The sequence below is a fragment of the Diabrotica undecimpunctata genome, chromosome 7 (genome assembly GCF_040954645.1).
Source record: "Diabrotica undecimpunctata isolate CICGRU chromosome 7, icDiaUnde3, whole genome shotgun sequence".
Taxonomy (NCBI): domain Eukaryota; kingdom Metazoa; phylum Arthropoda; class Insecta; order Coleoptera; family Chrysomelidae; genus Diabrotica; species Diabrotica undecimpunctata.
Window position 1 is genome coordinate 13,538,153 of NC_092809.1, and position 227,983 is coordinate 13,766,135.

A 227,983-nucleotide genomic window follows, 5' to 3' on the forward strand; every position below is an offset into this window, starting at 1 on the left:
ACATATTTTAAAAATACATGAGTGATTTATGAGATAAGAAGTTGAAATGCAATTGTTTTATTTATAAAATATTTTCAGCGCGATCATTCTAAACTATTTAAAATGGAACTTGCGAAAGGTTAGCTAAGTAAATTTTAAAAACAGACGTAAAGAAAATCACTATTTCTAATGAAATATATTTGAAAGGGAAGTAATTTGGAATAATCTTCAAAAATACAAGCATATTGATGTATCAGACATCAGTTTTACTGAATTTCTTCAAAAGGCAGTAAACTGTGGGTGTAAACCTAAATGTAAGAAATTTTAATAAACAGACAAACAGATTTATATCTTTATATTCGTAAAACCATTTTTCATCATTCAATCTTCGCTTATCCACTGCTGGACATAGATCTCCCTCATAATTTTCCATCTATTTCGATCTTGTGCCTCTTGCATCCAATTCCTATGAATTAGATCGTCAGTCCAACGTGTTGGTGGACGACCTCTGCTTCGGTAGGCATCATCTCTTGGTCTCCATTCCAGTATTCGCTTTGTCCATCTAGTATCTGTCATTCGAGCCACGTGACCTGCCCAGTTCCATTTCAGTGTTGCTACTCTCTCTACTGCATCAGCCACTCCTGTTCTTTGTCGTAGCTGGCGATTTGGGATCTTGTCTCGTAGTGAAACGCCCAACATAGCACGCTCCATCGCCCTTTGACACACACGGATCTTTTGAACTGTTCTCCTTGTCATGGTCAACGTTTCCGCACCGTAGGTTAACACTGGCAAAACACACTGATTACACGTTTTTCTTTTAAGGCATATTGGTATATCAGACGATTTGAAAATATGGTTCAGCTTGCCGAAGGCTGCCCAAGTCAGTCTTATACGACGGAGAAGCTCAACGGTTTGGTTATCTTTTCCTATTAGTGGTCTATGGATCTTGTTCCTACGCATATATCTTCGCTGACTACAAGATTTCTCATCATCTGGGTTTTAGATATATTTATTTTCAATCCTCCTTCTAGCGAGGAAAGGTAGAGCTGATTTAAAAGATCTTTGGCCTCATCTATCCTATCAGCTATTAGTACAATATCACCTGCAAACCTTAGATGGCTAAGCTTTTCTCCGTTTATGTTTATGCCCTTGTCGGTCAGTTTTGTCCTTTTACATATATATTCCAAAAGCGTAGTGAACAGTTTCGGCGATATGGTGTCCCCCTGGCATACTCCACGTTGTATCGGGAATTTCTGGGTTTGACGATCACCACTTTTTGACGGTTTTGGGTGATCGTCAAAACCATTTTTACGTTATCTTAAATTGGATATCATATTTTAGATGAAATCTTTACTTGATTTCAATCAAGCGGTACAGAAAGCACCTTACCGAGAGTGGCATGTTCCTACAGAACGGTGTCTGCCGAGATGCTGCGTGTTGTCACCGGGTATATTCCGATGTACGGGCTAGTGAAGGAAAGACGAGGAGTATACGAGAGAAGAAATGAAGACATAGCAAGAGAAAGTTTAAAAAAGAAGAGAGGGAGGAGAGGTAAACAGAGAAATAGAGAAGGAAAAAAATTAAGCAGGGCAGTCTGTCCGTTAATTGACCGTTAAGAAGGGTGTTTTTTAGCAGGTAGGTCTCTAGCATTGGTGGCGGTGATATCCGAACAGTCCCTGAGATCTTGATTATCATTTTAGTCACGTTGAAGGAATCTTGCATAACAGAGGGTGGAATGCGGTTCTCTCCACTTTCTAGAACCGAGGTATATTTCGAACATTAAAAGTAATTGATAAAGAAGTCCTGAGTTAATACGGTTCGACAACACATTTCTGTGAAGGGCGTTAATTTGAAGTAAAAGATTATAATAATCAATAAAAAGTAATTAATTAGTTCATGTTTACGTTGACATTACGAGCTTTTTAAAATTTGAAAATTTAACTTTTTTTAGTTAAATTTTTTTAATAAAAATAAAATGTTTTGGAGTAGCCTCCCTGTTTCACTATTGAAGACATTGTTGAATCTAGTTAATGAACATGTAATTTTTCATTATTATTTAATTGTTGATTTTATAGACCATTGTTACCTGTGTATATATCACCAAATGTCATATTGTTTTAAATCATTTTAATTTAAAACATGACTTTTTTATTTTTCTGGGTTGGCTTCTTTCTTTATAAAATATTTTATTATCTTTGCAAGTTCTAACTACTGTAAATATACAGATAGTTCCATTAACAAGCATTGTTTTAAAGCTTCTGGTAGTGTTTAAGTGTTGCAATATTTATAGATGCGGTAATAAAAGCTCCACAAACTTTATTAATAATAATTCAACCTTCATATTCGAACCATAATTTACATTTAAAGTAAGTTTTTACCGAGTAATCCCCTTAAGAAATTTCCCATTTTGTTATGTGTATGAAACTACTACAGTTGCCAGTTATCAGAGATCTGAATATGAGTTAAAATCCATTTATGTCGGCTAAATCTAATAATGCAACTGAAAGATGATAAACCAGTTGAATCTCAGCAACTCAACCCAAACCTATCGATATTTATGTACCTACTGTATTTAAGGTATTTACAGGTCCTGACGAAATACCTGTAGACATAATACGGTTAATAGAAGAACAAAAAATTGGAATATTGGTTGACTTATTCAATACAATATACACAGTACATGAATCATTCCCAGAGATTGGCTGATGTCAACATTCATAACATTACCAAAAAAACCAAATGCAAAAGAATGCCAAGACCACCGGATAAAAAGTTTAATGAGTCATACGCTCAAAATATTTTTAAAAATTATACACCGGAGAATACACAACAAACTTGAGCAGGACATAAGTGACACACAATTTGGATTTAGAAATGCACTGGGAATGAGGGAAGCCCTGTTCGCTGTGAATGTACTTATGCAAAGGTGCATGGATGTTAATCAGCCAGTATATATGTGTTTCTTGGATTACAACAAAGCCTTCGATAAGGTAAGACATAACCGTCTTATCGAATTACTTGAAAAGAAAAACTTAGATATAAGACATCAGGATCATTAGCGCTATCTATTATAATCAGATTGCTGTGGTAAAAGAGAACAACGTCTTTTCAAATGAAATACAGATTGAGAGGGGCGTCAGGCAGGGCTGTGTCCTGTCTCCTACTTTGTTTAATTTGTATTCAGAGAAAATAATCCAGGAAGCACTAGAACAACTAACTATGGGAATAAAAGTAAATGGCCGACCAATCAATAATATACGGTTTGCCGACGACACTATTTTATTAGCGGAATGTCTTGAGGATTTACAACAAATGGTTGACAGAGTGGCAGAAGTCATTGAAGGAAACGGACTGTCCTTAAACACAAAAAAGACACAATTCATGGTAATTACAAAAGCCCAACAGCGCCAAGAAAACATAAAGAACAAATTAAAAAAGTTAAAAAATATAAATATCTAGGTACAATAATTAACGAAAATAATTAACGAGTACACAGAAGAGATTAAGGCAAGAATAGGACAGGCAAGAAATTCTTTCAACAAACTGAAAAAAGTACTGTGCAGCAGGGACATTTTAATTTCTTTAAAGATAAGACTTCTGAGATGCTACGTGTTCTCCGTATTATTTTATGGGTTGGAAGCTTGTACATTAAAGAAGGATGTTTCGGACAGATTGGAAGCCTTCGAGTTATGGGCCTACAGAAGGATATTAAGAATAAGTTGGGTGGATCGAGTCACGAATGTCGAAGTGTTGAGAAGAATGGAAAAAGATAAAGAGGTTTTAAATACAATTAAAGTCAGAAAACTTCAATATTTGGGACATGTCATGAGAGGCGAGCGTTATAACTTGCTGCAATTAATAATACAAGGAAGAATACAGGGTAGAAGGAGTCGCGGAAGAGGACGCATCTCCTGGTTAAACAATTTGAGAGCTTGGTTTAACTGCACTTCTGCTGACTTCTTTAGAGCAGCGGTATCGAAAGTGCGAATTGCCATGATGGTTGCCAACCTTCTTAGAGGAGATGGCACATGAAGAAGAAGAAGACTGTATTTAAAATAAAAATATATACTTTTTCAAAATTATTGATACCATAATGATAAAAAATAAAATAGTTTTACCTGCTGAGCTCAAAATCTCTGTTAAATGTAAAAAATTAAATATATAAAAAAATCGGAGTATTGAAAAACCGACAATGGTGCCAAGCCTAAAAAGTTACCCTAAACGAATATACCCGATTATATAACTAGAAAATGATATCATTTCTTCGTGATGCTAAATTACTGCCTCGTGAAAAGAGTTCAAAATGATAGCGAGATGTGTGTGTATGTATAATATATATTTATTCAAATTTAATAACAGTATTAGTAAAAATTGTTTAACAATTTAATACTGTTCATAAATAATATTTATTGAATATAGATATATATATTTTAAATAAATTAATAAATAACAATAAGAAGCGAATTAAGAAAATAATCTTTTTACATTCCGTAGTTATTAGCTGATTTTTTTGGAAAATTTTGCAATGAAAATACGATAAATGTTATGATTTTAACGTTGTACCCCAGTTTAAAAAAGAAAGGGCAAATTTTTTTCTTCCGAGAGCTTTATCTTGAAACTATGTTGGATTTTTTAAAGGGTGCGGCTGGCTCTTCATTCGGCTAGCTCCACTTCTTTTACTCTAGTTGGAAAGAAAACTACACTTTATTTACAACACTCCTATTTAATCAATTTTTAATAATTTTATTTACTAAAAGTTTTTTTAAAGTTTTTAACAAAGTTTTTGTTTTTTCTCATAAAAGATTGGTTAATTTCAGCTCTTAATGTTGTTAATTAACGTAACAGCGATTTAAAAAAAAGCTATCTTGGCTCCTAAAGGTCTAAGGACCTCTTTTCTTTAAGTTGTGTTTTTTAACCAGCTTCTCAAATATTTTTGCTATTTAATTTGAACTAAATTCTACAGAGTTATTGTAGATGTTTATAACCTTACAAAGTGCTATTTATTATTAAATAATTTTGTGTACATAAATATAATTTTTTTAAATTTTTTTCCATAGGTTTTTAATATAAGTTTAACAAAGAAAATACGCCATGAATTATTGAGATACTTTCAGTCCAATTTTCTGGACCGGCCTTAGAAATTCAACCGATCTGGCCCATCTTTTCCACACCATTCAAACAGGATAGACCCTCAAGTGCAGGTACATTTAAAGAAATTTTAATAAATAATAAAAAAGTTATTAATAATATTCAAAAACAGCGATGTTATTCATTTTGTTGTAACTTATTTGTGTATTACCCGACTTTAATTTGGCATATCCCATTTTATGTATCTTTTTTTTTTTCTGAAAAAGTTGTCTGTTGACGTCAAATCTCTAATTTTTAAGAGTGCATTATGAGCAAAATAATGAGTTTGACGTTTTGATTACATATTTATTTAAACATATTTTCACTAAAAAAATAATGAATCCCTAGATGAAAGTCTTTTTGTAATACCTCATACTACACATTTCAACTGTCAAACTCATCTATACCATTGTGTCGAGTAAAAATCTAACCTAAATGACCTGTATATCGTTGCCCTAGAGTTACACTGTTGTATGTGTAGTAAATCTAGTTTTGAGAAAAACGGAATACAAAATTTTGATGGTTGTAAATCTGGCCCTTGTAAAAATAAATATTTAAGATAAGTACAGACGTAAAATTTGGCTACAATGTGTCAAGGTTTTAAGCAGGGCCCTACTGAAAATTAGGGTTTTCTCCAAAAATGTGGATATTGAAAAAAAAACATACAACTATGTTATACTACTGTAAAAAATTTATTGCTGTAATGTGTATTACATACAACTTTGTATTTTCAAACACTTTTTAAAAAAACAAAATTTTAATTCTATTTATTGCAAATAAATAAATTAAAGTTCCTCAAAAATATATTATAACATTATAACACTATAAACAAGTAATAATAAACAATTATTTTGAAAAGATAGTCATGTAATAATCTTTATCAACTTGAGGCATCCATCTAAACATAGTTTTTATAGCTTGTATTTTTTGTTGCGGCATGGATTTATTTAGCGATAACCGAGATAGGGGTTGCATATTAATACTACCAGCTGCAGCTCTTGTAGGACGAGAATCACAAATAACAACTTCCTCCCAATTTTCATGTAAATAACTAATTTTATATTTTACCTCAAACACAGATTGTGTAAATTTCAATCAATTTCATAAACATAACATAAATCATTTAAAAATCTGTGGCAAAAGGACTGGTTTCCATGCCAAACACACTATCAAAAAAAAAAAAAAAAAAAAAGTAAATTTCAAGGCAACAACCTGACTAAAGGGAATTGATTTGTAATTATATGTAGCAGCACATGTTTTATAATCTTTGAAATCATTGTTTTTTAATTGCAGTATTTTATACGGCTTTTTTGAATTTACTTTTATAAGAGAATTCGTAATAGAGATACTGGCGAATAATACTCTGATCTTTTTAAAACCCGTTCTATACAACTGTGCACAGAATCTATTTCTTGGTTGCATGAATGGCCGGGCGTTGAAAATTTCATTGTAATTGTATCTATGTTGGGATGATCTTGGATAAAAAGAGAAATTGTAACAGACATGATTGAATTCCTGTTCTGGGGGATGCAGCTATCGCTCCACAACAACAAAGAAGTTAAATTTGGATTATCCAAAAATACTGCTTCCAAAATTTTTATCAGAGCACTTGCCAGATCGTTACCAGTTCTTCCCATTAAACCCTCGTGCCACAAAGAACAATATACCTGCTTTGTGCTTGATAGTATTGCTGTCAGGTTGTAAACGTTGAGTTTGCTTTTATAGTAGAAGTTGCTGACTTCAGCATGTGGACAACTTAACACATTTTGCAGATCAAAATCTAGAAATGTAGTCTGAGTCTCTCTATCCTTGTTTTTATTCTCACGGCACGCAATTTTATTTTGAATGTGCCTCTCAAACGCCGATTTCTTCTCCTCCGTTAAAGTATCATTTTGCGTCTGAACCTTCACCTCCTCACACAGATCACACCGATCTTTTTTAGGGACGTGAAAGTGTAAGTTATATTGATTAGAAAATGTACTGCGATAAAATGATTCCTTAACTGGTTGCTTACTGGAAGATATACAGACTTCAGTGTAGAGTTCATACATTTTTTTAATAGTAAGTGAGGAGTCTAAATACTGACGTTGTGAGTTTGCTCTACAGTAATGTGATTCTACATGTGGGAACGACTCGATATGCATCTTTACAAAATTAACGTCTTCTTCAGGGACCCTGAATTTTGTATGTTTACCTTGTGCCAGGACATGGGGTATATTGGATATATCTTTTTTCTCATGTGTGGTGTATATAGATGTTTGACTTATGGCTAGGGTAGTTAGGTAAAAAGTCTTGCACACCTGAATTAGTTGACTACCGACTTGGAAATGATACGTAAATGTGTGTTTTCTTCTACTGTTTTCTTTGCTTTTGTTCTTTCTGTGACGCTCAACACTGTATATTTTGGTTGTGGTTAATATAAACAACCTCTTCCCAGATTCATTTAAAGTATAATAACGGTCAAAAAGGCTTTGTCTCTCACTTTCAGATATCACTTTTTGACAGTTATATAAACATCTATTTAGACAATCTTTCGTGGTTTTAATTCGTTTGGCTGGAACAATTTTATTCCTTACTGACAACTACTCCTTTCCGGCTTCATGGGCTGCCTTTCTAATGTTGCACTTTCAGGAAGCTGGACGTCTTTGCCGTTTTCTTGTCAATGTTTTAGAGATTTGTGGTATTTTGTTGTCTTCAGTCTCAGCAGTAACGTGATCTACATTTTCATGCGCCTCATCACTCGACTCTTCACTTGAACTTGAAGGCTTGTATTCTTTATCTTTGTCAGAATCGTACTCATCCGAATCAAAAAATGGTGGTTGGGCATTTCTAAAAAGATAAAAGATATAATCAGAACTAAATTCGTAAATCATTACTGGGTTTATTCTTTGATGTCATTTTCCTATTAGAAAATTATATCTATTAAAAGAAAATAGTTCTAGGCAATCATTAACATGGTGCTCATTTAGACGTTTTCTCTGAAAATTAGTTTATTTACAATTTAAATAGATAATTGATTTATTAAAAATATACCTTAAATCCACCAGTGTGTCATTTTCATAGTCGATAGTATTCATCATTATTTTATAATAACTGGAATCTGCAAAACATAAATACATAAGTAACATAAATAATTGTTAGCACAAAGAAAAATAACCTCACTTTTTGAATACTCGAATATTATACAAAATGCAATGAAATGCATGCGTAGGTATATCACACAGCATTTATATTATGTTTATAGGGATACGTTAGAGAAGGTTTGTATAATTTCATTTATAATTGCTTTCTACAACACTTAGAGTTTTATAGAAAACTTACCTTAGTAAAATTATAAGCTCCAAAAACATAAATATTTTTAATATCACAAAGTTGTATGTGACCCATACACTTATGTTGCACAAATGCTGCGTGACACAAGAGTGTAAGTGACACATACAACTACGCAACTGCAAAAACACAGTTTCACTTCCATACACTCTTGTATTTCTGGCTGTCTACATCGCCATAGTTAAGATACATCTCTGTAACTTTAGAAAAATAAAGTTTAATGAACATACAACATTGTTACACTAATATCTCGGAAATGAAAAAATTGCGACATACAATAGTGTAACTCTAGCGTGACGATATGTAGTTAGAAATTTCATAAGAGAACCTTGTACGAGAACGGTTAGATGTATGAACCTAGATGGAGGATATAAAAAAGCGTTAGAGTAAACTGAGGATACTAATATTGTTCATTTATATTTATTATAACAGAATAAGTTTGGTATTTATTTAAATATATCGTTACAATGTTACAAACTGATCATTAAGCAATTTAAAAATTATCAATGTATAATAAAAATTAAGATATAATTGTTTTGATAACAGTAGATTTTTACATAAATGTTTATTAAGAATTGTTTTATTAAAATTATATTATATTTATTAAATGCATTGCATTAATGCGTAAACTTAAATTTTTAACATTATCAGAGAAAATATATTTTTTTAATATAAATAGACAACGATGAATATTCGAAAGTTATTTTTTTTTTTAATTCAAAATATCTTTTCTGAATAATAGTTTTAATTTTCAATTTTTTTACATAAAGTTTTACTTTTCAGTTTTTCATAATGACGTACCACCCTTAAAATACTGAAAGTACTGAAAACGAAGCATCTGATCTTTTACTGGTGCCGAACTTTCAAAAAAGAAAAGTCCTCGAAGGGGTAGAGAACCTGAAAAAGCAGCAATTAATACATCATATACAAAAATAGACGATTTAGAAACTTCAATAAATGTCTCTTCAAAACAAATCAAAAAGTAAAGCGAAACGTGTAAACGGAATTCTTAGATAACCGACGACCATCGTGTAGTATTTCTCTTGAGAATCCGAATCAGTATGATCTAAAAACGATTCTTCTGATGATGTTGACATGATAGATATTGCAATTAACAATTCTGAGGAAAAATATGCTGCTTTTATTGCGATGGAAAATTCTTGGAAGAGTGGTGCTTTACACATTGTTCCGGATGTGATATCTTCATTTGCGAGATTTGCAAAGACAATTAATATGTTTTGTCAAGGGGTAGAAAGTATTTAAATTCTAATATTTAAAAAAATAATGTTATAAAATATGTCACGTTTAATTTTTTATATTATTGCTCTATTCTATTTTTCTACTCTGTTTTTAGAAACAAAAAAATTACCATATATCGCACATCTCTTCTATTTACATAATTTTACCACTGGTTTACCTTTTCCAATCTTTATTCTTCTGGTTTAATTAAACTGTTTTTATCACATTTGTGCACAATTTGTACATTTGTACATAAATATAATTTGCGGTTTATAAATCTACATAAATAGGATTAAGGATTAAGTTAATCTTTGATCCTTTTACAATCTAAAATTTAGTAAAAAGATAATATTTTTAATGGTTATACTTTAACCCATTGAACGTCTAGGAAAATAATCATTACCACGCCTCCGTGCATGAAGATATCATGGAAGCGCTTAACAACATGTCAACTGATAATAATTTTGACCGATAAGATAATTTTGAGCATTTCCTTAATATAAATTATTTAAATTATATTTAATGGTGTTCTACTTCATACTCAAAACACAGGTGTCCAAAAAATTTTGTAATAAATTATATCACGGATTTTAATGATGAACATATATGACGATAATATGAGGATAACCCTTTCGATACTATCGGGACGTATATTATTATGGTACTGAATATTTATAACCCGGTCACACCGCACAAGATAGACATTTAGTCCATTGAAATGTTACATTTTTTATGGCTTAGCGTGCATTTCTTAGAGGACGCAATTTTATTTTTTTGATGTATTGGGAGAGTAAGTAAAAGCTTAAGTTCAAGCTTGTGGGGTTGCCACCCTTTTCCCTGACCGCCATCGTGGAAAGAGTGGGGAAAAGATTTTCGCGCAAATTTTATCCGACATTATTTAAGTATAGGAGATTAAATTATCTACAACTTTATTTTTATTACTTTTAATCGTAAAATGGATAATCAAAAGTTATAAACAATTCGTGGTCTAACAATATCGGGCTCCAGTTTTCCACCACAAAAACAAAAGCTATACATATTTCACGAAAATCAAATCCACAAAAGCTCCCAAATCTATTTTTATACAATTCTCCTATAGAATATACAAGAGAAATAAAATAAAGTCATATACACTCGCTAAGATTATTGTGCCAATCTGGACTAAAACATTATCTATATCTGTATCACATAAAAATTGGGGAGCAGATTTTCCAACTCTAATAAATTTATATAGAGATTTCTTCTTCTTCTTTCAGTGCCTATTCGTTCCGAATATTGGCAATCATTCTGGCTATAATTATTTTATTGACTGATGCTTTAAATAGATTCGTTGTTGTTGTGGAGAACCATTTCCTCAGGTTCTTCAACCATGATATTCTCCTTCTCCCAATTCCTCGCTTTCCGAATACTTTACCCTGTAGGATTACCTTCAGTAATCTGTATTTAGTGCTGTTTCTCATTATATGTCCGAGATATTCTAACTTTCTCCTTTTAATGGTATACATCACCTCTCTTTCTTTGTCCACTCTTCGTAATACGGTCTCATTGGTTATCTTGTCTGTCCATGATATCCTTAGAATTCGCCTGTATAGCCACATCTCGAAGGCTTCAAGTTTTTTCTCCATTGCTTCAGTTAGTGTCCAGGATTCAACTCCGTAATACAATATTGAGAAGATATATCATCGTAGGAGCCTTACTTTTATCTCCAGATTAAGATTGTGGCTTTTAAAGAGTTTGGCCATGTTATTGAATGCACTCCTAGCCTTCTCTATTCTACATTTTATTTCCTGTGAGTGATCCCATTGTTCATTTACTGTTGTTCCAAGATAGTTATACTGTTTTACTCGGTCCACTGGTGTATTATTGATAAGTAGTTGAGCGTCTCTAACTTTATTTTTGCTGATGATCATAAATTTAGTTTTTGTTATATTTACTTGAAGTCCAAATCTTTCACTTACTTCATTTACTTTGTTTATTAGTTGCTGTAAACTGTTCAAACTGTCTGCAAAAATAACGGTGTCGTCTGCATAACGGATGTTGTTTAGGCGTTCTCCATTTAGAAGTATTCCATGTTCGCATTTTTCCAAGGCTTCACTAAATATTTCCTCTGAATATAGATTAAATAATATAGGTGAAAGTATACAACCTTGTCTAACGCCTCGTAGAATCTGGATCATTTCCGTTGGCTCACCTCCAAAATTCGTTCTTATTGTGGCTGATTGGTTCCAGTATAAATTTTGTATTATACGCCGATCTTTATCATCCATTTGGGCTTTTGTTAGAATATCCATCATTTTTTGGTGTTGAACTGTATCAAATGCTTTTTGGTAGTCCACAAAGCAGGTGTAAATATCGCAAGTCATATCTCTGCATCTTTGAAATAATACTTGTAGACTAAACAGTGCATCTCTTGTACCTACGCCTTTCATGAATCCAAACTGTGTGTCTTGTATTCTCTCTTCGCATAGCTTGTATATTCTACGATGTATAATTTTAAGAAAAAGTTTTAATGTATGGCTCATTAGACTTATTAGCCTATATTCTCCGCACTTTTTTGCTCCCTGTTTCTTTGGTAAGGTAATAAATTCTGAAAGTAGCCAATCTTTTGGGATATTGCCTGTGTCATAGATATTATTGAAGATTTTACATAGTACTCTTAAAGATTCATCATCAAGAAGTTTAAGAAATTCAGATTGTACTCCGTCTGGTCCTGGAGCTCTACCTTCTTTTAGTGATATTATGGCTGCTCTTATTTCTGCCACTAGTATAGGTGGTCCTGTTTCCGTAGGTATTGGGGGCTGGTTCTCTCTCTCATCAAAAAATAAATTTCTTATGTAATTTTTCCAGGTATCATTGATACTCTCTTTGTCCACGATTATCTCTCCATTGTCATTAACAAGTTTACTTATTCTTCTGTTTTTACATTTACCTGTAATTTCTCTTACCTTCTTATGCACGTTGAAGTCGTCGTATTTACTTTGGAGAATTTCGATTTCTTGGCATTTTTTCTCCAGTTCTTTCTGTTTGGCTTCTCTGATCTTTCTCTGTATCTCTCGCTGTAATGTTTTATACATGGAGTTATCGTTCTTGTTTTTCCTTCTTTCTTCCATTAGTTGCAGAATCTCTGTCGTCATCCATGTCTTATTCTTACCTTCTTCGTTCTTCATAAATAGAGATATAGAGATATAGAGATATAGAGATTTAATCAGATTAAAACTGGACTACGGATGTGTTGTGTATTACTCCCAAACGAAGCATTGCTCAAAACTTTGAATACTCTTCAGAGTTCAGCCGTTAGAGTTGCTCTTGGAGCATATTGCACCAGTCCTGTGGACAGTCTACTCTGTAAAGCTGCAGAGCCACCCTTAAACCTAAAAATAAAATATTTAACTCTGTCGTATGTCCCGAATATAAAATCTAACCTAAAATCTCTCCATCATGCTATTGCATGAACAGCATTAACAGGTTCCAGGAAGTCTATCAAAAAAGAAATAAGGGTCCTGTACCTTTCTATTATCGAGCTAATGGATACATATTAGATTTTAATATTTAACTACCTCCCATTTATCCTACCTGTGACATACATTTAAGTTTTCCTTGGCTTGTTCCCTTTCCGCTTTGGAACCTTAAACGTACATCATATAACAAAAAAAAACGTGATACCCAATTTTTTTAAAACTCACTTTCTCCATGTTCTCACACAGTACAAAAATTACCATCTTATATACACGGACGCATTTAAGACCGTAAATGGAGTAAGAGCATGCTTTGTGATATCACATGAACATTACATCTATAAATTGTCTCCTGAGACAAGTATTTTTACAGCAAAACTATTTGCCATAATTAAGACCCTAATCTTTATTCTAGAAAAAAAAACTTTCCAAATCTCTTATATCTGATTTACTTAGTTGTCTGGCATCAACTTCTCAGATTTATCCCTCTCATCCAACATTACAGCAGATTTTATACCGTATATACCAAAACAATTTAGATGGTACCGAAAACGCAGATAGTCTAGCTAGGTCCGCAGTAACCAGTACAGCCGTATCAGTGGAAAATCAAACGGTGTATTTAGATTTAAAACCTTACTTAAAACCAAAATTCCACGATGTTTGGCAAAACCAATGGAATAGGAGCACCACTAAATTGATAGAAATAAAATCTTCCGTCCTTCCATGGAACTTCTGGCCTTCAAAGCGACAACAATAAGTCCTAATAACACGTCTCAGATTAGGACACACTTCTACAATACATAAATATATGTTGAAGAGAGAAGAGGAACCAGTGTGTTTTATTTGTGAATGTAAAGTGACAGAGAAGCACATTTTGATTGACTGTCCATTATACTTAGTTGAAATACATATCACCACATTGCAAAAACAGTAAAAGAACTTCTAGGAGAATCTAAATAAGTTAATAGAATTCTTAAAATCTATAAACTTTTTTAATAAAATTTAACACAATATGTACATCAATAATTAAAATATGTATTGTCATCTTGAATGTTGTGTATTTCTAATTACAAATCACTAATATCCTAAAAGCCTTATTAGTAGTGATATGATAATGTTCATTGAAGTACAAGTTTTGTTGAAAATTCACACCAAGATCTTTACACACTGATTTTCTTGGCAATTCTCTATCATTTATATCGTAAGTCATTTTTATAAAGTTCCTGTTACGTGTGAATGTAATCACTGAACACTTGTCAACATTTAGATCCATTCCATTTATTTGAAACCAATTAGATACTGTGCTCTGTAGATTTAAAAAGTGCTTTTGACAGGGTGAAGCGAAATGACATCTTAAATTTATTACAAGCTGAACAAATAGACCATCAGATAATAAGGACAATTAATGAAATTAACAAGAACAATAAGACCAGAGTTATAATGCCAACAGGGGAAACAGAATGCATAGAACTAAAAGGAGGACTCCGCCAAGGAGACTCGCTCAGCCCATTGTTATTCAATATGGTGATGAATCAAATAATTCACGAAGTAAGAAAACGACACGGATACCACATGGGAGCGCATAAAATCACGATACTATGCTATGCCGATGATGCAGTACTAATTGCTGATAACGAAGATAACCTACAAAGGCAGCTCCACATTTTTAATATCACAGCAAACAAACTTAATATGAGAATATCATTAGAAAAAACTAAATGTATAGTGATCAGTAAAGAGCGGCGTAGATGCAAACTAGAAATAGACGGCAAAATTGTAGAACAACTAATGAAATTCAATTACCTAGGAGTAGAGGTCACTAGTGACAGGGATATAAGAAGAGAGACCACAAGGCAAGCATTAAAAGCGGTAAGAGTAAGTGGTTGCCTCCGAGAAACCATATGGAGAAACAAATATCTGACAACGGAAAGCAAAATGAAAGTATACAAGACAACAGTAAGACCAATCCTAACATATGCAGCGGAGACAAGGACCGATACAAGAAAGACGAAACAACAAATCAACAATATCGAAATGAAAGTATTAAGATCAATAGCGGGCATATCATTAAGAGACAGACAAACCAACAGAAGTATACGCGAACAATGCAAAATTCAAAATATTAACAGGTGGATCAAAACAAGAAAAAAAAAACTGGAACGAACATGTAAACCGAATGGGACCAGATAGATTAGCGAACATCTCTAAAAACAACAAGCCGTATAGCAGAAGACCCGTTGGAAGGCAGCCAAAAAGGTGGAAAGATAATGTACAGTCAACAACGACTGAAACAGAATAATAGGCAGACAAACAGGAGTAATCCTAGTCGCACGAAGAAGAAGAAGAAGAAGAAGAACACAATTAGATACTGCATTTAGGTCTAGTTGTAATAGTTGGCAATTATATTGATTTTCTACAACTATAAACATCTTAAAATTATCTGCAAACATTAAGCAAGACGAAAATTTGAGACATCTATATTTGAGACCTCATATTTATGTCTGATGAATACAAGAATTGATGTATGCTTCTTTTCTCAAATTTGTTTTTTCTATACATTGTACTGCTATTTTTTGAAGTATACTGTCTTTCTTAGTATTTAGACTTGTTAAAAACAAAATTTGTTTTCTATTTTAATTAAGTAATTTCTATTTATATTTCAACTATCAGGATTGGACACTTAATGAAAAGTGGAATGGTACACAAGAGATAAAGTTCAGAATCTAGGATGCCATATGTTTAGTTTACTAATGTGTAGACTTCGGCAAATATGCATATTGCATATTTTGCATATTGTGCATATTTTATGCAAATATTTCATATTTTGGCATATTTGTATAAAAGTTTGCATAAAGTGCATAAAAGTTCAGATTTTTATACTGTATTTGAAAATTTTTAAACATACCAATTTATTTCAATTCTTGTATAAAATTTTGTAGTCATTTTAATCAAGAAATGATCTAAGTACGTAATCTCTACAGGTACAAAACATTTACAATTTCAAAGAAGATCAATTTAAGTAGCCCTCGACATTCTTAGAAAGTCTCGGTCACTGAGGCATTCAGTTATTGGATAATCGCTAAGGGTTCGCTCATTTGCATTTTATGATCTAATCCCCAAATCTATCTACAATTTATTGTATCTTAACAGCAGGTAAACGGCTAATAGTTTTGTTCCTAATTTAGGGATTTTCCAAAATCTCCCAGTTTATTGAATTAGGTACCTAAACATTTCTAATTTGATGCTCAAATTTGTAAATCATTTTTGTTTTGATATTCAAAGCGTAAACACTCGTTGTGCGTAACAAAAAGGAAGATTGTGATTTTATAATGCCTAAAACAACCAGTGCTTCAACTTGGATTAAACCTTATAAAGAGCTGTCTATCGATATGGGAAAAATCTACTGTTCAGTCTGTGGCAAAATTGTAAGTATCTAATATTTTCTATTAAATATCTAATATTTCATACATACAGGGTGTTTCCAAATGACACTTACAACGTTTTACTGTAGATACTTCTCGAAAAATTGAACAAAACGATATAGTTAATGAGGGGTCAAACTTATTTACTTTTAGAGATACAGGGTGTTAAAATTAAAAAAAATTAAATTCTTTTAGTTAATAACAACAATAACTTTAAAACCAATAAACGTGTTTTACTTGAAATTTAGTACTCGTAGGTTGTTTTTAAATGAAAAATAGCTTCCTTTAGTGAGAAAAAATTGTCCATGGTACAATACAATGGTGTGTATTTAGAAAAATTTTTCACCTTTACTTTTTTTTATGAAGTCAGCTATTCTAAAAAACAATTATTTTTATTGTAATTGAATTAACAAAAAAAAACTTTTGTTGAATTTTAAATAAGTTATATGATGTACTAATGGTTAGTAACAAAAACTAATTTGTGGATTAATACTGCATTTAAAACACTTAGCGTGTGTTTTTTTTTTTTCAAACCAGTTATTTGATTAACCAAAAACACCTTGTATATTTTTATATTTTAAAGGTTGGGTTAAAATAAAGGTTTTTATTTTTATTTATAGATAGCATGTGAGAAGAAATTTCAGATAGACCAACATGTGAGAACTGCTTCACACATTGCAAAAAAAGGAAAAATAGGAGGAAAACATCAAACTTCAATGGCTAAATGTTTCCAATCTACTTCAAAAAAATTAGATAAGCAAGAAACTTTTAATGAAGACTTGTGTCGCGCATTAGTGTCTGCAAACATACCGCTTTCAAAATTAGCAAATGTAAATTTTAGTTCGTTTCTAAAAAAATATTGCAAACTTAATGTTCCAAGTGATCGGTCTCTAAGAAGAAATAATGTGAACGGGCTATACTCGTCGGTGTTAATTAATATTAAGGAAGAAATTGCAGATAATTATTTTTACATATCTGTAGACGAAACCACTGATTCCTCAGGAAAGTATATTGCTCATTTATTGATTGGTGTTCTTAAAGAAGATACCTTACCAAAATCTCATCTTATTTCATGCCAGCAACTTGAGAAAACAAATGCTTTAACAATTTCGCGTTTTATACAAGAAACATTAGCAACTTTTTTTCTTCCGACAACTATTCCTTCTAATAAATTACTGCTTATTTTATCGGATGCTGCTCCTTATATGGTGAAAGCAGGACAAAATTTAAAAATATTTTTCCCAGATTTAATACATGTTACTTGTGTAGCGCATGGATTAAACAGAGTTGCAGAGGAAATACGAAAAAAGTTTCCTCTTGTAAATACCATGATATCCAGTGTCAAAAAAGTATTTCTTAAATCTCCTATAAGAATTCAACTTTATAAAGAAATGCTACCTAACATTCCTCTTCCACCACAACCTATTTTAACGCGATGGGGAACATGGTTAGAAGCAGCTAATTTTTATGCAGATCATTTTGTTAAAATAAAGAACATAATTGATACGTTAACAGATGAAAGTTCCCAATCTCTTTTGGATTCTAAACAAACTTTTCAGAGTAACTTGCTTCAACAAGAACTTTCATTTATAAAATCAAATTTTAGTTTTGTTCAAAAAACAATTACTCAGTTAGAATCACCAAAACTGTCATTGTTCGAAAGTACAGCATTAATAAAAGAGTTTGCGTCATGTTGTCGGAACGTTAGAGGTAATATTGGAAAAGATATTTTAAAAAAATTTGAAGCTACTATGGAAAAAAATAAAGGTTCTGAAGTAGTCAGTGTTCTAGCTGGAAATATTTCGGAAACAATTAATTTAGAACCAAATGTTTTGGTTAGTTTGAAAAATGCTCCCGTTACATCAGTTGATGTTGAACGAAGTTTTTCCATATATAAATATATGTACTCAGACAGAAGCCACAAGTTTTTGTTAGAAAATTTTGAACACCACTTGGTCATTTATTGTTACCATAATTCTAAATAAGTTTATTCATACTTAAAAATGATGTAGTTACTTAAAATAAATGTAAATCTTAATGAATAGTAGGAAATATTTAGTTATGTACACTTTTTTTTTTAAATAAAATTGTTACTATTTTACGATTTTTTTATTTATTTGTATGCATATTTTGTAAAATATTTGCATATTTTCGGGTAAACACGTGCATATTTATGCGCATATTTTCTACATTTTTATTTGCATATTTGCCGAAGTCTACTAATGTGTGAAGCCATAGCATGGATACTTGCTGATGTCACTTATAAGAAATGTGTAAGGCTGCTAATTTCGTGGATCCATAGGCTCCCAAACACGGAAACACTAAGAAAACTAAACAAACAAATAGAAACGATACACGTCATCAAAAAAAAAAAAATAGAATACTTCCAACATAATATAACGATATAACTTCTTGACTGAAGAAGTTACGGCAATGGTATACAAATAGTGGAAAAACACTTTTTAGAAAAGTGTAGGAGTAAAAAGAAAATGTTAAATGTCGGCAATATTTTTTGTAAATCGTCTTCTAGATGATAATGAAAAAGCAACGATATTCCACTTGAAATATCGTATGAAACATTCCACATGAAATGTTCTATATTATACTTGGAGTGTAAGTTATAAATTACGGAAGAAGTCAGATTGTAACTAATGAACTATATTATGTATTCCTTGTTTTATATTTTTTTTTGCTAAATTTACAAAGGTTATAGCTGTTGTAGCAATGTTTTCTTTAATTAGTGTAATTTATGAAAGATAATTACAGAAACTCAGGTCTATATAATCTTAAATAGCAAAAAACTGACACATTATAATAGAATAGAAGTAAAAAAGGCTACAAAATATTGTATACCAACATTTTCGACCTTTCTAACATTTGTTGACTATTAATTTATTTATAACAAGTTATTTATTATCAAATTAAATGCATAACAGTAATTGTAAAATGTTTAAAAAATGACTGGTTTACTAAATTATCCATGGAATTTACGTGAATACTTAAAAAACCTAGCAGTAAACAGTAAACATACATTTCAAACAATACTGTTACTCCAATAAATGACCGTTTTGAGTGTAATTTCCCACATCAAATTTGCATTTAGATTCCTTTTGCCCTCTACTTCACTTTTGGACCTGAACTCAGGGTTGCTTTTACTTTGGGGGGTGAAAGGCACCCATTTTTGGAAGTGAAAAAAAAGTTCAAAATTAGTCCTGAAATTGATAAATCGACTAATTCTAAGTAACTTTTAATCTATAGAGTTTTTTCATTAAATCAATACAATTTGAGTCATATGCGAGTAAAAATGTTCATTTTTCAAAATAAAAACAAAGTTTTCATACGGTTTTTCAAAAATAACTCAAAAAGTAGATAAACTTGCTTGTGACACAGAAGCAAGAATTTCCATAGGATTCCTGTTTCCTCCAGCAGAGAGAACTGTAAAATGCTGCATTAGTATGATATATATTGACATTGTCACAGAAGAAATGCTTCAACAACCCTCACTACTTGAAAAGGAGTTTTTTCGGGCCAGATCGAGCGTTTAAAGGTAAGAAATCTATAAATTGTACTCAACAGTTCTTCTTTTTTCTTTCATAACCCTGAAAATTTTTATTTTTTTCAAGATTTTCTGCTTATGTATAAGTTTAATATTTTGCACCGTTTGCTTTTTGCATTAATAAGACCAACAATTTGTTTAACAGTTTACAATATAAAAAGAAGAAGAAAAAAAATGTAATAAAAATTGTCACCGTTGCGCTAAATTGTACTTTACTTTATATCTAATCGTTTAATTAAATGCAGTATTATAAAATTTTCGATTAACTTGTTTTTCCACTATTTTTTGTGTTGTTACATCACAATAATTTATTTTTTTAAAATACTTAATTAAACATTCTAAGCAGAAAATTTTCGTTTATGTTTATTATGTAGAGAGTAAGTAGTAAAAAAGTAATCATTAACATTTTCTTCATAAAACTATAGATATTACAGCGTTCCAACTTTTTAATAAGCTCTCCAGAAAAATTGAATCTTCTAGATTCGCTGCTTTAGGGGGCAGTGATATAAATATTGGTGGAAGAATCATTATGCGCAATGTTAGCTATGTATTTGTATGCTTGTTACTTCATGAAGATGCCGCGCTAGCATACCTGGCTGTTATTTTAATTATAACGGACAAATACTATACTCAATTTCATTTCAGTTTAAACTTTCACAAGTGTTTCTGATGAGGAGTTGAATAACTCGAAACACGTGCAGAACAATGGTGGAATTCGAATTGAAACGCAATATTTTACTCTCATTGATATATAATATATATATATATATATATATATATATATATATATATATATATATATATTATATATATATATATATATATATATATATATATATATATCAGAGAAAGAGAAAGAGAGAGAGAGAGAGAGAGAGAGAAAGGGAGAGAATGGACCACGTAAAATAGTCCACACTGATATTAGCGAGTAGAGAAGTAATCCCATTAGCGAATTCTGTATCTGTCCCAAATATGTCTCATTGACTCCAATCAGGCTCCTACAACCGAATAACATACGGCTTAAAGAAAAAAACATAGATACACATATGTCCAAAAGTTTGGAATACGTACAAATAATATATCTACGCCTATGGTGGTTTTAAAACTGTTGTTGATATTCATTGTAGTGGGTTTTTAAATGAAAATGATAAAAAATTTGAATCTTTTTTGTATGATTTTGGTGACATTCAACTGATTAGCGTATTTACACATTATTTCAGTCTTTGTTTAAATTTGAATTGAGCCGTTTAAAAATGCCTAAAAACGTGATATCTCATTTTGACAGATCCAGAGTAATTGCTTTGTTACAACAGGACTTTAGTCAAAGTTATATCGCGATAATTGCGGATGTTACTCAGAGTGCTGTATCGAAAATTTAAAAAAATCCAAGATACAAATGACGTCAAGGATCGTCCCAGAAGTGGTAGAAATCGATGTACAACCGCAGCACAAGATCGGCAAATAACATTTATAGCTCGTAGAAATCGTCTGGAATCTGCAAGTGGCATATCGAGAGAAATTTCTAGGCTTCAAGGACTGAATATTTCACGGCAAACAATAACACGCAGACTAAATGCGGTAAATTTGTATCGTAGAATACCGCTACGTTTCCTAAACTAATCTACCAACACAAAATAGTAAGGTTGCAATAGTCTAGAGAAATGGTGCATCATGATCCTAACTGGAATAACGTGATGTTCTCTGATGAGTCAAAAATTGACTTGGTATCTGATTCGCGAAGAACACTGGTTTGGAGGGCCCAGGGCGACAAGCCTCACTAGAAACAGCTAAACCGCGTGTCCCATTTGAAGGTGGCAGTATTATGGTTTGGGGTGGTATTATGAGTGGTACACGGACGTCACTGCTGGTTCTGGAGAGAAGAGTCACTGGTGCTGTATACATCAAGGAAGTTTTAAATCCTGTCGTACGTCTATTCCGAGGGACAGTAGGTGATGAACTTTTGGGCATATGTGTATATTAGGGACAGACTAATATACTTACTTAAATGATTAGTGAAGAATAAGAACATTGTATAAAATCTAGATAACCATGAGGATAGAGACAATGATAATAATGATAACGATTTAAATAAAAAGAATAAATGTTTAAATGCTTTTTTGACGCAAGGTAACTAATCTGTAATATTATGTATTCAATTAAATAATTGAATAATTATTATTCAATTAAAGGAACACTTATTACCTAGTAGATATATTTAACATACTATGAGAAAGCCGTCTAAATAATATTTATGCAATTACACATAATAAGTCAAAATTCACTTGGAAAAACGTATAAAAAGTATAAGAGTCATTTATTATCGTAATAGTCAGAAAATTACTGTTTGTGTATTTGAAAATAATCAATCGACATAGCATAATCATAACTTTTCAAATATAATCAAATCCAAATGTTGCGTGGTAAATTCGCTTGATTATTATAAACTCATGGGTAAAAATGACAGCACTACTTTTAAAAATTTCTTTTTCTTTATCATCTGAAGAAAATGATGCATTTAATTATCTTCCTCATATGTAAATGATTATTAGCGGACTATAAGTGGGAGGTTCCATTCCAAAACGAGCCTTGTCCACTTTAAGTAAATCACAATTCGCGAAAAACCTTTTACTATAAGGAAATTAGACAACCTAATAATACAGTATTACAGAGGATTGTATTAGAACATTGACAGTAATAATTGAGCCCTCATTTAAATCCTGTTTAATCAATTCGACGACATTCAATAAATGCAGATGGACAAGATAACTTTTGGCATAACTGCTTGGATAAGCAGTTATGCAGATAAGCATTTATGGAATGATAACGTGCATCATTTAATATAAGTATCCTATTTTAATTTATTTTAAAACATTGGTTTTATAATAAGGAAATATGGTTTATTAGGATATTCTAAATTCTTGGCAAAATGTTTTTCTTAATGCCCCCATCGCAAAACTCGTTCGTTTCGATTTCTTCATCTAATCTTTTAATAATTTTGGTTTATTCCTCGCAGAAACTCTTATAAAAAGTTAAATCTTCTCACTCCACACAATGCTCTCCAAAGTTGGCATTCTTAACTTTCTTTTTATTTACTACCACAACTTTCTAAATCTCAACAACTTCCATCTGGATTGCTGGTTTCCCACGTTTAAAAATTGGTTTTGCCTCTCCTATATCGTTGTTGTAGTTTTCCTCGCTTCTAATTTATTTTTGTCTTCATTTTTTTTTAATTAGGTATAATTCTTTTGGCAGTTGAAAGCTTGAAATACCATTACTTTCAAGTAATACTTTGGCACTTCCTTCTAGGACTACTTCACAAGCTGTCAATTAAGTAACGGTTCCCCTTACCTAAAAATGTCGATATACGTTTTAGGGCTAGTAATTTTACTAATCTTTCTTAATTTCTTTTCTATCATACTAACAATGGGAAATGGTAGATGGTAGAAACGAATGTTCTCTAATGGGAAATACCAGTTCAATTTCTTCAATACGTGTTGGTGCCTTTTGAACTAGAAAATAGATGCACATTGCGACCGCAGCATATATCAGATGCTGGCGAACCAAAGTCGATGTTCTATTCTAGGCTAAATATATTTTTAAAAAAGTTTTTTCTACTTTCAAATTGTTTTCAGGTACTTTTCATTTATTATACATTGTGAGCAGTTTATTGATAGCTAAATCAGAAGCCAAATACTGTCGGTTGCTCTTACTCTTTTCCCTACAATAATCTCTGAACAATCTCGATTCTCTTTCGGGGATAAGACGTTTTGTAAAAAAAAATGCGACCAGTTCTTTGAAAGCGATCCTTGGAAACTTGAAAAATATCCTTAAATACATACATTTTGATATACCTCTACTTTAAAGTGCTTTGTTTTTCTTATTTTTACAAAGTACTTGATAGCTACCGACTTTCTAAATGAACCTGCTCTCTTTGCTCTAGATCTTAAAGGGGCACCAACAGACATATATTTTAAGATAAAGTTATCTTGTTCAATCTTAGTTTTCAGAGAATAAAATAGGGTATGGAAATCTTTAATATCTTGCATTGTGAGTATTAAACAGCGATATGTTTTCCCGTTGCATGCTTGCATATTGGAAAAACAGGTAGTTGAACATCAACATAAATTTGAGCAATGCAATGAATTATTAAATAAAAAAATTGAACAATGTTGTTTATTTTGTGAATGTCAATTAGTAACTTTTTGCTACAACTAATCTAAAATCCACTCTCATTTTTGTGATCTTTATAGTATGAATATATATATATATATATATATATATATATATATATATATATATATATATATATATATATATATATGGGACACGAGATAAAAATTAATAGGCACAGTCAACCTGCTAAGATTGGAGTTAAAAACGAAGAGATACGCTGAAAGTCAAAAAATAAGCAACATAATCGAACGACTAGGCTGGCTATAAGGCATTAATGGATATGATCTTATAAATACATCTACATTAAAAACTAATTTAATCAAAATCTTGAATTTCCGTTTGGATTGGAAATTATTTGATTTGATTGAACGAAACGTCAAAATCAAATGTAAAATGTACCTAATTTCCATTACATTAATATTAAAATCTTTAAATTACTATAAAGTTCTATAAATCTCTGTAGTAAGAATATAACGGTTTTAGTAAAAATAAATGATTTTACCATGTACAAACCATGCCACTTCTTTAAAATGTTTTTAAAATTATAATATCATAAATTTCAATAGATTTTGAAACGCGTTCAGAGATTGGGCAACACTGTACAGAATTAACCGTATCTTTACTAAGCTTCAAAGCCGCCGATTCTTTGCAAAACGTGAAATACAAAATCACTTAAACAATTATTGTGGTGGGGGAGGAAATTAGACTGAACTCATTGCTCGGATTTTCTATCGCTATTATTTACATGCAGAGCCGACCTTGATTCCTAACGTAAAAATTAATGGTGAAATAAATTTTTTAATACAAGTTAATTTTAATCGAAATGGTCATAATATTTTTATTCCATTGTTTCGGTATTGTGATAATGTTGGCATGTACCTTAATTCAGTGAAAATACCAATAATTAAATATGTAGGAAGAATTTTAACATATTTGCCTGTCTATAGGGAGATAGGCATAGCCTCCCTTAATGGGATTTTTTCGTATATAATATCATAAGAGAGAAAATTTTGCGTGCAATATTTTCGACTGGTATGAAAATTTGTTGCCTGGCAATTTTCGCGAATAACATTTTAAAATGCAAAATAATTTCATAAGCGAAAATTTCCAAAAGGCAACAAACTTGAACAAAACCAGAAGAAAATTTTGCTGGTAAATAATTTTCTCTCGAATTATATTCGACAAGACTATTTCACGAGATAATTAACGCACCATATCAACGAAACATAATCTTTATTTATTTGTTAACAATATTAACCCTTCGTAAGTGGTACTTTGTATTCAGACAGCTATAAACCGCTGTTAAACGATTATTGTATTTTGAGTATATTGTAGTGATCGGTCCATTGAACGCAGCGTTACAGAGACGACCAACATATTTTACGGTTGTGTTGTGTTGTGCTTAGGCGACGTTTTGTAGAGAAATTTTCATTTCAAAACTTTATTAGTTTATTATGAATTATGAAAAAGAACAGGAAATGTTACAACGTTTATTTGATGATGTTTTAAGTGATGAACTAAGAGATCCAGACGTAGATCCGGAAGACAGTGATAATTTAACAGATAATGAAAATGATATTAGTAATAATAGGTTTGTTACGAGACATCGAGTACCTTGTTTTATAGCCAAAGATGGATCCAGATGGAAAAAGCATGTTAACGAAAAACCAAATGTTAAAACTCGCCAGCATAATTTTATAGCACATTTACCTGGACCGAAGTGTGATATCAAAAGGGCTAAGGAACCATCTATAATATGGTCATATTTCTTTCCAAACAATATTTTGGAAAAAATAGTGCAATATACAAATGAATTTATTGTTTCGAAAAAGGATGATTCCATACAAAATAGAATCTACAAGACTACGGATCTAACTGAAATTAAAGCTTTCATAGGGTTGTTGTATATATCCTGTGCAAATAAAAGTGGCCGTCAAAATTATCAAGATTTGTTTCGCACCAATGGCATGTTTATGGAGATTTACTGGTTGACCATGCCTGAACGAAGATTTCAATTCCTTCTTACCCACATTCGTTTCGATAGACTAGAAACTGAATAACTAGAGAAGTAAGAAAAGAGACTAATACATTTGCCGCCTTTATAGAAATTTTGACGAATTTGTTTCAAATCTTCCTAAACATTTTCATCCATCAGCATACCTAACATTAGATGAAATCTTAGCAGGATTTAGAGGGCACTGTCCATTTCGGTTTTACATCCCTAGTAAACCAAACAGGTATGGAATTAAGATTTATGCACTAGTTCATGCTAAGTTTGTACTATATTTATAAATTTGAAGTATATCTTGGCAAGCAGCCATTGGGTCCGTTTTATGTAGATAATTCGAACTTATCTTTAGTCAGCCGTATGATTGAGCCAGTTCTTAATTCGAATTGCAATATTACCATGGATAATTTTTTTAAAAGTTTAGCTGTGGCAGAAAAATTATTACAGGAATTTAAACTTACCATTCTAGGAACTATAAGAAAAAATAAACCACAAATTCCTGCAGAACTAACTTCTCTGAAACGACCAGAACATAGTTCCATGTTTGGGTTTCAAGAAAAAGCTACTCTAGTTTCCTACGTGCCTCGTAAAAACAAAAATGTAATATTATTATCCACAATGCATCACGATGACAATATCGATAAAAAGACAGGTAAACCAGAAATGATTGTGGATTATAATAAGACTAAAGGTGGGGTAGATACTGTTGATCAGATGTCTGAGGCATATAATTGTGCAAGATCAACTCAACGTTAGCCTTTGGTTTAATTTTTTTAACTGATAAACCTAGCGGCAATTAACTCTTATATTATTTATAAAATCAATACTCAGTCATCTATGAAGTGGAGTGTATTTCTGGAACTGCTGGGATATGAATTAGTCCAAGAACACCTTTTGCCAAGAGCCCAGCAAGATAACCTCCTCAGAGCTCTTCGATTGCTTCTTCTTCTTCTTATGGTGCCTATCCGTTACGGATGTTGGATACTAACATGGCTATTCTGACTTTGTTAACTGCTGCCCTGAAAAGTCCGGTAGTGGTTAAGTTAAACCATTTTCGCAGGTTATGCAGCCAGGATATTCTTCTTCGTCCTGAACCTCTTTTCCCATGCACTTTACCTTGAAGTATGGTCTGAAGTAGGTTGTATCGTTGTTCATTGCGCATTATATGGCCCAGGTATTCTAGTTTGCGACGTTTTATGGTTATGACTAGTTTGCGCTCTTTACCCATTCTATGTAGTACTTCTTCGTTGGTAACTCTATCTATCCAAGAAATCCTTAACATGCGTCTATAGCACCACATCTTAAATGCTTCGAGTCTCTTCAGTGATGCTTCAGTTAAGGTCCATGACTCCACGCCATATAAAAGAACGGAGAATATGTAGCATTTTAGTAAACGAACTTTTATTTCCAATTTTACATCGTGGCTGTTAAAGATTTTTTCATTTTGACGAAAGCTGATCTTGCCTTCTCGATCCTTATCTTAATTTCCGTCGATTGGTCCCACTGTTCATTTAAGTTTGCACCCAGATAACAAAAGTTGATAATTTGTGTTATAGGTTGTTGGTTAACTAGTAATTGATCAGGTGGTATCCTGGTGGTTGACCAGGTGGTGGTAGGTGGTTTAGCCGCAATCGAAGATCATTGGCGAAGAACATCAAAGGTAATCATTGGCTTCAACGTCCAAGCTGATCCACTAGATCAAAATAAAACCCATGGAAGATGTGAAGATGTGAAGATTGCGAAACAAAAAAAAACCGTAAAAATAGGTTTAGATGTGAAGTTTGCAACGGATTTATCCTGTGGTGACTGTTTTCATGACCATAATGTAGATGAATAATTTCAGTTTATTCTTGACGGTAGTTTAATGTTAGTATCAATATTTTTTACTTTAAATATTACTCTTTATTAGCAGAAATGTTTTTTTGTTCCTGCCTTTATTTTTTTTAATAAAACCGTAATTAAACCAATTAGCACTTTTTTTTTCAACTTCTTTTACTAGAAAGATACCAGTTAAAAAACAACCCACAAAAGTTATTCGTAAACAAAATTTATTGTTAAAGGTTTAAACTTTTCAGTTATTTATTAAAAAATTAAAAAAAGAATGGAAGTAAAGGTGACTGGAATCCAGCTGCAGATATGGTTTTAAAGAGCTTGCATTTAAGCGACCCGTTAATTTAATTAACTCCTGTTCAGAAACACCTTGCTTGAACAAGGCTGACACAGCTGAAGATCGATAAGAATGGTTTGTTGTTTTATGTTTTTTTGTGTCTGTTCCAATTTTTTCAGCTGACTTTTTGTCTATACTTAGATCCTTGTTGATTCTTAGTGGACAGTTTTTGAACCAAGATCCGTCCTTCCAGTTGGGGTTAACGGTAAGGAAGGGTATGTCTGGGTTGGTCCCCTTTTTTCCATTAATTTCAAAAATAATCTAACGGGGCATAAATTTTCGTTTGATGAATTTCTTACCAGCCATTTGCTGCTTGCCAAACTTTTCGATTTGTTTTGGAAAAAATGCTGTTGTAATAAAATCGGCACGTAAATTCTCCCATAACATCAAATTTCTTCTGGAAAAAGTGAATTTTGCAGTTTACGGCCTCATTGCCTCTCCAAGCTAGTTCAAATGAGCAAAGGTGAAAAAACTTTTTTGTGCTCCATCGGGGGTTTCTACGTCGTAGCTTTGGATGATTTTTAATAGTGCTTTTGAACTTTTGAACTAGGGTATCAAACGGATGGAGCTCTATGATAAAAATAGAAATTCACATACTACTTACTAGCAGACAATCGGAAATAATATAGAGTATTGATCATCAAACAAGCACATGTCTTCCTACCCTTAGAAATTTGGATGAGGTTGCAAAGTCTGAAAATATAATTTTAGAATTAAATTCCAAACAAAATGACGTATTAGTACAAAACTTATGTCACAAAAAGTAAAATCCTAGTATCCTAATAATTGATATACCAATCTATATTAATAAAAATCAATGGCCGAACTGTGATTACGCTCATAACTTCAGACCAACTACACCAAATCATATCATTTGTTTTTTGTTGCGTTTGTTATTATCAGGACAAGGTTTGTGTAAAAAATAATTTTATAAAAATTGAATGTAAAGACGGAAAAAACAGTTTTTCTATTTTCCATCATTTTAAATCGCAATATAACTAATAGATGGCGCCATACAAGCTATGATTACCAAAATAAATGTCGGTATTATAACGACATAGCTGTATTTGGTATTGCAGCTCCAAATAATAATGATGAAGTTTTGAATAAAACTTTTTGAAGTTTTCTCTTTTCTTGAACATTTTGAAGCTGCCTCCGCTTGGTACCTTTGGCCAATCTTGCACATTTGAAAGATATTTTTCTTGTACCATTTTTGCTGTAGTATTCCACATTGACTTTACAGACGACTCTTTATAATCTTCCCCATTCCCTTTTTTCATGTTAAAGGCATAATCCTCGAGAATTTTTGCTAGTTCCGTTACAGTAGTACATCTTTCAAGTGTAAAATTTCTCACCCGTAGGAACTCAGAAAATTAGGTCCAAATAGGGACTGGACCTCTGCGTGCTCAATGGGACATTTTCCGAAACCATTTTTTAATTTCTTCACCTGACGTATCCAAATGTTGATATTTCGTCTGTATTCATTATATCTGTCCAAAATTGATTATGCCTCAAAATTTTGTCGCTAAGAAATCACGGACAGGAAGGAGTTTTGTCAGTAGGAAACGTGGCGCTGCTACGACGTTTTATCTGTTAAAAATAGTTTAATCAAATAGTCAATTAAATATTCTTCATAGTCATCTATTCATAGTTGTTATGACGTTTCAGTGACAATAATTAAAAATGGCAGACAGGCGAAATAAGACTATAGTTCGTCCCAACCCTTCTTTCAGTGCGTCATAGTTAATCGAATTCTCTCTAACACATTAAGCTAGAAGTGACAGAAAAAAACGTGAGTCTGTGATTATTATACATAGAACTTAGAAAATTATTTATCGTAAAGCTAATTCTACTTACGGATGTATAATTGGTTGGAGTTTAGAATACGCTAAATAGATATCCAATCAATGATGCGCATAAATATAATTTGACGCAGATTGTCTCGATCGTGACAGTACTTTCACAATGTCAACTGATAAAATAATAATTGTCATTCCAGGTTAGTATTATCAGACATTTTACAGCGAAAATTTAATTTTGTATTTATGTGTATTGTCATAAAAATATTTTAAATATGCCGAGATATATCGAGAAAGAACAAAGACTAATATTAAAATTATTAAATTATTTTCAATTAGAAAAAGAGAGATTACGATCCTGCAACTGTCAGATTTAACTATAAGTTCATCCCAAACCCTTCTTTCAGTGCGTAACAGTTTATCGAATTCTCTCTAACGCATTAAGCTAGAAGTGACAGAAAAAAACGTGAGTCTGTGATTATTATACATAGAACTTAGAAAATTATATTTCGTTCACGGGTATTTGTATATTAAAGCGAATTCTACTTACGGATATATAATTGGTCGGAGTTTAGAATACGCTAAATAGATATCCAATCAATGATGCGCATAACTATAATTTGACGCAGATGGTCTCGATAGTGACAGTACTTTGACAATGTCAACTGATAAAATGATAATTGTCATTCCAGGATAGTATTTTTAGACATTTTACAGTGAAAATTTAATTTTGTATTTATTGTCATAAAAATATTTTAAATATGCCGAGATATACCGAGAATGAACAAAGACTAATATTAAAATTATTAAATTATTTTCAATTAGAAAAAGAGGCTGGGACAACTTTATTACCAGTTTCTGCCGTTCGTGAAGTAAGTTTTAAATTATTCTAAAAAATATTCACATTAGTAGTTTAAATACTATACATTTTAGCCATAGTGTTTGTAATAAATAATAATAAATACATAAATAAATCTTAGCTAATTAAGCACTTTCCTTGGAGTATATAGAATAGGAATTATGACAAACTGCCGTTCCAATATAATGCACAATAAAAAATTTTATACAGGACGGGTCCTCTAATATGTAAATTAAAAAAAAATTTAATTCTTAAAGTTTTTACTCCACATTTTCAAAAAATAACATTTTCACATTTAGCCGATTACGATCCTTCAACTGTCAGATTTAACTAAAATGCCATGCAATAATTCTCGACATTCTTAAAATCCTATATGACGTCAAAATTAGTGACGCACTGAAAGAAGGGTTTGGGACAGACTGTAAAATGTCATGCAATAATTCTCGACATTCTTAAAATCCTATATGACGTCAAAATTAGTGACGCACTGAAAGAAGGGTTTGGGACAGAATGTACCTATTATTCTAATAGGTCATGTAAAAGCTTGCTTTAAGTACTTCTCACATCACCAACACAATTATCAGTTAGCCCAAGTCCAAAAACCTCAAAATTCTCATTTTAATAATAAACTTTTTTGGGTAATTGATCCAAGATACCTATTTATAGTTTTTAATCGACAAAAATTATTTAACTAAGGATAATAATTGAAATTAATTGTGGATGGTATTAGACAAGAAACTGAAATGATAAAATTTTATTAAGTACCTTTTTTTGTATATACCTCACGAGTATAGCCAGGTTTTAGTTTTGGGGGGAGGGGGTTAAGAAAATAAAACAAACCTTTATTTTTACACAATAAATTTTTAATAATAATTGAAACAGTACCATAGAATCCCAAATACAAAATATATCCAAAACGTTTAGAAAGAGTTAAAATTCCTAAAAAACAATATGTACAATATGTAATAATGCAGGCGATAAATATGTACAATTTTGAGGAAAGTGGCATAGAGCTTGGATAATACATGTCAGAATACGAAAATATTGTTTTTACAATTATTTTCACAATAATACATTTTATTATTTACCATTTTTATTAAAAATTAAACTAAACTACATTTCATCCGTTGAATTTGTTGGACTTAATGGGGTTTTAGTTTAAAATTTGACGATTTTTCGTTGCTAGACAAAAATACTTTTTAATAACAATAAGTTTTAAATTTGAATGTCTTTATAGCACTCAAAAGTGTGCGAAAAGTGCTTTAAAACTCACCATTTTAACCCCAATTAAAAAAAAAATGGGTCCTGAATCCGCCCTTGCCTCATATTTCCTTGTTCAATATTTGATTCGGTTTTGTCGTGTCAGAAATTGCAATTCTTAGAAAATATTTTCATATACTTATACTACATACGCCTCTCGTACAGCGTTTTCTGTTCTCCTAACAATATTGATATCATCAGCATAGGTCAGGATTTGCATTGATTTATTATATACTTATTGAACCAGTGGTTGTGATTTGTGACAAAAATATTACTTTTTTCACAGCCAGATTGAACAGTACACAGGAGAGATGGTCTCGCTGGTGCAGCCCGTTATTTGTTTTAAAAGCTGCAGAGCGTTTCCCCTTAATTCGTACTTTACATTCAACTTTTTCAAGAGTTAGTTTTGTTAAATTTACCAACTGATTTGGTATTCCTAGCTCTTTCATTCCTTTGAACATTGCTCTTCTGTTCAAAGAGTCGTAGGCTGCTTTGTAGTCTATAAATGTGTGATGAGTATCAATGCCATATTCCAGCACTGTTAAAGCATTTGTTAAAACTCTAAATATTTGTAACAGTGTGGTTGAATGTAGTGATAATCACAACCTTGAAAGTTTATCAAAAACATTGTTAAACCGGCAAAAATTAAGTAATTGTGTTAAGCGAAAGGCAAAGGACGATTTATATGAAAAACCGTAGAAGTTGATACACAGCGAAATTAAATGAACTAGCACTGAAACTCTTATTGTAAAAGATGTACATTTGATGAGAAAAAATATTTATAATGGCAGAAAACAAGTTATTCCCAAAATTCCAAAGTGCGTGTTTCCATCTGCGTAAATAAAAAGATGTAGATTTCATCTCGGACAATTATGGTGGAGAAAAATTCAAAAAGTTGGACTAGCTACTGAGTATTCAAAGGATAATGACTCATTATCCTTTGAATACTCAGTAGCTTCTTAAGATCTCTCAAAAATTTCACTTCCACGGCTTACTGAGTACGAGTTTTTTTTTAATCTCATGATAATTGTGGCAATTGCTCTAGCCATTTTAAGTTAAAGAGAGGTAAGATTGATTGCGAATTGCGACTGATTATTTTGATCACATACACCTAAGATTATATTTATTATGAGTTTTTATTTTATTAGTTTGTATTAAAAAGCTTAAGTAATAAATGAACCAAAAAAAACATTAAAATCGTGTTTATATTTTGATTCCACATTTTGCTGGATACGCACTGGATCCAGCTGGATTCAGGCCAATCTTGCAATAATCCAGCTGGACTGAAAATGCTGCTGGATTACAATCCCTAATAATGACGTCGGTCAATACCTTAGATATGTATATGTTTGGTCTACCTTTCCTAGATCCATTAGACGTAAATTACTTTAGACTTTAATGAGATATTGCCAGCACAACACCAAGCCATACAACAATTTGCTGACTACTTAGTGGACAAGATGTGGGCAGAAAACAGTTCATCATTTGAGCGTACAACCAATGCCTGTGACAGTTTCTAAATTTAATTCGTTAATTTACAATCCGCAGCCTAATATATTTAAAATTTTAGAAGTTTTAAAAAATATTTAAATTGACAAAAATACGAAGTTCTGTGAAACCAAAAAAAGTGTACCGAAAAGTAGGTACTTCAAGAGCGTCAAAAATTTGTTGATTACAAAATAGGTCAATTAAAGCAAAATAAACACGATGGTGTATATATATATATATATATATATATATATATATATATATATATATATATATATATATATATATATATATATATATATATATATATATATATATATATATATATATATATATATAAGAAAAAAGAAGTACTTGTGACTCGTTTGGAACATATATATATATGGATATATATATATATATATATATATATATATATATATATATATATATATATATATATATATATATATATGTCCATATTTTCCTGTAAGATTCATAAATACTTTATTAGTGGTAAGCATATAAACATATTTTTGTCGCCCATGCTCATTTAAATTTGTCGGAATATTTACATTATTTTTGTAATTTTTTGTACAAAACTCAGCCAAGAAGTTATTAATATTTTTCTACTTTACTTTGAATAGTCTCTCTATAAATGCCATTGTAATCTTATGCCATAAAACCATAAAAACAGCTATCACGCATTTCCAAATCGAGTATAGCTATAGATGTTGCTTGTAAAGGATTGATAGACCATAATATTTTATTGTTTGGAAATTCAGCATTAAAATAGGAAACCCATGTTACATACTTTACATGAAATCATCAAAGCCCACGTCTAATTTTTAATTATAACTAGTAAATGCATGCCTTGAAAATTCAGCACCACGTACTATGATTTACATTTATATTTAAAACAATCTTTCTTTCTAAGCTACATCAACATTTTTACTCTGATTACAGAAATCAAAGTATACAACATTGACCTTCACATTGAGTCGACTTCGTGTACGTATTCTGGATATTTCACGACCTTCATAGCACATTATCGCATTCTCTAATCACTTTCTCCTGTCTAAGGAAATTTCCCCAACATCGGCATCATCGCACCGTCTCATCCAGCCATCATCGACCGAAAATCGGCATCCGAAAAGCATGAGTCTTTCACGCGAACGGACGATTGGTCCAAACGCATGGTCTGACAACGAACCACTAGCGCTAGCAAATAAATGGCAAGCGCACTTCTTTGCCGGTCAGTCAATAGTGTGTACTCCAGGACACAAGAAATTAGTTGTCAAAATACACAATATTTATTAAATGTGTACCGGTTTTTAGTGATAAAAACGTTCCTGTAGGATCTTACGGATACTTTTGACAGTTTAAAGTGAGTTGACATCAGTTTATTATTGTGAAATTAGGTTAAGTCGAGGGCGGAATTTTTAAATGGTGAATGGTTTTTGGATTGTGTAAGGGAAGTTTTCTAAATTTTTGAACCCTACTACAATATGCTCATTAACAAATTAATCCTCGTAATAATTTTTCGAATGTAGCAAAGAAATCTTTATATTTTATTATATTATTTAATTACATTAGAAGTATCTCATTGCTCGATTTTAATATAAATACTCAAAAGTTGTTTGTACATGTTATCTTTGCAAATATTTTACATAGTAAAGTACTTTTACGATACACAATACCTACGTTCCTACGTATACACAATGTGGGAGTCATTTTAAAATTTAGTTTAATAATCTACAATGTTTAGTCTATAATGCTAATTTTGTACCCACTTAGTTTATTTCAAATTTTGTCTTTTGTCAGATGTCCGACAATGTCGACAGTTTTATATCAAATATTGTTCAAATTATATGCCATACTTAAAATAACTACATTTTGTGTACTAATATATTTCATCAATTCGTTTTTATTTTGAATGAATGGGTATAAAAAGCAACAAAAAACACATCATTCTTCTTTAACTTGTTGAAGACATCAATAAAATGTATTAATGCGTCATTTTTTTGTTCCTTAACTGTTTCGTCTGCCTTGACCTCTTATGGTGAATCAATATTCCACTATCATATTCTAGATTTTCATCATTAGGCATAGAAAATATAATATTTGGGACTGGAAAATAGCATTGATAATATTTCGTACCAGAAAATAATAGGGTGTAGTTCAAATTAAAGGAACACTAATAAAAAAATAAAAACAGACTCGTAATTTTTAATCTGTAAAAACTAACTTCATTTTTGTACCTAAGAATAAAATTACAGCTTTAATTAATTATTTAATGCAGCTGCATATAATTTTTTGAAGTTGTGATGATAACCGTAAACTAAAACTTTAGAGAGTTTTCAAAATGTCTTTATTCTCGACAAACCGTTTCTTTCTCGCGTTTCTACACACCATTCTGGTCTTCCTGTTCTTGTAGTTTTTCTTTGAATATAACTAATGCTTCATTTTTCTTTTTCCATAATTATTTCAAGTACATACCTAATAGTTTTTTCATATAGCCTGGAAGAGGTCTTTTTAGAACCTATTCAGGTGCTCAGGTGTCAAATGTGTCTCCGAAACGGATAATAAATAGGTTTTCTTATAAGCTTAAATCTTAGGACTAATACACAGATGTAAAGTATAGGACAAAAGATCTTTCAGGCCGCATTTCAAAGGTCTACCAAGCCAAACGGCCTGGTTAAAATCAACTATTATAAACTGACGTTTAAAATAAGAGTTTTTCTACTTGTTCTACTACCAATAAACTGTTGTATTTTATCAAAAAATCATCCTTGACTAGTGGGTATAAAAAAATCTTTATTTGTCTATAAAATAAAATTTTATTTCTTTCAAATTTGTTGTTAATTAAAAAATATACATAACTATAAAATAAAATCCTAAAAATATAGCATCATTCACTAACACATGTGCGAATATCATACGATACGATATCAGCGTTTACATAATAATATCAGCGTGTATATACAATATACATAATAAAACTCTCGGTATTTTTAAGGTTCAATGAAATCAGCCGATGATGAGTCAGTGCAAAATATAATATGATGTACTGTATAACTTCCTTTATCTACCAGCTTCATCTACAAAATAGTTATTGGAGATTTACTAATGTATAACTGTATTTCAATTTAATTCATGTTTTGGTCGATAATTACGAATCTGTCAGTGAAAAACCGCTAGCCAGTGTTGGACTAGAAGGATATACCTATCGCATTTAATTTTTATTTTTGTTTTATTTATCTCTCATTTTTGTGCTTCTCCCTTATCTGCACAATTCCTCGTATAATTCCTGTGTGTCGACTATGCAAGATTTATGTTATCAAAACTTAAACAAATGATGTAACTATTAAACGAAAAGCGATTATATATTTTTTTACGACGCACCTATAATTTTTTATCAGCAACAAACTTCATAAAACGTTTTTGTTTAAATTAGATCACACATATTTTTTGTGTGCCAAGTTATTTTAAGTATTAGTAAAATTAATCCGAAATTCTATTCATCCGTCTCTTCTCTTTTTCATTATAATGTTTTGGAAATAATGTATCGGTAATAAATAAGTATGGAGACCTGTTTATAGAGTGATTTCGGGACACGGTTGATTGCTGTGGATCTGTCAATTCTTGATTTATTTGTTGCATTTTTATCTTTGTGTGTGAATACACATATATATTTTATTCCATACTTATTTATAAACATTATTTTTTATGTCACAGTCTATCTTTACTAGTTTTTTGTCTCGTTCTGAAACCAGTTGAGCTCTGTCGGTAGAATTGGACAGAGATCAATTGAATTATATTATTTTTATATTTATATAAGTCTTTTGAAAATGATTTCCAGACTGGAAATAGAAACGTCAACAATATATTATTTTTATTCCAAAAAACTATAGTATGGGGTCCGGCAATTAGGTTCTGAGGATGTTTTTTTTTTCAACGCACAACTGTATAGCGAGGAGAATGAAAGGAGCGTGGTATAATTTCGTGAAGACCGTCGATTAAGTATTAGGGCCATGTGGATAATATTAAAAGACCTTTTAGACGAATTTTGCACCAAAACTAAGCATGCTCTTAATGCATAAAGATACATTGTAAAAACATTAGTTTTGACACCCTGGAATCGATGGAAAAGGACTCAAACTTCTTCTCAGGGGCGACAGTTTGTGACCAAACATGGATTTTTCAATATGACCCTAAAACCAAGCTGCAATCCATATAATGGAAGACTTCAATCTCACTGAGAGTGAAAAAATCAGGATGGGCAAGTCCAAATGATGTTGATTATTTTCTTTGATTTACAGGGTGTAGTTTACATGTAATGGGTACCAAAAGGTCAAAAATTTAAGTTAATCAATATTACTATTTAGAGTTTTTTCGAAGACTCTCGAAGACGAAGACTTGAGAAAAATTCGCAAAAAGACGTCCGAAATGTGGACGGACTTCTGGATTTTCCACACCGCTCACTCTGTCAGAACTATTTAGCCAAAAACCAGGAGATAGTTATGTAACACTCGTCCTATTCGTCAGATTTAGCACCTGTGATGTCTACTGTTCCCAAAAATCAAATTCTGTTTGAAAGGAACCCGCCACGAAGCATCTGAAACCTTATTGTTTTGCTATGTTCGTTTTTTATATTTTTTGACCCTTTCCATATACTGTGCTTAATGTGTTGGTGGCTGCATTGCCTGATAGTTATCACATTTATTTCTACAACTTTCTGGAACAGAATCGTTAAATAACTTTCTTTCTTCAGAGACTTCTTGTTTGTTTATTTATGTTTGGGATAGTTTTATCAAGTGGTATGTCTCCATGTGCTGTTCTCTATTGTCTTCATGGAAAAAGATTGCTTTTTAATTTTATATGTTGTTATTCTTACCCGTAATTATATACTCATAAATACTCAAAAATCCCCAAAGGTAGGTACTAAAGAAATACTTTTTGCCTGAAATAAAAAAAATATAGTAATAACAGTAACCCACCAAATGTACAAAATTCGTACAAGTATTATAAGAGTTATTCAGGATTAACAAAGTTGCCTCTGTATATTCCAAGTTGTTGATTACTCTCTGTCTTTTCTGTTATGCCCATTATTTTTCTGCTGGTTAAAAAATTCCCGTAATAATTATACAAACAACCTTAAATAATAGTAATCAAAATAGCTTGGTCAGAAGCAAATTAGCTTTACATCCATTAAACTCATATAATGCTTTATTACTCGGTTATATATTTTTAATTTCTATTAAAATAGTAGTTCATAAATTATATTTTTTACTTGATTAACGTCATTTTTAATGTAATAAAATACATTATTACTATTAAAATGTAGTGCAAACAGTTAGAAACTTGATGTGGGCGAACATTTTAAAATTGAAAAAAGATATTTTCACCCAGACCTAACGTATTCTATAGTGAAGCAGTTTGATCTGAAAAAAATTTGTTATAGTTTAAATATAAAGAAAACACTTTCACCTTATCTCGACTCCTTAATAGCAAACCATGGGGGATGCAGTGAATAAATTAGCAGAAGAATTACACTGATCTAGGAAGCCATGACAAAAGTTACAAAGATTTGGAAAAGTCGTCGTAAAATGCTAAACACCAAAATTCGAATAGTTAAAAGCCTGGTATTCCTTATATTCCTATATGCATCTGAATGTTGTACATAACACAAACAGACAAAAAAAAAAATAAATGTCTTTGAGATTTATTGCTGGCGGGGAAAAAAAAAACAAATTTATTAATCCTCTAACAGATCCATATAAAGAAGACACTACGTACCGTAGTAGCTGAGTAAAATGATTTGAAAAGGTTCACAGTGAAAGGCATGGTCCACGTGAAAAGAAGTTGCGGAAGATCGCCAACTAGATATACAGATCTTATTAAGAAACTCAGGGGCAAGACTACCACAATCAATAAAATCACGATGCTTGAAAATAAGCTACCAACTAGGAAGAAGAAGATGGGATAGAAATATCAATCTACTAAATGGAATATCGATAGGAATCTTTACACATAAAAAACATAAATTTTAACATAAGATGGTAAAATCTACACTCGGCTATATAGATTCTTATTAGGGATTGGGCACTCGAAAGTAAATATTTAGAAACCCCTGTAAACTCCTATCGCAAAAAAATGTGATTTTCCGAAAAAATATTTTCCTGAGCAATCCTGTGCTTTAAAAAAATCAGAAAAAAATTATAAATATTTATTTTAATGCAAAAAAGTTTTAGGTTATGTAGGTAATGTTTGGCTAACTTCTAAATAATTATTTTTTGTATTTTTTTCCCGTTCTTTTGAATGGCGTGGTTGTATTTGCCCTTTTTTCTCCGGATCATCCTCAAAATTCGAAAAAAACCCATTTGTTGTGTGTTTTTCCCATCTTTTTAGCGCATTAATTCAACTGCAATAACGATTTTCGATATATTTTCTTGGTATAGCTGGATTAGGTTTGCCATTTTCACACCAGAATGCTCAAAATACGACAAACCATTTTTTTGATGTTTTTAGCATATAACTTCAACGGCATGAAAATGAAGAACAATCTTTCTTCTATTTTTTTCGCTTTTTTTTTCAATAACAAGCCCATGTAGGCAATTTTCAGACTGAGACATACTAGTCTAAATTCGAAAAAAACTGCGTTTTCCGTTGATTTTTTTATATCTTTTACATACACATTTTAAAGTTATTTCTAAAAATCATACACCAAAGGATATATAGACTATGCGAAGAAAAAATCAGCTTCATTGATTACAATAAAGCATTTGATACAGTAAAACACGACAAGCTGATGGAAATATTAACAAATGCTGCAATTATTATTTGCAATCTTTACTGGAATCAAACGTCCATCGTCTATCCGTACAGAGGCAGGAGAATCCGATGATATCAAAATCAAACGTGGGGTCCGACAGGGATGTATACTATCACCCTTACTGTTTAACATATACTCTGAGGAAATCTCTCAAGAAGCAGTAGAAGATGTTGAAGCCGGAATTCGAATTAACGGAGAGTGTATCAATAACATCAGATACGCGAATGACACGGTGATATTCGCTCACAGTTATGAAGCTCTCCAGGAGTTAATGAATAGAATCACAGAAGTGAGTCAGATATATGGACTTTCACTGAACATTAAGAAAACAAAATGTATGATGATCTCTAATCTTCTTCTTTGAGTGCCTCTCCTATCGGAGATTGGATATCATTAGGGCGATTCTAATTTTATTTACTGCTGTTTTTAATAATTCGTTAGTGGTACTTCACTACCACTCTCTTAAATTTCTCATCCAGGACATTCTTCTACGGCCTGGATTTCTGCATCCTCATCTCAAAGCTTTCAAGATTTTTAACATTCCTCTGTTTAAGAGTCCATGCCTCAACACCGGAAAGCAAAGTACTAAATACATAGCATTTTAACATTCTAGTTCGTAGCTGAATACTAATATCACGATTACAAAATAATTTTTTCATTTTTATAAAGGTAGACCTGGCAATTTCAATACGTCTTTTTATCTCGTGATTTTGGTCACCTGTTTCATTGATGAGGGTTCCCAAGTATTTGTATTGGCTTACTTTTTCGAGTTGGGTACCGTTTATTGTGATACTAGTGTCATGTATTGGATTCTTACTGAAGATCATATATTTGGTTTTTTTGAGGTTCATCCTTATGCCGTAGTTATTACATATCTCATTCATACTTTCAACTAAATGTTGTAGATCTTCCGCTGTTCTTGCCATTATCACAGTATCATCAGCATATCGAATGTTATTGATAACTTCTCCATAGACTATTATCCCTTCGTTTGCATGTGAGAGAGCTTCTTGGCATATTTGTTCGCCGTAGATATTAAACAAGACTGGTGACAATATGCAACCCTGTCGTACTCCTCTACGTATATCTATTTCGTCCGATATTTGGTCTTCTATTTTTATATTAGCTCGCTGATAGATACAGATTTAATATTATTTGTATGTCTCTGGTGTCGATGTTCTTACCCTCCAGGATTTCTTTGAGTTTATTGTGGCGTACTTTGTCAAAGGCCTTTTCAAAGTCTATAAAGCAGGCGTGTACCTCTTGGTTAACATCTAGACATCTCTGTGTTAGGACGTTTAAGGCAAAGAGAGCTTCTCTTGTACCTAATCCTTTTCTGAATCCCATCTGTGTATCGTTAATATCGATATCTAACTTTTGATAGATTCGGTTGTAGAAGACTCTAAGAAATATTTTAAGCAGATGACTCATCAAGGAGATTGTTCGATGATCTGAACATTGCATTGCCTTAATTTTCTTCGGTACGGTGATAAACGTAGACAGCAACCATTCTTGAGGTATTATACCAGTACTGTATATTGTATTGAATAGATGTAATATTATGGTTACGGATTTATCATTCAAAAGCTTCAACAGTTCTGTAGGAATTTCATCAGGTCCATTTGTTTTTCCATTTTTAGCGTTTCTTATTGCGTATTCTACTTCTTCTTTTAATATGTCTGGCCCAGTGGCATTGATTATCTGAGTTAAGTTGTTTCTATCGTCTTTAAATAATTCATTCAGGTATTCTGTCCATCTTTTTATTTTATTCTCTAGATCTACAATAAGATTTCCATCTTTGTCTTTGGGTTTACCTATTTGGCATTTCTTTATGCTTCCTGTTATATCTTTTACTTTTTTGTGCATATTGAACGCATTGTATTTTTTATCATAGGTTTCCATTTCTTCACACTGTTCTTTAATCCACGCCTCTTTGGCTTTTTTTATTCTCTTTTTTATGTGTTTGTTTATTTCTTTGTATTTGTCTAGGTAATTCTTCCTCTTTCTTCTTTGTTCCATCAAGTCTAGTATATCTTTTGTCATCCACCCCTTATTCTTTGTTGTTGTTTTTGTAAAATGTTTCTTTCCTGCTGTTTGTATATCTGTATTTATGTACTTTAATTTTTGGTTAACGTTATTTGTATCGTTAATTTGTTTCTGCACTGAACGGAGGTTTCATTTATTTCTTCTCCTGTTTCTTGTCGTATATTTTTGTTTCTAAGTTTATTTAAATCTAGTGCCTTTCTGTGTGGTCTTCTAATCTTTTTTGGTCTCGCCTCTATCACAATAACTACCGGATTATGATATGAGCCTATATCAGCTCCTGGGTACGTCTTAGTACATTTAACAGCATTACGATATCTCCTTGCTATCATAATGTAGTCTATTTGATTTCTCACTATTTTTTCTTTAAAACTATTTGAATCTTTGTCCCCCATGTCAAATTGTAAACTTGTCAAATGAAGTTCAGTAATGTCGAAAAAGTACCTACTACTATAAAATGTCCGTTACTATTCAATACCCCAAGTATCTAATAACAAACCGAGAATTATATATCGTTACTAAATATTTCGGTATTTTGTTTACACGGTAAGCTACATTATCTGTTATTAATAAACTTTTGAATATTATCGCGCTCTTTCAGCAAATTTGGTTTAACCGAATGATCTCATCGCACACTCAGCAGAAACAATGTTTAGTTAGGCCAATAAGATTTGTTTATTTAGATTCCTCCTAACTAAATTATAATGGGAAAAAAATTGAATTATTAAGTGGGTGTCCGTAATAAGTGTTATATTTTTTATAGCTAAGGTGACATATTTTAAAAAAAATTCAAAAAACTCAAAATCTGGACAATTAATTTCAGAGCGAAGAAGTCGTATGCTGGAAAAGAATGTACAAAATATTTTATTTTTACATATAATCTCTGAGCACGTGTCAAATGTGTTGTTTTTAATGAATATTTTGATTGATGATTTTGATGTATGTTTATGGTATTGTTCGTAATGCGCATAAGTCCAGTTTTTTAAATTTTTATAACATATTTTTTTGCGTCTCATAGAGTATTTAAGCATATACCCGTATTACAATACTCGCTAAAACGACACTCCGTCCTAACTGCAAGACGCAAGAGTCTCGCAGGCTTAGTCTTGTTCTTGCGTAAATCTTGCACGGTCAGTCTTGGTCTTGGACCTTGGTCTTGCTAAAATTAGGTGGTCTTGGTCTTGGTCTTGCGAAAACGCAAGAACAAGACCAAGACCGATTTTGGGCAACACTACCTGGGGCCACCTAGGGAGCTAAAAAATTTTTTTTTTAAAGGGGTTTTTAGGGTTTCTAAATATGTACTTTCATCCAGCCGAGTGCACATTTTACTATCTTTCGTTCATAAAAATTGGGTACCAATTTACTACTAGGATCAACAATAAATAGATAATCATTTGCTAAAGCTACCTTACCTGTTAATTTCTCGCCTAACCAGCTTTTTAGGGCAGCAGTGAACAGAATTCAATTAATCACGATGATCGCCAACCTTTGAAAGAAGACGCCAACTTAAGAAGATCTTACCTAACTCTTCACAATGTTGAAATCACCTTTAGAAGAACATCTCGTTAAATCTACAAAAACAAACAGTAGTCAACAACGATTCCCTCATTATTATTTCATAATCTGTTAATGAATTGGATGTTTTTAATTCTTGTTTTTTTTGGTATTGTTTAGATCTTAATTGGCATATCGTTTAACTTTTTTAATTTTTATAAACAATTAATTTTCCGGTTTTTAAACTCTTGTTAAATATTGATATAAAGGAAGATGGGCTTTTAGTACGTATCACTTTAGTCGTTCCAACCGTCTTCTAAAGAACTCACCGAGCTGGTTGTAAGTAGCGACTGTAATAATTATTTTGTTTTGCAAATTATGTTTTGTTTTGATTGCTGTATAGTCCACTACAGCGGAACATATCATCATTGTCTCGACAATCTTTTATGGGCATCTAAGCTGTTCTTGCACTCCAACCTCCCATGCGCCTTATTTTTCGATATAAGTTACTATTTTTATTGGGATTTAGCTACAATTTTAGTTTAAAATATGTACATTTTGTCGTTTCGATTTCCACTTCGGAAATCTTTTTCGTTCTTTTTCAAATTGGTGCTGTTTAGTTAATTTCTTGTGTATTTCGTTTTCCTGTATCTGTTCCACATGGCCGATTCAGCTTACCCATTTTGTAAATGTAACATTGATTGATTCATTATAAGTTGTGTATAGTTCGAAGGAGTTCGTGTGACATTTTTTCCATTAACGTTATTTTCCATTATGTGTCTCAGAATGTTCGTTCAAGCTGTGTCAATCTCTTTAATACCCCTGTTCACATTATAACGAATTTATACCTACATTTAATATTTTTTATATATTTCGTAACATTATTCATCTGCCTACAGACTTACTTTTGTTCCTACATTATATTATTATATCAAAATGTAAATTTCATACTATTATTTCAATACTATTATTTACCACAATCTGGCTTTGTTCTTTAAATAATCACAAGAAAATATTTTTGATAACAAACCACACTGCGTCATCAGTTACAACATGCACATTCAAAAACATATACAGATAATCATTTGCGACGTTCTAAACGTAGGAAAATTAAAATTACGTGATATATAACTTGATTTTTTATCGTTCACATTCATATCAGAAATCGTTTAAATATAGTCCAGGTGGGATTTGTTTTGAATTGGACATTTTCCATAGAAGTCTATATTTTTTTGCTGCAAGCACTTCAGAATGTATGTACCTTGTATCAATAATTACGATTTACGCCAGTCGCATACCTTATCCTTAATTTTTTATATAACAAAAACCTGAAAAAAATCGAGAATTTTTGTTTTTTGTTCCCATATTTTCGATTATAACTCGAGCGATATTACTCGTACAGAAAAAACTTATAAAAGGTAAAAGTTTAGTTTTTAATGATACATAATATTTCACCAACTTGAAATTGAAATTTTAATGTTAACTGTTTAAAAAATAGCAATAATTGGGAAAAAAAGTAGCAAAAAAATTGAGTTTTTCGTTTAAATTTTTTCGACACCTTAGACATAACTTACAGCCTTTATATTCCACTTAGACAAACTTTAGAATACAACTACAATGTGTGTTAAATTTCGTTAGGATCGGTTGAAAAGTTTTTGCATAATAATTGTGCAATCCTGTGTCTGCAAAAAATTGCAAATTTTCAAAATTGTAATGGGCCCAAAATAAGCACTTAAAATAGTCGATTTTTGTTACATATAAAGAAAGGCTCAAGCTATCAGATGCACTTTGAAAAATTGAAATCAGTCAATTAGGAGAGCCTAGGGAATTTTTTGAATTTATAAAGAATTTTTGAAGTAATTTTCAAATTTAATAAATTAATAATAATTACTATAAAACTGCTAAAATAAATTAATTTTAATATGTAGATTATTTTAAAAAGGTGGAATTTTTTTCAAAAAACCAAAATTTATATATATATAAATTCTTCTTCGGCAGTTTCCCTAAGCCGTCCTTATACCACCAAAAATCGTCCGCAACACCTTCCTTCCCCAGATCTCGATTTTCATTTAATCGTTCTTATTCATAGTCCAGGTTTCACAGGAATCTACTGCCACTGGCCAAATGACTGTTTCATATATTCGAATTTTTGCTGCTCTACATACCTTTTTTGCTTTTAAAATATTCTTTAATGAGCCCATTGCTCTACTTCCTTTTCATACTCTTTTCTATTTCTTTTTCTTCTTCCCCCTTATTCGTTTTAGTGTGACGAATTTATTGTGTTCTGTTATCTCATCACGCATTTCCATGTACTTTATTTTCGCTTCATTTTTATACAACCCAAATTTTCTTGCTTCATCTTCAAAGTTCTTAAACATGTGTTCAAGTTCTTTTTTTGTTCTTGTTAAGAGGACTACATCATCCGCGTGCACTATACATTGCTGTTTATAGGGGAAAATGGTACCCGTATCTTGGATTTTACTCTCTCTCTCATTATTGCCTCCAAGACAAAGTTAAACAGATTAGTAGAAATTGGATCCCCTTGTCTTAATCCTCTGGTAACCGAAAACAGATTTGATATATTTCCTTCTATGACCACTCTATTGTTTGTACTTGTTAGCGACATTTTCAATAATTTTATCAACTTTTTTGACATTTTTAAATTTTCGTAGAGCTTTATACAACTTTTCCTGATCGATAGAGTCATACACCTTTTTAAAACCAATGAAGAGCTTGTGGAGTCCTAGGTTTTGTTCGTAACTGTTATTTTGCATCAATTTTAAGGTAAATATTTGGTCCACTGTCGATCTTCCTGCTCTAAACCCTCCTTGGTATTCACCTACTATGCAATTCTCGTATTTTTTGACCAAGGGTTCTGTAACCTTTCTTATGTATTGAGGAAATTACGGCATTACTCCATCTCTCTGACATTTTCTCCTCTCTCCACACTCTCAGTATCAAATTACATAGCTTTCTTTGCAGTGTGACCCCTCCTTTCTTTAAAATTTCGGCCGGGATTCCATTCTTCCCTACGCTTTTACCTTTTTTAAGCCATTTTATTGTTTCCTTTATTTCCTATTCTGTTGGTTTCTCTACGTACTCCTCATCATTATCCTCTTATTGGCCCATTGCCTCATCTGTTTGCATCTGTTCTTCATTATTTAGCAGTTCTTCAAAATATTGTGCCCATCTCTTTAATTTCTCTGCAGTATTTTCAAGGAGCAGTCCTTTATTCCTACAAAAAATTGTTTGCGTGTTATTTGTTTGTCTGTTTCTCTTCACTTCTTGATAGAAATTTTTTATTTCTTTGCCAATGTAATGTTCCTCTAAAGAGGAGTCCTCTATTGTTTTTAATTTTCTTTCCAAATATTCTCTTTTTTGCAGATTTTTTTAGCTTCTTTCCTTTTCGTCTCATGTTCTGTAATTGTTTCTTGGGTTCTCTAACTTTGCCTTATTTCTTAGCATTAGTGCTCTTTTACATTCCTCGTCGAAACAGTTCTCTTCTCTCTTCGCTCCTTTATTGCCTAAACAAACATTAACTGCTTCTGTCATTGATGTTTCGATTTTACTCCATTCTTCTTACAATGTATCAGGCATTAAGTTGTCTTCCTCTAATGTTGTGTTAATCTCATTTTCTAACTTATTTGCCTCTTGTTGGTCCTTAAGTAAGGCGGCCACGGTATATCTTTTTCTGTCCTTTAAAACATTAAGTTTTACATGTAGTTTGGCTATTACCAATATATGATCACTACTGGCATCTGCATCTCTATAACTTCTTCAATCTCTGATAGCTCTGGCATGTTTATTTTCTATTAATATGTGATCGATTTGGTTTTTACTCTGCCCATCTGGGGATATCCACGTTACTTTATATATGTCATGGTCGAATTGTGTATACTGATTATCTTTAATTCGGCTTTAGTTTCCATATATTTTTCCTCCGTAGATGCGTGTACGTTCACAATACTTATTTTTCTATACTTTCCATGTAACCTTAAGTAACATATTCTGTCTGAGAAAATCTACCACCAATCTTTTGATTCTATTATTTACCATAAATCCAACACCGAAGTATCTGTTAACTCCTCCACTTTTAAACAGTGTCTTCCCTATTTCTACTATTTCATTTCTTAGTTGTTTTGTCTCTTGCAACGCTAGCACGTCTAATCCATATTTTCCCATAATATTTGTTGTTTTTTAGTGCTCCTACTTCGTATGTACTTCTGACGTTCCACGTCCCTATTTTCAGCTCACGTCCTCAGGATCTCCAATCTCCTTAAATGTTTGTTCCCCATTTATGTCATCCACGTATCTTTTCTCAGTTTCTAAAGGCAGACTTCAAAGTGCGATTGATAGCTTGAGTTCTTTATATGTAAAAGAATTTCGACTATTTAACACTAGAAAGTCGGAGGGGCCAATTTGGCCCCTGTTGCGATTTGAAGTTATTGTAGTTCTTTTATTTGACACAATAATAATTTCATATTTTATGACTTTTAATATTTTGATACAAAGTCTTATTTAACGCAAAAAAATATTGTTTACTAAATTTATTAAATGGATTTTCTAACAAACCTACCATAGAAGTCTGAATGAAGGGGCCAAACTGACCCTGTATTAATTATTATCGTTTTCTCGGAAATTTGACGATTTCTTTTAACTTTCTGTCGGATAGATAAAATTATGTTTATGTACGTTTATTCCTAGAAGGTATTTTGTTACATACTGTTTGTTGCTTGAAAGTATTTTGTTTATTGAGCGGTTTATTAGGTTCTGCTGACTCTTGTTTCTAGAATATTGAAACATTCGTTCAATTGTGAAAATTCAAGACGACTGTAAAGATGTATCGTCGTGGACTATCAGAGCCTGAACTTCTTGAAGAAATACGAAAAATACAAGAAGATGTTTCGGGAGGTGAATCTGAATTTGCAGAAAATAATGAGTCAGACGATGAACAATACGTACCACCACAAAATAATGATTCAAGTGACTCTGATGCTTCAGAGCAGTTAGAAAGTTTTATTGTACAAGACTCACCAATTTATGTAAACATTGCTTCTACAACTCAACAGCACGAGTCAGCTAATTTTATCGTGAATCCAAGTGCATCTAAGCCAAGTCACAAGAGAAAAAGAGGTCAACAAGGAAAAACTATTTCAATCGGAGACACTGAACAATCGAAAGACGGAACAACGTGGAAAGTTATTGATTCTGGATCAGTACCTGGTAAGATTATGATTTTTAGTATCTTCATATTCATTGAATGTTTGCTCAATACAGGACGCCGCGCTCAGCACATTTATCGAGAGGAATCAGGTCCTACGTCGTATGCAAAAAGGAACGTGAGGAACAATTGTGTGGTAAGTGCTTGGCATCTAATAATCAACGACAGCATGTTACGTCATATAAAAGAATGCACTATTGCAGAAGCACATCGATGTTTGAAAAATGACACATGGACTATAACTTTGGAAGAACTGGAGGCTGCCCTTGCTATTATGTACGCAAGAGGAGTCTACGGCGCCAAAAATTTCCCAACCAACAGCTTGTGGTCAACACTATGGGGTCCTCAGTTTTTTAGGCAAGCTATGCCACAAGACAGATTCAAGGATATTATAAAATATCTCAGATTTGACATAAAGCAAACGAGATCTGAACGATTGAAAACCGACAAATTTGCTCTAGCCTCTGCGGTTTGGAATGGATTTATAGAAAATAGTGGTGCATGTTACAAACCGGGAATAAACCTTACTGTGGACGAACAACTACTGCCTTCTAAAGCCAGGTGCCCGTTCACACAGTACATATCAAATAAGCCGGATAAGTTTGGCATACAATTTTGGCTTTTGACATGCGTGGAATCAAAATATATTGTAAATGATTACCCTTATACTGACACTGATCATCTACGCAAGAAAGATACAAGTGTTGGTGAACATGTTGTTTTGCGGTTAATGGAAAATCAACTGGGAAAGGGCAAAAATGTTACGACAGATAACTACTTTACATCGTTAAAATTGGCCAAGGCATTGCAAAAAAAATCAACAAGTCTTGTAGGTACTTCGAATCGCAACAGAAAGGAAGTTCCTCTAAGCGTAAAGAGTAAAAATAAAGAATTATATGTTACCCATATATTCCAGAGCGACGAAAACATAACACTTACTGCATACCAAGGAAAGAGTCACAAAAATGTGCTTTTGTTGAGCTCATTACATCAATCAGTGGATCTTGCTGTCGATTGAAAAAAACTTCCTCAAACAGTAAGTTTTTATAATAAAACAAAATACGGGGTTGATGTAGTGGACCAAATGGCGCGTCTTTACTACAAAAGTTACTTCAAGACGATGGCCAATGCACGTGTTTTATAGCATTCTTGACTTAGGAGCAATAAATGCATGGATTATTTATAAAGAAGTTACTGGAAGTAAAATCAGTCGTCGTAAGTTTATTCTTCAGCTGTGTTAAGAATTACGGGCTCCATACCTTGCCTCCCGAAATCTGGTACTATACCCAGCACCACCGGATTTACCAACCACCAGCACCGTTACTAGCCAAAAAAGAAAAAAATGTCAGTTAAAAATGTTTTGTAAAGGAAATCATACTTCCAATGAGTGCCACGGCTGTAACAAGGCATGTGTGGCAAATGCCAAAAACTGCAAACTGTATGGTGTTCCAAATGTTTAAAATGAAACTAAAAAATTAAATCAAATTCTATCGTCAAGAGTTTATATAATTTCTTAAAACTGTTTATTTTTATTTTTTGTTTATTCCCAAATAAATAGTTAATTCTAAACTTGGTTTTCGTTGATTTAGGAACTTGGAGCCAAAATGATCCCTTCAGGCTTCCTAGGTAGGTATGCTAAGCCCGACTTTCTAGTGTTAAAGTATTTATTTTGGGGCAAGCATAATTTTGAAAATTTGCAATTATTCTTCGCAGACACTGGATTGCAAATTTTTTATGCAAAAACTATTCAACCGATCCTAACGATCGTTATGTGTAAGGTGAAATGATTCCTACAAAAAAAGAGACCCATATGAAAAATGTCCATTACGGTCTGCTTTTCGACAGATGCCGCCTGGACTATTATTCGTTTTAGACAATGACATAGATTCATTTATAGAAAAAATAGTAATATTGTTAGTTCCGAGTTTTACCTTATCCATCATTACGGTGCTCTCCCTAATATTTGTTAAACAAACACATTTATGACTGTTTTTATCTTTACCATCTGCAACTAACAACAGAGCAAAACGAATCAATTTTGTTTTATAAATATAAAGATACCATACAAGTGTTTCTGGTCTTTTGCGTAGAATTTGTCTGTTACATAAGTCTGGCTTCGCAAATATTGGAAAAGGTGTGAAAATCATTCCAAAGTGGCTTGCGAGAAATGGGTACGTGATATAGTGACCTAATTTTATATGAGCTTTTTTTAGTGTCAGTTTTATTCAGTTTTTATGATGGCATTTTATTTCGTTGTCTTGTTTGTTGTAAATCCGGTACAGAGCTGTAAAATGGTAAGCAAATGAATTTTATTGCAAATTACAACGCACTACCATAAACTTTTAACATATTGCTAATTGTGTACAATACAAACAATAAACGCTGACAATATAAATATAATTTAAAAGGACTAATATATTACGTGAGATAATCGAGTAGATGTTTTTCTTTTTGCTACTCAGTTTACAGACATTGACGGATAGTATTTACTCAACTTTTTTAAACTCACTAAAATATCACACAAAAACTTTATGTTTAATTATAAGGGCTTCTAATGAAAACAAACGTTGAGTTTTCGCTAAATTGGATTCTCTGAAATTAATTCCAAAATAAGATATATTTAATTACTATTTAACTGGGAATAAGCCACAATTTAAGGTTAAAATACGTTTATTGACGTTTCAATTTCCACTTCGGAAATCGTTCTCAAAATACAAACATTTTGTATTTTGAGAACGATTTCCGAAGTGGAAATTGAAACGTCAATAAACGTATTTTAACCTTTAATTGTGGCTTATTCCCAGTTAAATAGTAATTAATTTAAAATGCCACAAGAAAATAGCTTCAGAACAATATTAAGATATATTTATGTAAGTTATCTGAGTATTTTTAAAGTTGTCAAACTGTGAGTTGGTCTTTTTCACACATTGATACAGTATGTGTTTTGTCGTCAGTTTTAATTTGTATCTGTTAACATTTACTCATGTTTTCTTTACTAAATCAGGCAAGCAATAGAAAGGAACCCAGCTTGTGAGATATGCACATATCTTAGACAATGACATTTCTTCTTCCTCTTTATCTTCTTCCTCGTCCAATACTTCTTTTGTCGATTGGTGACTTATCTCTTGCTATTTTGGCGACACAGGGCTCCTTCATTCTTCTTATGTGGTACATTTTCTTCTAATGTCTTCACTTCTCTTTCAATCTCTCAGCGTATTTCCTGTAATTCTTCTCAGTACTCTTATCTCTGCCGTTTCCAGCAGCCTTGGCGTTGTGGCTGTGTCGGGTCTTGTTTCTGAGGCATATGTCATTATTGGTATTACACTGGCTTTATAAATTCTTGACTTCATCTCAGTGTTAATGTGTCTATTTCGCCATTATAGTGTTATTAAGGCATCCTGTCAGTATATTTGCTTTTTGTACTTGATCTCTCACTTCTTTGTTCAGGTCTCCATAGCTAGACAGTGCAATTCCCAGGTATTTTATTTCCATTACTTGTTCAATACTGATGTCATCAATTTCTATTTTACATTTGGTTGGTTATTTGCTGACTACTATTGTTTTAGTTTTCTGAGGTGAGATTGTCATATTAAATTCTTTTGCTCTTACGTTAAATCTGTAGACCAGTCTTTGCAGACTATCTTTATCTTGGGCTATCAATATTGTGTCGTCTGCGTAACAGAATATTTTTATTTCTTTGTTTCCCATTCTGTATCCTCTTCCTTTGTTAACGCTTTTGATGATTTCATCCATGATTGAATTGAAGAGAATGGGGCTCAATTAATCCTCTTGTCTTATTCCGCTGCCTATTTCTATAGGTTCTGTAAGTTGTCCATGTATTCTGACTTCCATTCTGTTGTTTTGTTAGATGTTTTCGATAGTTTTTATAATATTTAGGGGAACTTCTCTATTATACAGAAGATGGATTTGAGTCTTACTCTGTCAAACGCTTTCTTTAGGAAAGCGAAAATCTTTCATTACGAAAACCCTGTTGTTGATCTGCTAAACTTATCCTCTGATTATTAGCACTTGTAAAATTTTAGTTGTAAGTTTTAGGGTACTATTTAACAAGTTTATCCCCCTGTAGTTTTTTGGCTGTTTGTTATCTCCTTTTTTGAATAGTAGAATTAGTTCGCTGGTTCTCCATTCTTCCGATATTTTATTGTGCTTTATAATTTTATTAATTAATGTTGTTAATTGTTCTGTCATTGCTGCTCCATAATATTTCAGTAACTCGTTTGGTATCCCGTCTTTACCTGCTGCTTTTCTGTTCTTCGGCTTTTCAAGTATTTTCCGAACTTCCTGAACATTTATATTAAGTTCTTCATTTGTGGTAATTTCTGGTGTTTCCTGTTCTAGCGTCGTTTGTTCTTCCTGTTTTGGGTAGCTTTGGGTGGAGCCCTGTTATGAAACGCCATATTTCCTTTTGCAGATAATTGTTTATTTTTCTTACAAGTACATGTGTTTCGTTTCTAATTGTCTTGTAATCATGGTATGCCTCTTGTGTTTTGGTTGACATGACAAAATGACATATAGGTGTTACAATTTATTGGGAAGAGGAGGATTGATCCGAGTAGCGGAACCACTTAACCTCGCCCCAATGCCGTAGACCATCCTGCACCTCCCGATAGCACGCTGTTACGCTATATCTCGCTGATCTTTGTTTATGTTGTTAATTTACATTTTCTTCCTGTGAGTCCTCTGATGGCCCTTCTTGCTGCTTCTGTCTTTTGGATTGTTTAGTGTCCTTGTTGTATAAACGGTAGGGCTTTATCCAATATGTATATAAAGGTTCTTACTCCTAAGTGGAGCATAGAGCTTCAGTGGAAACGCGCCATCGGTTTCTATTTTACGCTAAGCCCTTCACCTCATTCCAAGACTTTCCTTAACCTATCCAATTGACTATTATCCAATGTGACTCGTAGGTATTTGGCTTTGTTTCTTTAATCGGTGGGTCTGTTTTATACTATTAGTTTTTTTTTCTGGGTTATCCCTTCTCTTTTTGAGGATAAACGCTTGGATCTTCTCTGGATTTATTACTATTTTCCATTGGATACACCAGTCTTCTATTGTATCGATTGCTGTCTGTAGGTTTCTTATGTAGATCTGCATATAAGCTGAGTCGACTTCCGGTTGTTCTTGTATAGTAGGGGTGACAATACTGCCCCCTGTGGTGCTTCGACCTCCGGTCGCAAAGGTACGAGGTGGCCAGTCTTGTCATGGCGCCGCTATATCCATATTTTCTCATTTTATATATTAGTTCTTGATGCCATCCTCTATCAACGGGTTTGCTTACATCTAGGAAGACAGCTCCTGTATATTTTGCATCGCTGAATCCAGCTGCAATGTATTCGGATAGTCGATATACTCTTAAGCTAAATTGTGCTTCAGGAATTATCCCAAATTGATCTCTCTCTGTTTGGAGTCTGGTTTGTGTGACTACTATTTTGCTGACTGCTGGACTAATAGGCCTGTAATTTTGAGGAAAAAATATGTTCTTGCGTGGTTTATGAGTCGATTTGGGAAGTATTTTCTTTACTCGTAATATCAAAATACTTTTCAACGTTGATATGGTGTCTTAGTTATCGAGTTTTCTTCGTTTATTTTTTCTAAATTTTGCCCTATGTAGTGTTTGTTCTGGGTGTGTCTACTTTGCTAAGTCTGGGCTTTCAGAACATTTAACATTTCTGTACTGGTAGTAATAATATTTTACAGTTTTGCTAGTAAGAATTAAAATTAAAAAAAAAATGCTTTTTCAGGCTTTCAGCAGGAATATTATTTTGCAAAATATTCTAAACACAAAATGTACATCATTTTATTGTACTTCAGTTTTTATTCTAATAAAGACATTCCTTGTCTATACATTTGATAAATAACTTAATACCAAGTGGGCTTGACACTTTATTATGGAGTGCTTTTATGTTTGGCGGTTGATTATGGAGACTTTTTATCGAAGCGGCAAGTGTTGATATCAATTTCATTTCTTCTTCTTCTTCTTAAAGTTCCATCTCCTATCGGAGATTGGATATCATAACGGCTATGGTCACTTTGTTGGCTGCTGCTCTGAAAAGTTGTAGTGAACTACAGTTAAACCATTCTCTAAGGTTCCTCAGCCAGGAGATGCGTCTTCTTCCTATGCTTCTTCTTCCTTGGAACCTTCCTTGCATAATAATTCTCAGCAGCTCATATTTTTCTCCTCTGGTTATGTGACCCAAATACTCTAGTTTTCTTCTTTTTATGCTGTTCATAATTTTTAACTCCTTTTTTAGACGTCGTAGTACCTCAGCATTGGTAATCCTTTGAACCCACTGAATTTTTAATATTCTTCTGTAACACCACATTTCGAACGCTTCTATTTTTCTTATGTGTTGTTTCTTCAATGTCCAAGCTTCCATTCCGTATAGTAAGATAGAAAATATGTAACATCTTAGAGCCCTCAATCTGAGATGCAACTGAAGGTCTCTGTTGGTAAGCATTGTCTTCATTTTCATAAATGCTTGCCTTGCAGTTTCAATTCGGACTTTGATTTCTCTGCTTTGGTCATTTTTGTCATTAGCCCAGGTTCCCAGATATTTGTATGTCTCTAAATTTCATTTAGAAATACTATTAATTTATATATTAACAGTCTCAAAGAATTCACATTGTTTTCTGTTTTCTGTTTTATTGCGTAATTTAGAAATATGTTCTGAATTGTTTGATTACCTTTTAAATTTTGTATGTCTTCCTGTACTTTTTATTTTTTTATATGAGAGTGATTTTAATATTATTTTGTATCTACTGACGAATACCACTATTAAAAGCTTAAATTATAACTATGGATATATTTATTGGATTCTGTTCCTGATATACTCTTATATCAAGGCGAAATTGGGCCTTCTCATAGCAACAAGTTATGCTGAAGCTGCCTTGGTGTGCTAGCTAATGGTTCGGCTATTTGCACCATTGATACCTACTTGGGGCCTGACCGGGATCGCCTCTCTACTCGTTCTGTTGATATTTTTTATTTGTTGACTTGGAAGAGTCTTAATTTCCACATGACTCTCTCTGCATCCAAATTATTCACTATTACCACGAATCACCGAATATAAACACCGAAGATATATACTTTCTGGAAATGATAACCCATGAATCCTTTTGTCTAAAATTAGGCTGTTATTCGATATAGGTCAAGTTAAATTCGGTCGTACGTTAAAAAAGGGAAAATTTGTTTATCAATATTTTGCGTTACATAAGAGTGATATCAAAATATGTATATATACGTCACAACATATGTCTGTACGTATAAACAATATTCCTTCTAGGGGTTATCAAATTAACGAACGTTTGTAGAAATAACGTTTCAATGTCACCTTTATTATCTCAAGGTACCACAATGTTAACATTCGTCGGACAAGTAGTACTTCTGATAAAAAAATTGTTGCTATAAAAAAATATCAAACGTTGACGATTGATGCGAAATTTTGGAACGTAGTATGCAATCACATCAAATATTTACACTTATATTTGTTTATTGAATTTATATGGCCATTTAAAGATCATAAAAATACTAGTTGTATAAGTGTATAAATATTTTTGTGATGTCATTTGATTTTTTCCATTCTGAAAAAACTATTTGATTACAAAAATCATGTTTTTTTTATAAATTTGTAGAAAAGTGATCTTCCATCTTAGTAGCTAAACTTCAGTTAGAAAGAGTGCTCGTAGGTATATCGAAAAGATTCTGATTTATTCTTATATACCTAGATAGTTTTTCTGGTAACACTATAATACAGAACGCGTCTCCGCTCCCAACTAATTTCTGAACAATAAAACTGAAATTAATAAATTTTTGGGTCACTGATCTAAAATACCTTTTCATAGTTTCATGACATTTTAGAGGCGTCATCTTCATTTTAAATAAATAAATTTTAAATGACTTAATATGGCAAGTTATATATTATTTGAAAGCTATTTTGTCATCCAATATGTTCCTGGAAACAATAAATAGTTATTTACTCATATCTTTCAATTTCCGTTTTACTATTTAACGAAATGGAATCTTACTGAGTGATACAACAGTGATCTGTTAGTTGAGGAGGAAGAGATTAGACCAAACATTTCATTTTTTCTGACAAATTACATAAAGTACAGCTTTTGTAAAGGTTTAGATATTTTGTAGTTGCAAGTTGGGAAGATCATCCTTTCTCTTTTATGTACCATTTAAATATACCAAGCTTGGTTAAGATACGAGAATTACTATGTATGTCTATAATGTTTTTGTTTGTTCTCTACAAAATCTTCAGGATACTTGATCTTCCTTTTATTAACTATTTCAATTCAATTCAGAATAAATGATAAAGAATTTTGGTACTTGTTCTTTGTAGAATGTCGTTTTCTTAAGATATTCTTATTTGTCCATCGTATTCAGCATTCGATGAACTTTTTATTTGGTTGATATTTCAAGGCGATATTGGGCAATAATACAACAACTGTCTATTACCAACAATAAGTTCTGTGGAAGATCTTGTACTGTGCTGAAGGTTCGCTTATAAGACTCTGTTGGGGGCATTGTGGGCGATTTGGGATAGACTCAGAATCCGTGAGCGTGATCGTCTTTGCTGAGAAATGAGTGAGAGAAGTCACTCATTTCTGAATCCTCTTCTCGGCCATCTCTTTTTATCCCGTATCCATTTTATACCGAGGTGTAATTTATAATGCCGTAAAGCATGGAAATGCGCATACCGATTGGAGCGTTCCAACGCTCTAATCCTATAGAGTTCGCCAGCTCTTTGAGACATCGCATAGAGAAAACATTTCTATCTATGCTATGCATTCCATGAGCACGATGCATTTCGTTTGAAGAATAATAGTTGCATACAAATCATGTGTATTTTATATGTGTGTGTGTGTGTGTGGGTGTGTATGTATGTGTGTAAGTATGTGTTTTTGTAAGTGTCAGTCATGTTCAGTCAACAAATCTACAGCGAATAACATAGCTGGAGCCCGTATTTTATGCGCTTAGTGGATCCGTAGCTGTTTATTTCATTATAACCTATTTATTCCTGTCATACGTCCTATATACTGGGTGGAATAGAACTAGTCCACCCAGTCTGTGCTGTGTTGGCGAACTCAGGCAGATCAGCATTTTGTTTAAGCTACTTTTTTTGACAATTTGTTTAGTTTTGTCGGTTTATTTCATTCATTTTCTTTAATTTTTTAAACAGAACAGATTAGGAGTAAATTCCAATACTGCAACATCCCAAATAAAAAGTTCTGTAAGCTGGTTTTTGTAATAACGATGTTTATTTAAAAGAAGTAAACTTTACTATAAAATCGGTTCACTGATCATGCGAACACTATCTTACAAAAACATAAATCGCAAGACTGTCACAAATAAGTCACATGCTATTATTTTTACGCAATCGTTCCACGTTGATTAAAAGTGTTTCCTTAATTAAACGCAGTACACAATCACTTATTGCCCAAAGTTGATAATATATCGTCCTAATCATTAGATTATACAGTGATTTGATAAACATGCAATGCCGTAGATAATAAGGAAAATAGCGAAATAACGATTTGCATGTTGCTGCGTGGGAGGGTAGTTTAAGTTCTGATTTATTCCACCAATCGCCGACTATAATGTTATGTTATGAATTGATTGAATACTAGCTTTATATTATTGTTTAAAGAAACGTAGAAACATAAAAAACACTTTTATAAACAGACCTTTTTTACATACCAATCAATATTATACAAACCATCGAAAACATTTATACTTCCATAATCGAATACAGGCAAAGATAAATGGAAAACTAATACAGTGTATACCAGTACAAAGCGGAGTCAGACAGGGTGACTCGTTAATCCCACTTCTCTTTAATATAATAATGGACGAAATAATACAAGCAGTACGTAAAGGCCATGGTTACAGAATGGGGAACAAAGAAATCCAAATATTATGTTATGCAGACGATGCCGCAATAATCGCCGAGATAGAAGACGAGCTCCAAAGATTAACACATATCTTCAATACAACAGCCAAGAAATACAATATGATAATATCAGCAGAAAAAACCAAATGTATGATAACATCTAAATACCCACTACGATGTAAAATCGAAATTGATGGGAAAATAATAAAGCAGAAAGCAAGGTTTAGATATCTGGGAATAGATATAACTAGTTACGGAGGTGTTGAAGAAGTACGACAACAAAGCTTAAAAGCAAATAAAGCGGCGGTATCTCTTAATGACATAATCTGGAAGAACAAATACCTAAGACAAGACACATAAACAAGAATCTATAAAGCAGCAATTAGACCTATATTAAGATACACGGCGGAGACAAGACCTGACACATCTAAAACGAGACGACTACTAGAAACAACAGAGATGAAAATACTCCAACGAATATCAGGGAAAAGTCTGTTGGATAAGGAGAGAAGCAAAAACATAAGAATAGCATGCAATATAGGAGACAAAAATGCATGGGTGACAAAACGGAAACAGGAGTGGAACGAACACATTAGTAGAATGGCAGAGGATAGGATAGTATGAATAGCACGAAATAAGTCACCAAATGGAAGTACTGGCAGATTAAGAAAAATATGGTGCGATAATTTAAACAATTTAGGATGCTAATATCGAAGAAGAAACAGGCTTTACAGTCTACATACAAGAAGGAAGAAGAAGAAAAAGACCTTTTTAAAAAAAAAAAAAGAATGGTCTCATCAGATATATTTTGTATCAAAAGGAAAACTCGTACTTAATGTTTATTGGCCTTATATTTGGGAGAATTTAATTATTTTTATTTATATTTTCTACACATGCTATTTATTTACTTAGCTCAACTGGCCTTGGGGTTTAAAATTAAAAGTTAAGATATACAATTATAATATTGTTCTGGAACTAATATAAGTATTATAAAATCGCAAATACAACATATAATCTTCATATTATATTTTAATTTTTTCTTATATTTCTTCAGCACTTCTTCCCAATTTCTGCGAATTTTGTGTCATCATTTTTCCACTTTTTATTTCTCGACATTATTTTCGTTCACGAATTAACTTTCTTTAAGCTCAAAATCGGTTATTTGCAACATAGCGAGAATGTATGTTTTGCAAGAATTTTTGATATTAGTTTTACATTTTCAAAAGGCACAGTTTGGGCGATACATGATGTCCTTACGTCAGGACATCGTGAGCCAATGGAGTAAAAATATTAGATGATTTTTTGAAATACTGACAAAAAACAAAAAACTAAATATTTTATTTAATACATAATGTATGGTATCTTACAAAACAATTTTTTCTGTACTTATACAGGGATGAACATTGCATTTGAGTAGTAGAGCAAGCGGGGTTCAAACTCACTTTGGTAACCTGTCGATCAGGTTACAGGATGTACAAGAAGTACAAGAAGTGATCGACAATGACCAGAGGGTTGTAAGAAGTGGTCGCTTATCGCTTGATCTCTTCTTCTTTCCCGAAGAAGTGATCGACAATGACCAGAGGGTCGTAAGAAGTGGTCGCTTATCTCTAGATCTCTTCTTCTCAGACGAAAAATTGTCACCTACTGCTACCTGTATGTTTTACACCTGTCTCACTTGTCTCTTCTTTGTCTTACCTGTCCTGAAGAAGTAAAAGAATCGGTCGACAATGACCAGAGGGGGTGTCTTTGAGTGGAACGGACCACCTTGTATGTCGAGTGCAAAACTCATCGCTTATCGCTTCATCTCCTCTTCTTTTCGTTAAATTTGTACAGGGTGATCGAAATAAATGTGTATTAAGGTTTGATAATTAGTTTTGTAGTGGTGAGTCAAAAAATAAATTGTACGGACTTGCTTAGACGTATCTGTCTAGCCTAGCCTAGCCGATCTTATTTTTACTCTTGAAACATGTAGAAATTGTAATCCGACAGGTTTCATTTAGCTATATATTTTTCAAAGTGTTGTATCATTTCATATTTATCTCTACATGTTTTACATTTATTTAAGGAACTTAAAGAAAAAACAAAGTACCAAATCTAAAAGTTTATTTGATGTAAAATTATTTAATTCATAATACTGATAAATTAGTATGTCGTTCCACAAGTTTCTTTTAACCACCATCCAATACGACCACGTCACTTGATCAATATACCTTGCCCAAATAATTGCATCTCTGTGTAGTGGATGGTCATCTGCTATTTGGGCATTATAATTGCTTCTGTGATGAAAGTCTTCATCAGACAGAATGTCTTCTTTTATTTTTAATACTCCCATTCCAGAAGCTGGTAACGTTAGGTGGATTAAGGGCTAAAATTAAAAAAAAATGAATCAATAATAAATGAATATCTCTTACCACTGTACCTTTTTATGACCTACCAAATAGGTCAATTTAAAATTAACCGATAGGCTAGGCTAGGCTAGACAGATACGTCTAAGCAAGTCCGTACAATTTATTTTTTGACTCGCCACTACAAAACTAATTTTCAAACCTTAATACACATTTATTTCGATCACCCTGTACAAATTTAACGAAAAGAAGACGAGATGAAGCGATAAGCGATGAGTTTTGTACTCGACATACAAGGTGGTCCGTTCCACTCAAAGACACCCCCTCTGGTCATTGTCGACCGATTCTTTTACTTCTTCAGGACAGGTAAGACAAAGAAGAGACAAGTGAGACAGGTGTAAAAACATACAGGTAACGTAGGTGACAATTCTTCGGCTGAGAAGAAGAGATCTAGAGATAAGCGACCACTTCTTACGACCCTCTGGTCATTGTCGATCACTTCTTCGGGAAAGAAGAAGAAGAGATCAAGCGATAAGCGACCACTTCTTACAACCCTCTGGTCATTGTCGATCACTTCTTGTACTTCTTGTACATCCCCAAGGTCAAACTAGGCCATCGATACGTTCCATCGGAGACCCTGATGGACAGGTTACCAAAGTGAGTTTGAACCCCGCTTGCTCTACTACTCATTTATCGCATGTCATTCGTGATTTGCCCTTACAACCAGGCAATTTACATCTTAGATGCATTAGGTTTATCATCGAGTATGAGGCAATGCTGAATTCCATCTAGTCGTACTTCCATCTAATCTTTAAAGATTTCTCTAGAGCCTTGCTTACCGCAGAATCCATCTTTCACAGTCATGTTCGATAATTTTGGTGTCCAAATTCAAGTCCTTCATGTATGACTTTCCTCACGATTCTCTGTATTTCCTTTTTTAGTTGATTTTGTTGTAAGATCGACGGCAAAAGCCAAGAAATCGTTAAAGATTCCTCTAGAGCCTTGTTTACCGGAGAATCTATCTTTCACAATCATATTCGATAATTTTGGTGTCCAAATTCAAGTCCTTCATGTATGACTTTCCTTGCGATTCTCTGTATTTCCTTTTTTCGTTGATTTTGTTGTAAGATCACCCGCAAAAGCCAAGAAATCTCTAAAGATTCCTCTAGACCGTTGATTTACCCTACAATTTGGTGGTTGTTCCCGTAAACTCCTTCAAGCTACAGCACTCATCCATCTTTCACAATTATATTCGATACTTTTGGTGCCCCCATTCAAGTCCTTCATGTATGACTCCTTGCGATTCGCCACCTGACTGTCATACAAATATTTTTTTCGCCCTGTAATCTTTCTTAAATAATTTTATCTGTGCAGCCTTTTTGCTTATCTTTTTCTCAGACTCGATGCAAATACTTGAAATATTATCCCGCTACAGATATTAAAAAGTGTAGAAAGCATGAATGAACTCTTGCCGAACTCCTTTAATATAACCGGAACCAATTTAGGATAACATGAGAAATACTTTTTTTATATATAAACATAAGTAGCTTCCATGAACGTAAATTGACTTAACCAGCTTTTTTTGTCTAGAGAAATCCTTGCTAAATATTTCATTGTCGTCATTACTGTATTAATTATTAAAAAACCATGAGAATAGAACATTATTCCGGTGATATTGTTACATTTTTTTGTTTAACGAAATCCTTGTGCACTGATTATTTAATAAACGTGTGAACAAAATACCTACTTCTCTTCTGTTATCATTGTCCAAAACTTTTTCGAATATTCGCGAGCGTTCATATTCGCAAATTTATTGAAAAACGAAATATATAAAATAAATTATTTTGATTATGTCAACAAAATATCTTCTATTTTTAAATCACTGCAAGTATTTTAAATTATTATTTTATAAGAAAATTATATTTTTACGTCCATAAATCTTCTTCTTCAGGGTCCTCTGACATAAGCTGTTTTTCATCTTTTTTATCCATTTACTTAAGAATCTCTTTGTTTTTGACGTGATCCTTCCATGGAATCCTCAGCATGTGACGAAATACCCACATCTCAAAGCTTTCCACTTTTTGCATTTTACCAATTTTGAACTTCTATGTTATATAACAAAAGCGTACTTTAATATCATCTGCAAAAAGGGAGTGTCACATTCTTAGGAAAGCGTGTCTGATCTGTTCTATCCTGCTTTTGATCTCTTGATCTCTTGATTCCTTAACTGTATGAATGAGGTTTACTTTGTATGTAAATTAATGGCAAAATAAAATACACTTACCATAAAATGTCATACTTCAATGTAATATTTGTAAAAACAACTGTTTGTGTAATATAAATAACTTCTAAATGCAAAAACAGCTAAAAATCCAACAAACCGACAGCCGCAAGTAAACAAACCATAAACCTTAAGTCTTTTTTGTACCTATCTCTTTTCGATGTACTGAGTCTAGAGCGTTCATAACAATAACATGTGTCTTTACTTAATAACAGGCGATAGCTGGTTTACCTTTAGTTTTATAAGTAGAATAGTAGCAATGATGCTAGGTAAAAAGTATGTGTTTTATCTCGCCAGTTATCAATGACGCACGGCTAAAAAACCATGGATTGAACTGTATACAAGTCTGTAGATGTTGTTTGTTGTCAGCGATTAGTACAGTGTCGTCGACATATCGGATATTATTGATGATTGTCGGATGTTTAATTTTACAATACAATGGCGAAAGTGAATAAACTAGTTCTTCCTTAAGTGCTTTCTCCCAATCAGAGGTTTGATATCATCATCATTATCTTCACTCTATCTACCGTTACTCGGAAAAGTTTTATTGAAGAAGTATCCTACTTTCAAATCCATATTATAGTGTCTTAAACACATAACATCCCAGAGCTCTTATTCTCAGTTCTAGTTCTTTAGTCTTTGGAACATATTATTTTTTCCTTTTGTGGCAAAACTGTACATTCAAAAATTTTCATTAAAAAAATTGTGTTTGGTTTTCCCGCTTTATACTTGGAAAAAAGTAGTTTTTTTTTAGTTTCTTCGAAAACGAAAACATGAAGTTTGTCCAAAATTTGTCAAAATACTTCTAGTGATCACATATACCTTCTTAAATTTGTTCAATCTGTAGTTTGTCTTTTGGAGGGTGCAGATCAACCTTAAGGGAATTATTTTCATGTTTACATAAGCATTTCTTGTAATTTCTATAGTATCTTTTATTTCTGTTGTTTGATCATTATTTTCTAAAATCCAGGTTTCCAGGTATTTGTATTTTTCGACTCTCTCTATAGGAACATCTCCCAAATGTATGTTTATTTGTATTTTTGTTTTCTTTTAGTCCATATTTTTCACAAATGGTACTTATTTTGTTCAGTAATTAGTTGGAGTTGTCCAAAGCTTACCATAATAACGGTGTTATCTGCATATCTTACGTTGTTGATAGTTTTTCCGTTTATTATTATTCCATCACTTTCAGATAACAGTGCTTCTTCAAATATGGATTCACTATACACATTGAATAGTAATGGAGACACAATACATCATTGCCTAACTCCTCTCCTGATTGCAATTTCTGAATTGGGTTTGTTATCTATTCCAATTTGTGCTCTTTACTTCCATTAAAGGTTTGTTATTATTTTCAAGTCCCTTTTATTTATGTCTTTTTAAAATTAGAACAAATTTTTCATATCTTACTCTGTCGAATGCTTTCTCAAAATCAAAATCATCATATCCATGCTACTTTTAGCTATCACATTAAAAGCAAACAACGCCGCCCTTGTTTCTAGTTCAATTCTGAACCCAAACTTACTATCATCTATTCATTTTTCCACTTTTTTAAAACAATCTTATTATTTATTTCGTACAAAATTCTAAAGTATCTAAATTTTGAAGATGGTAAATGATAGCGAACTTTTAAAATATGGGAATTCCAAAAGAAAGTATTTTTTGCGACAAGAAAAAACATACGTTAAAAATCATTAAAAACAACCAAAAAAGATTGATTAAACAATTTTCTATAGCCTAAATTGGCAAGTTTTGCAGCAATATATTGTGTTATTAAAACACAAAGCCTCGGAAATGAGCATTACTTTAAAGCACTCAATAAAATTACGTAAACCCGAGGTATCGATTTACCATCAACATGTTTTATATTATTTCTTTTACTAATGATATAGATTTTCGTAATAACTAGGCGGGGTCTTGTCGGATCACTATTTACCGATCGACATCCATTAGTTAGTTTTATTTCCGTTTTTCTAACTATCGATACTGAAACAGAAAAACTATTTGAGTATTTATATAAAACATAATAACTTCACCTAATACGAGTAGATAGGGGAGACCAGGGCACAGTGGTCACATTTTTTCAAAACATAGAACATCTTTTTTATCAGGTTCTCTCTCTCTCTCTCTCTCTCTCTCTCTCTCTCCAATGGCGCTACAAATCGAGCCTTATCCTCCTCCAAACTATGCCTCCAACCTTGCCGGTCCCGCGCCGATCTTCTCCACGTTCTCAGGTCTAGCAAATTTTACGCGTCCGCTGCCACTTCATCCTCCCACCTTTTTCGTGGCCTTCCTTTTGGTCTTTAGCCCTTCATTTTACTATCTGGGGCCCTTTTGGCAATCTTTCAGTCTCCATTCTCACTACATGACCAACCCATCGAAGTCTCTGAAGGTTAACGAATTCTGAGATCGGTGTCTATTTGAACAGTTGGTACAGTTGGTAAAGTTCATGGTTGTACCTGGATCTCCATACTCCGTTTTCGTTAATAGGTCCAAATATCTTTCTTAGGACTTTTCTTTCAAAGACTTCCAGCTTTCCTTTCGTGTCTTCTGTCATCACCTATGTCTCGCATCCATAACATACTATTGGTTTGATAATAGTTTTGTAAACCCTGATTTTCGATCTCCAGTGTGGGTTTTTGGAGCGGAACACATGGGCGAGTGAAAAGTAAGCTTTTTTCCCTTTACTATTCTTCTATGAGTTTCTGGTTCTTTTGTTTCATCCGTATTTAATGTAACTCCCAGATATGTGAAATTTTTTTACAGCTTCAATATCGTCCTCTAATTCAACTTTGCGTCTGTTTCCCCTAGCTCTTTCCTGTGTTAGTTTGTTTGTTTCTTCTGTCCCTATTTTTAATTGTGAATATATTTCTGCCGCCTCTTCTGTTCTATGGGACATGATGCTAATATCATCGGCATAGGCGGCAATCTGTATTGATTTATTTATTTATTTAATTACCATGTTCGTGGAATATTTTATCGGAAACGGCAAGATATCATATTTATTCCCAAATACTTCTTTCCAATTATTACAAGTACTTTTTGCTGTAGAAGCAACTTCTTCATTTTCAATTATACCAACATGATTATTAACCCAAAACATTTTTTTGTTTACTTTACGAACCATATTTTGTTCCCAACTACTTCTTTCCCATTATTACAAGTACTTTTTGCTGTAGAAGCAACTTCTTCATTTTCAATTATACCAACATGATTATTAACCCAAACAACTATAACATTTTTTTGTTTACTTTACGAACCATATTTTGTTCCCAACTACTTCTTTCCCATTATTACAAGTACTTTTTGCTGTAGAAGCAACTTCTTTATTTTCAATTATACCAACATGATTATTAACCCAAACAACTATAACATTTTTTGTTTACTTTACGAACCATATTTTGTGTTTACTTCCTAGTATGATCTGTCTTTGTCAACGTTCAAGGGGAGGTTCAGCAATTGTCTCTAATTCTGATTTGGAATTAGAGAGTATCACTACTCCCTTGTTTGGATTTTCAATACATCAATCGAATTATTTATAGCGTAGTCCTCTTCCCTAAAAATTGATATTCGATACTGCTTATTCGACTGGTCTCTTGGGTTATAAAACGTTTTTAATTTAATTGATCTTGTATCTCTATCAATATAAGTAACACTTATTTTTTAACTTACAGATACAGATACAGTCACAATGCCTGCTAGAGCACACGAAACTGAACGCCACGTAGGTATCAACATCAACGACGATGTCGTCATCACAGGTATATCCGGTCGTCTACCAGAAAGTAACAGCATCGAAGAATTCAAGCAACAACTCTTTGATGGCGTGGATTTGGTAACAGATGACGAGAGAAGATGGCCATCGGGTCTGTATGGACTACCAAGCAGAACCGGTAAAGTTAAAGACTTACAGTATTTTGACGCAACTTTCTTTGGAGTACATGCTAAACAAGCACATGTAATGGACCCACAACTTAGAATGTTGTTAGAATTGACGTACGAAGCAATGGTTGATGCAGGTATGAACCCCAGTGAGATGAAGGGCACAAAAACGGGTGTCTTCGTTGGGGTATCAGACAGTGAATCATCAGAGTTTTGGACACGAGACCCAGACCAAGTTAATGGTTACGGTTTAACTGGATGCTGTAGAGCTATGTTCCCTAATAGAATATCTTACACCTTCGATTTCAGCGGACCAAGTTACGCTGTAGATACAGCTTGCTCTAGTAGTTTATTTGCCTTCCAACAAGCAGTTACGGCTATTAAGACCGGACAATGCGATTCCGCTATAGTAGGAGGAGTAAATCTTTTATTAAAACCGACATCCTCTCTACAGTTCCACAGACTAAGTATGTTAAGTCCTCAAGGTATGTGTAAAGCTTTTGATGCCTCTGGTAATGGCTACGTACGGTCAGAAGCAGCCGTAGTAGTATTTCTTCAAAAATCTAGTGTGGCCAGAAGAGTTTACGCTACAGTTTTGGGCGCTAAAACAAACACAGACGGTAACAAAGAACAAGGTATTACTTTCCCATCAGGAAATATGCAAAACAAACTAATTCGTGAAGTTTATGAAGAAATTGGAATTAAACCTCACGAAGTCTCATATGTTGAAGCTCACGGTACTGGTACTAAAGTAGGAGATCCACAAGAAGTCAACTCCATTGCAGAATTTTTCTGTAGGGATCGTAAAGAACCGTTAATGATTGGATCAGTTAAAAGTAATATGGGTCATTCTGAACCAGCATCTGGTCTCTGCTCATTGGCAAAAATGGTAATCGCTATGGAATCAGGTATGATTCCCCAAAATTTACATTTCAAAAGTCCCAACAAGGATATTCCAGCATTAAATGATGGTCGTCTAAAAGTCGTAGCTAAAAATGAACCATGGAATGGAGGAATCGTAGCTGTAAATTCCTTTGGTTTTGGAGGTGCTAACGCTCATATCGTCTTAAAATCTAATCCCAAACCCAAAACCACATGGCCAGCAGGAGCAGTACCAAGAGTTGTAGGAGTTTCCGGACGTACAGAAGAAGCAGTGAACAGCTTCTTGAACAAAATTGAAGAACATAAAAACGATGAAGAATTTTTGGCACTTATTGATGAAGTCCATAGCAAGAACATCAACGGACATGCATACAGAGGTTATGCTGTTTTAAAAGATAATGCCGTTAAAGAAGTATCTCAACTTCCTTCAGAAGACAGGCCAATTGCTTTCGTATTTTCTGGTATGGGTTCCCAATGGTCTGGTATGGCAAAAGACTTAATGCAGCTCGATACTTTTAAAAACTCAATTAAAAGATGTTCTGATGCTCTAAAACCTCACGGAATTAATTTAGAAGACATTATTATCAGCGGAAGTGAAGCTACCTTCGATAACGTTTTGAATTCTTTTGTATCTATTGCCGCCATGCAAGTTGCTCTTACAGATGTCTTAAGAACTGTAGGAATTGAACCCGATGTCATCGTTGGACATTCCGTAGGAGAAGTTGGTAAGTCCGAATTTATAATATTACACCTTACTCAAAAATCACTGTTTCAATCAACTTATTTTACTGTCTATAGAAAACCTCATTTAATAACATATTATAACCACATAATTTCTAAATAATGGAACTTTTTTAGGTTGTGCTTATGCTGATGGAACTTTAACACCCGAACAAGCCATATTAGCCGCCTACTCAAGAGGTCGTGCTATCATAGAAAGTAAACTTATCCCAGGAGCTATGGCAGCAGTAGGACTATCATGGGAAGAAGCTAAACGTCGATGCCCTCCTGAGATCATTCCTGCCTGTCATAATAGTGAAGACAGCGTAACTATTTCAGGACCCAAAAACGCTGTCGATAAATTCGTCGCAGAACTTCAAGCCGAAAATATTTTCGCCAAAGGTGTTAAATCTTCTGGAATCGCTTTCCACAGCAAATACATTGCCGATGCAGCTCCAAAGCTACGCAAAGCTCTTGATGCCATCATTCCTAGTCCAAAACCAAGATCACCAAGGTGGATATCATCTTCAATTCCAGAATCTGCTTGGGGTACACCTTTGGCCCTACAAAGCTCATCTGCCTACCATGTTAATAACTTGCTCTCGCCTGTTCTATTCCACGAAGCTTTGCAGCACGTTCCAGAAAATGCAATTGCTATTGAAATTGCACCTACTGGACTTCTCCAAGCTATTTTGAAGAGAGCTTTAGGAGCTAAAGTTACCAACATTAGTCTTGTAAAACGAGGACATAGTGACAATATGGAATTCCTTTTGGCAGCTCTTGGAAAGTAAGTCTACTTACACAAAATAAGTATGAATCATATTTCCTAAGCAAATTCCTTATAACTTGGTAAAATACTTTGTTCTTGTCCTTTGTGAATGACAGTACTGCATGTAAAATTAACCTAAGTTTAATGTTCATTTGAACATATTTGCCATTTTAGCTCTAATATGATTTTTTTCATTAGATTTGGTCTGAAAATGTCTTTTTCTTCATAAATCGTTACTTTATTGATATAAATATTTTTTTAATAAACTATTTACAGATATTAAAATCCCTTGATTGGCAATATAGTAGCTTGAGAGTGTATATTTTCAGTGTATGTTTTTTTAAACTAAATAAATAGATTTCGAGAGTTAACTTATTTTTTTTTATTTTAGGATTTTTGCAGCTGGAGGCCAACCTCGTTTCGGAAATCTTTATCACCCTGTCAGCTTCCCAGTCGGTAAAGGTACTCCCATGATTAACTCCATGGTCCAATGGGATCACTCCATCGAGTGGTCCGTTGCTAATTTTGCTAGTAAAGGAAACAGATCTGGAGAGTTAGTTGTCGACATCGATCTTAGTAAAGAAGAAGATAAGTATCTTGAGGGACATACTATTGACGGCAGAGTTTTATTCCCAGCTACAGGATATTTGGTAAGTAAAAAAATAAGCCCAAAATGAGTGCAGTATTTTTTACGCAAGTTCTTTTGCAGACTCTTGTATGGAAAACTTTTGCTAAACTAAGGAACGAAGATTACGAACAGTTTCCAGTTATTCTAGAAAATGTCCAATTTCACCGAGCCACAATTATGCCCAAAGAAGGCTCAGTTAAGTTCCTGATTAACATCTTCGAGGGTACAGGAGAATTCGAACTCTGCGAAGGAGGTTCCGTTGCTGTATCTGGTAAAATATCAGTACCAGAAGATGTCAGTAAAGAAGTTCTCACTCTACCAAAACCTGTAGTTAAGAACGAGAAAGATGTGTTACCTCTGGAATCTCTTGACATATATAAGGAACTTAGACTCAGGGGATACGATTATGAAGGAATCTTTAGAGGTATCACTGAATCTGACAATCATGGTTTGGCTGGAAAACTTAGATGGGACAACAACTGGATTAGCTTTATTGACACCATGTTACAATTCTCCATTCTTGGACAAAGCACTAGAGAACTTTACCTGCCTACTAGGTTACAAAGAGCTGTTATTAACCCGAAAGAACATTTACAAGCAATTAAAGGCCTTTCAGAAGGAGAAAGTCTACCTGTTTACATGTACCGTAACATCGGTGTGATTAAATCTGCCGGTATTGAGCTACGTGGAATGAAAGCTAGTTTAGCTCCAAGACGTCAACAGGCCCAATCACCACCAAAACTAGAAAAGTATCAGTTTGTACCATACGAGAATAACCAACCTCTTATCGAGGACCCAGAAAAGAACAAAATTCAAGCTTTAACCGTGATCGCACAAACTATTATTGAAAACAGTTCTGGTGCTATGAAGATCAAAATTGCTGAAGTAGCGAATGACAAACCAGTTGAATCTATACTTGCTATTTCTATCAAAAATATTATAGAATCTGAACCTATGCTATCAACTGATGTTACTGTTGTTACATCCGGTCCAATTGATACCGAATCTTTGGAAGCAAATGATATTAAGCATGTTGTCCGAGATGTTACTTCATCACAAGTAGCACAAGACGTACATTTAGTTGTATTAAGTGATGTATTGATGTATAAACGAAAAGCTGTATTAGACAACGCAGTAGCATCACTTAAGGCAGGAGGTTTTGTATTAATAGAGGAACTTAAAGGATCTCCAGATATGTCAATACTTAGTGGTTTGGAATTAATAAGCAAACAAATAAGCGATTTGAAAGTATATTTACTTTTGCGTAAACCGATTACCGTGCCTGCTGATGCCACCGTTATTCAGGTTTCCGAAAACAACTTTAGTTGGGTAGAACCCTTAAAAGATGCTATGAAAAAGGCTGAAACCGATAATGGAAAGATATACATTTACGTTCAAGGAGAGGAACTTACTGGATTGGTCGGTATGATGAACTGTTTAAAACAAGAACCCGGTGGTTCTAACATGAGAGCTATTTTCATACAAGATACTAATGCACCCAAATTCACTATTGCCGGATACGAAAAACAACTTAGGAAGGATCTAGTGCACAACGTCTTAAGGAAAAAGGTTTGGGGATCATTTAGACACCTTGTACTTGAACATTATGAAGACAGCGGAAAACTTCAAGTAGAACATGCTTTTATTAACACTTTAACCAGAGGAGATTTGGCTAGCTTGAGATGGATCGAAGGACCTCTGGGATATTACAAGTGAGTTTTTATTATCTTAATCATTATAAGTTATAGCCTCTAAAACATTGCTGTCATTTATAAGCTTATATATTTCACTTGGAATTTCATCAAGACCTGTCGTTTTGCCAGGTTCCATATTCACGAAACTCCTTATATAAAATCTTATGTCTTGAATCTTATTTTAGGGATGATGAACCAAACGCTGAATTATGCAACGTATATTATGCTCCTCTAAACTTCCGTGACATTATGCTTGCCACAGGAAAATTGCCACCAGATGCACTTCCTGGTGATCTTGCTGGTCAAGATTGCATTCTCGGTTTAGAGTTTTCTGGACGTAACTCAAGTGGTAAACGTGTAATGGGAATGGTTGCAGCGAAGAGTTTAGCTACTACCGTTTTGGCCGATCCCGGTTTCTTATGGGAAGTTCCTGAAAAATGGAGCTTGGAAGAAGCCGCCACAATTCCTGTAGTTTACGGAACTGTAAGTAATCAACATAAATACTCTATATTCCAAAACTATGATAAATATGTTCTTTACAGAGCTACTATGCCCTTATAGTTAGAGGAGGTTTACAACCTGGAGAATCTCTTTTAGTCCATGCTGGTACCGGAGGTGTAGGACAAGCTTCAATTGCTATCGCTTTACACATGGGATGCGAAGTTTTTACAACTGTTAGTAGCCAAGCTAAACGTGACTTCCTAAAGAAGACTTTCCCACAACTCAAAGATGAGCACATTGGCAACTCCCGTGACACTAGCTTCGAACAAATGATTATGAACCAAACAAATGGTAGAGGAGTGGATTGCGTTTTGAACTCCTTGGCCGCTCATCAACTCCAAGCTTCTGTAAGATGTTTGGCAATTGGCGGTCGCTTCTTAGAAATTGGAAAAGTAGATCTTTCTAACAATTCTGCATTGGGAATGAGCATTTTCTTGAAGAACACTACTTTCCACGGAATTCTTCTTGACGCTCTCTTTGATTCAGACAGTCCTCAGAAGAAACAAGTATTTAAATTGGTGACTGAAGGAATTAAGAGCGGAGCTGTAAGACCACTTCCAAAGACTGTGTACAACGAACACCAAGTTGAACAAGCCTTTAGATACATGGCTTCAGGTAAACATATCGGTAAAGTTTTACTCCAAATAAGAGAAGAGGAATCTAAAACCGCCACTCGCCCAGTTGTTAAGACTGTCAGCGCTATTCCCAGAACATACATGGATCCTGAAAAGAGTTACATTTTGGTTGGAGGTCTTGGTGGATTTGGACTTGAATTAGCCAACTGGTTGGTTACTAGAGGCGCCAAGAAAATGGTTTTAACCTCGAGAAGTGGAATTAAAACTGGATACCAATCACTATGTATCAGAAGGTAGGTGCAACGTTTTTCTAATAAACAAATTTTGGAAATATATGCTAATCTTTGAGTTCATTCTTCTTCTTGTCCTTATTGTGCCATCTTCTAACGAAGGTTGGCAATCACTTCTTTAAATGCTTCACTATCTTTTGCAACGTGAAATATCTGTTCAACACTGAGGTTAGTTTAATCTCTGATACTTCTCAGCCAAGACTTCTCCTTTCTTCCTAAGCCTTTTGCATTTTCTTCCCTCTATTCTTCCTTGCATGACGACGTGCAGAAGAGAGTATTTATAGTTTCGAAGTATGTGGCCTAGATACGATCTTTTAATTGTATTCATAAGCTTTCTGTCATGTCCAACTCGGTTTTACACTTCTTCGTTCGAATGTCCCTAATTTTTTACAGATTGGGCTTTCAGAGTACAAGCTTCTTTCATTCTTATACCAAAAGTAAATCACCAATATTATATGTTTATATAACGACCTTTTTACTTTTAGATGGAGAGAAAAAGGTGTGAAGGTACTTGTTTCTACTGCTGATGCAACAACTGACAAAGGTGCCAGAAGGCTTCTTACAGAATCAAATGAATTAGGACCGGTTGGTGGAATCTTTAACTTGGCAGTTGTCTTGCGTGATGCAATGATGGAAAACCAATCTGAAGCTGACTTTAAGACGGTCTGCAAACCAAAAGTTGACGGCAGCAAAATGTTAGACACCGTTTCCAGAGAAATGGCCAACAATTTAGACTATTTTGTTAATTTCTCATCGGTTTCATGTGGACGTGGTAACGCTGGACAAGCTAACTACGGTCTAGCAAACTCTGCGATGGAACGTATTGTTGAAGCTAGACAGAATGTTGGTTTACCTGGTATTGCAATTCAGTGGGGAGCTATAGGCGATGTAGGGCTTATCCTAGAAACTATGGGAGGAAACGACACCGAAGTTGGAGGTACTTTACCTCAAAGAATGTCTTCTTGCTTAAATACAATGGATATTCTATTGCAACAACCTCATTCTGTTGTTGCGAGTATGGTTCTTGCTGACAAGCACAAGGGATCTGCAGGGGGTAGCCAAATCAGTCTTACCAGCGCCGTGGCTAACATTTTAGGTATTAAAGATCCCAATACTGTAGCACCTAGCAACACTTTAGCTGATCTTGGTATGGATTCCCTTATGGGTGCTGAAATTAAACAAACATTGGAAAGAAATTATGATTTAGTACTTAGCGCACAAGAAATTAGAGCTCTTACTTTCGGACGATTAATCGAATTGAGCGACGGAGGCGCTGTTCCTGTTGCTGCAGGTGAAAGCTCACCAGCTCAAGATAACAATGTACAGTTTGATAAGTCTGTAGATATAATGCCCAAAAAATCATTAGTTCAAATGAATAGTAAAGGTTTAGACAGCAAAAAGGCTCCAGTATTTGTAGTCCATCCAATTGAAGGAGTAGTAAACGCTCTCGAAAACTTGTCAAAGAACATCGAGATACCTGTTTACGGTCTGCAATGTACTGCTGAAACTCCTCTCACTTCAATCACCGACTTAGCCAAATATTACATTAGCTTGATCAAATCAGTTCAACCAAAAGGACCATACACAATTATTGGTTACTCCTTTGGTGCCAGTGTCGCTATAGAAATGGGAATTTTGTTAGAAAAGAGTAAGGAAAAAGTAGCTCTCTTATTGTTGGACGGATCTCACTCTTATGTTGCTACTCATACTGGAAAAGCGAAGAACACCAAGATCCAAGGAAACACAGTAGCGGAACAAAGTGAAGTGCTACTGTACTTTATCTTGCAATTCAAGGACATCGATCAGCAAAAGGTATGTTATATTTTATATCTTTACCTTTAAACCTTTTTACTGTTCTGTCTTGTAATCTTTCCAATCCACTCACTAAAGGTTTTTAATAAAAAAGTCAATTGAAAACTTTGGCCTCACTTGTAATCTTATTTATTATCGATGTTCTAAGTTGATGTTTGATTTTAGCTTTTCGGCGAACTTATGGGCCTGAAATCGTGGGAAGAAAGACTTGATAAGGCAACCTCAATCGTCGCCGAAGTAACACAATACAAGAAAGAAGATATTGCTGATGCCGCAACTAGTTTCTACGGCAAACTGGCAGCTGCTGACAAGTATGTTCCAAGCGGAAAATTCAACGGAAAAGTGACTTTAGTTAAAGCTATTGACAACTATGTTCAAATGGGAGAAGATTACGGCCTATCAGAGGTAAGCATTCTATTTTTCTTATTACATTAAAATTTGCAATCTTATTGGTATTTTCACCTCAAATGGGAAAAGTATCTAATAAAAATACGACAAAAATTAAGTATAGAAAGTATTAAATGGATATAGAGTAGTATTACCTCCATATTCGCCTTCCTCAAATTACCTGTAGGCGAGGAAACGAAGCATGTTCAACCTACCAATGTTCTGCAGCAAGAGAACCGCTTTTTGCATTGGATTCGGGAAAGTATCAGAAAACTTTCAATAAGCTTAAAAATTCTAAACAAACTAAAGACTATATTTGCCTGTTCGTATACTTTACCACTTTGTACTTAGAACTTGTATCTGAACTTAGTACAAAAGTAATTTTAGCCTCATTCTGACGTTTTATAACACGTCGAGGACGTTGCTCTGTTGTCTATTCTGACCTGTGATCTTGATATTATCAAATGCATTTTTTTTTTATAAACGTCCTTTGCTATCTGAAAATTTTTTAGCAGCTTGGGAAGTGGAAGTTGCTGGCTCTGACTGTTTCATTAACTCATAAAACTGAAGAGCTTTTTCCTTGATTAAATAACCACTTACAGGAATTCTTCTTTGAATTAGTTCCTCAATCCAAATTGCGATGGCGATTTCTGTTCTTTCTAATAAAACAATCACTTGAGTAAGATGAAAATTTGGCGCTTCATTTTGTACCCGAAATTTTAGATTTTCTTATAGCAACTTCTTTCTTCTTAATAATTACTCTTACAGTTGATTCGCCTAAATTAAAATGTTTTCCAATTGCCGTAGATCCTTCTCCTTTTCCTAAGCGATCAAAAATTCCAATTTTCGTTTCCAACGACATTGATTGTCTTTGATACTTTTTTTTCCATTGGGTCAAATAAAATCTTAAAAAAACAAATAAAAAAAATTAGACTTACGATATTGAGATGGCAAAACCCTTTTCTAATGAAAAATAAAACTTTACGAAAAATAAATAGAAAGCGGATAATCTATTATAGCCAAAAACGGTTTTTGGAAGAGCCACAGAAAATTCTGTAAGAAATAAATAAAAAGTTATAAAAATTACCCACGTAGTAAAACTGTCTAAAAGATATACATTAAAAAATCATTTTGGAAAAACACTACCAGGAAATATTTATAACCGGGTCATGTAATTAAACATAATATGTGAATAATGATCATCTATGTATCTACATTCGACGTTAAAAAATCTTTTCGGCAAAACACTAGCAGGAAATATTTAATTACTTCATAGATATACTCAAAAACATGTTTATTATAAAGCAGAAAAACCAGATCCCTTCCGATTGGAAATGTACCTGAAAATACAAAAATTAGTCAAGGAAGTCAGCTGGATCTGAACAAAGGAAACGTTAGAAATTTACTTTCAAATTGTTATATTTTGAGAAATTCCTTAGCACGACACAATACCACGAATAAACTAACTTTGTTACATATAAGAATTTCTACAAGAAATATAAAAAAGGGGCAAATAATGAGAATGCATTCGATAAGGGGCTGTCATTCATCATGAAATTAAAAATTGACCTAATTGATCAGGTCGCCCATCTTTCATTTTAACTAAAGCGATGCCTTCTAGATGACCGAAGCTACAGAGGCGCTACCGCTGACTCAGGCCATTATCTTGAACGAATAAAACTAGGCACAAGGAGCCTAATTTTCTGGATTATTATCAAAGTGAGGCCTATAAGGTCAAAATTGGACGAGATCTTCGTATTAAGACAGACCTTTGAAAAACAAGGGAATTTTATATAGACTTCTTTCACATATTTGTATTAGGAATTCCTTTCAAACTAATATTTATTTTATTTATTTATTTATTTATTTACTTATTAAAACTTACAAACACCACCTAGGTAGTAATTACATGTAAGAGTGCTAATTACTTGGTATAACAATATACACACAAGTACAAAATAAAAACACAGAAAGTAAACACATTAAAAAAAAAGACACAAGTTAATAAAATTTTAAAATTGAGTCCATTACTTATCTATTCATAACATTTTTAATATCCCTTACACTACAGTTAAAGAGGTCTACATCATAGATCTTTATTAACGCATTACACTGATATGGCATATAGTTTATTATTGCACAAGAATTATATGGACTACAAGAAAATAGGTCATTACTGTTTACCATTAGGTTGACCTTTGCCACATGAAACCTAATAAATTTGATCAAACCACATGTCTTATATTTAACATTGTTAATAATATTATGAATAAACATAACACAATGCATATTTCTACTTTGCTCTAATGACTGCAAGCCAAATATTTGAAGTAACTCTTTGATGGCGTAATGTGATTATACACATTGTATTTCTTAAGGTATAAATACCTTACAATTCTTTTTAGTACCTTTTCTATATGATTAATATGAACTTTGGCTTCAGGAGTCCATACCACTGATGCATATTCCAAGTTTGGTCTGACTAAAGCGTTATATAGTCTAATGGTTGTGTTTATACTAAAGTGTTTGGAATTTCTTATTACAAATCCCAATATTTTGTAGACGAATATTTATATAGTGTTCATTAAATTTCATGTTAGCCTGTAGGTATATTCCCAGATCTTTACATTTGGTTTTCCAGATACTACACAATTGTCAATTCTATAATAATTTTGAATGTAGTCGATTTTGCGAGTAAAAAAAATGACTCCACACTTCTTAATATTCAAGATCATATTGTTGTCCCTAAACCATTCTACAACTGAGGTCAGGTCCTCCTGTAGTAACTGACAATCATTTGGAGTATGTATAGTCTTAAAAAGCTTAAAATCATCAGCATAGATCAACTAGAAGAAAATTTAAGAGATTGTGGTAGTGAGTTGACAAAAATTATGAAAAACAAAGGCCCTAAGGTGCTCCCTTGGGGGACACCAGATGTAGCCTGAAATTTATCTGAAAAACACCTATCAATTTTGACTCGTTGAAACCTTGATTCCACATACGATTTTATAAATGTACAAGCATCATGCGAAAAACCAAACTCATTCAATCTCGATAAAAGAATGCCATGGTCAACCATATCAAATGCCTTTGAGCAGTCAGTCATTATTAAATGTAATTGGAGTTTCTTATTAATTGCCTCACTAGCAAAATTAGACAGAATGCACAGATTACTAGTTGTGGATAACCCAGGCAAGAAACCATGTTGTTCTGGAGCAAATAGAGAATAGATTCAAATATTTTAGTCAGGGAATTAAGGATACTTATAGGACGATAGTCTTCTATATTGTTTCTATTACCTGATTTAAAAACTGGAGTAATGGTAGCCTCTTTGAGTTTGTCTGGAAAGGTGTTAGTTTTAAGAGATAGATTAAATAGATGTGATAATGGTTTTTGAAATATATAAGAACATCCTTTAAAGATATAGGCAGGGATATTATCACTACTAGTGGCCTTTTTTGGCTTTAATTTTTTTATACTAACTGAATAGTCATAATAACTGAAAAGTTAAAAGATCCCTGTGAACTACCCTGATGTGTGGATGATACCTGATAAATTGAGCTAAAATGCTGAGAGAACGCCATGGCAATATCCTGAGGGCCTGTATATGTATGATCATTTAAAGATATCTCGTGAGGAAAACCGCTGGTTTGTCTCCTACTTCTTATGAATGTCCAAAACCTATTTGGGTCATGCAAAATGTTATCTTCAATATTATTTTGATGCTGCATAAATTCATTTTTGATTTGCTTTTTCATAGTATTTCTAAGACTCTTGAATTTATTGTTATCGACAGCACTAGATTTCCCTATTTTTATATGTTTGCTTACTTTGTTTTTTTTTTGTCTGATTTTTTTAATAGGGTCTATACTAAAATAAGCTGGATATTTCTGTTTTTGTCTATTTTTAATAATTTTCTTTGGGATGGCTTGATCAATGCAGTCATACAATTTATCGTAAAATTGATTAATACAATCTGTAGCAGTTAAATATTCATAAAGATGAAATGTCAAAACTTACATCTAAAGTAAAAATTCAAAATAGCTACGCTGGATCCGAGAACCCGACAGAATTCTTGAATGTAACACCAAGAGGAACCTGTCTAGCAAGTTTCTAAACTTCAGGCCTCTAGAACCTTCATAAGAATATGTGAAGAAAGCCTATTGAAACCAAATTTCCATACACCAAGAGGAACCCAAGCTTTAAAGACTTTAGAGAATTTTTCCATCAAAAAGAAAGTATATGAGAGTAAAAAACTATTGACCTCAAATTCAGTAGCGTTCTTCTGTATACCAAGAAGATTCTACGTACTAAGTTTCAAGCCACCGAAACTTCCTGCAAAAGTTTCGCACAGACTGAGTGAGAGACAGATGAATAACGACATAATTTCAGAATAAGTACCTTTCAAATAAATAAATAAATGAGTAGAGCAAAAAATCAAGAAGAAAGGGAAGATAAAATAAACACAAAACATTAAAATTAAATATGGTAACACTATTACTTTCAACAGAATAGTATGAATACTGACATAATGAATAAATATGATACAATTTGTTCTAAAAATATGTTAAATATTATGTATGTTATATTAACATTAATTTGTTGTTTCAGGTATGCACACAAAAGGTAGCTATCGAGTCATTGAAAGGCAACCACCGAAGCATATTAGTAGGTAGCAGTGCAGAAAAAATAGCTAGTATTTTAAATAACATCGTCCAAGCGTGAAAATACTACTAACTCTTTTAATTATTTATCATTTACATATTTTTTGTGAATGTTTATTTTTTTGGGTCCAATTTTTGATAAGATTCTCATTTTTATTTATAGTTGTAAATAGTAGGTTAGTTTGTTTGAATATTTTGTAGTTAATTTATTGTTTAAACGTTGAAAAGTTACGTTGGAGAGTGAGTTTATTTTTGTATGTCTGTTTGTAACCAAAGAATTTGATTCACGACATTGATGGAACTCTGGTGATGGCGCAGGGTTTGTTGCTTGACCTTTTGCATCATCGTCACAGTTATTTTTCTGTTACATGTGATAAGAAATTAAGAAATTTAGATCATTAAAATATTTTGTTTTAATTCTGTACTTTCCTTTTCCTTATTCCATAACCGTTTCACAGAAATGTAACAACGTAATAATCCATTCACAAACCACTGACAACTAAAGGGAAAACAACTACAAGTATTCGATTTTCCATCCAGCCAAGACAGTGTTAAAAATGTATATAAAGGAGGTTCATTAGAGACTTTTACCAACAAAACCGATCATTCTTTTCTGCTCACAAATTAATTACAAAACGAAGAATAAAATAACGAAAAGAAAGCGACAGAAAGACAAGAAATTAATATAGGAGGAGGAATATCTTAATAAAAAAACATCACAACTGTTAAAAACCATAGATGTGATGGGTAAATGATTAAAGACCATGCGGGCTCATGGTCTTTAATCATAAACGAAACAGCTAAGGTAGAATTCGATGGAAATAAATATCCATTTATTTTTCAAAAGCGGAGGCGAAAATATAATGTTAATCACAGGCTTTGTGATAAATAAAATGCTGCGAGATTTAATCGCTGAGTTTAAACTCATTCCAGAGAGAATATGTTAAGAATAAGGGGAAAATACCAAAAAGAACATTTATGAACATACATGCATCGAGTGAAGGGAAACACATAGAAATAAAGGAAGACTTATATAATCAAATAGATACAGTATTCGAAAATATTCTCAAATACGATGTGAAAATAATGCTAGGTGATTCTTATGCAAAAATAGGAAAAGAAGAAATATACGTACCCACATAGGAAAACATAGTCTGTATGAAGTGAAGAACGAATATGGTCACTTTCTAACAGATTTAGCACAACAAAGAACTATGATTATTTAAGCACGTACTACCAATACGAAATAAACCAAATCAATCATGTGCTCGTCGAAAAAGACATGGCAAAATATATAAGAACAGAAGACTCGACAAGAGAAGAAGTGTCAAGTGCCATCCTAAGGCTTCTTTCAGACGGACGACATTTTGTCGTAGTCGTGTACGGCAACGATATCGTGTATAGCAGTTAACTCATTGATTAAATGTAAACTTTCACACGACGCGATTTAAAATCGTAGTCGTACACGACTGTCGTAGTACCCCGGCGGGATCACTGCGTCGACACGATGTCGTGGTCGTGAACGACTGCAGTGGTACAAGCAAGTCCATTCTAGTTTTCACACTTGTCGTGAGTAGGCGAAAAAATCGCGATTTATTCTAAACAGTGGTAGTGAATTTAGATTTAAAAATATTTGTTAAATATTTAATTAAAAAAATCTTCTCTTCTTCTTCTTCTTCTTTTTATATAGACATGACTCTGTCTGTTTTTCAATGTGCCTCCAGTAAGTTGTCATTCCATCGTTTGCGTGGTCTTCCTAGTGATCGTCTTCCTATTGGGGAACCGTCTCTTGCCGTCTTTACTACTCTATTTGTTGTCATTCGGCTTATATGATCGTTCCATTCTACTCTTCTATTTTTTTTTGGTGATGGTCTTACCATCAATTTTTCTAAGTGTTTTCATCTCTGCTGTTTCTAACATCCTTTTTGTCCTCTCTGTGTCAGGTCTTGTTTCTGTCGCGTATGTCATTATTGGTCTGATGATTTTGTAAATTCTGCCTTTAGTTTCTTTCCCGATATTTTTATTTCTCCATATTGTTTCGTTTAGGCAGCCTGCGGATCTGTTTGCTCTATTCACTTGATCTTCCACTTCGGTTTCAAGCTTTCCGTAGCTAGATAATGTGATGCCTAGATATTTAAACTCCATCACTTGTTCTAAGATCTGACCTTCCAGCTCCAATTTACATCTTAGTAAATTTGCTGTTATAACCATGCATTTTGTCTTTGTTGGGGAAATTAACATGTTAAATTTTGTGGCGGTTATATTAAATTGGTGCAGCATACGTTGTAAATCATCTTCACTTTGAAAGAGTAGTATTACGTCTTCTGCATAGCAGATTATTTTAAGTTGTTTTTCTCCCATTTGGAATCCTTTTTTAGTTCTTACTTTTTTTATTATTTCATCCATAATCAGGTTGAACAATAGAGGACTCAGGGAATCTCCCTGTCTTATTCCATTGCCAGCTTCAATAGGGTCATGATGATTGATGAATAGATGATTTACAACATACGTTGTAAATCATCTTCACTTTGAGAGAGTAGTATTGCGTCTTCTGCATAGCAGAATATTTTAAGTTGTTTTTCTCCCATTTGGAATCCTTTTTTAGTTCTTACTTTTTTTATTATTTCATCCATAATCAGGTTGAACAATAGAGGACTCAGGCAATCTCCCTGTCTTATTCCATTGCCAGCTTCAATAGGGTCGGTTAGTTCTTCTTCTAGTTTTACTTTTATTGTGTTGTTTTGGTAGATATTTCTAGAGGTATGTCTCTTGCATTCAGTAAGTGGATAACGTCTTTTAACGTGACCCGGGCAAATGCCTTTTTAAGGTCCACGAAACATAGATATGCCGGTTTGTTGTATTCTAATGACTTCTCTTGCACTTGCCTCATTATAAATATAGCGTCGGTGCATGATCTTCCCGACCTAAAACCTTGTTGTTTTTCTGCTAGTGTTATCATTTCATTCAATTTATTTGTTATCACTTTGGTTGTTAATTTGAGTGTTGTGTTTAATAAATTAATTCCTCTGTAATTTTCCGGGTCCGATTTGTCTCCCTTTAGGATGCTTGATCTACATTCTTGAGGAATTCTGTTTTGTTCCATTATTTTTTGAATTAGTTTTAGTAGTTGTTTGGTCAGATCTGGTCCTCCGTACCTTAGGAGGACAACGAGAAAATGTCGTCCGTGTGAAACAAGCCAAACTTTTTTTCACGACACGACACTGCACGACAACGACAAAATGTCGTCTGTCTGAAAGAAGCCTAAAACTCCAAGACAATAAAGCCTCTGGAATTGATGACATCTGTTCGGAAATGTATAAAAAAGGTGGTGATCAACTTTTTGCAGCAATCCATAAACTAATAGTACTTATAGGGCAGAATGAATTGGTACCAGAAGAGTGGCTAAAGGGAATATGTATATTGCATAAAAAGGGTGATCAACTGGAATGTAAGAACTACAGAGGCATTACTCTCTTCGCATCTACGTATAAAATCTTCGGCAGTGTATTGTTTGAAAGACAAAACATTTTACAACGGATATTGTTGGTCAATATCAATGCGGATTTACTGCGGGAATGTCAACTACACATCAAATTCAAGCACATAGGCAGATTCTAGAAAAGTCACTAGAATATAACATAGACACACACTAACTTTTCGACACTTTCAAAGCAGCCTATGACAGTGTGAAAAGAACTGCATTATATAATGCAATGATAGACTTTGGGATCCAACCTAAGTTAGTTAAGTTGACCCAACTAACAATGCAAAACGTAATCTCATGTTAGAATTGAAGGAGAAAACTCTACGTTCTTTGACATTAATAATGGTCTTAGGACAGGAGGTCGCGCTGGCGTGTCTCTTCTGTAATATTGCCTTGGAAAAGGCAATCGGACAAATAAATATTAGAATGAATGGATTTTTAATAGATTGACGCAAATTCTCGCATTCGTTGATGATATAGTTAGAATGGGCAGAAGTTTGAGAGACATGGTGCAGTGTTTTACAAGGCTTGCGGACGTGGCAAGTGAATTAAAACTTGTTGTAAACTAGGAAAAAACCAAATATATGTTGGTTTCTAAAAACCCCCGAAATATCTAACAGAGAATTCAAATTAACAACAACAACAAGTTGCCAGGAATCGACAGAAGAGGCGACTTCTTTGCGAGCAGGCCAAGATCTACAACTGATTATCGAGTCACTTATGATGATGAAGATATTTATGAGATTTTTAAAAAAACTGTATTTTAATTAAATTTTTTTTGGGTGTTCACTCTACAAGTGAACAAATAGAGAAACCGTCCCTGGTTATGATACCCTCAGTGTGAATAAGGCATATTCTGGAATGTTTGGAATGCTTTGACTCATAGTTTTTAATGAAAATTGATATCATTAACCATCATACCTTACCATAACCGTCATAATATAACAAATATGAAATCAAGTAAGCTGTATTCTTTGGAACATATTGGAAATGTTTTGATACAAAAACAAAATGGAACCCAAACGTAACTTTTATTGCTTTACATACAGAACACAACTAATTAATTATGTTACCTGTATAACCTATATCACTGGAGTATAATAGACCTGAATTTCTGTGTCTGATGGACCTAAAGAAAGCGTTTGACAGAGTAAGACTCAAAAATGTAATCCATCTTCTGTATAATAGAGAAGTTTCCCTAAATATTATAAAAACTATCGAAAACATCTAACAAAACAACAAATGGAAGTCAGAATAGATGGACAACTTATCAGAAATAGGCAGAACCTATAGAAATATGCAGCGGAATAAGACAAGGGGATTCATTGAACCCCATGCTCTTCAATTTGATCATGGATGAAATCATCAAAAGCGTTAACAAAGGAAGAGGATACAGAATGGGAAACAAAGAAATAAAAATATTCTGTTACGCAGACGACACAATATTGATAGCCCAAGATGAAGATAGTCTGCAAAGACTGGTCCACAGATTTCACATAAGAGCAAATGAATTTAATATGACAATCCCATCTCAGAAAACTAAAACAATAGTAGTCAGCAAAGAACCAATCAGTTGTAAAATAGAAATTGATGGCATCAGTATTGTACAAGTAATTTAAATAAAATACCTGGGAATTACACTGTCTAGCTATGAAGACCTGAAAAAAGAAGTGAGAGATCAAGTACAACAAGCAAATAGACTGGCAGGATGCCTTAATAACACTATATGGCGAAACAGACACATTAAGACTAAGATGAAGTCAAGAATTTATAAAGCCAGTGTAAGACCAATAATGACACATGCCTGAGAGAAGTCATTAGAAGAAAATCAAAGAAAAGAAGAATATTATAATGCATAATATTCAAAATTTGGAAGGGAAAAATAATGAGAGTGAATGGGTGTCTGTGGGCTCCAAGGCTAATCGTCGTAGGGGATTTGTGGTTGGACGTGGATCTGACGGTTCCTAAATCAGCATCTCTGCATGTTACAAGATTGACTCCTAACACTAAACCCGAGAACTTAAGAAACAGATATAGAGACAAGTTTCCAGAAGTGACCTTCGAGTCTGTTGAGTCGAAACACCCATTTATTCCTCAATGAAGGTCACTGTTAACCAAGATAATTTCAGAAAGGTTTGGAATAGATAAGTGTGGCCTAGTGGTGCAGTAGTTTCCCGGTTTTTTATGAAGAGGAGGGTGCCGACAGAAAAATAAACGGACCCTCTCAATCAACACAAATAGTAAGTAATATAAACATTAATACACCAAAGAAACTGATGTCAATAGACTATCAAAATGTAAGTGGTATAAGAACCAAAACCAATACAATATATGCTGAAGCTCTAACTGAAAACTATGACATAATTACTCTTACTGATACATGGCTGAATGAAGGTATTTTTGATTCTGAACTTTTCGACAATAGGTACACAGTGTTTAGGAAAGATAGGTCAGACCATAGGCTGCGAGGTGGAGGAGTACTTTTAGCAATCAAAAATGAACTACCTTATGAACTTGATAATGTTACCTGTGATAGTGATTGTGTAATACAAGACAAATTTAAAAAACTTTATCCTTTATGTTTCCGTTGTGTATTTTATACCTAAAGCTGATGTTGTGATGTATGAAAATTATTTTAATTTGTTTGAGAATATTTTATTACCAAAAAACTCAAATGTGATGTTACTAGGAGATTTCAATTTACCCCATTTTAATGATAACAGCTTTTTGGATTGTCATAAAAATGTGCCGATGCAGCAGTTTCTTAATATTAACAACTTGCAACAAATAAATAATATTCCTAATTGTATGAATAGATTTTTAGATTTTGTTCTGACTAATATAGATGTTTGTACTGTGGCAAGGTCTGACTGTCCATTAGTGGCTGAAGATTCGTATCACCCCGCTCTCAACTTCAGTATCAGAGTAAGTGAAATAGCTGATTTACCAGACAACAAAAAGTATATACATATAACTATGCTCAAAGTAACTACTGGCATCTTTATCATTTAATTTTTTAGTTTAACTGGTCCTCATTATTCTTATATAAGGATATTAAAAATGTTTTTTATAGTCAAATGTACACCTTTTTAAATTATTATATTCCTAAAGCCAAAAAAGGGCCAGCAACTCTACTTCCAGCTTTCCAAACTGGTGCTCTCAAGATTTGATCCATAAAATTAAAAAGAAAAATATTCTGCATCGTTTGTGTTTAAATAAAGCCTAACTTATACAAACGTTCACTTGAAAACCATCTACTTGCCGACTCAAACAAATTCTGGACTTTCTTTAAGTCAAAATATAAGAATAGTGGAATTCCCATAGAAATAACATTAAAACAACTCCAAGTTTAATACACCTTTTGATATTGCGAGTGCCTTTGCTAAATATTTTGCATCAGTGTATGATACATCTGATTGCACATATTGTCATTCTCAAAGTACTGAGTGGGGTTCTTTTACCTTTAAATATATCACAGAATTAGATGTTGTAAATAGTATTAAAAAACTTATAATGTTTATATGTTATAATGTTTTTTATAGTCAAATGTACACCTTTTTAAATTATTATATTCCTAAAGCCAAAAAAGGGCCAGCAACTCTACTTCCAGCTTTCCAAACTGGTGCTCTCAAGATTTGATCCATAAAATTAAAAAGAAAAATATTCTGCATCGTTTGTGTTTAAATAAAGCCTAACTTATACAAACGTTCACTTGAAAACCATCTACTTGCCGACTCAAACAAATTCTGGACTTTCTTTAAGTCAAAATATAAGAATAGTGGAATTCCCATAGAAATGACATTAAAACAACTCCAAGTTTAATACACCTTTTGATATTGCGAGTGCCTTTGCTAAATATTTTGCATCAGTGTATGATACATCTGATTGCACATATTGTCATTCTCAAAGTACTGAGTGGGGTTCTTTTACCTTTAAATATATCACAGAATTAGATGTTGTAAATAGTATTAAAAAACTTATAACCCAAAAAATCTACAGGGCCTGATGAAATACCACCCTATATCTATAAGGGAATGGCCGAACCCTTGGCTAAACCTCTGGCGTTTTTGTTTAATATGTCGATTGAACAGGAATATTTTCCAGATATTTTAAAAGTGGCAACAATTTCTTCAATACATAAAAAAGATAAAAAAAAAATGACATTCAAAACTAAAGGCCTATCAGCCTATTAAATAGTATTGCTAAGATTTTTAAGAGTAAAATCAGCAAATTCCGGCATGGTTTTGTAAGAGACAAATCAACAGTAACTAATCTCTGTGTTCTCTCTGAACATATTGCTAAGGCTATTGAGGCAGGAGAACAGTTGGACGTTGTGTATACTGATTGCGAAAAAGCATTTGATAAGGTAAATCACTGTAATCTTTTAAATAAACTGACACAGTTTGGTTTCTCAATAAAAGCTTTTAATTTATTAAAATCTTATTTGTCAGATAGAAAGAATACAGTAAAAGTAGGTAATTGCTTTTCTCGCCAATATGTGTCATCCTCAGGAGTCCCACAGGGGAGCAAACTAGGACCATTGCTCTTTATTTTATTTATTAACGACTTGCCAGACTGTATTAAATCTTGTAATAGCTTAATGTATGCCGATGATTTTAAACTTTTTAAAACAATCTCTAATAAGAAAGATGCAGTCAAATTGCAAGATGATCTAAGATCAGTTATTTAATGGTTTAACAATTCAAAAATGACTTTTAATGTTAAAAAGTGTGCAGTAGTTTCATATACGCGAAAACTCAATAGTGTTATTGAAGATTATTATATTAATGATGATCGAGTTGAGAGAGTGAGTGTTATGAAGGATCTTGGAGTTAAATTCCAAATCAACATGTTCAATATACACTTTTATGAAATAACTAACAGAGCTTATCGTGCTTTTGGTTTTGTCAGTAGAAATACCAAAAATTTCAGAGTAAGCACAATTATAAAACTCTATAATGCCCTGGTGAGACCACATATGGAATATGCTTCAATCATCTGGTCTCCTACTGCATTTTAAAACTCTCAAAAATGTTGTATAAAATGTCTCCTAGAATTTAACGATTGTTCCACATCATTAACATTTCTATTTACCAACACATCAACATTTTCTACAAAATCATCATCACCATCATTATTTTCCCTTAAACCCAGATTGTAAGGTAATGGCTGTAGCACATATTATTGCAAGAGATGTATTTAATTTGGATTGTAGACCTTGTTGAAAACAAGTAAACTGTTTTTTTCAGGTTCCAAAATAGCTTTTCTACAATACAATATTTCTTGTTCTTATATGTGCACTATTGTATCTATTTTCTTAATCAATACCTAAAAATATACATATATACATACAGTGATTATACATACATATACACATACTGATTCTAAACATGCCAGTGGGGGTGGCTTCTATGATTGTATTATAATCAGTGTATAAGAGAGAAAGTTTTTAAGTTCAACAAAAATATCCATAATCTCCCTTCTATGACCAGAAAGAGCTACATACAATTCATTTAATGGAGCCTGCATAATGAAAATGTCTATTAACTGTACATTTGAAAAATGGGCAATCCCATATAGACGATTGCCCATTTTTCAGACTCGTTCCAGACGATTTTCTTCTACAATGTGATAAATAAACTCTAAAAATTCTTCAACTTCTTCATAGCAGTCTAACATTTTTTTATTGTAATTAGAAAAACTAAATAATATATATTGGAAGTGAATTGGAAAAAATTATTATTCAAACATAAACAAATAAAATTAGGTTAGAACCGATGTGAGGTTGTCCAATATTGATACTGGATTACCGCAAGGCCGAGATAAGCAACCAAAAAAGAAGATGTATTTGGTGACTTTTCTAGTAACTTTCTTGGGTGTGAATCTGTCTTTTTAGTTTACTCCTCCTGGCTAAAAAACAGAGTATATTAAAGAAATGAAATAGCAGACCCACGGTAATGTTCAATACACAATACCGATGGGTTCCGTTTGGCTAAGGACAGAGTACGATCCTCAATACGGAAATCTCTCTGTCCCGGATGACTCTGTGCAGATCCACGGTAATGTTCAATACACAATACCGATGGGTTCCGCTTGGTTAAGGACAGAGTATGATCTTCAATACGGAAATCTCTCTGTCCAGGTTGGCTCGCAGGTTCACTACACCGGCGAGTCAGGGAGCCTAGAGCGCTAGCTACAGGACTGTCTAATTCCGCTATTCACACGCCTTAAATAGCCGTTGCGAATCCCACTTCGCCGTTACGTTGTAGAAGTGGATGTGTAAATATTGACACTCCCACGGTTCGAACTGTTAAACGATCAGAACATCGTTACATGCTATTTAATTTTATTCGGAGTTTCTATTTCAAGAAGCACGAATCGATTTTCAATTCAGGGTGGAAAAAATAACGTTTACATAGTTACACAATTCGGTCTCCATGTAGTACTTTGCGTCATATATTTGCACGTTTTAAAGAAACGGGAGTTTCCACTTAGACATTCTTTAACAGCTCTTCAGATAGCAAAACTACTCATCAAGATGACCATTTTTCCGCACTAAGAAATTGTCATTCAACTACTGTACAAGCAATCAGTAAAAGATACTGCTGTCGAGCACGATTCAATGCTGCTAACCTATAAAGGACTTACATTTTCTAGGACACATCGACTAGGCAGATTACAATTGGTTATAGAGCATCAAAAATGGAATACAATTCTTTCACAACAAAGATCTTTTTAGAAAAAAGATATGTTTATCTATTTTATTCTAGGTACAATAAGAAACACATTTAACAATTACTTCGTTTATTAACATTTACACATCTTGAAATAAATAATATACTTTATAAACATTAACAAAATAGGAAACAATAAAATGTTTTGAATTTGATACTTTTATGAATAAAGACATTGTTTTCATTACTGGGAATGTTATTACTGGTCATTATAATAAAAATAATCATAACAATATAAAAAAAACTGCAACAAAGAATATATACATTTATATGACTGACGTGAGAAAATGACAGTCTTAAAATTGGTTGATACAAGACAGGCAATGCAAACCTATTAATAGAATACAGGAGCATTCTGTATGTTGAAAAAATTCAAATCTCGAAAACTATACAGCTGATTTCAACCAAACTCGACACACATGTTAATACCACGCAAAAAATTATATGAAATAAATTTAAACCGCATGAGTCAACCCTTGGGACCTATAAAAATTATATACATTAGAAGAACTTAAGGACTATAACTATATTCAAGGAAATTATGAATTGTATGGGACTGTGTGGGACGGGCCCCAGTACTGGTGACAGTATATTAACAAAGTTAGATGACCAGCAGTATTATAAATACTGATTGGTAGTTAGATTATGTTATCATTTACCTATATATAATTTGTACAATTTGTGTTTTGCTGTGAAGTTTTATGTTACATACTAAATCTTCTTCCATTAAACACCTGGATCAGAAATAGCCTTTGTCTTATCGCAGGTAAACGAAACAGTGATTGCAAACCTCATACCTTCTTGTACTCTCTCGACAAAGTGAGGATTTTCTGACCCCGAAGTAAACATAGATACCCTACCCTTACGCGGTTCAACCGTTACATTTTTAGTAGGTTTTGCAATGTTGTCCTGGAAAATAAATCTACCTCCTTTGAAGTCTTTCTCATAATCATTTAAGTAGAGTAGTGATGTATAATGGAATGATTCGTAAGTCCTCTAAAACAAAAAAAAAGTATGTTCAAACAATTCAAATCCATAAATAAGTAAAAAACGGTAGGAAAATTATTTTTTCATATTTGAAGTTAAAGAAGAATTGATAATTGGTCAACTGTGACCAGATTTCAATTGTATAAAGAAGCTTTGGTGTTTAATAATAATAATAAAATATATCATTTACCTTGTCAATATGTTCATGCCAGTACTCGTCATGTCTAGTTTTTGGGTCAACATTGGTAAGTCTAGAGAAAAAGGTCGGATAGGTTAAATGTAAACTATCGGCTTGAATACCAAAATTCTGAGCAATAGCTTCTTGAATTTTGCTTCTTACTAAATGGTAAATTGTCCTTTCAGATTCTGTTAAAATATTTTTGCTGCCACTTTGTTCATAGATATTTATAAACCTGTCTTTGTAGGATAGGGCTCCTGTATGTAAATCAATTATGGATGCTCCACCTGAAGATCCACCTTGTGCCATTACTAGAAATAAATAAAATTATAAAACAGCATATAATACATAGATTTTTAAACAAATTAATTAATTAAATGACCTCGAAATTCTAAAAAACATTCCTATCTTGATACCAAATATACCACTTCTGTTCATCAGTAGCAGCTTTTGTCTTGATATATTGACAGCTATGTATGACTTGTATTATGTAATCCTATTACCTCTTTCATCTAAAATTGCTTTCTAATCTGCTTCTCACTTAATCTTTTATTAAAATAAAAGGCAGATATCAAGCACAGTTTTTTATTAAACATTGCCCAAGTAATGATTTTGAAGCTACATTGAAGCAACAACAGGAGACAATCTCATGCTATAAAGCCTTGTTTTATATAAACTACATAAGTAAAGATACATTGTTAAAGCAGATTATAAATCGTGGCCTGGAATTGTTTGTTTGTAACGTTTAATATATTACTACCACAGGGATTATCAAAGATGATGCAGAAGTGGACAGATATGTAAGCTCATATCACTTATGCTTCGAATTTAATATTTGCCACAGTTGCTGATGAAACAACAGAAACAAGCAATTCCAAATAACGACATAAATATAATAATTTTTTTATGTTAAAAAAAACTATGACTATGTGTATAACGCATGTATAACTACAATGTATAACTTACTTCTAACAGCTAATCTCAACAAAATGTCTGCCTCTTGTTCAGTAACGATTTTGTCACTCACAAACCTTCCACACTTTTCTGGAATACACGATTTATATTGTTTTATATCTTCTACAAATTCAGGGCCACACTCCACGACTTGGGATCGTCTATTGTAGACAGTACTTTGTTTTGCTAGAATTGTTTCATTGGTACTTTTTGAGAAATACCAAAGATAAACAAGAACACCTATGATCATCACACCTCTGCTCCACACCCTTTGTGCAGGGAATCTAGGTAAAGGTCCATATTTACTGAAAGAATGAAATATTTAATTTTTAGTTTAAAGAACCAGATAAAAGCAATGTTTAATATTGTTAAAAAGCTGTTTATTTAGACATATGTGTCACAATCATTGACAAATAATTTATCCATCTACTTCATAATTTATATTCGTCTACTTAAATTAAGTTTCATGAACATACATACATTAAAACATCATCAGATATTGCATAATATCAAACTAGCAGATGTTTTGCTAATACATGTATTGTATATCATATTATTATGTTTAAGGTGCACACAAAAAAACTTACAAATCTTTTGCCTGGTTTTCTTTGTCTTTCTTATCTGTAGTTTCATCTTTACCTTTTGAACTTTCTTGTGGAGTTGCTTTTACACTATTCTTTTCTTTGTGTCGTTTAGTTACAGTTGTTGATGTCATTTTTTAATACTGGTAAAGTAAAATGTGAATAAAATATATGAGCTGATAAGTACCTAGAATGTCAAGATATAATTGATTTATTGGTTATTATATAAAGTCGATTTGCATACGGTCTTTATTATATAAGAGATCCATCCAAGATAGGGTATAAAAATGTTGTGTTCATTATGAAATAAGTTATCTTGTGCAAAGCAGAAAAACTGTTTTTTAGTAAACAATAAATGTGGTTATGTTTTATTAATTCCGGTTTTAGTTTCTTTATACGAAGTCTTACTGGTTTATTATAATTACCAACAGTTCAAATACTACTCCAGTTTTAATTTATCGTAATATTCATAATAAACAAACCGTTCTTGGTTAACTTTAACGAAAGTTAAATCTGAATATAGCCGCAAATGTCTATATTTATGTCTAATTCTTATCTTTATGTTCTACCAGTTATACCACAGAATACACCATCCCAACGTTGGGATCTTGGGATGGTGTATTCTGTGGTTCTACCAAAACCAAAGTTCTACAAAATGCATTAATAGATTATAGAACCAAAAATAGAACTACATTTGAACTGATTTTTCAGTAGATCTACTGATTTCAACTTCAATTTACTGAAACACTAGGTATATCGATATACTAAAAAATATATAATGATAAAATCATGTTCAAAAAGTGATTATTATATCAGTGTTCAATCATAAATTTTGAAAAAAATCCATTTATTGATATATATCCATTATGCTCAATCTACTGAAGAAATAAAATAGGACCTGGTAACCCTTCTGGTGCCGGATGAGGCACAGTATATTGCTAAAGAATTCTTTTTTGGAATTAACTGTCGCGTGCTTAGACTGCCACCATATCAACCAAGATTTTAATGCTATCGAATTAGTATGGACAGATTGCAAGACTTACTATAATCACCTATATTATACATATATTGGCAGATATGGATATAAAGATGAACATGTTTTAAGTATGTGGAAGGAAGCAATTCAAAAGATTAAAAAGATGTCGCCAGGCAAAAGTGTATAGAACATACTAACAAATTAATTGAACAGTCGTTTATTAGAGAAAAAATATGTGTAATATTGATATCGAACCTGTAGTAATTAACATTGGAGATAACAGTTTAAATTCTGAAGGTGATGAAAATGAAATATGAGAAATCAAAAATATACGTTTAAATCTTGCAACAATATTATTTGAGCTAAATAATGTTTACTTTAAACAATTTTACTGTTACCTATTATATTCATCATCATCAGTGGTGCTACAGCTCTAGTTGAGCCTTGACCTTCCCCAGTTTATTTCGCCAGTCGTTTCTGTTCATCGCCAACCGTTGCCAATTTGCCGCGCCGATTTTCCTTGCGTCCTCGTCCACACCGTCCCTCCATCTCAGTCGTGGTCTGCCTCTACTCCTATTTCCCACTGGGACCGATAATAGAGTTCGTCTGGGTGGGTAATTTTCATTTGCTCTTGACACATGTCCAGCCCATCTAAGCCTACCTATTTTTATGAAGGATATTACATCTCTACCATTTACTATTTTTTTATACTTCTCGTACAATTCGAAATTATATCGCCTTCTCCAAATACCATTCTCACAGAATGCGCCCATTATTCTTCTTAGTATCTTCCTTTCGAAGACGAGCAGAAGATTTGCGTCTGTTTTGGAGATGGTCCATGTTTCTGACCCATATGTCAGCACTGGTAGGATGAGTGTTCTATATATTATTAGTTTGGTTTTCTGGCCTAAATTTCTGTTTTTTAGCTGCTTGCTTAGTCCAAAATAACATTTGTTTGCTAGCAGTACCCTCCGTTTTACTTCTTCAGATGTGTCATTATCGTTTGTTATGAGAGAACCCAAATATGTAAACTTATTTACTACCTCAAAATTATATTGGTCTATACTGAAGTTTTCTTCGGCGTTTCTAGCTCTATCTCTGTTATTTGGAATAGATGCTAACATTTTGGTTTTTTCCTCGTTTATTTTAAGGCCCATATTTTGTGCGGCTTTCAAGAAGGTGGAAGTCATCTCTTTAAGTCCTCGTGTAGTACGTGCGATCAAATCCAGATCGTCAGCGTAAGCCATAATCTGCGTTGATTTATTAAAGATTGTTCCCCTATTGTGTAACTCGGCATCTCTTATAGTCTTTTCTAACGCTATATTAAAGAGAAGGCACGCCAGCGCGTCTCCCTGCCGTAACCCTGCATATGTTTCAAACGCTTGTGACATATCGCCTTGTATTTGCACTCTGCAGATCACTTTACTCATAGTTGTTTTTACGAGCCTTATTAATTTATGGGGGATGTTAAGTTCATTCATGGCTTCGTATAATTTACCTCTTAGGACGCTAGGATACGCTGACTTAAAGTCCACAAAGAGATGGAACGTGTCAATATTAAATTCATTGGTTTTTTCTAAGATTTGACGTAGCACAAAAATCTGGTCAATTGTTGACCTACCTGGCCTAAAACCGCTTTGATACTCACCAAGGATTTCTTCCACGTACGTACTTAAACGGCTGTACAGGGTGTTGGAGAATATTTTGTACATTGTATTCAGAAGAGTTATACCCCTATAATTTTTACATTCCAACAAATCTCCCTTTTTGTGCAGTGGACATATGATTCCAGTGCACCATTCCTCTGGCATTTGTTCTTCTTCCCAGACTTTGACTATTATGTTGTGAATTTGGTGCATAATGCTGTTACCTCCATGTTTGATGAGTTCTGCGGGGATACAATCCACTCCTGGGGACTTGCTATTTTTGAGTCGTGTGATTGCGTCTTTCACTTCAAATATTGAAGGAGGTTCTACGTGAGTGTTATTTCTTGGTTTTTGGGGTGACGCATCATTTTCCACTTCGGTACCAAGTAGTTCTTTGAAGTGCTCAACCCATCTGCTTTGTACTGCGTCAGCGGTACTGACTATATGTCCATTTTTGTCTCTACACGTCGTCAGCCGTGGTTTAAATTCTTTTCTTGTCTTATTTAGGATATTATAGAACTTTCTAGTTTCATTTTGCCCCTTTAATGATTGAAGCTCTTGCATAATCTGGTTTTCGAAGGTCCGCTTTTTCCTTCGATGTATGCGTTTTTCCTCCTTCCTAAGATCTTTGTACATTTGCTCCTTATCCCGTGTTCTCCTTTGTTGCATAAGTTTATATGCATAATTTTTTCTTTTAGTGATATCTTCACATTCATCGTCGAACCAACTGTTGCGTAGAGTGGATTCTTCTGGTCCTAGGACGTTGTTTGCCGCTTCCTTAATTGTTCTTCTACATATATCCCATTGCTCGCTAGCTGTTAAATTCTCATCTGTTGTGCTTTCATGTTCAAGGTAATTTTGATACCTTTCTAGTGCACGGGGCTCTTTCAAGAGTTTTAAATTGTAGCGAGTACTTTTCTTGCCCTTTTCTTTTTTTGCATTTGAGATTCTTGCTCTTATTTTTGCGCCTACTAAGAAGTGGTCTGAATCTATATTAGCTCCACGATAAGTACGTACATCCATTAGATTAGAGAAGTGCCTGGTTTCTATTAGGATGTGATCTATTTGATTTTTGGTTGTGCCATCAGGCGACGTCCATGTTACTTTATGGATTAACCTATGGTTACCTATTATATTAACACACTATAAATATTATTTTATAAATATTTTTTTTTTTAATAAATTGTTTATTTATTTATTCATCACGAATAATATTAAAAGAGTTTATTAAGCTATTTCAAATTAACATAGCTGTAATTCTGCACCAAAATTTTAAAGCAAAACTAACATTTCACATTCTATTTATCTGATAAATATCCGTTAATTTTATAATATAATCCGTGATCGGTGCAGTAGCCACTTGCTGTTGCGTGGAGTAAATTTCCGAATTTTTCGTATGCTTTAAATGATGACGCACGAGTAAAGAACCATGGACTCAACTGTACACATTATTCACCCAGTAGTCACAATCTATTAAATAGAGCTTAATTTTACATAAAAAATATATACTTTTTTGAAGTAAACAAGTAGTTTATTTTGAACAGTTATGAATTATTTACTATAATTTGTCAAAGTTACAGTAGAGCAGTGACATTAAGTAAGTTTTTTAACTATTCAATTACCTATTGTTATTTACGGTGAAGTGCCATACTTTTATGATTTCTTTTAGCATAAAGCTAAGCTCTGTAAACTAAAAACAAATCTGTAGTATTTATTGTATGTCGATGTCATTTTAAACTTTATCCGGACCACACCGTACAATTATAAGTTATTATGTACCTAAAAAAATGTTGCAGCAGCTTTACTTGATTCAAAATGGTCAAAAGAAAACTAACTACATTTGATTCTAAATAAAGTAAGGAAGTAATAAAAGTAAGAAGATTAAGAATAACTTTTGTTTGGTCTTACCGAAGACAACAAAAATGTATTTTTACAAATACAGAATTCTCGCAACATCAACAATTTGTGAGTTTATTTTATATTAAAACTTAAATTTTAAGTCAAATATAAGCAAAGTAACGTTATAGACTTTATAAAAGTTAACTACGTTAGAGTTTTTTTAGAGTTACTGGTTTAAATATCCACTCTATGAATATTTGAACGAAGTTATTCAAGATATATTCCAGTCATAATGACATCGAGAGGCCTTTATGGATTTCTGTATATACTTTTGATTCATTTTTGATTACTCTGAACAAGTCTATTGAGTATCTTCTTTTTTTCCATAATTTCAAATAGTTTGTGTATATCGACCTAGTCGAAGGCTTTTTTAAAATCTCTAAATGTAATATGCGTTTTTATGTTAAATTCTCTTCGTTTTTTGATAATTTGTTTTACAATAAACATATTGTCATTAGTAGACCCGCCTTTTCGAAAACCGTACTTTTCTTTGCTTATACTGAGTTTTCTTAACTCGCTTTTTATTGTTATTTTTTTTATTTATTTAAAATACACTTATATTAAATAAATATTATTTATAAACGGTATTAAATTGTTATTTATACAGTTTTTCCTAACACTCTTATCACTTCGGGATGATTTTTATGTCGCCAGAAGAAATCTGTTCTACCTATTTTGGAATTGTGTTCCTGTATTTTGTCAGATCTTTTTTGTGCTAGGAGTTTTGACATAAAAACATCACACAAAAATTGTCGTCTAAGATACAATAGAAGCTCTGCTGTTTCGATTTCTAAAATATTTGTTGGTGTGCTTTTTAAACATCCAAGACAAAGTCGTATTTTTTATTTTTTCCAATATCTCCAGTTGAGTGAAAAAAATACAAATTTTATAAAAAGTAACCAAGAACTTTTGTTTAAATAGCATAATTAAAAATGTGTCGCACATTTAGAACAAAAATATACACAATGTTCAAGACAAAGAAAAATGTCACGTTTCACATACTTATTTCTTTTGACACTTTTTGTTCTTTCCACGGGGACACACTCCACATCTGTATGCTGTTTGTTGTTTCTTGTTGGGAGGTCCTTGAGTGTCCTTTCCGCTGTCATTTCTTTTTAGTTTCGCACTTATGTTATATTCGCGAGCAACCACAAAGTGAGCGACGCCTGGTGGTAGATTTCAAAAGCATCCACTTCGGGAAAACTTTGAAATTGTCATTAATTTGTATACATATTAGCGACCCGTTTATATTGTAATTAACAATGACTTCGACTTCAAAAAGCTATTGCAGTGTTCCTCAATGTTCATCCTATTATAATTCCCAAAAAAATCCATACATAAGTTTCCGCTGGACGAGAATATAAGAAAAGTTTGGCAATGCATTTTTCAAGATCAAATGACAAAATTATTTGTTTTGCCGAAGTGACCGTCCATCTTTGAAATCTTGAGCGCCCCCTGTCGGAATTCATCATCAATCAGCCAATCGCGTCCACTTCTGGACATACACGTTTCCCGCTACACGTTTTATATCATCGGTCGATCTAGCCGGTGGTCGTCGTCGGCTTCTTTTATAGTTTCTGGGCCTCCATTCACATCTTGTGTTCTGGCTAAGTGCCCAGTTCCACTTAAGCGTCATGGTTCTTTCGATGACGTCTTGAACTCCTGATCTTTGCCTGATTTGTTGGTTTGTTATGTGGTCTTGAAGGCTCACGTTCAGCATTGCACGTTCCATGGCTCGTTGTGTAACTCTGAGTTTATTCGCAGAGTTTTGCGTGAGTGTTAAAGTCTCTGCTTCATAAGTTTGTACGGGCAAAACACATTGGTTATAAACCTTTCGCTTGCGACACATGGGAATTTAACTTTTTAGAATATGGCTTAATTTGCCAAATGCTGCCCATTTCGTCTCTGCTTATTTTGATCTCGTGTCCCAGATATTTGTAAGTGTCTGTTGTATGGTATTATTGTCGGAATTGGCTATCGCGAATAACGCAGAAATTTCGTCAACCATGGCCACGCCATCTTTTGTGTTATTATAAAAGTCCATAATCTCAGGTTTATTTGATTTGTGGTCAAACTCTGTATCATGATGAAGTGAAGAAGCTACTAACACTATTTTATTTTTCTTCGGGATAAAGGATACCAAAGAAATGCCTTTTTTAAATCCAAAAATTGCGTGGCTTTCAGCTCTGTTTTTGGATTTCAAAAATATTGTCGGTCTTTCCCTCTTGTTTTTACGAATAGTTTTAACAGATGTTAATCGATGTTTACTAAGCAAATGTTCCATTAGCGGTGTGCTGGTAATCCAGTTGTCGAATGTAATGCTGCGGTTCGTACCACGTATTTGATTTACAAGCCTGTTTACTACATCGAACGGTCGATTACTGAATTGAAAAGGTCCTTCAGGTTGTGAACCAACATATATCTCTAAATTTAAAATGTAGAATGTTTTGGCATGCACTAAGGTAAATATTTTAAAGCCATATTTGCACGACTTATTGGGGATATATTGCCGAAAGGAACAGCGTCCTCGAAAAGATTGTAATTTTTCGTCGATCGTCAAGTATCGACTAGGAATAAAATATTGTTGACAATTGGATACAAATCGATCAAAAACAGCTCCTATAGCTGCCAGGTTCTTCTCTATTTTAGATATTATCGAATAGTAGGCACTTTAAAAGTAATATAAATCTTTGCAGGGACATTGTTAGCCTGAGAATGTCTATTCCTGTTCCATCTGTAGCTCAAAGATTCTCCAGATTTAACCTATTTGCTTTATAAACTCCTAAACTCCTTTATAAGATAGATATAATAAACCGAAAACTGCACGAATTTCTTCTGCACCCGTAAGCTTGGTGATATACTTATGTTGGTCATTATAATTCTGAGCGACTAAACTGATTTTTTTATTAGTGCATTGGACAATATCTTCTACAATAATATTATCCATGAATAATTCCCAGCAAGAAATGGGCACCTTGCAATGTTTTACATTATTTCGAACACTGTGAATTAGAGTAATTAAACGTTCTTGTTGTGTTCTAATCGATTTATTCGGACAGTTTTTTGTCCATTTTGTTTTCCCATCCCGTCTGATAAAAAACTTAGATTGTCTTACTCTATCATCTTCAAACGCATTGTTGTCTTGAGAAGATTCTTCCGACGATGATTGACTTTCCTGATTAGAAGTTCCAGGCTGACAATTTTCCACTGCTTGAAGTTCGTTTTCTAAAACATCCTCACTGGGACGAAAGTTAACCTACTGACTTTAATTTTTCAAGAGGGCTTCTTGTTCTTTCTCCCAACTACACATATTTCTATATGTTTGAAATTAATAATATCTAATTAATTTTCAATATCACTACCAATTCAATTATATTTCTGTTAAAAAATCAAAATAAATTGTGATAGTACGAGTACAAGAACTTAGCTGTTAAAAATGAATGTTGTGGGGTAAAAATGACCAAAAACTAAATAATACTGAACTTCAACTGTGTGGTGGGGTCAAAATCACCTACAAGTCCAAAGACCGCGACACCTCTCATTCAAATCTTATTTATATATTGAAATTTATGATGCAATACAAGGTCTGTTATATTATGGGAAGGTACTTGTGCCACCAGAAGACTCTGGCGATGTTGACACTATTTTAACAAGCGCTAATGAACGACGTGGGTGATTTTCACCCCACAACACAGTTGCCTGGTTAATATATTGGGAATTGAGAACTAACCACATTTCTAGGGTTTGAACTCTTTTACTAAGTCGAGTTCCAAGTCGGAAGACCTTTCTAAATACTTTTTTTTAATAATAATATAAAACTTGTATTTTGGACGCCAATAAAATAATCCCAATTTTTTAATCACAGTATCCTTATCTATACTATTTTTCTTTTCAAAGTATTTATAATTACAGTTCAATTTTCTTAATTTCTTGCACGCTATATTATTATAGGGTACCTACGGGGAAAATAAAACCACCCTCACCCTTCTAACCTGCTGCACGACACAAACAAGTTACAATAGTTTAAGAAAAGCAAAGTTAAAATCAAGTATGTGGGTGCAACAACTTAATGATTCATCAACCCTAAGCATCGACTGTATTTGTTTGTATCAAACAGTCCATCCAAGCAGAACATTATTTTTGGGTTACACCTGCCTGTAAACGCACTAGCAAAATTAAAGATACCCGATAGTTAAAAGCAGCAATAAAGAATACAGTGACATGGAAATAACTACCCTCCGAAGAAAAATTTTACAAAGTCGGAAATAATCAATATTTGGAAGGACGGCGCAAAGGTTGAATTTTCTCTATTCTAGTGCAATAAGAGAGTATCGAACATACAGTAAAACGTGTAGTAGCTGTTGAAATGTTTGTTAACAACGTAAGCAAAAATGTAGATACGGTGTTTGTATGTTTTAGTTAGCTTGTGTTATTTGGTAAGATTTTATATTATTTATTTATATAAAAATTGAACTATATGTTTATTTTGATTCCATATTTAATTAAACATATACATATTATTAGAGACTACCTACATTTTTAGCACAGAAGTACAATTTCTTTACAACACGCCCTGAAATCTTCACAAAAAACAGAAATTTTTCGATTATCTCCTCGTACCCTTAATTGTATACAGGATGCCACAAAAAGATTCGTCATAAATTATATCACGGTTTTTAGTGATGAAAATAAGTCGATTTAAAGTTACAACATAAATCCGAATTTTTTAATATTGCTTCAAATCGGTTTAAAACTTTTTTATGCAAAATTATATTATGTATTATATTCTATCCTCTTGAGCTTGATAGCACAGCAACTCATTATAAATTCAAAAATATGTCCCACACAGTAGAGGGTCGTTCAAAAAATTAAAGCGACTCGTAAGCATTTTTTCATTAGAAATATGTCTTTATTCGCTATCTTTCGTTGTATCCTCCCTGTGTTATGAGATTCAAGTAGCTGATACAATAGGTTCGAGAGTTAATATAAAACGAAAACAAAGAATTTGCAAAAAATTACAAAATGAGATAGGTACGCTAAAATAAAATCGGTTAATAAACAAAAAATTTATTGCAAAATGACCAAACAAAATCGCTGTTTTTAAATATTGTTAATAACTTTTTTAATATTACATTGCTTTGGAATAAATCAACAAAATTCTATGTTGTCATCATCATCATCACCCCATCACTGGCTCGACAACCCTTTTTGGGTCTTGGCCTGTTCCAGGATTCTTCTCCATTCTGATCTGTTTCGTGCTTTTTTTCTCCAGTTTTTTATTTTTAAGGTTGTTATATCATTTTCTATTTGTTCTAAGTATCTCAGCTTCGGTCTTCCTCTTGTTCTTTTTCCTACTGGCATCTGTTTGAATATTTTGTTTGGTATTTCGCCTTCTTCCATTCTTTCTACATGTCCTATCCAACACAGCCATCCTAATTTAATGAATGTTATAATATCCGGATCCTGGTATATTTTGTATAGTTCAGAGTTGTATCTTCTTCGCCATATTCCGTTTTCTTTTGTGCCCTTATATATGTGTCGCAAGATTTTTCTTTCGAAGGTGGCTAACAACGTTTCCTCTCTTTTAGTGAGTGTCCAGGTTTCTGAGCCGTATGTGAGTACCGGTCTTATTAGGGTTATATATTGCTTTCACCTTATCTTTAGAGAGCTCATCATTTGGAAGTAAGAGCATTGTTATATTATTGAAAACAGGGCACAGTTCTCTCCGATTAGTAATAATGACACGTCGAGAAGTTTTTCGGCCACGGGTTCTTGGACCACCGCGTTTGTAAATATGTTACTTTTGTAAATATGTTTTCTGAGTGATAGACCTTATATTCTGGTTCTGCTAAATTTTGTATAAATTTAATTGACACCACTTTGGAAAATGGAATTTTTTTGAAAAAACAGATTTCATAGTCTTTAAAATCGTGATCTTTTAATTGCAAAATAATATAAGGTTGTCTTTTATTCACAGACTTCAAATTGCGTATAAATGAAAGTGGTGAATAAAATTCCACTTTTTCCGTAAATATTTCAATGTTACTATGCACATTATCCACTTCTTGAATTGCTCCATGACCTGGTATAGAAAACTTCATTGTAAGACTTTCTAATTCCGGATACTGTCTCAGTGCTTCCATAACAGAAAATGAAATAAATGAGTTACGATTCTGAGATATACAGGAATCACTCCATGTGACTAGATTAGTGATATTATTATCTTCCAAAACTCTATCCAATCTATTCAAAATTTTATAAAAAGCACTAGCCAGCACGTTGCCGGTCCTTCCTTGTTTTCTTCTGTCCATATGGCACAATAAACAGTTTTTGTTACAGAGTAAAAGAAATTGACAACTTCCGATCTTGGACACGTTATTACATTCTGTAAATCAAAACTAAGAACAGGTGTTCCGTTTTCCCTATCAGTATTTCTTTCTAGCCTCATACTATTTTTTATTTCAATGTGTTCTTCAAACTTCCGGTGTTCCTCTTCTGTCAAAAGTTTGTCACGACTTTTAAGTTTGTAGTCTTCACATTTTATACAACGGGTTTTTTAGGTATATGAAAACCATAATTGAACTCATTGTTGAACACAAATCGGTAATAGGATAATTTAACTGGATCTTTTCCTAGTTCTTCACACCACTTCAAGTACAAGTCGTATAATTTTGCTACACTTAAACTGGCTTCCAAATACTTCCGTTTAGTCGTTTGTCGGCAATAATGAGATTCAATTATAGGAAATAAGTTAATATGAGTTTTAACGTCTTCCTTTTTTTTGTAGCATACCTCAAATATATGTATTTTTCGTTTTAAGACAAACTCCAGTATGTATTTAAACCTCATGTGCCTCTTCCTCGGAAATTTGCTTTCCACAATTGAATTTACAATTATTTAAACAATTTTTTTATAAGTAATATGTGCGTTTCCTTTCTCGAACCTCTTTACCCCTGGCATTAATATATGATTTCCCTGCTTGGCACATAATTTTCCTCTCATTTACTTTCCATTTTAATGAATTTGTTTTTCGTTTTCTTGTCTTCTTTAAGCCATTGTTGGGAAGCGACGAATTGATGGTTCCATCTGCATCTCTGTAATAATAAAGGTTAGGTTAGGAAGGTCTATTTCTAAATTAAAATAAATGTAATTTTACGTGGTTATCCTGTTATCTCCACTATTTCCCATTATATTTAGATTATTTGAAAGTATTAAATACTTTTTTAGAAGACAAAATTTTAGAAGTAAATTAATATTCGTGTCTATTACCGTATCGGAGGTTTAACGGTTCAATTAAATTAATGTGATTATAATTACATCATGTATTAAAAATGATGTAAAGTAATGTGATCACACAATGGCTGTAGATAGAACTTTTTAAAATTATTTATTTGAAATTCAGTAGATACAACTAGCAGCAAAACTGCATAAGATAGAACTTTGTAACATTGTTATTCTAGCTATCGTCGAGTAGATGGTGCTGATATCTTCATACTTATTGCAAAACTATAATAATTATAATTATTATATTCTACCAATAACTCATTTTGGATAAAAATAGCAGATACAACTTTGTTATTCCAACATGACGATTTATTAAAATTTGTTTAAATGTATTTGAACTTGACGGTCTTATCGTGTTTGAATTTTGTGCAAAACATTATCCAGATCGGTTGAATATCTTTTGCAAAATTTAAGTAATTTGTTTATAAGATTTTTTTTTAAATGAGCTAATTCTAAGGCTGGTCCAGATAATTTGACTGAATGGATCTTAATAACCCGGGCCTATTTTCTTCGTTAAGATGTAAACGCAAAAAAAATCTTTAAAAAGTGCGCATTTTAATGCACATATTGTTGTAAAAAAAATGCAAGACTATGCTTCAAATATGCAAATAATGTTTAAAATATGCAGATGCTGCAAATTGTTTGTTTTAATATTTGAACCATATTTAGCATATTTAAAACACTAAAACTACTTTTTGAGGACTTAAAATTTTATTTATTTATTATAAAGAATCAATTACCACAACAAAAAACTTAAAATCTAAAATATTATCCACTTACTTATTACCGACTACAACTCTTTCATATAGTTTGCATATACATACCGACCCACGGATACAGAACTTACTCAGGACAATATGCTTATTGACAAACTTAGAGATCATCCCTTGAAAATCTCATTGTTGTTGGAGATTTCAATTTTCCAGAGATTATCTGGCCTATTAAAATATGTTTAAAAACTTCATCATGAACTCAAATTTATTACAACTGATAACTGAACCTATAAGATTTAGAGCCAACAATGCCAAAACAAAATGATAGTCGTTTAAAAAAAAATAACAACAATGTGGACAATTTGTTTTTAATGGACGGGTCATTGAGCGGGTTTCTCAGTACAAATATCTTGGAACTATTATTGTCAACGAGACTAACCACCATTCAGAAGACATTCGTTCATGCATTGAACAAGCACAAGCTGCGTTCGTCAAAATGAAAACACTGTTTACAGCACCACATCTTTTTATGACTCTGAATTAGAATGCTTAGGTGTTATTTATTTTTCATACTCCTATAAGATGTGTAAATTTGTCTGCTAAATAAGAAACTCGTTCAAAAGATACAGGCCTTTGAAATGTGGAACTACAAACGCGTTCTCAGTGCTGAAAAGACTGAATATTAAACCTGAAATTATATTTACTATAAATAAACAAAACTTGAGTTTTTGGCCACGTCTCTAGAGACATAGGATATGAGTTTTTACAGCTTCTAGCAAGGAAAGATCGTTGGACAAAGACGCCTGTGACATAGGAGAATTTCTTGGCTGCGAAACCTTTCTGAATGGTTCGAAATGACAAGGAGATGCTGAATGCAAGAAGAAAGTAGACATATAATTGTCAATTGTAGCATTTCTCGGAAGACGATTCCTTGAATAATCCCACCAAAATATCCAGATCTTTGTCATTTTGATTAGTTTAATATTTCGCTTGGTATTTAGCCTGTACCAGAAGATTTATTGGTTTGGTTCTTTAAATGTCTAATATTTGAATATTTTAAATATCGAAAGTATAAATTATAAAATAATTTTCTCTTTTTACAGATTTTTAATTTTAATTTCATGGTGTAAAACAAAGACTTAGACCTACAATGAATAGGTATACAATTCTTCATCAACTAGGTGATGGCACCTACGGTTCGGTTGTTTTGGGACAGAGGAAAGATACAGGCGAGAAGGTAGCGATTAAAAGAATGAAGAGAAAATATTACTCGTGGGATGAAGCTATGAACCTTAGAGAAGTTAAAGTAAGTCTCATTCCATTTTGATTTATATAAACGAAAATTTTTTAAATAATGTAATATTTGTACATTAAATTATTTTTTAATAGTTTAACAGTGCATATATAGAATTTTTCATATAAAAATGATTGCACGTCATTCAAGATTTACGACGTCAGAACCCAACAGCGTTGCCAAAACATCAGAGTAGTTATTAAGTGAGGAATTTTTAAAATGTCAACTATTTGTCAAACTATTATATTAACGGTAAATACACCTAGTTTTAAGACTACTGCAATACACTAAAATACATAAGAAAACATTTTAATACAAAATTATATATTCTTAATTTTAAACTTACCACTTTTAGAGCATTAATAGTAAAAACGTCCCGCCATTATTTCTTGTTCAAAATATAATAGCTTGTCAGCTTTCTACAGACTATTTAGGTGGTTTGGCATAGTACAATCACAATACACAACAATAATTAGTTTTAAAAGCTATTAATCTAAATTTAATATGTATTTATAAATACAATTGATTAACATATAATATAATATTATCAAATTGTGTAAGAAATCAATACATAAACAAAATTCTTACTATAAAAAAAGCTGCAACACTTTAAACAATTTTGCCACACGCTGAACTGTCATTGAAATTTGAAGTATTTCCATATCAGTTGCGTACAATTGTCTAATCTATTTAATTAAAATTATTATTTTGTGGAATATTAGACTTAAAGAGTTATTTCATAAAATTTATATGATTAATAATAACAAATGTTTTTGGTTATTAATCAATATAATTCTAAAATTCCCAATATAATGATCATTACATTTTTCTGATATTATACCATGTTGACGCCTATGAAAGATCGAGCAGTTCCGTATGGGTTTCGTATTATTAGCTGTGTTAGCAAAATTTGAACTCTAAGGTTGACGTTCTGGAAATTTTAAATATAAAGGACGTATATAGTGAAGTGAAGGAAGTACATAAACGAATGTTGAAAGTGTATAAAAAGTCTTAGTGAAAGAAAAATTCGTGATAAAGATCTGGTTTGTAGAAAAAAAAATCCTTTTTCATCAGGATAATGCATTGTGTCATTTGAGCATTTTGATAATGGCTAAAATCCATATATTAAAGTTCTAATTGTTGGGGCATCCACCTTATTTACCACAATTTTCCCCTAGCCACTTTGGGACCTAGAGATCTGTTTCAGTACCTAAAAAATTCATTGGTTGAAATCGTTTTTATCAAATGTTGAGGTCATAATAGCTGTGAAAGAGTGTTTTACATCCCTTTCAGATTCTCACTTCATCAACGTAATATGATTTGATTTAATTATATGTTTTAATAACTATTTTACATCTATCTTCAATTTTTACTACTCTCTGTAAAATTGGCATTTTCACATTGTTTTCAAGTTTAAGGAAATAAATACTCTTATCTTTAATTGCCTGTTAGAGGCACAAAACTCTTAAAATCACAAATTTCTTGAGTCATTTATCTAAATTATGGCCTTTCACAAGATCACTGCCTACACAATACAAAGCTTGAATTTATGGGACACGTCCATTACTTCGAAGTGCCTTGGAATAGATCATGGACGACCGAGGACCGAGTAAGGGTTTTTAGTCCCTATGAACGACAGTAGAAAAAGAGAAGTCGGGATGGTAACATCTACGCATTTAAAACGACCGCTGATCACAATGGTACCATTTCGCGCCCATTCCGTCCTGCTGCCAGCGTCGCGACGTTAGCCACCAAATTGAGATGCTACCCTAGCTACAAATAATTTATTTTTCGACTAATACTAAATGCTTTTTTTTGTACAAGATAACATTTATGATTTACGTCAGTTATTTCTTTTATTTAAATTTATCCCTCTTATGTTCAATCAATTGCTAATTTCATTCACAATCACATATTGTATTTTTTCGTTATTATTCTAACTATTAAACCAGCAAACCTCGATATGTTTAAGATAAACAATTATTATTATCCAGATTTAACCATACGCCTAACACTCTCTCTACCGCCTACCGCCACCAACCCGTAGCCAAAACAGTGTTACCCATAGCTGCGCGAAACCCGTTGCGCGTACGGTTCCAACCGCCACGGCTGCTCATCGGCTCCAACATCAGTGAGCATGACGTCACTCGAGCACCTGAGCAGGTGCAAACATCAAAGGACGCCGCTTTTTCCCACGCCCCAAGCGACCCATCAAAGGACGCCGACAAACATCAAAGGACGCCGACAAACATCAAAGGACGCCGCTTTTTCCCACGCCCAAGCAGGTGCAGACATCAAAGGATGCCGACAAACATCAAAGGACGCCGCTTTTTCCCACGCCCAAGCGACCCATACTCTACTATTTGATACATAAATAGCGACGCTATTTTCATGTATCGACGACACTTCGAGTACCCCAGTCCCCCAGCCCCTCTCGCCCCCTCGCCCTAACACCCCCACCCCGTAGCCAAAACAGTATTACCCATAGCTGCTCGAAACCCGTTGCGCGTACGGTTCCAACCGCCACGGCTGCTCATCGGCTCCAACGTCAGTGAGCATGACGTCACTCGAGTACCTGAGCAGGTGCAAACATCAAAGAACGCCGGCAAACATCAAAGGACGCCGCTTTTTCCCATGCCCAAGCGACCCATACTCTACTCTATTAAGGATTGAGTTCTGGTGGGACTGTTTCCATGTTATCGAGTCCTAGGTGACTAGATACGTCGGTGTATCTCCCAAAAATTTTCGTACGCAGCAGGACGTCGAGAGTAGCACAGCTTTCTGCATGGTCTTATATAAATGTTCATTTAGATCCAGCTTCTTTGTCGCCTGTAAGCTGTCAATTCTCCATTGTCTCCTTATTTGTATTTCCAGATCTCTGTACTTAGCGATCTTTTTCATTGTATTTAACACGCAAATTATTGTTGTTAGGTATCGCCACATCAATTAGTGTTGTTTGTCTTGTTAGTTTATTAACTATCACGAGATCTGATCTATTATGTACCACAGTTTGGTCAGTGAGCACAGTGCGATCCCAGTATAGCTTGTAGTTGTCATTATTAAGCATACTCTCATAACATTGTTGTTAAGAGCAGCTTGTGTGGAAAGTTGATTTCCTCAAAATTTCTGAATTTTTTCCTGGCTTGGATATGATTTATTGGCGCTTGTTCCAGTGGAATTAAGTTTTCAATAGAACATTTCGGCATGCTCAAAAAGCGCATTGCCGCATTTCCGGCTGTTACTAACTTTGTACCTCCTTAGTAGTCCAGAATAAATGGGAAGTTTTTGTTTTAATGTATTCAAGCACTGTTGGACTGTTGTTTTTTGGATCATATTGCGAGTGCCTTGTAGTGCTCAGCATTATTTCTTCAGCTCTTCTGATGACTTTTGTACTTGTTATTCCTCGTATATATTCTGTCGTTTGGCCAATATCTCTACGAAATAATTCAATATTGTTTTAAAGCCGTTTTTCCCAGGGTGCAACTCTGTTATCGGTCCTTTCGACACGTTGGATAAACCCGGTGAATTAGAAAGAGATGCAGGGACTGCTTTGCGTCAGTTTTCTCTGTCACACTGGGGAAACGAGCCTTTCTTGCAACCGTCAGTGTATTTGTATTATATGTCTATTCTTGAATATCTATACACGATTTATGATGATTAACTATCATCATAATCTCTGTATTGGTAAGAAAATATTGAGCAAAAAACTCGGCGCCATAAGTCAGAAAATTCTATGTTTCATGAACGTTATAAGATTATTTATAAAAAGTTATTATCATTTATAAAAAATCGAAATTTTTAATTATTTTGCAACTTTCTAAGCAACAAATAAGTACAGAAATATAAAAAAAGTCTATTAGATTGTAGTCTACAGGCCAGTTTTCACGCTACGTTTTCTTGTACGTTTTGTGGGTCATATAAAACGTACGACAAAGTGTACGTTTTGTCCAGTGTATACACACTACGTTTTCCCTTCCGTTTTCATTCTCATTTCTAACTCAGAGTCTTGAGTTATGTGAAATTTGTTTAGTGATTTTTTTTATTATGGAGGTAACACGGCTGCTTTCTTTTATTTTTTTCAATTATAACGATACTACGACTGAGGAAAAAGGGGATGAAGAAGGAAAAGACAAGATTGTCAAGAGAGTGGGCTTCTAAAAAGCCAGTATTCCCACGTATCGTTACTAAAAGAACTGAGAGGCGAACCAGATGACTGGCGCAATTATTTGTGAATGGACACCTCAGCCTATTGTCAATTGCTAGATTTGGTAACATCATACATATTGAAACAAGACACCTGCATGAGAAAAGCCATTACACCCCATGAAAGACACACAGCAACTCTTAGATATCTTGCAACAGGACGCAGCCTCAAGGACTTGGAGTTCACAACCATACTTAATATCCAAACCAGCGTTAAGCCAAATAAATCCTGAAATCTGTAATGCAATCTACTTGGTTTTAAAACAGAACTACTTAAAAACTTTTATACAATTCAACAAATTCCCCGAGAAAATCGTGGACGTATTGCCGCAAATCTGACATTATTAGGCTTTTTTTGGGAAAAATGAAGCCAACTGCAGTGGAGCTAGTCCTCAACTGAGTCAAGATCGGACGACTTGTCTGAACATGTATTTTCACGTAACGTTTTATCCTGTCAGTTCTCGCAAAACTATGCTTCTCCCATCATTTCTGCGGTCTGACCTTGAGATGTACGTTTTGTAGTTTACATGCCACCTTTTAATGTATAGGATTTGTCCTATCCAACAAAACGTACAATAAGATGTAGCGCGAAAACCGGCCTTTATTTTATATAGCTCCTTAAAAGAGAAACAAATAAACTTAATAAACTTACGGTACGGTACATTATAAGAAGTTTTAAAACGCAAAACGATAAAAAGAAAATTAATTTCTTGTTTATTATTTTTCTTAGTTTTTTTTTTTGGAGAGAGAACCCTTCAACTTTTATGTGTAATAGGTTATTAATTATCCATATGAGTCATTTTCTGTTTTATATTTTAGCGATACTTTGTATGCCGCATGTATTTATAGGAATTTGTTATTTAACTAACAACTTACCGAATCAGGCTGGTATCAGCTTAAAATCAAATCCGTTAGGGCGTAGTTCATTCATGACTTCAACATTTCATTAAACATTTATAAAGGATGTAATTTGCCCGCATGTGAAAAAAAAACATTCGGGAATTTATTAATATCTTGGATAGTGGGTAATGATTATTGTCAGCTAATGTTTTATTCGTGTTGATTTTTTCCACAAATATAGTCTATTTACCAAATGCTTAACGCAGAAAAACTTCTTCGTAGTTAGGAGTTTGTTGGACACATTAAACAAACCATAATATAAAATACATATATCGCAACACCAAAAATCTTATACACACGCTTAATATTAAATAAAAAAGGAATTACAAAAACGTCTTTTTTGTTATAAATATTTATGTATAAAAAAGACCCAAAAGGTTTATTAAGTTGTATGAAAACGTCTTCTTAACAACTGCAAATGCAACAAATCTCCCGGTTCTGACGAGGTCCCTTATGAATTCTTAAAATAAATTCCTAACAACTGGATCTTATACTAATAACTTATAAAAGCAAGTTCCTTCTGGGGCAATATAATTACAACAATGATACATAAAAAAGGACCAAAGCAAGACCCTAATAATTAACGAGGCATTGAATTAATAAGTTGTTTATGTAAAGTATCTATGCATATTTTATATAACCGTCTCATACCATGATGCGAGCAACTTTCTATATTTCTAAATTGTCAGTAAAGATTTTATCCGAATAGAGGCTGCACTAACAATGTATACACACTCTCTTCTGCTAAATATAGCTCCGGCTTTGAAAACATAATGTTTTTGCCATATCGTTGACTTTAAATGCGCATTTGATAAAGTTAACCACTCTTTACTATGAGATAAATTGTATAGCTGTGGAGTCATTTCGAGTCTAATGGTTCTTACACATCGCCATTTTTCGGCTGCGCTCACTGGGCGCAGCTCATTGTCCTCAGTCTACTATCGGAGACAACTGAATTTTGGGCCAATTGTGAGGGCAGTTGGCAAGGCAATTGGCCTAAGACATTAATTTCATGCCAGTCAGTTGTCTTCTGACAATTGTCTCGCCAATTGTCATCGTGTAAACGCGGCTTTATAGGATTTAAAATCTATTGGTGGATGCTCCCTCATACATATCTTTGACGATATTTATGAAGTCTCTCATACAATGGAGCAGTCTTTTCTTCTTGCCGTATTTTTCTATAAATTGTCTCAAAGTAAATAAGGAATCCGTTGTCTTCTTCCTGGCATAAACCCAAACTGTCCTCCTATCGATGCCCCTCCTTAACCTTCGCTCTACAATTCTCTTCCACATTTTCGTTGTGTGTGACATTAACTTTATCCCTCTATAGTTCTTACAGTCCTGAATGTCCCCTTTATCTTTATATAGTGATACTATCACGCTGTACCTGCATGCATTGGGCATACTTTCTTCCTCATATAGAGCCTTCCAAACCTCCATCAGGTCCTACTCCTTACTATTCTTCATCCTATTTACAACAAAGCCTCAACAACCTGATTTTTCGGTCATTTTTCATAATGCAGTTGTTTTTGTTGGTGTCGTTTATGGTTCTGTTCTAAAGAACAATTCATCAATCAAATTCCGTAGACCGCTGGTTTGTCTAGTCATTGTGCCATCCCACCATCAAATTATTTCAATATAAATTCTATATATTGCAAGTCAGATAGAGCTGGAAGGTCAGATAATAGAACAAGTGATGGAGTTTTAAGATCTATGCATCACATTATCTAGCTACGGAAAGCTTGAAACAGAAGTGGAATATTAAGTGAATAGAGCAAACAGAGCCGCAGGTTACCTGAATGAAACACTATAAAAAAAAAAATCGGTTGCCTGTAAAGTCGGTTTTACGGGCGAAGATTTTACGTGACAACGTCTTTTTTATATATTATTTTATATATTATATATTATTATATTATTATTTTATATATTATTTATATTTTATATATTATATTTTTATATATTATTTTATATATTATTTATTTTATATTATATTATTGATCTTATTATTTTCTACAAAATTTATTTGAAAATTTTTTCGATATATCAATTAGTTGCGGAGATATCGATCATTGAAGTTATTGTTTGCTACCAGTATTTTATATATTTATTTTTTTCAGTTATAAAAAATTACTATTTCCAATTGTGTCTACCAAATATGGTCACATGTATTTGCCTACATATTAAATATAATAAGTACAGATAATGTTATGTGACGTTCACTTCTGATTATATATATTTTAATATTTTTAATTTTAAAGAATCAATTTGAAAATCAAAACACTTATTCAGATCGAAGGTTCAAATTTTTGCTAAATAAATTTGAAATTAATTAAAATTTGTAAATGTAAATGGTAAAGTTGAAAATTAAAACATTTACTAAAATTGGAATTTGAAATTCTTGCTAAACACAGTTAAATTCTAACTCCGCGCGTGGTGATTGGTCGGTTTAGTTCGTTTGTTTGGTCGCCCTGTTTTGACAGGTTAGAAGTTATAATTTGTTATTTTAAATGTTTGACTAGAAATACGCGCTGTTTCTTCTCAATCGACTGAATTACGATTGATTGCAGAGTGATTTAAACTAATAATTTACTTAACACTATCAACATTTGTCAATAGTATGACATAACCTATAAACTCAGTTTCTCAACTTTTGTGTCAATCTAACAATTAATCAATCAATCATAGTTTACGATAATGAAATATTAGTGTACAATTATTTACCTTTATTGTTGTAGTTGTTGTAAATGACGAATCTAAGCACTCCACATTTTCACTACAGACACAGCTGACGATACTTTCAACGATTTTCAACTTTAGCGATTCAACGCGCCTAATTCTCTAGTGCCGCGCGCAGCGGACCGATCATGTTTGAGTGGGAGACGCAAGGCATTCGCCGGTCCGGCGGGCCTCTCTCTCGTTCGGCGACTCACTGTAACAGACGTGAGCGGGCGTTACACTTTTTCTTAAATGACTCCAGCCACAACCTAATTTAAGACGTTGTCACGTCAAAATAAAAATATCGGGGAAGAAATGGAAGGCAGAATTTACAAAACAGTCATCAGACAAATAATGATATACTCGGCAGAAACACGACTTAACACAGAGAGGACAAAGAAGATGTTAGAAACATCAGAGATGAAAATGTAATACCCTATGGGACAGAGCTAGAAGGGCAGATATAGGACGTAGATGTACGAGGGTGGATTGATATAAAACTAGCCTTTGATAGAAAAAACAAGTTTTTTGGAATTAAATCGATTTATTTCTCAACATAGTCCCCTTTTAGCTCGATACACTTAGTAAGACGATGTTCCAATTTTTTTATCCCATCCGAATAGTACTTTTGCTCGAGCTCTTTAAAATAGGCCGAAGTTTCAGCGACGACTTCATCATTTGTTGCGAAACGGCGTCCTCCGAGCCATTTTTTTAGGTTTGGAAACAGGAAAAAATCGCTGGCGGCAAGATCTGCTGAATACGGTGGGTGTTTAACCAATTTGTAGCCCAATTCGTGTAATTTTGCCATTACGAAGGCCGATCGGTGAGCCGGTGCATTGTATTGGTGAAAGAGCACTTTTTTGCGTTCCAAACCGGGGCGTTTTCGACGCAATTCGGCATCGAATCGATCCAATAATGCTGCGTAGTACTCACCATTGATTGTTTTTCCTTTTTCCAAGTAGTCGATGTGGATAATGACCTTCGCATCCCAGAAAACAGTCGCCATCACTTTGCCGGCCGAATGTGCACTCTTTGCCTTGTTTTGCCTGTTTCGACTATTCTTTGGTTTCCGATGTGTAATAATGCACCCAGGTTTCATCAACGGTGATAAATCGGCGAAAAAAATCCTTCGGATCGCTCCGTATCATCGCCAAAAGCATCTCCGAAGTGGTCACACGTTTTTGCATTTGATCGATTGTCAGCAAACGCGGCACCCATCTCGCGGATAGCTTTTTCATGTCCAAATGATGGTGAATGATGTTGTGTACGCGTTCGTAGGAAATGTTTAGGACCTCTATTAACTCGCGGAGCTTAATTAACTCTTAATTAATTAATAACACGATCTGCCATAATTATGTCATGGACTTTGTTGATGATTTCCGGCACGGTGACTTCATTTGGCCTCATCATCAAAAACACTCGTACGACCACGAACAAATTCAGCTTTCCAAAATTTTACTGTTGCTAACAAAGGTGCAACCTCACCATAAACTTCGTCCAGGTCGGCTTTGATTTGCACATTCGTTTTACACTTTTTGTGGAGGAACTTAATCACCGAACGATACTCGACTTTTTCCATTTCTCCGAAAACACAAACTTTGCTTGCTTTTGACGGCTGAAAAAACCAAATTAATTGTTTTTAAAATTTTGACAGACGTCATGTCATGAATGGCAAATGTCAACACCGAAACCAATTCGGTATCAAGTAGCGCCATCTATCAAAGGCTAGTTTAATATCAATCTATCCTCGTAAGGTAGAGAACATCAAGAACTGGATAAGAAATAGAAGAGTAGAATGGAACGATCATATAAGCCGAATGACAACAAATAGAGTAGTAAAGACAACAAGAGACGGTTCCCCAACAGGAAGACGATCAGTAGGAAGACCACGAAAGCGATGGACCGGCAACTTACTGGAAGTACATTGAAAAATAGACGTACATTATTTAAGGATTTTTCTCAAAAAATTCTTTCAACTTTTCTGGTTAGAATATTTAAAAACCTTGAATTTAACCAATCTCACATACTATTGTTTTCAATCGCGTTTTTAACATGTTTGATATTCATTATAGATAATGTTAAATTACATCACAAAAACATATTTCCAACAAAAGCTATTAATATCTTATTAGAAAGATCGGTGACCATTTTAAAAGCGAAAACAGCAACGAAAGGTGTACCGCCAAAATAAAAATGAAAAATGATTTAGCAAGTCTGTATAATAAAATATGCAAACTATTTTTTAATTATATTAAAGAATATTAGAGTTCTAGACTGTATTGTAGTAAAGCAAAGTAAAGTTCAACGTCCCAATATTTTTGGACCGCTATACTCATTAAAACACAAAAATAACAACTAAAAATATGAATCAAACTTCTAAAATGTAAATAGGTATATTCTGGTTGAAGAAAATCAATTTCAGAATTATAATAACGGTCTGACAGCTTGACAATTGATCTGAAGCTCCGACCTGGTTTATCGTTAGTAGGTCAGTAAACGCATTTATTATTTAGTGTAGTATAAAAGCGTTTAATATATGTAGTTAACAGTTGGATGTTATTTAGGGTACATAAATGTTATCAGTATATAAAAAAGTATTACAAACATAACATGCAAGACTCTTTAAACTTAAACAATATATCTAGAACTAATATAGCTGCACCTAATATGGATATGATATTAAACAGTATTAAAACAGAGTATTTACATACACTAAAACTAATATTAAATACTTACTATAAAACAAACTACATATTCGATCTATTGAATAAAAAGAAGTGTTTGCTTTTACTTCCTCGTATTAAAACTTAATAGTAATTGAATAAAAGAACAGTAACTACTTTATTTAAAAGAGTTAACTTGGAGCAAAAAGTAATCTCTGTTATTTTCGAGTAGTTACTGAAGGTATAAGGTTATATATAAATTTTTCCAGTTTTTACTTCTTTTTATTTGAATAAAAAGAAGACTATTCTACAATTGAGGAACTTGCGTGCAAAACCGGATATATCCACTTTTAAAGTTTTTTCAGGAGATGAAAAAAATACCCTACATATTTATTTTAAAAAATTATATTAATTTGAGAAAACAGTTTCAATTTAATGGGGTTTACTAACTGAATGACGTATATTTTTTATAAAAAAGTAAACAACTCGGCGTTATTAGCAAAAAACATTGGATATATCCAGTTTTGCACACAAAATGACACACTGTGAGCCAAAAAAAATTACTTATTTTTTATTAAATAAACAAAACAAGTTAGTTAAAGTAATATTTGCAAAAATAGAACGAACAAATTTAAATATGTATTGCAGTCTCTTCGTGCAGGCAATCGCATAGCTTGTCTCCATCTTCTTGGGTTTCATTATTTTCCGAAATATCTACGATTTCTTCTCCGTTACTGTCTAATAAATTTTTGTACCACAAAATCTTCCCTGTTTCGCCAATCTTCACCAAAATGCTCTTTCATCAAATGATTCAAACTTTTTTTCTTATCTGGTATTGAATTACTCAATGGTAACCTACTTAGCCGTATATGTTCTGATTTTCCCTTCTTGACAAGCGACTCCCAAGTTGTGTCACCTGATGCTGTGAACCGATAAAATTGAAACTTTTTTACTTTAATAGTACTTAGTTTCATTATTTTTATTCACAAATTTTTTTAAGTGGATTTTTTTTGCATTCAGAAATTCCATTTATTTTCTTATATACTTTTTCCAGTTCTTTAACATCATACATTTGCCAGTCAGAACCAAGTGTTTTTACCGAACCTACTTCCGAATACATTTCTATGTATTTTTCTTTAGACGTTATAACTGAATATCTTTTCAAGATTTTCTCAACTCTACCGAATGATCGGTCCGCAGGTAGAAAGCTATGTCCTCGGACTGGAAATGTTATTATTATTTCTGTCAAATTATCTGGGGACTGGTTTTTAAGCCAATATATTAGGGTGTGAATGATATGTGAATTCTTATTCTGCTTTCCACATCTATTGCAGAATAGTCTGAGAAGATGTACTCCTTCATAATTCAAACTTTGAAGATGATGAAATAAAGCAGAACCAATTTGAATGGCCCTTCTTCCAGCCAAATCTTCGGTCCAGACATAGAATACTGGATTACGAGACGTCATAGGAACGCAGCAAAAAGCGTACCAACTAATTTGATGAGAATAAAACGCATCCCCGATTGGTGTTCGGGGTAGCGGTTGAACTTGCTGAAGGTCGAAACAAAAGGTCATGCTATTATCAGGTTTTTCTTGGGCGAGTTCATAGAAAGTGTTTGCCTTTTTTCTATGGACACGGTACTCCATAATGAGGTTTTGTCTTCGCTGTAGGTCTCTTGTGTGTCTTAGTTGCTCTTTTAACCTGGTGCACTTGGAACACACATCTGATGCAGGGGATGAGAAGCCGACATTAAAATCATTTAAAAATATATTTCTGAACATATCGTAGGTTACTTGATCTTCAGGATTACATTGCCTGTTATACATTTTATGCAGCTTTGCCACAGAAAGAGTTGCAGACAGATATACGTTTCGATTTTTTTCTATTGTAGTGGCTTTCTTTACCACGCAAATAACCAATAAATTGTCGTACTTTTTCTTTTTTTAATGCAGTTTTCTTGGATATTTTATCACCTCCCCTTTTCTCCTTCGGAATACCTCCTTCCTGAAAAACCTTTGTAATCGTGACAAGTCTGTGTTTAGTTACGCCAAAAACAGCAGAGAAAAAAGTTTTGCAAACCCTAACCATATTTTTATCAGACTTTAACATGTAACAAACTGTTGCGTTCTTTCTTTCATTTCTTTATTTTGTCTTCGTCGTTTAACTGGCACAGCAGACATATATTTACATAAAAACTTATCCTGACGGATTTTCTCTTCGTTACTATAAAACTGTTTTCTAAGACCTATAATATTTTGCGTACTTACTTTGCAGCATTCATATGTTTTACCATCATGACTACAAGGACGTGTAAAACCTTCTAATCTAGGGTCGGGATCTAAATACCCAAAATTACAAAAAAATTAGTAAAATCGCAATTTTAAAACAATACCTAACCTTACTTTTGCTTTTTACTCACTTCCCTTTTGTTCTCGCGTCTTTTTCTTTTCCTGCTTCCATAACTTCCTTCACTTCCACTAATATCCTCCTCCATAATATACAATTTTTAACGTAAAACTTAAACACACTACTTTTATTAAGCACGATTGAAAGCACGTGTGATCATAACCAATGTCAGTAAAGAACTAAAAATTGCAACAGAATACGCACAGATTTGTTTATTTTGATATATCCGCTTTTGCCTGCAAAATTTGGATGTAACCAGTTTTGCTCCAAAGGTCGAACTCTATTTAACGATTTTGGAGGGATTCATACGGTTTTGGTTGCAAATCAATATGTAGACCTATAGATATCATGGCTTAGACCTAGAAACCACAAAAACATGATTTTGTGTAAAAAGTGGATATATCCGGTTTTGCACGCGAGCTCCTCAATTAGTAAGTAACATCCTAATATTTGTTAAGGGATCTCAAATGAATACTTACGCCAGTAGAGTGTACATACTTACACCAACAGAGTGGTGATTCTAAATATTTTTCGTTTGTTATAATTATGATTGACTTTATATCATCATCATCATCATGTGCAGCTTTATCAACCGTTTCCAATTACGGTGCAGCCTCCCTTATTTCAATGTTATTTTATGTTCTTATTATTATTCGACGATGTCTTAGTTATACGTTGTTCTAATAATTTGCGCTCATTTGCGCCCATATTTTTCTATCTTGTGCTATTCGAGACCACGTTGTTCCTGTTAATTTTCTAATATCATAATCCCATCTGAGATTTGGGCGCCCCTTTGGTCTCTTAGCGTTCCTGGGGTACCACATAGTTGTTCTAGTGGTCCATCTGTTATCTGTTCTTCTTGCCATATGTCCTGCCCATTGCCATTTCAGGGATTTTATTCTTTGGATTACATCAGTCACCTGGGTTTGCCTCCGTATCCATTCAATTCTTTTACGATCCCTCTTTGTTATCCCTAGCATACATCTTTCCATTGCTCTTTGAGTTACTTGGAGTTTCGACGTTATTTCTCTCTTTACTCAAATACTCTCTTCTTGAGGTATAGTGGCATTTTGGACTTGAAGACTATGGAATTTCGTCCGAATGCTGACCACGCTTGTTTTATTCGTCTGTTGATTTCCGGAAGTAGTGATCCCGATTTATGTATGAGCTGTCCCAGGTATATGTATTCATCTACTACTTCTAGCGAGGTTTCATTAATTTTTATTTCCACGTTGGCGATCAGATCATTGCACATTATTTTAGTCTTTGCTAGGTTCATTTTTAGGCCTACCTCATTGCTGGCTGTATTAAGGTCATTAATTTGCAGTTGTAATTCTTCAGGACTTCTAGCAATTAGAATGATGTCATCAGCGAATCTAAGATGGTTTAGGTATTCTCCATCTATACATAGACCTTGGTTGTTCCAGTCTCTTTATATATATATATATATATATATATATATATATATATATATATATATTTATATATATATGTACATAAAAATAAACACTACAAGAAAAGAAAAAGCATAAATCCCAGTAAATCTAAGGTTCTATTGCGTTTTGTAAGCGAAAGTATAGACTTTCTATCAGATTATTTTTTGCCACAACTAGATGAAACCTGAGGAGGTGCACTTTGCTCTCGACAAAAGATGGAGATTTTTCTGCGATACATTAGAGATATTAGATTTCAACCAGGTATTGCTGAAGATTTCGTCGTTCACCATACGACGGTATGTAAAACCGTACATAATGTTGCTTAGAGAATTTTTGAGAAATCACATCAGTGGATAAAGTTTCCGTCTGACATGGAAGGTATGGAAGAAGCAATAATAAAATGGGCAAATCGATTCCAAATACCTACAGTCATTGGTGCACTGAATTTTACCCATGTTCGTATTAAAAAACCTACAGAATTTGGTGACGAATTTATTAATAGAAAAGGATTTCCTAGCATAAATGTACAAGTAACGTGTGATGCAAATTAGGTGATTACAGGTTTGGATACTCAGTGGCCTGGAAGTGTTCACGATTCGAGGATTTGGAAACAAAGTTCGATTTATCAAATTTTACATAGGTTTAGAGGCAATTTTTGCCTTCTTGGAGATAGTGGATATGGAATTGCTCCATGGTTATTATGCCCATTCAAAAACCCTCAAAAAGAAGCGAGGAATTATTTAATATCACTCACAGAGAAAGGGTGATAATTAAAAGAGTATTTGGGCAGCTAAAACAGAGATTTCCTATATTAGGGTCAAAAGTAAGAGTATTTTGCCAAAAGTTCCAAAAATCATTGTTTGTTGTGCTGTTTTGCATATTTGCAAACATCTACGGAATGATTTTCAGTTTCAGGAAAATTAACTGGAAAACCCACAGGATGTACACCACAATGAAGCGGAAGTAGGTAATATCCGTCTAAGAGGAGCTGCAAAATGTCAATTAATAGTGGAAACAATATTTAACAATAATATTTAACAACAATATTTAACTTAATGCACGGAAATTTTTAATACAAAATTATGAAAACAAATGTTAAATTATAATAATTGCAGTACATATTTGGAAATTACAAATATATTACGTTCATGCATTTTCGTAGTTCTGATATAATGCGACTACTATCCACTTCTGCTCCAAAAGTTTCTTCAGGAATTCGAGATTGTACAACATTTGTCAACTTTTCTATTAGAAGTTTTTCCCTTTTTGCTTGAAGTCTGGTAACATTTAATTGTTTAAGAAGAACAAGTCGTTGCAACTCTTGTGTTGATAAACTTTCCGTTTCCTCAGTCTCTAACTTAAATATCTTCTTCCTTAGGCGTTTTGTCAGCATTCCTATAGATGAAGGCATTTGTGAACTCGTACTAGCTGATCCAGTATTTTGTAGATTATTCGCTTTTGCGTTGTCAGTTCCAATGGAACAACCCACAGGAATTTTCATGAATACTGAATTTTTTTCAAAGTTCAATATATCCACAAATTCTTTTTCCAATAATTATCCAGTAATTTTTTTGTTACCAGTCATATTCTTATCCGTTTTCTTCTTTACATCTGTTTTCATTGTATTTAGAATTCTTTTTAATTTCTCAATAGTAATACTTGCACCAGAAGCCTTAATAAATTGGTCTTTTATTTCGTTCCATGCCTTCACTTTACTTGTTACAATTGCCGGAACAATTGATTTATTCAGAAGAACCATATGATTTTTCAATATTAGCCACTCCTGGCAGGCAATTCTTCCTCACTTGACGACGACGACATGATTACTTGCAGCGCTAAAATTTGACTGACGTGGATATACTACACAGAATATCAACGACGTTTACAAACTTGTTAAAACTTGTCTTGCAGATATAAATAACCTTACAAGACAATTTTATAAGTAAATACTTACAAGCATAAGTTAACACTTACAAGTATATACTTAAATCTCAGAATGTTTTTCCAGTAAAACCTTATCAGAGAAAACTTACTTTTATTCAAATATAAATAAGTAATATTTTATCCTTATAAGTAGGTATTAGCTTTTGTTTAAAAGTTACTACTTCTAAGGTAACACTTATTTATATTCAATAGACCAATTATAGTTTATTTATTTGTATATAAACATAGTTTGTAGAATTGGCCAGTTAATTAAATAAAAACAAACTAACAAAAAAGAAGTAACATTTAAAATTGAAGAAATTCTTTAATAGAATAGAAAATGTATATCATGCTCTTACACAATTGTATATGCATTGATAATCTATTAAAAAGTCTTACAAAAATACAGATTCTTGGTAAATCGTTTTTTCTTCCACCCAACCTACGAGGTGACGTTTTAGTGGGAAGTCGGAGGTAAAAGTGGTAAACTTTTTTGCATCTTTTTGGGCTGGCAAAATTGACATTTGACAGCAAAATTCAGCTTGTTCATATAATTTTTAGAGATTCAGTGGTATTTTCGTCTCTGACGACTAGAGTATAAATTAAACTTTTGGATGTTTAATTGGCGCATCTTTCAAACGCATCCACCAATTTTAAAAATCAATACAATATTAATTCGATTTTTCTTTTCAGTCACTTAAGAAACTGCATCACTCCAATGTGGTGAAATTAAAAGAAGTCATTCGAGAAAACGATGTTCTTTACTTTGTGTTTGAGTATATGCAAGAAAATTTATATCAATTAATAAAAGACCGCAGAGTGCCTTTTCCTGAATCGGTAGTTAGAAATATCATTTATCAGGTGAGTCGCCATGTTATAATTTTATTTAGATTCAAAACAACTTATCTTATGTTTTAACGGACAACTTGATTTATATGTTCATGTACATGTTCCTCTCAATCTCCGGCTTTTCATTAGCTAATTTATTTTGTAAGGTAAAAAAAAACAAGGTGGAGTTGCAATTTATGTAAAAGAAAATCTTATGGATTCTTCTCTTAATTTAAATGAACATAATGTACAACAAAGTTCAGAGTTTTGTGCAATTTATGTACCGTCAATAAAAACCAACATTTTAACTGTATATAGATCGGGCAAGGGTGATTTTGACTTGTTTTTGGTGAATTTTGAGAACGTCATAACGTCCTTGCTTAGTAAAGCAGAGAAACTGATCATACTTGGTGATTTTGATGTAAATTTTAAAATTGAATCTAACCCTTCTTCAGATATTTAAAATCTATTAACATCTTTTGGTCTAAAAGTAACTTTAAACGATTATACTAGAATCACATCCCAGTCCAGTAGTTGCATATTAGTGCAATATTATAACAAATTTTTCTGGAAATATTTACAGAGTGGGCGTATTTGAACCTTATTTTTCTGACCAACGAGCTCAATTTTCATTTATCGACTCTGAGCATAAAGTTGTTGACACGAATCAAACATTTCAGGCTACGATCAACGGTTTATAACTACTTCAGGTGGACTTTTTCTATGACATTTATAATGATCCTGATTTTTTGACAATATTTCTAACCGAAATTTATAACAACTTAATATTAAAGCATTTTCCACTGAAAAAAGTACGACAAACAGCTCAAAAAACACCCGTGAAATATTTTAATAATAAATTAAGGTCTTACAGATCTAATCTTTCTCTTAATTAACACATATGCAGATGCCACTAAGGATACCGATTTGTTCAAATTATATAAACAACAAAAAATTGAATATAATCGGCAATTACAAATTGCTAAAAAGTCAGCTTCTACCTCCAGACGAAATAAATCAATTTTTTACTACAATTGGAGAGAATATAATTACGTCTCTTCCCACTATTAATGTCGATGTTCTCTTCAATTGTAGAAATAATCCTTCTCCTAGCAAGTCCTTGTTTTTCGTCCCGTTGTGGAAGAAGAGGTCTCTGAAATAATAAAGTCTCTTAGTTGTTCACAAAATTAATAACAAAATTTTAAAAGAAACTTACCAAATAGTTTTAACACCTTTCACTCAACTTATTAATTTAATTCTATCAACTGGAGTATTTCCAGAAGTACTAAAATACTCAAAAGAAAAATCCAGCTAGAAAAAAGGTGATTCCTCAAAAACTGAAAATTACATACCCATAAGCATTATTTCTACTTTTGGGAAAGTGATTAAAAAGTTTACCAAACAATAATTTTATTCCTATTTTGAGTCAAATAATTACTTTAGCAACTAACAATATGGATTCAGAAGTGTTCGTTCTACTGCAAACGCGGTATTTAATGTTGTGACCGAGGTGATTGAGGGGCTTGAACGCGGAAATCGCATAGCAATTTCTCTTTGCGACTTGTCGAAGGTTTTTGATTGCGTTTCACACTACATTTTGCTCCTCAAATTAAATTACAATGGAATCAGAGGTATCCCTTTTAAGCTTATAACTTCTTATTATTGTGGCAGACACCAGGCGGTAGAGTCCAAATGTCATCTCTCTGATTTTCTATCCATAAAACATGTATTCCCACAAGATTCGGTCTTAGGACCTCTTTTGTTTATTATTTATGTCAACGATTTGCCTAAAATCATATCTCCATACAAATCCATACATCTTTCAGATAAAAATTGACGTAGTTATAACTATTACAATATTTTACCAAAAAGTATTAAACAGCTAAGCTGTAATAGTTTTGAAAAAGTTATAAAAAAATATCTTCTAAAACATTGTTTTTATTGCTCAGAGGAATATATGACTCATTGCAGAACATCCACTAAACTGCTTACCGTAACTTTGCCATAATTTTTTTTCTGTGTAATATGTGTTCTTGTTTGTAATATATTTAAGTTACGTTTTATATTCCTTATTTACATACTATGTATTTTTTTTGACTTGCTACAAATGATATTTGTATTTGTTATGTAGTTAACCTCTAAACTCTAAACTTTACTGGATGGTGTGCATTTGCATCATAGCCAAGAATTAACTGTCTTTTCATTATTTTACACCATCTATGTGTCTTTGTACTTCCTCTGGAGGTGAACGGTTTTCAGAGTCACCCTAGAAATAGGCCGAGACAATAATTCATCGACTTCCTTCATCTACCTACATGAAGAAATTAGTAATTTTAAATATCTTCGGATATAAAAAAAAATTTGTTATTATTTATTTTATTTATATAATTATAAAACAAAGCATGTATAATTCTTTTGAAGCTATTCCTTATTGTAACTCCAATATTACAAAAAAGAAATTCCCAACCTAATACTGTTTCTAGCCAAGATTTCCAAAGCACGCCAAATCTGTTATTGCAATAATTTATACAGAGTTCTTGCGTGTTTATACTCGCCAGCTATCCAGCTCACGAAAAAAGTGTATGTAAATATGGGCTACTAATATAATTTATTATAACGTATCCATGAAAGCATGAGGAGTTTGTACAAAAATTTAGCACGAAAACTCGGCTATTATACACAAAGAAAATTTTATTGAGGTCGATAAATAAAATTAGAGACCCATAAACAGTTGTAAAATGTTCGATGTGCCGCAATTAGTCTGTGGAAATTTTAATAGAAATTTATAGCTTTGTATATCGATAATCAATGTAGATAATATTGTAATACACAAGGGGTTACAATAATAATTTTATTGTTGACTATAGGAAAATATGAGTAATGAATTTAATAAAACGTTAGATAATGTAATTTATTACGTTTTAATCAATATTAGGAATATGGCATACTTAATAGATAAACTGACTGAAGAATAATTTTTTTATAAATATTTCTTTTTAATCTTCACTACATGTATTGGGCTTTACCTAATCTGTCTTTACATCTCGTGGATAGTAATTAAACATTTTTTGGTAATAGAATAGAATAGAAATATGCTTTATTGTCACTGAAAATTGTACAATTTTATAAAAGCTTACAAAAAGTCAGAAAAATAACAATAACAGTTTAAAATTTGCTGAAATTACATAAATCGTCAATATCACAAAATAAAAGATAATAAGATACACAATCCATTGCAAAATTTAAATAAATTGCAAATTGCATAATAAAACCTTACGAAATAATAAGTTTAAGTTGCTGCATATATACAGTGTGTAAAAGCCAAATTGAATAAATTCATTATTTAGGTTACCTTACATATTTATAAAAAATCCCGAAACACTTCAAATTTAAATTATAACTTGACTTTCTTTAACGTGAAAATGCAACCCCTACCTTCAACCCCCTTAGAATGACAGGTACAACCCCCAATTTTTAAAATAGGAAGTATAGGCTTGTGATATATCGTTTGAAAGGTCTTTTCATTCTCCATTCAAAAATGTTGTCGCTTTCAAGTTTATTACGATTAATTAAGATAAAATAAATTAAAATCATTATTACCGAAATTCGCTAAAATATACTCAAAACTTATTTCCCGTTTAGGTCTTGATAATGAGAAAGTGAACAAAAACCATAGCAATGTGGTTTTTAGATGGTAACCATTAAAAAACTTTAAAGAATTTCCGTGGCAACGTTATTTTAACACGCATTAGTAAATTGTTTTATTTAAGTATTTTAATTTAAGTAAAAAGTTCGTTCAATTCAATTCTGAAAAATGGTTAGATTAACGGAAATGCATAAAATAACAGTTTTACAAATGATTAGTTACGGAGATAACACCCGAACACAACAGGAAGTAACTTGCCTATTTCATGAGAAATTTCCTAATTTACCGCCTATATCCCAAGGAACAATAAGTAAAATAGAGAAGCAATTTCGCCAGTTTGGTCATTTAAGACAGATAAAAAAAAGCAGCTGCCAATGCACTGAGTGATGAACTCAAATTAGATGTGTTGCTTGAGTTTCACGCAAATCCACATGCATCGAGTAGACAGGCATCCACTACATTCAATGCTAGCCATACATCGATAGTAAACATATTAAAAGAAAATAAATTGCATCCCTATAAGATGATACCTACTCAGGAGCTCATGGAAGACGATTTAGATAGGAGAACTTTTTTTTGCGAGCAAATGATGGACATGTTGGATAACAATATTATCCAATTAGAAGACGTTATGTTTTCTGATGAGTGTACTTTTTCACTTAACGGTCATGCTTATCGGCAAAATTGCCGCTACTGGGCCACGGAAAATCCTCACTGGATGAGAGAAGAACACACTCAATACCCTCAAAAGGTTAATGTTTGGGCAGGGATTGTAGGAAACAATATCATTGGTCCCTTTTTCATTGAGGGCAACTTGAATGGCAACAATTATTTGGCACTACTTCAAAATGATGTCATTCCAACGTAGGCAAATTTATATCCTGATCCAGCAAACCCTCAAGTTCCAGCGAATACGATATGGTTTCAGCAGGATGGAGCACCACCACATTACCAATTTAATGTCTGGCAGTACCTCGATACATTTATTTCCCAATCGGTGGATAGGGAGGCGAGGATCGATTGAATGGCCAGCGTGATCACCTGATCTTACATTATTAGATTTTTTTATGGGGATATGTGAAGAGCCATGTGTACAAAACTAAACCTTCTGATTTAAATGACTTAAAAGAACGAATAACGCTTGCGATTAGGTCGATCACGCCTGTTATGTTAAATAATGTTAGAAGACAGTTTTATTTGAGATTAGGATGTTGCCAAGACGTTCGCGGTGAACATTTTGAACATCTACTTCATTAACATTCATAGTTCTTTTTCGTGTTCTACATTTTATTACGTTTTGCATTACATTTTAGTTTTTGATTGTATTGTAGCGAATTTCGGTAACCACATGATTTTAATTTATTTTATCTTAGTTAATCTTAATAAACTTGAAAGCGACAACATTTTTGAATGGAGAATGAAAAGACCTTTCAAACGATATATTACAAGCCTATACTTCCTATTTTAAAAATTGGGGGTTGTACCTGTCATTCTAAGGGGGTTGAAGGTAGGGGTTGCATTTTCACGTTAAAGAATGTCAAGTTATAATTTAAATTTGACGTGTTTCGGGATTTTTTGTAAATATGTACAGTAACCTAAATAATGAATTTATTCCATTTGGCTTTTACACACTGTATATAAAAATATTTTAGTTTCTTGTACATAAACGTACCATAATTTCTGTTATTCGTTAAGAAACTCTTCCACTGATTAATATGGTCTTTCAGATAGACAGGCTTTTGTTATTATACGGAACTTACGGAAAGAAGTTGTAAAAGGAGATAGTTATATAATTTTTTTTGCCGAATATAATATAGATTTCTTTACTAACTTAGTGGACGGCATCGGTAAATACCTACACATCAAAAGTTGAATTTCTTTTATAATCAATTAGTTCTAAAATCCTGATTATTTTTTAGTAATAACCGCACGCCTGTGACTCGTCGATTTCCTTTGTTAGATACTTACCTGTATCAATGAGTATCAGGAAAAAGGCTTTTTATTTGTTAATTTCTCTGGTCTATTGGTAAAGATGCGTATTTCCCCTGACTATACAGTTCGATCTGCTTTCGGATTTAAAAACGAATAACTTTAGTCATGTTTACGTTTTGTTTATTTATACGCTGTACAGAAATGTGCAATACGATATAACAAAACAATTTGGTAACTATTATCGCAATCAATGAACATAAAAAATATAATCCGACATAATCTTGTCCGAATTAACTAAAAATATTGCAAAAGAATTTTTTCATTAATATACGTAATTACGACCGCACTTAAAATTCAAATTTTAAACGAAACAAACTATTTAAAAACAGCTTCTGAACTGGAAGTCTAAACGTCAATAATAATAATAATAATAAGGCAGAGAAGGCTTTCTGTAGGAAACTCAATTCCACTGTAGAAAATGCAAATAATAAATCCTACCCAAGCCAAGAGAAATTCATGAGTTTTGGGGGAACCAACTTTCGACGCGAGCTACTCATAACAACAATGCTGGATGGATTGAAGAAACGACGAACAACTGTCAACACTACAGTAATATTCCCTATGAACATTTCACCACTGAAGAAGTCTCGAACATTATCAAAGAGCTTCATAACTGGAAATCTCCTGGACCAGACGGAGTTCAAAACTTCTGGCTAAAGAAGTTTTGGAGTGTTCATGAGCTTTTAACAGTATTTATTAATAATATTATTTCTAATTCACAGGAAATACCATCATTTCTTACTCAGGGAACCACTTATTTATTACCGAAGGATCAAAATAACACCCAAGATCCAGCCAAGTACCGCCCAAATACTTGTCTTCCAACTTTGTACAAATTGGTCACATCCTGTGTGGCCCGGCGTATCTACCAACACTGTGCTCTAAACAATATCATAGAGCCTCAACAGAAAGGATGCGCTAAGGGCTCCATGGGCTGCAAAGAACAACTTATTATCGACTCAGTCATTTGTAATCAGGCATACACCAAAAAAAGAAACCTTTTTACTGCCTTCATTGACTACAAGAAGGCTTTTGATTCAGTGCCGCATGAATGGCTTATAGATATATTGAAAATATATAAATTCGATGATAATCTCGTGACCTTTTTGAAGCATATAATGGCAGAGTGGAAGACTAAAATTCACCTTCAAATACCTGGTGAAATTAATATCGAAACTGAAGATATCCCTATTAACCGGGGGCTTTTCCAGGGGGACTCGTTGAGTCCACTTTGGTTTTGCCTAGCAATGAACCCACTATCTCAGCTGCTGAACTCTACTGACTCAGGATTTAGCATCAAAAATAACAACACTGTTGTAGCGAAGCTTAATCATCTGTTGTATATGGATGATTTAAACTTAATAATGCTTCCACTCGAAACCACCTAGATGAGATGCTAAAAACTGTAGAAAATTTTTCAAATGATATCAGTATGCATTTTGGACTAGACAAGTGCCGTATACTAAATATAGTCAGAGGAAAGGTTCAGCCGGGAGGTTTCGATATGCAAGATGGCCAAAACATCGAGGCAATGGGTGAAAATGATATGTACAAATATCTCGGAGTAAAACAAGCGCGGAAAATTGACCATAAATAAATGAAAACTGAACTAACTTCGGAGTTCGTGCGAAGAGTAAGACAACTAAATCGGTCATATCTTAATAGTAAAAATTTGTTTAAGGCATTAAATACGTACGCCTGTTCCGCGCTTAGCTACTCATTTGGTATTAGAAAGTGCTCAAAAACGGATATAGAGGGTCTTCAGCGGAAAGTAAGAACACTTCTCGCAAAGGCGCAAAAACATCATTCACGCAGTGCAGTAGAGAGAACAACATTACCGCGGTATCAAGGGGGAAGAGGATTTATGGATATAGGTGAGCAATTGGATAAACAAATTGCTAATTTAAGAACTTATTTTCAGGTACAGGCGCTGAGACATCTACTTTACATCGAGCAATTTGCGCAGTAGATGATACGACGCCGCTTAAACTGAGGGAACAAGAAATGCGCATAAACCACCTGACTCAGCAAGAAAAAATGCTCACCTGGATGAGTAAACCTCTGCATGGGCGACATCTCAATGAGATCAGCCAAGAATATGTCGACAATACAGCGTCGAACTATTGGTTGACATCAGGAAAGATGTTTCCCGAGACTGAGGGTTTCCTACTTGCCATTCAGGATCAGGTTATTCCAACTAAAAATTACCTGAAATATATTGTTAAAGATCCTCAAGTCCAAAATGACAAATGCCGATATGGACGCCAAGCCCAAGAAACCATCCAACATCTTACCGGTGACTGCCAGGCATTTGTCGGTACTGATTATAAAGAACGCCATGACTCAGTAGGAAAGATTATTCACCAAGAACTAGCTGACAAACTGGGACTTCTCCAAACCGACCATCTTCCTTATTATCAATACGTGCCTGATAGAATGCTTGAAAATGACAACTACAAGCTATACTGGGACCGTACTGTGCTTACAGACCAACCAGTGGCCCATAATAGACCCGATCTCATACTAGTTAATAAAATTACTAGGCAAACAACACTTATTGATGTGGCGATACCCAACACCAATAATTTACGTGTTAAATACAACGAAAAGATCGCCAAGTACAGGGATCTAGAAATACAAATCAGGAGACAATGGAGAATGGAAAGTACCCAGACAGTACCTATTATTCTATCTACTACTGGTGTTATTCAAAAAAACCTCCTAGAGAACATAAAACAGCTGGGTCTGAATGAACATCTCTATAAGGCCATACAGAAAGCTGTACTACTCTCAACATCCAGATGTGTACGAAAATTTTTGGGAGATATTTCAGCATACCAAGTCACCTAGGGCTCGATAACACGGAAAGAGTCCCACCAGAGCTCAATCCTTGTAATACCGTAGGTATCTGGGATGAGTGAATTTTCCCCTTAGAGGGGTGTGAGCCGTATGGCTAAATCTGGATAATAATAATAATAGATTTACAGACCAACCAGTGGCGCATAATATATCGGATCTCATACTAGCTAATAAACTTACTAGGCAAACAACACTTATTGATGTGGCGATACACAACACCAATAATTTACGTGTTAAATACAACGAAAAGATCGCCAAGTACAGAGATCTAGAAATACAAATCAGGAGACAATGGAGAATGGAAAGTACCCAGACAGTACCTATTATTCTATCTACTACTGGTATTATTCCCAGAAACCTCCTAGCGAACATAAAACAGCTGGGTCTAAATAAACATATTTATAAGGCCATGCAGAAAGCTGTACTCCTCGCGACGTCCAGATGTATACGAAAATTTTGGGAGATACTCCAGCAAACCAAGTCACCTAGAGCTCGATAACACGGAAAGAGTCCCACCAGAGTTCAATCCTTTTGATACCGTAGGTATCTGGGATGAGTGAATTTTCCCCTTAGAGGGAGTGTGAGCCGTATGGCTAAATCTGGAATAGATTTATTTAAGTATTTGTTATTTATTCCCACGGCATATTAAAAAAATAAGATGCTATAAAAAGATAAATTTACAACCATATTGTACTGTCATTATATCCAACTACACACAGAGCCGTTAAAATAATATAATTATAAATAAATTAAAAGTTGCTGTGTCGTTAACTGTTTAATCTTTTGACGGTAAAAATTTTAAATCAAAATTTAATTTTGTTTTGTTATTAAAATAATAATGAGAATTTTAATAGTTTACAAACTATTACTTAAAAAGTAAAGTACCTATGTACCTACTATAAAATATAGTAACGATCCAGTGCTTTATTTCTCAATTATTGTTTTTTTCAAGTTATGTCAATAAATTATCATACCACTAATGGACTAAGACATAAAAAATGGGTTAACTAGCACAGCGCCCTTGACTGAAAGCTATGTCCTTGAAAATCTATTTATTGTTAATATACGCACACTTATATTTTATATGTGTCCGTTGCTGCTTATGATTTCACATCAATTATATTGTTGGTCATTGTCATATTTGAGTATTGATTATCGAATAAAATATTTATGTCGAAATTGTCTGCGAAGAATTTTAGATAACGTTCGTTTGAAAGGAAGAGAATGATTATATACTTGGAATTCCGATAATGATTTAATGCAGACGATGGATGGGACTTTGTATTTATTTTTAATTATCTTCTTCTTCATTTTTTATTGTAATGAATAATTTCTTTGTGGTGTTTTAGTTTATCTGGATATTCAATATTTTAAATAGTATCTAGCGTTGACGTACACTGCATAATTTAGATTGATCCATTATGTCTTCTTTGTTTTCTTCATTTTATATTCCTAATCTTCACCATCGAACTATATCTTACAAGTTTTTATATTCGTACATGATGCTCTTTCGTATTTAACAATTATATGTTTTTCTAATTCAATATTTATCACATTTTCTATCTGATGTTTGGCTACCTCAAACTGCATATTTTTGACACTTTGGATCTGTTACAGGCTACTGCCAGATCGGCCCTCCAGTTTAGCGTTTCAGTGAACACTACACCGAGGTACTCAATCTGGTTACGGAGTTGGAGTCGGTCGCCCCAGAGTCTAAGGTTGTTTCTTCCGGCTATATTGTATGAAGTGAATCTGCTGAGACTGGGGTGTCTAAAGAGAATCATCTGAGTTTTATTAGGGTTAGGTGTTACTCTCCATCTCCCGCACAACCTGTCGACCAGGTCAAGGTGATTTTGAGCAAACCCAAGTAGTGTATTTATGTCTCGTGACGTTGTTACGAGAGCGGTTTCGTCTGCGTAGAGCAAAGTGAGGGTGTGAGTGTAACGTGGGTTTGGAAAGTCGCTGTTGTATATGGTGTATAGTATAGGTGCCGATACTGAACCCTGTGGAACACCTGCTGTAGGAGTAAAAGAATCTGAGAAATGACCTCGACGTTTATACTAACGGACCACGGAGGAAGCGGGTTGTTGTTAGTTGTTGCTCTGGAAACTATCAGGGTCTTCTAACTATAATGCCACAAATTGGTTGCATTGCTTCTGTAGTGATCCTTTCCCAAGTTAATATGCTCCTTTTCTAACTTGGCTACACCGTACTGAAGACGACCAATAGTCAGAAATACGTATATACGGTTGCCTTCCATCGATATACCATTTTTGGTTTTCTGTTTTGCGAGACGTGCCATTACTTTTTACTTACGGACACGGAACGACACAAGTGCCTGTCTTGCGTATATAATATTTGGTATTCATACGTCTTATGTTTCCTTTAATATTTCTTTAACGTGTTTTCAATCTGATACATTATTTTAAATATAATACAAAAAAAATTGAATTTGTTACAGATTTTACAAGGTTTGTCCTTCATTCATCGCCACGGATTTTTCCATCGAGATCTTAAACCGGAAAACATTCTATGTTCAGGGACAGAAATGGTGAAAATAGCAGATTTTGGATTAGTTCGGGAAATCAGATCTAGGCCACCGTACACGGACTATGTCTCCACTCGATGGTACCGAGCGCCGGAAGTCTTACTTCATTCAACTACTTATAGCAGTCCTATAGATCTTTGGGCATTAGGATGTATCGCAGCTGAAATATATACTTACCGACCGTTATTTCCAGGTACTACGGAAACGGATCAATTATATAAAATCTGTGCTCTAAGAGGTACACCTGATGAGGTGAGTAACTCCTCGAGTTGTCTGTTTCTAAGCTAGAACTTAATATTAGTAAAGTGTTAAAATGAACGAATATTTACATTATTGGTGATAACCACCTTCGTGGTTTCTTAGTTCCATGGGTTTTACTATATCAGTAATTTTCAAACGGAGTATAGACACGTTTCAGGTTTCTCAATTTATACGCTATAATCAATTTTGTTGATTTCAGAATAAGTGGCCAGAAAGTTATCAACTGGCTGGAGCTTTAGGATTTAAATTCCCTTATTTTGCCAAAACACCTGTCAGTGATGTAGTACCACAGGCTGGACCAAACGGTATTAACCTAATAGACGAATTATTAGAATGGAATCCTGGACATAGACCCACAGCTCATGGGGCACTCAAACACCAATATTTTCAGGTACCTGCATTTTTCTCAATATTTATCAATTCAATTTTATTGAAAAGAAAATTTGTGGATAAATAAATGATCGTTTTTTTAGGTTGGTCAATTTAGTGCTTTACAATCAAACCGCCAAATCCAAGCCAACAGTGCCTTACAGTCTCATTCGAATGGAATTATTCAAAAAATACCTGCACAAGCTTCTATAGATCAAGAAGATTCTCAAATGTATCCAAATCCTCAACCTCAACTTCAAATCCAAGCTAATGGTCGTTCTTTAATAAAGCAGCTATCGAACGCGAATCTTCCTCCTATGCAACCATCTGTGCAAATAAACATCCAGTCTTTGATTAAACCCATGGAACCTGCGATAGAAAAGTCTAGACTACAGGCACCGCCTATTGTATACAGTTTTGGACAATCTGATTATGGAAGCAAATATCTACCATCTGTTTTTAATACTATGAATAATATGGGTAATAGTAGAGTAGTTCTGCCTAATAAAAAAATCACATGGGGTATGGAAACTAATTTTGAATACGAAGATGATTTTGCTGATATATTAGGGTAAGTATTAGGGTGACATATATTAGTATTATTTAGTATAAATTCTTCTGTGTGACTACAGTTTTCTACTTCTTAGAGAAGGACACTGAAGATGTAACGTCTAAGGAATTCTTTTGCGTATATTGATATTTCTTAATGACCGAACGTCCAGTGGTTTGTCCTGCAAGAAGCTTCTTCCGGCAGGACAGTTGTACAGAGGTTATGTCCTGCCAGAAGAAATTAACGATTTTTATATGACCTGTCCTTCCAGTAGGACTGGTGTACCCTCCGATGGTGGCACCTGTGCTAGAGGACACCGTCAGGCAGATCTGTAACTTAGATAAAAACACATCTCCTGGCCCTGATGGCATTCACACAAGATGCCTTTTAAAAAACTCCCAGAGAGTATTATCCCGCTGCTTACAAACATAATCAATGCATGCCTCCTATTTAACTACTTTCCTACTTGTAGAATTCCTAGACGCACATCTTCTCATCCGCAAATTCCAATTTGAATTTACAGCTGAACACTCCGCACAAAATGCATTGATTGAAGCAGCAAATAGATACGCCATAGACATCTTCCTTGATGTCCAGAAGGCCTTCGATCAGGTTTGGCACACAGGACTGATAGAAAAGCTCCGCCGTACTAAACTGCCTATCCCCTTCGTAAAAATATCCACTCCTATCTCTTCAATTGAACAATCCGTGTCAAAGTCGCTAACACGCTGTTAACACCATTCACTCCACAAGCTGGAATCCCCCAACACTCAATTCTAGCACCAAAATTATATACAGTCTACAACAGTAACACACCCCACCCGTTGACTAGATCAGAGTCAATATTATTATTTGCTGACGATACTGCGCTCCTCTTTGCTGGAACACACTGGGACGCTGAGGCATTCGTCTTTGTTTTACAGAGCACAGCACCAGTTGAACAGAATTATCAGGTGGTGCAATAAATGGAGAGTCACACTCAATCCCTCCAAAGCTCAATTAATTTTATTCAAATCCCCTCACAGCCGCGATGCTGGGAGGAACCAGTTAGTCCTCTTCAAGGAGAAATTCTTGATTATAGAAACTTGGTATCCTACTTGGTAGTTCATTTTAACTAACTAACAAATAAAACTCTCTCTTGCACACCTACAAGACTTTCATTAGACCTATCGTCGAATACAAGGAGTGTGTCTACGCGTTACTAAATCCTCGCCAAACCAACGCCATTATGGCAACAGAGAGGAAAATTCTCAGAAAAAGCATGAGGACACGCGCAGCTTATGCATCAGCACTTATTCACCAAATTGCGAATATAACATCAATAAAGGACAGAGTCCGATCTCTCAACAAAAGATACGCCCCCCACACTATAGCTGGCTCCATCAACGAAGCTAAGCAAACTCTAAGGAAACCCTGTCACCGTCGAGGGGACATACTCACCAGGTTCCCCTTCTTAAAGAAGCATAAGCCTAAACAAGGTTTTAACCTTCAGATTCGATTCTTATGCAACTTATCGTATTCATTGACATATTATCTACCTTTTAATTTTCTTCGCTCTTCCATCATCCACAATATTTCTTTTATAATCCTTTTATAATATGTTGACTTTTTTTACTAGTTACAACCAAGCTATTATAAAGCTACATCAATAAGTCGCATACTTATATGACAGTTTTCTAATAAATTCTGTATATACACAATTTTTTGTAATATGTATTATATTTTACTTATGAAATTTTGTTTTGTCCAAGAAGTAAAATCAAGCTGCCTCCTGCGGATAAAAAGAAAGAACACAGTAAGGTAAACTTAAGTCAATTTAACCTACAAGATATTCTGGAACCTTTGGCCAAAGCTAGTGCAGGTACAATTAGGAACCAATATTTGAATGTACCTAAATACATGAACGGACAGTCGACTGTGCGACGAGACTCAAACATTAGTTTATTTTCGAATTTTTCGAATAGTGGAAGAAACAGTGGGATGCAGAACAAACAAGCAAGTAAGTGGCAATGGTAAGATAAAACAAATATTTTTATTTTGTATTTGTGTTTTTTATCTTTATGTAATAAAACATTTGGCAATCCAAGGAGAAACCATATAATATTCTGAAGAATTATAAAATGTATTAGAAAAACAGAAATACTTTAGTTTATAGGACAATATAAGAGACAAAAGTGTTAGGTTTTTGCAAAGAATTGTTTTTTTTGCCATACGTGGCGGTCCGATAAGTATTGAGTCTCACTTCCCGATGGCGTCACTATCGCAAGAGAAATCTAGTATCGTCATTGATTAAAAACTACTACACTAATAACAAAGTATTCTAACTCTAATTTCTTTGGTATAATCGTTTGTTTCATTAATGTTTGCCCCTAAATAGTTATAATTCTGAACTCGTTCTATTGTCTTATTATTTACGTGTAGATTGATGTATCTAATATTTTTCTTTGATATACTAACCATGAATTCTTCACTCGCTGCAGCAACCTTATCTAAAATTCTTTGTAGATCTGTAATATTTTCTGCTATTAGTATTGTATCATCAGAGTATCTAATTTCACGTATGGGTAGGCCATTTATTTTTATGCCTGCTACTTCATCTTCTAATGCTTTTTTGAATACTTCCTCTGAGTAAACATTAAACAGTGATGGCGACAAGACACAGCCCTGTCTAACACTTCTTTTGATTTTTATTTAATTAGTTTTTAAATTATTTATTCTTATGATAGCTTCTTGTTCATAATACAGATTATTTAGTATTCTTATATCCCGTGTGTAGATGTTCTTTGTCCTCAGTAGTTTTATTAGCGGATTATCTTTCACTGTATCGAATGCCTTGTTATAATCTATGAAGCAGACATAGATGTCCTGGTTTACATCTAAACACGTCTGTACATCTAAACATTATAAAATTGTTAACTTTTTTAATTTTTAGTTTTTTTATTTAGCAGTTTAATCATTTATTTTTTTTTTAATCCTAATTCTATCTTCCAGTATAAAATTTCTATAATGCACTTCGAAATATGTGACGAATCGCCTCGTTACTGGACGAATTGCTGTTGATATTATTATGCTTAGCTTGCAAGGTTCCGCTTTGCTGCACCGAATGTGTTTTATAAAAAACACGCATATTTTATACAACGTGTGCTTTATATTTCTAATTACTCTAATAAAATTTGGTAAACAACTATTTAATTTATCAAAATATTTATTCTTAAATCGGTGTATTGATCTCAATATTCCTAGTATATATACTTATTGTATATGTCACAAACGTAACTGGGAATAGGATTTAATAAATCAAAGATAATGTTCAAGACAATAAGATATCCCTCCCACCCATATTTTCGACTACGGGGTGGACAGAAGTTCGTTGGCGCCATCTACCTTGGATAGCAAAAATTAGAAACCACTGTGTGTCTTTGAAATACGTACCATCGCCAAAATTTTAAATACCTCTAACCTTTCTGAAACAAATTTCTGTAATTCGCATTTAAAAGATATGAATGACATCCTTTCCAACTAAATGTTTGTTCTCCTACCTATACCATCACATGTTTCATCCTATTGGGGTTCATCAGATAAGTGTTAGATTATTTATTTTTTTCTACAGTTACTCTTACTGATTTTAAAGGAATATTAATTTATGAAATAGCCTTATATAATATCCTCAGACATGCAGAGCAAGATATTTTTATATTGAAGAACATAAATGTATAAAAAGATAAAGCATTTTTATTAGTAACTTTTTAAAAAATCGTTTTGCTTTTAATAATATTTTAGGTTTTTCTAGGTAAATTGGACTTACAGCCAATGTGGACTGATTTTGGTGATTTAAGTTCTGCAAAAAGAAGATTTGGAAACATAAAAATATCAAATACAAATGGCTATGATTTGACAGCCAAATGATTTTTGGAAGTTATAAATTAAAAAAAAATGTGGTGTAACAAAAGAACGTTTATGGATTCCAATCTGTGATAGTCATTTATTTTTATAAGTAGATGTCACATTTTTAATGTTAATATAATGATAATACTAATTATAACACAATAAATTATATATGTTTCATGGTAAGCTTTTTATTTTAATAAATTTTAAATTGATTCCTAATTCTATTCCCAATACATACATTCTCTTCGCATTTTGAGTAGGTATAATATAAGTAGGTATTATACATAATTATCCACATAGAAATCGCCAGTCAAAAATTTTTGCCGATATTAGATAGCATGGAAAACAAAATTGAGCAATGAGAGGAATACATAGAGGATACAAGTATGAACGAACCAATAGCCGGTAAGAACCAGCAAAGCAGTGTGATATTATTCCCAAGATATCAGAATTCATAAATAATATTACTAATTCTTGTATTGCGTTATTATTTAATTGCAATTGTTTTCAACTTACTGTTTGTCAGCGAATGACAGATACGCTACTCCACACTGGTACCGGTGGGCCAAACAAATTTATGATTTTAACTTTTACCGTTAAAGCGTATCTTATACTTAGTTCAAAAAGGTACATCACACGCATGTCAATTATTTCTCAGAACAGAAGTGTGTTCTGTGTTTACCAACGCTAAAGTGTATCTTACACGAACCTCAAAAGGGTACCTCACACGCATGTCAACTATTTCACAGAACAAATTTTTTGATTACCAACGCTAAAGGGTATCTTACACATAGTTCAAAAGTGTATTTTATGATTAGAAAAGAGAAGAAGAATATTGTCACTGAATATTTTAATTGATATGTTTGTCTACAAATGTAAAAATATAAGACACCCTTTTTAACTACATGCTTTTTAGAACTACGTGTATCCTTTAGCGTTGGTAATCATAGATTTGTTCTAGAAATAATTGACATGTGTATGAGAAACCCTTTTGAAGTACGTGTAAGATACGCTTTAGCGTTGGTAACCACAGAACATAAATCTGTTCTGAGAAATAATTGACATGCGTGTGAGGCACTCTTTTGAAGTATGTGTAAAATACCCTTTAGAACAACATGTAAGATAACCTTTAGAACTACGTGTAAAATACCCTTTAGCGGCGATAATCATAGAACAGATTTGTTTGAACAAATGACATTATGTTTTCTTTAAATCAAAATATAAAGAGTGGAATTCCCATAGAAATGACATTAAACAACAAGCTTTATACACCTTTTGATACTGCAAATGCCTTTGCTAAATATTTTGCGTTAATATATGGTACATCTGACTGCAAACATTGTCATTCTCGTATAAGTGTGATTCATTTACCTTTTTAAATATATCACAATCACAGAATTGGATGTTATAGATATGGCGAAAGTGAACCCATCCATCTACTCCACCCTATATCATATCTCGTCTCTTGTTTCTTACATATCTCTGGCTCTCTGGTTGTTACTTATATTCGAAACCAAGATGAGCGCTATTTTACAACTTATTATTTTCATTGATTTCGAGCTATCAGTACCACAGAATAATAAAAAAATTACAAAATAATTGTTATTTATTCTGTGTCAGTACTGAGTTAAATAATAAACAAACGTGATAAGGTTTAAATGAAAACGGTAAAATAATAAACATTAAATTTGTTACTTTTTTAAGTAACATAAGTAACATGAGACAACATAATATTAAATTATACCAAGAATTAATAGCAGGACAAATCCTTTCCAAATACATAAAACTTCAATTTGTATTCATCATTCTAAAACTCTAATAATTTTTGTGTTTTTTCTTTATTTTCTTTGTTTTATTACTTTGGTAAATTGTAATTAGTTGAAAGTGAAAATAAATAAAACGTTACATAATTAAAATAATTTCAATCTGAGCTTATTTAACGCACTCAAAATAAGTGTTCATATTATGTAAGATCATCGAAACGGATACTTAAAAATCACGTGAATTCCCATCTCTATTACTTGGAGTAACCTTCTGACTTTTATGATTCTTTTTAGGTTAACCATTTTTAAATATTTTTATTTAAAAAATGTATAATGTTAAAGGGCCCAGTAAGTTCGTAGCAAAGACAACTAGAAGAGGTATGAATGCAAATTTATGAAAAATAATCCTTTAAACGCCATTTCAAATCAACATTTACAATTTCAGGTCTCCCACAAACTATAGACAATTTAAGAGAATTTAATAAAAGGGTCCCAGAAAGTGAAGAAAACGACTATACAAAGTGAGTTTGATGTAAACATTTAAAGCAACGATTTTTAAAACCTTGCCATTTTTTATAAATTGTAAATATCAAGTGTTAAACTTTGTACTTTTAAAAGTGACAAATGAGTATAATCTACATATTTTTCTAATGTTTTAATACACAAATTGCCTTTTTTTCACAAAGTTTAAAAAGTAATTGTGTCTTTCCCTTTTGCCTTTGTATTTGATTATGTTGCTATTATTGAAATTTGTGTTGTGAAAATAATATTTATCATTTTCCATTAGTTTTATTTACTCTATTTTGTGTTTTCGATCCATCAGTTTATTTCTTATATTCCCCATTTCGTTTTATGGCCTCATTTCATTTAATAATATTCAATTGTATATCACAAGTTTGTTTTTTAATTTTATATTTTATGGATTAACAGTGGTTTTACTTATATTAATGTCATTATATGACTGATATATCAGTTTACTGCACTATTTTTAATTTACCTTAATGTTAATTAATGTTAAAACTTATTTTGATAATTTTATAGTGGCCCAAAACCAGTATTTCACAAAAAGTCAGCTACCTCTAGTCCAAAACACAAGAATCTTACACCCCAGCATGAGGAAATTATAAATTTTATTCATGAGTGTAAGTTTTAAACATTTATATCTTTATACAATATAATGATTGTTTAATTTTAGCATGGAATTCAGTGTGTGCAGAATTTGATCAGGAAAACTCAGAATTAAATGAAGGTAAATATTGGGAAAACATTTTTTAGTGTTATCTGAATAAGTTCATGCTTAATTTTAAAAGATCATTGTCCTCGAATGAAAGTTATCATTAGCTAATTATAATCCAATAAGAGATATTTTATTGCACTATAGAATGTCAATATGTCACTTCTACTGTAGGTAGAGTGCTGTAGTGTAGATAACAAAACTAACAACCCACTGCTACATTCCTACATCTACAGAAATTAAGTAAGATGTAATTTACAATCAATCCGAGATAGATATTGTGTTAATTACATTTTATAATTGATACTGTAAATCCATTAATATTGGGAATTTTTCCCTGGCAAGTACAACCAACTATGTTTAGTTGTTTTAGTTAATTATTTAAAAAGGTGAAATATGCATTATTTCACAAAAAAGAATATTCATATATAAGTAAATCCCATATAAGTTGTCATTAAAATTATTTAATTACAAATCATGCGGCCTCTCTAGCTAGTTATTGTAAGTGTGATACAAGGAAGATCAAACCATTGATTCATCTTGAAGAAGAGATTTGACAAAAGAAGAGTATAGAGTTTTAGATGTATTTTTAAGAAAGAACAACACTTTTAACACTGTTCTGAAGCTAGTTTCTTGTGGCATTTTAAAGTAATTACTATTTAAATGGGAATAAGCCACAATTAATAATAATAATAATAATAAGTTCAGTGGAGAAAATATCTCACTGTTTACCAACCTACTAAAAGGAAGAATACAGAGTATTATGTAAACTTGAATTGGAAAAGTCTATTAAAATTGAACAAAATATAAGCAAAAGGCTATAAAAACTTTAAAAAATGATGACTCCATAATCATCCTACCAGCAGACAAGGGGAATGCAACTGTGATAATGGATAAAATTCAGTATGAAAACAAAATCAAAGGTCTAATAATAAACAGACCTTATACAAAATTACCAAAGGATCCAACAAAGTCTTTGGAAAACAGAGTGTATAGAACTTTATTCAAGTTTAAAGATTGTTTAACAAGTTATCAAAGAAGATTAATTACACCTCATTACAGTAAGACTCCTCATTTTTATGGAGTACCGAAAGTTTATAAAACGAATATACTACTTAGACCCATTTGTAGTATGATGAATTCTCCTTGAAGTGAACTATAAAATTTTTATTAAATATACAACCATTTGCAAATAAGAATGACACATTTATAAAAAAATACACAACATTTTTTAAATAAATTATCAAATATTGAATTTAATTCAAATAATATTTTGGTAAGTTTTGACATAAATAGTTTATTTACTAATGTGCCATTAGATAAGACTTTAAATATAGTCAAGACAAAATTAGAAAGTGATATATTGCAACTTACTAGAACAAGACTAAACATATCAGCTATAATGGAGTTATTAACATTACATACTGATAATACATATTTTCAATTAAATAATGAATTCTATAAACAAAATTTTGGTCTAGCAATGGGCTCTAGTTTATCTCCATTATTAGCTGATATATTTATGGAAGATTTTGAAACAAATAGTATTTCTAAACAAAATTTAAAACCCACAGTATGGTGGAGGTATGTAGATGATGTATTCTAAATATGGCTTAATGGATCAGAGTTGTTGGACACATTCCTGAATTATATAAACGATAAAGAAGAGACATTAACATTTACCATGGAAAAGGAATATAATAACACACTACCTTTCTTGGATGTTTTAATCTCTAAGATCGATACTGGATATGAGACTCAATTGTATAGAAAGCCAACACACACCAGCAGATATTTAAATTTCAAATCAAATCAGAATATTAATATTAAAAAGGGAATCATTAAATCCTTATACGATAGAGTCAAAATTGCTTGTTCTAACAAAAATTCGTTCTTGGAGGAAAAACATTTGTTAACATCTGTTTTATTAAAAAATGATTATACTTTATAGTTTATAAATAAGGAATTTTCAACAATCGACCAAATAGAACAGAACAACTTGAAACGAGATCCTAAAGCATACACAAGGAATAATACGAGGAAAATAATAATACCATACATAAAAGGATTATCAGAAAAACTTAAAAGGATAGGAAATAAATTCAACATCATTCAAAACAACAAACACATTGAGATCTATTTTGTCTAAAACCAAACCTAACAATGAGCAAGAAAGGACAAAGAATTGTATTTATAAAATAACTTGTGAATGCGATCAGTTTTATTTAGGTGAAACATCAAGGCCATTAAATGTTAGAATAAGTGAACATCAATCTTATATTAAAAATAGGAGAATTTGATAGATCTCAAATATGTAAACACGCATGGGATAATGAACATAGGGTTCAGCGGAACGATTCAAGCATAGTCCTAAAAGAAATGGATGGTAAAAAGAGGAAAATCAAAGAAGCGGCCCTAATTATACTAAATCAGACCAATTGTGTCGCAAATTCCTCGGCAGAATGTAGTAGGATCTGGTTGCCCATATTAAAAGAGAAAGTTATTAAAAGGAAAATACCAGTATTAGTAAGTCAGTAACATATCGAGGATACATCATTTATGTTTTTTGTAATAACAAATAGACAAAATTAGAGTTTGGTGTTTATTGAAAGTAAACTAAATGTCAGACCAAATACTTACCATGTTGGGATAGTATTATGAGGTTTTTTTCCTGGTTTTTCCCTCATTATTTACTATATAATCACCAACTGACAGAGAATTTTACTGTCATCATGGCATGTGGTTGTCTTTTTTACATGGTATGATTTTTTCTGACGGATATTCTCAAGTTAAAGTTGATTTCATGTAATCGAATGAACTATCTTACAAGTAAAGTCGTTCCAGGAACGCAACTCAACAATATTGGCAATATCATTTTAAAGTCGTCTACTTTAAAATGTATAATGTATGTCTGAATTTTCAATATAAATGAGTCAGATAAAATTAAATTATTAGAAGAATTTTTTCACCAAGTAACAAAAAAACAAAATTTGTTTAATTTACTAATGTTTGTATTTTGAGAACGATTTCCGAAGTGGAAATTGAAACGTCAATAAACTTACTTTAACCTTTAATTGTGGCTTATTCCCATTTAAATAGTAATTAATTTTAACACATTTTTTTTACAAAGCATCATTATTTCTCACACACATACCCTCACAATCTGCTTTCAAAAGTGTATTCTCTTAGACAAAAAAACCCAGATCATAAATTGTGACCACATATCTTAGATTTGTGTGATTAACAATATAATCAGATGAAATAAGACGATGAATGGGAGTTAAAGGCTGAATAACAATAGATGTGGAGAGAAAGCAATTCATATGGTACGGACATGTCTAGACGCCTAACTCCTTCACCTCTTGAAGTCTTCCCTTTTATTTACTCACCACTGGCAGTTGAAAAGGTGGGCGGGAGCGTCCTACACCCGATAAAACAGCACAATTCGCCAATGTTGATTTGTCTATCCTATTTGTGAAGGTGCCAAAACTACCATGTCCGGTCAGAAACTGCGTCAGGAAATAGTCTAGTGTCCTGAACTTACATTCCCACCACTGCCTCAGATCAGGAATAAGCTTCTTCGTCCAACTTGCCTTTCCACTATTACTAGTCCTTTCCCTCTGCCACTCTATCGTTCTCTCTCTCTTCCTCATGTATATTTTCATTCTACCTCCTCTCATACACCCTCGCTCGCTCTTAGCACAACAAGACGATCGGTATCAATGACATACAGAGCCTCATTTGAGGCTGTACTGTAGGTGCTAGATACCCTAAGGAGCAAACACCTTTGCTAAGTGTCCAACAACCAGCTAGGTCATCACCGACAACTCCATTTAGCACCCTTCTTTTACCTAATATTTTATATCATAAAAATTATATGTTATTAAATTGGTTTGTCTTTTTTTTTAGGTGAGTCCTCGACAATATGTTACTATGAGGAAGAACCTTGCCTCTCCCTTGAAAACTTTAGACCCTTTGACTTGGAATCATGGTGGGGGAAGAGGCTTTTTGCTTATGTAACGAATCCAGAAACGCAGCAAAATTAGACTTATTATCAGTTTCTTTACAGGTATATTTACACAAAGACATCATATTTTAGATTTTTTTTATTTATTAGACCTTTGTTACCATTTTATGCAGTTGTTTTATTTGCATGTTATTTGTTAAAATAAAAAATTTAAACGAATCCTTTGGTTTTATTATTTTTGACTATTTTGATCAATCAAGTTCTCCAAATTTGAAACTGTTCAAGGCATGTATCTATTAGATCAACTATGATTTACGGAATTTAGGGAATAAGGGACATTAGACATAGTGGAGTATGGAAGAAAGTGATACAACCATGTGCGAAGAATGTATGAAAACTTTAAAAATAAAACTCTGCTTTATAAACTTTAGAAAATGCGGAGTAATTGTTTCTTAAACCATAGTATACATATTCATGCTCGATTTGATTGAGAACAGGAGATTGCGCTCGTCGATTCATCGGAGAACATCGATTTACCAAGAGAATTTTATTATTTATTACGAGATTTATCTACTTGTGCAGTAGAAAAAAATGTTTCGTACAAGAAATGTAGCTGAGATAATTTAGAGAAACAAAAGAAAAATGTTGGTTAGCACTTCTTCTGTAGAATGAACCGTTCTCTCAGAAGCAACCGGCAAATTTTGAATGTCCGGTATATACAAGCTATACGCTCCCGAAGAAGCAGAAGCTGTTTTCACTTAAAGATCCTTTTTGTATGGGGGATCATCCCATTCTGGGTTTGGTTTTACAGTTTCTGGTGTGACTTCGCTGTTTCCATTACTTTCCTCTATTCTTCTCTATCTCTTTGATTGTCCTTTCTATATTTCTAATTTCCATACTCTAAGTCTTTTTCCACTTGTTGTCTCCAAGTCAGTTTAAGTTTGTCTCTGGTTCTTTTACCTGGTGGTATCCATTCCGTTATAACTCTTAGCCGATTGCTCTTCTCTCTTCTCATTATCTGTCCATACCACCTAATTCTCTGTGCTTGTATTGCTCTTACTATGTTACCTTGGCACCTATATTCTTGTATTTCGGTATTCTGTCATCGAATGCCATAGTCTGTGGACTAGTACGCATTTCGTTGCGCATCGCCCCGCCTCGAATTTTCCCATTGGCTCTTGACCTGGAAATCCCTATTTATCGCTCGAACAGCGCATATAAATATTGGCGATTTTCAGGTCAGCCAAGTCAGTCCCTCACGGGCTCTCCGAGAGCTTAGTGCTCTCGGGGCTCTGCTTCCTGCATTTATTTTCCATACTCTGTGGCTGAGAATTGTTTCAACTTAACTTGGTGTTTTATTTCGACGAAGAAATCGTCATGTAAGAAATATCTTACCTTTTTCAAGGCAAGACACCGAAGATAAATATTTTCCAAGTCCATAACCCGAAAATGGACTTAAGTAGAAGTAGATATTCGAAGCCCTCTACAGAGCACACGGAGACAACAGAAGGTGGTTAGACCCTTATTTGTTCCCCCGAGGTGACAATTCATCCATTGTCTTGCATCCTCTTCATCTTCCCTCTTTGGTATAAATAATCTTCCTCTCAAAAACTTTCAGTCGCACTTATGGTCATTTTGTAGTTTTTAAATTTTTTGTTTCGGCTTATCCTCTTATCTTTAAACATTTTTTTATTTCTATAGACCACTGCATTTCCAGCTTGAATTCTTCTTTTCATCTCTACATTTTCATTCCTTCTGTTGACTAATACTCCCAAATATTTGAACGTTTCAACCTCTTCGAAGCCGTGTGCGTCTATTGTCAGTTCAGTCATTGCTGTCTTCTTTTTCTTGCTTACGTTCATATATTGTTTTATTTTTATTTATTTCCAGTCCTTTTGTCAGTTTTTGCTTCGTTTTCTATTACTTGGAAGGTTTTCTTTATTGTACTTTTATCTGTTGCTATGATTATGTCGTCCACATACAAGGTTAGTAGATGTTAAGTAGGTTGTCTCGTAACTATAGACCAATCAAATGCTCGCTTTTTAAAGGTGGGAATACGTCACCCATACGACACTTTTAAAATTGCCATAAGCTTCAATGCTAATAAAAGGTTCAAAAACTTAGGTTTTGCAATATATTTTGGGATTTTCTTGGGTATAGGGATGTTAAGTGGTTCTTATATTAGTAATTATATCAATTTTTTTTTAAATCAATAGTCTGTCGGGGCCAACCATCTCGAAGGCCGTCGAGATGGTTGCTGGCCCATTGCCTAGCGGAAAAGTATCGAGATTTAAAAGCTAAGCGAGTGCTCACTGCAGAAGGTGAGTAGATCAAAGAGAATCACTTGTATCGTGATTCTGACGGAAGGTCGTCGAGATGGTTGCTGGCCCATTACCTAGCGGAAAACCATCGAGCTTTAAAAGCTAAGCGAGTTCTCAATGCAGAAGGTGAGTAGATCAAAGAGAATCACTTGTAGCGTGATTTTGACGGAAGGCTGTCGAGATGGTTGCTAGCCTATTGCCTAGCGGAAACCCATCGAGCTTTAAAAGCTAAGCGAGTTCTCACTGCAGAAGGTAAGTAGATCAAAGAGAATCACATCCGATCTCCAGAGAACTCCTTTATAGTTCCAAAATTCCTTATTTTATTTAATTTGTCGATACGTTTGCCTTATATCGCAAATGAAACAACAACGAAAATATCGAAAATTAAGTAAAGAACGAGATGCCTTTTGAGGGCGAGTATCAAAAGCGTCGATTAGAGATAGGTACACCTCGAACGTCATATAGATTGGCGTCGAAGCTAGTACGAATTTTGGAGAAAAGAAGCAAAATAAAAATTTGTTTTTTGAAAACTTTGTGAGAGTTATAAGAAATAGTCGATGTAAAAGCGGATTCAGAAACCGGCATCATATATTGAGAAGTAATAAAATCTTCCAATAATGCAACATATGTCTCTTTGAGATTCGGGAGTTTCCTGAAGCGATTCTCTAGCATACAAAACGAAGATATGCATAAGAATAACGAAAATGTAGCGAAGATAAACGGGAGAAAAAAGATAAATAAAGAGGATTGGGTTGTAAAAACGGCGGTAAACAGAAAATCGGCCTGTTAACTTTCGGAAAATCAACAACTTAGAAATATCCTCCACGAGCTTCGTCGTGTTGGGACAAAACTAACAGGTGCCTACTGTTTTCGACTTCCCAAAACCTTTTTAGAAAAGATCTATGTTTGTATACATAGAAGTAACGAAAGATGTGGAATAAAATAAATAACTACATACTTTCCCAAACAACAACCCAGGCTTATTTTTGAGAATTAAACGAAAAAACAGATCTTAAACACAATAGCAATAGGATAATAAATAAATTAAATATGAATATCTACAATTCTTTTATGCCCCTTATTTTAATAAATTTAAACTGTTTTTGTTGAAAATTATTTTTTCGAATCTTGTCGACGTCTATTTCTTGGCAGCTACTGTTAAATACATTTTTAGTTCGTTGCCAGATTTTGTCGACAATTCTCAATTAAAACTTATGTGTAGAAATAGACTATATTTATTTTCCTATTTTTTAATATCTGATGCTATCTAGATTTAGTTAAATATGACAATGTCATTGTTAACCTTAATTTTGTAGAAACGATAATATTTTTTCTGGAATTATCTTTTTTTAATAACACTAATGATTGATTTTCGTAAAGTATGTATTTAAAGACGTTCATTGAGTTAATACTGTTTTATTTAAGTATATCTTTTATTAAGACTCTTTTTAGGAAACAACACGTGTTTGCAAAAAGGAGTTTTTAAAAGGAATTAGAAATATTTACGCCCTCATTGATGAATTAGGTGCAAGTATCGTCAAATCTGCTAAGTTAGATCGACTAATTTTTATGGCATTGAACGCTGATAAACTAAAAAACCAAAATATGGAAATGCAATTGAATGAAACGAGTAGAGAAAATAAACAACTAATAGGTACCTAATCTATTTATTATTTTATCTTTTATCCTTGATTACCGTAGGATGTCTTTATGGTCCAATAGCTTTAGGTAATTGATGCCCGAAGTTTATAGATTTTGAGCCCTTACGAACGACTCATGTAGTGCTTGAACAGTAAAGGTATTTAATGATCAGTAGGTACACCTTAAATCTTACAAATTTTTGGATTACCAATTCATAAAATACATAACGGAATAGATTATCACTTACACAGAATGACCAAGAATTGCTTAAAGGTTTCGAGAGAAAAATTCTAAGGAAAATATATGGAGGAGTCCAAGAACAGGGTTTGTGGCGTAGGCGCTACAACTTTGAGTTATACAGAAGTTTTGGGGAACCTGACGTTGTAAAATGTATTAAATTAGCACGCCTTCGATGGATAGGACAAGTAATTAGGCGAGATGAAGATGCAACGATCAGAAAAACTTTCTACCGAAGAGGACCAGTGGGAAGACGAGCCAGAGGAAGACCAAAACTTAGGTGTCAAGATAACATAGAGGATGATCTAAAATCCATCGGAGTTAAAGTACGGAGAAGAGTTGCCAGAGACACGGGCGAATGGAAGATTGTTCTGAAGAAGGCTTTGGCTCATAACGAGCTGTAATGCCACTGATGGTGATGATAACGGAATAGATGCATGAACTAATTGTAGACAATTAGGTAGAAAATTGGAGGCATTTAGAATGCTTTGTTACCTATATAAAGATGTGCATGCAGGAACTAATAAAGATGAACTGCAGGGATAGATCTATAAAAATTGCCAGGCAGCATTAAAGGCACTTAAATCGGATCGAATTGACTCCAAGTTAATTTATAACTCTCTTCAGTATTATGTTTTTGTGTTACTCTATTACTATAACTACTAACGTAAGGTTCTCCAGTGAGTGCAAAATGTAAATATTTTTTATTTAATATAAAAGAACAGGACTAGGATATATTGATGTCAAGAGTTTCAAATTGTGATATAAATTTATCACAGTACTCCAGTAGTATTATAAATTTTTCTTCTTCTTCTTCGGCTTTTCCCATTATGAGTTCGCCGTTTTCGTCCTCCACAGCACTCTATTCTCCCAGTCACTTTCTCTGAGGTCTCTATCATAGCGTTTTCGACGTATGTTTTCCATCTTGTAGCAGGTCTTCCTCTCCGTCTTCTTCCCGGCGGGTCCCAGTTTAATATTCTTTTCGGCCACCTATACTCTGGCATTCTTTGTACATGCCCGTACCACTGCAGGGCTCTGTTTTCCAACTTTTTTGTAATTGAGCATTTTACTTCCATTTTGTTCCATATTTCCTCCGTTCTTATTGTATCCGCTCTTGTGATTTGTAGACATCTTCTCATAAAGTCCAGTTCAACTGTTCTTATTTTATTTCGTATTGTTGTTGTCATTGGCCATACTTCCGCTCCATATAGGGTAATATTCATCACTATGCTTTGAAAAATCCTCTTTTTGTTTTCTTTGGTTAGAGTGTTGTTCCATATCACTCCATGAAGTGCTCTTATAGCTTGTTTTCCCCGTGCTATTTTCATTTCTATATCTTTCATACAAGTACCATCTCGGCTAATCATTGACCCTAAATACTTAAAAGCCTTGCAACTCTTAATAGTCTCTTCTTTTAAACTTAAGTTCAAATCTGCAACTTCGAGTCCAATACATAAGTATTCGGTCTTGCACATATTTATCTTTAGTCCCCAAAGTTTATATTCTTCCTTTAATTTCTTTATCATATATTCCATATCCTCCCTGTCTTGTGCAAAAATGACTTGATCAACTGCGAAAAGTAGTGAATGTAATATATTCTCTTGTACTGGTATGCCCATTGTTCCGCATTTTCTATACCATCTTTTCAAAGCCTGATCTATATATATGTTAAAAAGTGTAGGTGAGAGACCACATCTCTGTTTGATGCCTTTTGTTGCGGTGATTGTTTTTGTTATTTCATTACCTAACTTTATTTGTACTTGTGGTTCTTTATACAGTCTTTGTGTTATATTTACCCATTTCTCTCTAACGCGCATTCTTCTCATTGCTTCCCATACTTGTTTCCTGGGCACGCTATCGTATGCTTTCTCTAAGTCGATAAAGGTCATATGTGTTTCAATGTTTTTTTTCTTTGTTCTTTTCAATCACCTGTCTCATAATGAATATATTATCTAAACATGATCTGGCTTTTCGGAATCCGGCTTGTTCTTCGCTATAATGGTCCATGTGTTGTTCTAGTTTTTCTTTTATAACTGATGAAAAGATTCTTGCTATTGAAGGCATTACACTGATCCCTCTGTAGTTATTTGGTGACCTTTTGTCACCTTTTTTGAAAATGGAGGACATGTATGATAAATTCCACTCATCGGGAATCTTCTCTCCTGCTTCGATTTTATTGAACAACATTCGTATAAAGAATACTATCCTTGCGCCTCCATATTTCAGCAGTTCCATTTTTATGTTCCCTGGTCCTGGTGCTTTATTGTTTTTGGATTTCTTTAGTGGTTTACTTATATCTTCGTATTGTTTATTTATTATTCGTATTATAAATTTTAGTAGTATTAAAGTACTTCTTATTAGATATAAATCTATCCCGTTTAAGTAACATGTATAACGTGCCCATTTATATGTGATCAGAAATTTATTATAACGATCCAAAGATTTTTTCTTTATTCTACTTAATTAAGAATGCAATAATTTTTATGTGATTCTGTAGGTATAATTTATTTCGTTTTAAAAGTATCTCTTTAAAACGATGTCCCCTCCAAACTCCTTCAAGTCTGTCATGATTGCTTTTCTTTTAGCATTAGCAAGTGTTGTAGCTGGAAATTTTAGTGTATTATTTGACTCTGCGTTTATTAATATACTCGCTTATTGAATGATCCTTTCTACTGTACGTAAAAATACTCCAGTAGCTTCACTCAAACGGTCTTTAATACTGGTTCGATTATCTTCAGGAAATAGTATTTGCATATATTTAAATACGTTGTAAACTATTCCTTTGGATTCTGGTGTCAATCTGATCTGTTTACTCGTACTACACTTAACCATATCCATTCTACAAAACAGTTCTAATACGCGTGGTAGTACCTTTCTTGTTGAGACTCGACAACATAATGAGACTAAATTACGAACTCGTTTGAAATCCAGTGACTAGAAATTCTCGAAAATAATTCTTATCAGTTCTTTGTATGTCCTTAACGAGTCGTTAAGGAGTCATTAATAATGACTTTATAATTACAGTTTTAAGGTTACTGATACTAAATTAGAAATTAAGTTTTACCAAACTTTATAGAGTATAAATTATTAAAGATGGTATTATAACAAACAAAAAGTTTGGTATCTTAAAACAATCTGTGTACAATTAAACTCCATTTATTATTTAAGTGAGTAATAATTTTGTAATTAGTGTGATTTCAAATAATTTAATTTGTTTAATATTGCAACGCCACTGCATGGGTCTGATCATAGATATTCTATTGTCTGCGCGATTAACTATTTCGTGGAAGGGCTCGCCTCTCGATTTGAAATAAGCTGTAACCATTGGTGAAATATTTGGGCAAACTACTGCAACAGGATTTATCGTATTTTTCAAGCGTAAAACCTCTTTTTTTTAAACCTACTCCTTAGTTTTGTTTACTGATGGAACCTTTTAAGGTCGTCTTTAGATAAGATGAATAAAAAATAGGTGTGAACGTCTTTTAGATTTTTAATATATACAGTGGGTGGCCAAATTATTAGGGACAGTAAAAGATTTCTTAATTTTTTAGTTTTACTGATTTTTTTTTGCAATTTGTTGGCTTTAAGGCTTGCATTTATTTTTTGTATAAGAGATTGAGAAATTAGGGTCACAAAAACATTAAGTTTTGTTAGTAAAACCATTTATTTTTTTCGCAAAATTTTTTTAACATAATATGACTAATTTTAATATTTAGTGATGCCACCCTTTGCTGCAATTACAGCTTCTACGCGTCGGGGCATGCTCTGAATACAAACTCCTGCGTTGTGTTTTAAGTTAGGGTTATGATGCCATTCTCTAATAAGAGCTTCAATCAACTGCCGCTTCGTGGTGATAACATCTTTGGCGATCTCCCGTTTGGTTAACTCCCACATGCTCTCTATAGGTTTCATGTCAGGTGAGTTTCCCGGCCAGGGCAGAACTGCAATATTTTCTTTGATCAGATATGAAGTTACACTCCTGGCTTTGTGGCACGGTGCAGAATCGTGCATAAAAATGTAATTTTTTTCACCAGGGAACCATTCTTTGAACTGGGGCAGTAGCCGAATTTCAAGTACTCGCTTATACTGGTCCTGTCTCATTGTCCCTTCCACGATGTATAAGCGTCCCATACCCTTTGCCGAGATTACAGACCACACCATGACACTCACCGGATGTTTAACTCTCTCCACAATGCAATCTGGATGGAACTGCTACCCAGGACGTCGTCGGACAAACGCACTTTTATCCACCAAAATCTGAAATGTTGATTCGTCGGAGAAGCATACCTGTAAAAATGATAATATTCGCTGTTCACAAACTTCATTCGTTAAAAAAAGTCATACTTACTCGACTCCAGTCTTCAACAGTCATACTTCGGTGTTTTTTGGCCCATTGGAGTCTCTTTCTCTTCATGGCTTCGGTGAGCCGTGGTTTTTTCATAGGCCGGCGACCTAGCAGATTCTCTTCGGCCAGTCGTCGTCGTACTGTCCTTCTGGAAACATTAATTCCTTCATCATTAATCATCGTAGTCAGATGTGTCACACTCTTTTTACGATTTTGGAGACAAATATCCCTAATTTTACGATCAGTACGAGGAGTAGTAATCCTTTTCCTGCCACATTTTCCAACACGGCCCGGTTCCAATGCCTCGTTTGAATTCATTTTTATTTTTATTCGATTAACTATAGACTTTGAAACACCTGCAGTAGTTGCTATAACTCTCTGGGAAAGCCTCGAGTGCAGTAATAATGTTTTTATTTCTGCATTTCTTATGTATGTAATACACGAACTAGTTTTTAAACAATGCTAATAAATGCCTATTACTTTTTAGATATGTTACAATTAGATGAACGTGTTGACAAAGACCTTTCAAGAACAGACTCTAACACTTCCTGCGGTACTGTAAGTTTAGTACATTTACAATACAAGTATGTACAGCTTCAGCATATAATTAATAAGTCTATAATATACTTATAACAGTACTTTTTAATTTAGGTATGAAGAATTAGTCAAAAATCAAAATGGCCTCTTAAAAATATTAGATATTCGGCATAACGAAGTACGTAAATGTCAATCAGAGAATGCACGGTTAAGACAAGAAATTGAAAATTTTAAATTTATGATTCAGAAGTACGACATAGAATTTACCAAGCTACTAGATCAGGCTAAAAGGACTAAAAATAGGAAAAATAAAAAGGTATTTTTGATAATACAGTTACGCACATCTAGAATATCTCAGAAGAAAAGTTTTTCTTCGTATCTAAGGTAGTGGCTCCCATTGCTGGCAGTACCCCAATAAGCGACACCAGAATTTGTTATTTATGTACTAAGACTATTTGAAACAGTACAGTCTGTAGTATTGACGTTTGCTTCCTTGGGTAATAGTTTGAAAATGCGGTTTCCCGTTCCTCATTAGATAGGATCATAGGATCCTTAGTAACCAACATGTATTTGGTTTTGTCTTCGTTGATGACTAGACCGACCTGTTTCGCCGTCGTTTCCAATTCTAGGAAATATTGCTCAACATCTCGCTTGCTACGCCCTATTATATTAATGTCATCAGCGTATGCTAAGATTTGTATCGATCTATTGTAAATAGTACCGCCGTCTTTAATTCGTGTATCTCGGAATGCTTTTTCCAAGGCAATGTTAAAAAGAAGGCAAGCTAGGGCATTCCCTTGTCTGAGTCCATCCTTTATCTCAAAGGATCGAGAATTCTCTCCCTGTATCTTAACGCTGACTTTTAAGTTAGACATTGTCATTCTCGTTAATCGGATAAGTTTTTCTGATATACCAAACTCACGCATTGATGGGTATAGTACTGTTCTCCTGACACTGTCGTAGGCGGTCTTGAAGTCGACGAATAGGTGATGGGTTTCAATGTTAAATTGTAATGTTTTCACGAGAATCTGGTCAATTGTTGATTTTTCTGGAGTAAATCCAGCCTGCTATTTTCCAACTATGCCAACTGTCTAAACTATGTATTTGTGGTAGACGTGTTGTAATAATATCTACAGACTGTAAAATTTTTATATTATTTTTAGATTCACAAACTTAAATCTGAACGGGATACTTTACGTCTAGTGCATAATAGATTTGTAAGTCTATTAACAGAGCAATCAATTGAAAAAGACAATGTATTGATAGAACAGCTGCAGAACACATCAAGCTCAGAAAAGGCTTTACTAATTCAGGAGGTAAGATTGAAATTAAACAGTAGTTTAAATCTTCGTAAAGTACATTCGTTCAGAAAATTCCCAACTGTAAACAAACGCACGTGTTGATATTCGCCCTCTCATTCGTCAAGAGACTATTAAATATAATTTATTGCCTTAAGCCAGACGGATTCTCATTTTACAGGTCCAAACTTGCCAGTCTGTTTAAATTCAAATTGTAGCATGTTGGTTTTTAAGTTAATACATTGTGTGTTATATATTATAGTTATTGTTAAGTTATTTACTGGTCGCGTTATTTTTTAGAGTTTAGTTTAAGTGTTTAGTATTAAGTTTTATAGTGTGTAGTGAACTTTTAGTATCCAAAAACAAAGTATTTGTTAATCAAAAGTAAAAATAGCTTGCGGTAATCACTTTAATAAAGGTAAGAGAAACCTTCTTCTTCTTCTTCTTCCTACTTTATAAATAGGCAAAATGCGAATCTCCTTGTCTAATGCCAGTTTCATATTTGATAGGTTGCGATAGTTTTCCTTTACATCTTACCATAGCTATGTTATCTTTATATATATATTCTCAATGGTTTTTACTAAATCCAGAAAGTAAGAGAAACCAATATTTTAATTTTTTGATGTTTCGAAATGTTTTATTTCCTTTTTAGTCCATGTATTTACGGTTTTTGCTGTAGATATTAAAGAACCGCTTGGATTTACAGGAAATTTGACATATACATAGCTAATGGCAAAGAAAAAAAGTGATATTGCGCCGATGTGTGCTTTTGCTATGGGGGTGAGTTTCACCCCTTCTCGGGTGTGAAAAATCATGCGTTCAAAAGAAGTCCAGAATTGAATAAACTGACTAATTCTAAGCAACTTTTATTTTATACAGTTTTTGCACAAAGTCAATATTTACAGAGTTATTTGTGAGTGAATATGATCATTTTTGAATAAAAAAACCACGTTGTTAGACGGTTTTCCGCAAATAGCTCAAAAAGTAAGTATTTTATCGAAAAACATATTCTTAGCAAAAATATAGCTTATAAAAAAGTTCAATAAGTTAAAAAATCAACTAAGTACATTAAGTTATTGAAGATAAATAGAATAACAAAAATGTCAAGCACTGATACAGCCGATGAACTCCTTGATATTGATTTAACCCTCACTCCATCTAAAAAAAAGACCAGTAAAGGGACATTTTGACGTTAAAACGAAGGAAATGATTATAAATGTATTTAAAACGGAAATACAGGAGAACCCTACAATGTCGAAAAGTGCGATTTCTGTTAGAGTAACAGATAAAACAGGTACTGATATTGTTTCTCCATTATTTATTTTAGAGTGCGCATTTTCACTTTATTTAACAAATATTGTTATTTTTTATCTATTGTAGGCGTTTGTAGCCGTAGTGTACGCAATGTGGTTCATGAATATGAAATTACGGGAACATTGTCGACACCAAAATCAGTTGAGCATCGTAAAAGTATTGTTAACTCGCTGGATGAATTTGACAGAGAAGCAATAAGAAAAATAATCCATCAAATTCTTTATTCGAAATGAAATACTCACAATAGACAAAGTTCTGAGGGTTGTTAATGAAGATCCGGTTTTGTCTAACTTCAAAAGAACTACGTTTTTTAATTTATTGAGAGAAATAAATTTTAAGTTTCAACGTCGTCAGCGAAACAGCATTTTGATGGACAGGGACGAAATTGTCTTGTGGAGACGAGAATTTCTGATAAAAATTAAGTCCTACAGAAATGAAAATCGCAAAATTTACTACTTAGACGAGACTTGGCTAAACGCTGGTACACCAAATCTAAAGTATGGGTCGACAATTCGGTAACGTTTTATAAAAAAGCGTTTTTAGATGGACTTTCTACGGGGTTAAAAAATTCTGCAGGTAAATGTTAATGTGCTTTTTCACTTCAAGTAAATTTTAAAATAATAAAATTTCCAGGAAAAGGAAAAAGACTAATAATCTGTCACATTGGCAGTGAAGATGGGTTTGTTCCAGAAGGACTGTGGGTGTTTGAATAAAAAAAAGTGGGGACTACCATGAAGAGATAGACGGGAAATCTTTCGAAAATTGGTTCAAAAATATACTGCCCCGATTAGAAGACAACTCTATCATAGTATTGGACAACGCGTCTTATCATTTCAGAAAATTGGAAAAAATTCCAACTACTGCTTCTAGAAAAGCTGACATCCAAGTGTGGCTGAAATCAAAAAATATAGGGTTTGAGGACTCCATGTTAAAAGTGCAACTGCTGGCTATAGTTAAGGAACATAAGGGACAATATAATAAATATATCATTGATGAGATGGCAAAAAGCCAAAACAAAATAGTGTTAAGGCTGTCTCCATACCATTGTGAGCTCAATCCGATAGAGCTCATCTGGGTAGAAGTAAAAAATTATGTGGTAGCCAAAACTACTTTTAAATTTGCAGATATGAAAAATATTTTTTATGATACAATCAATAATATTAGTCCAACTACGTGGCAGAAATGTGTGCAACACGTTCAACAAAAAGTCGAGTCCAAAATGTGGAAGTTGGACAATATAATAGAGAACCATATCGAACCTATAATAATGATAATTATAATAATAAGTCCAGATGAAGACAGCAGCACATGTAGCTCCTTAGACTTTGAGTAATTTAAATGGTATGTTTTTATGCTTTAATAAACTTATGACAATGCTACTTTATTGAAAATGTTCACTTTGTTATGTATCTCTCAGTTAATGAATATTTTATTTTAGCACATTTTTCTTCAATGGAACATTAAATTTGGCTCACAATGATTAAATTTCAAGAAATTCTTACAATGATAGTTTCCAAAGTAAATATTATTAAAAATCATATGATACACCTCAGTACGACTTTGTTTGGCTTTCACGTGCGTTTGTTGACAGTTGGAATTTTGTAAAATGAATGTAGTTTAGTTATTGCTCTTACATGAGAACAGTTTTTTTAGTATACCATTCTTTACTGTCAAGTGGGCATATAATAATACTCTAACTTTATAGTAAAGCTGGTAAAATTGATTTTATGTAGATGTATTTATTTTTTATATATCTATATATTTTAGGTTCGCAAGACTAATATTTTAACATACGAAAATTTCCAGCTACAGCAAAAACTAGACTATTTGCAATCTAAATTAAATTGTAAAAAACCATCAACATCCAGAACAAGTTCAAGTTTAAGTCAATAATTTTAGAATTTAAGCTGTAGGGTCAAACATATTAAAATTTCTGCAAAATATAAAGATAATAAATAACGTACTTTACTTTCAATTTAAATTTACAGTTTAAATTATTTACAAAATATACTAAAACATCTTAACGACATATGGTGTAGTTCAAATGTAAATAAAATATATCTAAGTCACTAAAAAATATTCAAATAATAATTAAATTTTAAATGTTTCTAAAACAATAATAGAGTTAAGATATTACAAGTATCTAGGAGCGTGGTTAACGAAAAATGAAGAAAAAAAGAAGATATAGTAACCGGTCGATTTTATGCTTGTCCAACATGTCGTAAAAACTATAGAAACTCATTTATTATTATCCCCTGATGAAAGACGTAAGAGAGCCTGCTGTACGAGGACATAAATTAAATAGAAGAGTGTAGCGTTTTTAAATTTGTGTCTATATTATCTATATAATAATATAAATTATGTATAAAGTTTTCTAGCCCGTCCCTATTTTGTTTATCTCGATAGTACGCATTAAAAATTACCAGGAAATCTGCGTTTGTCTTTTAAAAGGGAATGTAAAACGATCGATAATATAACAAGTTTTGTATTCAGTTTTCAAGATTTTTTTTGTCGCTGAACAACGATTTGTTTACATTCGAGTCCCCTAATATAATATTGCAAGTCAGGTATACGGTTTTTCTAAGACGTATTAACTGAGAATATTTTTTTTGTCTTTGTTTACATTAATATTCCCCTATTCTCTGTATGTATTGTGAGGTAAAAAATTTCCAATTACCCAATTTAAAAGTAGATGTTTCGAGATTATTTTTTGTCGGTTCGTTGCTAAGAACTAGGTAAAGTGGAGGGTAGATTGTTTGTTTTAAGTTTGTAGGCAAAAACTAGCTGTGAGACGTAAAGGGAAATTTATTTTGCGTTGAAATTTGTAAAATGTAAGGCATCGAGGAGTGAAGCAAGAGAAGTCAGAGTAGAAAGATGTTTCGGTAATTAGGAATCGCGAGTCGATTCAATTTTTTTGTGTTATGTCTTAAGACCGGCTAAGGTGATAATACTCTTTGCATAATGGCAGATTAGAACAGAGTAATCACCATAAGATTTGTGCACCGGAACTGAAGAAATTTTGTAAAGTATTATATAGAATGTCCCCGTCGACAGCTTGATTTCTTCCACCAAGTTCCTGTTTCAATCGTTCCTGCCTAAGTGTGGAAATGGTTTTCTTCTGTCCAATTTGAGAGTTTTGTCCTTTGCAGCTCTAATCCCAGAGATAGTAGCAAGTTTTTTTTGAAAGTTAAGTGCTAAACAGTGAAATTAAGGTAACAATTAACATTTTAAAGTAAAGACAGACATTTTTTTGATAATTATTAATAATTGCTTTCATTAAAATTTAAAGGGATTTTGTAATAAATAATAAATTGTAAATTTTATGGTTTAACTTAGCTGTCATTTTAATTGTTTTTTTTTTTAAATCTAATGTTAACATATGACAGCTAGCTTTATTTTTTTCGATATCTATTTGTTTTGTTTGTTAAAAAAAAAAGATTAATCTCTGTGCGGTAACATTTGTAAGTTTTTGTAGTATCTCCAACCCCTTTGTAAACGGACACATGTAAGTTTTTTTATTCTGTATTTGGCAACTATTTATATAGTATATTTTTTGTGCCATTTATATGTTTGATAACTGTTTGTTAGAGACATAAATAAATGTTTAATTTAATGCTTCAACCATTTTGTTTATTTTAGTTTAGAAAACCTCCTAACCCTTTATATATTTTTTATTTTAGGATATTTTTCCTAAATCCAGCAAGTTTAGGATTCTTCGAAGCGGCGTCCTTTTCTTTCAAATAGCTAGAAGTTCTTTTTCTTGTTCTACCTATTTGCCCAGTTGTCCAGGAGATTTGAGTAAGTACCCCTTATTTCATATTTTGGTAGCTACCCCAATCTGACACCCTTTTCGTTCACTTATCCACGACCCCAGCTCTCCAGCAACCCTCTGAGTACCGTTCGCATCAGTAACGATTGTTTTGCTTGCCCTATCTTCGCCCCCATAGTTTCTGTCCCCAATTTTCTACCCCATATTCTTACCCTGAGGTAGGCAAAATATACTTCGTTACAAGAGGGGAAATATCGCTGATTTCAGAGTCTAGTTTGCTCATGAGGGCGATATTCGGAACATTCTTTAGTGATGTCTATAATAACATATATTTTGAAATAGTTCCCGTTTAATAAATTAAATTGAAAAAGTCAACTAAAATTTTAAAGTCATCTGCATCAATGGGTTTAAAGAGCTCCTGGTAGCTAGCTCATCAGGTCCGTTTGCCTTGCCCCCCTTCATTTGTTTGAAAACATGTATAACTTTCTCGCGCAAAATCGGTGGGGCCGTTTCTACAGAAGGATGGGAAGTCATCGGTGGTTGATCACCATGGAGAAGGCCTTTTATGTATTCTGACAAGCAAAGTAGCTGTTGTTCGATGTTTGAAATCAGTAAACCATTCCTGTCTTTTTGTAAAAATTGAAGCTGTCATACTTCCGTTCGTATTCTTCACATTTTCTCCAAATGCAGTCTTCCATGGCACACTCTTTATTATTTTTTATCTTTTGGTTTATTTCCTTGTACTTGCTGATTTAATATTCTTTCGTCTGCCATCTAGTTTTATTTTGCTTGTCGCTCTGCCAATAAATTTTCTTTTCCTACTGTCACTACCTATAGTATTTTTATTATCGTGTCATGCACTAAGTATTTTGGATTCACCTTCACAGTTTAGAAGGAAGTGAAGGTTCTCATTTATATTGTGCTGAATTTCTTGCCGAATATTCTGATTCTTTAATTTTCTCATATTCAACGTGTGTTTGCTGCGTGGCTTTTTAGAGATGATTCGATACTGGACACCACCGGTTTATGATCAGAGTTTTATTATCTATTATCCGCTGGAGACTTCACGTTCTTAGCCTACGTTTTGGTAGTTTAAAAAATGTGTTTGTGAAATAGTCCGTTTGCTCAGGTTGGGAATATTTTAACATATTTATTGTCGGAAAAATACAACACAAAAATTCCTACCTCTTGGCCTTTGAGATGCTTCCTTAGTTTGTTTAGCTACGATCATTCTCTTCATGTCGACCTGGGACATTTGGTCTAGGACTTAAGGGTAAGATGTTAAATAAAAAACAGACATGAAATACTTATTTGATATTTTACTTATATAAAAATATTATTAAAATACAAATTTACAATATAATTGCTAAAACATGGATATCTTGGAAAGACACTAATATATATTCATTAAGTCTATTTGTACCAGTATAATTGTTTCAATTTTGTCTTGTCTTATTTGAGGAAAGTATTAACTGTTATCGTCGTGTTACTGCGGCCCATTTATGTAGCAATCATTCTTGCCTGGTATTTGGTTCAGACAGAGATTTTTTTCGTTTGCTAAATGAAGTAAAGCAAAAAATGCTAGTGGGCATGACAATTTTTCTTTTTCCTTGGAAGGCATTATATCCGGTAATGCTTTGTACAACTCAGAATAGGTCTGTGGTATTATTTTTTCGTTTTTATCTTGTGTCTAAAAAAAAAGATCATAATTTTTTTAAAATAATTTGAATATAGGGGTGGAAGATAGTGAGACAAACCAAGTAGAAATTCAAAGAGGAGTCAGACGTGGATGTCTGCTGTCACCACAATTATTTAATGTGTACTCCCAACTAAATAGCTCGAAAAGCAAGCATGCCCGAAGGACACTGGAGGTGGAATGGCGTGGTCAGATGCTGGAGAGACGCCAAAATACCTCGGCGTATGTCTGGATAGAACTCTGTGTTATCGATATCACTGTCAAGATATCAAGAAAAAAGTAAGCGTCAGAAATAATATCATCCGCAAACTAACAAACACAAAATGGGGAGCACAGCCACACACTCTCCGTACTTCTGCCTTAGCATTATGTGTTTCGGTTGCCGAGTTTGGAGCACCAGTGTGGGAAAACTCTGCTCACGCTAAAAACGTCGATGCTGAAAAAGGCATGGATTTCCTGCCGAGACGTAGAAAAAAGTAAATAAAAATGTCTTAGTATCATGACAATCTTTTTTATGAACTTAAGCCCAAGAAAATCTACTAAACATATCAATCTGGGCATATCACAATTATATTTATTATAAAATTTTTGAAAAATGAAGTTTATCTATTCAACTTGAAAGTACATTCAGTACAATTTTTGCTGCAAGGGTAGTTAGAATTTGTTGTTATTGTGGTTTTAACTAAGTTAATATGCAAAGAAATCATCTTGATCGAGAAACACAGCTACGAGCTATTGGTATGATACAGGGTAGTATGCAATCTACCAAAAGTACTGTCGGCAGCGTTTTCAAGCAACTGGTGATGTAAGGGAAAGACACACTGGCCTAACAAGAGCAACACAACCGGTACACGACAGGTTTTTTTGCCTTCAGGCATTAAGGAAACCCAATGTTACTGCTAGCCAGCTAAGAAGTGAGCTTAAAAATATTCATAGCATTAATGTCTCTGCTCAAACTGCCAGACTGTAGACTGGCATTAATGTAAATTTTTTTAAATAAAATCCTTTATAAAAAGGTATATAAAAACCCAGTCGGGCTATGTTAAATAGACAAAACGTTTTCGGAATAAATATTCCATCATCAGTGTCCTAAAAAAGTATTTAACCACTTAATTAAAAAGAACATGAAATAATTTGAATTTTGACCAAGGTTAATGTAAAATGTGGTTAATACTTACAGGTTAATACATGAATGTAGCCACTAAATATGGGGGTAAAAACCCTTTAAAAATTACTAATTGAAATTTAGTTTACATTATTTCTTGTATAAAATTAAGATAGTAAAGTTACCGTTGGATTGGTAACATGGCGACATATGACTCTACATTAAGTTGCAAGTCCTGAGATATGTCCTGAGTCCTCGTAGACATACCGTCTCAGGACTTGCAACTTAATGTAGAGTCATATGTCGCCATGTTACCAATCCAACGGTAACTTTACCATCTTAATTTTACACAAGAAATAATGTAAACTAAATTTCAATTAGTAATTTTTAAAGGGTTTTTACCCCCATATTTAGTGGCTACATTCATGTATTAACCTGTAAGTATTAACCACATTTTACATTAACCTTGGTCAAAATTCAAATTATTTCATGTTCTTTTTAATTAAGTGGTTAAATACTTTTTTAGGACACTGATGATGGAATATTTATTCCGAAAACGTTTTGTCTATTTATAGCCCGACTGGGTTTTTATATACCTTTTTATAAAGGATTTTATTAAAATTTTTTTAATATATGGTATACAGCCAACTACAGGAACTTAGTTTCCTTGTGGAATGGCATTAATGTCTCTGCTCAAACTGTAGGTTGCATGAGGGTAACCATCACGCTAGACGTCCCATTAGAGGAGGAAGGAGATTAGAATGGGCTGAAGAACATCGAATTTTGCAAGAACGAGAATGGGCAAACATTCTTTTCACCTATGAATCCAGGTTTGGTTTACGACCCGATTCACGAAGGTCGAGGGTGTGGCGAACACCTTACAATCTCGATTGTAAATCGTTCCTAAAGTTGACAGATATCAAGTAGGAACTTTGATGGTTTCGAACTGATCTCGTTCATGTTGAAGGATTTTTAACAGCAAATGAATACCGAGATCATATTCTTGAACCTATTGTTCGTCCATATGCTGCACAATTCATTGAAAATTTTGTGCAGATGCACGACAAAGCACGTCCGCATGTTGCAAGAATCGTGAGAAATTTTTGAGAGCAGAACAATACTCAGGTATTGCCCTGTCCTGCTTAATCCCCTGACTTAAATCCAATCGAGAACGTTTGGAATATGCTAAAAAGACGTATACAACAGCAAGGATTAGTGTTCCAGATAAGGGAAGAGCTGCTAAACTGTATGCAAGAGCAATGGCAACAAATTGAGCAAGACGATATTGACAATTTGACAAGAAGTCGAGGACTCGATAAGGAGTCGATGCCACATCGATGTCGAGCTGTTATTAATAAAAGAGGTGGTCAAATACTCAACTAACAAGAGCCTATGACTTTATACATTTTAGTTGAGAATTTTTGTTTAATGTTTTTTTTTTTCAATTTTTTAAATAAATTTATAAAAATATAAGTAAAATATTTTTTACCTCAGTAACGATGTTGGTTAATTTATACCATATGGCACTTTTCAGTTTCTTCATATTTATTTGTTTGGCCTTCTTGGCATATTGTATGTAAGTGTTAGGTACCTGTACAAAAAATAATAATTAATAACATATCTTAACGAAATTTGTGTAATTTTACCATTTCTGGATTTTCCACCAGATTATCGGCCAAATTTCCTCCAAATTGCACTAAATGTTCATCGTCGCCTACTATATTATCATCATCGGCGTCTCTGTTATCCATATCTGCATCATTGTCATTGTCCTGAAAAATAAAAATGGGAAACGATTAATGAATAGTTAGTATCAAGAACTAGTACTAAAAGCGAAAAATGTAAGAGAAAACAATGGAAATGCACCTTACCTGATTTTGGGAACAATATAGTGAATCGTTCGGATTTTCATACTGATATGGACTAACTTCAATTTCATCGCCATTTTCGTCTTTTTTAACTGCACTTTTTTCAACTGGACACACTCCCGGCTTTAACATTAACTCTTTTATCGTTTCCATTATCCTTGCACATGACTGATCCATTAATGGAAGCGTTATCCTGCAAAGAAAAAAATATTCAAGACGGCGCTGAGATAGCTTCTGATTACGATCCAGAGGTTGCACATTTAGGTTAACTGTCAGAAAAGCCAAAAAGACCCAAAAAGGAACGAAACAGATATTTCAAAATTAAGAAACAAAGAAACTAAATTAAACAAAAAAAGCCTAAACGAACCTTTATGAACAACCAGAGAAACAGCACCTGATTTTTTCCAGTTTGGTTAAATCAAACTGGAAAAAAATCAGGTCCGGTTTGTTTGTTAAACGTCAAATTAAATGTTTGTTTAAAGAAATTTAATTTTTGCAAAAAAAGTTATAGTTTTTTACATACCTAACCTAGATGGTTCACTTTGATAAACTTTTAACTCATAGTCAAATTTAATTTTTTTAATTAAAAAGTAAATAACCGTGTCTGGAAAAATAAATATGGCATTTTAATTGCCTATTTATCTAATTTATAAGATACATTAGAGTTTTCAAAAACCGTATACAGGCGATGAATTACCTCTATCGTAGCACTATTTAGTTAAAACTCACTTGTGAATGTCAACTGCTGGTGGTTTCTTTTTAATAACCAACACATTATTAAAATCTATTTCAGGTGGCTCTCCTTCAAAATTGATCATCTCAGCTTCAGGCTTTTTGCGACTTCTTTTTGTTGGTTTTTCCGTTAAATTTGCTCTTCCAGAGAATCTGGGTGTCGATCTTAAAATAAAAAAATTGATTAGCCAACAGTAAGGCCAACAGTAAACAAAGCAGTGCAATCAAATTGTTAAAGATAGGTACACACAATTTATTAAACAATGATATTAGATTATATTTTTGGCAGTATTGTACTACATTTTAATATTATTACTCACTTAAAAGTCACTAAGTACGTTAGGTTTTAAATTAGATATACACACTATAAATGGCAACGCCGCGCGCCGTCGACTTTTCACGAACCTCCGTTGCCCTGTCGCCAATAATTTGTCATTATACAGTGGTTGTTTACAGCAAAATGAGCGTAGATTTTTAATTTATGTTTGTTAACAACATGTCTGTTCATGGGCGTCCACAGAGAGGGGCAGCTGCCCCCCCCCAGAGAGGACGAGGAGAGTGTAAAATTGGTGAATAAGCAATATAGAAAAATACAAAATTGTAACTTTATCTTGATTTTGAATGCAACCACTCTGCAGCCAATTCAACGAATTTTAGATTCTTTGAACTTTGAGCACAAGATTTGCTCTAGTCCTCAAAAAATTAACGTCTGGACTGGCGTTTTAGGAGACCAGATAATAGGTCCATTTTTTATATCCATAGGGCAACTTGAACAAGTATACCTCGATTTGTTACAGAATCATGTTCTTCCCGCTATTCTCAATCTTCCTGATATAAATCTGGAGACTGTTTAGTTCCATCAAGACCGCGGTTCAGTTCACAACGCTCGAATAATTAGGGAATACTTAAACAATACTTTTCCGAACCGAGTTATCAGTGGAACAGGCGATATTAAGTGACCTGCGCGATCTCCAGATCTTACACCCATGGACTTCTTTTTTTGGGGACATTCAAAAAACATCATCTACGATCCTGAGGCTAGAGCCCGAAATTTAGATGAATTAAAAAACCCAATAAGAGAAATCTCCAACTCTGTTACGGCAGAAATTCTTACATCTGTCCGCAGAAGTTTTTATGACAGATTGGGATACTGTTCAGCCGTAGAAGGTCAAATATTTGAATCATTTCTGCAGGGCATAAAGAATTATTTTTTATTTTCAATAAGAGTATATTTTTTGTTTTATCTTCATAAAGAAATGCGCTTTTATTTTTAATTTAACCACAAAAAATTGTTCACATTATTAAAAACCGATACAAATGCACCGCCTTATAACGGTCAGTGTATTTTTATCGAGTTTATGTTATTAATGGTAAGTGTATTTTTATAGAGTCTATGTTATAAGAGATGAACCGGGTATACGTAAGCAAAACAAAAATCAACGGACGTAAATGCATATCCCCTGCACTGTTATATGGTACCAAATGGTTTTCGTTTTCTCCTTTTCTGTTCGTACGAGGCAATATTGCCGATTATAGCGCTTTATGTAGATTGCAATATCTAATCCAAAACTTAACATACTGTATGAATATTTAATATAGTAATAGCAATTAAAAACAAATCAAATAAAAAATTGAAAGTATTAAGTATATTTTATAGTTAATAATATAAAATATAATGAATTACCTTCTGATAAACTTCAGTTTCCAATGGCTCGGTCCAGCCCATATTTGATCGATGTATTTTCCATTGGAAGTCCTTACAACAGGATTAAAAGAATATTCTGAAGTTTGTATACTCATTTCCATAGGTCTGTAATCAACGATATGGACACTATCTCGCATCTGTGGAAGTATAGAGTTTGCTTGTCTTACTTCACACACATCTTCATCGTCATCGACTGTAAATAACATGTATTAATATAAATAATAATAATAATAATAATAATAGAAACAGTCATCAAAAACATCCTTGTAGTGCAGATGAAAGCATACCTATGCATACCTATTATTCTTTCTACCACTGGAGTCATCCCGAAGAGCCTCCTAGAAAACATAAAAAAGCTGGGTCTAAATGGACATCTATATAAGATTATGCAGAAAGCTGTGTTACTTTCGACGTCCAGATGCGTACGAAAATTTTTGGGAGATACACCGACATACCAAGTCACCTAGGACTCGATAACATGGAAAGAGTCCCACCAGAGCTCAATCCTTTTGATACCGTAGGTATCTGGGATGAGTGAATTTTCCCATTAGAGGGAGTGTGAGCCGTATGGCTAAATCTGGATAGAAACAGTCATCAAAAACATCCTTGTAGTGCAGATGAAAGAACAATATTACTACGGTATTAAGAGGGTGAAGAGGACTTAGATATAATTGACCAGAATAGAAAATCCAGATATAGGACACCATTCACACGACCGTCAAAAAAATGTGGGCCAATCACATAATCGCCAACAATACCACACCAAACATTTATAGTCCACCTAGTTTGGCTATGAGTGTTAACAAAATAGAGATTGGTTGATACATAGTAATGAAAATTATGCCAATTCACCATTCCATTTTTGTGAAATGTAGCCTCATCTCCAAAAAGCTCATAATTGAAAAAAAATCGGTCTCTTTGCACTTGCTGCTAAGACCATTGACAAAAAGCTAATCTGTATTGATAATCATCGACTGTCAATTCTTGATGTAACTGTGTGCGGTAAGGATGCAGTTTATGTTTACGAAGGATTTTTGCCGCCATTAAGTGCTTTTATGCATACAAAGACTTAATGAAAAGTAAGTTACTGAATCGTGAGTCTAAGTTTAGAATCTACACAACGGTAATTAGACCAGTGGTCACATATGGATGTGAAACGTGGACCCTCTCAACCACTGATGAAAATCAACTGAGAATATTTGAGCGCAAAATACTAAGGAAGATATTTGGACCAACCCAATGCAGCGATGGTTTGTGGAGAATTAAAATGAACCACGAGCTGGATGAACTAATGCAGAGCACAGATATTGTTCGATTTGTAAAGTCACAAAGACTAAACTGGCTTGGTCACCTAGAAATAATGCCAGATAATCGAGCTGTAAAAGTAGTCCAGAGATGGAAGCCTCAAAGAAAACAGAACAAGAGGAAGGCCCCGTAAAAGATGGATAGACGACGTAGAGAGAGATCTTAAAACCATGAACATCCGGCAGTGGCGAAGGAAAGTATCCGACAGGGCAGAATAGAAGAACATTGTTAAGCAGGCCAAGACTCAGAAAGGGTTGTAGCGCCATTAGAAGAAGAAGACATATTGGAAAGATCTTTGATGTCAGTCTTATTTTTGATAGAATTCGGATCTTTTTGTGTGAATCATCTCCAATATGCATTTTTTGTTGTAATTTTGTTCTTTTTCCAAAATCTGTACACTTTCAAAATCAAAAGAATGGCTATTTTCTAGAGAATGTTTGGCTAGGGCTGTTCTGTTTAATGCATTGGTCTGTACACTATGTTTGTGCGCCACAAATAAGAATTGTTATAATAACTTTATTAATAATAAATAAACATACCATCCATATCATTGGTTTCAAATATGTCATGTATAGAACCATCTAATTCAGGTATTGGGAAACCATGGTCATCAAACACAACGGGTTGTATTTGTGAGAGCAATGAGTTTTCACTTAATCTGAAACTAGAAATATTTGATCAACAACTAAAAATATCATACATGCCTATAAAAAATTTCAAACTATAACTACAAATATTTTCATGTCAGATCAATTATGACCTGAAGATAAACGATAGTTTTTCATACCCTTAAAAAAATATTTTTGAACAATAAATACAAAAAAATGAATGGTGAACAACATTCAAAACACAAAGAAATTAGTTACTTATTATTTAATCATACAGTAAACGCCAAAAATGAGAAAGTTTTGTTGTAAAGGTTGTAAAAGAACAGCAGAAAGATAAGTCTGTCTGAATAGCAGATATGCCATTGGATAAATTCGGGACTTTCGTTTCGTTTGTGGGTAAATCAAGGCAAAAATATGTTGTTACATTGTAACTTCATCATTGGCCTTTACTATATTTAAATGACAGTCTAAAATAACAATTATACATTTGGACATTCCTCATTTATACTACGAAATATTGTCGTGTAGTGATAACTATCTCAAGAGGTTTTTTTTGTACACTACTTACTTTTTTTCTTCTTGGTCAGGATCCCATACATCAACAATGAAGTCGTTAAATGAAGGATTTATACTACCAACTGTTTTTGGAATTTTTATATTCTTCATGGATATTTTCTCCTCATTTTTAACTATGGGATCAGACTCTTCGAAGAACTTTCTATTTTTATCTCTGAAAATAGTAATGTAATGATAAATATGTAAGATAAGTTATTATCACCTGCAATTTAATTCTTATGGTTATGAAATGTTTATTTATGTGGAAAATATTTTCTATTAAAATATTCATTAGAATTTCGTTTAAGATGAGAAAGAAGTAAATGATATATAAACTGTTCAGAAACTTCTTATTAGGAAGAATTTTATACCAACAAATGCCAAGGACCTTAGTAAATATTAGGTTATAGTGGTTTAACGAAATATTTTGCCTACCACATAGGGTATTACTATGGGGGGTTGAAAATTGGGGACAGAAATTAATCGAAACTTATGCGAACGGCACTCAGGGTTTATTTGGAGTAGCTGGGTCGTGGATAAGTTGAATGGCAAGGGGGTTGGATTGGGGCAAAGACAAAAATGAAACAAAGGGGTACTTACATGAATCTCTTGGAACAGATGGACAAAAAAAACAACAGAAAGGACCTCTAGCTATTTAAAATAAGGACACCGCTTCGAGGTGTCAAATTATAACGATTACAACAACTAGTGGTAACTATTGAAATAATTATTAGAAATGCAAAATATATCTTTTTAAATGAAACTCAAAAAAGGGGTTATAAAATTTTTTTATACATAAATAAAAAAATGGTTCAGAGAAATAAATCAAACATTTATTGTTGTCTTACCACAAACAGTTACAAAAATAAATGGCACAAATTACTAGATTAATAATTATATAGTTCAGCTCAACAGGCCTCAAAGGCCCAAGGTTTCAACGGTTTTCTTCCATTTCTTTCTATCTTGTGCTAAGTTTTTCCAATCTTGTACCCGCAGCGACTTCAGATCTTCTTTTGCCGACTCCAGCCATTTTCTTCGGGGCGGCCTCTTTTTCTTTTTGTACCAGCCTCCGTGTTTATTAATTCATTGGGAACTCTTCCTTCCTTCATTCTTGCTATATGTCCGAGCCATCTTAATCTTTGAATTTTAGCAAGTCTTGTTATTTTTGGTTGCCCATATATTTGCATTATTTCTTCATTCGTTCTTCTTCGCCAGATGTTCCCCTCTTTTACACCTCCGTATATCCTTCTAAGAATTTTTCGTTCCCATCTATCTAATTTTACTTCCATATCTTTATTTAGTGTCCAGGTCTCGCTAGCATAGAGTACTGTAGGTCGGATAACTGTTGTATATATTCGTTTTTTTGCTGTTCTGGATATTATATTCGACCTCAGTATCTTAGTCAGGCTCCCAGCACTCTTACTACCTTTGGCCATTCTTTTTATGATTTCTTGGTTCTGTTCGTTCCTATTTGTTAGTGTCACTCCCAAGTAATCGAATTGGCTAACAACTTCAAAGTTATATTCTTTACTTGGGCTTTGTATCTTAAAGAACTGTCCTTGATGATTTTCGTTTCCCCTCATCACCATATATTTTGTTTTTTCTTCGTTTATTTCTAAACCATATTCCCTGGCCATTCTCTCTATTCTAGTAAAGATTTCTCTTAATTCTGCAGGTCTCCTTGTTATTAAGGTAACATCATCTGCATATGCTACGCATTGATGCCTGTGATGATATATTGTGCCTCTAGTGTAGATGTTACACTCTCGTAAAATCTTCTCTAAGATCAAATTGAAAAAATCTGTTGATAACGGGTCACCTTGTCGCAGACCTCTATTAGTGATAAAGCTATCCGAAACCCGTCCTTCTAACATGACTTTACTTTTAGTATCATTGAGTATGCATTTAGTCAGTCTTACTATTTTTGGTGGAAATTTAAAATATTCCAGTGCTTCGAATACTCTATTCTTTTTATAGTATCATATGCCTGTCTAAAATCAATAAACAGCATGTGTAATGTTAGGTTGAATTCATATGAGCTAGCTAAAATTTGTTTCATTGTAAAAATTTGGTCTATTACCGATCTGTTTGCTCTGAAACCTGCTTGATATTCACCTAAACAATTTTCAACTTTTGTTTTAATTTTATTTCTAATTGATATGGCCAGAATCTTATACACTGTATCTTGTAGAGCTATTCCCCTGTAATTTTTACATCCTGTAACGTCTCCTTTTTTATGCACTGGACATAAGATTGCTTCTTTCCACTGATTGGGTATTTTTTCTCTGATCCACACTTCGCGTATTAACTCAGCGATTTCTTTTTGCACCATTTCGCCACCTTCTTTTAGAAACTCAGCAATGATACCATTTTCACCAGGTGCTTTGTTGTTTTTTAAGTTTTTTATGATCTCTATAATTTCTTCCTTGGTAGGTACTTCTTCATTTACATCTGGGTCCCTTACTTCTTCATGTTGTAGTTGCGTTTGTTCTCTTTCATCTTGGTCGTCCGTACATAATATGTTCTCGAAATAATTGGCCCACCTTCTTAATTTTTCATCTGTTCCACCTAACAGATTCCCCTCTTCATCTTTATAATATCTTGATGTGGTTTTGTATTGGGTTCGGTCTCGTTTTATTTCTTGGTAGAAATTCCTGACTTGTTTATGTAAAAAATCTTCTTCAATACGAACTAGTTTCTGCTCTAAACTTGACCGCTTCATCCTTCTACAAATCTTCTTTGTTTCCCGTCTTTTTGCGGCATAAGCTTTTTTACTCTCTTCATTATTTCTTATTATACTATTTATTCTAGCTTTATTTCGGTCATTAATAGCTTTCTTACAGTCCTCATCATATCAATCCGTTTGTTTACATTGTCTGTTTCCTGTTAATACTGAGTCAGCTGCTTCTTGAATTTTTTCATTTAATCATTTTTCATCAGATTAATAATTACAAAGATAAATACCAAAATAACAAAGAAACACTTACTTTTTCCTATCTGTTTACAAACTCTGTTTACAAGTGGGGGGTGCTACAAAACTTACAAAGAAATTGTTACAAATAAAGAAATATCTTTAAAATGAAACTATTCATAGAGAGGTTAACCTTTTTTAAAAACAAAACAAACTAATGTCAAAAATAATAAAGCTAGCTGTTATTATGTCAACATAAAATTTTAAACAGAACAATTAAAATGACAGCTAACCACGCCCTAAGACACATATTTTTAATTATTACAAATTCCTAAATTTTAATGAAAGCAATTATTAATATTAAAAAACGTCTATTTTTACTTTGAAATTTAAACACACAAAAAGTTACCTTGATTGCACTAAATTGTACTTTAAAAGATTTCTGGGGTTACCTTCTCTGCCACACGGTCAAATCCATCTTCAAACTGTGAAAGATGCTCTGAGACGGCTTTTTAGGACAAATACAAACTTAGGGTTGAGAGTTTGGAACACAAACTTTGGACTGGGCTTCTTAAACAACAGGAACAGGTAGAATTACACTGCAACTACACATTGAACTTTACAATTAACTGCCACTACACACTAGATTTCCATGAAAAGGGGCGAAGAACCAGAAAAAAAAAATACAAATTCGACGTAGAATTTGGACTAAATGCTGGAAGCAGTTATCTCTGACAACGCCTCCGCGAGAGTGAATAAATTCTTAATAATCCTTGGCTTAACTTGGTATAAACAAAACATTTAGACGGGAACGGGAACGCAAAATCATCATTCAATCTTCGCTTATCCACTGCTGGACATACATCTCCCTCATAATTTTCCACCTATTTCGATCTTGTGCCTCTTGCATCCAATTCCTATGACAACGTTTTAGATCGTCAGTCCAACGTGTTGGTGGACGACCTCTACTTCGGTAGGCATCATCTCTTGGTCTCCATTCCAGTATCCGCTTTGTCCATCTATTGTCTGTCATTCGAGCCACGTGACCTGCCCAGTTCCATTTTAGTGTTGCTACTCTCTCTACTGCATCAGCCACTCCTGTTCTTTGTCGTAGCTGGCGATTTGGGATCTTGTCTCGTAGTGAAACGCCCAACATAACACGCTCCATCGCCCTTTGACACACACGGATCTTTTGAACTGTTCTCCTTGTCATGGTCAACGTTTCGGCACCGTAAGTTAACACTGGCAAAACACACTGATTAAACGTTTTTCTTTTAAGGCATATTGGTATATCAGACGATTTGAAAATATGGTTCAGCAGTTTCGCTGACTACAAGATTTGTCATCATCTGGGTTTTAGATATATTTATTTTCAATCCCCCTTCTAGCGAGGAAAGGTAGAGCTGATTTAAAAGTTCTTTGGACAATATCTTTCCGATTTGATATTATGAAATCAATCTCATTTTTTGTTCTTTGGTTCGGACTCTTCCATGTCCACTTACGTTGGGGTTTCTTTCCGAAGAATGAGTTCATCACAAAGAGATTTTCCTGATGTAAGAAGTCAAGAAGGCTGTTACCTCTCTCATTTCTCTCACCAAATCCAAAGTTTCCCATAGCAGATTCTGCATCATCTTGTTTGAATCCCAATTTGGCGTTAAAATCTCCAATTATCAATGTGTAATGTGTTTTTGAAGTTTGTATAGCTGCTCTGATATCTTCATAAAATTGATCAACTTCCTCATCCGGGTGACTCGTAGTTGGTGCATAAGACTATATAATTTTAAGATTGTATCATGCTTAACGATCAAAGAATATGCGTCCGTGATATAAACAAACATAAAATGTTTTCATATCAACTCGCGACGCAAAAAGGAATTGAAAATACTTTTAATACGTACGATTAGGAACTGAAATACACTAAAAATATTCTTCGTTGCTTTAGCAAATACGAGGGGATTTCAATATATATCAAGGAATTTACAAATGCTACAGTGGTTACGGATAATAAACTAAACACATTTTTTTAAAATTATTCATAGCTAAAAGTGGAAAAAACCATTAACAATGAACAATACAATTTGTCACAAACTTACAACAAAACAAAGCAATTAGATGTCTCCTTCAACATATTCGTAAATAGATTATCAATAGTTCCTGCGTCTGGTTTCACTCTAGTCGTAAAATCTGTTGGCTCCAATTTGGGTAATTTTCCAAGATTACCTTTAGGATTTCTGTTTATGGTACTTTTAACTCCGGTTTGGTTCGGTCTCTTTCTTTTCTTTGTCTTAGTAGCGGCAACTGCATTCTCCTGTTCTCCCTCGGATTGTTCTCCATCTAAAACATAAATAAACCTTAATAAGACAAGAAATAATAAATATTAATATTCCATTGTTAAGAGTTAACTTTTTAACAGAGATACAATGAAGCCATTCTTATTACGTTAGGCAATAAGTATGAGATAATTTCAATTATCTAAAACTGTCTACTAAGTCATAAAGTCAAAATCCACATTTACAATCATTAAGACAAGAAGAATAAAACTTTTATAATACTTTTTTATACCGGTTTTAACGTCAGCTGGTTATTCTGCAACACAAGTTCAGCAGTCTCTATATCACGACTATAGTTGATTGGTCATTTTTTTAATCACCACCATATAAATTTTTGTTGGTCTATTGTGATATTCAAAGAAGTCCCCATTTCACATTTAAATATATTTATTTTCGGAATTAGCGATTGCTGTGTGATTTATAACATTTTTAATTAACCTTGACAATAAATTATCTAAACTTATACTTTAACCATTTGTGTAATTGATTTTACACCATCTTATCCAAATTAGCTACCACCGGTGACTTGATATACAGGCTCAAGTTTTTTTTATTTTGTTTCTTGGTCTTGGTTTGGAGTTCATACTGTACAATAGTTATACAGTACTGTATAATTATTTAATCATAAAAAAAATGAGGCTAAAGTAATGTTACATTAAATTTCTGCATATTATAATATTGTTGCATATTAAAATATTTCATAGACAGTTTTTATAGCCCTAACTGCGTCTTCGAATATAGTATTTTCATCCCCTATAATAAACTGTGTCTGGGTTAGAATATTCATACTTTCCTAACTTTGGCAATAATTAAAAGAAAGTGTTAAGATTTTCCTATGTGAATGAAATCACTACTTTTACCACATAACTGTGTACCCCTCCCCAAAAATTAATTAGCTTTGGCCAAAAGTTATAAAACCATGTAATACAGCCTATTTCGATTATCCAGTATTTAGTCTCATATGGGCACTTATTGTGTGTGTCTGGCCACAAGATTGGCAGTAGGATTTGAGGTGAACTTCATACTTAAACTGTCCCAAATGCTGAACTTTTAAAACAATAAATTATGAAGTCACAACTATCTTAAGAGCGTAGGCGCAAAATATCAGTCTAATGCTATTGAAATGCATTCATTTTTTTCAAATCCTGAGAAAACTAATAAGTATTTTTGAAAAATTTAAATGCAGAATGAAAGATTACTTATTACCGAGGACCGAAAGTCCGTTAGAATAAACAAAAAGTTTCTTTTGAATGAGATATTTGAAATCAAAAATCACACTTAATTTTCTCTTCTTTTTCACTCCTGTAACTTACTAAAATAAACATTATAGAAGTTTTCAGGGACTTTCGGCCCTAAATAATAATGTAATCTTTCATTTTGCATTTAAATTTTTGAAAAATACTTAAAGAAAAATAATTTTCTCAAGATTTGAAAAAAATGAACATATTTAAAAAGCATTGGCCTGAAATTTTGCGCCTACGCTCTTAAGGATATTTTTAATATTTACCTCCTTTTAATATTTAATTTTCACCTACCATTATCTGCCTGGTTAGTATTTGCTACTCTTGCCATATTATTGGCTAATTTTAATCCTTCAGAGTGAACATCATCAACTCTGATACCATACACCTTTGCACTGATGTCTATTGAGGTACTTGCTACTTGTAGAGCATCTTTTCCAGATTTTTGACAGAGAGGTTTAAGCATATCAATAATTTGTAATTTCCAAGCATTCTTGGCAGTTATTTTCTAAAAGTGGTTAAAATATATTCATTAATTATGCTATAATTTGCTAAATTGATGATTACAGTTTTGTACATTTTTATTATTATGTTATCATAATATATACAAAATTATTTATGTGTTTGACCTTAAAAAAAATTGTGAAGAAATGGGATAAGACCAGTTTGAATTCAAAACTGGAATAGGAACAAGGAAGGCTTTGTTTTTTCTACAAGCACTGTTGTAGAACTGTTACAAATAACCAAAGAATGTTTTTCTATGCTTTGTTGATTTCAAAAAGCCATTTGATTGCATAGATCATAATAAAATATTAAGTTCTTTACAGAACATTAACCTGAATGATAAAGACCTCAGATTAATAAGGAATTTATATTGGAGGCAAATTACCAAGATTTAGGATTGACAATCAAACATCCAGAATTATAAGTATAAGTAAAGGAGTAAGGCAAGGTTGTGTCTACTCCCTTATGCTGTTTAACCTTTACTTACTTGGAACTGCTATTCAAGAAAGTCTTTGGGAACCTTCATAAAGGAATAAGAGTTAATGGAAAACAAATTTCTAATATAAGATACACATATAACACTGTCCTAATAGAGACACAACTTACAGAAAGTCTAAGACCATTTTAATGATTCTTACCGAGAGTTTGGAATAAAGATTACTGATACGAAGACAATGATAATCCCAAAGAAGTACAATGTCCCTTTACCTATAATGATAAATGGAAAGATATTAGAATAGGTAAACCATTAAAATACCTTGGCTGCTGGATTAACTACAAGTATATACCAGAACAAGAAATTCAAGCAAAAATTGCTAAACTATGTAGACTACTAGTCTAAGTGATGGACAACCAGAGGTTGTCTCTTTTAAAACATTGAGGGCTGCTCCTTTCAAGATGTATTACATACAGACTTGGAAAGGTATCCTTCAAAACTATCAGAAGCCTTAATGGTTCCAATTAGAGTCCTGCAGGTGAACACCCAGCACAGTAAGGCAGCTTTGGCAGAACATACTGTTGCTTTGAGAAGGCTCAATGTAGCTGTGATACAAAAGCAAAATAAGAGGTATATTGGGCATTGGTGGGGAGCTTATTATATAGTCGATCTGCCGAAGTCCTGAGGACCTGTATAATAGCAAAAAAAAAACAAATCAAAACACTTCTGTTGATGAATTTTTGTTTCAGGGATTTAATGACAGTAGAGATGAAGACTATAGAGAGATAATTCTTGGATCATCATTCCTCTTATGACCCCTAACCACTACCAAGTGATTTTGAACAGCTAGCAGTAGATTACAGGAAAAATTGAGTGTAATTGATCATAGGCTATGATACAATTGCACACCATCTGACCTGGGACAGCACAAACACCAATGAAAGAGGAGAGTCATTACTACAGTTTGTTATGGAACATGATTTAGATATTCCATTAGGAGTGTATACCTCTGAGTTTCAGGCATAAATTTTTGCAATCTTGCACTGTGTAAGAGAAATTAACATGAGAGCTTTTGAACTGAAGTAGAATAATATATGTGGGTTCCAAAATCCTGGAATGGGTACCATGAGCGAATGGATGATGCACAGTAAGTCAACTAGCCGCAGTACAACCATTTTACAATATATGGCTTCTTCATGGAAAGAAAAAAATAGAAGAGGACATAATAAAAATTAGAATAAAAAGTAGGAAATAGCAAGTAACACATGAATATAGAATGAGAGAATGCATGTAGAATCGTAGAAAACACCATAATATGTAAAACAAAACTCAAAATGGGCTAATCACCAACATAAAAAGGATTTTCTTTTAAAAATAACTACAGATTCCACAGGAGGGCAGATCTTGTTTGATTATTCTCCACAGCCATTATGTGTAAATATAAAAGATTGCATGTCACTTATTACATTTATTTCTATACATAATTCATTAGCATTTTTTCTTCCTATTTTAAAGTTACCCTATTCCATCTTCGAGTTTTTGGAAACAATAGAACTAAGTGCTTGACCTCACCTCCCCAAAGTTCAGAATTTCTCTTTTTGCTGTCAATAAACTTGAATTATAGTTAGGTCGTGTACTTCTAAAACTGATATTTGGTGTATAAAGAATTCTCTTAACTTTCATAATTTTAGTTGTAAAAATTAATAAACCTTGTATAAAATATGAAAATATGTAAATTGAATGACAAATAAAAATGTCAGACTAAATTTTGTTTTAAATATTAAATAATGCATACAAGATCAAACTAAAACAAATAGATTATTGCTCATTCTAGTTTCTACTATCTCTATATCTATATTTCACATCAATTTAGATGTAATGATATGTGTCAGTTATTCAAAAGTTGGATACAAAAATGTAGAAAGCTTATTAACCCCACCAACAGAAAGATAAACTATTTTTGTAATACCAATAGAAATTGGACAGATTATAATATAAGAAAAGTTTCATATAGTTATTGGACATTTCTTACAGTAATGGAACGTGATTTTACTACTGGTGATTCAGTCACTGTGTTTAATAAATCACGGATAACTGATCCTTGCTAACTTCGATAACTGTGATCAGTGAATAGATATATCAGATATCAATTTATGGTCACAGCCTCAAAAAATAAAATCAATCTAAATGATTAAAAATCATTAGTAAGGGTTGTTGTAAGTACATACATCTTTGGTTCAACATATATTTGAATAAAGTATTGTATGTCACATTTTTTCTCTACATCAAATTTTTCAGAACATTGTAACTATTGCATGAATGCATATTCTGGCACAATATTGTAAGGATATTATCAACATTGATGGAAAAAAATACAAAAAATTCTAGATTGAACATCTAGTTCAAAGGCCCATCAAATAAAAAAGTTATTTCATGTAAAATTGACTCATTTGCTACTATATCGCAATGTAAAAACAAGCTGATATGTTATTGATAATATGTAATATTGAAGTATGTAACACAACTGATTTAGAATGATATCAAATATACTATAAAAATAGTGTATAAAACAAGAACTGATCTTACATTCTCTGCAAAAAGATGAGTGTACACCACATACTGATCCTTTATAAATGATTCACTTAAGTTCACAGATTTTACAGGTGACACAGTAGTCAAACGTCTTTGAATCTGTGCTATGCTTCTTCTGGCTGCTCTTTGGTCATCATCATTTGGTACTTCCACAAATGAACTGTTCACTGAAGTGTTTAAAGATCTCCTTAGCGGAGATGGTGCATTTGTATTAACTAATATTGTACGTCTCCTTAGGTCTGAAACCATTGGGGTTGATGTCACCAATGCACTTGAAGATTCAGCCATTTTTTTGTATTAAAAATCTAGATTCTTTGAATACTTATCACTAAATAGAAATTTATAGATGTTTGATTTCTACTCAAAACATTGATGAGAAATCGGTTGTCGTCTACGTAGTTTCTCCCTGAGTTGCTTAAATACGTTAATTATCTTATCCAGTATATATAATTATATGTTTTCAGAGGTTCATTTCAACTACTTGAAGGTACCTAAAATAATGATAAGTTAATTATAAGGTAAGTCTCGTACATATATATTTACGTTTTTGTATAAAAAAGTAAATGAAAAGCCAAGCTTTTTAATCCTTTAAAGTTAACTAGCTCCTATAACAAGCCTAACAGCTAACAGTTTACAACTTTCATTCAAATCTCTGTTGTGACAGTTGACATCTCAATCTCAAATATCGGTTATTATTTTAGGCATATTTTAAAAAATATTTTGGAAAATTTGTGTCAGAGCTTATTTCAAATATTCCAAGTTTTATAAACAGATAGTTTTTTAAATATTAAATTAAATAAATTAAATATTATGTACGCATATAAAAAATGTTATTTTACTATTTAAATCAAAACATCCCAACACTGCCAAACCGAAATATTTTATTTCATGGTTGACATTTGGAGCTATATTAAGCTTGTACTTTGGTTAAACTCAACGTGAACTCAACCAATCTTCATGATTATTATTTTACGTTATACTGATACTATTCATAAACCCATAATATTCAAATATAATTTATGATTATGAATAGGAAAATTTTTAATAGAAATTATTATTTTATTCTTGTAGCTAGACAATTAAGAAATATCCAAAAAAGAAGTGCTAGTACAAAAGAAGGAATACTGGATATCTTTCATATTTGGTCCCGATGAAGATAGCCTCAAATTAGCTGTCAATGAAGTTTCACAGAACGAAAAATTGCCGTTGGCACTGTTGTCATGTGCTTATAATATATGGCTTCAAATACAAAGAGAAAAAGTATATTTTTATTATAAGTATGACTTTATGGATTCTGCAATTTTATAATTTATATAAAACACAAATGATATATATAAGATAAATGATAGCTTTGGCAATAGAGTCAGAACCTCAAACCACCTGTTGCCAGATTGCAACATATGTCTTTTTAACTTTGATATTTTTAGTGACACTTTACTATATACTTTTTAAAAACTATTCACTTTTTCTTTTTCGATAATTCTAAACTATTAATTATTTATATTTCTTACTGTTAATTTGAGTGCATTTGTTTCATTTTTAATGTAAATTTCAACACTGTCAAACACGAATATTTCCTTCTCTCAAACTCATTTGAGGCTATCTTCATCGAGACCAAATGTGAAAGATGTCCAGAAAACCTAACCCAAAAATTAAAATAAAAAATGAATGGTATTGTAAATAGTTAGTGTAGATCATATATATATTCTTTATCTATGGTGTAGATAAATGATTTTATAATGAGTGCTGCGTTAGTCCGAAAAAGTTTACAAATTGTAGACCCACAATGTGGTAGTAAAATTGGTAGGTTTATCAGTTTTACATAAATGTTTCTACTTAGTTCTATTTAATTATAATTCTATTGTAGGTAAAAGAAAAGGCAAATCTGATGTTTTTGCACTAGCTCATCAGAACCAAAAACTTATAGGTAAAGCACAAAGGAAGGGAAAAACAGGTTTGTATTTTCTTAATAGGATACATAGGAAATGAAACTTTGTGTATTTATAAATGAAATTAGAGTAGTGAATGAATTGGCTCTATTTGTTTTGTTTTAACATTTACATTTTTTGAGAAAAGTACATGAAAAAATTACTCTTACTGTATAAATAATAAAAACATTAATAATCTCATATTTGTTATGATTTTTACAATATTCCTCCCAATCTTTAATGGTCAAAATGTAAAAAAACTCCATAAAATTGATGGTATTATTTTTTGTACTGAATTGAATCATTTCAGTATTTTTATTGACCTGTTGATTGGGCATGTCTCTGTTAACAGAAAGGGATATGGAACTTGTGTATTAAATTATGTATACTTAATATTCAAATTTGTTATAATAAGCTAGTAACAAAGTGAAATACAAATGTTGGCAGTAGTTAAAGAAGAAATTGAAACTGTAGAAGTTTATGAAATTACTCAACTATTATTATAGGTTTCTAACATGGAAAATGGTTCAGTAGCTGACAAAATAGATAAAAATAATATTTTTACTGTTAAATTTTTTTTTACTTTTTTTTTGTGTTACGTCCAGTAATTATTGAATTCTCATACACATAAATACTTTACTTTATTGTGTCCTATTATCATTATTGGGGATACATTTATCAAGTATTGTGATTTTTTATTGCTTGTTTTAATTACTTATTTTATCTTTTAGAAAAAGTAAATCTTCTATCTACAGAAAAGAAACTGACCGTAGCAGAAGCAAGAAAATATAATAAATCAAAGGAACAGATCCTTCAAGAAAATTTAAAGAAACTAGAATTGATTAAAAGTGCTAGTAAAGTAGAATTGGATCAAAAACTAGTAAAACAGGTAAACTATTTGAAAATTATTATCATCATCTACTTAAGGATTATTAATTGCAATGTATGAGTTCATATATCATAACTTTATAAATAATTTAGATATATATGATGGAATATTACAATTACCTAAAGTATAATAATGTGTAACTATTTATTAGTTAAAATAACATTTATTTTTTTATTCTTATATAGTGGCCATACAAATAAATGGAATATTTCAATGTCTGAATATAGGAAAATAATTCTGGAATATGACAACTTTCAATATTTTACTTTAAAGGGTGAAACAGAACTGAAAAGTAAAATAATATAAACAAATATTTAAATCAAACACAATCTTATTATGGTCTGTGGTTACATTTATTAAATCTCCCAACAAAAATTACAGGCTTTAAATGTATTATTAATAAAAATAAATTCTTTATGGGATTGCTTCTAATGGGGATTGGTATATTTTCACATTTTAATTTAAAATAATACAGTAGACTCCGTCTATAAGGAGAACTAAAATAGCAGTATAATTATCTCTTTATAAGCTGATCTAGTTATATCAGACAACAATAGTATTGTGCATACATATGAATATGTAGTTTTCTAAAACATTAACTTCATATAGTGAAGCCATTCTGAGCAATAAGTATAAGATACTAAATATTGTTTGAATGGCACTTTTGAAAAAGAGTTGTTTACTTTTATTATCAATGAAATATGTACACTAAAACAAAAAATCTATACTTACATTTTTTTCCAACTACATAAAATATACAAAGCATATTTTCAAAATAACATAAACTATTGCTGCTGCAATTGGAAGAAGTCAGTCATTTTTTACGGCTTTAAATTGTTTAGTATCATTCTATCTACCATATTTTCTAAAGATGTGAATCAGTTTTGTGTTTCTTCATTTGCGTTTTGTCCTTGGATAAAGTTTCTTACAATGTTTAAAGCGTTTCCACATCTTGTCTGTTAGGAACTTCTTGAAGTGCTTCGTCACTGAAATGTTTTGATGCCTCTTATGTAGTTTATTAGGTGCCGATGCTTGACCTTGACACTTTGCCATAAATTGTAACACTTGAGAATAAAGATTTCCTACAATTCAATATCAGTCGTGAGATAAACAGGAAGAAGTTGACATGCGGTGGAGTTCATTACATCAATGGCCTCAATTAAGAACACAGATTTAGGTATTTCTGTATACAGGCAGCTGGGGTATTTATTTTTAGCCATCACTGTGCCAAAAACAGGTAAAGAAACATGTTCTTCAATCCCATTTTCCCTTGTTATAACCAAATATGCCTCTTTATAGAGGTGTTATAGTTCAATAGGAATTTCATGGGACACCTAATGTACATTGTTATAAGCTAAACCCCATAATACCTGTGTTCGTTATAGAGGGAGTATACTGTATTAACATATCTGGTTATTCAGCCATTTAATGTTTATTAATATTTCTTTTTCGCCTGTTTTTCAGGGCCTTTAATGAAATTTTACCTATATTATATAATTTAGTGTAAATATGTTGTCAGTCATTTTATGCTGTTCGTCGTACATTGTGAAAACTTCCTTTTTCATCTGTTGTATGTTCAGGTTTCTTATGCTTGTATAAACCTGCAGCTTCCTTGGCCTTTTTATGAAGATTAAATGGATCTTTATGTTTTATTTCATTATTTATTTTATACTTATTCAATCTTATTCTTATCCTTAACTGTTCATTGATCTTGCATCACACTCAGAATCTCAGTCATCCATTCCTTGTTCTTTATAGCCTAAGATCCCACTGCAGAATCACTATGTTTGTAACATAGTTAATCAAACCTCATTTTTACATACATTTAAAATTAGGAGAATACATTGATAATAGGTTGCCAGTCAAAGTGGCCACAAATATTTTTAATTCAGTTAATAGTAATTAATTTTTATTATTAATAAAATGTGCTGCTCATGACATATATATTAATAATATACATATTATCACTTGTCAAATCAATGTCGTTGCGCCCTAACCCTATTTTGTTTCATCTTTGATACTGTAACGATATTATATTTTGCCTACCTCTGGGTAAGAATATGGGGTAGAAAATTGGGGACAGAAACTAAAGGGGTTGAGAAAGGGCAAGCAAAACAATTGTTACTGGTGCGAACAGCGCTCAGGGGGTTGTTGGAGAGCTGGGGTCGTGGATAAGTTGAAATATATGGGTCGGATTGGGGTATCTACACAATGAATGAAACAAAGGGGTTACTTAAGTAAATCTCCTGGACAAAATGAAACAAGATATGGCAGACAAGATTACCTCTAGCTATTTTAATTTGGACGCCGCTTCGAAGAAAACTTCCTGCTGGAAAAAGAAAGAAAATTTCTTCTTCCCTAAAATCAAAAATACATACAAGGGTTAGGAGATTTTCTAAAATAAAATAAACAAAGGATCAGAGAAACAAATCAAACATTTATTTTTGTCTCATACAAACAGTTATCAAACATATAAATGGCACAAAAAATATACTATAAAAATAGTTGCCAAATACAGAATAAAAAAAACTTACATGTGTCCGTTTACAAACTCCGTTTACAAAGGGGGTTGGAGATACTACAAAAACTTACAAATGTTACCGCACAGAGATTAACCTTTTTTTTAAAACAAACAAAACAAATTAATATCGAAACAAATAAAGCTAGCTGTCATATGTTAACATTAAATTAAAAAAAAACAATTAAAATGGCAGCTAAGTTACACCATAAAATTTACAATTTATTAAATATTACAATTCCTTTTAAATTTTAATGAAAGCAATTATTAATAATTATCAAAAAAAAAAGAGTCTGTCTTTACTTTAAAATTTAAAATGTTAATTGTTACCTTAATTTCACTTGTTTCACTTAACTTCAAAAAAAACTTACTTCTTTCTCTGGGATTGGAGCTGCAAAGGACAAAACTCTCAACTCGAACAAAAGGAAACCATTTCCATACTTAGGCAGGAACGATCGAAACAGGAACTTAGTGGAGGACATTCTATATAATACTTATTTTACAAAATTTCTTCAGTGCCGGTGCACAAATATTATGGTGATTACTCTGTTCTAAGCTGCCATTATGCAAAGAGTATTATCACCTTAACCGGTCTTAAGACTAACAAAAAAAAATTGGATCGACTCGCGATTCCTAATTACTCAAACATCTTTTCTGTCTCAGATCTATCGCTTGACTCTCCATCTAGCACGTCTGCCCTGCTTGGAACTTAAATGTCGACTCCTATTTGCGTAAAATTTTACAAATTCCACGCCATAAAATAAATTTCCCTTTACGTCTCACAGCTAGTTTTTGCCTACAAACTTAAAACAAACAATCTACCCTCCACTTGACCTAGTTCTTAGCAACGAACCGACAAAAAATAATCTCGAAACATCTACTTTTAAATTGGGTAACTGGAAATTTTCTACCTCACAATACATACAGAGAATAGGGGAATATTAATGTAAACAAAGACAAAAAAAATATTCTCAGTTAATACGTCTTAGAAAAACCGTATACCTGACTTGCAATATTATATTAGGGGACTCGTATGTAAACAAATCGTTTTCAACGAAAAAAACCACTCTTAAATTCGTCGAAATAACACATAACACGTATTATATTGATTTTAATTTTAACCGGAATAATCTTCTACCTGAGAATGTAACAGAGACAAACACATCTATATTTTGAAACAACTGAATACAAAACTTAAAACAGAATTTTTACTATTATATAGATATTAAATATTAACAAATTTAAAACGCTACAATACCTCGCATTTTTAAGAATGGGCAACCCTAATTTTCGAATATTTTTTGTCAGGCAAGCTTATATCATCATATTAAGAAAAAAATTAGCTTTAATTTGATATAAAAAACATGCATATATGTCATGAGCAGCATATTTTGTTTAAAAGATATATGAAAGAAATTAAATATTTGTCAAAAACTAATTACTATTAATTAATTTAAAAATATTTGCGGCCATTTTTTGACTAGCAACCTATTATCAATGTATTCTCCTAATATTAAATGTATGTAAAAAGGTGAGTTTAATGAACTACGTTATGAATGTAGTGATCCTGCAGTGTGATCTTGTACTGAATCCAGGTTAACTTTACCAGATGTTATTGAGTTTTTAAATAATTTTGTTGATAAGGATATAGTTTCTTTTTCGAATTATGTGATCTGCAGAATCTTCAGGTGATTTCAAGGTATATAATCGTCTTGGAGGAAGATCAAAAAGGTATTTGTCACTAGGAGCTGTTCTTAATTTGCGAATAGAACTATACTCCGTCTACCCAACAGACGGAGTTATCACGTGAATACCATGTGAACTCATGAAATATTATAATCATTCCTACAAACAGTCAAACTAGTCAGAATTCGTGGCAAACAGTTGATCAGTGAGAGAACAAGAATACTGTCATTAATGCTATCCTCCCTACTCGCGCTGGTCGACTATTCGTTCATAGTTTCGGACGGTTTGGCCGCTCGTTCGTAGAAACCTATTGATACTGCCATGTTCGCATTAAACCAGTGACGTACCAGAAAAATAAAATAAAAAGTTATTATACAGACAAAAATTGAAATGAACGATTATTTTATAAAAACATGTTATGTACATCGTAATAAAAAAAAAACGTAAATTTCAATAGGATTAATTGGGAGCGTTATAAAAGCTTAAGATACCGCTAAAATGTAAGTAACGCAAGCTTGACTGTACGGGAAATATATATAGCGTTAATTTTAAACAATTTTTAACATTTGGCGTAGAAGTGGACAATTCAATTTTAAAATATAACTTTAAAATATAACCTCAATCTGACACTATAACTTAAAAATTTTTAATGCAATACAAAAATAAAAGAAGTTCCTTAAAAAGTAAACAATAAAACCTGGAAGTGTCTTTAACAAATGGTTAGAAATGGGAATCAAAATACTATAGGCTAACTTTAGGCAATGTGGACATTATACACATGTAAATATAAATGTGTAGGTGATGGTAGCTTACCCCATTTGTACAACATATACGCAACTACGTAACATCGACCGTGTTGAGTTCTGATGCTTTTAAGTGTCTTAAGTGCCAGGTCTTACGTGGTAGGTCAAATCCAGGAGGTGTCTCTGTGATGCAAGGTATAACTGTATTTGGTTGAGGTTCCGACCATTCATGGATCCATGTGGTGATCATGTTGAACTCGGTAGTTGCAGCTAATTCTGAGGTTTGTATTGGAGATTTTCTGGAGCGCAGTCGACCTTAGTTTGCATCTTTTATATAGTTATGAATCGGCAGCGCCATGTTGCTAAGGATCTTCGTATATTCTTTGGTCAGCAGATTGGTAGCCAATGGGTTGGTTTAGGTTTGATTACTCCAGCTATCATTCTCATGCTGTTATTGAGCTGGATATCAATCTTTTGAACGTAAGTACTGTTGATCCATATTGGTATGCAATATTTAGCTATAGAATAAACAAGAGCTAAGCCTGAAGACGTGAGTCTGGATAACGATGCCTCCATTTTGTGCCGCAGAGCTTCTGAATTATGTTATTTTTGGTTTTTAGTTTTTTAGCAACTGTACTTAAATGTTTTCTAAAGCTTACCGTTCTGCCCAAAACCACGCCTAGGTATTTTGGATGTTTATTGTGGTTGAGTCATGTGTTATCAAAAGAACGTTAAGTAGTATTCTGGACTCCAGATTGCTGTTTATGTGAAAGTAGGTTACTTCAGTTTTAGAGGCATTGGGGCAAAGTCTCCATTTTTGAAAGTAACGTTCCATAATTGCTAGGTCTTGCGTCAGAATCTCTTCAGTTTCTTTTGTAATTTTCTTGTTGTTAATAAAGCCCAGTCATCAGCATAGCCAAACTTTGTTGATGTTGTCGGAATGTCTGCGATATATTTTTGAGTTTTTTGGGGGTGCTTATTTCGTATCCCATAGTTACTTGAAATACTTTGTCGGTGAGCATATTTTCTATAAATCATTCCTTCTGGTCAGACTGTGTTGAAAGCTGCAGATCATTGGGCTGATTCTTTTAAACATTACTGTTTTAAGTAGTTTATACTATAAGAATTATATTATAAGAAATTGGTCGATAGCTTTTTGGGTGATCAGCTGGTTTATCTGGTTTTAGTATTGCTATGAATTTTGAATGTTTAAATTCCCGTGGGATTCTGAATGCAATTGAGTATGTATTCGTGGTGGATTCCGTCGAAATCTGGGTCTTTTCCCGGTGAAACATGGGATTTTAGTGGAATTTTAGTGTTTAATGTAGTATTTTTTAAGTGTACTGTGTACTGATTGTTCCTTAAAAAAATCTAGGTAGATGTAGAAAAAATTTCATAGTTTTCTACGTTGAAATGTGAGGGAGTGATTGATTATAATAGTTCTACCCTGGTAATTTTACTGGAAGTTACTTGGCGCGTCCCTGTTTCTTATAAAATAATTTATACATATTTATACTGCGTGATTACATCCACAATAGTATATGTACTTACCTAATTTCTTTACAAAACACAAAAATGTACAATACACAATATAAATCTTAACATATAAAATAAATACAATTAACACAATAACACAATACAAAGCACAATATTTCTTCAAAATACCTTAACGTACGCCCTTGTGTACAATACCGATAACTGACCCATACAACTTCTGAGAAGAAAGTAATTTGACAACGATCACGTGCAGATCATGCATTTTTATTACTCCGTCTTTTCGGTAGACAGATTATAAATAGTCTCCTCATGATTTTTTAATTTTTACAATTTTTAAATGTTAATATTTATTCTTGATGTATTTTTTTAGATTATTGATCGAGCTGTATCTAGAAGACCAATAAGGAAAATTAAACCAAAACAACAAAAGAAAACTGCATTTACAGAAGAAGATTTCAAGAAGTTTGAAGAGGAATATTTTGATGAATAATGGCTCTCTCAGACAGTGCATGGGGATACATTCAACTTACATTAGGTTCAGGAATGTTAATCTGCATGTTTTTTCAGTTAATTATATGGCCAATACTACCAGTTGATCACAATCCTCTGGACGAGTATATACCTACGACAGTGATACTTTCAATTTGTGGGATTTTCGGTTTACTTTTTATTGGGTCTTTATCAATATTTACACTTATAGTAATGCACAAGTCTGTAACAAAATAAAATGATAATTAACTTAATAAGGTCCTCTTCCTATACCAGCTCCCCACCATGGCCTAAAAATAATTCAATGAATTAGATTATTACTTTTGTAACATATATAAATTACAATATATTTTTTATTTATCAAACAAATGATATTTCTTTAACATCTTCACTGAATAACTGTAAAAACAGAATTTTTCTAAAGTTTATTGCTATTAGTCATCCTGCTACAAATGGCTTAGCTGAACTCAACGTTCAAACCCTAAATATGGGGCTAAAAGCTATATCTACTGAATCGTATACCTATGTAGGTATAAAGAAGTACAAGAAAATCTTTTAAAATATAGAGCGACATCACTTTCCTGAGAGAAATCGTCAGTTGAAATGTACTTAAAAAGAAGTTTAAAAATAAAACTTGACACACTACATCCACCAAAAATTTACTAGATCAGAAAATCAACTCTTTGTGCAAGAAAGATAAATGTGGGAGAGACAGAGTAATAGTAAGGTATTACCAAGGACATTTGACACAATTGATAAAGAGTATGGATTGTTATATTACCAAGTCCAACTTGATAATGGTTATTGTTGAAAACATCACATTGACCAAATTCGAAAAACCATGGTACCTAAAAAGAATGTAACATTTGTAAAAAAACCAGAAGTAATTCGTTATCAGCCACAATAGAACCTCTCCTACATCTTCTGGCGTCTATCCAACTTTCAATTCCTCCAGTTAATTTACATCCAAACCCTATCAGTGAAAATGTAGTTCCATTGATAGAACCTGATCATTCTGATATTCAACTGGTACCCATTAATGAACGTGCTGCTGAAGAATGTATTGCTCTTAACAATTCACCACAGCAGTTGCCTATACCTGAACCTGCCCAATTAAGAAGATACAACAAACAGATAGAACCCGTACAAAAATTCCAGTATCTTGGTTGCTGGATAACAAACGATGTTGATTACGAAGTTGAAATATGTGTTCGTATAGAATAGAGTATTTTAGGTCTGCTTTACAAAGAATGAAAAAATTCCCAATAAACTCTACCTTATCGATGGAGATTCGATACCAATTTGTAAAAACATTCATATATTCCATATTGCTATACGGAGTGGAAACATGGACTCTCGGAATCACAAGTATGAGACGTGTAGAAGCCTTTGAGATGTGGGTTTTTCGAAGGATGCTGAAGATCTCTTGGACAGAGCACGTGACCAAAAACGAGGTGCTGAGAAGAATGGGGACTGAGAGAGAACTCCTAAATATTGTAAAAACCAGAAAATGAGTTATCTAGGACATATTTACAGATGAGAAAAATACAACTTCCTACGACTGACAATGGAAGGGAAAGTAGAAGGAAGAAGAGGTCCAGGAAGAAGAAAATGCTCCTGGCTGAAAAATGTAAGAGACAGGACAGGCATGGACATACAATCGATACTAAGAACAACTAAAGATAGAGAGCAATTTGCTGTAGTTATAACCAACCTTCAGTAATGGAGAAGGCACCTTAAGAAGAAGTATTATGTAATATGAATATGTCATTAAAGTTAACAGTTGTCATATGATGATAAACATTGTCTAATTATTTTATAATAATGGGTGTAATCCCCCAAGAATGGTTATTGTCTAGCTTTGTTACACTACCAAAGACAGCACACCCTACAGGACATTTATTCACAATACAGAACATTATCTTTAATGAGCCACACACTTAAAATCTTCCTAAAAATAGTACATGGAACACTTCACAAGACTGGAGGAAATGTTGCCCACTTCAGATTCAGGAAAGCAATGGGAACGAGAGTTCTTTTCGCTTTTAATGAGCTTATGCAAAGATGTTTTTATGAATCAGGATCTGTACGTTTGTTTAATTGATTTTTAGAAGTCAGTCAATAGAGTAAGACACCAGAAACTTGCAGAACTGCAAAGAGAAAATAGTGTAGACAAAAGAGACATATGTATCACAACTAATCTGTATTAGAATCAAAGATGAATCAAAATTTACAACTATGAGACAGAAAACATAGACATTATGTATATGTTGTCCCTATTGTTATTCAACCTTTATAGCGAATATATCTTTAAAGAAACATTGTTTGAGGAAGAGTATGGTAAGCGATAAACGGAAAAATCTTGAACAAGATTTGCAGATGATACTGTTATTCTATCTAAAAGTCTAGATACACTACAATATTTAGTAAATATACAGAGACAAATATAACTAAATAATTATATATTAGAGACTATGGAATTACAAACAACAAAGAGGAAACCTCAACTTAGATAGTCAGATGACACAAAACAACATGAAGGACCGAGATAGATGCCTATGTCCAGATATAGAAGTTCTTGGTTTATTAAATAGATAGACAATACAAAAACTTTAAATAACTTACATCTGTCTATATTGCATTGATCTCTCAGACGTCACAAAAGCTCTTCCCCTCGTTCCTCGAGATATCCTCGTTGATGCTAATACTTCTCTGCTAATTTTGTTATATCCTGTAGGTCCTGTTGGTTGCGCTCCACAAGTTTCCAGAGCAACGAAGTCGTCAACGTGTAAGGAAGGTGGTCTAGACGTGTTTGGGGGTCGAGATCGGAAGAGGTCCGGTCGTTGGGGTACGCTCCTTGCAAAACCTCTTGCTCTCATAGGTGTGACTAAAAATTAAATATTTAAGTTTGGTATAAATTCAATCCATTAAGATATAGTAATTTTCAAGTAATAGCTAATGAACTATTTATAATTATTCTTTTAAGAAAGAATTCGGAAGGGTCATAAGAGTTTCCGGTAATTATAATTATGAGGACCGGATCTTTTGGAACAATGTAAAGATCCGGATCAGTTGTGAACGACCCGTTACTAGAGATGTAAATTGTGTGTTCTATATCCGAAAAAATAAGACTCTTATATACCTTCGCAGCATTTTTAAATATTAAATCATAAAAGATATATTGACTTTTAGAGAATTTGTGTAATTAGACATAATAAAAATACACTTACTAAACGGTTTCTTCATTTTCATGCCTTCATCTTCCATTCGTTTTTTGTCATCGATATTTTCACTTCTCGATATTCGACACAACTTTTCGATTTCCTTAACAATATTAAAATCTGATCTTAAATTCTGTCGACAAACCTCTATTAAATCACAAGATACCTAAAAAGAAATAACATAAAATAGAAAACAGTTGAATTGTTATTTATTTGTATACACGGCACCGTCAGTTGAGTCACAACTTTTAAACGTCAAAGCAAACATTTTAGAGGTTATAAATGATAAAAATAAAACATTTTTGAATAAAGGTGAATTTGGGGTTACCGATAAAGAACTAAAATTGTTGCACAAAAATAATGGAACTAGTCTGCGAAGTGCAAAAATATGACTGGGGCAAGCGAGGCCAAGAAAGTAAGGTAGCACAATTAATTAAAACAGGAAATGAACACTTTCAAATTGAAGAATCATCACCATATGCAGAATTATGGATGGGGACCCATGTAAATGCACCTTCTGTAGTAAAAGAAACAGGTCAGCTTTTATCCAAATACATAAGTGAACATCCCAATGTTCTAGGAGAAACGGTAGCAGCTAAATTTAATAATCAGTTACCTTTTTTATTCAAAGTTTTATCAATTAACAATGCTCTATCTATACAAGCACATCCTACAAAACAATTTGCAGAAGTATTACATCAAAAGTATCCCAACATTTATAAAGATCCAAATCACAAGCCTGAAATGGCTATAGCTCTCACTCCATTTGAAGCTTTATGTGGTTTTAGGCCTCCACAAGAGATAAGGTACTTTATAGAACAACTACCTGAATTGGAAAATATAACAAAGTCTCTGAATGAAAAAGATGATGTAAAGTTTCTTGAAAAATCATTTAGGTAAGATATAAAAAGTAAAGTAAGTCGTGTATTAGTTTCTAAATAAACTATTGTAATATATTTCTTATAAACTTCTAAAAGAAAATTATATTTTAAATAAAAATTGAAAAGGGGAAATTAATGTTCACTTAAAGTAGCATATTGTGTTTTGTCACCATTACAGGACTTTAGGGAACATCCATAAACTACATCATAGAGAAGAGGGGGAGGGACTTTGCTTATTAGGAAGGTATATGACAGGAGGGAGGATCCTTTTGTCACTATATTATTAAGTATATGTCCATATACTTAATATGAACTGTGTTCATATTTTTTATTAAAGTACATTATTTTTAGGTGAATTATTAATCTTAATTAGTTATTCTTGTCAAAATACATTCACAAATAAAATTTTATAGTTCATTTAAAAAAAAAACCCAGAAATAACATTGAATTTTTTAAAAAATCACTAAAAAAGGGGGGTCATGAGTTGCAATTGTGACCTCAACATGAGGGAGGGCCTCAACTGTAAATGACACATTACAACGAAGGGGAGTGAGGGTATTAACAAGTCCAAATTTTTTTACAAATAAACATAGTTTATGGATGTTCCCTTACCCATTGTCCTTCTTATTTATTGCTATTTTACTTATTTTAGGTCAATTCTAACATGTGATAAACAGTTAATCTCATCTACCATAAAATCATTACAAGCAAAATTTAAGGAGCTAGGCTCATGTGAACAAACAAAGTATCATGTATCACTGTTTGATCGCCTTAACTGTCAATTTCCAAATGATAATGGTGTGTTGATGGTATATTTCTTAAATTACATAAAACTAAAACCATCTGAAGCAATTTTTTTAGCAGCTAATGAGCCACATGCATACATTTATGGTGATTGTATTGAAATAATGGCTTCTTCAGATAATGTAGTGAGAGCTGGATTGACGCCAAAGTTTGTTGATGTTGAAACTCTTGTAAGCATGTTGGAATACAAGGGAGGTAAGAACAGGCAATTGAAAAATTTGTTGTATTTTTCTCATGTATAGTGTGGTATATTATATTTCTAATTAAAGGTTTTGTACTGTAAGTAAAAATTTGTAACATCAAAAACTATTAATTATAGGATAACATAAAAAGAATATCACATAAATGTGTTTTGAAAAGTTTAGTAACTCTTATGTTATGTCAGACGGAATATAAAATATAACAACACATTATAATCAAAAATACAATTTTTAGATATTGCTGAGGAAAAACTCTTCAAACCAGTCAATGAAGATGAGCATACAAGATTGTTTAGACCTCCAGTACCAGATTTTGCAGTTGTAGAAATTCGAATTCCGAACTCTGTCAAACTGTACAGAACAATAAAAAGAGACAGTGCTAGTATAATAATTATTATTCAAGGTACTGGAAAAAGCAAAAATAGAGAAATAAAACCGGGCCTGGTTTTATTCTTAGCAGCAGATGAAACATTTGAAGTTTCAGAAATATCTTCATCTACAGAATATTTATTAATGTACCAAGCATTTGCCAATTTGTGATAAATAAAGTATCAATATTATTTTAAAATGACTAATTAGTATTTTATTAACACATGATTTGTGTAAAATTATCATTTTTTAACATTGTACCACATACTATTGTATTCCATGATGTTTTTAAATTCAGATTTGAATGGTATTAGTAACATGAAAGACGTTTGTATTAAAAAGGGAAAAATACTGTTTTTAATTTGGAAATAAAGCAAAATGTAAATAAAAATACCTCAATTTGATAAGATAATGCTATAAATAGTTGTTATGATTTGTGTTTAAGCTTGATATCCATACGCTTGTTGATTGTTTAAATTATTTAATGCAAATTTTTTCTACTATTAAAGAAGAAATAATCTTTAAATACATTTTATGTTATTAAAGGTAAAAATTGTATACAAAAAAAAAACAGAGAACCAATTATTTATGCTTTCCCTTTAAAACACAAATAATATGCCTACTTTGTGCGGTGCACAAATAGATAAATTTACCGGGTACTGGGAAAAAAAGGATTTTTTTTTTCATTTTTTGGGCACATTTTCATTAAAATTATCATTTAAATATAATTAGATGACCGCATGGATAAAGAATTACGAAAATAACGCAAGGCTAACAAAATATTAAAAATTTTAGGGGTAACATGCATATTTAGTATTTTTAAATCATAAACAATAATAAAAACTTGCCAGAATTCGCATCAAGCAGTAATTTACGGCACTTCAAAAGTTTTTATTAAAATTAAAATTTACACTATTGAAACATATTTGAAATTAGTCTTTGAACTGTTTTTAGGTGTAGTCACTAAAACTTCCAGTAGCTTAACAGTTTCTTGGAAAGTAGACATCATTTCTTCCTTTGAAGGTAACGATAAAAGAGGAACGGCTTCAGAAATGGTTTGCAGTTTTTTTTTCTAGAAATGGATATAGGTCAACAATATCAGAGAGTTATTTGTCTGGAAAAATCTTTTTGATACTCGTTAAAATGTTCTTTCATAAAAGTCAATATATCGTAATATAATGACTAACTGAAATTCGGTAGCGACATCTGTAGTTCCATCGGCAATTACAGCTACATAATTTGATTTGTTTATCATAATTTGTTTTACATAAACAGTAATCAGTGACAAAAAACATATATTCAACGATGTCAAAGTCCTTAATAGCTTTACCACAGGTAGCGATCATAGAATAGTAAGAGCCTAACTAAAATTAGAAACAGAAAGATCCAAAATTATTAGGAAGAAAGCCAACCTGATATGGAACGACCCAACGAATTTAAATGAATGCCAAGACAATATCAATAAAATCCTACAATAAAATGAATGCATAAATATAATGTAAATACCCTAAACGAAAATATCGTAGAAGCAATTCGAGAGGCTCAAGTAAAATGCTGCCCTAAAAGACGACAAGACGAAAAAATAACCATTGAAACAAAGCAACTAATGGAAACTAGAAGATAAATCAAAGGAAACGAAAACATTGACGAAGAAAAACTACGAAAAACAAATAGAGAAGTATCAAAAGCTATAAGGAAAGATTTATTGAGTATAAACAATATATTGAGAATGTCACAAACATTAAAAATTATACATTAACACAACACGACATAAGGACACACAGTTTAAAATTTTTTATAAAATGACGAAGCTACATATTGGTTGGCATCAGGAGAGAGAATTCTAATTCTGAGAGAGAATTCTGATTCTCTCTCCTGATGCCAACAATTCTTCTTTGCGTAGCGGTGAATGGTCGCAAAAATCTGTCGCGTATTTAATGCTTTTTCCCCATCAAAAAAGTCTTCAAAAAAAAAACTGACAAAGTCATCGCAACTAAATCGCCGTGGATAATATTGTTATCAATGTACACGAAGGTTCAGACAGCGAAGACTTTCAATCAAAATCTGACAGTGAAAACAGCGATCTTTATAATATTTGAATAAAAACCGGAAAGTATATTTTTATAATCTTATTACAACTGCCGTTGAAAACAATTTATTTTACCTAAATATCGCAATTCTCACTATGAAAGAAATTTATGAAGCTGTCTAATTTAATAGACTGTTGGGTATTAGTGCTCTGATAATAAATATATTATAAAACCATTACAGTAATTATGGAGTATCAATTTTACAGTTCAAAAACAAAGCTCTAAAATAATAATCGATTAGGCAACGCCACATCAACGACCGTCTCTGTCGTTTCTCTTGTTCGTGGTTTTTTGATAAATATATTGTATTGTAAGCTTGAGTACTTTTTCAATCGTTGATAAAGAAACTGGAGGCATTTGAAATGGGGTGCTACAGATGAATTCTGAGCATTTCTTGGATTGATCGCATCACTAACATGGAAGACTTAAATTAATGGGAATTTCTATATCATGTTATGAGGTTTTATGGAAAAGTTTATGAAACTTTATAAAGTTTTTGTTTAGAAAAGTTTCTAAAATTGGAGAACTTGGTTTAATTTAAACATCTAATTCCATACCCAATGGTTTCAATAGGACGAACGAACCTAATGCCACAACATAACAGCATCCTTAGATTTTTTTCAAGAAAATTTGTAAGAACACGTAACACCGACTTTCCTTACCCTTCTCATTCACCTGATCTAAGCGTTATGAATACTGTCTTCGCCGCAAGAGCATTTTTATTGCAAAAAACTTAAAATTCACGTTGTTTGAATTTTTGTTATTTAATTTTTCATCTTCAAAAAAATTGAGTTTCCAGTGTTCTTCTTTTTGACACCTACTGTATAGTTTTGAACTAAACTTAGCTAAATTTGATTTTTAATTGTAATCAGTTTAATAAATATATGATTTTGATAAATTTATGAAATGTGTTTCAATGGATTTTGAAAAATATATTATATTAACTGTCTCTTTTGTGCGCATATGTATATAGTATCCTTATATTTACTACTGTAGCAAACAGTATTTATTATATCTATCGTGGCTGAATGGATCAAAAAATCCAAAGTCGATTAAAAAAAACCTCTTTGTTAACTGCCTTAATAAATTTAAGGAATATATGTTTCAACAGAGTTAATTGATCATCTGTTATGTAATATAGTGCATAATATATTTTATTGTTACTTGTTATGGAATTAGATTAGATAGTAATTATAACTCTGCTTTCTTGGAGTCTTTTAAATTTTAAATTGAAAACAGCACTGAATTTTAAAATTAAAATTATTTAAACTTACATGCTCTAAATCATTTTCTCCTTCATCGGATGGCAACCCCAGCCAATAGGTTGACGTCAATCTTTCGTCACAAGCATCTGCAGAACTAAACACCAGTCGTCTAGAAAATTGAGTCAGGAGAGTTTCTGGTGCTGGTAATATTATTTCCCCACACATGACAACATCTTTGTTGGCGTCTGGAGTGTCTTCTTGTAATATTTTGAGTAAGGCAGTCAGTCCTTCCAAAAAGCTTTCGAAAGGGTTGTTTTCCTCTACTGTTTCCTGCAAAATATTTAAATGGAAATAACATTTGGAAAAGTTGAAAGAAACTTATATATAATAAAGTTCAAGACATGTGTTTCTAGCCGGACAGAACAGGACGGGAAATTTTGGAAATATCGTTTCATAAAAAATGTATTCGGAAGTGGTTATTTTGCCCTCTTCCATATATTTCGGTCTAAAAATGTCCACCGAAATACAAAGATGAGAATCTATAAAACCTTAATTCGACCAATAGCATGCTATGGCAGTAAAGTATGGGTCCTGAAAGAAACATCCAAAAGCAAACTCGACACATTGAAAAGGAAAGTACTTAGGAGAATAATAGGACCTGTGAGGGAAAACGGAATCTTCAGAAGTCGATACAATAACGAGCTTTATCAACTTTATAAGGAAGCGCCACTGTCAGACTTCATTAGAATACAAAGATTGCAATAGGCTGGACATGTGATAAGAATAGGAGAGGATAGGCTACCAAAAAGAGCACTGAATTCTAGAATGCAGGGAGAGATCGGTTGGAAAGCCAAGAAAGCGCTGGGAAGACACAGTAAACAGCGATAAACAAACCCTTTTAGGAGTCCGTGTATGGAGAAGATCAGCCACAGGCAAGCAAGGATGGAGGCAAAAAATAAAGGATGCCAAGGCTTAATTTGGGCTATAGTGCCGTAGAAGATGTTACAAGGCGGGTTTGGGTGGTAACATATATAATAAATTTTATAAAAATTTAGAAAACGGTATTAATTACTTACTTTCAAAACTGTTTCCAATTTTTTCAATGGGTGTTCATTAACGGCTTCTCCTGTCCATCCTATAATGTTTCTTATTTCTTCTAATGTCAATTTGATCGTTCTTGGAGTATACGGTAAGTTCGGTTCGGTTTCCTCCTCTGTTGTAACGCACACTCTCAAAAATTCAACCAAAGTATTCAAGGTCGACAAACATTCACCATTGTCTTTTGAAAAATTCTCAACCAATTTATTTAACACCAACAAGAACAGATCATTTTTCTTTAATAAGAGATCTTTCAGATGAAAAAAGCCGTAGTCATGTTCGGTTAATAATATCAGCGCCCTTACTATTGGTAAATAAGTCAAAAATGAGTTATCAGTAGTCAGGTGTTCTCCCATCATATTAATATAAGACAAGAGATGTTCCTTCATAGGCAAAGCATTTGATAAATATTCATCAGATGATATTTCTTTACCGTCTGCTCCAGTCTGTGTCAATGTAATTTCAATGTCACAAAAACTTTGTATTATACTTAAGATACACTCTTGTGATTGTATGTGGCTAGTGGTAGTCGAACTCGTTTTCAAAATTTGCGCAAACGCTGGAATTAAATTCACGTATCGTTCTTCCGTTTTATGAGTGACAAGGCTGTTTGAGTGCATTAAATGCAAAAAAGCACATTTAATAGTATTTTGGGTAACGAGACACGCTAAGAAATTGAGTAATCGAGCGATGTAAGGAGTACAAGGAGCAATTTTTGTATTTTCTTTGGGCACCACAGCATCATACACGTTATCTAATACTCCTCTAGTTATCATAATAGCCGAATTGGCTGCTAGATCTGAAATCTGTACACAAATACGCCTCAACAGATTCAATAATTGCGGCTGTGTCGATATACACAATTTATTAACCATATCTTGTATGGCGGTACTATGAGGGTGCAAGTGAGCAGACCAAAGTTTTCTCAAACTAATTATCCACGATATTTCATTCTCAGAAAGGTCATCGCTAGTCTGCAGTGGAAGAGGTAAAGGTAGCAGCTCGGAAAATATCAGTAGTCCTGATACAAATGTATGTGGCAACAGCGTAACGTATTTTATAACTTCTCCACACATCTGAGTCCATAAAGTTTTAGTTAAAGAATCTTTCTCGTTCACTTGTTCAGATACAGGTTGAGTATACACCAATAAAGTATCTATTACATTAGCTTTTACGTCCTGTACGACGAAATGTATTGCTGAAGAGATCGGAAAATTGATTAATAGATTGTAAGTTTTTAGAAGTATAGGTATAACTGAGAGATCTTTAAAGTTTGTATTTTGACACTGAATCACATAAGATAACATTTGTTTTAATAATACAATGGAAGGTTTAACTGTATTAACTATCATTAAGCCTTGATTGGCAGCTATTACGGAAGAATGTAGACTCGGTTGTTCGTAATATTCGCATATTTTTTGCAACAATTTTGTAAGCAAAGAAGTTCCATCCAAAGAAAAAAGTTGCAGTATGACATGCTTGTATTTCAGCTCTACATAATGACATAAAGGATGTTCTGCAACTCCTTGAGAACTGGCATAAGGACAAATTCCCAAGTGTTCTATAATCCTTAAAGAAGTGATTATAGGACCAAGATTATGAGGAAAATTTTCCATCTGTTTCATTATGACATCGACAAACGTAGAAATATTATCATAAGTTAATGTTGTTATATTTTCAAACGGCAACAGGTAGTATTTCAGCTCGTTGAGTTTATTGCATTCATTTTCCTCAAACATATCGTGATGATTACTTAAATGCAACAGTAATTTGGAATGTTTTTCCATTAAAGGAACGTTGGAAACTACAGTAACTGCCATGAAAGCCAAATCAATTATATAACCGATGGATGGAGAACTTTTAACACGTGCAAGAATTATATCTGGTTTGTCTTTCGAAAAAATAAAATCTACGAATTGAAGTAAAGCATTTACATTATTATCCAATCCCAAAACTTCAGCACAGCACACTTTCCCTATTGGTGAAAACGTAAGGCAAAACAATAAGTGTAAGTTGTCGATAATTTCTGGATTTTCCCAGTCATAATTCAACATTTTCGCCTTGGCTAAAAGCAGTTCTATATGATACAAAGCTTGTAGTTTGTAAGCTACTTTTAGCCCTAAATTGTGTGACTTCATGTCAACACTGTCATACTGGATCTCCTCTTCGTTCCTTAAGAGACACTTTAATAACAAATTCATTGTACTAACATTTTCAGATAAAAATTGAAGACCCTCATTATCTGTTAACATTTTAGAAATAACCTCGTATATAGGAGTTTTTATTAACGGTAGGTTCATAGTGCTAGGATGGGTGAGCAATAAAAGGAAGCACTGTAGCAAATTAAACATCTTGAAATAATCCATCAAGATACTATCCTTATGGTCTCTCATGACTTCAAACTGTGAAGCTACTGGCAAAAATCTCTTTGGTTGTGACAACACAAACGGCCCTTTTCGAACGTATGTAAAAATTTCGCTCAAAGATTTGGTCATCAAATTGACTTCCTCTGGAGAAATGTCGTAGGAGGTACCGCGAAGTTTTATTAGAATAGAATGCAATTTGTGAAGTACTTCAAAAAGGTGAAGCTTTTTGATAATTGATGTTAAGGCAAATTTTATGCGTACCAATGGATTATCTCGAACGTAACAAATGAGTTTCGTGTACTCGACTGATTCACTTATAGATGTTTCGCTGTGTGCTCGATCGCCCCAAAGAAATTTCTCGACTGCAAATTTATGGTGCAAATACGTATCTAGCGCTTTAAGTATCAGGAGCTTGATAGACAAAGCCATAAACTCTTGTTCATAGAGATTTAGTAGTTCTTTATGAAGATTGACTTCATTTTGCCACAAAAGAGCAACAAACTCTGAACTGGTGCAGCAATAATCAGCCAATCTAACGCCACTCTTCAGATGCCTTATTTTATAGGCAGGCTGGGTTTGAAGATTGGCTAAATCGTAATTTATCGCAACTTTTAACCAATCCAGCAGATTCGATACTATAAAACGTGCTTGTTCTGTCAATTCTTTGTCTTCTTGTGACAATGACTCGACGTTTAAGGATTTAGTATTCACGTATAATTTAACAATATCGCAAAATAGTTGAGAAGGACCTATAATGTTCATGACTTTCTCAGATAAATGTACAAATTCTTCTTTAATCTCTGTATTTAGATTATTGAATATATTTATATCGTATTTCGTAATACTTGATTTAAAGTAGTCATCTGCTATACCTATCGATACTTTTAAACTATCATCAATTTCTATAACATTGTCGTTTATGATAAATCTTTGCTTTTTAGGATATTTTTTAAGTTCCGTAATACCTGGAGTAAATAATTTAATGATATCATCATTATTAGTATATGCCGTGTAATCAAACTCTAAGTCTTGGTAGTGATCTGTATCATCAAGTATATCTTCATCGCTAAGTATAGGTTCAAACTCCTCAACATCCAATTGTGGTGGCTCTTCTACAGACATTTCCTTCGGAGGACTTGCCTTAACTTCTTCACTTTCATCTTCTCTCTTTTCAGTCTGTTCTACAGGAACAATAAGATTATCTTCCATGACAACTTCGGTAAGTTCTTGAATCTGAGGTGTATGAGGTCGCTTTGGAGAATGTAAAGGAGGCGTTCTCGGCCGTTTTCTATCCTCCCTCTCTTCATTTCTATTATACGATCTCCTATAGTTATCGTCATGTTTGCTATATTGTCTATCCCTATCGTGACCTCGATCTCGATTTCTTTCGCTCCAATCATGGTCAGTTCTTTCGAGTCTATAGTCGGGATGATCGTGTTCGGGCCAATTAACTTCCGGTGGTTCTCTTTCAATATCTCTATAGTCTCGAGATTGTCTGTCTCTGTCTTTGCTTCCTGAACGGGAATATCTTTTTTCACGATCTCGATGGTCTACTTCGCCTCGATTATGATCTCGTTCACAAGGTGGTTTCTGAAAAACACAAAGAATTAAAATGAACAATTAAAAGTATTGCCAAACAGCAAAAATATGGAGAAGAAATTTGGGCCTACGTTCAGCAGTGCACAAATATAGGCTAGTTGATGATGATGATAAAAACTAGAGGTGGAGGTGTTTTAATGTTGTATAAGATGGTGTACATCTTTTACCTCATCATGTAAAGTGTGTAATAGCTGAAGTTTTTAATTATTATTATATGATAAATAAAATATTATTTTGTCTGTAATATATTAACTTTTAACTAACTCAACAGTCAGTTGAAATTCAATAAAGAACAGTCACTTGTCAACGTTAATGTTTACATTTAGAAAATTATCTCCGAATTTTTCTAAGTAATCCTTTGAATAAAAATTTATTTAAAAGTTTATAAAAATTTTTGCTAGTGGATATGATTCATCCACATGCTGATTGCCCAAAACAGACTCATGTTCAAAAGCAACTATTTCTTTATATACTATTAAAATCTCTGATATTTATGATGGTATATGTTAACTTAGAACTATTTTTTAACGGGACCAGATAAGATTCCAAATTATTTTTTGAAAGATTGTTCATTACAATTTCCAAACCAATATACCTACTGTTTAATTTATCTTTGTTTACATGTTCCTTCCCGACTAGATGGAAAGAAAGCTATGTATCACCTATTTTTAAAGCTGGTAACAAAAATAATGTAAAAAATTATCGTAGTATCTCTAACCAATCAGCAATACCAAAGCTATTCGATAAAATAGTATACAATCAACTATATTGGCAATGTAAAGAATTATTATCTGTAGTTCAACATGGGTTTGCAACTGGAAAATCCACTATTACTAACTTGGCAATATATGAAATGGATCTGTTGGAGGCATTGGAGAGGAAGGAACAAGTTGACTCAATCTACACTGACTTCTTCAGAGTCAATTTTGACATTTTGCTTGCAAAACTCCACAATTTAGGATTTACTAAAGAGGTCATAGAAGGGATATCAAGTTTTTTAAAGGATCGAAAACAAAGGGTGAAACTATTTAATTTCCTATCTCATTTGAGGTTTTATCAGGTGTCCCCCAAGGAGACCACCCTTCACCATTGCTATTTAATCTCTTTATAAATGATATTTCTGATAATCTTGAGTCATTAGTTTTACTTTTTGCAGATGATTAAAGTTATATAGATGTATAAAATCTATAGCTGACATACATATATTGCAAAAGGATATTGAGAGGTTATGGGACTGGATTATACAGAATAATCTTACATTAAATACCAATAAATGCTTTTATATCAGTTTTTTTAGGGGGTATAAACAATAAGACTCAAACTATCTTATGAATAATGTTAACTTAAGATATAAAAACCAAGTTAGAGACCTGGGCATCACTTTTAATGAAAGCATTAATTTCAATGACCATATTTCACAGATTACATTGAAAGGTCTTAAACTTGGATTTCCATTAAGAAACTGTAGTGAGTTCCCCATTGATGTAACGAAAGTTGTGTATTGTTCTCTTGTCACTAGTCTAGTCTCCTATGTATGACCAGTATATCAATTCCATTGAGAAAGTTTAGAATAAGTTTCTTAGGTATTGCAGTTACAAAATGGGAATTCCAGTTGCAAATATAGACAAGAAAGTAATTTTAGATAGATTAAATCTAACAACACTTTATAACAGACGAATTCAGTTTGATTCTGTATTTATTTATAAACTATTAAATAACTTATTTGAATGCCCCAAACTTTTAAGTAAAATAAGCTTCAATATTGCACAGCAGACTAAGATCTTTTGAACTTTTTCATATAAATTTTCATGCTACCAATTATGCCTGCAATAATCCATTTGATAGGGCCTTAAGATTTTTAAATAGTCACTGTGATGTATGTACATCCTTTTAATTTAAGTTTAAGTCAATTTAAAACCATGATTTATAGTAAACTCTAGAATTATTTCTAAGTATTGTATTTTAGAGTATAGTTAAAGATAAATTAGATTAAAAATTATGTTATTATAATGCTGTAATGGGGTGATCCCGTCTATTTAATAAAAAAAAAACTTACTGGATAGGGTACATCCCTACTGTGTTCTCTTACATCATCCCTCCGCCCTTTATCCCAATCAGTTTCAGGTGTATGATGATAACTTCTGGGATCTTTGGGAACTTCTGTATAATAATCAAATTCTTGAACATATTGTTCTGGCGGTACAAATTGCTAAAATTATTAAACAATAAATTAAAAATTCTTTAAAAAAAATTAAAGTAAAATTTTGCACCTGATAGGGATCAGCTTGTTGAGCAGTATAATCAATAGGTACCGGTGTAATATTATCTTGAGGCCATTCTGCATCTAGTGGAGATCCGGCACATATTTGTTGTGCATCTTGGATAGTATTAGGTTGATTATTTAAAGAAGGGTTAACAGGTGGCTGAATTATTGGCTCTGCTATATTGTTGGTAAGAGTGCCATATACAGCAAGTGTTATTGTGGTATACCAACCTAAAAGTAACTTAATTAGTATTCAATATGAAAATAATGAATATTTTTCATTAAACACACAACATTTAATTTTTAAAACCTATCAACCCTATATAATATTAATCATTAGGAAGGTTTTATTATAAATAAATTATATTAAAACAGTCAACAATAAACGGAGACACAACTTTAAATGTGGAAATAGTTTACAGATAATAAAAAAGTTTACCTCTAAGAACTAGTCCATCTGTAGGGATTTTCCTTACATTTTCATTTGAAGCACATTCCAAATTAATACAACCATTCTGATCATATTTAAAACCACCTAAAGTTTCAAAAGTACTAGCCCCTGGTTTTCCTAAATCATTAACAAAAAATTCTATGTCAAATTGACTAGGGTTGGTTGCTCCAAGTCTAACTCCTCCAGGAAAATCTGCTTGAACTCTTGCTCCCAAAGGAATTATTCTGACTTCCACTACATAAACAGGTTTGGGAAACTGCACCAAATCTAGATTTATTTCCTAAAACAAAAAAGAAGTGTATTATTGGAATAGTTATATTATTTCAAACTATTTAAAATATATATCCAGAAGAGAGTAGACTACAATGAATATAAGTTATTTAATGATATGTATTAAGACATCTAAAATCCAGAATAATGCCCAATGTTGCTGAAAACATTCCTTACCTGGATGAGATACTAGAAAACACGGAAACTCTAGGAGAAATATAAACTCAAATGTGTTATTAGTCCAACAAAAATGAGATTTAAAAGTACAAATTATTTTAATGCAGAAAGAATTGCCTTTTGTAAAACATTAATAGAGGAGACATCATAACATTAAGTTAAAAAGTAGCTTAACTTACCTCAGTGTTATCGTGGGCAAATGTGTCAAAAAACAGTAATTCTACTTGTTCGGACATTTTTCTATTTATCACTCTTGAGTGTTCATATTTGAATTACTTTTTAAATTATTATTAATCGACACGGACTCTTGTTGATATTTTGTCAAAAGCTTAGATTCTTCTTCTATTCAATTTAATTTTTAAGTCTGTTTTAGAGCACAGAACACAAAATTGGTTAATAGAACAATTTTATTCTGGGTAATATTCTGTTCTATTTAAGAATTCATTGGAAATAATCATTGCTTTGTATTTTTATTACATTTGTCTTGTTTGGTCTTGTTCAGTTTCAAACATGTAACAAAATATAATCGAAATAACGTTTAGACAAAAATTATAGCCAAAATTTTGATACAATTCCATTGAGAAGTTAGGTACAAACCATTGTAATAAAAGATGATTATTATGTTATTATGATTGTAATAACTGAAATTGTCAAATTGTCAAAAAATGTTTGTGTATCTTAGTACCGGTGCATAATTTTAATTATGCAATATTTTTATAACTAAATAATTTTGGCAAAATGTCAGCTACTGGCAATATTCTAGTTGGTAAATTGGAATTTAATTGTGTTAATTCAGTATACTTATCTTTAATATTTTAGGTGGCGGAACGGGGTTTATAGGCAAATCCCTTTGTAATTTACTAAAACAAAGAGGGTATGGGGTAACTGTGATATCTCGAATGCCAGGCATTCACAGAATATCATGGAACGAATTACAAGACTCTGGTCTTCCAAAAGATACCAAAGCAGTTGTGAATCTAGCTGGTCAAAATGTTATGGACATAACAAGAAGATGGACTTCAGGTTTCAAACAGAATGTATTTCATTCAAGAGTAAATACTACGAAAACATTAGCCTCTTTAATTGATAAGACACATGAAAAACCTAATGTTTTTGTTACCATATCAGGAGTTGGTGCATACAAGCCAAGCACAACATCAGAATATACTGAAGACAGTGTTGTACAACCTTTTGACTTTTTTTCAGGGTTATGCCGAGACTGGGAGAATGCAGCACAATTAAATGATAATAAATCAAAATGTAGATTAGCTACTATTCGAAGTGGTGTTGTTTTAGGTAATTATTATTTCTATACTAATATAGCCTGCTTTTGTTGACTGATAGTTCAAATTCAGAAAACTGTAGTCTTACGGGTAAATCAATGAACCTCAATAATAACCTCAGTAAGTAAAATAACAGCCCATTCTGCTACATCATAGGACTACAAAGGATAAATAATATATATTGCCCCAATTATGTGTATTTCTGTTGCATATTTTATTCTCTATTCATCGAAATCAATTTATTTTGATTTCTAAAATCATTTATTTAGTGAAATTATTGATTTTCCAAGTTTTTTGCTTTTAAAATACTAAATATCTTGTTCAGTATCTTTAATTCAAATATATGTAAGTAGATATGATTCATCATATTTGCACATCATCCTCTATTGCTGTTATATTTGGCATTATTTCTGGTGCTTTTATTTTTAATTTAAATATATAAGTTGACAGGTGATGCAAAGTTACATGATTACTTCAATTATCGACTTCTGGTTCAACTTTCGATCACATTGGGTGAAAACCTAGGACTTATGAAGTAAAATTGTTGGTTTTTAATGAGAATTAACCACCAAATTTTCAAAGTGGAAATCAAAATGTCAAACATATTTTCAACTGAAATTGTGGTTAATTCTTATTAAAATAATGAATAATATTAAAATGCCACAAGAAAATAGAATATACAAATAGATCTTTTTAATCTTGTTCCTGTTTTGTCTCATAAAAATTGGTTTCCAATAAGTTGAAAATGATGTCTCTGAACCGGAAATTTTTTTCTGGAATTGATGGTTTTGTTTTGTTGTAGACTCCCTTTAAACTGAATTAGCAGATTATGCACACTTTAGATCTAAATATTTGATTCTTCCAGTCTGTTCATCATAGTCCAGTTTTTTATACTGCCTACAAAATTCTTTAAAGCCCATTTTAATTGTAAAATGATAATTTTTGTTGTTTTAGTCAATAATACAGTATACTCCCTTTATAACGAACACGGTTATTACGAGGTTTCGCTTATAACGAGGTACATTAGATGTCCCGTGAAATTTCTATTGAACTATAACCCTTTATAGCGAGGTAAATTTGCATATAACGAGAAAAAATAAGATTGAAAAACGTGTTTTTTACGTTTTGGCCCGGTCGTAGCTATAAATAAATACCCTTTTTAACTGCGGGCCGTCCGCAATAAACTTCTTACAATTTATGATTCTTAGTCGGAAATGTAAAATTTATGATTCACAAGTGTCATTGTATTGGGTTGACCATTCACACGTGTTTTAAAGGTTGTCAGAAACTTTATCCAAGGACAAAACGCAAATGAAGAAGCATAAAACTGTTTCACATCTTTAGAAAATATGATAGATAGAATACTGGACAATTTAAAGCAGTCAAAAATGACAAAATAACTTTATACGCTTTATACATATTTACAGAATACAGATTTTTTGTTTTAACATATATCATTGACAGTAAAAGTAAACAACTCTTTTTTGTTTTAATGCATTTCATTGACAATAAAAGTAAACAACTTTGTTTTAAAAACGCCATTCAAACAATATTTATTAGCATCTTATATTGCTCCGAATGGCTTCACTATAGAAAGTTAATGTTTTAGAAAACTACATATTCATATGTATGCACAGTATTATTGTTGTTGGATATAACGAGATCCGCTTATAACGAGGTAATTAGTCTGTCATTTCAGTTCTCGTTATAGAGGGAGTCTACTGTATATACATGAAATAAATTATTATTGTGGATTTTATTGCTTGCTTATAATCTATTATCATATTTTTAGGTAGAGATGGTGGAATGATAAAACAATTGTATCTCCCGTTCTTTTTGGGATTGGGGGGACCAGTTGGCAGTGGTTCTCAGTTTATGCCCTGGATTCATATTGATGACCTAACACATTTGATCCTATTTGCTATTGAAAATCCCAAAGTGGATGGTATATTAAATGGTGTTGCTGCTAAACCATGTACCAACCTAGAATTTTCTAAGGTAAGTTTATGATTTCGTATTTCTATATGACTCTGTTTTTATTCTTGTTGTGTTTTATTGTTTTCTTATAAAAAAGGAAATAATTTTCTTTGTCTTCATCCATCTAATTGAGATTGTTTGTATTGCTTCACTTTCTCAGATCCTTTGTAATAACTGAACCTGGACTTAAGTGAATGTCTTTAATACTCAAATATATATTCTTTTATTTTTGCTTTATAGCTACATGGTGGTTAAAACAAGTGGATATGTATATAAATATATATATATATATATATATATATATATATATATATATATATATATATATATATATATATATATATACAGTAGACTCCCTCTATAACGAGAACTGAAATGACAGACTAATTACCTCGTTATAAGCCGATCTCGTTATATCAGACAATAATAATACTGTGCATACATATGAATCTGTAGTTTTCTAAACCATTAACTTCCTATAGTGAAGCCATTCGGAGCAATATAGATGCTAATAAATATTGTTTGAATGGGGTTTTTGAAAAAAATTTATTTACTTTTATTGTCAATGAAATATATTAAAACATAAAAGAGTTGTTTACTTTTATTATCAATGATATACGTTAAAACAAAAAAGCTGTACTTATATTTTTTCCAACTACATAATGTATAAATCGTATTTTCAAGGATAACATAAACTATTGCTTCTGCAATTTTAAGAACTCTGTTCTTTTTAACTGCTTTAAATGGTCCAGTATCATTCTATCATATATTTTCTAAAGATGTGAAACAGTTGTATTTATTCATTGTAAAGAAGTTTATTGCGGGCTGCAGTTAAGTTTATTGAGGGGCTGTTTGAAAGGGTATTTATTTATAGCCACGACCGGACTAAAAACGTAAAAAACACGTTTTTGGATCTTATTTTCTCTCGTTATAACCAAGTTTGCCTCGCTATAGACGGTTATAGTTCAATAGAAATTTCACGGGACATCTAATGTATCTCGTTATAAGCGAAACCTCGTAATAACCGTGTTCGATATAGAGGGAGTATACTGTATATATATATATATATATATATATATATATATATATATATATATATATATATATATATATATACATTGATATGTCAAAATAAACATTTTAAACTGAAATTGTGGTTAGTTCCCAATAAAAATGGTAAATTGGTTAAAATAAGTTGATTGGACACTTGGACAGTATCTTCTTAAGTACTATCGTCATATATTTTGTAACATAAAACTTGTCTTTTCACTTGTTACAAATTTTTTACTTAGTGTTTTATTCTGTACTAGATAATATTCTTTCTCATAAATGTTTCAACTTACTCTATATAATTTTTTCTGATACTGGTCCATAGGATCAATTTATATTTTTATTAATAGATTATTGTCTCCTCATCTTGTGTAAGATTTTTGTTTGTTTAGATTAGTTGTCAACTATCTGAATATGCAATCAAAATACTTAAAAGACAAAGGACAAATAAAAGTTCAGGTCCTTATGACATATATGCAGAAATACTGAAATTAATTGAAGATGATAATCTAAATCTAGTAACAGCTGTATATTATTTATGAAACAAGAGATTATCGATCTTCATTCCACTGCCTAAAAAATCCTCTCAATTGCAACAAAAAAAAAAAAAAATAATTCAGAACCAGATATTTCAGAAGTGTGAATCAAATTTACTAATATATTTAATTGCAAATAATGTTAAGAACATGCCACTATCAAAGAAAATATGTTTATATATTTTTTGTTGATATGAAGAAGACCTTTGATAAAATCAATCACAGCAAACTTTTAAAACTACTAAAGGATATGTGATTAGACAATAAAGACCTAAGGCTAATTAAACACCTGCACTGGCAGCAAACAGCAAAAATCAGAATTGATAACAACCTGACAAAACAAATATCTATTAATAGAAGAGTACAACAAGGCTTTGTGTCATCTATATTATTCAATTTGTGCTCTGAACCAATCTTCATCAAAGCATTTGAAAATATAAAAGAAGGTATAACAATTAATGAAATGAAAATATCGAGCATCAAACTGATATTCTCCAAACTTTCCAAAGAAGTTTTGAGGATATTTTATAAATGCTGTTTAATACAGTGATCACTCTATAGTTGGACCATTCGAGGATATGACCTTTCTTGTGTATGATGCAAATTATGCCGATATTTCAGTCGTTGGGGAAGGCTTTCTCTGTCCATATACATGTAACGTGTGTGTAGACATCTACTGAGGTTTTTTTGCCCTTCTTAAACAGTTCTGCGGGTAGATTGTCAGTGCCGGGTAACTTTTTGTTTCATAGCTTATTTATTGCTTCATTTACACCAGTTAGTGGTGGTGGTTCCCTTCATTATTCCTCATTTTCTCTATCCATTTAACTTTGTAGTTCTATGTGTATCTGTTCTTCCCCTTGTCTCCCTGTTATGTCATAATTACAGGCATAATTGAAGGAAAATGCAGAGTCAGGAGGAAAAAACTCTATTGGATCCGAAATATGACATTGTACCAATTTAAATTATGAATAACTAATAAAAACAGCAGATAATAAAGAAAAATTTGCTGACGATAGATAGATTTCATTCAACATTCATTACTTGAATAGAACTCCATAAGAAGAAGAACTATCATTACTTTTTGTGTAATTTAATTTTTTTTATAGCAGTAAAGTGCCCTCTTGTTCTACATCATTTTGGGGTAATAAAATTTCCATTTATCCATTATTTAGATAACTTAGATCATTATATTTCATATCTATATGGTGTTATATTTGCCCCTTCTTTAGAACAATAGGCTTTAGACACTGTAATAAAAACCATTTTCTAATTTGTGTTTCATAGATAAAACTTTATACCTTATTTTTTAGGCATTTGCAAAGGCGTTGAAAAGACCTGCTATATTTCCTGTACCGACTTTTGTTTTTAATGCTTTGTTGAGCAAAGAGCGAGCCATTATGATAACAGAAGGTCAAAAAGTAATTCCTAAAAAGACTATTGCGCTAGGATTTAAACACAAATATCCAGATATAGAAACTGCCTGTAAAGAACTGGTTGCCAAGAAATAATCTACATTAAGATTCATCTTAATGTATCCTTTTGTGTGAGGATGTAAAATTATCTAAATGTCAGTGTGATAATACAAGAGTTTAGTTAATATTATTATGATTTATTTTGTAAATTGTTTTTATTTTGAAGACTGTCAATAAAATTAGTTAAGTTACTTCCTAAACTAGTTTCTTTTATTTTTCCATAGTTGCTACGTTCACTTTTTAGTTGTATTGTAGGGAAAAAATAGGAATACCATAGTGAAGAAATCCGAGGACAAACAAATATATTGGAAAGAGCACATCAAAAAGTTGCTCGAGGGCAAAAAGAAAAACCGGAAAAAAGACAGTTGTAGAAATTACAAAGGAAGAGATACTACATTTAGCAAAGACAATGCCAAATTGAAGAAACCCTGGTGCAGGCGAACTGCCTGTCGACATTGTCAAAATAATAGAAAATGAACATGTGGAAGTCTTTGTTAAATTCTTAAATGGTATTTATTATTTGGGTACTCTGCCCAGAGCAAGGATAAACAAAGAAGGAAAAGAAGACTTAAATATGGTTGAGATTCCTAGGCAGAAGTCAAATAATGATATAGTTTCGTTCTTAGTAATATTAGGGGGTGTCTCTGCCTTTAGGCAATGAAATATCATTTACCAGAACCAACCGCGATAGACTGAAAATCATAATAATTACTTTCTTACTTAGGGATTATAAAACAGGTAGACTAAAATGATATTAAAATAATATTTTTATTTATTTGTTTAGTAAGGAAGCAAACATTGTGGTATATTTAAAAATGTTTCGTCCGTGGGAAGAACCTAGTACTCCTCATGAAGTTTTTGATAATAATACAGCAGAAAAAAAGAGACATCAATGTTAAAAAAACCATTAAAGCGAAGTGTTTTGTCAGTTGACACAAAAAAAATTATATTTGACGTTTAAAGTACTCTCCTTGAACAAGGATTTTCCAAATTTAATGAAGTGAAGGAAGCGGCAGCCTTAACACGAAGACCAGTGCAGACAGTGTGGTTCATAACAAATAAATCGATAGTAGTAGAAGATAAGACTAATTTATGTTTAAGAAACTAGATCAGAATGATGTGGACATCATTTGAAGAAAAATTTATACCATTTATGAAGAACAGATGATCTCCACGTTAAAAACCATCATGCAAAGGTTGCAGGAAGATGACACAGGAATCAAGTGTTCCATTGAGACAGTACGGCAATGTCTTCTAAAAAATGGCTATACGATAAGAAAGCTTTATCTATAAACGCCAAGTACATATGGAATCTGCTCGTCTACAAAAATGGAATTCCTTCACTGTACCACAGAATAAATAACAATCAGAATGCCCACTCTCAGATGACGCCTTTGAAGTTTGTCAGCACGCGAACGCCATGTTTTAGACGGAAACATAGACTCAAATTGAGAAATTTGTGACAAGCTACGACAGAACTGTAATTTAAATTTTTAGTGATTAATAATTTAGTACATTTGAAATAATTTAATCTATTCTTCAACTAAAAGTACGAATAAAATAGTGCATATTATGTCTGTAGTTGCCGTAAATAAATTAAACTGGGTTAATTTGTCTATGCACACCAGATAAAATGTCACTGAACAGCACTGGTTCCGACTAAAACATGGCTGATTCCATCTGCGCGTACTTATTTTTTCAAGCAGAGTGGGTATTCTGCATTTCGACGAGTTTTTAGCTTTTGTCAGTGTATACCCAGTAAGTCGGCAAAATATGGGATAAAAATGTTCGCACTTGTTGATTCGCGAACTTTTTATACAACAAAGTTGGAAGTATATGCTGGAAAGCACACAGAAGGTCCCTTTGAGATAGATAATAGTCCTAGCAGTATGGTAGGACTATTATCGTAGACCGTAAACATGTGATAGAACCATACTGGACGCAACATTATTGCGACAAATGGTTTACGTCCATTCCACTGGCTACTGACTTGCTACATAATTACAGGATAACTCTGGTAGAAACCTTGAGAAAGAATAAACCACAAATTCCTCCTCTTTTTGTAGCTACAAAGGGAAGACCACCAAACAGCAGCATTTTTGGTTATGGTAAAGACTCTTTTATTAGGATATGTTTCCAAGAAAAATAAAAATGTTATCTACATTTCATGGATGGCAATTAATGAAGCAACTGATAAAAACTTTATGCTGCAGCAGGTTATAACCTTCTACAATACAACAAAGGGAGCAGTGGATGTTGTGGACCAGATGAAATGTAATTACTCTGTTTCTCAAATAAGGTGCCGATGGTCACTTAAAGTCTTTTTTTCATTGATGAATATTGCAGGAATAAATAGTAATTTTTGTACATTGTTGTATATTTCCATATAACCATAATCGTTGACAGTAGAATGGCATATATATATCGAAGAAAATACAATAAAGTAATATTAAATGTATGTAGATATTTTATTTATAAAAATATTACAAAGTTAAAACAGTAACGCTTTTTTCACATAATAAAAATAAACTTTTATTTGATCCGTAAATACCTAATATTTCATCATTTGATAAATTAACCACTTGCTGCTGAGCTATACTTTGTATCCTTCTTCCAGTGCTTCTGTTTCTAAGTTCGGTACTAGATATTTTTTTGTTCTGCCTGTATATGAACAAATGTCCAGACGTTTCACAAATCACGGCATAACTCATGTCTGGTGGACAGACTGTGAATTTTTTGTTTTGCTTTGAAGCCTAAAAAAATTTATAATAGGTGAGTTTTCTAAGATAATATACTATGTAAAAAAATATAATAATATATGATGTTTTGTGGCAAATTATGAGTAAGATATATGAGGAAGAAATGATGCCCAATGCATATAGGGGGAGCATAATGGTATCACTGTATATAGATAAAGCAGACTTTCCGGACTGTAAGATTTGTAGAGCAAAGGTTATGGAGAGAGACATCGATAGGAGAAGAACAGTTTTGAGTTTATGCCAGGAAAGAGGATAACATAAGCCTTGTTTGCTTTCAGACAGATGATGGAGAAATATGAGAAGAAAGAAGAGAGCTATTTGATATTTATAGATTTTGAGAAGTTGTACTACACAGTTCCTAGACAAGAGCTATGAAGATGTACAAAAGAGAAATGGGTTCCTGAGAGTATGTAAGTCTCATGAAGGACATGTAGGGGAAGCACACACCAAAGTAAGGACTTGTGTTGTATTGATTGAAAGTTGTCCAGTGAGGCTGGTTTGCATTAAGGCTCTTCACTGAATCCTTACCTGTGTAGCCTTGTTAAGGTTGTACTGACAGATGTAAGGAAGGGGACACCTTGGTCAACACTCTTTACTGATAATGTCGTGTTAGTGGAGGAGAGCAAACAAATGTTGGAGAAGTTGGTAGGTTGGAGAAGGGCTATTAAAGAGGGAGGACTTAAGGTTAGTAGGTATATACGAAAATAGGGTATATAGGGTTGGGAGGTACTTTAAAAAAATATCAAATATTTATTGATTTATCTAAAATAGTGTTAAATTGTACACAAAAATAAACTAAACAGTGTAAAATTGCATCCAAAAAGATCAAAAATATTATATATATATATATATATATATATATATATATATATACATATATATATATATATATATATATATATATATATATATATATATATATATATATATATATATATATATTTACTTTTATAAACTAGAGTAAGTATATATTTATATTCAAAAGCATCCATCAAAGCTAGCGATTTGTTTCTTATATTGATATCTACTTACTTGAACATATCCCAAAGCTAAAAGAGTTCCTTCATGCGTGATAGAAAAATTTTCATTTGTTTTCTGTGGTTGCCACAAACATATGTCAACATCATGGCGAATTCCCATAGCTGGTACATCATTCTGATTTAACTGAGCTGTTACTAGAATTTGGTGGGAGCCTAGATTTACTTTGTGAGTTGTATTATTTGTTTGGCCACATAATCTTTGGAAAACACATGCTTTATCATTTTCAAAGTCACATTCCTCCACTTGTTGACTATTAAATGTTGTACCAGATTGAGGATTGTCCTAAAAAAGTAAATAAAGAATAGAAGTTTTTTGACCATGTTTTATTTATATATGTTTAACATATCTAACAGTATCCATGCCTATAGGTAACTCCATCGGGACATGTAGAACAGTTCCATCTTCTACATGTTAAAGTGCAGCATTAAGCACTAAGTTAAAAAATTTCATAAGTTTAGGTAAAGCTACTAGTATTGAAAAAACATCTAAATACTTATATGCATGACAATAAGAAACCTAGAATGGCTCTACTTTTGAATATGAAGCATCAACAATGTCAAATGTGATCTTAACAAAAAGTGTACATCAAACTCCCATTATATATCTGGTTCACTCTTCTTGGCTGATTTGATCTTGAAAACCAATGAAGTAAGATAAAACTGTCAATCAAACTACCAATGGCAGACAGAAATATATTTTCTAAATAGAGAAATCCAATTTGTAAGGAACACATAAAAAAGTTTTGTGTAATTCCTGTTGGGAAATAGAGGAGGAAGAATTTTTAGATATGTACATTACCTTAAAACTTTTCATTTGTGTATTCAATATCTTATTTGTCTATAATCTAATTATATTTGATTTCATTATGTTTAAACTTTTGATTTACAATATTTCATCACTTTGTTTTGTTAAATTATTAAAAATATTTTGGTTTATAAGACTTTCTACTATATGTAAGTATAAATCATTGTAATTTTAAACATACTGACATTCATTCTTTCTCGATATAAGTGGAATTGATGTAGATGAGGCTGACACTCATATGCATGCAACTACATTGGAATAAAAGACCAAAATATATAATTAACCACTAGTATTAAGATTTTAATAAAACTTCCTAATTTAGTAGATATAGCTGTTTCTTACCTCAGTTTCACTTGTAAGATGAGCAAATTTAGCTTGAGTTTCATCTTGTATACAGGAATTTAAAACAAATTCTCCAGTTAGATCATTTTTAATAAATTCTGGCCACATTAATCCAGTCTCTTCTTTTCCTAATATTATTTCCAGTGTAGGTTCAGAATCCTGTGTGATCTTCCATGTTGTCATATTTGTATCTATCCTGTGATACAAATCTCCAGAAATCAAAACTGCATTATTTGCTTTTACTTCTATACTGTTAAATTGCTGATTTATTTTGACTTGTTCAGGAACTATTTCTCCTGATAACTTTATCCTAATTGTAATTTCATTGATATTTTGTGACCACGTATAAACCTTTTTATCTGCATTTATATTCCTTGATGTTTCCTCAATTATAGGAAAATCTGAATTTAGTGTAAATTTACATTCATCATCACTTGCAACATATATAGCTTCACAATTCTTTTCTATAAAGGCATATTGTACACAACCTTTGGATTTCACCTGTTTAATAGCAGTTTGTCCCCAAACATCTTGGACCTTAGTAAATGTAATCCAATGCAATAAACTAAAATACCTTTCTTGTTCAGTTTCACGTTTAAGACTTAAAGCTAAAACATGTAGTTCTTCATTACTATCTTTATTAGTCATTACAATAGCATCAACTACAACAAATGATTGACCTGAATCTGTAACTTCATCTGAGAAACAAATATTGAAAGCATCATCATCATTCCTACTTCCAGTATTAACAATATATAAATTTTCAATTCCATCACTTATTACAGCAATTGTTGGAGAGGCGAATCTTAAAGAAACATTGTAATCACCAGAAATTCTTTCCCGTTTTCTAGGGAGTGTTAAAAGTTTTATAGGATCTATTAGTTCTTCATTAAATGGATCCACATACACTTTACATATGCTTAACTCTTTATCTACGAAATATACAGAACTCGTTTCATCATAAGGATCTGCAGTAAGATGATTGTGAAAACCATACAGATTTGCGTGTAGTAAAGAATATTGGTTTGTGTCTAAAAGAACTCTGTCCACGGCAATGGCAAGATCTCGCTTTTTCTTCGGTATTTCTGTTAAAGATAACTTGTATCCATCAAAATTTGAGTCCAGGAGTTGTCTATTAGGATTTAGTTCTATTAAAGTGGTTTGCATTTTGAAACTACTTACAGAAGATTAAAATATAGTACTTACAAAATAAATATAACCATGTCAAGTTAATAAAAACATCAAAATCAACAAAACATTTAACATAACCTAAGTAATGCCGACTATGTGTCATACGTCATATCATAAAAAGTATTGTCTATAGGATTATATAGCCACCTGCCAATGTTACGAATTTAATAAATGTTAACGATTGAATAATACGAATTGTAGAAAGAGTACACGATGTTATGGAATACTGGAATACAATCTTCAAAAACTATAGCTAACTAATGGTTAGTTGAGTGAAAACGACAAAGCAGACGAGAGAGTGGTGACTAACGCGAAATGGCAAGAAGAGTCGGAAAACGAACATAGGGCTGAATGGACAAGACTCATACCATCATACCGGACGTGAGAGACTGGGTGGGACATGGTCATTGGGCCATTGGGAAACACTGCTCCTTCACACAATTCCTTAAGGGGCACGGCTATTTCAGAGCCTACCTGGTAAGGATAGGCAAGCAAGAAGAGGGCAACAGAAGAGACGGAAGTCGCGCTTTGGTGTTGGACCGGACGGTCTAAACAAGACTACCCGTGCGTGTTTGGCAGACTGGCCAAGGGGGGTTTTAGTTGGTAGGCAGGGTATCACGGACCCACCCGGGGGCACGACTTATAAGAGGGAAAATGCACCCGGGAGTATCAGTTTCTAATTAATTTTTTCTGAAGACTTTTCCTCTCAAATATAAAAAGTCCGTTTTAATCTTTGTTGGTGTCTAATTGTGACTTGTACTTTTTAAAAAATATTTTTAATGTAGCGGAAAACGTTATTCACGATAAAAATATTTGCTTTTTCTGGAACATCATAAAATAAAATAAAATTCAAGCTTTTCAAAACCTGCTTCATTTTATTGCCACTTTTAGGTAAATTACTATGATTTTTTGTATTAAATTCGGAAATGTCTAATAATACACACTTGTTTCTTGGATAAATAAACATTGGAGGCGTATATATTCCTGAAGCGCTCATGGCACACACTATAGTGATATTCTTTCCACGCTCCCAACTCTTAACTCATCCCACTTGCTTCTGTCCTCTTGGTGTAAGAATTTTTCCCGGTTTTTGTACTGTGGAAATTCCAGTTTCGTCCATATTATGGATACGGTTCGGTGGAAAGTTATACTTAGTCATTACAGTGTCTAAATTTTTGTAAAACAAATCAGCTTGGTCTTAATTAAATGCTTTGACCCTGTTGAAGCTAGTGGCTTCCGATTTTCTTAAACTAATTTTAAGCCTTCTGATAAACCAATTTAACCAATTTATCCCGGCCAACTTGGTCTCTTTGCTAAAGTTGTGTTTCGAAGGCCAATTCGAAAGCCTTAGTTCATTTGTAGTGATGCCATAAAATAGTTTTGATATGCTAACCACATGTTCTGCTAAGTTTTGTTCTTGCTCTACAGAAAAAACGCATTTCCGACCCAATATCGGCTTACTACCATCGTTTGCCTGTAGCCTATCCCTTAATGTTGGTCGGAGTATGCCAAACATTGTAGCTGCTTTTTTTTGCGAGACACCATTTTGGCGAACTGCTTCAATAGCATTTTTCCTCCTTTCACATAGCCTTTTCTGTTGTTCTTTTACGTGATCGTACCATCTGAAAATAAAAAAAAAAAAAAAATGCGTTGTTAACCGTTCATTTCAATAAGAAAATACGGGGCAATACCGTCATGGCGGCATTACCCTGAAGTAAAGTGACGGAATTACCCCTTGAGAACAACATGGTGGATATATCACTACATACTACAAACAATAACCATACATTTAAAAGCAATCTCACCGAAAAGTATTTAAGATATCATATTATTAAAGGACGTATTCAACAAACCAGTTAAGAACCTTATTATCACACTTACCTCGAGTTGTAAATACGGCAAAAGTAAGTAGAAATATGAAACTACAACGGTTTTACTGATATTCGCACGAACTAACCTTGAAAGCGGCAATAGCTGTACTGATCAAAGCACGCTCAATCGGAAGCTATGTCTCAGTATTAGTCAGGTGCGTGCAGGACTAATATTTTGTGAAAAATACTCGGTGACGAAATTGCCCCATATGACGGCCCCATAGTCCTCCTCTATATAACACTTTAAATAAATTTATACTTTTTACAAGAACAGAGTTAATATAAATACAAAAATCATGAATGCCTGAATTCTCCAGTCTAGTACCTGCATAATGATATGACACACATTGTATATATATAAACCTAAGGGTTTGTGGTACTCGAAGGGTTAGGAGCGAATGATAGTTGAAGGTAACGTAGCGGCTAAAAGATCCAGAGGAAGATCTCCAGTACGATGGTCTTACCAAATAAAAGACATAACTATGAAATAATATGCTCATTTTCCGAAGCAAAAACAACACGCACAGGAGAGAGATAATTGGACAGAAACAGTAAAACAAATAAAATGACGCCACTACGTCCTTACGAAGGAGAAAAGATAGAGAAGGAGGATATCGTTAAAAGATAATTGCCAAATATCGGGGTGGATTCTTCAGGTTAGCTAACCCTGTACAAGTATAAGGGCGTATTAGCGAAACATTATAAGATGTAAGTTAAGTATAAACACTAAAAAAGTAGTGTCGAATTGGATATAAGCAAATATGGAGAGATGGAAAAGAATCTCTTCTTCTTCTTCTTTGGGTGCCGTGTCCGTATTCAAACGTTGGCCGTCATCATGTTTACAATTTCCTAAAACCTTTCTCTGTCGGCTGCTGCGCGAAATAATTCTACTGTGGAACCACACCATTGTCTAATATTACGCAGCCATGAAAGTTTCTTTCGACCAATCCATCTCTTTCCTTCCACTTTTCCTTGTATTATAAGACGAAGTAGATGGTATTTAGGTCCTCTAATTATATGGCCGAAGTATTATGTTTTTCTCCTCTTTATGGTGTTTATGAGCAGACGTTCTGAATTGATCATTTGAAGAACATCTTCATTGGAAGTGTGCGAAACCCACGATATCTTTAGGATTCGTCTATAGCACCACAATTCGAATGCTTCTAACTTGTTTAGCATTGTGGTTTTTAACGTCCATGTCTCACAACCATACAATAGGATGGACCACACATAACATTTCAGGACCTTCTTACGAATATTCATCGACAGGTTTCTGTTGCATAAAACTGGTTTCCAGGTCATAAAAGCCTTACGTGATATTTCGATCCTGGTTATTATCTCTTCATCAGAGTCATCATTTACATTTAACCAGCTGCCAAGGTATTTGAAATGATTTACCCTTTCGATATCCTCTCCATTAAGAGAAATCAGACCTTGATCTATATTGATCTTTCCAACTGCCATCCACTTTGTCTTTGAAATGTTGATTTTTAGGCCTCTCCGATAACTTGCTTCACTGACTAGATTTAGTAATGTTTGGAGATCTTGTAAATTTTCTGCAAGAATGGCTGTATCGTCAGCGTATCTAATATTGTTGATTACTTCTCCACCTAGTCAGACTCCCTCTTGTCTGTCATCCAAAGCCTCCCTAAAGATTTCTTCAGAGTACAGATTAAAAAGAGTGGGTGACAAAGTACAACCCTGCCGTACTCCACGTTTGATGGATATTTTTTCAGTCAGACTGTCTTCAATTTGGATAGAGGTTAGGTACTTGATTGTAATATAAGTATTTCAGCAGTCTTATATCATAGTGGTCAAGGCCTGAAAAGGGCCCGGAAAAGAATACAATATAGAAAATATTCAAGAACTATAAATGAATTCCTAGAAAGAAAAAATCTTAACAAATTCTGTAAAATCAACCTTTATTATACTTTTTCATCTATTAAAATACAATATAAAATATATCTACGCATCTACATAGGTAAATATGTTATTTCTATAAATTTTACAAACCCAACAACATATAAAATTTCATTCAAATTAAGTCATTTCTATAATTTAAATTTATATAATATGCTTATGTTAGTAAACTGTACTATAAACATCCAACTTTGCACATTAAAACTATCAAAAGCCACAACAAATATACCTTATCATATCGTTTCTTTCGATTGAAATAGGATCAAACAACGTATTTTATTAATAGTAGTTTACACTGACTGTATAATTCAAAAGTCTGCTATTATATATCTACATAATACTGCGTTATAGAGAATAAAGGTTTAGAAGACCTAAGGAAGGACTTTTAAAAAGCTTCTAGAAGATTCTATTTAAAAAAAGGAAGGCTTGAGTTGAGTGCGAGATTACACAAAATGAAATCGCTCAAATTACAAGTGGTGTTCACACACAAAACATATGAAGGAATAGGAATAGGGTTTAATGGCCCCAATACAAATAGCACATTTCAAGCAGAATTCCTAGGAACAGCTTTTTGTGCTCAAGAGTGCCTAAAAAATGCTTGAATCTCCCAATGGGGTCCCAAAGACTGATCCGATGGTAAAACACGAATGAACAAAAAAAAATGGACACATTATATGTGATCCAAATTACCACCGTTTGATAGGATCTTGATCTACATATCTTAGACAATTTAAACCTATTGCGACGACTAACCATTCGACAGAAAAGGAAAACACTGTATCCTTGACTGCTGCTTTACAAGGTGGTGCCGCCGATTGATTCCTAATGTTCAACAAATATGTTATCGGATCGTATTTAATCGATTGAAGAAAAAAAAAATGCTGCGGAAATGTCCGTCTAAATATACAAAGCAACACTGCGATGTCGAATTCAGTATACGAGCGAAAACTTACAGGAATTTGAAATTGGTGTTGAACCGTTTCGAATGGCACTTTTAAATTTCAGAGCTCATCCAATTCTCACAGGATTTCATCTAATCTCAGAAAGATCCAATCTTTCTTCTACAAGAAGTTCGTGCTGTCACTTTTAACCAAAATCATAGTGGCCTTCAAGAGCGTTAAATTGTCAAATCTTCCTCAAAACATCTGTTCCTTTCATCCCCAAAAACAGATGCCAATAACTCCTGATTGGGAAGATTAGAGCTAAAAGAGCAGCTGTGTAGCAAGCTCGCTGATTATGGAATCCCGGCTTTATGTACTATAGAACGTTCTTGGCCAGTGAGTACTGAACGCAGCGTCAACAAGAATGGTCAAGGGCCGAAGAAATCTGTGATATAGTCAAAAAATCTATGTATGGCTTTATAAAAACCCACGGAGAACCCCCACGATAACCTCCACTCAGACCATATCACCATCGACGGTATAAATGAACCGTCCCCTGTTCTCAGTGGTAGTTGTGAAGTGAATATTGATCAGTGTAGTAGTGTCTTAGGGCTCAAGAGACTGAGACTTCGGAAGCCCTGAAGAAGACATCAGAGAGGATGTCGAAAGCTCGGAGCAATGAAAATTAACGCGGTTCAACCCGGAAAACTGGTGAGTTTAATATTAATTTGTATATTAATAATATATATGGGAATATAGTATAAAACAGTATAGTATAAACTACTATTAATGTAATTTTACAACATCGATACCTAGGTGGTATTTTTTAAATTTTAACTATAGTTTTTCGGAATTGGTCTTTCTATGGTATTGGACCTTAATGGTTACCTGTACTCTCTTTATGCTGCTTGGAATATTAAGGATTTCTGTAAGTGTTTTGTCAAGTTACTCAAACTGTTTGAGCCCTATCAGATTCATTGGTCTAGAAGAATTAATTGCATATGAGTTTAAGGTTTTTTAGCTAGTCTAAATTTTATTATGGCTTATTTTACCATATGATGGATCGTCCAACTCATCATGGGATACGCAATAGAGAATTATTAGCTGTTGAACTTTCGGTCTTCTAACTATTTTACTTCCCATAGAAGACTATTGGGACTGTTTTCCAAGTAAATTAAAAAATTTCAAAAATTCTGTGCATCAAATTTATGTGAATATCAGTGTGCTTATTGTATTGTTTTCAATTTTTAAATATTTGAAGAGGAAGTAAAAATAATCAAGATGTTTTATTTAGACAATAGTACGCGTATATCCAGTACGTTATTTAGCGTAAGATATCCTAGTCAGCTAATTTCAAGCTACTGAACAAACCAAAGGATTTTAAGAAAGTAAAGAACATAC

General features: G+C 32.9%; 11 protein-coding genes across 22 annotated transcripts; 7 read left to right on the forward strand and 4 right to left on the reverse strand.

The window, feature by feature from the left end:
• The first annotated feature begins 35,034 nt into the window (after positions 1-35,034).
• On the forward strand, positions 35,035-81,195 carry FASN1 (Fatty acid synthase 1). The gene is made up of 10 exons (XM_072536747.1): positions 35,035-35,228; positions 67,649-69,463; positions 69,597-70,245; positions 70,619-70,877; positions 70,937-72,567; positions 72,735-73,032; positions 73,092-73,918; positions 74,401-75,727; positions 75,893-76,132; positions 80,726-81,195. The coding sequence occupies exons 2-10, from the start codon at positions 67,666-67,668 to the stop codon at positions 80,837-80,839; spliced, it is 7,143 nt and encodes a 2,380-aa protein (XP_072392848.1). The 5' UTR covers positions 35,035-35,228; positions 67,649-67,665; the 3' UTR covers positions 80,840-81,195.
• Positions 81,196-91,049: 9,854 nt separating this feature from the next.
• Positions 91,050-94,217, reverse strand: LOC140444991 (2-oxoglutarate and iron-dependent oxygenase domain-containing protein 3-like). The gene is made up of 5 exons (XM_072536756.1): positions 93,941-94,217; positions 93,703-93,883; positions 93,128-93,420; positions 92,174-92,472; positions 91,050-91,992 (listed from the first exon to the last, which is right to left on the reverse strand). The coding sequence occupies exons 2-5, from the start codon at positions 93,828-93,830 to the stop codon at positions 91,723-91,725; spliced, it is 990 nt and encodes a 329-aa protein (XP_072392857.1). The 5' UTR covers positions 93,831-93,883; positions 93,941-94,217; the 3' UTR covers positions 91,050-91,722.
• A 3,419-nt stretch (positions 94,218-97,636) lies between these two features.
• LOC140444990 (serine/threonine-protein kinase dyf-5-like) lies at positions 97,637-140,874 on the forward strand. 7 transcript variants are annotated; one of them, XM_072536750.1, is made up of 8 exons: positions 97,637-97,915; positions 107,318-107,520; positions 124,450-124,617; positions 135,543-135,881; positions 136,090-136,281; positions 136,364-136,830; positions 138,561-138,808; positions 140,600-140,874. In XM_072536750.1, the coding sequence occupies exons 2-8, from the start codon at positions 107,365-107,367 to the stop codon at positions 140,713-140,715; spliced, it is 1,686 nt and encodes a 561-aa protein (XP_072392851.1). In that variant the 5' UTR covers positions 97,637-97,915; positions 107,318-107,364; the 3' UTR covers positions 140,716-140,874. The 7 variants fall into 7 exon arrangements, with proteins under 7 accessions (XP_072392851.1, XP_072392852.1, XP_072392854.1 ...); XM_072536751.1 differs by lacking the exon at positions 97,637-97,915 and adding an exon at positions 97,994-98,283; XM_072536753.1 differs by lacking the exon at positions 97,637-97,915 and adding an exon at positions 102,285-102,653 and having other exon boundaries at positions 138,561-138,821; positions 140,590-140,694.
• A 1,812-nt stretch (positions 140,875-142,686) lies between these two features.
• On the forward strand, positions 142,687-147,880 carry LOC140446185 (mapk-regulated corepressor-interacting protein 1-like). Its single transcript, XM_072538720.1, has 5 exons — positions 142,687-142,838; positions 142,906-142,981; positions 143,502-143,602; positions 143,656-143,709; positions 147,604-147,880. The coding sequence occupies exons 1-5, from the start codon at positions 142,787-142,789 to the stop codon at positions 147,738-147,740; spliced, it is 420 nt and encodes a 139-aa protein (XP_072394821.1). The 5' UTR covers positions 142,687-142,786; the 3' UTR covers positions 147,741-147,880.
• A 3,378-nt stretch (positions 147,881-151,258) lies between these two features.
• On the forward strand, positions 151,259-161,754 carry LOC140446186 (uncharacterized). Of its 2 annotated transcripts, none has more exons than XM_072538723.1 (6): positions 151,259-151,361; positions 151,424-151,636; positions 156,693-156,789; positions 156,857-157,058; positions 157,906-158,058; positions 161,122-161,754. In XM_072538723.1, exons 2-6 carry the CDS (start codon positions 151,552-151,554, stop codon positions 161,245-161,247), a joined length of 663 nt encoding a protein of 220 aa, XP_072394824.1. In that variant the 5' UTR covers positions 151,259-151,361; positions 151,424-151,551; the 3' UTR covers positions 161,248-161,754. The 2 variants fall into 2 exon arrangements, with proteins under 2 accessions (XP_072394824.1, XP_072394823.1); XM_072538722.1 differs by having other exon boundaries at positions 151,270-151,361; positions 151,435-151,636.
• A 2,668-nt stretch (positions 161,755-164,422) lies between these two features.
• Positions 164,423-183,380, reverse strand: barr (non-SMC condensin I complex subunit H). Of its 5 annotated transcripts, none has more exons than XM_072536758.1 (12): positions 183,255-183,380; positions 182,706-183,202; positions 179,474-179,687; positions 177,702-177,942; positions 172,711-172,872; positions 172,074-172,192; positions 170,209-170,422; positions 168,522-168,689; positions 167,796-167,985; positions 167,571-167,696; positions 167,414-167,515; positions 164,423-164,813 (listed from the first exon to the last, which is right to left on the reverse strand). In XM_072536758.1, exons 2-12 carry the CDS (start codon positions 182,997-182,999, stop codon positions 164,610-164,612), a joined length of 2,034 nt encoding a protein of 677 aa, XP_072392859.1. In that variant the 5' UTR covers positions 183,000-183,202; positions 183,255-183,380; the 3' UTR covers positions 164,423-164,609. The 5 variants fall into 5 exon arrangements, with proteins under 5 accessions (XP_072392859.1, XP_072392858.1, XP_072392860.1 ...); XM_072536757.1 differs by having other exon boundaries at positions 172,074-172,198; XM_072536759.1 differs by lacking the exons at positions 182,706-183,202; positions 183,255-183,380 and adding an exon at positions 181,692-181,873 and having other exon boundaries at positions 172,074-172,198.
• An 896-nt stretch (positions 183,381-184,276) lies between these two features.
• Positions 184,277-192,830, forward strand: LOC140444997 (active regulator of SIRT1-like). Its single transcript, XM_072536766.1, has 5 exons — positions 184,277-184,398; positions 184,430-184,514; positions 184,579-184,665; positions 185,371-185,528; positions 192,343-192,830. Exons 2-5 carry the CDS (start codon positions 184,451-184,453, stop codon positions 192,460-192,462), a joined length of 429 nt encoding a protein of 142 aa, XP_072392867.1. The 5' UTR covers positions 184,277-184,398; positions 184,430-184,450; the 3' UTR covers positions 192,463-192,830.
• vir (VIR_N domain-containing protein) lies at positions 192,625-209,926 on the reverse strand. Its single transcript, XM_072536762.1, has 9 exons — positions 209,635-209,926; positions 208,997-209,288; positions 208,565-208,788; positions 208,351-208,503; positions 202,308-206,285; positions 201,301-201,561; positions 195,692-195,848; positions 195,087-195,348; positions 192,625-192,751 (listed from the first exon to the last, which is right to left on the reverse strand). The coding sequence occupies exons 1-9, from the start codon at positions 209,689-209,691 to the stop codon at positions 192,712-192,714; spliced, it is 5,424 nt and encodes a 1,807-aa protein (XP_072392863.1). The 5' UTR covers positions 209,692-209,926; the 3' UTR covers positions 192,625-192,711.
• Positions 195,916-198,142, forward strand: Mpi (mannose phosphate isomerase). Its single transcript, XM_072536764.1, has 3 exons — positions 195,916-196,578; positions 197,216-197,562; positions 197,803-198,142. The coding sequence occupies exons 1-3, from the start codon at positions 196,043-196,045 to the stop codon at positions 198,105-198,107; spliced, it is 1,188 nt and encodes a 395-aa protein (XP_072392865.1). The 5' UTR covers positions 195,916-196,042; the 3' UTR covers positions 198,108-198,142.
• Positions 209,927-210,060: 134 nt separating the features above from the next.
• LOC140444996 (epimerase family protein SDR39U1) lies at positions 210,061-215,967 on the forward strand. Its single transcript, XM_072536765.1, has 4 exons — positions 210,061-210,221; positions 210,275-210,751; positions 212,531-212,736; positions 215,612-215,967. The coding sequence occupies exons 1-4, from the start codon at positions 210,194-210,196 to the stop codon at positions 215,807-215,809; spliced, it is 909 nt and encodes a 302-aa protein (XP_072392866.1). The 5' UTR covers positions 210,061-210,193; the 3' UTR covers positions 215,810-215,967.
• A 2,255-nt stretch (positions 215,968-218,222) lies between these two features.
• LOC140444998 (nudC domain-containing protein 1) lies at positions 218,223-222,003 on the reverse strand. Its single transcript, XM_072536767.1, has 3 exons — positions 220,720-222,003; positions 219,565-219,855; positions 218,223-218,526 (listed from the first exon to the last, which is right to left on the reverse strand). The coding sequence occupies exons 1-3, from the start codon at positions 221,884-221,886 to the stop codon at positions 218,257-218,259; spliced, it is 1,728 nt and encodes a 575-aa protein (XP_072392868.1). The 5' UTR covers positions 221,887-222,003; the 3' UTR covers positions 218,223-218,256.
• Between the last annotated feature and the right edge of the window lie 5,980 nt (positions 222,004-227,983).

Excerpts from the sequence above, each read along its gene's own strand:
- LOC140446185 (XM_072538720.1), top strand. The coding sequence starts at position 142,787 with ATGTATAATGTTAAAGGGCCCAGTAAGTTCGTAGCAAAGACAACTAGA. Across the intron at positions 142,982-143,501 it reads GAAGAAAACGACTATACAAA|TGGCCCAAAACCAGTATTTC; the intron begins GTGAGTTTGATG and ends ATAATTTTATAG. Across the intron at positions 143,603-143,655 it reads TATAAATTTTATTCATGAGT|CATGGAATTCAGTGTGTGCA; the intron begins GTAAGTTTTAAA and ends GTTTAATTTTAG.
- LOC140444991 (XM_072536756.1), bottom strand. The coding sequence starts at position 93,830 with ATGACATCAACAACTGTAACTAAACGACACAAAGAAAAGAATAGTGTA. Across the intron at positions 93,421-93,702 it reads GAAAACCAGGCAAAAGATTT|TAAATATGGACCTTTACCTA; the intron begins GTAAGTTTTTTT and ends TCATTCTTTCAG. Across the intron at positions 91,993-92,173 it reads GGCATGAACATATTGACAAG|AGGACTTACGAATCATTCCA; the intron begins GTAAATGATATA and ends TTTTTGTTTTAG.
- LOC140444996 (XM_072536765.1), top strand. The coding sequence starts at position 210,194 with ATGTCAGCTACTGGCAATATTCTAGTTG. Across the intron at positions 210,222-210,274 it reads TACTGGCAATATTCTAGTTG|GTGGCGGAACGGGGTTTATA; the intron begins GTAAATTGGAAT and ends TTAATATTTTAG. Across the intron at positions 212,737-215,611 it reads CCAACCTAGAATTTTCTAAG|GCATTTGCAAAGGCGTTGAA; the intron begins GTAAGTTTATGA and ends CTTATTTTTTAG.
- LOC140444998 (XM_072536767.1), bottom strand. The coding sequence starts at position 221,886 with ATGCAAACCACTTTAATAGAACTAAATCCTAATAGACAACTCCTGGAC. Across the intron at positions 219,856-220,719 it reads ATCTTACAAGTGAAACTGAG|GACAATCCTCAATCTGGTAC; the intron begins GTAAGAAACAGC and ends TTACTTTTTTAG. Across the intron at positions 218,527-219,564 it reads TAGCTTTGGGATATGTTCAA|GCTTCAAAGCAAAACAAAAA; the intron begins GTAAGTAGATAT and ends AAATTTTTTTAG.
- LOC140446186 (XM_072538722.1), top strand. Across the intron at positions 156,790-156,856 it reads TTAGTACATTTACAATACAA|GTATGAAGAATTAGTCAAAA; the intron begins GTATGTACAGCT and ends TTTTTAATTTAG. Across the intron at positions 158,059-161,121 it reads AGGCTTTACTAATTCAGGAG|GTTCGCAAGACTAATATTTT; the intron begins GTAAGATTGAAA and ends TATATATTTTAG.
- vir (XM_072536762.1), bottom strand. The coding sequence starts at position 209,691 with ATGTCCGAACAAGTAGAATTACTGTTTTTTGACACATTTGCCCACGAT. Across the intron at positions 195,849-201,300 it reads GAGAAAATGATTTAGAGCAT|GTATCTTGTGATTTAATAGA; the intron begins GTAAGTTTAAAT and ends ATTTCTTTTTAG. Across the intron at positions 192,752-195,086 it reads TCAATGCAATATAGACAGAT|GCCATGGTGGGGAGCTGGTA; the intron begins GTAAGTTATTTA and ends AATTATTTTTAG.
- FASN1 (XM_072536747.1), top strand. The coding sequence starts at position 67,666 with ATGCCTGCTAGAGCACACGAAACTGAACGCCACGTAGGTATCAACATC. Across the intron at positions 72,568-72,734 it reads GGACCTCTGGGATATTACAA|GGATGATGAACCAAACGCTG; the intron begins GTGAGTTTTTAT and ends ATCTTATTTTAG. Across the intron at positions 73,919-74,400 it reads CAATCACTATGTATCAGAAG|ATGGAGAGAAAAAGGTGTGA; the intron begins GTAGGTGCAACG and ends TTTTACTTTTAG.
- barr (XM_072536757.1), bottom strand. The coding sequence starts at position 182,999 with ATGGCTGAATCTTCAAGTGCATTGGTGACATCAACCCCAATGGTTTCA. Across the intron at positions 179,688-182,705 it reads CTCATCTTTTTGCAGAGAAT|AAAATAACTGCCAAGAATGC; the intron begins GTAAGATCAGTT and ends AACCACTTTTAG. Across the intron at positions 168,690-170,208 it reads AAACTGAAGTTTATCAGAAG|ATCGACACCCAGATTCTCTG; the intron begins GTAATTCATTAT and ends TTTTATTTTAAG.
- LOC140444997 (XM_072536766.1), top strand. The coding sequence starts at position 184,451 with ATGAGTGCTGCGTTAGTCCGAAAAAGTTTACAAATTGTAGACCCACAA. Across the intron at positions 184,666-185,370 it reads ACAAAGGAAGGGAAAAACAG|AAAAAGTAAATCTTCTATCT; the intron begins GTTTGTATTTTC and ends TTTATCTTTTAG. Across the intron at positions 185,529-192,342 it reads ATCAAAAACTAGTAAAACAG|ATTATTGATCGAGCTGTATC; the intron begins GTAAACTATTTG and ends GTATTTTTTTAG.
- LOC140444990 (XM_072536750.1), top strand. The coding sequence starts at position 107,365 with ATGAATAGGTATACAATTCTTCATCAACTAGGTGATGGCACCTACGGT. Across the intron at positions 107,521-124,449 it reads TGAACCTTAGAGAAGTTAAA|TCACTTAAGAAACTGCATCA; the intron begins GTAAGTCTCATT and ends TTTTCTTTTCAG. Across the intron at positions 136,831-138,560 it reads GATTTTGCTGATATATTAGG|AAGTAAAATCAAGCTGCCTC; the intron begins GTAAGTATTAGG and ends GTTTTGTCCAAG.
- Mpi (XM_072536764.1), top strand. The coding sequence starts at position 196,043 with ATGGAACTAGTCTGCGAAGTGCAAAAATATGACTGGGGCAAGCGAGGC. Across the intron at positions 196,579-197,215 it reads TTTCTTGAAAAATCATTTAG|GTCAATTCTAACATGTGATA; the intron begins GTAAGATATAAA and ends TACTTATTTTAG. Across the intron at positions 197,563-197,802 it reads CATGTTGGAATACAAGGGAG|ATATTGCTGAGGAAAAACTC; the intron begins GTAAGAACAGGC and ends TACAATTTTTAG.